Below are 287176 nucleotides of genomic sequence, written 5' to 3'. Positions count from 1 at the left end.
ATATATAAAATGAAGTATAGGAACAGTAACTAAAAATGCAAATAATTTTGAATTTGATGATTTACTACAGTTAAACTGAAGTCTGAAACAATAAAATCATAGATTACAATTATTTCACATAATTAGCTAGAAAATTGCTGAAATTAAAGTGCTTCATTAAACTGCGCATACAACCTACTGTGGACCATGTTCACTTTTATTAAGCATTTAGAGGCTGTATTTCCCTGCAAAAACAAAAATTTCAGTGGGAAGTGGGGTACAGTATTCCTTTGTGAAATGGTAATAGCAAATATTAATTGTACAGTTTGTCATCCCAAACTACACCAGAGAAATAATTACAAATATTGTCCAGAAAGTAAAGAAAGATTGTGTCCCACACCCGGCCCCAATCCCTTGTCAAGGCATTCACGAGCTTGCCAGTTAGCTCCTTCCTCCGTCTCAATGTGACTTGAGTTTTGATGCCGAACATGCACACCTTGGAATTTTGGCGCTCACAGAAAATCCCAGCAAATGTGAAATGTGTCATGTCATTCATTTTCTGAACACACAAAATGTTCAGCCTATCAAATTTTATAGGTAAATTAAGAATGTTGTTGGTGATAGTGCAATGAATGGGTGAGGAAATGATGCATTATGTTTAATCAATGTGCACAATGAAGATCAGAATCGCAGGCCATAAGGCATTATGGCATCTGCACAAACACAGCAATAATTTAAATGTCTTACATGGGACCAAGCAGTTTTTCACTTACTTCTGAAACTAAAGGAATTTTTGGGTGGAAAACAATTTGCAGAAAACAGACATCGAACAGCCAGTGACATCCTAGCTCAAATCTTTGACAGTAGAGAAGTATAACATGAGAATTGAAAAATTGGTCCCACGTTACAATAAGTGTTTTGACAGTTACGGCAACTACATTGAAAAATAGAGTAAGCTGCTGTAACTTTGTAAATAAAGTGTTGTATGATATCTTTCGTTTTTATTTAGTTAACTCAAAATGTTCTTACTTTCCAGATGAGCCTCTTACATTAAAAAATTCATCTAGAGGGTAAACAGTGTTTTTCAATGAGACTCGGAAGATTTTACTATTGGTATGCAAGTCATGACCTTGTATCATGGTCATGATAGGTACTGTTAATTTTGTACATGGAGTGGTCTTTAATTACAAAGCACATAATAAATAAGGTATACTGTGAGGCCACAAATAATCCTGATCTAATAGTGTCGTGACGAATACAGGGATTGTAGCGAAGCTCAAAACCATATCAGCCAAAACCACTGAAAAATAAAAGCAAAATATATCTATTTAAAACAGCAGATAAAAATTCGCTTGATGCCTTCCTAAGAGTGTCTCCATTCCTTCCAAGCTAATTATGTAAGTGTAGACCAGATGTGACTCAAATTCAAAGATACAGTATTGACAATAATAGATAGATTCATACCGCATAAGTTAGAGACATAACTGATCCACCATGGTACACAAAATACATCGGAACACTGTTGCAGAGGCTACGAAAAAAGCGTGCCAAATTCAGAAGAATGCAAAATCCTCAAGACTGGCAAAGTTTCACGGAAGCTCGAAATTTAGTGCGGACGTCAATGCGAGATGCTTTTAATAGTTTACACAATGAAACATTGTCTCAAAATATGGTAGAAAACCCAAAGAGATTCTGGTCGTATGTAAAGTACACCAGTGGCAAAAAAACAGTCAATACTGTCACTGTGTGGTAGTGATGGAAATGTTACCGATGATGGTGCCACTAAAGCGGAGTTACTGAATACAGTTTTTGGTATTTCCGTCACGAAAGAAGATGAAGTAAATATTACAGAATTTGAAACCAGAACAGCTGTTAGCATGAGTGACATAAAAGTAAATATCTTAGGTGTTGCGAAACAAATCACTTAAGAAAGGCAAGTCTTCCGGTCCAAGTGGTATACCAACCAGGTTCCTTTCAGAGTAATCAGACACAATACCGCCTTTCTTAGCAATCGTATACAACCGCTCACTTGAAGAAAGGCCTGTTCCTAAAGACTGGAAAGTAGCAGAGGTCACACCAATATTCAAGAAAGGAAGTAGGAGTAACCCATTGAATTACAGACCCTTATCACTGGCCTCAATTTGCAGTAGGATTTTGGAGCATATACTGTACTCTAACATTATGAATTACCTTGAAGAAAATGACTTACATAACCAACACAGATTCAGAAAATATCATTCTTGTGCATGAAGTAATGAGTGCTGTCGACAAGGGATCTCGGATCAATTCCATATTCCTAGATTTCCAGAAGGCTTTTGATACCGTTCCTCACAAGCAACTATTAATCAAATTGTGTGCATATGGAGATAATCTCAGTTGTGTGACTGGATTCGTGATTTCCTCTCAAAGGGGTCACAGTTCATAGTGATGGACGGTAAATCATCGAGTAGAACAGAAGTGATATCTGGTGTTTTTCAAGGTAGTGTCATTGGCCGTCTGCTGTTCCTGATTTACATAAATGATCTAGGTGATAATCTGAGCAGCCCCTTAGATTGTTTGCAGGTGACGCTGTAATTTACTGTCTACTAAAAGGCTCAGACGATCAATTCCAATTACAAAATGACCTAGAGAGAATTTCTGTATGGTGCGAAAAGTGGCAATTGGCACTAAAGAAAGAAAAGTGCGAGGTCATGCACATGGGTACTAAAAGAAATCCGATAAATTTTGGGTATACATAAATCGCACAAATCTAAGGGCTGTCAATTCTACTAAATACCTATGAATTACGAGCAACTTGAATTGGAAAGAACACATAGATAATATTGTGGGGAAGGTGAAACAAAGACTGCGCTTTGTTGGCAGAACACGTAGAAGATGCGACAAACCCACTAAAGAGACAGACTACCTTAGACTTGTCCATCCTCTGCTGGAATATTGCTGCACGGTGTGGGATCCTTACCAGGTAGGATTGACGGAGGACATTGAAAAAGTGCAAAGAAGGGCAGCTAGTTTCGTGTTATCGCGCAATAGGGGTGAGAGTGTCACTGATATGATACGCGAGTTGGGGTGGCAGTCACTGAAACAAAGGCGAAATCTATTTACGAAATTTCAATCACCAACTTTCTGTTCCAAATGCGAAAATATTTTGTTGACACCCACTTACATAGGGAGAAATGATCATCATAATAAAATAAATCAGAGCTCGAACAGAAAGTTTCAGGTGTTCCTTTTTCCCACCCGCTATTTGAGAGTGGAATGGTAGAGTAGTAGGTTGAAAATGGTTTGATGAACCCTCTGCCAGGCACTTAAGTGTGAATTGCAGAGTAACCATGTAGATTTAGATGTTATGTTTTTTAAAAGATTTCAGCATGAATGATTGCTATTAACTCCACTAAGGATTTTGTACAGTAGGCACTTGTTTTGCCTTTGAAACTTGGTTACCCCAAAACATGTCATAGGAAAACAACGAATGACAGTAACCAGTCAGCCTTAACAGTGTCAGTATGAACAGTTGATAATCAGCTCTAACAGCATCAGTATGAACAGTTGATGCTATAAGGTATAGTGCATAAGATGGTAACTACGCCTTTTAGTCAAATCCAAAATGCCAAGTCAAATTTCATTTGTCAGTGGGGGGACCTAAAAGTTTTGAAGAATGTACGTTTAATGTTTAAAGTTAGTCCATTGCAACTGAATGACTTTTGGAGATCAGAAAAACATAGTTGGCAGATATTTTAAGGTTCTTTGGTGTTATATCATGTAAAAGAGATGCATCTCCTGCAAAGAGTAAATTTGCTTGTAGCTTTTGTACATAGTGAGAGGTCATTAATAAAATAAGAAAGAGCAAGTAGCCCAGTACAGAACCTTGTGGCACTCCTGTACTTCCTGTTCCCCAATTAGATGAAGCTGTTGTACCATTTCCATGATTACATGATACTCTCTGTTTTCTGTTAGTTAGGGATGATCTAAGCCACTTCCCTACTGTGTCACAAGCCGTAAAAGACTGCTTTCGTAAGGAGCATGTCGTGTTTCATATGGTCAAAAGCCTTGGTCACATCACAAAATTTTTCTAACTGAAGCCAAACTATTGTTAAGTGCTTCTAGAACATTACTGATAAAGGAAAATATAGTGTCATCTGTTGATAGGCCTATTTGAAAACCAAATTGACTATGACTGACTGCTTTGTGGATGTTCAGATTTTCAGCAGTTCTCTCATGCAAAAGTTTCTCCAGAACTTTGGAGAAACATGTTGAATGGGAAATAGGGTGTTAGTTTGAAGCATCAGTTTTATCACCTTCCTGAATAGTGGTTTCACAACAGAATACATCTGTCTGGGACAATACCATGATGATGTGATCCATTAAATATATGACAAAGTTTTACACAAACAGTGGTATGACTCTTTAAATAACACAGTGGAAATATTATCAAAGCCAAATGAATTTTTGTTTTCCATGGTAGTGATGACCTTTCTTATCTGACTGTCTTATTCTCACAATCCAGTTCCTTTCAGAAGGTCCACAGCCTTTTTGACTGAGGTCTTAACAGCCACAGTAATCCAGGGTTTCATTTTGATAGCCTGGGAGTTAATTTTTAGTTTTCTTATGAAATACTGTTCCAAACAATGTTATGAATTCACCTGTGAAAAGGTTAAATATATTGTTTTCTACATGTAGGGTACCATAGCCTTATATTCGTTAATGTTTCGGAGTTTTCCACTCATTTGTTTTTGACAAGTATTCACTTTATTACATATTGAACAGTTGGCCAGCTTCTGCCTTGAGGGTCATTTTCAAGCATAGTAGGTGTCAATGGATGGTACAAATATCCTGTTACAAAACAGCAGGTATAACCAATCACAAAGTGAGCAGACAAGTGCTAGCAATGGAATTAAAACCAGAAAGCTTAGTTTGTAACTAACAGTGTTATAGGACACCATATGTGCTCACTTTATTTGTAGGTGTCCATCATTATGTGCTCACTTTCTGATTGGCTTTATCCACCATTTTATAATAGAATAATTGCACAGCATGACGACACCTAATATGCTTGAAAATGGCCTGTTAGGCAGAACTTGGCAAGTTGTGCAAGATGTTATGAAGTGAATACTTGCCAAAACAGCTGAGGTGGAAAAAGTCAATATGTTTTTTAGGTTAAGTTTAGAATTATTATTTCTTTCTTTGTACACGGGTCTCCAGTCAGTCTGATGATTGAAAGTTTCTAATGTGTTAGCATTCATTTTTTAACAGATCTAAAAACTGGTTTAGGTTTATCAATTAAATAAGTGTCATTAAGACTAAGCAACTGCCCAAGATTTGTAACAAATGGAAAAGTGCCCCAGGTAGACCATCTAGGAGAAGTCCCTTATGGGATTGAAGAATGTCTATGCAGCATAATACTGGCCCATTGAGGTTCCACGCGCTGCAGTTAGAGGGGACTGGCTGTTGTAGGCTGTGGTCCACCAGACCATTACCCCAGCTGTGGGCAGTGTGGCGCACAGTAGTATGGATGGAACTGTACTGTCCACCACGCTGCCTCCACATTCATATGCGATTATCATTCATCCCCGAAACAAATCATGAGTCATCACTAGACACCATATTTTGCCAGTCTTTGGCTGTGTGTGTCGTTCTGATGTGACACCACTGCAGATGGAGTCACTAAAGTGCTGGTGTCAATGGCAGTACACAACAAGGGTGCCTTGATTGCAAATTCACATCCACAAGGCACCTGGAAATGGTTTGTGGAACAAACCCATACCTGTGCTTGTACTACGGAGCTAGACCCTGTAGGATCCTTGATTGCTTGGCTCACACTTCTTCAAACCTCTTGCCTTATTGTCTTCCTGATTGCTCCAGACCCGGTTTGTTGAATGTAGGTGCTGCCTCGTGCCCACTCCTCACAGCATCATCTGACGGAAAACTTCAAGTGATCAACCTGCTGAGCAACACGGCATCTTGACCAGCCTGTGATTTTCATGCCGATGATTGCGTCCCTCTCAAAGTGGATTTACTGTGAGAAATGTCATGTAACACGTCCACCTGGCATTCTGTGTGTACTAATGTCCTCCTCCAGTTGGGATTTGGTTGTCAAGGATGTGACTCGTCCACTATGTGCCATTTAAATAGGGTCCCCTGACCAATTACAGCACCACTGCAGGGTCTGTGGGCATGTGCATTGGCAGCAAACTTGGATCATTTGCGTAACAGATCTCACATTTGTATCTTTCTTCCCTCTGAGTGCACTATTTTCAGTGTTCCTGACTGTTTATTGCAACTTCACTTTTCTCTCTACCTACAGTAACTGTCAGCTAACAAAGACGTAACCCTCTAACTGAGGCATAAGATACCAATTTTTACACGTGCTTTGTGCAACACATAAAATAGTCTTGGCCTGTGAAATGATTTTCATTTATATTGAGGGCCTGAAGCTCCAGTTTGTCTAAGGCCAATGATATTTTGGTGGAATATATGTGAGTGTTAATTTATTTCAGTACATGAGCACTATTATTACTAAATTTACATCAGGCATTACTTACAAATGGCCAAAAGACTTCCCTTTGATACTCTCTAAGGTTTTGGTGGTAACTGCAGATACTGTTTGTGTGCATCATATATGAGAAACATGATTTGCATACACTCAGAAATGGCCCATCATAATCAATGTTTAAGTTTTATCACTGATATTTCAGAGACAGGCAAGATGAAAACTTACGCAGTGGTGCCCTTATGCTGTTGTGCTGGCTACTCTATTGATTTCTACTGAGACACGCCACCAGTAAACAAGACTTTATGTGAAAGCTGTCATTCACTTGATCCCTTAATGGTGCAACAGTCATAGGATGTGGGGACACCACTTCTGAGCATTCATTGTTCTCCACTGCATGGAGCAGGACACCCCATGATACTTGCTACTGCTATTTTATTCAAGCAATTGTTCAGAGATTTGACCTGATTGATGAGGGAAGAGGCAGGGACCATCTGTGTTGTGTAAACCACGACACATAGTTGAGGAGAACTTTGTCTTGCATAGCTGTTACCATCACCTTGGCTATGGCTCAAAAAGTGTTCAATGTTTGCTGAAGTTCTGCATCAATTGCAAAACGCTTTGGTTCTGTGGAATCAAAGTTGGGACCCTAAACCATGGGCAACCTTCAGAAGGCCATCTCTGTTTGCGTCTAAGACTGTTGGGCAGTGGTAAATAGAATACTGATATTTGCTGAGGAATGGTGCCCATTGTTTAATCAAGTGACATATTTTCAGGGTCAAACAAAGTATTAAGCAGTTTGTGGTCCATTAAGATGGAACTTCATCCCAAAGAGAAAGTAAAGGAATTTCTTGACACCTATAATGATGGCAAAAGCTTCCCACTCGATCTGACTATAATTAATATGTGATAATAGAGTGTTTTGAGACATCTGTTGCTGGCACCAAGGGTTGTGCATGTTAAACTTGGTCAGGTTAAGATTCAGTTTTAGCCAGTGTTTGAGTTTCTCAAAAGCTTGCTGTCATGTTGTTATAATTTTTATGTTTTTCCTAAATACCATTTAATGGCCTCGGTGTGAGGCGTGGAGGGATACATTTTCTGTAATAATTTGCATTACCAATAAAAGATTGTAATTTCTTGATATTGGTGGACAGAACCAAGTAATTACTCCACATGTTTCTGAGTTGGCTGAAGACCTTTCTTACTAATGATATGGTGCAGGTACTAGATTTCAGGTCTGAAAAATTCATGACTCTAAAGGCTGAAATGCAAACCATTGGTTTTATTATCAGCAGCAATTTGTGAAGACTATGAAGAAGATGATGATGATGATTAAATGTACCACTAAAATGGTATTGTATAAGGACTGTTATGTATTAGTTCTAGGTATTACTAAAAAAAATTAGAGCACTAGCTACACTGAATAGTAACCAATTATTTGATACACACTTTTTGGCTTGTCGATTGCCATAAACTCTCTGGACTGCTGAAAATACGGTTTTGACAAGTTTTGGAAAAATATTATCCACTGGTAAGATTCACCATGAGCTCTTCAGGTCATGGAATCAGGTTTGTGTCTGTTAATGACTGAGCATTTATTATGGATTTGAAGTTGTAACATACATGAAGTTGATGATCTGGTTTCTTGAAAATGATATGGATGTAGCCCACTATGATGAAGGAACTGGTGTAAGAAAGCCTTGTTCTGATCAATCTAATTTGATCTTGATAAACATCATACATTGTGACAAGATAATGTGTGCCCTGTTGAAACAGCTTGTAGCCGCTGATTAAATGTGGGCAGAAAAACAGTACACTGATCAAGGACACAGATGTTCGTGTCCACTTGTCTTCTGAAAATCAGTGTGATGAGCAACTTTTGAGATTGTGCCTAAATAGCATATGTTGTGGTTGTCAAGAGGTTTATGCACAAGTGTCGTGGCCTGGTTCCCAGCCAGTGTGATTCCTGCTTGTTGCATACAGCAGAAACGTGGCCCACAATCCGAACATCATGTCTCCCACAGTAGGCACCAAGGATGTTGGTGGCTACCAAAACATTTATGTTGTAATGTTGAGCATATGTTCTCATGAGTAATAAAGAAAAGAAAGTTTATGCTTTTTTTTAAATACAGGGTGTTACAAAAAGGTACGGCCAAACTTTCAGGAAACATTTCTCACACACAAATAAAGAAAAGATGTTATGTGGACATGTGTCCGGAAACGCTTAATTTCCATGTTACAGCTCTTTTTAGTTTCGTCCACCTACACTCAATGGAGCACGTTATCATGATTTCATATGGGATACTCTACCTGTTCTGCTAGAACATGTGCCTTTACAAGTACAACACAACATGTGGTTCATGCACGATGGAGCTCCTGCACATTTCAGTCGAAGTGTTCGTACGCTTCTCTACAACAGATTCGGTGACCGATGGATTGGTAGAGGCGGACCAATTCCATGCCCTCCACGCTCTTCTGACCTCAACCCTCTTGACTTTCATTTATGGGGGCATTTGAAAGCTCTTGTCTACGCAACCCCGGTAACAAATGTAGAGACTCTTCGTGTTCGTATTGTGGACGGCTGTGATACAATACACCATTCTCCAGGGCTGCATCAGCGCATCAGGGATTCCGTGCGACGGAGGGTGGATGCATGTATCCTCGCTAACAGAGGACATTTTGAACATTTCCTGTAACAAAGTGTTTGAAGTGACGCTGGTACGTTCTGTTGCTGTGTGTTTCCATTCCATGATTAATGTGATTTGAAGAGAAGTAATAAAATGAGCTCTAACATGGAAAGCAAGCGTTTCTGGACACATGTCCACATAACATATTTTCTTTCTTTGTGTGTGAGGAATGTTTCCTGAAAGTTTGGCCGTACCTTTTTGTAACACCCTGTATATTATATTTACAACCATGGTTGCAACATGTGTGTATCTAAAACTAATGGTCTGAGAAGCACTTTAAATATAAATAGTATTTGATCTGCTTTTATAATGACAATAACTTCTATAAGAAATGGAAAAACCTCTCAGCTATTACACTATACAAAATGGTACGAAATCTAACATAATCTGCATATTTGTAATCATTACTTTTAGCTGCAAAATCATTACCTTTTGACGATCTATGTGATGTCTGTGCCAGAGGAATCCCCGTCGCATCTGGAAACAAAAAACTTTCCTGCAGGCAAATGGGGTTGGGGCTATACAACTGAGCTGAATAACATGAACCGGTGACAGCCAATCGGTGTTTGTTTACATAGTTTATTCGGTGTGTGAATAATCAGTGTTATAATTATTAGTGAACTCCATAGATTCAGGCTATCAGAGTGGAAATAAACAACTAACAGGAATAATGGGTAAGAAAAATTACATATTATCTTCTTGGTATGTCCAAGAAAATGAAATTTTGACAGACAATTTTTGCCAGATCACTACAATATTAAGGCTGCGTTCACAGTGGCCAGAGGTCACCCAAAAACATCAGCTGATAGTTTGGTCATAGTGCATCCGATATCCTTCATCAGTTTTTGGCAGTGTCAAAGGAGGTGAAATTAGGTTAGGTTAGTATCTGTTCTATGTATGAAGAAGGTTAGATTTTCAAATCTTAGTGTGGGATGAATACCATGAGGCATCTGTGCCCGGATACGAGTGCTGCATATTGACATATGCTATTAAAGAGACGCCAAATGCATGTGAATAGCTTTCCTGTCTCACAAAGAATGTGGTGAGTACTATACATTCTGTCCTCAGTTATTGGAATAACCAGACAAGTTTTATGAATATATTAGATGATGGGAGAAAAGTTCTGTTACATAGTCGAGATAATTCATGGTGACCTTGAAAAGAAAGTAATACACACACTGTTTCACTGTATTTGTTTAAAGTTGTGCAGATGTACGTCAGTTAACCTTCAATGACTGGCATTTAGCACACGAGTGAAAGAGAAGCACAAATTGTAGTATAAGATACTCTGATAACCTACAGCACTTAAATGTCCCCAGTTAGCAACTGCTTAAGTTCAATTCTCAGAATAGTGTGGAAAACCCATTGTACAAACACGTAATAATGCCTAAGCAGAGAATAACCGCGGCATAACTGAACTGGTGATTGTGGCAGGGTTAGTGAAGTTAACCAGAGAATAAGCTTTGAGTGTAGCAGCAATAGTTACAGAATTAGTGATAACAAGCTTTTATGTTAGAACATGGAAGGAGAAAAAAAATGGGGACAAATTATATGGAAGAATATGATGATTCCAAATTTATAGAAAAATTTTGTACTACTACTTTTTGATCACATGCTTGAGAAACTGGAACATATGAATGAAATGAGAAACTATTTTCTAACATAAAACTTTTTGCTTGTAGTAGAGCCAATAGGCATTTGATATTGGTACTCCGTGAATTGTATTCAGTGTGTTATTTATGTAAATGAGTGACATAAAAATGACCATATGTATATTGTATAATCCTTTTTCGTGTTCTGTATTGGAGTCTATTAGATACGCTGCTTTTGGATGTGGTATATTGTGAACTTCAAAAGGTCCACTGTAAACCTGAAAAAAATTGCTCGTTTCCTTCCTTAAATTTGGGCTTTGATGAAAATCACATACTAATCGCAAATCATATATTTGAAAGTTTGGAACAATAGCCTTATCATTAAAAGTTTTGACTCTTTGTTGTGCCTGTGTAATCAGATTTTCTTGTACCTTCTCCTTCAACTTTTGCAAGTCAGTCATCGGTGAATTTGGCCATGTAAATAATATTAAAAAGGGCTGTCCTATAAAAGTTTTATTCATAATTTCCACAGGAGCTAATCCTGTTGACATACGGTAATTCATTAAGGATTACTTGAAATTCCAGCACTAGTTGTGCTCAGGTAGTGTGCCTTGTAGAATAATAAGTTTTACATAATGGTCGTAATTCCTTCATGACACGTTCACAAGAATTAGTTTGTGTAATATACTTGGATATAGCTGCATTGCATTACCCCTTCCCAAGCCAATAATTCCTTAAAATTATGTTTAATACCTTGTGGGCCGTCATCAGTTAATAGACGTGGTTTAACCACATCTTAAAAAATACTGTTGCAAACAATGAGTTATTGTATTGGTACTTGTTTGTTTAGGGGGATAAAGTTTAACATACTCTGACTAACATTTGACTGATACCAATAAATAATTTACTCCTGCCCTACCTGTGGGTAATGGGCCAAAGAAGTCCGCTGCCATTAAATCGTGCAAACCTTTTTGAATTATTGGATATAGTTTATAGTGCACATGACTATTATTATCTTCGAACACATATTCTTGAAATAATAAAATTCCACATTTGTTTAATACACTTCCTTATTTCAAAATGATCACTTTCCATAGAAAGAGTGTTAGTATTAATTGATTCTACTGTCTCTGGTATGGTAGAATTTACAAATCTGTGTTATCATTCTTCCTTTGTGTACCCTTTATTATTCTGATAAATAGTTACTGCACAGCTTCCTTAAACATGATAACACTGAAACACTGTGTCACAGTCTAGATGAAAAAAAAGTTTTCAGAGTAGATTTCTGTATTTTCTAAACAGTTCACCCTTTCCATTGAACTACACTCTTTCATCCTGTAGCCGATGCAACCACATGTAAGTGGCGATATACCACGATGATGTGCACCGCAGAACCCAGCCAATGTCTCTAATACAGCTACAGGCGGACTGCACAGTGTTGTACAGCAGCACCCCTGCAGTGTTGCTCAGCTGCTACTGCATCCATTCCGTTACCAGAATTTCAAATCTTCTGTCGATGTGCCGAAAAATTCTTCTCCTCCAAACCCACCGACTAATTACTCCATCATAGTTAAAACATCCTTTTATTCATGTGTCGACATTGTTTACTTGACACGTAAATTTAACTGAAGTTTCCGTAATACTTGTACCACAATTGTATGAGTATGGTTCGTCTTCAGATTTCGAAAAATTTTCGTTATTATCTTTCAGTTTCTTCTTAACATATTGTTACTAAGTGTTATGTCCGTTCACTTGTAGTTTATCCATTTGTTTAACTGTTGTTGCTTTTAGCAATGCCACGATTTATCACTTGTTGAATTTCAAAATTTTGCAATTTTATAGTTTTTTTCCTTCTTTTTGCTCCAGTGCTCCATGTCTTGTACACTGGAAGCCAAATGAAGTGCTTTTCTTGTTGGTTTAGGGTTTTATGTAGCTGCTGGCTTGCTCCTTGTCATTGAAGCTGAGTCAGAACACTACTTGAGATCTGTCACTCGATGTAATATCTGATGTATTTACCTTTTCCTTTTAATCCGCTTGCTGTAGTTGATTCTCTTGAAATAGAGACCCTTCTAATCACTGCCTCGGAAATCCAGTGTGTAGCCAAGGAAAAGCTTTATTTCTTTACGTTCTGCAGCTGCTATAGGATCGAAAGAAAATAATTTCTACTCACTTTCATGAAGAAGCACATCCACTACTTTCCTTTTACAAAAATGTATTTCCTGGAATGAGAGTAAAGATCATTAGTGTGACTCGTGAATTAGAGTAGAACACAACTTTTCATAGTACATACGCCTTGAAGGCTCAATGTGACGTTCAGAATGGTCACAAAACCATTACTGGTCACAAAAACCATTTTGATTTTTGCTTTCATTCTTGGAGAGTGGTTGCTCTTTGACAGTCAAGCCACTGCCAAGCTGCGATGTCAAAATGTATAAAACCCCATCCATAGCCAGTGAAGCCATTTATTTGTCATCACATCTTTCAGTTTTCTTGTGTTTCAAACCTCCCGTTTAATGCCTGCACACACAACTGTGCACAGTATATGTTCCACGACTTACTCCCTACTTTGTAATATTCTGTCATAATCATTTCCTTGTTCTACACAAGGAGTTTGAAATTTCATTTTCCTAAATGGCTTGTAGTGCTTCACTAGAATCCCAAACCTGTCACTTGACTAGATTCATTGATGACATCAAGGTATGGACCAGTGGTGAGGAGACCCGACTAACATTCCTTCAGAACCTCAACACGTTCTCTCATCTGCTCAACCTCAGCCCAAGCCACTTTGAAATGTTGACCTGCACCTTAATGACAACTACATCAGTGCTTCCATCAACATCAAACCTATCAGCCACCAACTATACCTCCACTTTAACAGCTGCCACCCATTCCACACTGAGAAGTCCCTCCCTTACATCCTAGCCATCTGTGGTCATTGCATCCACAGTGATGAGCAGGCCCTCTCCAAATATGCCAACTGTCTCACTGAGTCCTTTGCAGACTGAAATTACTCACCCCAACCGGTCCAGAAAGAGTCCCATGCCTTGTCTCCCAGTCACCTACCATCCCCACATACCCATAGTGTAGCCACAGAGAAGCATTCTCTCATGTCTCCATGATACGAGGTCTAGAGCAAATAAATAGTATTCTCTGGCAGAGTTTTGACTGTGTCCCACCTATGCAGTATCGTTGTGTGTCCTAATTCCATCCCTTCTCCTAGATTCTTACTTCATGGCTTTTAACTCTGCAACAGACCTATATGCAAGACTTGTCGTGTATGTCCTTCCACTATCACATGCTCCATTCCTGTCAGAGGCTTCTCCTACCCCATCAAAGGCAGAGTTATCTTTGAAAGCAGCCATGTGATCTACCAAATTAGCTATAATATTGTACTACATTCTACGTGGGTGTACCCACTAACAAGCTGAATATCCACTGCCAAACTGTAGCCAAGAGACTGCTGGACCACCAAATTGCTGAGCATGGCCCCCAACTCAGTGTGTGCGACTTCAACAACTGCTACACAGCCTGTGCCATGGGGATTGTCCTCACTGATGTCAGATTTTATGAATTACACACATCACACATGGGAACATTCTCATCAACATATCTTTAGTGGTACTTGAGGTTCTCCTGGCATTAAAAGAATTCCGTGAAATTTCAGGATTGCAGCTGTCTACTTTTAACATTTCCACGATATTTCAGCTGATGACCATTCAGCCATCTTCAGGTGAATATTTTAGATGAGACTGCTAGTGCACATCATTAACTGTGTTCCAAACATCGGCATGGAGATGCAAGCACATAGGCAATGTAGCATAAAAATACATTTTGGGTAAAGTCCTGTTCCGCTATATGAAGAATTGTCATGTCAGCTAAAGGTGTTTGTGATGTTTAAGTAAAGTAGGGGGGTCAAATATTGACGGACCTACTGTGTGTACCGTATCTGTTCCTACAGAGAGGGCGTACGAAGAAAGATGTAGCTGCAGGGTGTGGAAGCCAGGAGAATGCTTACTACTTGCTTGGCATCTGGTATGCAGTCCATGGACCCAGAAGACACGCACAAAATAAATGTGATTATGGAATCTTTTAGGAGAAAAACAAATGCTGTTTCTTTGATTACAATGTAAGAAATCTTTTGTATTACTGTTAGGTCTGTGGTGCTCTTGTTTGAGTTCTCATAGAGAAAGAATGTACTAGCATCATGTTAATGGACTGAATTGTAAATGCATCTATGCAATAAATATCTGGAAACTGATTGTGGAAAGTGAAAATAGGTTTTCAATCTTCATTTGATAATTTGGTATAAGTTGTTAGTCAGAAAGCTTTAGCAATTTCCTGCAGCAGAGAAGATGCTTCGGAGAAGTCAGCATGGGCGTGTTCACAATATTCTACACAGCGAACAGAATTACATACAAGGCAGATTCATCAAAAAGAGGTAACGCTTTAATAGAACATTGTGATGCGTGGTACAGGACGCAGGTGAAGTAGTACCGGGCGATACCAAACTAAACTGAACCAGTGAACAAGACCAAAAGCAAAATGGATAATTTATTTTTCACCGTAGCAGCCACTGCAGGAGAGCCCTCTATCACATTTCAAGCCAAGCACCCTCTTCGAATATTGCTCCATCTATGCTGTAGAGTCACTTTTTTAATTACAAAAATAAGGAATTCATATTTTAATGTACACAGAGGGGAGGTAAGTCATAGGATGGCGATATACACATGTACGGATGGCAGTAGTATCTCATACACAAGTTATGAAAGGGCAGTTATTGGCGGGGAGCTGTCATTTGTATTCACGTGATAAATGTGGATAGGTTTTCAATGTGATTATGGCCATATGATGGGAATTAACAGACTCTGAATGCAGAATGATAGTTGGAGCTAGACACTTGGGACACTACATTTCAGAAATCGTTAGGGAATTCAATATTCCAAGATCAAAAGTCTCATGACTGCAGGGGATACCAGATTTTGGGCATTACCTTTCACGAAGGACAACGTAGTGGCCGATGGCCTTCTCTTAACAACTGAAAGCAGTTGCATTTGTGTTGTCATGCTAACAGACAAACAACACTGCATGAAATATCCACAAAAATCAATGTGGGACGTACTACAAACACATCTGTAATGACAGTTTGGCAAAATTTGGTGTTACTGGTCTGTGGCAGCAGACAACCAATGCAATTGCCTTTGCTAACAGCACATTATTACCTGCAGCACCTCATCACCTGCAGCACACTCCTGGGTTCGTGACCATATCAGTTGGACCTAGACAACTAGAAAACTGTGGCTGGTCAGATGAGTTCCGATTTCATTTGGAAAGAGCTGATTGTAGGTTTCGAGTGTGCTGCAAACCATATGAAGCCATGGACCCAAGTTGTCAAAAAGCCACTTTGCTAGCTGATGGTGTGTCCATAAAGTTGTGGGCTGTGTTTACATAGAATGGACTGGCTCCTCAGGTCCAATTGAGTTGATCATTGACTGCAAATTGTTATGTTTTGCTAGTTGGAGACGATCTGCAACCATTTGCGGGCTACATGTTCCCAAACACCCATGAAATTTTTATGAATGACAATGCGCCATGTTACCAGATCACAATTGTTCGCAATTGGATTGAAGAATATTCTGGACAGTTTGAGCAAATGGTTTGCCCACCCAGATTGCCCGACATGAATCCCATGGAATATTTATAGGACATACTGGAGAGGTCTGTTTATGCACAAATCATACACTAGCAACACTTTTGAGATTATGGACAGCTGTAGAGGCTCAATATTTCTGCAGGGGACTTCGAATCACTTGTTGAGTCCATGCCACGTTGAATTGCTGCACTATACCAGGGAAAAGGAAGTCTGACATGGTATTAGGAAGTATCGCATGAGTTTTGTCACCTCAGCGTAATTATTGTGATCAGTGTGTAGTACCATACCTGAACAAGATTTGGCAGTAGCAGAGCCACCTACCAGTCAGAGCAAGGACGACATTTGCTACCAGGAGGCGAAGGTATCTCACCAAAGAACTCCAGCCAAGCAATGGTGACAGCCAGAATTCTTACAATGGTTATGAAGACTTAAAATACAATCCTTGATCTGTAGACAAAATTATACTTCTGCAATTTTAAAGTCAGCATATTTCCATGAAAGCAGAAATAATATTTAACTAATATAACTAAAGGTCAAGCAATTAAAAGTGGTAGTCAGATGTAATTAGGTAAAATACCAGGTGAAGATTTTTTATGTATGTTTGGAAGACAGTGAAATTATTTCTCTCATTCCATTGCTACGAAATGGCATCCAGTTCATGGTGAGTGAAATAAATCCTCACCTTTAGAAGTGCTAGGCTTGCCTGATGTGTGCTGAACTTCGTAGAAGCAGTCTTGATAAAATATGTCACTCCGCCAAACTTGAGAATGATGTCATTATCGTGGCACTTCAGTAAAAATCACTAAGAACTTAACAATCTCACTCGTTTATTCCATAACTTTTTCAGCCTCTGGATGTGTGATGCCGTCTCGTCCTCGAGGAGGTGTCTGATGTGATTCTTGAAAGAGTATTCTACGAAGTTTTGGGTTTCCAGGCAGTTGATGTTATCTTGTCACAATATGAACTGTGATATAAGTCAACATCTACATCTATACTCTGCAAACCAGCATGAGGCACATGGCAAAGGGTACTTTCCATTGTACCAGTTATTAAGATTTCTTCCTGTTCCAGTCTTGTATGGTGTGCAGGAAGAATGATTGTTTGAATGCCTCTGTCATGCAAAATTATTCTAACCTTATCCTCATGATCCCTATATGAGTTGTAATCCGTATAGAGAGTTGTAATATATTCCAGAGTCATCACTTAAAGCTGATTCTTGAAACATTGTTAATAGACTTTCTCAGAATAGTTTACATTTGTCTTCAAAGAGTCTGCCATTTCAATTCCTTCAGTATCCCCGTGACACTCCCCACAGATTAAATAAAGCTGTGACAATTCGTGCTGCCCTTCTCTATATACATTCAATATCCCCTATTAGTCCTATTTGGTATGGGTCCCGCGCACTTCAGCAATATTCCGGAACCAGTCACGTGACTGATTTGTAAGCAATCTCCTTTGTAGATTGACAGCACTTTCCCAGTATTCTACCATTAAACCGAATTCTACCACCTGCTTTACCTACGAATTGTGAATTGTGGTTTATTAGTCTCATAACGTACATCAATGACTGAGCATTCCATTTCATATCCCTACAAAGTGCTGTACCCAGGTATTTGTATGAGTTGGCTGATTCCAACAGTGACTCACTGATATTATTATCATAGGATACTACAATATTTCATTTTGTGAAGTGCACAATTTTACATTTCTGAACATTTAGAGCAAGTTGCCAATCTCTGCACCACGTCAAAATTTCATTAATATCTGACTGAATATAAATGCAGCCTCTTTCAGATAGTACTTCATTATAGATAACTACATCACCTGCAAAAAGCCTGATTTTAGTATTGTCTGCAAGGTCATTAATACGCAATATGAATGGTAAGGGCCCCAACCCACTTCCTGGGGCACACCTGAAGTTACTCCTACATCAAACAATGACTCTTCATTCAAGATAACATGCTGTGTCCTCCGTACCCAAAAGTCTTCAATCCGGTCACAAATTTCACTTGATGCCCCATACTTTTGACAGTAAGTGTAGGTGCGGCACTGAGTCTGCTGCTTTTTGGAAATCAAGAAATACTATATCTACCTGGTTGCCTTGATCAAAGCTTTCAGTATGTCATGTGAGAAAAGTGTGAATTGGCGTTCACATGATCAGTGTTTTTGAAATCCATGTTGGTTGGCATTAAGGAGGTCATTCTGTTCAAGAAACCTCATTATGTTTGAGCTCAGAATATGTTTTAAGATTCTACAGTAAATCAATGTCAAGGATATTGCAGGGTAGTTTTGTGGATCACTTCTACCACCCTTCTTGCAGATGGGTGTGATCTGTGCCTTTTTCCATGAACTGTGCATGGTGTTTTGTTTGAGGGATCTATGATAGATTGTACGTAGAAGAGGGGCTAACTCAGCTGCAAATTCAGTACAGAATCTGACACTGATTCCATCAGGGCATGGAGCTTTGTTAAATCTTAGCAATTTCAGCTATTTCTCAACACTAATACTTAACACATTCATCATTTCAGTGGTACAAGGATTAAATTGGGGCAGTTCTTCTGGGTTTTCCTTTGTAAAGGAACATTTGAGAACGGAGTTAAGCATTTCAGCTTTTGCTTTGCTACCCTCAATTTCAGTTCCTGTCTTCTTTCGCTAGGGACTGGAAACTACCTTTGGTGCCACTAACACACTTTACATGTGACCAGAATTTCTTTGGTTCCTGTGAAAGACCACTTGACAATATTCTGCTACATTAGTCATGAAGGCTTCAAGCATTGCTCTCTTGACAGCCAAATGTGTTTCATTCAGCATCCATCTGTCTATATAGCCCTACACTTTGTTTTACACCTATTATGCAGCAATCTCTGTTTGTTTAGAAGTTTCTTTACAGTGACTGTATACCATGGAGGTTCCCTACAATTATGAACTGTTCTACTGGTACACATCTATCCAGTGCATGGTCAACTATTCTTTTAAACTTGACCCAGAGTTCCTCTACATGCTCCTGCTCTTTGCTGAAAGTTTAAAGTTCCTCATTGAGATATGACACTACTGATTTTTCACCTACTTTACTTACTTATTTATTTACACTTCAACTTCCGTAGGAGCAAATCTCCAAAGTCATGGAACACTTCAGTACATGAAATTACAACATAAAAATAATAACAGATAAAAATAAAATGTTTATGAACCCGAAAAGAGTCAATCCATAAGTTTCAGTAAACGCAATCAACAACACAACAAGAATCAGCTTACTTTTTCAAGGAACTCCTTGACAGAATAGAAGGGAGTGATCCATGAGGAAACTCTTCAGTTTCAATTCAAAAGTGCATGGATTACTGCTACGATTTTTGAATTCGAGCAGTAGCTTATTGAAAATGGATGCAGCAGTATACTGCACACCTTTCTGCACAAGAGTTAAGGAGTGTATACTTAAATGGATATGGTGTCTGTTCTATTGGACATGTCCAAAAGAACAGACACCATATCCATATAAGTATATCTTTCTGGCAATACCGGCCATGACCTTCTTCTGTGCGGATGCAAACATATTCCCCGAACTCTTACGGGACTTGGCAAGAATGTCTTCCATGAGTAATGAGTGTGTTGGGGTGGGACACTACGAATGTAGTGTGTGGACATTCAAGGTGAGAATGTGGGTCTCGCGGTAGGCATGTGCAAGGTAGTCCCAGCAGTTCCGCTATCCGCGGTGGCTCAGAAGAATAGAGCGTCTGCCATGTAAGCAGGAATCCCAGGTCTGAGTCCCGGTCGGGGCACACATTTGTACCTGTCCCCGTTGATATATATCAACGCCCATCAACAGCTGAAAATATTAATATAATTCTAATTTCGTTAGAGTCAAGAAAGTCCGATTCAAATGCAGGTTTGATTTCTGTCAAGTATTCACTGAGTGAAAGCTGCTTATTCTTGGGAATAAGCTAATATCGTTAACAAGAAATGACAGTAAGGAATATATATATTAAGAGGCCAATGTCTAAATACCCCGATTCGTGAACGGGGGGTTTGTGAACTTAAACCACTTATTGCCCAAACCTCCCATTTTTGAGCCAAAAATACCTTTTTAGAATGGGAAGAGTTACCCCAGAATATAATACCATACGACATAAGCGGATGGAAATAAGTAAAGTAGACTAATATCCGTGTCAAACGATCACTCACTTAAGATACCATTCGAACAGTAAAAATGGCAGCATTAAATCTTTGAACAAGATCCTGAATGTGGGCTTTACACTACAGTTTACTATCTGTCTGAACACCTTGAAATTTGAACTGTTCAGTTTCACTAATCATATGCCCTTTCTGTGAAACTAAAACTTAAGGTTTTGTTGAATTATGTGTTAGAAACTGTAAAAACTGAGTCTTACTGTGATTTAGCGTTAGTTTATTTTCTACAAGCCATGAACTGCACAGTTTGAAACCGAGCCAATGTTGCACACAACATACTTTACTACCAAGCTAGTGTCATCAGCAAACAGAAATAGTTTAGAGTTACCCGTAATACTAGAGGGCATATCATTTATTTAAATAAGAAACAGGAGTGGCCCCAGCACTGATCCCTGGGGCACCCCCCACTTGATTGTACCCCACTCAGACCCCACAACACAGCCGTTCTCAATATTGTGAATAGTGATCTTTTGCTGTCTGTTGCTAAAGTAAGAGGTGAACCAATTGTGAGCTGCTCCCCATATTGCATAATGATCCAACTTCTGGAGCAATATTTTGTGATAACACAATCAAATGCCTTAGTTAAATCAAAAAATATGCCTAGTGTTCGAAACCTTTTGTTTAATCCATCCAGTACCTCACAGAGAAAAGAGACTATAGCATTTTCAGTTGTTAAGCGACTTCCAAAGCCAAAGTGTACATTTGATAGCAAATCATGTGATATAAAATGATCAATTATCCTTACATACACAGTCTTTTTAATAACTTTAGCAAACACTGATGGCATGGAAATAGGTCTAAAATTGTCTACATTATCCCTTTCTCCCTTTTTATAAAGCGGCTTTACTACTGAGTACTTTAAATGTTCAGGAAACTGACCATTCCTAAAGGAAAAATTACAAATATGGCTAAATACAGGGCTAACATGTGTAGCACAGTACTTTAATATTTTGCTTGGTACTCCATCATAACCATGAGAGTCCTTAGTCTTCAGTGATTTGATTATTGGCTCAGTCGCCCCCTTGTCTGTACCACAGAGGAGTATTTCAGACATCAATCTTGGAAAGACATTTGCCAAGAAATTTATATGGTTCCCTGTAGAAACTAAATTTTTATTTAATTCACCAGCAATGCTCAGAAAATGATTGTTAAATACTGTACATATATCTGATTTATCAGTAACAGAAATTTTTTTACTGCGAACTGACTTTATATCATCGACCTTGTGCTGCTGATCAGATACTTCCTTCACAACTGATCATATGGTTTTAATTTTATCCTGTGAATTAGCTATTCTATTTGCATACCACATACTCTTTGCCTTCCTGATCACCTTTTTAAGCACCTTACAATACTGTTTATAATGGGGCTACTGCAGCTTGATTGTGACTACTTCTAACATTTTGATATAATTCCCAATTAGTTCTACATGATATCCTTATACCAATAGTCAGCCACTCGGGCTGCCTATAACTGCTAGTACCCCGTTTAGAACGTTCTGATGGAAAGCAACTTTCAAAGATCATGATAAATGTGTTAAGGAAAGCATTATATTTATTATCTGTGTTATCAGAACTAAAACATCCTGCCACTCTTTTTCCTTCAGAAGGTTTAAAATACTGTACTGCTGTTGGATTAACTTTCCTACATAGTTTGTAGTTATCTGTGACATTTGTTTGAATACAAAAGCCTTTTAGTGTTAAAATTTGTGCGTCATGGTCTGAAAGGCCATTCACCCTTTTACTAACAGAATGCCCATCTAGCAATGAAGAATGAATAAAAATATTGTGTATGGCTGTGCTACTGTTCCCCTGCACCCTAATTGGAAAAAACACAGTCTGCATCAGATCATATGAATTTAGGAGATCTACCAACATCCTTTTTCTTGCACCATCATACACAAAATTTATATTGAAGCACCACATATAACTAATTTCTGGTATTTCCTACAAAGTGAATCAAGAGCCCTCTCTTGAGCTTGATCGTAAATGCTCTGAAGTGAGAGTCAGGGGACCTTTAAACAACAACAATTAGAAGTTTAGTTTTACTAAATTTTACTGCCCCTGCACAACATTCAAATATCTGTTCAGTGCAGTGCCGTGATAGGTCTATGGGCTCAAATGGAATACTGATTTTTACGTATACAGACACTTCCCCATCCTGGTAAAGGAAGCCTCCGAATTGTCAAAATATTTAAGTGCTGCTCCAACATACCAATAATTTCAGAGTCAACATCTATAAGCAGTTCACTAACTTTATCTCTAATACCTCTTATAATTTGATGAAATATGCTAATTCCTTCTCTACTTGGAAACATGACATCCTCTAAAGGTGAGCCCTTAGAGGGACTTACTTTAAGAAACCCACTACACTGTCACATATAAGCTTTGCCTGCCTCCTCTTCCCATACCTGTTGAGGTGCAGGCCATGCCTAGTGAAACCTGATCTACTGATAGACCCAACTGACACCACTGAAATGTGACCCACGCCCTCTGCCATCAGCACCCTCTCCAGCCCCATGCTAACGCGCCTAATAGCCACATTAAGATGAGGCCAATCATGATGCTGAAACAGTTGCACGAAATGCACATTAGTGCCACCAGTTTGAGTTACTATCTCTACCAGGTCACCACCTACATCACATTCCCTGTCCCTATCAAGACTGTTCCCTGCTCCACCTGCTATCACTACCTGATCCTCCAGTGTAAAATTCCTACATAACTCCCCTTTGCTGTCAGTCACCTGCACTAGGCTTCACAATGCTGGTGACCTGGTACTAACTCTCCAACACTTCCTGCAACTGCTGGCCCACACCTCTACTGTACGAACTACCTAGGAGCAGAACCTCCTTCTTTCTGTTTGACTTTGCAACTAACCTAGGCCTCATAACTGCTGAGGATTGCAGCATGTTCCCTACATCTATAGCTACAAGAGGCTCCTCTCCACTCAACTCTGACAGGTGGTTAAATCTATTGCATATATGCAAAGTATAACTGTCTGAATACATCCTCTTAGCTGCCTTCTTGCCAACTGCCAGTTCCCTTACGTCACCACCCTTCACCCTCCTCAACCTATCTAGTTCCTCCTTTGTGCATTGTAACTGCACCTGAAGGGCACAGATCTTACGCTCCTGCTCCTCTATCAACTTATTTCTACTACAGATTCTGCATTCCCAGGAGAGGATCTCACTAGAATGCCTACTGGCTTCCCCACTGCATTCCCCCCAATGAAGATACTGTGAACAAATCCCACACCGTAATCCACTACTCATAAACCTACAACAGAGCCCACACTTCTCACTCATGGTAAAATTTTACAGTTACTGAAAAAAACTATACATCTACATTAAATAAGTTAAGTTACACCAGTAGAACTACTTATAGCACCAACAATAGTGGTCTCAAAATTCTCTGTCTACTCAGAAAACAACTACTTGTATTAATACCACTACAGGGTTATTACAAATGATTGAAGCGATTTCACAGCTCTACAATAACTTTATTATTTGAGATATTTTCACAATGCTTTGCACACACATACAAAAACTCAAAAAGTTTTTTTAGGCATTCACAAATGTTCAATATGTACCCCTTTAGTGAATCGGCAGACATCAAGCCGATAATCAAGTTCCTCCCACACTCGGCGCAGCATGTCCCCATCAATGAGTTCGAAAGCATCGTTGATGCGTGCTTGCAGTTCTGGCACGTTTCTTGGTAGAGGAGGTTTAAACACTGAATCTTTCACATAACCCCACAGAAAGAAATCGCATGGGGTTAAGTCGGGAGAGCGTGGAGGCCATGACATGAATTGCTGATCATGATCTCCACCACGACCGATCCATCAGTTTTCCAATTTCCTGTTTAAGAAATGCCGAACATCATGATGGAAGTGCGGTGGAGCACCATCCTGTTGAAAGATGAAGTCGGCGCTGTTGGTCTCCAGTTGTGGCATGGGCCAATTTTCCAGCATGTCCAGATACACGTGTCCTGTAACGTTTTTTTCGCAGAAGAAAAAGAGGATGTAAACTTTAAACCGTGAGATTGCACAAAACACGTTAACTTTTGGTGAATTCCGAATTTGCTGCACGAATGCGTGAGGATTCTCTACCGCCCAGATTTGCACATTGTGTCTGTTCACTTCACCATTAAGAAAAAATGTTGCTTCATCACTGAAAACAAGTTTCGCACTGAACGCATCCTGTTCCATGAGCTGTTGCAACCGCGCCGCAAATTCAAAGCGTTTGACTTTGTCATCGGGTGTCAGGGCTTGTAACAATTGTAAACGGTAAGGCTTCTGCTGTAGCCTTTTCCGTAAGATTTTCCAAACCGTCGGCTGTGGTACGTTTAGCTCCCTGCTTGCTTTATTCGGCGACTTCCGCGGGCTACGCTTGAAACTTGCCCGCACGCGTTCAACCGTTTCTTCGCTCACTGCAGGCCGACCTGTTGATTTCCTTTTACAGAGGCATCCAGAAGCTTTAAACTGCGCATACCATCGCCGAATGGAGTTAGCAGTTGGTGGATCTATGTTGAACTTCGTCCTGAAGTGTCGTTGCACTGTTATGACTGACTGATGTGAGTGCATTTCAAGCATGACATACGCTTTCTCGGCTCCTGTCGTCATTTTGTCTCACTGCGCTCTCGAGCGCTCTGGCGGCAGAAACTTGAAGTGCAGCTTCAGCCGAACAAAACTTTATGAGTTTTTCTGTGTATCTGTAGTGTGTCGTGACCATATCTCAATGAATGGAGCTACAGTGAAATTATGAAATTGCTTCAATCATTTGTAATAGCCCTGTACACAACAGCTAATACCAGTATGAACGAAACTTCACCAAATTATTAGCTGAAACCAAAACTTCAATACTGAACATATATATCTTTTTGCTTGTTTTAGCTGTTATTTGTACTTTGGTAATCATTGTTGTCAAACACGTCATGGTCAGGGATACCATTTTCGAGGTGGTCATGCTCAAAGAGATCAGGTCTATTTGTTGCCATTAGATCCAATATATTTCCATCATGAATGGGGTTCCTAACTATCTGTACTAGGTAGTTTTCAGAGGAGGCATTCAATAATGTTTCACAGGACGTATTATCATGCTCACTACTAACAAAACTGTAATTTTCCCAATTAACTGTTGGATGATTGAAGTATCCCTCAATGATTACAATATCATTGGGGAACTTACATACATGTGAACTGAGGTTTTCTCTAAAGTTTTCAGTTATGTCAGGAGATGAGTAAATCATTTTATGCCCACCCCTGATACTGGAGTCTTACCCAGTCTCACATGCAGCTTCAATTTCTACCTCAGTGGATTTGAGTTTCTTGTCTATTGCAACAAATACACCACCTCAATTTCCCATTTGCCTATACTTTCGATATACACTTAAATTTTCCCAAAAAAATCTCACTTATATCAATTTCAGGTTTCAACCACATTTTTGTACCTAGTATTACATGATCTCCACTGCTTTTCATGAGCGCTTCGAGCTCTTGACACTTTGTTGTGAATGCTTTGGCAATTTACCATTAGGATTTTAAAACTCTTGCCTGTGGGAGGCATTTCTTTTGATCTTGCTCTGATACTTCTGGGTTTTCTACAGATATCATTATCTGGATTGTGTGGAGAGTCATCTAATCTAAAAAAAAACTCTTGTGTGCAACCCACACGCAGTCAGCTACCTGACTAGCAGCCCCTTATGTGCAGTGCATAGTTAACCTATTTAGGGGAACCCTACCCTACAGTTCTCAGCACTATGATGCAAGTTGAGGACGTCGCAGCATAGCTTGTCACAGAACCTTTGAAGTCTCTGGTTCGGTCCTTCCACTCTACTCAGAACCAAAGAGCCACAATCAGTTCTGGGGAAAATGCAGCAAATTGTGAGCTTCGTCAAACCCTCATGTGCAAAGCTGTTTTCTCAGCCTTCTCTGCCAGTTGCTGGAATGACCCAAGGATGACCTCAGAGTCCAGATGACAAGCATCATTTGTTCCAACATGCACCACAGTCTGCAGTTGATTGCACCCTGTTCCCTCAAAGGCTGCTGGAATAGCCTCTTCAACATGCTGAATGAGCCCCCAGGCATACACACTCAGTGCACCTGTTGCCCTTTCCTGCCCTTCCTGCCATTTCCCTAAGGGGTACCATCATTTGCCATACATTTGAATTGCCAACAATTAATATACCCTTACACTTCTATGTTTACTTCCTCTGACACCAGACAGGACAAATTTCCCCAAAACAGATGAAGTGAGCCCCACTGGCTGTTTCAGTCAAAGGCAATAGCACCTCAAACTTGTTGGTTAGGGGGATTGGTAGAACACCCTGAGTCCTCCCTGGTCCCTGTCCACCCTTTGCAGGATATCAAGATCTACCATTGACACACTGCTCATGGTCACGTGGATGGGTAATGACAGATCCTTTACCTTCTGCAGAGGAGACAGGATCCACAGGAGACGATAGTACATGAGTTACCTGTGGTGTAGATATCACATGTACACGACTCTAAGGAGTTCTTCCAACACACTGATTCGCAGCAGCCAATCATTTAACAGTAATCGGGGCGATTTCCAGCTGCTTACAAATGTCAACCAACTCATCCCATGTTTGAGAACAGCATTCACAGTGGGAATTTTTGTTTTTCTTAAAGAATAATTATTTATTCATCAACGCCAACTTTGTCCACTTATAAGTAATCCTCCTCAGACATAATACTCTTGTGTCAGCACTTTCTCCAATCTTGGAAGCACTTCTGGAACTCACTTTTCATTATGGTGTTCAGGTCCTTCAGGGATTCTGTTTTTATCTCATCATTTGTGGCAAAGTGATGTCCTTTCATAGTTCTCTTCAGCTTCGGAAATAGAAAGACGTCACTGTGGGCCATGTCTGACCAATACAGTGGTCTTCTTTTTTGCAAAAAGAAGTCAGGAACAAGCATTATCTTGATGCATGTTCCACAAATGATTTTGCCACAATTCTGGTCATTTTCTTTGGACTGCATCATGCAAATTGGGTGTAACTGGATCACTTGAAATAGTGTCGTGTATATTTCAAGAACTCCACGAGGTTGAAGATGGTCATCCAGTTGCAAAATGTCAATTTTAGCACCGTGTTTCTGCAGGCTGCACAAACTCTGAACATTCCTATGATACAGCAGTGCTTATTTGCGCCTGGCTTCTATTTAATGGAGTGTGATTCAATTGATGCCTGTATAGAGAGAGTGGCAAAAAGTGTGACCATTCTGGGTGTTATACTGTTGTTCAGACTGCTTCAAAACAAAGGTTGTATGAAGTCATTGAGATGGATCCAAAAGATTTCCTAGATTTTGGTACTATGCAGAAGGCAAGGCTAAGAAATATGACAATTGACAATGAATGAAATAAAGTACAATGGCTAAAGTTGATACAGCTTTTATATTGAAAGAGTGATGTCAGTCAGATCTTTTTGAATGATTTACATGATCCAACAATTAAAAAGTTTGCCAGTTTCCAGAAAATTCCAATAAAGTCTTCCAGTTAGAACCAAAATACCATGGAGCACTGTAACTTCAGGAAGAGAAAATAAAAGACCTCATGTACCTTTGTTGCACTGGAATTATCCAGTATAGTATCACACATTTCACAAAAGCCTTCAAGAAGAGAAAGTTGGAGATTCAGACCACAGTGGCACAGTGGACGACACAGTGTCAGATCAACTGTTTTCATTGATTGGAAATCACAATTTGGCAGCCCTTTTCCCAGAACCTCCATCTTGTCACAGTTTTCCTCAATCTTTTTTAGGCCTCTGACATAGCTTGGCACCATTACATCCTCCTTATACTCCATAAGTGGTGTCTTCAGGGCCCCCTATCAATTTTTATTTGCCAGTTCCTCTCCCACTGGTCATTCAGAATCTGGGTTGGCACTGTTCTCAGCTCTCCATGGACCCAGGAGAATGGCATTTCACAAGGCTCCGTGTTAAATGTCTTCTTTGTCTCATTGATATTAATGGACTTGTGGCCTCTCCAGTACTGTTTGTCTCCACTCCTCTTATTTCTGTATTTTGGCTAGATCCCACTTGGTCGCCTATACAGAACTACAGCTCCAGGGTGCCATCGGGTGCACTTCCACATGGACGTTGTTGCATGGTTTTCATTTCTCTCTCCTTAAGACGAGGGTGGTGCATTTCTGCCACCGTACTGCAGCCTATCCTGAACCGGAGCTGTACCTCGATGACCATCATCTGACTGTGGTCCCCCGGTTCCTTTTATTGGGATTTTTTTTTGACAAGCTTACTTGGTTGCCCCATATCTGTCGTCTGGAGGATGTAAACTCAGTGTACTTTGCTGCTTTTACCACATCTCTTGGGGCACAGATCATTCGACCCTTCTCCAGTTTTACTGGTCATTAGTTCTATCTTGTTTCGACTATGATTGTCAAGTTTATGGATCAGCTGCCCTCTTCCACACTGCTCCTCGTGAATCCGGTTCACCATCGTGATGCCCATTTAGCCAGCGGTGCCTTTCGCATTAGACCTATTGATAGTCTTGCGGGTGATGGTGGGATCTCTCACCTTACAATTCAGTGGTCTATGCCATCACTGTACCCTCTTACCCTACTATTCTTTTCGTGACTTCAGGTTGTCGCCCCCTTGCTGCCCACCCTCAGATGGGTTTACCAGTTGGGCTCTTCCTTGCTTCTCTCCACCATGACTTCAATCTCCCCTCCTTGTCCTCTTCCCCATGTTCTCTCCTGACCACACCCTCCACCCCTTGGTTAGTTCCTCACCTCAGATTTGGATGGATCTCTTCTGGATGCAAAAGCCCCCATCACTCCAATGGTGTTACATTTTTTGTTCTGAACACTTTTATGGGATTTGTAGGATGGCACTGATTTTTACACCAATGGCTCGAAATCCACCGACCAAGTGGGATATACCTTCACATCATCTGTTGGCATGGGACACGACCTCTTCTCTGTCACTGTGGGGCGGTGGGTTAAATAGCAACATAAAAAAAAAGTTTACAAGAAACTGAAAACTATTTTTGTGGTCTCATAGAAAGTGAGAAAGCAATGTAGACCATCCTGATCATAATTTTCAGTCTGCAAGTCCACATTATTCTTGTACTCACTGAAAGAAAATGTTCCTACTAGCTAATTATTCTGCGGGACCAGGAACTATGACGATAAATAAAAGTTTTAGTAAAAGTTCACACGCACAAACATAATAAATTTTCTGGTACCACAAACATAATAAATTGTCTGGTGTTAATAAATATTTCCCTGTCATAAACAGCACCATCAGCAGTTCAGAGGTGATCTGTACAGTAAGTTACAAGTAAAATGGACTATCGCCTTGACTTCTAATCATTCAAGTTAACTGTGCATCACAAAAGTGGAAAATAATCTCACCACTTGCCACGTGATTTTGTCAACATTGCGGGAAGCACACAGACAGTTACTTCCATGAAATCTAAGTGATCCTGGATGGTGTACGGTCCTCATGAGTTCACTTCCTACTCTTACTGAACATGTATTCAGTAGCAGCCTGACTATGACGTCATCTGAGGCAGAGCGTAAGCAGGTGTTTGATGGACACGAACAGATTGATAGGTTGGTGCAAAGTCTCTTCCTTATTGCCTGTCCATATTTGTGTATGGGCGTCATGGAAGACTGATCAGAACATCTGCTGTCAACCGCTCTAGGCCAGTCAGCAGCATCTAAATGTCCACTTCCTCAAACACTTATTACTTAATAACTCTGTCATGAAAAAATTTATAATCTTCGAGAATGGAGGAAAGGATGGATTGCTACTTACTGTACAGAAGACACATCAAGTTGCAGGCAGGCACAGTTAAAAAGACACTCACATAAACTTTTAACTTTGCCTGTCTGCAACTTGACATGTACTCTGTACGGTAAGTAGCTATCTGTCTTTTCCTACTTTGTTGATATTCCTATCAGGAGTTTCCATTGTTTAATTTACAATCTTCTTCATTTTTATGTGAATAAAGTTTTAGCTCAACTGCATTTAAATGTTGCCAGCTAGAATTTTTAGAACAGAACCAACAGTAGAACATGATCTCTAATCTACTTCTTTAAGAGCCCTTGTATTAATTGTTATTTACATTAAAGTCTTGGAACTTGGTACAGTATTATCTAGTGAATGTAATCGAGTGCTGTAATTAGAACTTTCTGTCATTAATACAAATGATAATTTATAATGAATACGGATGTTTTTGTTCCAAATTTAGTTTTCAGTAAATAACTTGAAAACTAATGGAAGTAGCTTAATGGAGTCACATAGTTAATATTTATACATCAAACTCTGGCTACATACAAATTTTCATCTTTGTGAGTCTAATATTTAGTGCCTTCAATTTCGCTAAAAACACTTATTTCGACCCAAATATTGCTCCTGTCAAGTTGAGACTTGTTACAGTTGATTGTGACATACATTTGCACATTCTGAACAGTTTTTGGCTTGCTAGCTTTGTTCTTTAGCACCCTTTACTTTCTTTTCTAAAAAAAATCTATTTAACAAAAGTATTCATCTGATCATTCTGAGATTTAACAAGTTTAACACTAATATACTGAAGCATACAATGACAAAGTTTGCAAAAGCTATTTCAATTTTTAATTTCATTCTTAGGTTATGACAGAATACTTTGTATACTATGCACAGGAGCTTTATGATAACATGGTGCTAGTAGCAGTGAACTTGGGTAAGTCCCGGCACACTTGCTCACCCCTGTACATCTCAAATGATACAGCACTTGTTTCACCACATGCCCCCTACTTATTTCTGTGAAAAGTTTTTTTGAATAAAATTAAATATTAGACAGAAGTGATGGTAATATAACTGACCTCTTTAAAATTACTTTTGTGAGTTAGATTTTACAGTCTTTACGTGAAAGGGAAACACTCAAAACATTTTGCCTTTCAGTGCTCACTCATTTAATCACAATTTTAGGCACCATTGTGAGCATGCCTATGAACCACTTTCATTAAAACATTTGAGCCAAAGGGTGGGAAGTCACTTTACGGCATTCTACATTTTATTCTATTATAAAAGAGAAAGACGAGGCCTTGTTGGTACCTTCTATAGTACAGCTTGTAGGCTGCCTTTCATGAAGCCTCCATGTCCCTGAGAAACAGATAACATAGCCTAAGCTTCTGTTCTTAACTTACTTTGAAGGCAGGACAAAACACATTCTGTAATCTATTTCCCTTCTATAATTTAAGTAAACCATTGAGAAATTACAGGAAAGAATTTTTTAAAACATATTTATTTGGAAAATTATTATTAATGTTTTTCAGAATGATTATTGCCAATATGCTGCTTCACCAAATCGGGACATTTTACTTACTTATTAAGCTAGAATCACAAACATTGCAGTTCTCGTTTTTAGCTAGAGCTATTATGCTCTGAACGTCAACATAGGTTTTTAAAATAGCTACATTTTGGGCTAATATGCAATTTACTTCATTACTTTAGATGTTGCTGTACTTAGAAAATCGAGTAACCTTTGTAAGTTCTATTTTCATATGGCTCAGTTACCTTACAGATTATTATGTTAAGAAGTCATTTGTTAGACAGCAGTTACTTTGCTTTGTTACACACATAATTAGAAAGTGGTTTTTTATTATAACATACAATACTCTACAGTCTGAATTTCTCAACAAATTCATTTACCTGTATTGTTGTCTGTAAACGTTTACATGTATCTGTTAAATGACCATCTGTCTTAGGTAAGATTACTCATTTCTCAACCTTTTTATGAGACATGCGGGAATGCGTCATCAATTTTCCACCGTTTTACCTCATATGTCAGACTATTGACTTTATTTCTCCTGTTTCTTCCTATGTTCATTTATCCACATATTGTGATGCTTGGTTCTCTTGTTTTGCTTCGTCAGCCTACTGACCTCACTATTGATGTACATTTTTGTTGTGATCCTCACACCACTTTCACACATCTCCTTTAATTAATATCAAAATGCTGTGGCTTGTCTCTAGTGGCACCATTTTATTACTCGCTCTTACTTACAAACAATCTTACTTCCAATTGAAAATTATTAATTTATGCATAGTTTATTATTTTAGATTTTGGGAATTTCCAGCTTCAGTAACTTCTCTTAATGCAAAGTATTCCATGTTTTATTGTAACTTATCCTTTTTGTGGATCTCATTTATTATTAATTTACTTCAGCCATTATTTTTCTATCATTGGTGCTCAAACATTACACATTGTCATTTTGAGTTGCAGATAGGCACTAGAAAAAGACTGTCACAATATAAGCTTCCGGCCAACACCACACACACACACACACACACACACACACACACACACACACACACACACACACACACACACACACTCGTGACTGCAGCCTCTGACAGCTGAAGCCACAATGCGGGCAACAGCAGCAGTGCATGATTGGAGTGGCAACTGGGAGTGGGTAATGAGGTGGTTGGGCAAGGAGGGGAAGGGATAGTAGGGTAGGGGTGAAGGACAGTGAAGTGCTGCTGGGTAAAGTGCAAGGACAAGGTGAAGAGGGGGTAGGGCAGCTAGGTGCAGTCGGAAGGTTAGACGGAGGGGAGGGAAGAGGTGGGGGCTGCGATGAGGGGGTAACGGAAAAGGAGAGAAGTGAAAAGACTGGATGCTTGGGTGAAATGAGGGCTGTGTAGTGCTGGGATAGAAACAGGGAAGAGGCTTGATGGGTGAGAAAAATGGGCAAAAAAGTTGAAGCCAGGAGGGTTACGGGAACTTAGGATACATTGCAGGGAGAGTTCCCACCTGTGCAATTGAGAAAAGCTGGTGTTTGGGGGTTGGATCCATATGGTACAGGCTGTGAAGCAGTCACTGAAATTAAGGATGTATTGTTGGGCAGTGTGTTCAGCAACAGGTTGGTCCATATGTTTCTTGGCAACAGTTCGTCGGTGGTCATCCATGTGGACAGACAACTTGTTGGTTGTCATGCTCACATAGAATTCAGCACAGTGGTTGCAGCGTAGCTTGTAGATTACATGACTGGTTTCACAGGTAGCCCTACCTTTGAATGGGTAGGTGATGTTTGTGATTGGACTGGAGTAGGTGTGGCAGGAGGGTGTATGGGAGGGGTGGAAAGGATAGTGGGCAAGACATTTCTCATTTCAAGGTACTGACAAGAGGTAGTCGAAATCTTGGCGGAGAATGTAATTCAATTGCTTCAGTACTGGGTGGTATTGAATTACAAAGGGAATGCTCCTCTATGGCTGGATGGTGAGATTTTGGGTGGTTGTGGGAGACTGGAAAGATAAGTCATGGGAGATTTGTTTTTGTACAAGGTTGGAAGGATAATTACGGTCAGTGATGGTGTAGGTGAGACCCTCGGTATATTTCGAGAGGGACCGCTCACCACTGCAGATGCAGTGAACATGGGTGTCTAGGCTGTATGGAAGGTACTTCTTGGTATGGAACGTGTGACATCTGTCAAAGTGGAGGTATTGCATGTGGTTAGTATGTTTGACATGGACAGAGGTAATGATGTAGCCATCTTTGAGGTGGAGGTCCACATCTAGGAAGGTGGTTTGTTGGGTTGAGTAAGACCACTTACAGAAACTGGAGGAGAAGCTATTGAGGTTCTGGAGGAACATGGATAGGGTGTCCTAACGCCTGATCCAGTTCGCAAAGATGTCATCAGTGAATCTGAACCAGGTGAGGGGTTCAGGAAGGATGAATAGGTTGTCATAGGATGGTGCCATGTGGGTGCCCATAGCCATACCCCAGATTTGTTTGTAGGTAATGCCTTCAAAGGAGAAGTAATTGTGCGACAGGATATGGTTCATCCTGGTGACTAGGATGGAAGTTGTTGGTTTGGAATTCATTGTCAGGCATTGGGAAAAGTGGTGTTCAACAGCAGTAAGACCATGGGCATTAGGGATGTTAGTGTAAAGGGAGGTGGCATCAATAGTGACAAGCAGGGCACCACTTAATAAAGGGACGGGAACTGTGGAGAGTCAGTGGAGGAAATTTTATGTAGGAGGGTAGGTTCTCTTGAAATATACTGAGGGTCTGACTGAGGCCTTCACAGACTATAACTATACTCCCAATGTAGTACAAAAACAAATCTCCCGTGACTTATCTTTCCAGTCTCCCACAACCACCCAAACTCACCATCTGGCCACAGAGGAACATTCCCCTTGTAATTCGATACCACCCTGGACTGAAGCAATTGAATTACGTTCTCCGCCAAGATTTCGACTACCTCTTGTCAGTACCCTGAAATGAGAAATGTCTTGCCCACTATCCTTCCACCCCTCCCACAGTGGTATTCCACCCCCCACCCAACCTACACAATATACTTGGTACACAACCCTTGCTCCCAATCCCTTACCTCATGGCTCACATCCCTGTAATAGACCTAGATGCAAGACCTGTCCCATACATCCTCCCACCACACGTACTCCAGTGCAATCACAAACATCACCTACCCCATCAAAGGCAGGGCTACCTGTGAAACCAGTCATGTAATCTACAAGCTAAGCTGCAACCACTGTGCTGCATTCTATGTGAGCATGACAACCAACAAGCTGTCTGTCCACATGAATGGTCACCAACAAATTGTGGTCAAGAAACAAGTGGACCACATTGTTGCTGAGCATGCTGCGCAACTCAACACCTTCATTTCAATGACTGCTTCACAGCTTGTTCCATATGGATCCTTTCCACCAACACCAGCTTCTCTGAATTGTGCAGGTGGTAGCTCTCCTTGCCATATATCGTACGTTCCTGTCACCCCGTCCAGCCTCAACCTTTGTTGGTCATTTTTCTCAGCCATCCAGCCCCTTCCCTGTTTCAATTCCAGCACTACACAGCCCTCACTCCACCAACCCCTCCTGTCTTTTTACTTCTCTCCTTTTCCACTACCCGCCCCTCCCCCAGACCCCACCTCTCCCCTGCCCACCGTCTAACCTGCCGACTGCACCTAGCTGCCCTACCCTCTCTCCATCTTGTCCTAGTGCACTAAGCAGCAGCACTTCACTGTACCTCACCCCTACCCTGCTAACCCTCCCCCTCCCTGCCCCAGCCACCTCCTTACCCCCACCCAATTCCCACTTCCATCATGCACCGCTGCTGTTGCTCGCAGTGTGGCTTGAGCTGCCAGAGGCTGCAGTTATATGCGTGAGTGAGTTGCTTTTGTGTGTGTGTGTGTGTGTGTCATCTATTTTCGACAAAGGCTTTATTGGCCGAAAGCTTATATTGTGACAGTCTTTTTATTGCGCCTATCTGTAACTCGGCATCTCTGCTATATGGTGAGTTGCCACTCAACCAGAATCCTGAACCCTTCACCTGGTTCAGATTCACTGATGACATCTTTGCGAACTGGATCAGGGGTTAGGACACCCTATCCATGTTCCTCCAGAACCTCAATAGCTTCTCCCCCAGTTTCTTTAAGTGGTCTTACTCAACCCCACAAACCACCTTCTTAGATGCTGACCTCCACCTCAAAGATTCATTTTCGTAATATCATTACTTACCATCCTGGATTTTCCATTTTTTGACATTGTGATTTTAACATTTAGAATTTAGTGCTGCAAACTACCTGTCATAGTCTCTTGTAAGTCATCATTCAGATATAGTCATTTTCGGGAATCATTCTTACTTACTAGGAAGATATTACAAACTAATAGCATATGTACAACAAAGCTAATTAAACTTGAAAGGGAAGTAAAGTTTCATCCATCTGGGACTGCACAGTATGCCAAAATACCTGCAAAAGAGTGGTAGACTCCCTACAGAATCTAGTTACTGTTATTTTTAAAATGCTTCAGATCTACAATGTTTCATAGACCTTAGTTCTTTCTTACTTTTCAGTTATTCCAGATGGTATGCATTTGCATGAGGCTTACCTTACCCTGAATGGTCCTTGATAAACATGCATAAACTTCTGTATTTCTGCTGAAATTTTCTTAGATTTCTTTTTAGTTTTGACTAACACTAGTTCACCAGTGTTAAAACTGGTTGGTGAAGCTTTTGCGTCATGCCTTCTTCTTCTGTCCAAGGCTCTTTTATTTATGTTTGCCCTAGCCTGTGCCTTCTTCTTATCTATAGAGCTCTGAAATAGGACTGGAAAATCAACCATGTATGAAAGGACATTATGGCATTCCTCATTAAACATTAGTTACAAGGAGCAGAGCCTGTTGCATCATGTTTAAGATTGTTGATCATTACTTCAAAGTTTTTGATATGATCGGCCCAAGTCAAATGCTTCCTGCCACAGTAAGTCCTACACAATCTGCTTAACTCATGCATAACCCTCTTAATCATATTTCCCTATGGAAAATACGGTGAGACTCTTATATGCTGAATTCCGGACTTTTTTAAACATGCTTTAAATTTTACAGGTACAAACTGTGGACCATTATCTGATAAGAGACTCAGGCTTGCCAATCTTTAAAAAATAGTCCTTTTCTAGCTTGTCTACCAGCATTTTGGCATTAGCTCCCTTTATTGGATATAGTTTGACACACTTGCTAAAACCATCAGTCACCACAAAAACATGGGTACATCCTCCTTTAGATGTTGGATTCGTCCAAGAAGATCGGCTGCACATAATTCCAGCAGTTCACTTGGTTCTACACTGTTCATATCTCCCTGCATTATACTGTTTATTGCATGTACCTTTTGACAGACAACACAGGATGCTACCCTTCTTGCTACTTTACAATGCTTGTTGTCATAAATCAGTTTCTAACTTAATTTAACAATGCATTTCTGAGACCCACAATGTCCATATCGTAGATGCAAGTAATTTATCAGCAGATCCACATGTTTTGCTGTAAAACATATTTTCCATTCTGCTGAATCTAACTTTCTTCTTTGGAACAGAATTCTTCTATGCAGGCAATATTGCTGCACTACTACTGGATAATTGGGGCTCCTAAATGGTTTTTGACTAACCTCAATAGGTCGTCATCATTTTTGCTCCCTTCTTAAATTTTTTCATACTTTCTTCAAGGCACTTTCCTCCTTGAGCTCATTGTGGCCATCATGGTCACTTCATTCTTATCTGCTAGCGGAATTTCTGATTCTCTGCATAACTCAGCACTTCTTGACAGCCCATCCGCTACCAGATTGTTTTTCCCTTGTATGTATTTAATCTCAAGGTCGAAATGCTGAAGGTACATAGCTCACGTGATTAGCCCTGGGTGTTTCAGTGTGCAAGTTTTTAAAAACTTAAGTACCATGTGATCACTATAGATTATCACCTTGTGCCCTAACAAATAATGCTCAAACTTTCGCATACCAAACATAATAGCCAGTGCCTCTAATTCCATAATTTTTCTCAGCAGGTTGCAGTGAACAACTTGCAGATATGATTGTTTCATGTACCTCTTGGACGCCTTCTGTTTCCATCTGAAACACCTCTACTGCAATCCCATAACCACTTGCATCAACTGACATGCAAAAGGTATTTGAAAAATCTTGATGGTGTGAAAGCAGACTGTTCATCCAAAAGTTTTTTAATTCTTCAAAAGCAGATTGGCACTCTTTAGTCCAAACCCATGGTGTAATATTCTTCAACAAGTGGAATAAACAAGGTGCATTAAACAAGTGATCTTTAACAAAATGGTGGTAGAATCTGAATAAACTGAACATTGTGTGCTTCAGCTTTTCAATGATTGATAATTTGGAAGGATCAGGTACTATACCTTCCCTGCTAATTTCATGCACCAAGAGTTTTATTTTGTCTCTTACACACTCAGTCTTCTCTAACTCTAATTTCATACCTTCTTTTTCTGTAGCTTCTAGCACCCTGTCAGTTCCCATGCTTCAGTATTACTGCCTACATAATTTCTTATGAAAGATTCTGTAATTACCTGACAATCAGGTAGGGTTGATACTAAGTGGTTCTGGTGAAAATCGATCCTTCCTTGATATTTTGTTAAGAGATCTATGCCAATTAGCATCTTAACACTTAAACCGATCATGATTAAACAAGAATGATCTATTATTATGTCACCTATACAAACTAGTGTTGAAGCTTCATGCTGTACTGGTCTAGAAACTTTTTCAGACTTATTCTTAAAACACTTACTTTCATGAAAGTTAGTTCATTCTTGTTAAGAATAGAATCAAGAATGTTTGGGACAAAGCATTTGCTTCACTACCACTATCAAGAAGACAATGCACTGTTACTCCTGAGATGTTAGTTTTTTAATAGGGTTAGTTATTCTAGTTTGAACAGGTTTCTCATAAAGTTCTTTTGATAAATCCTTTTTAATCTGTGTCCAGCTAAAGTAGTTATGATCAGGTGCAAGTACATTCACACTCAGATTCACAGGGTCATCAATCTCTACATTCTCAGCTGCCTTTTCCAACATGTACACCATTTTAAATCAAACCACTTGATGATTTCCATTACATTTGTGTGCTGCACATCAGCTAAACTACTCTCTATCTCTGAGCAACTGTGTCTCTGCGCAACATTGCTATAACACTGTTGTCAACTTTTACAGATTGTGGCAAGTCAATACAGCTGATAGATTCCTTGACCTCATCGTTACTGCTACCCCCTTCATCCATCAACTCCTCCTCTTCAGAACCTTGCAAAACTGACTCTACTTCCGCTACCAAAACTTTAGCCTTCAGGTTGCCAACATCGTCGAAGGTGTAAGCCTTTATCTGATCTTCATCCTTATCAGATTCAAACTTATTCATTTGTTCTCCTCCCTGTTATATGTAGCATTTTCTTTCTCCTTCTTGACCCATTTTTCTAATGTGTCCAAAATGCTGTCAGCTTTATAATGCTAGAGGTTTACCACATAACTGGTACTGCCTGTTCCTGTTTCATCATCCCTGTTATTGGTTTGTGTCCATTGACTGACTGTGGTATGTGTTTTTCTCACTGGCTGCGTTACTGTTTCCTCCTCGTGAGCACCAGTTTCCTCATAGATGCAACTTAGTTTCCCACACATGGCCTATTGTGTTCATTTGATACAGTATCAGATAGGGTAGCATTTTGCTATCCGTCTTTTCTCAGCAGCACATTATTTACATTTCTGCTTTCATCATAATAAGTATTGTGAAGGAGTAGTGGCTATCTTAACATTCAAGTTCCCACTGTCATTGTTTCTGTTGTTTACATGATTGTTACAAGACCTATTATTATTATTATTATTATTATTATTATTATTATTATGCACCTGCTCCTCAACAGCAGCTATTCTTTCTACTCATTCCAGATACTCAATTAACCTTTCCACATTATCTCTAGGTGCGGAAATGATTCTTATCTGCGAATACCAAGGCAGCTTACCTTCTAGTCCCATGGTAATCATTTCCAGTTTCATCTTTTCTGTCAGATGTGACAGCCATGAAACCCACTTCCTAAAGAACTCCTTTACTGACTCATGACATGGAGTAAACCTTTTACCTGTCCAAAACTCTCTCAAAACATTGTTTTGGTTATTGTGTGATCAGTACTCATTAAGAAATGCAGTTTTTAAATTCATAAAGAGTTTTGCATCTAATGATTACATCAGCTGACCACTGCAAAGCATCTCCTGACACTTGGTTACATATGAAAGAAATTTTCTCTCGTTCTGACCATGCGTTTGGCAAAACATCCTCAAAGTCATTCCAGAACTCTAATCAGTGAATTTGTTTGTTTGTATCAAAACGTAAAAAGTGACAACATCCAATGAAAGTGCAACTGAGCAACATGCTGTACTGTAGTATTACAAGAGCTGTCAGAGGTTACTCTGTTTTCTATGTTAGTAATACTAGTATTTAGTTCTTCTACCTGTAATTGTGCTGCGTCCACTTTGTTAGAAAATTTTTTATCAACATCCTCATATAACTTAAAACAGTCAGATTTTATTTTCTTCATATCTTTTTGACAAGTATTTGCTTTAATAGTCACTTCTTCAAATCAATTGGATTAAAGTTTGGATTCATTGCCTATTTTTTCTGACAGCCTCTCTTCCATAAATTCACTGCTTATTTGAAATCTTTGCAAACTTCACTAATTTCGGTTTTGATAGTGCTATGCAATTTATGTAGCGATTGCCCTACATTGACCTGCAGGTAATGGTGGTTAGAATCAATTTTATAATTTAAACCATTCAGTTTTGTGGTCATTTCAACCTTTAATGCTGTAGTACTATCCTTTAGTTCTTTATTACTATCTTTAATCTACTACTTAACTGTTTACTACTGGATTCCAACGTATTGTACAGTTCTGTAGTTCTTTATAATGGTATTCAAGTTTAGCAAACAGTAATTGCATCCTATTTGGTACCTCTACCTCGCACTTGGCATTTCCTGTAGTTTTAAAGGAGTTTCTAGCATTCCCTGACTAGCCAAGCCAGTATTTTAGGCATATTGAACCCAATTTAATTATCTGATAACTCTGTTAATTCAACATTTTCTTTTTTGACCTCAACTTCAATTAGTTCGTCATCAGAAAATGGTTATAACTTTGCAGTAACACTGAACTTTATTTGTGATTCTGGGTTTATTAGTTTGGCAGAACCATCCTCACCACTTCAATTTCTAATTCTCAGGGTTCATTGTCAGCGACTGGTTCCATCTTAACTTTCACATTATTTTTATCAATAAATTCTATTTTTTATAGCCTGTTAGAAACAATTAACAAAAATGTTAAACATTCTTCACCTAACTTAATTGCTTGACCTCTGTGAGTGACGCTGGTGCAGCGTATCAGCAAACATGATCCAACGCATCATCACGTAATGCAGGCAGCAGTAGCAGCTGTGGCAGGGAGGAGGGTGGTGCGTATCATCTACTGCAGTAGCTCCAGAAGGGCTGGGCACCGGAGAGAGCATGCAGTAGCTTGCAGGTAACTTGCAGGTCCATGTAGCTCTGTGATGATGCACCATCTTATTCCAACCTCAGCGCCAGTAGTAGCCATCATCTGGTGTCGTACTGTTCCCTCCTCCTGTCACAACCAAAGTTACTGTCGTTAACATTCACAGTTTAGTTTCCACACTTGCAAGCAAATTTTAGCACAGTTCTCACACTGTTTTTGGCATATTTCACTTCGGTATCCTGTTAGTGCCTACCGAGTTCGCTGTTACGTACCGATCACTTGCACTGTTCAGTTTCCCAGCCAATGCACAATGCATGAGGCGGCAGGTTAAATTGTAACATAAAAAGCTTTTCTGTGTTTATGAGAGCCTGAAAACAATTTTTCTGGTCATCCAGAAAGTGATGGAGAACATATTCACCATAATTTCCAGTCTGAAAGTCCACATTATTCTTGTGCTCCCTGAAGAAAAATGTTCCTACTAGCTAATTATTCAGTCGTCTCAGTTACTATGACTATAAATAAAAGTTTTTAGATCTAACTGATTAATATATTCAGTAAAACTTCACATGCACAAACATGATAATATTCCATGTAATAATAAATATGTCCAAAAGATAAACAGCGCTATTAGCAGCTCAGAGGTGATCTCGAGAGTAAGTTCCAAGTAAAGTGGACTATCGCCATGACTTCTAATCATCTAAGTTAATTACTTGTCACAAAAGTGGAAAATAATCTCACCACTTGCCATGCAGTTTTGTTGACATTAAGGGCGGCACAAAAACAGTTACTTCCATGAAATCTAAGTGATCCAGGACAGTGTACAGCCCTCACGAGTTAACTTCTGACTTTTACTGAAAATTTGTTTGGTAGTATGACTTCATCCAAGGCAGAGCATATGCCAGCATGTGACTGATGCAAACAGGTTGCTAACTTGGGGCGAAGCATCTCCTTCACTGCCTCTCTGACTATATTTATATATGGGCACAATGGATGGCCAAATGGAACATCTGCTGTCAACTGCTCTAGGCACAGTCAGCAGCATCTAAGTGGCTGCTTTCTTGAATATATATTATTTAATAACACTATTGTGAAACAATTTACAATATCCTCTCTTATTCCATTTCACACACTAACCTCACCTGATCTAGACGCAGCTGCTGCCCCCCTTCATCATACATACCTGCCCACAGACCTGCAGCCCACATTAGAGTCTTCTTATTTATTTTTCTCTTTGATATCGTTGTGTTTTCACATCAGTTTCAGTTCTTTTTTGCATTCCTCTATCGAACTACTCCCTTGGATTTCATCTTGTTTCTCCATAACGCATCCATTCTGACCTTTTTATGATTTTGCTTGTGTATTTTGGTGTATTTTTTTCTAATTTTTCACTTGTATTTTTAAATTATTTGTATACTTTTGTGTGTTGTTCTCCTCCACCATGGATCCTTGCTCTTTCCGTCTTCACCAGTACAGAAAAGTTTCCTTATCGCTTGGCAGAACACAATCATGCTGGTTTTTTTAAAGACCTTCTGTCCTTCTCCTGGTTCATACTATAGAAGCATTTTTTTGCCACCAATGCTAGCAATTAGACTCAACCAAAGACCAATGTAGAATCCTGCCTGACTCTGTTTACCCCTCTATCCAACAGCAATCCACCACCATTGCACCCAGATCACCCCCTGTTAACATTCCAGAATTTCTTAACGTCAAACCTTGTCTCACCATCATTCCCCAAATCCCTCAACATGCAAGCTAAACTTACATCTGCAGAAAGAACTACAATTTGCCACCTAATAACTGATCTTGACCTTATAATACAAAGTACTACCTGCTGACAAAGGCTTCACCATTGTTATTTTGAACCATAAGGATTACCTGGTGGAAAGACTCTGCCTTCTGTCAGATATGTCCACATACAAATCCTGTCACAGAGACCCCAGTTCAGAAATCCAACAGGATCTCCAGGCTCTTCTCAAATCCTTAGGCTCATTACAGAGCCTCTTCCAAGAGTCTCTCTCTCTCTCTCTCTCTCTCTCTCTCTCTCTCTCTCTCTCTCTCTCTCTCCTACCACTTCTGCACTCCTACCTTCTACATGCTTCCTAAAGTCCATAAACCCATCCATTTAAGACACTCAGTTGTGGCCTGTTATTGTGTCCCCACTGAGAGAATCTCTGCTCTTATATACCAGCACCTGCAGCCTGTTACCTGCACTCTACCCTCCTATGTAAAAGATACCAACAATTTTCTTCTCTGACTCTCCATAGTTCCTGTTCTTTTCACTCACAGTGCCCTGCTTGTCTCTATTGATGCCACCCTAATGCCCATTGCCTCATTGTTATTGAACACTACTTTTCCCAACACCAACAGATTCCAAACCTACAACCTCCCTCTTGGTCACCATGTCCAACTATATCCTCACCCATAATAACTTCTCCTTTGAAGGCATCATTCGCCAACAAATCCAGGGTACAGCAATGGGCACCCACATGGGCATCATCCTGTGCCAACCTATTCATGTTCCAGCTAGAGAAATCCTTCCTAACCACTCAGAATCCCAAACCCCTCACCTGGTTCAGACTCACTGAAGACATCTTCATGACCTGTACCAAGGGTGGGGATACCCCATCCACATTCATCCAAACCTCACATCTTCTCCTCCATTCAGATCACTGGTCCTCGTCAACGAAACAAGCACCTTCCTCAATGTTGATCTCCTCCTCAAAAATGGCTACATCAGTACCTCCATCCATATCAAACCTACTAATCATCACCAATACCTTCACTTGGACAACTGCCATGCATTCTGTACCAAGAAGCCCCTTCCATAGAGCCCAGCCACCTGTGGCTGTCGCAGCTGTATTGTCAAGCAGCCACTTTCAAAATATATCAAGGGTCTCACTTAAGTCTGCACAGACTGTAATTACCCTCCCAACTTTGTACAGAAACAGATATCCCGTCCCTTATCTCTCCACTCATCTACTGTCTTGCAAAGTCCCACCATCTGGCCACAGAGGAGCATTCCCCTCATGGCTCAGTACTGCCCAGGATTGGAGCAACCGAATCACGTTCCCCTGAAATGAGGAATGTCATACGCACTGTCCTGCCCACCTCTCCCACAGTCTGAGCATGCTGCCCAACATGACATATTCATTTCCATGACTGCTTGTACCGAGCGAGGTGGCGCAGTGGTTAGACACTGGACTCGCATTCGGGAGGACGACGGTTCAATCCCGCGTCCGGCCATCCTGATTTAGGTTTTCCGTGATTTCCCTAAATCTTTCCAGGCAAATGCCGGGATGGTTCCTTTCAAAGGGCACGGCTGACTTCCTTCCCCGTCCTTCCCTAATCCGATGAGACCGATGACCTCGTTGTCTGGTCTCCTTCCCCAAACCACCCCACCCATGACTGCTTCACAGCCTGTACCATCTGGATCCTTCCTACCTACACCAACTTTTCTGAGTTCTCCCTGTAATATATCCTATGTTCCCATAACCCTCTTCACCTCAACCTTCGTTAGTCATTGTTCTTTACCCACCTATTCCCTTCCATGTTCCCATTCTAGCACCACACAGCTGCAGAGCCTTCTTTTCCACCAATGCACCCACAGCTTTTTAACTTCTCTCATTTTCCACTCCCCTCCTCTCCCCCTCCCCACCCTCCATCTAACCTCCCAACAGCACCTAACTGCCGTACCCTCTCTCATGAGAGAACATTCAGTCGAAGAAGGCAAACTGCAATGAGGGGAGAGCCTCTACAAAAATTATACATGAAAAAAGAGGAGAGATAGATAGATGACGCAGCATCAGAAAATGAAAATTTAAGAAAATGTTACAAAGGCTCGGCACACACATGATGTTTAAAGAACGTGTGCTCCCGACAGATAAAACTAATGATCCAGAATCCAAAACACAAAAGAAAATTTGACTCATGATTACCATGACATATGTATTCCTCTGAGTTGGCCACATTAGGGACCTGCTTATGAGATTTGTGGAATTCAGGTACTATGGCGAATGATGAGTAGAATAAATCCCATCAACTTCTTATCTAAATCAATTCATTTTTTGGACTGATATTGTACAAACATGTTAAGAACATCTGGTAAATCATTATTGCTGTGAAAATATGTATCCGTAAAAAATGTTGTTTGCCAAATGGTGTTTTTGGATGCAAAAAAGAGCTCAGTACGGTTAATGTCTTGTTCTTCAGATGAAAGCGTGTTTTTAAACTCCAGAGTGAGTTATTGTTTGTCATTCTTAAGCATCGGATATGAGTTCTTAAAATCAATAACGCATCGTAACTAAGAAATCCATGCCTATTATTACCTCAGTGGTGAGGATGGGAACAGTCAACATGTTGGAACAGAATGTGATACCTGGAGTTGAAAATGATAAATGTGTTTGTTGCTTGACATAGATTCTTTTGCCAGAAACATTTCCTCTTACTGTAGTTTTGCTTAGCAGAAACCAGGGTTGTCAACCATAGAATTTTTTCCTTGTACAAAAACATCTAAAAATCTCATACTTTGGCTTTCAAACCTCATACATTTATCAAGCATTTAAAATATTATAAAACCAAACATAAGATATATTAAATGAGTGTGAATTTAGCAGGAATTTGTTAATTTAAAAGTTTTGAATTAAACAAATAAAATGTAGCGGTGGCTATATTTTCTAAACCACAATTCTGATTCTGGACACTTGACGTGTCTCAACTGTTTGGGCCAGGGGGGGGGGGGGGGACTTTTAGAGGCAGCGAGATGAGATGTACTGGAATGCATGAATGCTTAATATCGATTAACAACTATGATATAATTTTGTTTCACTCTCGGAAGTAACAACGATTCGCAAAAGCTCATTATACATTGAGGTTAAAAGAGAATGCACATTAATAAATAATTTCACCATGAGATATAACAATTAGATGATAATTTATTAGTTTATAATTATTTAGACAATCTTTAAGGCACTTTAGTTAACTGTGTTGTTAGCTGACTGGAACATATTCCCCTCTCAGCGGAAAAACCTCTCCATTGCATTGGCAAATGTTTGGTGACGTTGAAGCATTTTTCGTTCCTGGTCTTCCATTAGAGGTGTGACTTAGGCCACGATACCGCTACAGATGACTCAACTGTGGCGCCTTCTAACCTAAATTTGCTTACAACTATGAAATTTTTTGTGGGATTTTCTAGTTTTAGTTTATGTCTCCAAATATAATACCAGGTGTAACCTCAGCCTCACTGACATCATTCTTATTTATGTTCCTGTATAATTTTTCTCTAGTCATATGGCTGTACATGTCTCTTGTCTGTTCAAAATTGGCGCAATTGCCAGTACGTGTTGGTCCTTTTACACTCCCTGTAGCAAGAATCATCCCTTTCACACTTTCCACAGTTAGCCCATTTCTTATATCTGTTTTTATCAAATTATCCTTACTGAAAACTCACTCGCAGTCAGCTTTTGAATGCGGTAGGTACAATGCAGTTAGAGCAAAAAGAGACAGCTCAGAAAATCTTCAGTTTTCAGTAAAAGATCCCAAAACTTATTTGGCTCACTAATTTCATTCAATCCTTCAGGATACCGAGCTTCTGCATTTGACAGCCGTCTCCCCTCCATGTTGTAAGCCTTTTTTTTTCTGTGGCAGCAACTTTGTAGGAATTTTTGCAACATGAGAAGAATTGTTCAAAATCTCCAGGATGTCTGACCACATCTGGATATTTTAAGAGCTTGCACACGCTGACGCCAGATTCAGTTCAGTGTTGTGAGCTGATGTCGCTGAATTTCAGGGTCTACTTTACCTACGTTTGGCCTCATGACATATTTGCATTGTAAATAACGCAATAGGATTTACTAGTAGGGTTCAGTTATTTTCTCATGTAGATTGTGAATAACTACTTTCTCGCTTTGAATTTCCAGATTGATTTTATTAGATAAAGGGAGCGACCATTCAAGGAAACAAAAATAAAGTTTGTAGGATAGGTTGCTGAGTTTTTCAGAAATAAATGCTACCTGATTTCACACATCAGCTTTGGCTTTAAGTGCACTATTTGTTGTGAAATCGATAAAAAATAGACGTAGGGCTTCCCATTGCTCTAATATTCTTTCAGACACTGCTGACAATGAAAGCCATCTTGTCTGAGATGGCTTAAGAATTTTGTGGGGCTCCACTTCAACAAAAGACTGGAAGTTTTGAGAATCAAGCTGCCATTTATCACTGTGTTTAAAAAAGTTGTAAATATCATGGGCTAGTTGCTCTACACTTTCAGGTAACTCTTTACATGCTTCGCTGGCACACAAATGGGCTGTGACAAACACATTTCACTACTGTGATTCCTTTAAAATCACCTTGTGATATAGTTTTTATGGAGTTTTTTTCACTCATCGTGACATTACACCCATCAGATCCAAAGCATATAACATTCTTCAGTGGGACATTATAGCTGGTGAATGAATTGATAAGAGATCTGTATTAAATCTCGGCGCTGTCTGTGAGAATATAATCAACATCGGTTCTTTCCCTAAAATCTTTAAGCAACTCACAAAATGTGCTACATATTTTTTGAGCTTCTTGATCAAAATAGCGTACCCCTATGCAAGCAGTTTTGACCATTGAAATGTCGGTTGTCTCATCTGTTATGACCGAAAATTTATTTTGTTATAGTTTTTGGGCTAATTCTGCTTTATGACCTTCTCCAGGAACGTTTTTTACCACTGATGCTACTTTAGTTCATTTGAGCTTTATTTCCTCAATTAATTTAGAATCCATCACAGCTTCTTTTAATAAAGATATCAAATGGTCAGCAACCAAAAATGCAATGTTATGCTCTGCAAAAAAAGCAGCAAGTTTAATTTCTGCATGTTCTTTTTCTTTATTTTGTGGAGCTATACTTTTTTGGAATCCAAGCAATGTTAATGTTTGTGTTTTCACACTAGAACCAGGTTTGTTATTTATATGTTTGTTGGTAGTGGCATAAGTTTTCAAATTAGATATTTCAGCTACCATCGATGTTCGCAGGCAAAATACACACTTACCTTTAGCTGACTCATTGGTGTCTGGCAAAAGCCAGTACTTAAAAGCCGGATCCTTTAACCACTGATGTCTAAAATTTTGTGAGTGATGATGCATTACCTTCCTTTTTTTCTTGTCCAGCCGCCTTTTTTGGGTATTTTTCTTCGTGGAGCTAGAGTACATGAATGGTCACTGTCTTCTTCATAATCACTCATAATTATTGGTAAGTAGGTAGCACAAACTACACAATAGACACAATACTACACGTATGGAACAGAGAAAAGTAGATACTACATATGGTGAGGCAGATTATAGTCAATGCTGGAAACACACCTGCACTGAACTGTGAATGTACTATGAGCTCAGAGCACCGTAATGATCGCCTGATTTCGTTAAAGAGTGTTGAATATGTGTTCATGTTGAAATGTGTGGCTACTTTATTATGAGATACCTACTGAAATAATACCGCACCACACATTGTTAGACTGCATATGTTGGCAGCGCTACAATTTCAGTTCGGTAAGTCAAACGGCTCTGAGCACTATGGGACTCAACATCTGTAGTCATAAGTCCCCTAGAACTTAGAACTACTTAAACCTAACTAACCTAAGGACATCACACACATCCATGCCCGAGGCAGGATTCGAACCTGCGACCGTAGCAGTGTTCGGTAATTGTCGGTAAGCGTTGGAGGAAGGGGGCATCTATTCTTGACTGAGTAGAACATGTCTGTTCTTTCGGACATGGGGACAGTGTGCCCAGACTGGGAATCGAACCCAGGATCTCCTGCTTACATGGCAGATGCTCTATCCATCTGAGCCACCGAGGGCACGGAGGATAGTGCGACTGCAGGGACTATCTTGCACACGCCTCCCGCGAGACCCACATTCTCATCTTGTATGTCCACACACTACATTCGTAGTGTCCCACCCCAACACACTCATTACTCATGGAAGACATTTTTACCAAGTCCTGTAAGAGTTCGGGGAATATGTGTGCATCCGCACAGAAGAAGAAGGTCATGACCAGTATTGCCAGAACTATATACTTATGTGGTTATGGCGTCTGTTCTTTTCGACAACCATTGATGACCTGCAGCCATCTAGTATGAAATTAGAATTATATTAATATCTTCAGCTGCTGACGGGCATTGATATATATCAATGGGGACAGGTGAAAATGTGTGCCCTGACTGGGACTTGAACCTAGAATCTCGTGCTTACATGGCAGATGCTCTATCCATCTGAGCCACCGAGGGCACGGAGGATAGTGCGACTGCAGGAACTATCTCACACATGCCTCCCGTGAGACCCACACTTTCACCTCGTATGTCCACACACTACATTCATAGTGTCCCACCCCAACACACTCATCATTCGTGGAAGAAATTCTTACCAAGTCCCGTAACTCTTAAGGGAATGTCTTCCATGAGTATTGAGAAAGACGATGATAACTGAATGACAATAAACTGAACCTAGTAGCAATTAAAGTAAAAAGATTTAACATCTTTATCTTCCATGAACAAGAATTATTTTAGTTAGGCCTATTGAAGTTAATATTTTGAGTAACTAATATAACTTTTTTATCATACACTGTTTTAGGTATTGGAGTTAATGTTACAATTAATTTTTTTAAGCTAGTAGCCTATTTATATAATTTCTTTGTAATACAATGTTAAAAAGATGATTTGTATTTAGTTATTGGAGTTATCTTTAGTAATTAAAGTTAATGTTTAAAGTTAATAGTTACTGAACTTTAACATCGTATAATGTTTACTTAATGCATTTTCATTAGATATTAAAATAAATCTTTTATGAATTTGTAAATCTGTGTTCATTGAATCATTTAATAACCTTTGCCTTATGAAGCATTGAGATAATCCATCTTGCCCCCACCTGCGTACCCCATCTTGCCCTCACTATAGGGTACTTGGTAAACCCTGAAAAAATATTTTTTATATAGTAAATACTAACATTTTTTGGTCTTAATTTTTTGTAAACTCTAGAAATACTGAAGTTTAAGGTGAAATATCTGGTATTTCTATTGAGCATTTTGTAAGCTCACAAAAAATTGTTAAGTGCTTAAGCATCCCGTCTTGCCCCGCTCTCCCCTAAGTGCGTCGGAATCATTTTCGAGTTCTAGCTGCTCGATTCTATTTGTGATGGTCTCTAAATCTTTTGTGTGTTTGTCTTCCTTGCTTTGAAGATGAGCATTGATTCCTGTTTTGTGTTCACTTAGATCAGCTTGGATCTGTACGTTCATATCTTGCATAGTTTTAAGTTCAATGGAAAATGTATTTATGTTGTTATCTACAAAAGTTTTAACCTGACCTAAAAGTTTCGTACAATATGTCTGTCATTCAGTATGTAATATTTGGCAAACCTGTTTGTTTCTTCTTGTTGTTGTGTAAACTTCTGGTAATATGTGTTACATAAAGTGATCATTAAGTATATTTTCTTGTTCTGTGAAATGTTTATTGATTTGTTCTGAGATGGATTGAATATCATCACATAATCATTTTGTGGTGTCATTACATCACTGAGTGACTGATCTAACTCATAACTTAACTGTTTTGCTGTGTTGTCTCGTTTCTCAGTTATTCTGTGCATTCGACATACTATTATTAGTTTTTGTTGCATTAGCACGCAGCTGACTGTCCCACTGTTTTGCGGAGCAGAATGACAATAAATAGAGCAGAAAATTTCCATTTACGTATTGAAAAAAAATTAGTACAAATTAGTAAATGTGTAATGCCAAAATTTCTAGCTACACTTATTATTATACAAGTGAGATCAGAACCTAAGTCAGCCTATGTTATAACCAAAAGATTCTTAAACAGTTATGATCCTGACAATGTTATCAACAAGTGTAACGTTTGTGTCCAAAGTAAGGCGCGATGTTTATGTCTAATAAGGAACAGTTATGTTAGGTGGTGGGCTGACTGCATACCTGATTATATGTACTTGTATATTTACCTGGTCCTGTTTTAAACAATATGTCGACTAGCAAGAAAACAATACCAGTAAACCCAAACTAATTCATATCTGTGCACAATAATGACAAATTAGAGGTAAGTACATTCAAATTTACTCAATCCTGCTACAGCCCTGTAAGCCTGAACGAGTACTAAAGTGGTCCCTGTGTGAAAATCTATAAACTGTGAGAAATAAATTTCTTACCTCCTATTGGTGTTGCCTTGGATACTATTAAACTAACTTCAGTAACAATAGCCAATATGCAAGATATTTGACTGAGATAGATTTAGAATTTTTTAAAATAGAAACAACTTCAAATTGGTAGGTGGAACAGGACTGAGGAGAATGACTGTAATAACCGGGGAACTAGAAACAACGGAGGGGCTTCGTCCCACCGTAGCCCTCAGTGGTTCACAACCCCAAAACAGGCAACAGCAGTCCACCCATCCCACTGCCAACCCACACTGAACCCAGGGTTATTGTGCGGTTCGGCTTCCAGTGGACCTCCCCCCTAGGAGCATCTCATACCATACTAGTGTAACTCCAAATCTTTGCGTGGTAAAATAATTATGGTGTATGCGTATGTGGAAACGGTATTTGCGCAGCAATCACCGACATAGTGTAACTGAGGCAGAATAAGGGGAACCAGCCCGCATTCGCTGAGGTTGATGGGAAACCACCGTAAAAATCCTCCACAGGCTGGCCAACACACCAGACCTCGACACTAATTTGCCTGGCGGATTCGTGCCAGGGACGGGCACGCGTTCCCACTTGGGAAGCAGCGCGTTAGACTGTGTGGCTAGCTGGGCAGTCATACTGTAATATCTTATTTTAAATCTTACTTTGTTGTGAACCTGACTTGCAATTGTTAAACCATACCATAAAAATTAATTTTATGCAGACAAATGATCTTTACAAAAAAATACAATAAAAAACTTGGGGTTACATGCAAAGATGGTCTCATTCAAATTTGTTCTACAGCAAAAGTGCATAAATACGTGAATATTGATTACCTTATTGTAGATCGATCTAACAATATGTAGAAAAATCCTTCATCAAAATTTTGTAATAATATTTGTAGCATTCTCTTAATTAATTTTACTTCAAATATTATTTTTTCCATAAATCATTAATACACAACACCAACAGCCACTGTCAGCCTCTGGCACACTACTCCTGCTACCCCTGAGCAACAACTGCCTACTACACTACTACTGTGTGACCTAACATAAGCTCTTTGTTACACATATTCTGCCTTGCAGCGTTCTTTCACACATACATTTTGCTAATCAATATATTGCTTACACTCTTGGATAATATGTTAAAATTTACAATTTTCATTATATGTACCTATTTCAAATGTATTTTAATTGTGCCTGTCTGGAACTTAATGCATCTTCTTTATAGCAAGTAGCAATCTGTCTTTTCCTACATTGCTGATATTCCTACCTGAGGTTTCCATTGACATTCCAGGGACCCCTATAATCTCTCCATTTGGCTTATTTGAATGTCTTTATATGCAATTTGATTTGTGCAGTGCTGGTCAGTCATGTCAGATATTCATTCTCTCTGTGGTGCAAGGACTATCATTCTGCTTTGCATGCTCATCTTTTCAGCAACAGCTGGTGGGGAATTTCAAATGCCTAGAGTAGCATGGTGTGGTGTTGAACATCGTTAAGTGTGATTTTGGTAAATCTCAGATCACCTTTCTGGGCTATCTAATTTCATCTGGAGGGTCATTACTATGACCGGATACAGTGTATGTTATCATGAAGATATCACCACCAGCAACCATCAAGGAGCTATCCCATTTACTTTTACGAGTGACATCTGTTCCACTCAACTGAATTGCCAGAACCACTAACTGCAGCACTTACTGGACCCAAGAGTAAGGAGACTTTGCTCAACCACTGGGCAGATGAGATCATCTCTGTTTTTAATGCAGGAAAGCAAAGCAAAGCCAAGCCTAGAAAATGCTGCACTCCAAACACACCCTTCTTTGGAGGCACCACTCACGTCGGTCCTTGATGCTACTTGGACAACTATTGATGCAGCATTGTAGAAGCAAGTTGATACCACTTGCCTCGTTCTTACATAAGTTTTCCACTTCTTGATAGACATTGAGTGCATATGATTGTGAGCCTGTGTCTATGTATGAAGCAATCAAGGGCTTTCGACCACAGTTGAAGGCCAGAGAATTTACAGCATTTACTGATCACAAGCCACTTACCAGTGCCTTCAGACAGAACAACAACAAATGTTCATAGTGGCAGTATAACCACCTGGAATTTATTGCCCAATTCAGCACAGTTATGCACCAAATTTCCCATATAGATAGTGTGTTTGCTAGTTGATGCAGGTTAACAGTGTGACAAATTTTATTGATTATGTTTAGCTCACAAAGATACAGTAATCTGATGAGGCACTCCAGAAGCTACTGCATGATGTATCATTTAACCTTCAATCACAACTTGTCGATATTCCTGGTTCTGTTGTCAGGCTATATTGCAACATTCCCAGTTGATGATCTCACTCATTTCTGCACCCACTTTCTGTAAAAGTGCTTTTGACAGTCTCCACAACCAATTCCACCATGGAGTTAGGGCATTTATTGATTTGCACAGTGAAAAAAAAAAAAAGTTTTTTTTTTTTTTTTTTTTTTTTTTTTTTTTTTTTTGGCCTGGTATGCAGAAGAATTTCGCAAGTGGGCTCATTTGTCTGTTCAGTCTCAGTGTAGTAAAATAGTCATCATGTACTTGCACCCTTTGGAGAATTTGTAGGCGTGACAATGTGCTTTACTTGTGCAAATTGATGTTGTGGGCCCACTTCCTCTTTCTAATGGTCAACATTATCTGTTGATTGCCACTGATCATGTTACCTCTTGTCCAGAATCTAGATCAGTTGATGATATATCTGTGGAGATTGTAGCCATTTTAAATTGGGTTTCTCACTGCAGTTGTCTGCTGCACATTACTAGAGACTGCAGCTGACAATTCAAGTCAGCGTTATTTAACCAGTTCAACAAAGTATGCGGCACTCCCCATCACCAGACAACCAGTTACCGTCCCATGAGCAGTGGCATGGCTGAACAATGGCATCATTACTAAAAGGCCTCATTAATGTGTCATGCTACCAGCTGGGCAACTGCTTTCCTATGGTCTTACTTGGCCTTTGCGTTACTTACAAAATGGGCTTAGACTCATCTTCGGAGGTGTTCATATATGGTGAAACACTTCAGCTGCTAAGCAAATTTGTTGATCCAAGATCTCCGTAGCTACTGGATATGACCAATCAGAATTCATTTGTTACCTGAGGAATCCCGCTGCATTCATTCACCTGCATGCATTCACCTACATTGAATTGAATTGAAATTATTTTTGAGTTCATGCTTTTAATAACTTTCTGATTAATAAAGATCTGCCCACACAAGAAAATTGTTCTTATCTCCATTAACAAATGATTGAAGTCCGAGTCGTGGTTCTGGATCTTGGCGAGTAACTGAAAAGCTTCCACTAAATTCGTGAATTAAAATTGCCACGTAATGGTGTCTGTTGCTGCAGCAGTGGCTGCAACTGTTGTGCTGAAAATTACTTAGAATACTGATTTTAAAAAGGAAGCGAACAGGACACAGGGCTCTCCTTCTACAAATAAAAGTGAACAACAACTTTAAACTATTATATTATTAAACTAATATCACAAATGAGCTAACATTTATCAGCAATTAACAAACATGTCCGACCAAGAGAGAGAAAAAGGAAATTAGACGAACAATTGAACTCTGTTCTTCTTCACATTAAACTTACATTGATTGTCTTGTACATAATTAGTAATCTTTGCGTTCGAAAACTGAAATTAACATTTTATATAATAATAATACAAATGAGAAAATTTTTTTTCACCTGTGTGGCCAGTATTGCACTCAATACAATATTTCGCATAAAGATAAAAGCTGTCGTCCATATTAATGCTTTTTAATATTTGCATTTGAGTTTGTTTTTCTTCAGTATTTTCACTGGGGACAGCACATTATTTGCATGTGACATGTCTCATTGTTGGGGCACATCAAGTGCACCTGCAGTATGATGTTGCTTGTTGACAAACCATGCCAGCTCACTCAATGTGGTGGAATGAGGTCACAACTCCCCATACGTCTACCAGAGCCTTCACTGTGGCTGATGGAGGGCCGCCACATATGTCTATAATTGTGCCCATTGGTGCCCCATGCAAGTAGTGTGAGCGAGCAGACTCACACTGTGCCTGCTTGCTGTTGGATGTCTGGCCCTGGCTCAACTCACTGCTGGGAGGAAAGGCAGCGCTGCTCCATGTCTGCACTGACTGTTCATTATTTGTCCTCAGTTCACTTTCGTAGCCTCATTATTGCTACATGCCTAATTTAATTTTTATTGCAACTACAATTTTGAAAGTTAATAAAGTCCTTCACACCCATAAATTTTTTTATGAAACATCACTATGTTTTGGCCATTATTATGTGTAGGAAGGTTCATAGTTTCTCATTTTCTTCTTTCATCCGTTCCCTTTCATACCATAAAATAGATTTTGCCTTTTATTCTTTGTCTCATATTTGATATTATTGAGCCAGTCACAGATCTATTGTCTTGTTCCTTTTTGTGATTTGGTTCTTGTTTTACTTTTTTTGTAACCATGAATTCTCTCTATTTATGTTCTCTCTCTGGTATTTTGAGCCCATGACTAGTGTCTGCTTTATTCCAATCTGTTTTTCTTCTGAGCCTTATTCTTCTAGGAATGCCACCTCAAAATTTGTGTGGCTGTTTCTGTCATTTCTTTGAGCATGCACCTCATGACTACACCTTCCATTAGTTTCCTTGGTATAAAATTGATCTCTTCATCACCTGTCCAACCAGTGGGCCACCCTCCTTTGAAGTTTGCTAAAATGCATCTGTATTGATTGAATCTTTCAGATAAAAATTTGCCAATTCCAATTAATTGAGAGCAATGTCCTCCAACTACATCTCCACTGTGTATACTGCGTGACTTCATCTTCTTCCATCTTGTTATTTTTCCTGGAGATTTCATTCCTCTCTGTTTTCTCTCTTTTATGGAGTTTCAACAAATCCTATCTAGAGTTTCCATTGTTTGCTGTTATGGAGTTTGCCACGTTTCTCGTGTGTTTACATTCAGCTATAGAGTTCACTTCTCACTTGTTTCTGTTACGGTCTTATTAGTTTTGTTATTGTCTTTGGTGACTTTGCTCCTCATTGTTTCCATTTGGTCATTAAAGTCGTCACATTTCTCTGATGGATTTCATGATCTTTGGGACATCACTACTCAACATCTGTAAGTTGTGTTATACTTCACATTTTATTTCTTAAATAACTCTGCATTCATTCAGATCTCCTTTCCCATGGCTGCAGCTGTTTCAGGCTGGTTTTGTAGTCTTGTTCCAGTTCAATAATTATTTCAGCAGCTCTTCACCCTTTGATAAAATTTCTTCTGACTTACCGCATATTGACACAGTAATTTCTTTAATATTTCCTATACACTTTTGCCATTGTTCCTCCTGTTCTGTGCTTCCTGTTCTTTCTCTTCTCTTATCCATCGTGCCTCCTGTTCTATCTTTTCTCTTGTCCATTGTGCCATTCTTCTTCACTGAAGATTATCCTGATCATTTATCACCACATGTAAGGTGTCATTGTTGGGGAGCAAATTCTGAATAGAAAAAAAAAATATGTTTTAGTCTATAGCTGCGATTTTTAAAAATTTTATTTTGGCTGTTGCCCACCATCTTCAGGCCACCCTAGCATGCAGCTATCATGCTCACTTTTCAAGTAGGTGTGTCAAATGAGTGTTTTGTTGTGATTGTATTGGTCACTGTTCCAACTGACAATTTGTTGGGAGTACATAAACATTGAACAGTCATGTACATTACCACTCATTACTCTTGGATAACTGGAACCATAAACATTTAGAATACTGATACAACAGTTAAATCAGATTTTTTTATTTCAGTGATCACTTATTTATGATCACGAATAATTTACACTCACATATTTTTCCCTTTCTCAAATGCTTAGCACACTGCCTACTTTTGTAACTTCAAATAACTACCCTACTCCTTTCAGGTTGCAAGCCTCAGTTCAGTTCCAGACCTAATCCAAAGAAGTCAAAGACACACACAGCTTACTACAGTAACCTTACAGTACTCAATACCCATTAAATTTTCAAAAATCTTCTGTAGCATTATATTTCAAAAGTTTCTATTCTCTTCATGTCTGATATGTTTATTGTCCATGTGTCAATTCAATACAAGGCTCAGCATAACCTGCTTTAATTTTTGGATGTTATAAATAATAAAAATCTTATTATCTCTTTTCAAGACAGCATCCCTTCCATTCAACTACTCTTCCAAGTTCTTTGCTGAATTACAAGATCACTGGCAAATCTCAAACTTTTTGTTTCTTCTCACTGAACTTTTATTCATTTTCCAAAATTCGTCATGGTTTCCTTTATTGTTCGCTCAGTGTAGAGTTTGAATAACATCAGGGATACACTACAACTCTGTCTGACTCTCTTCTCTACTGAGCTACAGAAGTAATTTTAGCTATATATGGATTACCATCTGGATGTGATAATAGTAATGATTTTATTATTTTCAGAACTCCTATCTCTGGAAGTCAACATTGTAGATCTAGCATTAACCTTCACTATCAGTTTCCTGATTTTTGGGCACAATGTTAGCTTAGATTTACTGGAATGCTTATGTAATAGTCATTTTTGTAATCAGCTAATTCTGATAGCCTATTAAATTTCCTTGATTATTTCTTAAATTGTAACATTTTGGTCTAAGGACTACAGAAAATGGGATCTATGAAATGTAAGTATATAAGTAAAGTTCTGCATTCTGGACCTACACAGGCCAACTGGCCCCAACCAGCCGCCATGTCATCCTCCGCCAGTGGCATCATCAGATGTGGCATGGATGGACATGTGGTCACCACAGTGCTTTCCAAGTTGTTGATGGATTTCTTGACGTCGGAACCACTTCTAATTGGTGATGTAACTGCTCAATTGGCCTCATGAGGCTGAGTCCAACTCATGCCAGTCCTCCCACCAAGGAAAAATCCTGGGTAGAACCAGGAATCAAACCCAGGACCTCCGTGTGGCAGTCAGCCATGCTGGCTGCTCAGCTGTGGAGGCAAACATCTATGGAACATAGTGAATGAATTAATCTTAAACATGGTAGACACTTTAGGATATTTCTTGGAAAATTTGAAACCGCTGTCTATATTTTTGTGGCGTGACTGATTACTTTGGTCAACTGCAATAAACAGTCATTGATTCATACAAGAAAAGACTGAAGTGTCATTTTCTATGGTAAGTGCAAAGTTTTTTGTTGTAACATGTATGTTACTATGCCTTAGTCATCACTACCATGGTGTGCATCACATACTTTGAGTAACACACCGTTTGCATGCAAATGGTGCATATTATTTTTCTGACTGAAAAAAAAAGGGGGTCTCAGGGTGTTCCACAAGGCTCTGTATTAGGCCCAGTCCTGTTTCTCTTCTGTGTTGATGACTTGCCATTAATATGAGCTCCCCATCAGCTCTGTTTGCAGATGATACTTCTTGCTTAGTTGAAGATCAAGATTTGGAAAAAAAATCCCAAATCTGTGATCAGTATCCTCAGTACCATAGAAACTTGGTTTCAGTTAAAAGGGTTGAATCTATACATAACTAAGACTCACATAATGCAGTTTGGAACCAAACAGTCAAAATGTGAGCAGACTGAGATGTACACAACAACCAAGATATAAAAGAAGTTGACTCAGTCAAATTCTTAGGTTTAAAAGTAGATAAAAATTTGAGCTGGTAGTCACCTAGCAAACAAAATGAGCAGCTTTGCATTTGCAATGCAAATATTATCAACTGCAACTGACATGGACACAGGAAAAGTAGCATATACCAGCTGCTTTGAATCCATTATTAGGTATGGTATTGTTTTTTGAGGTACCTCGACAAACTTAATGTGGATATTAAAAACACAGGAAAAAAATCATTCGAAATATGTGCACTGCAAATCATGAAGAACCATGTTGATCATTATTTAGAAAAGTTAAAATATTTTTAACTCTGCCATCCTTAATACATATATGAGATTATTACATTTTTGGACACCAGACATGAATATTTGAAGGAAACCATTTTGTCCATTCACATGATACTAGAAACAAAGAAAATTTTATGCTCCCCACCCACTACCTCAGACTGTATACTCAGGGACCTCAATACATGGGAATGACAATTTGCAATAAATTAAAAGGGAACAAGTGGATGCAGATGAATTTAGGTCCACTTAAAAGAAAGCTATATGAGGTACTAACACTGGTGTTATTACTCAGTGGATGAATTCACGCAGGACAAACTGGAAATTTGAGCTGCATACAATGTGTTACATATTCCAAAAAATATCCTTATAGTGTTATTCTGTGTTGTAGTGCTATTATTTATTAATGTAACAATCATTGTAAACTGTATTATAAATTTTTGACATGTCTTCTGTACACAAACTAAATGGATTGCAAATGTTCATCATGAGACGAATAAAACATAATTCACAATTTGGCTGCTCAAGCCGCCAGCAGGGGCTGCCAATTGTGGTCTGACGCCTCAATTGCCCGCTACCACAAGCCAGCAGCCCTTAGAAGGCAAAATGGTCTTCTCATATATCCACCATCTACTCTGTACCCATACACAAGTTTATAAGTATCAACTGCTGGTACTTGTCTCCAGTCTGTATCTGTTAATCTGTTTTTGTCAACATTTCTGTGTTTGTCATCTGACTGCCTGCAACTCTAGTCTCTATCTGTTCTGTAAGTTGTCATTCCATGTAGTATTACTGTGATGTTGTCACTCCAAATCATTTCTTGTAACTATGCCTTCTCTTGCGAACCAATGCCACAGCAGTTATGTAATTATGCAAAAACGAAAAGAAAAAAAACAAAAGGTCTCATTGGTAAAGAACATTTAAACTTATTTTAAATGCATAATAAGAAAAATGACAGTTACATCTTTAAAATGAATTAAATCAGGTATAAACTTAAGGCAGGAAAATATTTAGCTTAGTTATTTTAGATTGGCATTCATTAATTCTTCTATTGCATGTAAGCAGTCCATATGAAGGAACATATTTACTTTTTCTCAGAGTTCTCCTCTTTACAACTGGAGGCCTTTGGGTTGCTTGCTGTGTAGAACATCTCCTGTGTGTCTTGAAATGATGTGCCAACAATATTATGAAAAGGACAGATTGCTCTTTGTAAAGACATGTTGAGTTACAGACAAGCACAATGAAAAGACTGTTACGCATTGAGGTTTTGACCAAAGCCTTCTTCAAAAAAGAACAAATGCGTCTCTGGAATTGCTGGAGACTGCGGTCATGTGTAGGAGAGGCGTGCTTGCTTATGTGAATGTGTGCATGTTTCCTTTCTGAAAAAGGCTTTGGCCAAAAGCTCAATTTGTAACAGTTTTTTCATTGTATCTGTCTGCAACTCAAAATGTCATCTTTACAATGAGTAGCAATCTATCCTTTTCATAACATTGTTGATATTCCAGGCTGGACTTTACACTGTTTGATTACACTGATGTGTTGTTTACACAGCTGTTGACTAATTATAGATACATCACTGCAATCATGGGTCTAATTATGACGATGGATGTCTTTTTTTATAAAAGAATGTATAAATAAACATGTAACAAAACACAGTTTCATGAGTGCAAATACAAGGTAGTGGCCAGATACTGAGTTCCATAAAGAGATGGATAGGACTGGAGGAGAAAGACACATGTCTCATTATCTTCCCTATATTGTGCATGCCTTAATATTTTGGTATTTTACTGTATATTCTTTATTGTATGAAATTATGTTTTTATTTGATAACATCTATATGGTTTTGCACTGCATCCGGATGAATAAATCAGATGAAATTTTTATGGAGCCTCTGAGAGAGGAAAAGGGTGCCATTTCTTTCTTTTTTTCTGTTTCCTGAATTGTTTGCACAAAATCACCAACAGTCAACCTAAGACTAATATTAGAAGGGATTGCAAATGTGAGGATTGACTACTAACAACAATCAACTTGTTTGCTCTGTGGCGTCTCTGGCGCAGAGTGACCTATCTTTGCGACTTTGCTTCTTTGGACTGCTTTGTTCCAGTGTTAACTTTTGGTGCGTAACATGTTCAACTGCCATATTTGTTATAATATTAATAAATATTAATAAATGTGTATTGAATACTTAGTGTGTGTTATCTCTCAACTAATCCTATGTGATAAGCACAGTGGTGACCCCAAAACCATTGTCGTCTCCTCGAAAGTTATTTAGTGCTTGTTTTTGTCATTTACGAACTTGGTGTGCCAGCCCACATTGTTTCTGCCACAATGGATCTACCAGTGTCTTTCAGTGCAAGCGCAACGAGCCCCATTAACTGTGTCGTTTGCGACCACAAGTGGACAAGTGTACCTACTTTGAGTTTGGTTAACAGTGAACAATTATTTACACCATGCTGGCGGCCAACTAACCTCACCCGGCTCAACACGGCCACTGCTGAGCATGGCAGCACAACAGCCACAACATGGACAGTGCCTGCTGCCTAATCCTTAAGAGGGCGACCTTCCACTTAAAGACATTGTGGTTTATCCTGCATGTACATTGTTACCATCAGAATGGTTTGATGTGCCGACAAAGTTCCAGAACTGTGAATCAAAAATTTCTATGCACAGGGTAGCATATTCTAATATAGATGGTGTCGCAGCACCCTCTGCATGCCATTTTGACAACGCCGGTTGCCGTGACTGCGCCGGTTTCCATGACCATTGCACTGTGGTTGCACCACGACTGCCTTCCGCTCACCTACATAACGGCTCCGGCCATTCCATCTGCGCCGGTTACTGGGTCAGCCGCCCTGTGGCTCCACTGTGACCACCACCCGTCTGCTGTTGCAACAGCACTGGCTGTTACACCCGTGCCATGTTCATCGTCGGGCTTGCAGATTGGACACACCATGCCAACTTACATGCCTGCTCATTCCACACCGCATGCTGCATGCGACCACTGCCCCACACAGACCTAGGGTGATACACCGCTCACCGCTACCGTACTTCCAGCGTCGGAGGTGTCCTGTTCTGCCTGTACTGATCCCCATATGCCGGTGCTCCCTCAACATGTGTTTCCTGGCAGGTTTCATAAGCTACCTGCATTACAAAAAGACAATCCAAAAACTTGATTTGCATTAGTGGACCACTTAATGGACATCCACGCCCATTTTGTCTGCCTGGTGAGCCACCTACATGCACATATGGACCTCATCAGCGACTTGCTTCTCTCACCGCCCATCTCACACAAATATTCGAAGGCCAAAGCACTGCTTATCAAGTGCCTTTCCCGCCCTCTGGTGGAAGCTATTCATCACATTATTCACGAGGAGCATCTCGACGACATACCCCTTTGCAGCTTTGGCGGCGCCTATGTGCATTAATCGACGATCAAGCTTTACCTGACGCCGTGCTTTGGACGTTGTGGATGGTCAAAATGCCTTTGGATCTGCAACTTCATCTACTATCTCATGTCACAGACCCACTCGAGCTTCGGTTACCCATGGTGGATCAGTCTTACACTATCATTCATCACCGCCATTGCCTGTCACGATTATCTTCTCCATCATCCTCAGGTGGCACACCTGCACATCTAGTTCTGTGCCCTGTCGACAGAGGCCAACACACTCCCCTCGGTGCCTCAGCTGCCTGTCAGGAGCTGCCACCTAGTGGTCTACAGGACGTACTGCCAGAGGGCTGCTCCCAACAGCTGCTGGCCTCGCCCGAGCAGCAACCCAATCGGCTACAAGCTCCGAAGCAGTTAGCTGCGACCCCCTCCCATACCACACCACCATGCCAACCGGCCTACCTACTGTGATGGTTCAATGCTACTTACGGGGATGCCGCCTGCATCTTCCGTGCACCTTGCGCCTACCCAAATGAGACCGGCGGGCACATTTAGGCACCATGTCACGCCACGTAGCTCCACGGTACTTATCGTCTGTTGCTGCACCACTCACTTCAGTGATGTCACGCTTCTGTGCCACAGACATATCAATGGGTATCCATTTTCTCATTGGCACTGGTGCCGACATTAGCATTGTCCCTGCCAAGCATGCTGTTGACGCACTATCCCCTTCTACCCTCACCTTGATCAAATGGCTCTGAGCACTCTGTGCACTGCGGATATAGCATGCGTCGGAAGAGTGCTGACAAATGGCTCTGAGCACTATGGGACTTAACATCTGTGGTCATCAGTCCCCTAGAACTTAGAACTACTTAAACCTAACTAACCTAAGGACATCACACACATCCATGCCCGAGGCAGGATTCGAACCTGCGACCGTAGCGGTCACGCGGTTCCAGACTGAAGTGCCTAGAACAGCATGGCCACACCGGCCGGCCTCACCTTTATCACTACCAATCATTCTGCTATTGCGGTCCATGGCTCCATCAAGATGTCAGTTCACCTATAACCAGTTCACACCTTCCCTTGGACTTTCCATTCTGCCAACATGGATGAAATTGTGATCGGGTTGGATTTTCTACACTATTATGAACTTTCTCCAGACATGCAGGCTGGCACACTCCGCCACGCATCTGTCTCTACAATTCCATGCTCTCTGTCTCCTTGGCTATGCTTTCCATGTGTGTGTCCCTAGTCGAACACACAACAATACGGCTCTCTGATCTGTCACACATGCACTCACAAATCGATCAACTCCACACCCAGAATGAAGCCTTACACACATGCATCGCATCTGCCTCTGCCAAATTGTCACATGCATGGCATACCATACATCACCTATCTGCAGCCCCGCAGCGAGGCAGACCATCACACACCTCTACAGCATCTTCTCGCCAATCTGCTCCTGTGTCGAGCATTCCACCGCCTGCTGTTTTTCTCACACCGCCATGGACGAATCTACAAGACGCACCTGCATGTACCCCTCCAGATCCTTCGTGCTGCTTCGCTCGTGCATTGCACCTTCCAACACCAACTACAGCTGATGCCTGCCTACGCCACCCTGGTTCACCAAGGTCAGCGAACAAACGTTGCCTGCGGATACTTTCTTGACCCTACTTGCTGACCCTCATACTTGAGTATCAGCCATCAGTAATGGCACTTGTCATAGGATTCACACCACCAACAGTTCATCTGTTCGTTATAAGGCCAGGCACCTTAACACTTCCAAACTTCTGCACACCAAGAAGATCATTCGTGATCTGTTGGTTTCCGGCATACTCTGCCCTTCTGATAGCAGCTGGTCTTCACCTGTTCACCTTGTTCCCAGGAAGGACGTCACCTTACTCATGTGCAGGGACTATAAGTCCCTTAATACTCGCACCATTATCGATAATTACCCCATTCAAAATATCCAGGAATTCACGCAATTACTCCATGGTTCTATCTTTTTTTCCGTTTTAGATTGTTCGAAGGCATATCATCAGATTCCTATGCATCTACTGGATATTCCAAAGACAGCCATGATGACACCCTTTGGTCTATTTGAGTACTGATGATATACTTATCTTTTCCTCCTCCACTGAGGAGCATCATGTTCACCTCGATGCAGTCTGTTAGGCCCTCGCTGCCAACGGCGTGGTGATCAACTCCGACAAACCTCAATTGTGTTCCACATCCGTTTCCTTCCTCAGCCACTCTCTCTCTACCAATGGCCCCAGACCGACGAGTTCTCATGTCGAAATCATACTTAGCCTTCCTCTCCCCGAGGATTATGCTCAGCTCCATCTTTTTCTGGGTATGGCAAACTTTTACCACCGCCATATTCCTCGAGCTGCCTCCGTCAAAGTGGACAACGCTCTCTCCAGCAAAAATAACACTAGAGAATGGAAGTTGGCATGAACCAAACCGTTGCTTAATGCTTTTGGTAACCTTAAAACTGATCTCGCCAAAGCCGTCAGACTCACCCACTCTGACCCTGAGGCCTGTGTCTCGATCACGACTGATGCCAATGACTTAGCTGTGGGCGCTGTTTACAACAGCACACTGCTGACTCCACCCAACCCCTCCGTTTCTTTTCCAAGAAACTAAGAGTTAGTGCAAGTGATTGACTTTCGACTGTGAGCTGCTCATTGTGTATGAAGCGATTAAACATTTCTTTAGTGATGTCGAGGGGCGACCCTTCATGATCTATACAGATCACAAGCCACTTCTGGATGCTATTTGTAATCCGGCTAAGGACCTTCTGCCATGGCATTTCCGCCATATGGACTACATCTGTCAGCACTCTGGGCGCTGTGGCTGGGCAGTTCTAGGCACTTCAGTCCAGAACCGCGTGACCTCTACGGTCGCAGGTTCAAATCCTGCCTCGGGCATGGTTGTGTGTGATGTCCTTAGGTTAGTTAGGTTTAAGTAGTTCTAAGTTCTAGGGGACTGATGACCTCAGATGTTAAGTCCCATAGTGCTCAGAGCTATTTGTCAGCACTCTTCCGATGCATGCTATATCCACAGTGCACAGAGTGTTGTGGAAGACTACCTTTCCCGCATCTGCATGCTAACCACACTGCTGAATCTGGAGGAGCTTGCCCGACTACAAACTGACGACGATGATATACAATGAATAATATCAGACAATGACTCATCGCTCTCTGTCCAGCCCCATATACTACCTGGTTCGATGATCCCTGTCCTTTGTGACACCTCTACGGGCACACTCCGTCCCCTGGTCCCTGCCGCCCTTTGTCATTGAGTCTTTACTACCTTGCATGGCTTAGCTCACCCTGGGATGCAAGCCACAATGCGGCTGGTTATGGAGCACTTTGTCTGGCCTGGTGTGAAGCACAACTGTCACACTTGGAGCCGTGCGTGCGTCCCATGCCAGCGCAGCAAGGTCAGCAGGCATGCTCAACCTCCATTGGGCAAGTTTGACATTCCAAAGGGGCGTTTCCAGCATGTCCATATCGATGTCATTGGTCCCCTCCCCCCTTCTGAGGGTTACAGATTCATCTTATCTATCATTGACTGTGTGGCCTGCTGGGTTGATGTGGTCCCCCTTACTGACATCACAGCTGAGACTGTCGCCTGCTCCTTTGTCTCAGCGTTGGTTGCTCACCTCGGCTGTCCTCTGTCTCTCACAACCAACCAGGGATGCCAGTTTGAGTCCGCCCTCTTTGCATGCCTTTGCAAACTCTGCGGTGTCACCAAATTTCATACCACAACCTACCACCCAAAGGCGAACGGCCTGGTCAAGTGGTGGCACTGCACACTCAAGTTGCCCTAATGTGCCACAAAGGCCTATGGTCAGAAGCCCTTCTGTGGGTCCTGCTAGGTGTTCGCTCGGCCCACAAAGAAGATCTTAATGCCTCACTCGCTGAAGTTCTATATGGCAAGCCTCTCCTTCACCTTCCCCACACTGGTCGAGTGGATAAGCACACACGTCGCACACCTACGCACCCCCTTGACCCACCCCCACACCACCACACCTGTATTCATCCCAAGGACCTGCCTCTGACTGATTCATCTCCACCTGTTCAGCTGTTGGAGCCATGGCAGTGCTGCACCGCCAAGACTGACGCCCCCACTTCCTGCGCCGGCCACTGCCTACAACCGCTGCATTGGCACCAAGATCACGAATTCGTGCAATGAGGCTTCCCTCTGCCGTACTCTGCACTACTGGGGTGGGGGGGTCACCCTCTGTGGCATCTCTGGCACACAGTGCCCTATCTTTACGACTGTAGTTCTTTGGACTGCTGTGTTCGAGTGTTAACTTTCGGTGTGTAACATGTTCAACTGTGATATTTCTTATATCCGAGTTATTAATAAATGTGTATTGTGTTATCTCTCAACTAATCCTACATGATAACCACAGCTCTATGAAATAAGCCTTTTAAATGGAAGAAGATACTACAACAGAAATTTATATTTATTGAAAAAGGTTAAATGCTTACCATAATTTCAGAAAACAGTCAGCAATGTATTATTTTTTTATTGACAGAATATTCAATACATTATTTAAAAAGTCATGTTACAAGAAATATTAGAAATGCTATAATATGCTTCATGTTCAGCATCATTGTACCACAGTTCACAATCAATAACAACAAATATATACATTGTAAAACTCCAGAAACACTTGTGTTAGGCTTACATATTTTAAATTCACTGAATGGAAACATGGTTGACATGGAATTATTAGTACAGAAACATAGAGAAAACCCTTTAATGAATTCAGCTACATTTAGTCAAGAGATAATTCCTATTTTAGGAGGGAAGACAGTGCAAATTCATAGCATAATATCACTTAGTGCAGTATAACAAATAAGATATTCTTAATTCAGTACATACAGATAAAATCCCTGTTGTCTTTTGGTGTTTTGTGTTTTGTTTCAGTTCATTGAGTCTGCTGCTGGTATGTCTGTGGAGTCATTCTTTATTTTTTCATTACGAGCAGTCATTAATTTCTTCTAATGTCACAACATAAAAGTTCAAGCAAAGCATGTATGTAATTGTACACTTGCACTTCCTGCTGGACATAAATACAGATATTGGAAGTATATTTTAGTTTGTACTGTAAATATTAATTTTATCCTTAAAATATTGGAATATCTCTGATATAACCAACACAATTATAAGAAATCTGGTCTCAGACCATTACACTACAAGCAATTGGTAGAAACAGTGAGCAGCATGAATGGTTAATTTACCCCTTGAACACATTTTTTTCCTCTCAAAAGATGATTGTGTGGTAGAGTAGTCATTATCATTTAGCTTCTGGGAAAGAACTGTCTCAGTCAAGAGCCAAATGTAAAACACCAAATGTAAGCAGTGACTTGCTGCTCCTAAAATCTGTAACTAATTCCACACTGCAAAACATCTTAATTCCAGCATTATTTTCATTTAATAGTCAGAAAATTTGGAACAATAATGATTACTATTACAATGCCCAGTTTAGACAAATGTGAAAGGTGTATACATGTATACTAACACATTTAATGTCAATGCTGGAAGGAAGCATATAGACTTTTTCTACTTTGAAAAATTTTTTTCGCGGTAATATTGTGTCTTGAAGTAAAATATCTAGTGCGGAAGAAAAACTAATCTTAAAAGAAGGTACCAACTAGTGAAGAATAAATTCACCTTCAGATCAAGGCCACTTGAAATAACTGGTTCAAACAGGTACTCAGGGCTGCAAAAAAAATCTGCCAATAAATGTTATATGTCAACACAAGAAACAATGTAAAAGTATCACAGTGCATCAAGGACATGCATGAGCTACAAGCATGATGAGGAAAAGTCTCTGAGAAAGAGAAAAAATTCTCCAAAGTAAGAGGAATAAGATCTTTTGATGTTTTGGGCTATAAACACTGTTCCTGCAAGGATGGTTATGTATTTAAGATTTATGGAATCTGGGCAAAGAATGAGATGATTTGAAAGATCTGTTTTTTGCTGATCCTCACAAGGCATAGTAATGTTTGTAAGTGTTAAAGAAGTTGGCAGTGAATTTTTTAAAGGGGTGAGAGAGAGGGAGGGGCAGAGAGAGAGAGAGAGAGAGAGAGAGAGAGAGAGAGAGAGAGCTGGACATCAGAAGTCTAAAGAAGAGATGAAGGTGCATAGGTAAGTTTTTTGTGTGGACATTGAAGTTCATTAAAATTTTAGCATTAAAGGAGAATTATTGGCAATTAGAACAGTTTTGTAGATGTACAAAATAGCCTTTTTGCAGGATCAAAGCTTAAATACAATGAATATAAATTTTTCTTGCATTTATTTTTCTGCTCATTTGTTGTATAGTAACTGCTTTCACCAATTTTTCATTTTCCAACTGTTTAGCTTAATGTTCTACAAAAAATCTGAACTTATCAATACAATAATCTTTGTTCTTAATGGAATCAAAATTTTTGGACCTGTGAGCTTGTAGGCACTGTATAAAGGTACACCCTGTGTTATAGCTTGATGATTTTTAAACTGAAGAGTTCAGTGCCATCTGTGCAGTTTCTGATGATCCACAGACACAGCAGTGCTGTTCAGTTATTTATGATGTTCTCCTCCTAATCCAGCTGTTTCTGCCCCAGAAATTTCACTGGATTTTCAGAAACAATTTAGCACCTGTGCATCCACAGCTCCAAAAGAAGGAAACACCACAAGTTCTTGTAAACACACTTTCAGCCTTTGTTGATGAATGCCAATTTATACACTGGAGCCAGTGTGTATGGCAATGGACCAATGAGTAAATGTTATTTCTTCTTTTTGTGCCTTGCAGTTCCTTGGGCTGACTTTGCTGTTGGTGGCTTTTGTTGAGTTGTATGCTGCTGCTGTGGTGGTTGCTGCTGCTGCATCACATTTTCTTCAGTCTCTGCTTCCTGGGCATTGTCGGATCCTGCCAGTGTCACCTGCACCTTGAAATGATTGAATAATTATAAATTACATGTTATATGTACATATGCACATACAAGCAAAACTAATTCTAGCAGCAGGTAATTATCTTTTTTATGTCTGATACTCCATTTAAGACACTAAGGGATAATATAAGGGCAATGGATAGGTAGTATTATTTATAAATTTCAAAGAGACAGGTTTCTGAATGATAAATTACCTCCCATTAGCAATCTGCAGATATATATATATATATATATATATATATATATATATATATATATATATATATATATATATATATATAACAGAGGGAAACATTCCACGTGGAAAAAATATATCTAAAAACAAAGATGATGAGACTTACCAAACAAAAGCGCTGGCAGGTCGATAGACACACAAACAAACACAAATATACACACAAAATTCAAGCTTTCGCAACAAACTGTTGCCTCATCAGGAAAGAGGGAAGGAGAGGGAAAGACGAAAGGATGTGGGTTTTAAGGGAGAGGGTAAGGAGTCATTCCAATCCCGGGAGCGGAAAGACTTACCTTAGGGGGAAAAAAGGACAGGTATACACTCGCACACACACACACACATATCCATCCACACATACAGACACAAGCAGACATATTTAAAGACCAAGGTAAGTCTTTCCGCTCCCGGGATTGGAATGACTCCTTACCCTCTCCCTTAAAACCCACATCCTTTCGTCTTTCCCTCTCCTTCCCTCTTTCCTGATGAGGCAACAGTTTGTTGCGAAAGCTTGAATTTTGTGTGTATATTTGTGTTTGTTTGTGTGTCTATCGACCTGCCAGCGCTTTTGTTTGGTAAGTCTCATCATCTTTGTTTTTATATATATATATATATATATATATATATATATATATATATATATATATATATATATATAAAAAAACAAAGATGATGTGACTTACCGAACGAAAGCGCTGGCAGGTCGTCCTTTTTTCCCCCTAAGGTAAGTCTTTCCGCTCCCGGGATTGGAATGACTCCTTACCCTCTCCCTTAAAACCCACATCCTTTCGTCTTTCCCTCTCCTTCCCTCTTTCCTGATGAGGCAACAGTTTGTTGCGAAAGCTTAATTTTGTGTGTATGTTTGTGTTTGTTTGTGTGTCTGTCGACTTGCCAGCACTTTCATTTGGTAAGTCACATCATCTTTGTTTTTAGATCTGAGTTAATGTTATCATTAATCCCTAATATTACAACAGCTTCTTAACAGCTTCTTTAGCTATCTTCATCAGATTTGAAGATCTCAGCTGATCACCATATAGACTTAAATCAACACTTTAATAGAAGACACCCTGGGCTGCTGCCAAAATATTCAGGGAAAATGACAACATTTACTCAGACACAAACTAAAAATTTTGAGATGATACCAGAAGGCTTCTAATATCACTATTCTCAATAGCAGTGGTGGTACTGAAGCAAGAATTAGATTTTAGTTGTTATCCACTGCATCATTTTTTTCATGTGTTAGGCAAAAGCTTACTTTCTTGAGCCAATGGATACTGTTTAAAGGTAGAAAATATTCAGATCTTTTTAGTGTTTGATGGCCATGTACCATCACATTTAACATTTCTTTCGAAAAAATCATATAATATTTTGGAAATTAAATTAATTACTTACTGTATGTTCTTTTATATTTCTTACAACGGAATCACACAATCATTTTTCAGTGCATTGTGAACTTAATATTTTAATTTGGTATTTTTATTGAGCCTGGATGTCTAGCAATGTTAAGTATACAACAACAGATCTAATAATAGGCAGCTGTTGAAAGAAAAAGGACAGTAACACCAACTGTAGGCTGTGGAGAAAGAGGAGCAGCAGAGGTGCCCACATTTGCAGTACTTTGTTATAAGCCATGATGTGGTGAGTTCATGGAAAATGTTATTCTGATGATTTCAATAATATTTGAACACAGTTTCAGACAACCACATTTCAAAATGAAGTTGGCCATCTGTGTTGGGAAATGACAAGTAATTTTAATTTTGAAAGGTTTTAGGGACACTGTTTGTAATCCTAAATATCAGCATTCTCTTATTAAAACCTTCTTAATCCAACTAAAGCTGTCACTGATTTGACTACATCACCTCAGGAAGCTTGTACACAGTGCTGGTACTACTACGACTACTACTACTAGTAGTAGTAGTAATACTCGAAACTGGAGACATTGTAACTTCCTTTAATAGACTTACTTTGTTTAAGTGACAAGAGATCGTATTGACACAAAGGTGATCTGTTGCACTGTGCTATATTTAGTATTATTTCACACTCCACTAACAACTGAAATAGCGGTGCCCTTAACTACTACTTATTGACAGTCAACGTGGATTTACTAGGGTATTATCTGAGGTCGAACTCAGAGGCTCATTCCACGTAGCTATTGATACCCAAAAGTAACCATTTTGATGAATAAATTAGGGACAGTCTATAGACCTTTAGATTTGAATGTGTTAGGTGTCACACAATGATTGCCTGCTAAATGAGACTTTTGGGCTCTGCTTGTACATGATCAACATATAAATTGGCGAAGTTGATTCCGGACTTTTGAGATTTAAAAGCAATCAGGTCTGGGTTGTAACTGCTGTGAACACAGCACTTCTGGGGTTTATCAGTGTTGATGTGTTTCAACAAACTGTTCATTTTCTTACATGTTAATGCAACATGGGCAGTTATTGGGCACCCTGCTGTCATGTGAGTGTTTCTGGGACATCGGTAAGAAATATTAGAAGTGAACTAAGAGCAATCAAGAAATGGCTTTACACACTGAGGAACAGTCAACTACAACTGCAGCAGCACACTGATGTATAAAGTTTGGCTAGATAAGCAATAACATGGCCCTTAGAAATCCAGTCATTTTTACTCAGTTACTTCATACTTAGGTACAATAAATTGCAGAAATTTAGAATCTGATTGTATGTTAATGGAGTGGAAGGTAAGTTAAATAACATCTATTAGAGTATTGTAGGCTTCTCATTCAAGGATTGTGTTCAATAAATCCTAACATAGGAGAGCCTTCAGTAATGTGAAACAAATCACACTATATATTAATAGGCAGAATATATCCTAGCAGCCTACTTCTGCCAGGTAAAGAAACAATTGTTAATTACAGGAACTACTTCTACACTATTTTTAAAGCATTAAAATCAGATTATTACATGTTTTTGCACAAAAGCAACTATTTGGAGAAAAAAGTAGCATTTCTCTCCCTCAGTTGCTATTTTGATCTAGAACTTCATTATTAACATTTATGTAAATTTACTGATTTAACCTGTCCATACACTGGAAAAGAAACCTGTTTAATATTAACACCAGCATAACCAGAATTTACATCCTAAAGTCAAGATATTCTGATACATTATGCTCTGTTAGTAAAATACTCTTTCTTCTTTTTCTTTTTATTAATATTCTTAGTGCACATATCAATAATTATTAATATTCTTAGTGCACATATCAATAAAAGTTTCGCATCACCCCGGTTCCCAGAACTCCTGAAGATAGATGTTGACTGTGGGTATTATATCATGGACACAGTCCCTTTGACTGTTCAGAGAAGTCACTAAACTGCCCAAAGATTTAAACAACCATGCATGAGCATTGCCTATTAGATGGAGGGGGTCCAACAACGCATCAGTTCCAGTCATTCCACCAGGAAAGAGGTACATGGCTCGTGTTGTCTGCAGTTCAACCATGCCTAAATGACCAATACCACAGTTTGATTACGTCCGCATTGTTATTTTGTGCCAGGAAGGGCTCTCAACAAGGCAAGTGTCCAGGCATCTCGGACTGAACCAAAGCGATGTTGTTCGGACATGAAGGAGATACAGAGAGACAGGAAATGTCTATGATATGCCTCACTCAGGCCGCCCAAGGGCTACTACTGCAGTGGATGACCGCTACCTACAGATTATGGCTAGAGGAACCCTGAAAACAACACCACCATCTTGAATAACGCTTTTCGTGCATCCACAGGATGTCGTGTTATGGCTCAAACTGTCTGCAATAGGCTGTATGATGTGCAACTTCACTCCCAACGTCCATGGCGAGATCCAGCTCAGCCAGGCTGAACGCCTTAGACACACTGTCCAGCAAGTGCAGCAAAGTGGAGGTTCACTGATGTTTTGGGGTGGCATTATGTGGGGCCGATATACACTGCTGGTGGTCATGGAAGGTGCTATAATGGCTGTACGATATGTGAATGCTATCCTCTGACCAATAGTGCAACCACATTGGCAGCATATTGGCGAGGCATTCATCTTCATGGATGACAATTTGCACCCCCATCATGCACATCTTGTGAATGACTTCCTTCAGGATAATGACATCACTCAACTAGAGTGGACAGCATGTTCTCCAGACATGAACCCTATTGAACATGACTGGGATGGATTGAAAAGCACTGTTTATGGATGACGTGACCCACCAATCCTCTGAGGGATATACAATGAATCGCTGTTCAGGAGTGGGACAATCTGGACCAACAGTGCCTTGATGAACTTGTGGAAAGTATGCCACAATGAATGCAGGCATGTATCAATCCAAGAGGACGTGCTACCGGGCATTAGAGGTACCAGCGTGTACAGCAGTCTGGACCACCACCTCTGTAGGTCTCATTGTAAGGTGTTACAACATGCAATGTGTGGTTTTCATGAGCAATAAAATGGGTTGTAATGATGTTTATGTTGATCTTTATTCCAATTTTCTGTACAGGTTCCGGAACTCTCGGAACCGAGGTGATGCAAAACATTGTTTGATGTATGTATCTACACTGACCAGTCACATTAATTTTCCCACTTATCTAAAGCCTAAATAAACACCTTTTGCAGCACCAGATGTGCAAGAAGAGAGTCAATAAGGTTCTGGAAGGTTCTGACAGGGATGCGGAGCCATGCCAAATCTGGTGCTGTGGCCAGTTATGCTCGGTTTCTTGGCCGAAGATCCATGGTGTGAACAGCTGGATTGAGGTTGTCACACAGATTCTTGACTGGGTTTAAAACCAGGGAGTTTGGTGGCCATGGGAGTACAGTAATCCCATCCTGCTGCTGTTTGAACCACACATGTACACTGTGAGCTATGTGACATATTGCGTGGTCCTGCTGTTAGATGCCGTTGTGCTTAGGAAAAAAAAACAGCATGTCGGGTGGACATGGTCCCCAAGGATAGATGCATACTTGTGTTAATCCATTGTGCCTTTCAGAATGGTGAAATCACCAGGGAATGTCATGCAAACATTTCACAGGCCATAACACTCCCTCCTTTGGCCTGGACTCTTCCAACCACTGTTGCAGGGTGTTTGCTTTCAGACATTTCACACTGTAAATGTCAACAGCCTTCTGTCTGATGGAGCATAAAATTTGACTTATTAGAAAAGGTCACATGCCACCACTCAGTGGATGTCTAGTTGTGGTGCTCGTGTGCCTTTGTCACTCATGAACAGCAGCCAGCATGGATGCATGAACCAGGCACCTGCTGTGGAGGCCCATATGCTGTAAAGTTTGCTGAAAGGTCATTGAGTAGACACTGTTGGTAGCCACTTGTTTTATTTGGATGGTCAGTTGCTCAACAGTTGCATGTCTATTTGCCTGTACACACCTCCAGAGCTGTCATTCACCCCTGTCATCTGTAGCCCATGGAGCATCAGTGTCACCTCAGAACTGGTTTTGGATATGCCATTTTGCCATGCATGGTATACTTTAACCACAGCAGCACACAAACATTTTAGAAACTTAGTCATTTTGGAAGTCCTTAGACCCTTGTTTCAAAGCTGATGACCATGCCCTTTTGGAAGTCAGATAAATCACTCCACTTCCATATTACTAGAATGAATGCACTGTTTTCTGAGTCCCCTCGACACTGTTTATATGCTCTCCACTACTTGTGCTGCCACCTGCCGTCTTAGTGGTTATGGCACATTGACGTAAAACACCACATTAATGTTACTGGACCATGTACCAGAAACCTGTTACAAAGTTGTTATCAGCATGTAAACTTTAATCTTGACTCCAATCAGGAACGCATATTTCATACAAAGATTATTTTGGCTAGTGCATGATGGTTTTGAATTTCGTACTCAATCCTAATTTCACTCCAAGGTACTCAATCCTAACTTCACTCCAAGTTCTATTAAGAGGCTTCTGTGTGATGTTTGGTTATGAACTTTACATAATATTCTTCTTGTGATTTTATAGGATAAGTACTTCTTACAACTGACATTTAAAATCAGTGGGTATTACCATTTTGAATTGCCGAGTAAAAAACACCACTGCAGCTGTTTGGTCACTATTTAAAAAGCATAACTGGTTTCATATCGTTAGTTACACCATCAGGCGGAGTCAGCTACAACATGATGCTGGAGTACAATTGATATCAAACTTCTTCCAATTCCTAGAATATAACTATTTATAAACACATTTAGCAGGCCACGGTAAACTAAGATAGAATGAGGGATTGGGGTGTGTGTGTGTGGGGAGGGGGGGGGGCGGAAGGGGGGGGGAGGGGGGAAACAAAAGCCAGAACTGCGTAGCAGTGTTTCAGACGAGTGGAGTACAGGGGAATATCGTGTTGTAACTGACTTCATCTGATGAGGAAACTAACGTTATGAAACCAATTGCACTTTTTAAATAAAGTCGCCACACAGCCGCAGCAGTGTTTTTTACTCAACTTGAAGTTTTTTAGTTGTGGATGTCAGCTGAATAAACTTAAGTGTTTGGTTTTGATTTGTTGAAGAAAGACATAGACAATCAAAACAAGAAACAAGTTTCTCCCTGGTTATAAAGGTTGATTTATTGTTTAAATGGGCCTACATTATGCATCCAGAATGATTACTTGGTCTGACAACTACGTGGCTCTCTCCACCTCCTGAAATATTTCTAGACTTCTGAAATAGATAACTATTTATAAGAGATTGTCTGATGGACTGACAGAAACATAAATTTCATATTTAATTGGAATGGGTGACCTCGATGTGGCTGTGAAAGGCTATGATGTGATGGAGATGATGTTTTGAGGATTGTGAAGATTGGGGTAATGGATTTGGCTGTGTTTATGATGGGATGTGGGTGCAGGAGGCTAAGAGATGCTGCATAGGTTGGGATGGATTGGGATTAGACAAGAATCTCTAGATTAGAGGAAATGAGATGGAAGTGATTCAGGGAGTATTTTGTTGAGGCATTAAAGTGAGATATTAATAGGCTGAGAATTGAAGGATGTAAGGTTGCTCAGTATTTTGGGGGATGGTCATGACAAAGTGGATTATATCTTCAGAGATTGTGAGCAGGGACTACTGTTTTTTTTGGTGGAAGTACTTTATTACAGATGAACAGAAAAGAAAATTGGGGATCTGTTACACGATGATCACTTTGGCTTTAGGAGAGGTAAAGGCACCAGAGATACAGTCCTGATGTTGTGCTTGATAATGGAATCAAGGCTGAAGAAAAATCACGAAACTTTCATAGGAGCTGTTGATATGGAAAAAGCAACTGGCCATGTAAAATTATGCAAGATGTTCAAAATTCAGAGAAAAATAGGAGTGAGCTACAGGGTAAGATGGGTAATAATACAATATGTAAGAGAACCAAGAATGAAGTGCTCACATTAAAAAGGATATAAGAGAGGTATGCAGTCTTTCACTTCGCTGTTCAATCTGTATATCGATGAAGAATTGATGGAAATAAAAAAAAATTCAAGAGTGAGATTAAAATTCAGGGTGAAAGGAAATCAGTGACAGGTTCACTGAAGACATTGTTATCCTCAGCCAAGGAGAAGAATTATTACAGGATCTGCTGAGTGGAATAAATGGTCTAATGGGTAAGGAATGTAGATTGAGGGTAAACCCAAGAAAGATGAAAGTATTGAAAACTAGCAGAAATAAAAATAGTGAGAAACTTAACATCAAAATTGGTGGTCATGAACTAGATGAAATTAAGGAATTCTGCTCCCATGCAAGCAGCCCATGACAGATGAAGAACATAAGAAGCAGATTAGCACATGCTAAGAGGGTGTTCCTGGCCAAGAGAAATCTACTGGGATCAAACATAGGCCACAGCTCTCAGTTGGTATACATCCCCAGAGCAGTGAGTTAAGTGTTTACCTTTTTCTTTATTTTCCTCATAGTTTATTTAATAAATTTCAACCATATTTTTCTGTTTATGAAATTCCATTTTGCATTTTTGTAAGGGTGAATTCATTCAGTCTATAGCGCAATAGTAGCTCACTGAACAGCCAGCTGCATAGTTCATTAACACATCTGCACTCATTGGTGACGGGGGGCGGTTTACTAGTTATCAGGAGCTCCAACGTTAGGTGCATTATGCAGTCCCTTAGGCAGATAGTTAGGCAGATAGCGTTCAGGCCTGGAAGAAAAACCAGTGTGCACTCGGTATGTGTGCTGGGAAGTCTCACTCAAGATGTGGCTGTGGCCTTGCCTGCAGCCATCGAGTGTGCAGGGTGCAGTCACCTGCAAGTTCTGGCTTACATCAGCACGTACAATCCTGTCACATGGGTTCGGAGGCCATCCTCAGTTCATATGGCAGCTAGTGGAGGTGGTGAAGACTACTGATCTCATGCACAGGATGCAATCAGAGCTGGAAATTTACAGCATTGTTCCCACAACTGATTGGGGTCCTTTGGGTTTGGAGCCAAGGTTTCATCAACTCTGTGATGGTCTTGGCCGAATATTTCTAGACTTGTGTTATAAGATGGCGATTTGTGGCGATTTGTAGGACTCCCCTTGTTAGCTCAGGGATACACTACACAAAAAGAAAGCAGCTACTCTGGTAGCAGAATACTTGTGGCACGTGCCCATGAGGATTTTTTAGGTTAGGTGGTAGTTTGAGGGTTTCTGATGAACACTTGCCAGTCGATACACACCAAGTGAAGTCAGGCAGCATTCAGAGAAAAGACACTTCGACTGTCAAAATTTTATCAGTATACTGTTGAAGCATTTGTAATAAAGTTCCCAAATTTGCTACCCTCCAGAAAAGTTCTCATGCTCAGATTATTCTTGGGACCGAGAGCTCTCTGAAACCCAAAGTGGAAAGCTCTGAGATATTTAGTGAGTCATGAAACATATGTCAGAATGACAGATTAGAGGCTATATGAGTGGGAATGTTCATTGCAGTTCTCAAAAATATTGTCTTTATTGATGTCGAAATTGAGTGCGATAGTGAAGTTATCTAGTCACGTATAACAGGTGTAGGTTAAATCAAGTTCATTGTTGGATGATCTTACCAGCCACCCAATTCTGCTGTGACAGTTCTAGAGCCTTTCAAAGAAAACCTAAGGTCAGTAGCATGTAAAGATCCAGATCATGCAATACTAGTTGGAGGCAACTTTAACCTACTGAGTATAAAGTGTGATGTCTATGAATTCGTTGCAGAGCGCACAGACAGACAGTCATGAGAAATACTTTTGAACATGTTTTCTGTAATCTGTGTTGAGCAGCTAGCTTGGCAGCCCACACACATTAGAAATATCTTAGACCTTTTAGCTATAAATAGGCTGGACCTAACCAAAAATGTCATTATAGCAACTATCGTTACAAAAGAAGGCTATATAGAGTAGACAAGCAGTTCTTAACATCTTACTTAGACAGTTAATTGGCTCACTTAGTACCAGTAAGATGAACGTACACGAATTATGGGCAAAGTTTAAGCAGATTGTAAATCATGGTCTAGAGAGTTACGTGCCTAGTAAGTGGATAGAGGATGGAAAAGACCCACCAGGTTTAATAATGAAATTCATAAGATGCTGAGGAAGCAGAGGCTGTTGTACTCTAGGATCAAAAGAGGAGGCACAAATGACAAGTGAATATTAGTAGAGATTTGTACATCTGTGAAAATATCTATGTGTGAATCGTACAACAACTACCACCATTGCACCTTACCAAGAGATCTGGTAGAGAACTGAGAAAATTCTGGTTGTATGTAAAATTGCTAAGTGGATCTAAGGCTTCCATTCAGTCCCTTGTTGACCAGTCTGGTGTGGCAGTTGAAGATAGCGAAATGAAAGCCGAAGTTTCAAATTTCACATTCAAGAAATCGTTTACTCATGAGAACCGTACAAATGTACTGTTATTTGACCATCAGACAGACTCCCATATGAACGACATAGAAATAAGCATACATAGCTTAGAGAAGCAACTTAAAGATTTGAAAATAAATAAATCACCAGCCCCAGATGGAATCCCAGTTCAATTTTACGGCATTAGCCCCTTACCTAGCCTGCATTTATTGTGAATCTCTCACCCAGCACAAAATGCCAATTGGCTGGAAAAAAGTGCAGGTGGCACCAGTATATAAAAATGGTAGAAGAATGGATCCTCAAAATTACAGGTCGATATCCCTAACTTTGGTTTGCTGCAGAATCCTTGAAAAAATTTTCAGTTCGAATATAATAAACTTTCTTGAAACTAAGAAGCTTCTGTCCATGAATCAGCATGGCTTTAGAAAGCACCACTAGTGTGAAACTCGGCTTGCCCTTTTCTCAGATGATATACTGCGAACTATGGATGAAGGGCAATAGGCAGATGCAATTTCAGTCTGTCGAAGGCGGTTAATGAAAGTATGAGCTCATGGAATAAGTTCACAGATGTGCCCCAGGGAAGTGTGATAGGATCGCTGTTGTTCTCTATATACATAAATGATTTGGCAGACAGAATGGGCAGCAATCTGCGGTTATTTCCTGATGATGCTGTGGTGTATGGTAAGGTATCAAAGTTGAGTGACTGTAGGAAGACACAAGATGATTTAGACAAAATTTCTAGTTGGTATGATGAATGGCACCTAGTTCTAAATGTGAAAAGTGTAAGTTGATGTGGATGAGGAGGAAGAACAAACCTGTAACGTTCAGATACAGTATTACTAGTGTCCTGCTTGACACAGTCAAGTGGTTTAAATATCTGGGAATAACATTGCAAAGCAATATGAAATGGAATGAGCTTGTGAGAACTGCAGCAGGGAAGGCGAACTGTACACTTCAGTATATTGGGAGACTTTTAGGAAAGAGTGGTTGATCTGCAAAGGAGAATCCATATAGGATACTGGTGCTACCCATTCTCAGGTACTGCTTGAGTGTTTGGGATCCATACCAGATCGAATTGAAGGAAAATAGCGAATCAGTTCAGAGGTGGGCCGCTAGATTTTTTACCAGTAGGTTTGAACAACATGTAAGTGCTGCGGAGATGCTTCGGGAACTCACATGGGAATCCCTGGAGAGAAGGAGTCATTCCTTTTGGGAAACACTATTGAGAAAATTTAGATAACCAGTATTTGAAGCTGACTGCTGAATAGTTGTACTGCTGCCAACATACATTGTGCGTACAGACCATGAAGATAACATACGAGAAATTAGGGGTCGTACAGAAGCATATAGACAGTCATTTTTCCATTGCTCTGTCTGCGAGTGGAACAGGAAAGTAAATGTCATGCAGCATAATGTGGCTTGTGGAGTATCTATGTAGATGTGTATGTCAGGAAGAAATTTTTGAGAATCTACATATGGAGTACATCATTGTATGGTAGTGGATTGATAAAGTAAGGAATTAGGATGTTCCCTGCTGAACTGGTGAAGAAATGAACATATGAGCAACACTGGCAAGAAGAAGGGACAGGATGACAGGACCTGTGTTAAGACATCAGCAAATAGCTTCCATGGTACTACAGGGAGCTGTAGAGCGTAAAAACTGTAGGGGAAAACAGAGATTGGAATACATTCAGTAAATAACTGAGGATGTTAATGCTCTATAAGCATTATGAACCACCAGCCAAACCTCCTCACAATCTAACCTGCGAACCCCCTAAACCAGGGGTATTATTAGTTGCAACATGAAGTCTGAGATGAAGAGTTTAGCACACAGTGCATGTTGGAGGGTACGCTGTACCACTACTAGTCGTTTCCTTTCCTGTTACACTTGCAGATACAGCGAGGGAAAAATGACTGTCTGTATGCCTCCACATGAGCCCTAATTTCTCATATCTTATTTTTGTGGTCCCTCTGCAAATTTATGTTGGCAGCAGTAGGATCATTCTGCAGTCAGCTTCAAATATCAGTTCTCTAAACTTTCTCAGTAGTGTTCTTCGAAATAAATGTCTTCTTCCCTCTAGGGATTCACACTTGAGTTCCTGAAGCATATCCATAAGACTTGGTTGCTGATCGATCCTATCAGTAACAAATCTAGCAGCTCACCTCTGAACTGCTTCAGTGTTTCTCTTTCAATCTGGTGCGGATCCCACACACTCTAGCAGTACTTGAGAATAGGTCGCACTAGTGTCCTATATGTGGTTTCCTGTACAGATGAAACACACTTTTCTAAAATTCTCCCAATAAACCGAAGTCGACCATTCGCCTCCCCTACCACAATCCTCACATGCTCATTCCATTTCATATCGCTTTGCAATGTTCTCCACAGATACTTAAATGATGTGACTGTGTCAAGCAGGACACTACTAATGCTGTATCCAAACATTACGGGTTTGGTCTTCCTACTTATACACATTAACAGTATCTATCAGTAAGTCAAAAAACCAGCTTTGGAAATCATTAAATTCACACCAGTATGTTTTATTGTACTGTGCAGCCCCTGTACCTGGTGTATTACTAGTTGCAATACATTGTCAGATGGTGTGGCAGAGAGGCTATGTTACCTTGGGCACGGTGAGTGGCCGGATAAGCGACTTGACAACTGGTGGCACATGTGGTGCAGCAGGCAGCACTGGGGAGCTGGCACACAGTGCAGCAGTCGTCAGCTGCGTCACCAGTGAGTAGCGAGACACTGCTGGTGGCGGTGACGAGGATGAGCCGGAGCTACTGCAACACGACAGGTGAACACATGCTTGGATTGTCATCCCACTCAGTGGAAGCATTTCACTCTCAAACACATAACATAATGTGTGAACACATGGCTGGATTGTCATCCCACTCAGTGGAAGCATTTCACTCTCAAACATACAAAGTGTGATGGCGACTTGTGGGAGTAACAACATACCAAACACAACTTAACCCACTACTCTCAATAGCAAGAATTCATCGCACAAAACTCGTATAGGAAGTACAGGCTGCAGTAGAAACAATAAAGAATTTTAAGCACAGTATTTAAATTTAAAGAACTGTAACACTTTACACAATTTATTACACATATTACTTTTTGGAAAAAAATATCCTTTAGGTGGTCACTCTTACAGGTAAGAGAGTGTTTGGCTCTTGCCACAATCTTCCAATGCATGTTGTTTCATAGTTGCCCAGTCCCCTTTTTTCATTAACTTTATTGTACAGGTTGTAATGTGGCCCTTTTTCTCTGAAAGCATCCACTAACATATTTCAGAATTCCCCTGATCAAGTAACCATTCAGTTACATTGCTCTGTAGTTGCCGATCAGGGTTAGCATTGCCAGTGGCAGTTTTTAGCTTCCCTTCACTGTTTGTTTTTCTGCTTTTCCTATGTAGTTGGTGGAGTTTTCAAAGATCTGAAAGCTTAAAAGTTGGATGCATGAGATAACAGTCCTTTTAAGAGGACTTGGCTGCTATAAAATTGTTGCACTCTGGGAGGGCTGGGCGGCAGATAGTGAGGCTGGCCATATCTTTCGCCCAGCTCACTATCCAGGAGGATTACAGAACATGCATTCCTCTGTTGAAGGAAACGTGGAAATCTTTGCAAAAGCCTTTTAGGCACATAATAGATCTCTAGGCAGCTGTGGCTTCTCTCAGAGGCATGTGAATGTTCGTTATGATGCCTCAAAATTCTGTCATTTTTGGGAGAGCCTGCACTTTTGTGCTGTGCCTACGTCAGAGTTTTTCAGTCGTCAACGTCAGAATCACGTCATGGAGTGAGATAAGTCTCCTGGCTTGGCTGAAGTATAATGAGATAAGAAAGAGTAGGAGATTGTTTAAATTGTTACCATAGAAAGGGGTGAAGTGAGCCAGATTTTCAGGTTTTTAGTAAATACACCCATCAATTTTGTTTGCATATTTTATGGAACTTTAAATATATAATCTTCTAACAATGTGTTTGGGTTCATACTTTTTAAACATATTGGAGGGACTTTCTATGGGCTGAAGAGCTGTCTCACTTACCCCACAGAGGGTGAAGTGGGACAGACATTTATTTGTATGACTATGACACACTAAAGTGCGCGTCATTTATGTTGGCGGCTGAGTTTAGGTTCGTTCTGCGCATCTGACGTCACAAAACACAGTCAGCCAATGAACAGAGAACGACGTTGCCAGATCTCGACTGCAGTGCAGAGCGTGGACGAGTGTCTTCAGTTTTAGAAACGTTCAATCATAAATAAAGTAATAGAACAAAAGCAATTTCTTGATAGCTGACTTTCTTTTATAGAATGTTTGGAAAAAGCATTGTTTGTACCAATTGCTACATATTCTATTAATTAATTAAACCAAACAAGCAATAAGACTCCTAATTCAGCCGATAGCAAGGAAAGGTGTTTGTATCAATCTCACGAACCGCTTTTTCGCAATAAAGAACAGTGGTAATTGTTTATTTCCTATTGTACTTCGACGAAGCGTGAGTAATTAATAGTCATACCAACAGTGTTTGTCAGTATTTTGCGTGACGCATTAGAGTCCTCATGGCGTGTTCTAGTCAGACGAGGTGCGTTAGCCCAACGGATAAGGTGTTGGGCTTCTATGTGAAAGGTTATGTGTTCAAACCTTGTGCTGTGCTTGATATTTTCATTATTAAAAAACAATATCGAAGTGCCTTACTTCACGAATTATATTTGTTTGAATGCAATTTTTTGAAATTTCTAGTGCTTTGTCTCTTCATTAACCCTTTTGCTGCTGCAGACACGTGCTCCCCGCATTCCGCGCTGTGCACGATTTTGTCATCACTGCACTGCTCGCCTCTGCAGACACATGGTGTTCCCACTGCTTTGACACACTTATCATTCGATTTCACAAAAACTCTTTGGCCCAAAAATTTGATTTTTACAAGTCTTCTTGACTGATACCTTCCCCCCATAAATGACTTAATTTTGTTTCGATGTTCAATACAGTTATTATGCAGCATTAAATGTAGTAAACCATTGCACAAAATTTTGAAGAGTTTGCAGAGGTAGAAGTCCATAGCGTATACTTTCCGTATGGTCGATTTTAGTTGCCACAATGTTGAGAATGAAATGTGGACAAGATACCTAAATTTCATATAAAATTTACTGTATAACAATATCTCACTTAATTTAAGTACCACATAGGTGTCCTATGTAATATTGAGAAATATTCCGTCTTTCGCGACTGTAATAAAAGTTTTATTTACACCGGACGCGTTTGGCTTTATTTTAAAGCACTTCAATCAATGAAAGGTATGGCACATACACAATGGTACTCATGTTCTCTTTCTTATTTTTGTTCCACAGTCACAGTTTTACCAATGGTACTGAAATATATTCCTCTTCTGCAACTGTAATAAGCGACTTATTTAGACTAGATGCGTTTCTCTCTTTTGAAGTATCTTCAGTGGACAGTATTTTGTCTCCTCCATTGCCAAGTCACCTTTCGTAGTTTTGTGCTGCAGTAACACAATATTCAACGTTTGTGTTGGCTGATCAGTGTTTTAGCAAATAAATGATGTTCGTGTGTGCCACACACAAAAATTATATTTGACATAGCTCAGAGCACTTCACTGACAGACGGTATATTCAAGTCCTAATGTTTTTGTAAGTCCACCGTTTTGTTTAATGTATTTTGTCTACTTCCTTTTGATTGATTGAAGTGCTTTAAAATAAAACCAAACATGCTCAGTGTATATAAAACTTTTGTTACAGTCGTGGAAGACGGAATATTTCTCAATGTTACATACGACACCTTTGTGGTAGTTAAATGAGATATTGTTATACAGTAAATTTAATATGAAATTTAGGTATCTTGTCCACATTTCATTCTCAACATTGTGGCAACTAAAATCGACCATACGGAAAGTATACTATATGGACTTTTACCTCTGCAAACTCTTCAAAATTTCGTGCAATGGTTTACTATATTTAATGCTGCATAATAACTGCGTTGAACATCGAAACATAATTAAGTCATTTATGGGGGGAAGGTATCAGTCAAGAAGATGTGTAAAAATCAAATTTTTGGGCCAAAGAGTTTTTGTGGAATCGAATGATAAGTGTGTCAAAGCAGTGGGAACACCATGTATCTGCACAGGCGAGCAGTACAGTGCAGATTGCAGGGAGCACGTCTTTGTAGCAGCGGAAGGGTTAATGCGGCCATGGTGGCTTTACTTCATGAACTGCGCGCTTCCCCCTAAACGTAAGCTTGCGAACTATGCTATACTAGGGTGCTGCTTCTATTGGCGCGTGTGTCATGTGCAACTGGCAACGCAGCAATCTCCCGTGTCTGGGCGGGCATGCGCGAGCCGCCAAGATAAAAGAATTGAACTATAGTTCACTATGGAGAAGAAGTGGGTCAGAATTTTTTTTTAAAAGGGAAATAACACATCAGAGAATGTTGAGTAGGAAATTGTGTATTGTAATCTACTGTATAACAAACTTTGGTAGAGAACATTTTTTATGTTACATTCAGGACCTTTTTCTGAAAGTAAGACAATTTTAATACACTACAACATGAAATAAATAGTCTTACAAATCTATTTGCAGCTTTGCTGTATTGTTCATTGCTAATTTTCAATTCTCAGACTTTTGTATGTCAACATTCTTGCACAGTATTGGGAAGAGAAATCTCCATCTTGTGATGTGCTGATACACATCAATTTTCTGTACAACATTGGTGTACAAAACATCTTGGATGTCAGGTTCCTGATTGAAATGGAACACTATCATTTTTTTCCCTTCTCTTTTCTTTAGAAATTTGATGTGAAGTGTCTTATCCTTTGGCATGCCAATTATTTTTCCCACATATAGTTTTGTTTAATGGTCTTCTTCTGTGACGAATTTCACCACAATGAAGTCTCTGGGTTGTCCCCTGTTTATAATGCAAATTGAGGTTTAATTTCAACACTTCTGTTCTTAATTGCAGGAATCCGAATATCTCCATGACTGCTTCTATTCTCTTACATTACTGGTAACATTTTAACCTGTTGCATATCAGCAGAAGACTGGTGCTTGGAGATACTGGTATGTGTGGCAGAAGTAGTGGAAACATTCAGGTCAAAATCTGCAGGAGAAATGCTCATACTTGATTTGAAAAGTCCGTTTTCTACCTCTGCTTCTTGTGAAATCGCTAGATTTGACTATGACAAAGTTTTCAGATAGAACATCTTCAGCAGTTTTCTCGGACATGGAGTGCTGAACTCTCCTTTGAATTAACTGCTGCACTTTCTCTGGATCTAATGGTGATATACAACATTCTCTAAAGCCAGACATGATGTTCCAGCGCATATTCTCAACCTTCTCCAGTGCTTCCTTCAGTTTTATTGGAAACTGGACTTTAGGCAGAAAGCCCTTGTACAGGTTCTTCCAGTTGATCAAAACAGCCATCCATGCTGCTTTAATGGGTCTGAATACTGCAACATACAGGGGCTGTGTAAGATGTGTAGAATTTGGAGGCAGCATTATGAAGGCAATGTTATGATCATGACACAATCTTATCGCTTTCTGGGAGAGCTGACTTGGAAGATTGTCCCCTGTAACAACTTTTCTTCTATCAGATCTTCTCAAATATGGCCACACTATTTTGACAAACCATTCTCCAAATAATGGCAGTCAAACCAACCAGATTTGCTTACTGCATAATGTGAGCCTTCAACACTACCTCTTGTCCAAGTTGGGTAGAGACTTGTGCCTGCAGTCTTGTAGACAATAAAAGGGGGGGGGGGGGGTGGCGCATTTCTCCATTTCAAGTTCGATTTCCCTGAAAGATCCAGGATCATCTGTGAAATTTGTTTCATCATAGATTAGAGTCCTTTCTCGAGAAACTTCTTTCACATTAACTTCCAAGTTTTTGAAATATCTGATGATACAGTCTTCATTAACAGCAGTTCTTGATCTTATCACATTTTCTGAAAGACGAAATGTGATGTGAGGATGTCAACAAAAGAGATTCTGAATCAAATCCCTCCCATGTCTATTCTTGAATTTCTTCATATGATATCCATGTCGATCAAGAAAATGTTTTAGTGTGTCCCTAATATCATCACTTTGAAGAGGAATCCCTCACTCTGTACAGGTTAAAATTCCTGCTACTACTAATTTTTCATGCTCCTCACTTAAAACTTACTGACCTCCATGGTTCTTCTTAAATTTTTCATTTGCCCTATTTGCCAATGTAGTTTTTGGAACACTGAATTCCTCAGTTATTTACTTTAAGTTTCTGCCACCTCTCCTATACGCTGTAATAGCATTTTGCATTGCTCATTCATCATATTTAAAGAGTCCACCACTCCCTACAGCTTGCTTGTAGTTCCTGACCATGCCCCACTTCACCCCTGAAAGTGGCAATTATTTAAACAAATTGGTCTCTTGAGTACATTAATGATACTAAAGTCAAGAAAATCTGTATGCAACATAACCTCAATACTAGGTCTGAGACTACAGTTAAGCTGAGAATTTTATTAACATTCCACAAAGCTATGGAGGAGGTTTGTGAAGCTATTTTGTATTTTAACTGTTTTGGTATGAAAGAAAAGAAAGATGTCTGAATTACATACCAACAAAATTAACTTCAAACACTATGTATCTGCTTTATTAAATTTTGATGCACATAAAGTGCAGAGATCACTTTCAGGGTGAGCCACCAGATGTCAGCACCAACAAAACAGCAAATATAATGTAATGTCATTGGCAATGATTTCCAGTTCTGGCAGCAAGACAGCTGAGTTTCAGACGGTTCTTGGTGAACACTTCTTTTCTGACTATTGTAGAATAACTCTCCACTTTAGGTTTTTGTATACACTTCAGGTTAGGATAGGAGAGATGGCTGATGAGATGAGCCTTGCTACTGCTGGAAGGATGTCCATACACCAGGTACAAAGAAAGGTGGATATTGCATCCTCCAGCCACCGCTGCCACCAGCTACCTCAAGTATGCTCCACGTGCTCTGATAAGATGAGCCATTGTCACACCCATCAACACTGTTCAGACGCAAAGTTAGTTCGCTCCCTTCAGTAGCTGGCAACACGATCTTAAAGACCCGCATCCACCTTGTTGCAATGTACATTCTTGGGAATCTTGTTGTGTTCACCCCTGTCTTTCTGCGGACTTTCTTCATCTACTTAACAACTTACGCAGTCACTGGCTGTGCCTGCGAATTATTAACGTAACTGTGTTTTATTGTCTCTACCACATGTGCGAAGATTATACTTTGAGTTGTATTCCATTGTCTGATTGTTAATGGTTCTTTTTAAGGTGTCATTGGGTAACTTTCAGGTTCAAAGACAGATATTTTTATTATAGCGTCCATTTGCTTCGATTCATAGCTAGAAGGACCCTCCTCCCATGTGAGTCATGTGGTACCCACTTGTTTCACGCTTAATTGAGCCATCCCTATTAATATTCATTTAAATGAGACATTTTCCGTTGTGCGACAGTATTATCGTTTTTATTTAATTTGTATGATCATTTGGGGGGGGGGGGGGGGGTCCTCATTCTGTTGGGCATCAGAATTTGGTTTTGTGCAACTTAGGGGTATGCTCTAACCACAACCGACACCTCTCCAAGTCCCAAGTGGTAGTTGGCCTGAAGCATACACACAGGATACCAAGAACCCCCCCCCCCCCCCCCCCCGCACGCAAAAAAAGGTCAGAGGTCAGCCGATGTGACCGGTTGTAATGGATGTGGTCAGAGTGTAAGCGGTTGCTCTGTGTTGTTGGAACAATGACTTCATACTGATACTCATAAACGCTCGATATGCATCTTCAGCTTTTCACAGCGTAATGAATTATCCATTAAATTTTGGACATGCAACCTTGCAAATTCTCTCGCTTCTGCCGCTTATTTTCCGACCACCCCCAAAGTGAGTTAAAGAATTTCCTCGTCCACTTCAACGATGACGGAAGATACAATGTCGGAAAATCAATAGAAGTAGAATTTGCACAGCTGCATGCCCGAAATATAACAGATTGCAGCTCACTGTATGTTATGAAATGTTTCAGTGAAATGGTATGCTGTGGCTTGAGCATCCTCTGTGTTATTAAAACACAGAAATAGACGACCAATAATACTTTTCATGTTTGGGACCACTCTGGGTTAGTAGCAGCCCAGAGGAACAACCTAAGATTTATTCATATGTCATAATAAGGGGAACTGTGGGCCTTCAATCGTCAAATTTTTGAGAAAATCGGACTCAGTGTTTATCATCTCCAGAAGCATTCCCAAAAAATCTGTGGAGTTCACAAAATACTAAGTACAAAAAGAGATTAAAATCCAAGTCTGACAGCAGTGAGGTTCTTCGCGTAAATAAGAGTGTGACAAAATCGGACGTGGAGTATTCTTTATGGTAGACTCGTATCTACTTAGAGAGAAGCTGAAGCTGCTGCATCAACTTATAAAATAGTCTTTCTACAGATCACCAACGTCATCCATAGATATAACCGAAAACTCCAGCTCCGTCATTTGAAATCAGTCTGAGTTGATTTCCGTGACAAAATAGGGCGTTAAATATCTACTTGACGTTTTGATCTCTGTTAGTTTGGATGATGATGCATAAGAGTCGAAACTGGTAAGCTGTTTAAAGTCCATCCAATGCGATCAAGCTATGGTGTTATACTTAATACCAGTACATACAAGACACAGTAACAGCTATTGTTCCAATATCCACCAGAAAATGAATATACGGAGAAAGATTTTAGGGCGGTTTGCCTTGGTAGTAAGGCAAATTTCTGAACTAGAAATGTCCTGCAATATACTCGCGTTTACTTCCAGGACACATGGTACTTGGATAGAAATATTGTGATTCTGTGAAGGGTAGTCAAATGAAAACCAGATGGATGCAAAAAAGTAAGTAAAACGTTTAATGTTTGAAAAGTAATCGCCATAACTGTTAATATACATTATTCCACTGTGACACAAGACGGTCAATACCTATACGGAAAGATGTTTTCGGTTGTACCCAGGCGTGCACCTCTTAGTCCGAAGCAAATCGACGGCCGCGAATGTCTTTCTTCAGGCCCCAAAAACTACGGAAATCACATGGGGAGCGATCGGGACTGTATGGAGGATGTGCAAGGGTTTTCCAGCGAAACAACCTTAGCAACATGTAGGCAGGTCTGGGTGAAATTGTGGTTCCGTAGACAACTGCAAACACATTTCCATGACGACAAATGAATTAACAGTTACGACAATTATTTTTGAAATAATAAGCAACTTACTTACTTTTCTCTCCATCTGTCTCGTTGATGCCCCTTATTCAATGGAAAAGATCACGATCAAGCATTCTCAGCTAAATGGATTTGCCTCGGGAAAAAAAACAGCTCGACGATGGATAGGATATCATATGATATTTATGATAGGTATGATGGGAAAAGAAATGTATTTTGACTGAAAAGAAAGGAGCTCTCTAACAGCCCAATGTGACTATGGCATCAAGGAATAAAATGTTTAAAAGAATAAATGACATCATTTTTGAGATTGCTGTGAAATACAGAGAACGTGTTGTTGTTGTTGTGGTCTTCAGTCCAGAGACTGGTTTGATGCAGTCCTCCATGCTAATCTATACTGCGCAAGCTTCATCATCTCCAAGTAACTACTGGAACTTACATCCTTCTGAGTCTGCTTCGTGTATTCATCTCTAGGTCTCCGTCTACGATTTTTACCCTCCACGCAGCCCTCCAATACTAAATTGGTGATCTGTTGATGCTTCAGAATATGTCCTACCAACCGATCTCTTCTTCTAGTCAAGTTGTGCCACAAATTCCTCTTCTCACCAATTATATTCAGTACCTCCTCATTGGTTACGTGATCTACCCATTTAATCTTCAGCATCCTTCTGTAGCACCACATTTCGAAAGCTTCTATTCTCTTCTTGTCTAAACTAGTTATTGTCCATGTTTCACTTCCATACATGGCTACACTCCATATAAATACTTTCAGAAAAGACTTTCTGACACTTATATCCATACTCGATGTTAACAAATTTCTCTTCTTCAGAAACGATTTCCTTGCCATTGCCAGTCTACATTTTATATCCTCTCTACTTCGACCATCATCAATTATTTTGCTCCCCAAATAGCAAAACTCATCTGCTACTTTAAGTGTCTCATTTCCTAACCTAATTCACCCAGCATCACCTGATTTAATTTGACTACATTCATTTATCCTTGTTTTGCTTTTGTTGATGTTCGTCTTATATCCTCATTTCAAGACACTGTCCATTCCGTTCAACTGTTCTTCCAGGTCCGTTGCTGTCTCTGACAGGATTGCAATATCATCGGCAAAACTCGATTTTTTTATTTCTTCTCCATGGGTTTTAATTCCTACTTCAAATTTTTCTTTTGTGTCCTTTACTGCTTACTCAATATACAGATTGAATAACATCTGGGATAGGCTACAACCCTGTCTCATTCCTTTCCCAACCACTGCTTTCCTTTCATGCCCCTCGATTCTGGTTTCTGTACAAATTGTAAATAGCCTTTCGTTCCCTGTAGTTGACTCTGCTACCTTCAGAATTTGAAAGAGAGTATTCCATTCAACATTGTCAAAAGCGTTTTCTAAGTTTACAAATGCTAGAAACGTAGGTTTGCCTTTTCTTAATCTGTCTTCTAAGATACGTCGTAGGGTCAGTGTTGCCTCAAGTGTTCCAACATTTCTACGGAATCCGAACTGATCATCCCCAAGGTCGGCTTCCACCAGTTTTTCCATTCGTCTGTAAAGAATTCGTGTTAGTATTTTGCAGCGTGACTTATTAAACTGATAGTTCGGTAATTTTCACACCTGTCAACACCTGATTTCTTTGGGATTGGAATTACTATATTCTGCTTTGAAGTCTGAGGGTATTTCGCCTGTCTCATAGATCTTGCTCACCAGATGGTGGCTCTCCCAAGACTACCAGTAGTTCTAATGGAATGTTGTCTACTCCCGGGGCCTTGTTTCGACTTTGGTGCCCTGTCAAATTCTTCACGCAGTATCATATCTCCCATTTCATCTTCCTCTATGCCCTCTTCCATTTCCATAATATCGCCCTCAAGTACAACGCTCTTGTGTATAATCTCTATATATTCTTTCCACCTTTCAGCTTTCCCTTCTTTGCTTAGAACAGGTTTTCCATCTGAGCTCTTGATATTCATACAAGTGGTTCTCTTTTCTCCAAAGGTTTCTTTAAATTTCCTATAGGCAGTACCCATAGTGATATATGCCTCTACATCCTTACATTTGTCTTCTAGCCATCCTTGCTTAGTCGCTTTGCACTTCCTGTCGATCTCATTTTTGAGACGTTTGTATTCCTTTTTGCCCACTTCATTTATTGTATTTTTATATTGTCTCCTTTCATCAATTAAGTTCAATACCTCTTCTGTTACCCAAGCATTTCCACTAGCCTTCGTCTTTTTACCTACTTGATCCTCTGCTGCCTTTACTATTTCATCCCTCAAAGCTAACCATTCTTCTTCTACTGTATTTATTTCCCCTTTTCTTGTCAGTCTCCCTCAAACTCTCTACAACCTCTGGTTCTTTCAGTTTATCCAGATCTCATCTCCTTAAATTTCTGCCTTCTTTCATGATTTTTAAACCAAGTTTTAGCTATGATCACGTTATGCTCTGTGTAAAATACTAGCAGGCGGCTTCCTCTTTCATTCCTTACCACCATTCCATATTCACCTACTACATTTCCTTCTCTTCTTTTCCTGCTATCGAATTCCAGTCCCCCATGACTATCACTATCTGAATAATTTCTTTTATCTCATCATATATTTCTTCAATCTATTCGTCGTCTGCGGAACTAGTTGGCATATAAACTTGCACTACTGTCGTAGGTGTGGGCTTCGTGTCTATCTTGGCTACAATGATGCGTTCACTATGCTGTTCGTAGTAGTTTACCCACGCTCCTATTTTTTTATTCATTACTAAACCTGCTCCTGCATTACACCTATTTTATTTTGTATTTATAACCCTGTATTCACTTGACCAGAAGTCTTGCTCCTCCTGCCACCGAATTTAACTAATTCTCACTATATCTAACTTTAACCCATCTATATCCGTTTTTAAATTTTCTAACCTACCTACCCGATTAAGGGATCTGACATCCCACTCTCCAATCCGTAGGACGCCAGTTTTCTTTCTCCTGATAACGATGTCCTCCTGAATAGTTCCCGCCCGGAGATCCGAATGGTGAACTATTTTACCTCCGGAATATTTTACCCAAGAGGACGTCATAATAATTTAAGCATACAGTAAAGATGCCCGCCCGGTTAGCCGATCGGTCTAACGCACGGCTTTCCGGAGCGGGAAGGAGCGCCTGGTCCCCGGCACGAATCCGCCCGGCGGACTTGTGTCGAGGTCCGGTGAGCCGACCAGTCTGTGGATGGTTTTTAGGCGGTTTTCCATCTGCCTCGGCGAATGCGGGCTGGTTCCCCTTATTCCGCCTCAGCTACACTATGTCGGCGATTGCTGCGCAAACAAGTTCTCCACGTACGCGTACACCGCCATTACTCTACCACGCAAACATAGGGATTACACTCGTCTGGTGTGAGACGTTCCCTGGGGGGAGTCCACCGGGGGCCGAACCGCACAATAACCCTGGGTTCGGTGTGGGGCGGCGGAGGGGTGAAGTGGACTGCGATAGTCATCGTGGGGTTGTAGACCACTGCGGCTGCGGCGGGGACGGAGCCTCTCGGTCGTTTCTATGTCCCCGGTCAACAAACAACATACCTACATACAGTAAAGATGCATGCCCTCAGGAAAAATTACGGCTGTAGTTTCCCCTCGCTTTCAGCCGTTCGCAGTACCAGCACAGCAAGGCTGTTTTGGTTTATGTTACAAGGCCAGATCACTCAATAATCCAGACTGTTGCCCCTGCAACTACTGAAAAGGCTGCTGCCCCCCTTCAGGAACCACACGTTAGTCTGGTCAATCAACAGATACCCCTCCGTTGTGATTGCATCTACGGTACGGCTATCTGTATCGCTGAGGCACGCAAGCTTCCCCACCAGCGGCAAGGTCCATGGTTCATGGGGGGGGGGGGGGGGGGGAGAGATAATACAAAACATTATTTTCAACACAAAACAGAAACCTCAAATGAGTTCACGATCACAAATGTGACCTGTATGTTACAGTAATATAGAACGCCATAGGAGCAGATCCGGGGTTCGGGTGCGACACACACACACACACACACACACACACACACACTGTCTCTCTCTTTCTCTCTCTCTCTCTCTCTCTCTCTCTCTCTCTCTCTCTTAGTTACTGTCCCTCCCTCGCCCCCTCCCACCTTCCTCTCATCCCAAACAGAGATTGCTGTCACTCTCACTTTTAGTGAGCCACAGATGCATGGAATTTTAATAATAATAACAATAAATTATATGAAATATTTTAATATAATAATAATATTATTACTTTGTTTACATTAGTGATTAGTACGCCTCTTTTATCACAACTTCAATGTTCAGAGAAGTATACTGATGAGCCAAAACATTATGACCACCTGTTTGATAACTTTTTGTCCTCTTTGGCACGAAATTCATCACTGAGTCTGTGTATCAGGGATCCGACAGTTTGTTGGTCGGTTTGTGGAGGAATGTGGCATCATATGTCGACGCACAGGTCAAGAAATTGGCGTAAATAGCGGGCCGTTGATTTGCGTACGTGGAGATGGCGCCCAAAAGCGATCCTGATGGGTTCCCATAGGATTTACATCAGGCGAATTTGGTGGCCGAGACATCAACGTGAGTTCACTATAATACTGCTCAAAAAACTAGCACGGTTCTGATTACGAGACACACACAATTATACTGCTGAAAGATGACTTCGCCATCGGGGAAAAGATATCAAGCATGAAGGGGTGCAGGTGGTTTGCAGCTGTCAGTGTGTCTTCGATTTTACCACAGGTCCCGTGCAAGTGCAGGAGAATGTCTCCCATAGCATAATACTGCTCCCACTAGCCTGCGTCCGTGTCGCGCTGCACGTTTAGAGCTTCCGTTCACCTCAATGACGGCGTTTGTGGAGACGACTATCGACCCTGTGTAGCAAAAATGTGATTCAACCGAAGAGCCGACGTGTTTCCACTGATCGACGGACACATCCTGATGGTCCTCTGCGCCCGATGTCGTTGGGTCCAAATGTGAACAGATAGCAGTGGTCTACTGCGGAGCTCTATGTTCAACAATGTACGATGAACGGCGTGCTCCGAAACACTTTTGCGTAGACCAGCATTGTGCTTTTTGCAGAGATGGAACAGTTTACATCTATCCTACTTTACAGAGCAGACAAGCCTCAGAACGCCACGTTCTGTGCAGAGTCGTGGACGACCAACCATTTAGCGCCTAGTGGTAGTATCGCTGCCCTACCTCTCTCTATAGATGCTCACGACAGTAGCATGTGAATATTAGACCAGCCCCGCCATTTTAAAGATATTCGTTCACAGGCTCTGCGTAATAATAATCTGCGCTTTGCCAGAGTCTCTTATCTCAATGGATTTCTCCATTTGCAGCCAGTATCTTCACTAGGGTGATCTCCCGTCCGTGTCTACTCCACTTACATACTTTTGTTAGCTTATCAATGTGCGTCTTCTGAAAAGCATTTGTCTCAGAATTTGTCAAGGACATGTGTCATAATGCACACGATATAAAATCGAAGTGCCCAGAGCCGTTATCAATTTTTCGCTTCGCACTACGATCACAGGTCTGCAAACTATGGCTACACAGGCGTGAAAATGAGGGAAACACTGTTTCTTTCCGTTAGTCAGTGAAAGTCAGTCTTCCTGTTATATTTCCTTAGTGGAAAGTATTCCTCTCTTTGTCTTGCCTTACTCAACTTGCCTGTACACTCACGAACTGTACCTGGAGTATTGGTGGCAGGAAGTATGGCTAGCGTGTGAGTGGACGCCTTTCTCGTCTGGAGGTGGCCAGGCCACACGAGCTCATCCACTTGGCTAGTCATGAGACAAAGGACTGAAAAGCATCATGTGTGAAACAGAGCTTTTAATTCTCCTGAATTTCCAGCCACTTCCGAGATAGTCCTCATTCTACTTGTCCTCCGAAAAGTAACTGAGAAACCTAGAAAGTTATATATGTGAAAATATAAAAGGCGTTTCAGCTCACCCCCACCAGGTCTGAGCTTGGAACGGTGTGTGTTTAGAAGTGACGTTACAGGTTAAATATCGCCTCGCTTGCACCTTAGCTGGCTGTAAGTGACGGAGATGCGTGGATAAGGCGACCAAGATTTGATCTTGGTTTTAAGAGAGATGACCAACAACTGACCATGATTTTAACGGAGGTGTAATGGAGATTTAATCGCAAAATTTCAACTGCACAACTACATCGCATTTTTTTGGAATGGGTGATACCGAGAAACGTCCGTATATTTTCAAGACAAGCCTTTAAATATCTACATCTAATGCATCACATGCATGTTTTATTACATAAGGCAGTATATGATTTGAGCACTTGGTTTCACCAAATGCTAGATGCCTTCTCGAAGCGTTTGAAACTCAGAGTTATGCTTATCGTAATTTACATATCCATTACCTGCATAGTATGCATCTAAATTATGAAGCTTCAGTGAAGATTTGATCAAACTGCGCACACAATTAGCTGGCTTGTCAGCCTGTTCAATGAAGTCCATAAGCCGCCTACTTTTATTTTCTCACGGTAAAAATAACGTACAAATAGAGGGAGCAACTTTCTGTATTTGTAATTGGAGGCATCGGTTGCAACAGTGAAAAAGTTCATCGATTTAGCTGGATTTTTCAATTTGGAAAAGGTCTTATGGGACCAAACTACTGAGGCCATCGGTTCCTAAGTCTACACACTTCTTAATCTAACTTAAACTAACTTACGCTATGGACAACACACACACCCATGACCGAGGGAGGACTCGAACCTCCGAAGGGAGGAGCCGCACGGACCGTGACAAGACGCCCTAGACCGCTCGTCTACCCCACGCGGCAGGATGTTTCAAGATATTAGAGAACTTCTGAACATTTTTCGGAGCCAAAATCTTTTTCACAACTGTTTCTGCCTTAGTGTGGACACATGTCACCATCTCAGCCAAATTAGAGTTATATAAAACGTTCTTCGATAATTTATTTCCACAATCCATACATCTACAGATGGTATTGTCTTTGACTGTAGACAAAAGTATTGCTAGCTCACCTGCAACGTTTGTAATGTGCTTGTTGCCACTTTCACTTCTCTTTCGTTCCGATTATGAACTTCTGTACAAGAATGTTGCCTGCAGTAGGCACTACCGCTACGAGTAATACTGAAGTCAAAATCACATAGCTCACAGAAAGCTTGTGAGAGTCAATTCAGAAATAAATAATGAAACGAGTAAGTTTAAACGCGAATGTCTCTATAATCTGCTTTCACGCGTCCTTGTTACTTCCGTGTCTTATTTGTATCGTAGCTGCTGATCGGTACGAGGCGAGTGCATCTGCGGGTTGCCAATACTAAGGGAGAAAATAGTAAACGTTCCCCTGTCACGACACCTCTAGAAGCGTAAGCTATTCATTCTTTCTCCGCCCCTCGCATATCTTTGACCCAAACCACATTTTTGTATAATCATGAACAGAAAAAGTCTATAAAGGGCGAGCATTAATAAAACCATTCCTGACTGGAAATGGAGGAAAAAAGGTCCTATGAACATGTGTCTGGAAATGGACACATCCCGGAATACAGTACAGAGCTGCATCGCATCCGTGTCACAACGGAAGTTCAAAGTGGCCTCCATGGGATGCAATGCTTACATTCATATGTCGCTTCATGGACCACTGCACTCTTTCACACGTTCCGGCCTCTCTCCGAATAGCATTCACAGGCGTCGTGAAAATGCTGTCGAAGAGTCTGCACATCAGGAAATGGTTAAGCATACACAGCGCTTTTGGGATGCCCCCAAAAGCAAAAATCCAAGGGTTTTAAGCCCGGTGATATAGCAGGCCATGCTACAGGGCCTCCCTATCCTATCCAACATCCGGGGAAGATGCTGTTGAGGTGTCGCCGAACTGTAATGCGGAAGTGGATTAGTGCTCCGTCATGCAGAAATCACATAACCTATCGTATTGCCAAAGGCATATTCTCAGGCAGCCGAAGCAGAGTATTCTTCAGCAAGTCCAGGTACGTTCCTCCGCCGTGGCGTTTTAAAATAAATAACCGGTTCAAGTATGTGGTCGCCAAAAATCTCTGCCCACACATTGATGCTGAACCGATGCTGATGAGACGCCTCAACCATTCCCTGGGGATTGTTTGTAGCCCACAGACGACAATTCTGCAGACTAATGATGCCAGTTGTGGTAAGGGTTGCTTCGTCGGTAAAGAGGACTGATGACAGAAATCCCATAATTGTGATGGTCTGAAGTAAAACCCATTGATAAACTCCTTCCTGTAGACGGAAAAAAAATGGCTCTGAGCGCTATGGGACTTAACATCTGTGGTCATCAGTCCCCTAGAACTTAGAACTACTGAAACCTAACTAACCTAAGGACATCACACACATCCATGACCGAGGCAGGATTCGAACCTGCGACCGTAGCAGTCACGCGGTTCCAGACTGAAGCGCCTAGAACCGCACGGTCACACCGGCCGGCGCTGTACACGGAAGTCCGCTGCTGATAATCCTTGCATTCATTGTAGGTGATAGGGATAGTATCGGTTCTCATGCAGGATACCTACACTCGTGCTTTGGCTTACACCATGTTGGTGGGCCATTTTCCTGGAGCTCGTACTACGGTCCGTCACAATATCCTGTAGAACCCGGTCCTCCCTGAACATTTGTCTGTCTGAAAAGGAGCCACGATCACACAATTGCCGAAAAAGGGCTTGAAATATCGTGTGGTGTGATTGGTGTCTGTGAGGGTTTTTGTTTTGGTACAGCCGTGCTTGCTCTCCCCCGTTCCCATCTACTTAGCCGTACATCAGCACCATCTCAGCTTGTTCCTGACACGAATACTGGACCACTCTGCTGCTTACAGTGCACACAGCCTGAAACACATGACACGTGGTCAGAGGAACTTTCACTCGTCAGTGCCACCTACCGCAGCAACCTTCAGGACACATGTTCATAGGAGCTTTTTTCCTGCATTTCCGTCAGGAATCCGTCCCTGCGGTTTGTCGGTTTCATTAATATCCACCCTGCATGTCGACAATAGTATCGATTACTATGCAAAAATATTTCGAGTTTTGTCAGTCAGGGAATTTGAACTATCGGTAGAACTTCGCGGGATTATTAATATTTACAAGAGTGATCACTGCCGAAATACACGGGAGAAAGAGGTGGTCGATAACAGAGCCGGGAGGACTGAAGAAAAATTGCTGTAGTACGGGAGGGTCGGTCGCCCTACGGAGAGTTAGTCGCCCTACGCGTGGAGTACCTGTTGGTGCGGAAGGCCTTGCGGAGGCGCGACTTGAGGCCGTGGCCGTGCGAGGGCGGCGGCGAGGCGCGCGGCTCGGGGGCGGAGGCTCGCGCGCCCAGCAGCAGGCGGGCGCCCAGCTCCGGCTCGCTGCCCCACCGGCCGTACGCCGTGGTGCGCTCCAGCAGGCGGTGGCGCGCGAACTTCTCGATCACCTCGGCGCACACGTAGCGCCCGCAGAAGCGCGCCCACTGCTCCGCGCGCAGGCCCCGCCCAGAGTCGCGCAGCGTCGGCGACGCGCCTGCAGCATAGGCACGTGGTACTGTGAAGCACAGCAGCACTACAGTCGTTACGGAAACATTAATCGTTACCCTTAACAAAGACAAATGTAATGCATTGCGAATACATGGAAAGAAGGATCCTTTATCGCATGATTATATGATAGCGGAACAAACACTGGTAGCAGTTACTTCTGTAAAATATCTGGGAGTATGCGTGCGGAACGATTTGAAGTGGAATGATCATATAAAATTAATTGTTGGTAAGGCGGGTGCCGGACTGAGATTCATTGGGAAAGTCCTTAGAAAATGTAGTCCATCAACAAAGGAGGTGGCTTACAAAACACTCGTTCGACCTATACTTGAGTATTGCTCATCAGTGTGGGATCCGTACCAGGTCGGGTTGACAGAGGAAATAGAGAAGATCCAAAGAAGAGCGGAACGTTTCGTCACAGGGTTATTTGGTAAGCGTGATAGCATTACGGAGATGTTTAGCAAACTCAAGTGGCAGACTCTGCAAGAGAGGCGCTCTGCATCGCGGTCTAGCTTGCTGTCCAGGTTTCGAGAGGGTGTGTTTCTTGATGAGGTATCGAATATATTGCTTCCCCCTACTTATACCTCCCGAGGAGATCACGAATGTAAAATTAGAGAGATTCGAGCGCGCACGGAGGCTTTCCGGCAGTCGTTCTTCCCGCGAACCATACGCGACTGGAACAGGAAAGGGAGGTAATGACAGTGGCACTTAAAGTGCCCTCCGCCACACACCGTTGGGTGGCTTGCGGAATATAAATGTAGATGTAGATACTTACCCACATCACCATATCTCTCTCTCTCTCTCTCTCTCTCTCTCTCTTCCACTATTCATGTCTTACATTCACTCTCTCTCATATTCTCAATCTCTCATTCCTATCTCTCGCCAATTTCTTCTCTTTCACCAGTTTCCTCTCATACGAGCTTCCTGTCTCTATCGCTCACTTCCCATTTTTCTAAGTCGTCCTTAGACCCAGTATCTCAATCACTCCATAAAACTCGCTTTCCCTCTCACACATCCTCACCTTCTATACCTCTCTCTCTCTCTCTCTCTCTCTCTCTCTCTCTCTCTCTCTCTCTCTCATGGGCGCGCGAGCCCGCCCGCCCACACACACACACACACACACACACACACACACACACACACACACACACACATTATATGCCTCACTCTCGGTTTCAGTCCCCCAGCTCTCACTTTTCAATTCCCGCCTTTCAGTTTCTCATTCTCACTATTATTTTCTACCTCACAATCTTAGCCACATTCTCTACCTTCTCTTCTGTCATAGATCAATTCTCAAAAGTAAGCTGAAACTACGACTAGCTTGCAGTTTAGAACCTATAGAATCCTGATTAAGATACAGGGTGATTCAGAAAGAAGAAACAGGTTTCAGCTATTTATTAAAGACAAGCTATGAAAGATAAAAACACATTGCACATGTCACTGGGTAGAGGAAGGTTCAAAGTTTTATGTTCACGCAGACACTGCACCACGCGTTCAGTATGAGCACCATGTGTTGTCCGAGAAACATCCAAACAGTAGTATGTTTCATTCCACACACGAATCAACGCGTCCCTGTTTACTGAATTGACAGTTTCAACAATTTGATTTCTCAGCTGTGAAGAGTAACTGCCACAAGTGGGACAAAGACTGTCCTTTATGTACCTCCACAGAAAAAATTCACAAGCTGTAATGTCTGATGACCTCAAAGGCCAATAGCAATGAAAAAGATCTTGTTGTCCAACACACAAAAGGACTGGCCTTGTGGTGTAGTCCCCATGTTGCTACAAACAAACAACAGCACAGCTTTGTGAAAACACACGCTCACTTCCCATTTTTCTATGTCGTGCTTACATTCAATATCTCAATCACTCCCTCATACTCGTTTTCCCTCTCACACATCATCACCTTTTATCTCTCTCTCTCTCTCTCTCTCTCTCTCTCTCTCTCTCTCACACACACACACACACACACACACACACACACACATTCTATACCTATCCAGTGACTTGCCCAACGTATTTATATCTTTTATAGTTTGCCTGCAATAAACAACTGAAATCTGTTCTTTTTTGATGACCCGGTGTATCTCTTGTCCCCCTCCCTCCCAGTAATAATCGTTTCCAACCAGTTGATCATCTAATCATGTGGTAGAACAACCAGTTCACTTGCAATAAGATGACAATCATATCATTCTTCAGATCTCATTTTAGAGATTTCAAACTAGATCTCTCCACGATTTCTCTAGCACTGCTTGACTTGCATTTCACTTACAAGAATTATTTATGGTGAACAGCATTACAGAAGTCGCTGTCTCTATACAGCTGAGGTGATGTTTGGAATATTTGCACTGAATAATGAAAGACTGTTTGAAAAGAACGACATACGAGACCCTCGATTTAGAGATGGTCCAAGGGTCGTGCTGATGAAAGTCACATTAAAAACGGGACAACTGCTTGTTTTCCCAAAGATGGACGAAAAAACTGACCATGCGCTACTACAACAAAGCATTCTTACGTCAGCATGGTATGTTTCAATGAAAAATGGGAAAATTAAATCTCGGTGGCGAGAGGTAAATTCGAGCACAACTCCTTGCAAACAAGAGTCCATTATATTCAAGACTGCCCCACCTTACCTACCAAATTTACAGATTTATTTTGCAAACTCACATGGTAGTTTAGAAGAAAAGAATCAGGTGTCAAGTAGAGGCTTACATTTAAAATGTAAAGAATGCGTTGGACTTTCCACAGGAACGTAAGAATGTATTCTACATAAAAAACCACACATTACATAAGTAGCACAGTGATGAAATTACAACGAGTAACATACATATAATAGCATGTATATATCCATTTCATCAGATAGCATTTGCAATGTATTAGGTAAGGGAAAAAGTGTGACAAAGAATACTGTTGTGCGGTCACAATATCCAGGTTCAAAGACCTTATTCTTATTTAAGCACATAGAGTTCAGCCACAAACTACATTAAGTACCTTCTCATTCCTGAATTATTCACATGTAGACCAAGCTAGACAACATATAAATATCAATCACAGTTTTTATAAATTGAAAATGTTTTAGTATTATAATTATTTTATAAATATGTTCAAAACATATCTTTTACTCACGTCACCCTAAACCAAACATTGTCAATAGCACAAAGACAAACAGAGCCAACTTTTCACAGTTTATCCATATTTCCAGTGCCTTGTGAAAATTTCGCTACAATCCATTTGCCTCAGACAACGAGTTGATATTTTCAGATTTTTTTGTGAGCTGCACTTTCAACACGACCACTACTAAAAGGTAAAGTCTGTGGCACAAGCCCGTGACAGGGCCGTTGGCCTGCGTGTTAGTAGAGTGTAGCATCTCTTCGCCGCGGCACTAGGAGTGGGTGGACGGCGGACCCATAACCCCGCCCATCTTGTATCTCGGGGAAAAAAATACCCGGTACTCATTTTATTCCAGGCTGAGTGGATTTAGAGGGACTGGAACGAAGAAAAATCCCCGCAACTATCCGGTTCTGAAACTGGGACCTCCACAGAAGGAGTTTAGTGACCTGCTAGACCAGCAAGGTCTCGACTAGACCAATCTTAATAATTTCTCATTTGGAAAAATGGAAGAATGTGAACCCTATTGCATTGGTCGTGGAAGACAGTGTGTGATGCCATCTGTAGAGCCTTTCCTCGTCGCTTACAGAGTGACACGTTGCGGTGGAATTGGAGAGAAAGGAGCAACCTTTGTCCACACAGTGACTGCTGCGGGGAGAGGCAAGGTGTGTGATTAACAAGCTCAACTTACCTCAAGCAGTGTTAATACCAGATTTTGAGCACCGATATAAAACTAGGAGTGACTCATGGAAGTAATGAGAATTTAAATCAATAAAATACTATCGGCTTTCAAGCTGAGTCGAGCGGTTAACTGCCCACTAGCTCTCGGCACAGATCTCCTCAGCCACGGTCGAGTGGATGCCGCTGCCGTGATTACACAACCGTGCCGCCGCCAGTGACGTCACTGGTGCCTAGCCCGAGCCATATATGGTAACATTTTGACGGCACGACCGCCGCGCCCGCTTCAACTTCCCTATCACAGGATTCCAGGCCCTGCGCAGTTGAAATCCACCGTCTTTATTGAGCGTGCTGTCCGACATTTTGGTCTCTATTGCTTCATGTATTACGCTATCCCAGAAGCAGTTGACTTGTTTACTCATAGAAGTATCATCTAATGCAATTCAGTGTCCGTTTACCAGTGCATATGCTCCGCTACAGCTAATATTCCGGATGTCCGCCCCGACAGCTGAGTGGTGCCGGCACTGTAGCTCAGCGTATTCGGTCACAGAGCTTAACTGCCCTCTGTAATAAAAAAAACTGAGTTAATCGATCAACAACGAACATAAACGGGTGTCTTACGACATCTCAGACGCAACGAACGAATGCGAATAAAATGAGAATTTAAAAAAAAAGTGGTCAGCGTGACAGATTGCCGCCCTACGGGCCCGGGTTCGATTCCCGGCTGGGTCAGAGATTTTCTCCTCTCAGGGACTGGGTGTTGTGTTGTCTTCATCATCATTTCATCCCCATCCGGCGCGCAGGTCGCCCAATGTGGCGTTGAATGTAATAAGACCTACACCAAGGCGGCCGGACCTGCCCCGCAAGGGGCCTCCTGGCCAAAGACGCCAAACGCTCATTTCCATTTTCAATTTTCCGTACAGCGTAGGCGGAAACACCTTTAATGTTCCATGCTACGCTGCTCAATAGTGCTAACAGTCTGAGCGACATAAAACTGTTCACACCCACAAGATATTTTGTATACTCCAGGTGTTCTGAGATCTACATCATCTTTCACAGGCTTCATTAATTGCTGGATCTCTGCTGGGGCCTGAAAACTGTATCGATTTTATGTTTATTCAGTATCCGGCTAATCTTCCCTAATATTCAGCCACAAAACGGCAAAACGCAATCTTTGTTTTCGCTTTCGTGTGTTAGATAAAACTGCTTGTGAAATTTGTCTGTTGTTGTAATAGTTTTCCTTGAAAACTTTACGTAAGTGGCTCAGCTCCCTCGGCAAGTTTTCGGCGTCTGAGACAGTTTCGGCTCGGTGTACCAAGGTCCTCAGAACAGCCTTTTCTGAGCTGGGTGGTTGTACCTGATGAAGTGCAGATACCAACCTGTGTGGGTAGGCTTGCGATAAACGCTGTGACCGAGACACCCCTGGGTTTTCGGCGGAGAAGGACGCCCAGGAACGGCAAGGAACAGTCCTCCTTTTCTTCAACGTGAACTTTATGTGTTTCAGGAACTCTTTAGGCTTATCATATCGAAGAGGCCATATGATAAAGGTATCGTCGACGTAGCGATAAAAACAACTAGGCTTTGCAGGAGCCGTGTCCAAGGCGATGTCCTCAAAATGCTCCATTAAGAGGCTCGCTACAACCGGAGCTAATGGGAGACAAACTTCGCAAGCAGTTTCATCTTAGCCGCGAAAGCAAAAGACCACCGAAGAAGACACGAAAAAGATTGCGTTTTTAACGTTTTGTGGCTCAATAGCAGGGAAGATTAGCCGCATACTGAAGAAACATGAAATATATACAATTTTCAGGCCCCCAGCAAAGGTCCGGCAACTAATGAAGCCTGTGAAAGATGATGTAGGTCTCAGAACACCTGGAATGTACAAAATACCGTGTGGATCGAGCAGTTTTATGTTGTTCAGATTGTCGGCACTATTGAACAGCGTCACATAGAACACGAAAGGCGTTTCCGCCTACGCTATCCCTGTGAAAGATGATGTAGGTATCAGAACACCTGGAATACGCAAAATACCGTGTGGATCGAGCAGTTTTATGTTGGTCAGCTTGTCCGCACTATTGAACAGCGTTGCATACAACATGAAAGGTGTTAACGCCTACGCTATCCCGAAAAATCAGCTGTAGCGGAGCTTGCGCTGGTAAATTGACACCGAATTGCATTCGACGATATTTCTATGACTAAACGGATCAACGGCTTCTGGGATATCGTAATACATGAAGCAACAGAGACCAAAATATCAGACAACACCCTCAGTAAAGACGGTAGACTGCAGATGAGTACGACCTGGGATCTGTAATGACACATTCCGACGCATAGACATACAATACCTCAAAGTCCGCTCCAAAGATTAAATTGAGAGGGATGTAGAATATAATCTCTGTAATGTTCATATTGGATTCTCTTTTGTTTCATATTCCAAGAAGAAGTTAAGATACACTTTCGATTGTTACCTTGTAGGGGATGGACGTAATTTTTGGTGTGTGCGGAAAGGCAGCCATATTGTTAGTATTTATGGTTTGTGCGATGAGCAGAGCAAGTCTTCTTGTCTTGTGAAAAAAAAATAGTGAGAAGTATCTAAGTTTTACGAGAATTATTTAAAGCGACGCAGCATTGTATTCCTTGGTTTCCACCGTCTTCGCGAATTAAACCGATGCCGACTTAGGAAGATACACACGGTCAACAAAGAGAAGAACATCGATGGCGACAAATGAATTAATATTGTGGCAGAAGGACTAATTGTAGCCGGCCAGAGTGGGCCGAGCGTTTCTAGGCGCTTCAGACTGGAACCGCACAACCACTGCGGTCGCAGGTTCGAATCCTGCCTCGGGCATGGATGTGTGTGATGTCCTTAGGTTAGTTAGGTTTAAGTAGTCCTAAGTTCTAAGGGACTGATGACCTCAGATGTTAAGTCCCATAGTGCTCAGAGCCATTTGAACTAATTCTACGTCTAAGGTGTGAACTCTGATTAAATCAACAATGCCGTAGAATTCAGAATGTAATTAATCGGAATTGTAATTATATTACAGGCAAATTTCCGCATTCAAGCCGGTCAATACAGTCCGTAAAAAAGCCTTTCAAAAATTCTAATGTTACAGTTTCATATCCATAATTTTTTCTCTTTTCAAAAAATCAATAAATTTAATTTTTATTTATTTTGCCACAGATCCTCTGATTGGGGAGTTGAAGCGGGCGTGGCGGGCGAGCCATCAAAACATTGCTGTACAGGGCGCGGGACTAGGCACCAGTGACGTCATTGGTAGCGGCACGGCTATATAAGCACTGCAGCGGCATTCACACGACAGTCAGCCACTTGACACCGGCAGAGGAGATCTCTATCGAAAGCTCGTGGGCAGTTAACTACTTGAAACCCGAGAATATTTTATTAATGGATATCGCCGTGAGAGCACGCGTTGTAGAAAACTTACGTGTTTCATGGAAGTGCTTCATTAATATTTTCGTATCCAATAATTATTGCAACAAATTCCGCATCAGCTCTAACAGTAGTATGTGGAAACACTGTTACTTATTTCCCTCTTTTTTCACTCTATATTTCGACAGGTTTCTCCGAGAAATCACTGACGGTTCTTCCACGCATTCAGAATTGATCATCACACAACTTAAAACATGTGTCAACGGAACTCTGCATTCATTATCTACAGAAATGGCTAATGCAGTAGTATATACAGTATCTTTTTTTGTTAGATCTGTTACTTTGTCAGAGGCCGAACACAAACACACTAATTGCCCAAAGTTCAAAATGGTTCAAATGGCTCTGAGCACTATGGGACTTAACTTCTGAGGTCATCAGTCCCCTAGAACTTAGAACTACTTAAACCTAACTAACTTAAGGACATCACACACATCCATGCCCAAGGCAGGATTCGAACCTGCGACCGTAGCAGTCGCGCAGTTCCGGACTGAAGCGCCTAGAACCGCTCGGCCACCAGCGGCCGGCTAATTGCCCAAAGTTTTCCGACTACTACGACTACTACTGATTCTGAATTGGGGGACGCAACGATGAAGAAGAGTTCGACAAATCGTCGAATAAAAAGAAAATCCGAACAAGTGTTGTAAGTAGGCTGTGTAGGTTTTTATGTTGGTAACGCCACGTAGCGCTCTGTATTGAAATCGCGGACTGCGCTGTGTGCAGTCTGTGGCTGGTTGGTCTCAATGTTGGATTATTCGTTAGTGTAGTGTCGAGCAGTTGGATGCGGACAGCGCGTAGCGTTGGGCAGCTGGAGGTGAGCCGCCAGCAGTGGTGGATGTGGCGAGAGAGATGCCAGAGCTGCGAGATGTAATATGAGCGGACGATCTGACATGTTTCCGTCAGAAAAAGGAAATTTGTCGAACTGGATGTCACGAATTTATATATATTTCTGACTTTTGAACACTATTAAGGTAAATACATTGTTCGTTCTCTATCAAACTCTTTCATTTGCTAACTATATGCCTATCAGTAGTTAGTGCCTTCAGTAGTTAGAACTTTTATTTATCTGGCAGTATTAGTGCTCGCTGTATTCCAGTAGTTCGAGTAACGAAGATTTTGGTGAGGTAAGTGACTCATGAAGGATAGGTTATTGTTAGTCAGGGCTATTCTTTTGTAGGGATTGTTAAAAGTCAGATTGTGTTGCGCTAAAATATTGTGTGTCAGTTTAGAAATGATCAGAATAAGTGAAGAGAAAACTGTCTGAGCACGTTCAGTTTTACTCAGTTGTTTGAGTATCAAATAACGCAGAAGTTTGGGAAGTTTCAGTGTGAATAGTACTCGCGTACGGAGGGTTCCTTACAAACTTTATGTACACAGGGTGATCCGTATTAACGTTCAAGAAACCTCTGAAGCGACGTAAATAACGCTGAGACAAGTAATTTAATATGAGACACATGGGATCGCAAATTTCGGGAAATACCGCAAAAGTGGATAACAAATGTTGGACATGTGACGTCACCATATGACGTACCTCACCGCACGTGCAGCGGTTGAGTCAATCGGTCTGTCACACCTCATAATCCCAACCCAAGTAATCACTTCGTTCTGGATCCAGGGCTACATGCACGACTTTAGCACGTGATCACGGTTTGAGTCCTGCGTTCGGCAGGCAGGATTTTCTTCATTGCGTGAGGAGTTATGTGTTTATATTGAGGTAAGATTTGTTATTTTATTTACCGGTCTCGCACATCTCCGCTGATCTGTTGCAAAGTACCTACATACTGCGTCACAAGTAAATTAGTACAAGCTTTCGAAACAGTAAATGACCTGGTTTTTTTTTTACTAAATAACGTCTGTCAACACAAAAAAGGGACAAAAGGAACAAAACACAAAATAAGTACAGCTTTTACTTGGTTACCGCGAGGACAATAATTTTATAACTTCTACGTTTACAATAGATCACGTTTACGAAACATGTTCGGAGATTGCACCGTTTGCTCGAATGCAAGCACCACTTGCTCAATCATCTCTTCGCGCCCAAGCCGAACTGCTGCACGTGCAGCGAGTTACATCATCTGGTTCAAAAAATGGTTCAAAATGGCTCTGAGCACTATGGGACTCAACTGCTGAGGTCATTAGTCCCCTAGAACTTAGAACTAGTTAAACCTAACTAACCTAAGGACATCACAAACATCCATGCCCGAGGCAGGATTCGAACCTGCGACCGTAGCGGTCTTGCGGTTCCAGACTGCAGCGCCTTTAACCGCACGGCCACTTCGGCCGGCCATCATCTGGTAACGTTACGTGTTGAAGCATGGGGGCCGGCCGTTGTGGCCGAGCGGTTCTAGGCGATTCAGTCTGGAGCCGTGTGACCACTACGGTCGCAGGTTCGAATCCTGCCTCTAGCATGGATGTGTGTGATGTCCTTACGTTAGTTAGGTTTAAGTAGTTCTAGGGGAGTGATGACCTCAGAAGTTAAGTCCCATTGTGCTCAGAGCCATTTGAACCATTTGAAGCAGGAGGAGGAAGAGGAGGAGGTTCAAATGGCTCTGAGCACTATGGGACTCAACTGCTGCGGTCATTAGTCCCCTAGAACTTAGAACTACTTAAACCTAACTAACCTAAGGACATCACACACATCCATGCCCGAGGCAGGATTCGAACCTGCGACCGTAGCAGTCGCACGGTTCCGGACTGCGCGCCTAGAACCGCGAGACCACCGCGGCCGGCGAAGAGGAGGAGGAGGAGGAGGAGGAGATTAGTGTTTAACGTCCCGTTGACAGCGAGGTCATTACAGACGGAGCACAAGCTCTGATTAGACAAGGATGGGGAAGGAAATTGGCCGGGCCCTTTCAAAGCAACCATTCCGGCATTTGTTTAAAGCTATTTAGGGAAATCACTGAAAACCTAAGTTAGGTTGGCCGGATGCGGGTTTGAACCATCGTCCTCCCGAATGTGAGTGTCACATGTTCAACAGTTCTTATCTATGTTTGAGGTATTTCCTGACTTGTCTCTGCGTCATCTGCGTCGCTTCGTGATTGTTTGAAACGTTAGTCAGAATCATCCTGTGCAGATAGTTAATTCGTACTGGAAATCTAGAATCTCGACGACTTTTGCTTTTTATGGATGTCGATAGAGGCAAGATATACATCTACCCATTCCTGAGAAATGGGGTTTCAGCAAAAGAAAATACATACTAACGGATAACAAATGGCAAAAAGTATTTTTTCGTGTCATGTAATTACGAAATGGTTCAAATGGCTCTGAGCACTATGGGACTTAACTTCTGAGGTCATCAGTCCCCTAGAACTTAGAACTACTTAAACCTAACTAACCTCAGGACATCACACACATCCATGCCCGAGGCAGGATTCGAACCTGCGACCGTAGCGGTCGCGCGGTTCCAGACTGTAGCGCCTAGAACCGCTCGGCCACTCCGGCCGGCGATATGATTACGAATTAACAATTTTCGGATGTTTTCCTTTACTTGTACTATGAAATCTTACCTCTTGCCAAAATTTCATGATTCGAGTTCAACGAGAAGTAGCCTGTAGGTTGTGATGAGTGAGTTTGCGAATATCGAAGTATGTGACATAAACAGCCGTAGCCTATTTTTTGGTATCTGGAAATTTGTGGTAAGTTCCTATGGGACCAAACTGCTGAGATCATCGGTCCCTAGGCTTACACTCTACTTAATCTAACTTACGCTAAGGACAACACACACACACACACACACACACACACACACACCCCTTGCCCGAGGGAGGACTCGAACCTCCGAAGCTTACATTTGTTACATCACCAAAGGACTATACACCTTATTATGCGACAAAAATTTGAACGTAACACGTCTACCCGTTCTTGAGAAAATGGGCCGTAACAGACGGACGGATAGACAGACAATCGGATAACATATGAGAAATCTTTTTTTTTTTCATGTGTTATAAATGCAAACCACCAATCTTCGGATTTGGTCGTTTAGTTGTACCGCGAAACTTTGATTCTTTCCAAATTTTATGGTCCTTGGTCAACGGGAAATACCCTACAGGTTTTGATGGGTGACTCTGCGAGTGTCAAAATATGTGACATCTTTTGACTGCAACGACGCAAAAGCTTAAATTTTTTTACACCGACAAGGAGCCATAGAGCTCAGTAAGTTTCACGTCGACGCCTATACCCTCTGAGAACAAGGGTTTTTAACAGTCGGACAGACAGACGGACAACAAAATGATCCAATAAGAGTTCTGTTTTTTTTTTTTTTTTGTTGCGACTGAGGTATGGAACCCTAAAAAAGGCTCAATACAGAAACCTGTTGTACAACATACACGACTGCTTGAAATTCAGGACAGCCGCTGCTGTGTGATGGACAAGGAGATGCGCTAGATTATTCAGGCTCCTTTCCACTCTACGCTATGTGACACCTACAGCGCCTCTCGGTCTTGCAAAAACAAAAATAGCTCCCAAATTAGCTCCCATGTCCTTAAAATATCAATTCACAAAATGACCCAAGTCCCTCCACAAGTAGTAATTACGAAAAATAAATAAAAAACAAATAGAGGGAAATATCTAGTATAGAAAGCAAAAGAAAAGAAAAGGAATATTTAATTATAAATTTTAGAAACATGGGAAGGGGGAAAAACAGTAGAAAATATTAAAATATTAGTTATTCCAGTACGTGAGAAATTCAATATTATAGTCATAGAACGTAGGTCTGGGACACCAAAGATAGTGTTTATTAAAGTATAAATGGCCATACGTTGTAATTACGATACTCCAGTCTCTAGTCTGTTCTAGTTCGGAAGTATTTAGGACGTACAGCTTTAGAGAACAACAATTGGGACTTTATTAAACGGGGATCAAGAATAGATCGTGACGAGATTGTTTTTGACTATTGTCAATTCAAGACTTTAATTTTGACATTTATCAGATTAGATAAACGGGAAGGTGAATAGTAATCTCTTTGGCTTTAATGTCAATTCGTGTGAATATTTAAACGCTTTACTGAATTGAGAATTTTAACCGGATTCGGACTTTGAATTGTGATAGTGGGAAACTTTAGCTCCACGCGACTAGTGATCATAGTTAATGTCAGTTTGCGGATATTAAATAGAAATAACTTATTTACCGAAAGTGACAGGATATTATCTAACATCTCTGATGCTAGCGGGAGTCCTACTTAGACATCTAATTAAAGAACTTCCTTGAATGAGATCGTATGAGTGAACCTATTTATTAATAATTCTTGTCAATAAACTGACGTTGTTAATTTGAAACATAATACAAGTCTTGAACATTAATTTAACTTAGATTAATAAACTTTAAGGTTACGTGATCTATGCCAAGAACAAACTAGCGATTCGTAACTAAAACAATTGAACGAAAGGTTAAAGTATCGTCGTCTGTAAACATTGGTAGTAAAGCTACTAAAGATTTTTTCTCTCAGAGTTGGGAAGACTATACGTGTAGTGACCCACGTTTAATACTGGGTTTTAAAAGTAATCAAACTGATACTTAGCCGGGACAATATTAAATAAAAGTAAAACCCTTCAATGACAGTCAATGTGTAAAAAACAAAATCAAACTTTCACCTATTAGACGAAAAAGCGAAAACAGAAAAAGGGCTGCTACAGCCAGGCGCTGTCTGCTGAGCACTGACCTGCGAAGAGCAGCAGCTTGGCGCACTTGGTGCGGCCCTGCAGCGCGGCCTTCATGAGTGGCGTGAAGCCGAGCGCGTTGCGGGCGTCCACCTCGACGTCGGGCCTCCGGCTCAGCAGGTAGTTGAGCACCTCCACGTGGCCTACAACACGCCGCCATGCAACTTCACTGTACCGTCTCGTCAAACATGGTACATTAACTGTAGCTGCTGAAGGCATAAGCATCTCGTGAGGTCACAAGACAGTGGACTTAGTCTTAGCAATCAAAATCACTTTACAAATTGAAAGTCCCCTGTTATAACTTGTCCCGTATGTGTCGCAAATGAGTAACGTGGAGTACTGAGAGTGTATAGTGAGGGTATAATGTTGCACGAGGTGTGCCAGCAAAGGAGTAACATAACGTTAGCGGAGGCGCTAGGAAGCAGAAGGAACTGCGTTATTGTGATAGGGTGTGGGCTACGTGACCAGCAACATAGGAACTTCTGGAAAGAGCCGAGGTCAGGAGGACAGCGCGTGATCGCGTGGGAGGCGCGTCGTGCGAGCCTATTCGGGGTGGTCCACTGATCGTGACCAGGTCAAATATCTCACAAAATAAACGTCAAACGAAAAAACTACAAAGAACGAAACTCGTCTAGCTTGAAGGGGGAAACCAGATGGCGCTATGGTTGGACCGCTAGATGGCGCTGCCATAGTTCAAACGGATATCAACTGCGTTTTTTAAAATAGGAACCCCCATTTTTTATTACATATTCGTGTAGTACGTAAAGAAAAATAAATGTTTTAGTTGGACCACTTTTTTCACTTTGTGATAGATGGCGCTGTAAAAGTCACAAACATATGGCTCACAATTTTAGACGAACAGTTGGTAACAGGTAGGTTTTTAAAATTAAAATACAGAAAGTAGGTACGTTTGAACATTTTATTTCGGTTGTTCCAATGTGATACATGTACCTTTGTGAACTTATCATTTCTGAAAACGCATGCTGTTTCAGCGTGATTACCTGTAAATGCCACATTAATGCAATAAACGCTCAAAATGATGTCCGTCAACCTCAATGCATTTGGCAATACGTGTCACGACATTCGTCTCAACTGCGAGTAGTATGCCCTCCGTGATGTTCGTACATGCATTGACAATGCGCTGACGCATGTTGTCAGGCGTTGTCGGTGGATCACGATAGCAAATATCCTTTTACTTTCCCCACAGAAAGAAATCCGGGGACGTCTGATCCAGTGAACATGCGGGCCATGGTATGGTGCTTCGACAACCAATCCGCCTGTCACGAAATATGCTCTTCAATACCGCTTCAACCGCACCAGGTCTACGAGTTGGACGAGTCACGTTACAACTGGAGGCAGCGTCATCTCGCATCCTGATCCGCTCGCAGGACTCTACAAATTGTCAACTTCCAGTTCCTGATGTTTTACGCGTCTGTTAATTCGCGAGCAGTTTTGCTGTGATAACCTGTGGCCACTGCTGGAGATCTATACAGTAGTCATTTCCGGATCAGCTGTGGTGGCCTGTCTTAACGACGTTCTTTGGGGTGAGCGGTGGCTCCACCGGTGAGAATTTAACACGGCCAGAGCGTACAGCATGACTTATGTGTCTGTTCTGTGGTTTGGTTTCTAAGAAGGAAGCGCGGCTGCTCTGAGGTATATTGTGAGACGAAGACATTGGTTGGTGATAACAACCTCTGTTTGTATGTGAAAACTTATAATGATAATTTTTTTTCTGTTGAGGCAAACCGCAGCTGAAATAATCCATGTTTTTGAAGAAATTCTAAACTCAGATTGGAATGTATACCGCAGAGACAGGCTGGACAGTGAAGGGGGGAGGCGTGTTCATAGCGATAAAAAGTGCAATAGTATCGAAGGAAATTGATGGAGATCCGAAATGTGAAATAATTTGTGTGAAGGTCACGGTTAAAGCAAGCTCAAACATGGTAACTGGATGTCATCATAGGCCCCCTGGCTCAACAGGTATTGTGGCTGAGCACCTGAAGCAAAATTTGGATAATTTTTCGAGTAGATTTCCCCACCATGTTATAGTTCTGGGTGGAGATTTTAATTTTCCAGATATAGACTGGCAGACTCAAACGTTTATAACGGGTCGCAGGGACAAAGAATCCAGTGAAATTTTTTTAAGTGCATTATCTGAAAACTACCTTGAGCAGTTGAACAGAGAACCGACTCTTGGCGATAACATATTAGACCTTCTCTTGACAAACAGACCCGAAATATTTGAAACAGTTAAGGCAGAACAAGGAATCAGCGATCATAAAGCGGTTACTGCATCGATAATCTCACGTAAACAGAAATATTAAAAAAGGTAGGAAGATTTTTCTGTTTAGCAAAAGTGACGAAAAGCAGATTTCTGAATGCTTGACGGCTCAACACAAAAATTTTATCTCAAGTACAGATAGTGTTGAGGATCAGTGGACAAAGTTCAAAACCATTGTACAATATGCATTAGATGAGTATGTGCCAAGCAAGATCGTAAGAGATGGAAAAGAGCCACCGTGGTACAACAACCGAGTTAGAAAACTGCTGCGGAAGCAAAGGGAACTCCACAGCAAACATAAACATAGCCAAAGTCTTGCAGACAAACAAAAATTACGCGAAGCGAAATGTAGTGTGAGGAGGGCTATGCGAGAGGCATTCAATGAATTCGAAAGTAAAGTTCTATGTACTGACTTGGCAGAAAATCCTAAGAAATTTTGGTCTTATGTCGAAGCGGTAGGTGGGTCAAAACAAAATGTCCAGACACTCTATGACCAAAATGGCACTGAAACAGAGGACGACAGACTAAAGGTCGACATACTACATCTCTTTTTCCAAAGCTGTTTCACAGAGGAAGACTGCACTGTAGTTCCTTCTCTAGATTGTCGCACAGATGACAAAATGGTAGATATCGCAATAGAAGACAGAGGGATAGAAAAACAGTTAAAATCGCTCAAAAGAGGAAAGGCCGCTGGACCTGATGGGGTACCAGTTCGATTTTACACAGAGTACGCGAAGGAACTTGCCCCCTTCTTGCAGCGGTGTACCGTAAGTCTCTAGAAGAGCGTAGCGTTCCAAAGGATTGGAAAAGGACACAGGTCATCCCCGTTTTCAAGAAGGGCCGTCGAACAGATGTACAGAACTATAGACCTATGTCTCTAACGTCGATCAGTTGTAGAATTTTGGAACACGTATTATGTTCTAGTATAATGACTTTTCTGGAGACTAGAAATCTACTCTGTAGGAATCAGCATGGGTTTCGAAAAAGCCGATCGTGTGAAACCCAGCGTGCGCTATTCGTCCACGAGACTCAGAGGGCCATAGACACGGGTTTCCAGATAGATACAGTGTTTCTTGACGTCCGCAAGGCGTTTGATACAGTTCCACACAGTAATTTAATGAACAAAGTAAGAGGATATGGACTATCAGACCAGTTTTGTGATTGGATTGAAGAGTTCCTAGATAATAGAACGCAGCATGTCATTCTCAATGGAGAGAAGTCTTCCGAAGTAAGAGTGATTTCAGGTGTGCCGCAGGAGACTGTCGTAGGACCGTTGCTATTCACAATATACATAAATGACCTTGTGGATAACATCGGAAGTTCACTGAGGCTTTTTGCGGATGATGCTGTAATATATCGAGAGGTTGTAACAATGGAAAATTGTACTGAAATGCAGGAGGATCTGCAACGAATTGACGCATGGTGCAGGGAGTGGCAATTGAATCTTAATGTAGACAAGGGTAATGTGCTGCGAATACATAGAAAGAAAGATCCTTTATCATTTAGCTACAATACGAGGTGTGGCTAGAAAAAAACCGGACTAGTACTGGTGAAACAATAAAACGAATGCAATAAGGCTGAAAGTCGCGTGGCCTGTCACGTGACTCTCGCTCCGCCTGCTGCTCGAGTTTCATCTGCCTCCTGCACTCAGTCTGCCCGTAGCGTCTGTTTTAAGTAGTTGACGTTTTGTCTGTGCGTCGGAAAATGTTGAGTGTACAGAAAGAGCAGCGCGTTAACATTAAATTTTGTTTCAAACTAGGAAAATCTGCAAGTGAAACGTTTGTAATGTTACAACAAGTGTACGGCGATGATTGTTTATCGCGAACACAAGTGTTTGAGTGGTTTAAACGATTTAAAGATGGCCGCGAAGACACCAGTGATGACACTCGCACTGGCAGACCATTGTCAGCAAAAGCTGATGCAAACATTGAAAAAATCGGTAAACTTGTTCGACAAGATCGGCGTTTAACAATCAGAGCAGTGTCTGACTTAACAGGAGTTGACAAGGAAAGTGTCGAACAAGTTTACCGATTTTTTCAATGTTTGCATCAGCTTTTGCTGACAATGGTCTGCCAGTGCGAGTGTCATCACTGGTGTCTTCGCGGCCATCTTTAAATCGTTTAAACCACTCAAACACTTGTGTTCGCGATAAACAATCATCGCCGTACACTTGTTGTAACATTACAAACGTTTCACTTGCAGATTTTCCTAGTTTGAAACAAAATTTTATGTTAACACGCTGTTCTTTCTGTACACTTAACATTTTCCGACGCACAGACAAAACGTCATCTACTTAAAACAGATGCCACGGGCAGACTGAGTGCAGGAGGCAGATGAAACTCGAGCAGTAGGCGGAGCGAGAGTCACGTGACAGGCCACGCGACTTTCAGCCTTATTGCATTCGTTTTATTGTTTCACCAGTACTAGTCCGGTTTTTTTCTAGCCACACCTCGTATAGCAGGTCAGCAACTGGAAGCAGTTAATTCCATAAATTATCTCGGAGTAGGCATTAGGAGTGATTTAAAATGGAATGATCATATAAAGTTAATCGTCGGTAAAGCAGGTGCCGCCCGCATCTCGTGGTCGTGCGGTAGCGTTCTCGCTTCCCACGCCCGGGTTCCCGGGTTCGATTCCGGGCGGGGTCAGGGATTTTCTCTGCCTCGTGATGGCTGGGTGTTGTGTGCTGTCCTTAGGTTAGTTAGGTTTAAGTAGTTCTAAGTTCTAGGGGACTGATGACCATAGATGTTAAGTCCCATAGTGCTCAGAGTCATTTGAACCATTTGAGCCAAAGCAAGTGCCAGACTAAGATTCATCGGAAGAATCCTAAGGAAATGCAATCCGAAAACAAAGGAAGTAGGTTACAGTACACTTGTTCGCCCACTGCTTGAATATTGCTCACCGGTGTGGGATCCGTACCAGATAGGGTTGATAGAAGAGATAGAGAAGATCCAACGGAGAGCAGAGCGCTTCGTTACAGGAGCATTTAGTAATCGCGAAAGCGTTACGGAGATGACAGATAAAATCCAGTGGAAGACTCTGCAAGAGAGGCGCTCAGTAGCTCAGTACAGGCTTTTGTTGAAGTTTCGAGAACATACATTCACCGAGGAGTCAAGCAGTATATTGCTCCCTCCTACGTATATCTCGCGAAGAGACCATGGGGATAAAATCAGAGAGATTAGAGCCCACACAGAGGCATACCGACAAACTTTCTTTCCATGAACAATACGAGACTGGAATAGAAGGGACAACCGATAGAGGTACTCAAAGTACCCTCCGCCACACACCGTCAGGTGGCTTGCGGAGTATGGATGTAGACGTGGATGTAAACCGTTTTCAACTACATATAAACTTTCATAGAAACACGACCGATTTCGTGATTTCAGATCGCATCCTCGGGTGCACAAGTGTCAGTAGAACATTTAAGCCGTGATACTGTCACCCGCAGCAAGCAGGGCGTCATAATTCAAACTGACATGTTAAAAGCGCGTTTACTTCCCGTCAGGAAGTGGCGGCAGCAACCCTCCAACCGCCTCGCAGTAAACTATGACACCCTGATTGTTGCGGGTAACAGTCTCAGAGCCTGAATGTTTTACTGATGTATGTACACCTGAAGATGTGATTTAAATCACGAAACCAGTTGTGTTCCTGTGAAAGTTCATATACAGCTGAAAGTGGTTTATTTTAAAAAAATGATAATTGCGACCTGCATTTCTCAGTGTGCGAGCAGTGAGATATGAGATAATATTTGCTGCACATGCGTTGCCTGGCGCGTGTCCGTGTCTGTACGGATAGCACACTTTTACTTGGCCCCTGAGCGGAAGCTTACGATCGGCTCGTAGCACATTGGCTGCTGAGACAAGCCCCGCCTCCTTCTGTCACTGCAGCCAGCTTACAGCTTATAAAAGAAATGAACGTTTAATATATTAACTGTTAATGCGTCGCAGAAATGACAATGGCGAATCGCTACAAGGACCAGATACAGCCTCGTCGCTCACTTTTGTAAATAATATTAACAGTCACTACGTGAAACGCTGCACGAAGATCAACACTGTATTCACAACAACTGCTTATTGTTATGGCGCACAATACTGTTACGTAGCTAATGTTGGCAGCGAGTGTAAATATGCCAGAGCGGCACGAAGTCAGCTGACGTCCACCGATCACAGAAGCAGTAGCGGCGTTAAGGCGTCAGTGACCGCTGACGGCCTCGCTCCTATGGGGGCCTCGCAAAAAGTTGAAACTATTAAAATTTTAGCTACTTAGTTGTCAGTCTCTGTTTCCGCACGAGTGGTAAGGTCTTATGGGACCAAACTGCTGAGGTCATCGGTCCCTAAGCTTACGCACTACTTAATCTAACTTAAACTAACTTACGCTAAAAACAACACACAACACCCATGCCCGAGGGAGGACTCGAACCTACGACGCGGACCGTGACAAGACGCCTAGATCGCGAGGCTACCCCGCGCGGCTCCGTACGAGTGTAGTAGTATTTACCTAGCGTCGTCCGGCAACATTATGACAGTTAGGCCCCATTACAAGGTGCATCTAAGGTGTACGCCTACGCGGTGGTGCGCCAAGCGTACAAGTTTGGAACTACAGAGTGGTTCTGGTAGGCCTATTACATTACACAATTCGCGCGGGATATATCTGTCGCGAATCACTGCATGCCCACAAGACAGGAGTAACGCACGGAACTCGAAGGAGACTGTATTGTTGTAAAGATGTTCTTACAGACTAAAAAAATTTTGTAAAATAAATTATTAAAGTATATACTTGGAGAGGACGCTGCTCGCCGTATTAAAGAAAGATGCATGTTAAACGGAAAACACGCTTACTTTTCTTTATATCATATTCACAGCCCGAATGGTAAGCAGTTTTTCCGAATTTGACACTTCGATGCAACAACAAACAAATGCAACAATGCTCTGTGGAAGAGACAATACAGGCAAGAGCATTGTCTTGGCAAGTAATTCCAAGTCTCTGAAACCAATCCTACCAAGTGACACTTCATTCGTTTAGGAACCCCATTCTATGGTAAGTCAGTATACAAATACGAGGGTTGGAACTTTAATAGTCGCAACTATTTATTTACAGCTCGTAGAAAATAGATACTTGTTTCAAAATTTTACTGACCTTCAAATTAGTCACCAGCACTGTGTATAACCCGTTCCCAACGATGTGGAAGTCGTAGGATACTCTTAGCAGTGCCAGTTGTGTTGACAGTTCGAGCGGCGCGGTCTGTTGCCCGACGAATTCGTAGCAGTTCTGAAGCGAATGCCGTGAAGTGTTTCCTTCAATTTAGTAATCGAGTTGAACTCTACGTCAGGGGAGTGCAGTAAGTGGTATAGCACTTAGCAGCCTCATCAGTCAAACGTATCAGTAACAGCTTGCACTGTGCGTACTTGAGCATTGTCCTGCAAGATGATGGTCAGGTCCTGCAGAAAGTGTCATCACTTCTGTCTCTATGCTGTTCATTTTTGGAACAAAACCTACGACCAGCTTAGAGACAGAAGTGATGACACTTTCTGCAGGACCTGACCATCATTTTTCGGGACAATGCTCAAGCACGTACAGTGCAAGCTGTTACTGATTTGTTTGACTGATGTGGCTTCTAAGTGCTATACCACCCACTGCACTCCCCTGACGTAAGCCCTCGTGAGTTCAACTCGATTTCTAAACTGAAGGAAACACTTCACGGCATTCACTTCAGAACTGCTACGAATTCGTCGGGCAACAGACCACGCCGCTCGAACTGTCAGCACAACTGGCACTGCTAAGAGTATCCTACGACTTCCACATCGCTGGCAACGGATTATACACAATGCTGATGACTACTTTGAAGGTCAGTAAAACTTTGAAACACGTATCTATTTTGTACGAGCTGTAACCAAATAGTTGCCCTATTAAAGTTCCAGCCCCCGGACATTTTTTGGCGTATTTATTTGGCTGCTATCACACGTGACAGAATAAAAAAAATGCCATGTATGATAACCGCACAGCCCGTATACTATGACATTGAGCACTTTAATTACCCTACTGCACTTATGGACGCACTTAGCACAAAATGTTTTTTAGATCATCAGGTCTGGAGGACCCTCAAGATACAGAGACATAGGGAGAAAATGGGAATCCGGTGCATCAAAAAGAAAAAGAAAGGCTGAGACGATTATATGCTAACGGCCTTGCCGCAGTGGTAACACCGGTTCCCGTCAGGTCACCGAAGTTAAGCGCTGTCGGGCTGGGCTAGCACTTGGATGGGTGACCATCCGGTCTGCCGAGCGCTGTTAGCAAGCGGGGTGCACTCAGCCATTGTTGAGGCAAACTGAGGAGCTACTTGACTGAGAAGTAGCGGCTCCGGTCTCGGAAACTGACATACAGCCGGGAGAGCGGTGTGCTGACCACGTGCCCCTCCATCTCCGCATCCAGTGACACTTCTGGTCTGAGGATGACACGGCGGCCGGTCGGTCCCGTTGGGGCCTTCCAAGGCCTATTCGGACGGAGTTAGTTAGAGACGATTGTATCCAACCAAGCTGTGAATTCGAGTACGATAAAATTTCTTAAGAAAACTTCAGGTGTAACTGCTACAGAGGCCTCCAGTGGAGCTCTTATCCAAGTGTCTTTAGTTTCTGAAACAGAACCAGCTTCAGGGTCACATGAATCCATAACCGTTTCTGATACAGCCTCAGAGTTAGGTGAAACTGCTGTGATCCGAGATTGTGAGAATCAAGAGCAAACCGTTCATATAAGAGAGTCATTTATAGAATTAGATCCTGAACGTGAGTATTTCCATTAACAGATTCGCAGTGCCATGATTTCATTCAAAATGGTTCCAAACAAGACCTAGAGAAACCTAATCATAGTTACCGCAAAGACGCAAATAAAAGCATTTCACTAAATTTCATTTTACTAGAAAATTGAGTAACGGCGAAATGCAACATCGCAGGAGGTTAGCTTACTTCATATCTCAAGACAAAGTTTATTGCTTTCTATGTCCATTTTTTCACATTTGCAGACACAGATGGCAAGAGAAGGATGTTGTGACAGGAAAGATCCGAGTAGGACGTTGAAAAGGCATGACCAAAGTCAAGGACACCTGGAGTGCACGGTTAGATGGATGGGATTCTGTAAAGGAATCAAATACGGAAAAACAATAGGTAAGAAAAGACTGATCGATATTATAAAATACTTAGCTTCACACACTCAGGTGTTTAGAGGGCATCGAGAATCCCTAAACATGAACGATAGTGGAAACTGGAAATTTTCTAGGTCTGTTTAAACTGTTATCCAAATATGATCTAATACTAGAAGAGCACTTGCAGCGTATTAACGAAATGCAACTTTATCAGCGTTATCTGAGCCACGACATACTAAATGAATTAATTACGTTAACGTCCAAATCTGTTATCAACGAAATTATAACCAGAATCAAACAAGCGAAATATTATGCCTTCATCCTCGATTGTACAAGGGATTCGAGCCGTGTGGAACAAATGTCAATAACATTAAGATTTTTTAATTCCTCTACGGGAGAGATAGAAGAACATTTCGTTGGGTTTATTGCCGTTACGGAAACAATGGAAGAATATTAAACAAATGCCATTTTAAAGGAACTAGAAAATAATGGCCTAGAAATCCAAAACTGTCGAGGACAGGGATACGATAACGGTGCCAATATGGTTGGCATTAATAAAAGTGTTAGAACAAGAATACTCAATATTAACTCACGAGCTTTGTTCACGCAGTGCGAATGCTATTGTTGGAATTTACTTTTACTAGACGCCGTTAACACTTCTACAATAGCTGAAACGTTTTTCGGCTTCATCGGTAAAGTTTATGAACTTTTTACAAAATCAGGCAAGCTTTGGAATCTTATAAAACTAAATTGACATTGAAACCTCTGTCTGAAACACGATGAGATAGTAGAATCGGAGCTGTAAAAGCGATATTTTTGCAATTTGTCCGCAGCTCGTGGTCGTGCGGTAGCGTTCTCGCTTCCCGCGCCCTGGTTCCCGGGTTCGATTCCCGGCGGGGTCAGGGATTTTCTCTGCCTCATGATGACTGGGTGTTGTGTGATGTTCTTAGGTTAGTTAGGTTTAAGTAGTTCTAAGTTCTAGGGGACTGATGACCATAGATGTTAAGTCCCATAGTGCTCAGAGCCATTTGACCCCCCCTTTTTTTTCTTTTTTCTTTTTTTTTCAATTTGATGATGTCATCGAAAGCGTGAATGATGCGAAAAATAAAACTGATGATTCCGAAACTCTAAGCGACTGAGAAGCAGTCTTGAACGAAATGACAACTTTTGAGTTTATCGTTTCAACGCACGTGTGGTAGGAGGTTTTACTACGTGTTAACAATAAAAATAAACTATGGCAACCGGTTCAAGTGAACTTGAAATTCGCTACTGATACTTTACGTTAATTTCATGATTGGATTCAAGAATTCCGTAACACAGGATTTGAAACAGGCGTTGCAGAAGCTCGATTGTTTGTAGAAAAAAGTAGATACGCAATTATGTTGGGGTTGTTTGGAGGAAGAGACCAAACAGCTAGGTCATCGGTCTCATGGGATGAGGGAAGGACGTCGGCCGTGCCCTTTCAAAGGAACCATCCCGGCCTTCACCCGGAGCGATTTGGGGAAATCACGGACAACCTAAATCAGGATGGCCGGACGTGGGATTTAACCGTCGTCTTTTCGAATTCGCAACCTCGCTCGGTCGAAATTAAGTCTCAGTTAAAAAAAAAGAATAGCACAGAAAAAACGAATGTTCGGTTATGAACAAATTGATGAACCTATACAATCTGCTGGAATGCAGTACAGAGTTAACTTCTTTAACACAATGATAGACGCTATAATAGTCGACACTGAATGTCGATTCAAAGCGCCCAACGAATATTTGAACGATTTGGTTATATTTATGATATGAATTATTCGAAATTGTTATCCAAGGACGATCTTAGCGAACATTGTAGTGATTTAGGTACAATATTTAGATAAGGCGAAAATAGCGACATACAGCTTTTCGAACTATGAGGAACTCCAACTTTTAAAATCTAACCTACTGGACTCAGTCAAAGACGCAAAACAACTATTCAGTACATATCAGAAAATATTTTGGAAGAAGTATATCCAAACCTATACACAACAATCAGAATAATGCTCACAGTTTGGGTCAGTAAAGCTTCTGCCGACAGAAGTTTCTCAAAGTTAAAATTGATTAAGACAGACTTTAAGAAGCACGGTGTGCCAAGAGAGACTATTTGCGTTGTCAGTACCATCGATTGAAGCGTAAATAGGGGCTGGTATTAACTAAGACGTAATCTTAAAAAAATTCAGCGAGGCAAAGAGCCGGATGTTTCGTTTCAAATGGCTCTGAGCACTATGGGACTTAACGTCTGTGGTCATCAGTCCCCTAGAACTTAGAACTACTTAAACCTAACTAACCTAAGGACATCACACACATCCATGCCCGAGGCAGGATTCGAACCTGCGACCTTAGCAGTCACGCGGTTCCGGACTGAGCGCCTAGGGATGTTTCGTTTATTTTAATGTGTGTTTGTTTAATGTAATTTCCTCTAGGCGATGCATTTGATTCATAATCGAGCCGTGTAAATCAGTTCTTCATTCACCTAACGATTCTTTGCGTTTTCATTGGGTTCAAGGACAGTTTGTGAGTGAAGTCTTTGTCTTTTACAAGTAAACGCCACGTATCATTAACTATGTTCTTTAGTGTAAAATAACTATATACGAGGGCTATTCGGACAGTAAGGAACGACAGGTCGTGAAATGGAAACCACAGTGAAAATCAAAACTGTTTTATTTGCAACAGTTAGCTACAACATCCAGCTACTAATCACCACAGTCGACGATCCGACTTAGATATCTGTCGTAGCGTTGTAACAACTTTGCAATACCCTCGTTATAGCAGGCAGCAGCCAGTGCTTTCCGTCAATTCTCTACGCTGGCCTACAGGTCGTTATGTGTGCCAAAATGTTGCCTTCATAGCCAGCGGTTCATGCGAGCCGAGATGAAACTCAGAGGGAGACAATTAGGGGCTGTATTGTGGGTAATCAAACATTTCCAATTGAAAACGATGCAGAAGCATCTTCATTGCCCCTGGAGAATGCGGCTTAGAACTGTCCTGAAAGCCGCCCGCTGTGGCCGAGCGGTTCTAGGCGCTTCAGTCCGGAACCACGCGCCTGCTACGGTCGCAGGTTCGAATCCTGCTCAGGCATGGATGTGTGTGATGTCCTTAGGTTACTTAGGTTTAAGTAGTTCCAAGTCTAGGGAACTGATGACCTCAAATGTTAAGTCCCATAGTGCTTACAAGGGGAGGCCGCCAATTGTGAAATTCAGATTCGATTCATACTGCGCATAATAAAAGCTCATGGCCAGAGGTGTAATGTGGCAAAGCACCAAGATGCACTTCTCAGCCGTTGTCGAGAAAATCGACAGTTATAAGAAACCGTTGCCGTGAAATACTCTCTACAATAAACAATGTTCTACAGCGTCGTGGTGTAGCGGTAAGCGCTCGGGTTAGTAATCCGAAGGTCGCCGGATCGAATCTCGGGCCATGCAAACTTTTTTTTTTAGTAATTTTTTAATATATATAATTCCCAGCAATCAGTTGCAACAATTATGCATATAATAAGTTGTTGAAAGTCGTTTGTCGTGGAAAAACTGGCGACTTCGAACATCATTATGTTTTCCGCAAACAAAGTTGTATTTCACAAATGTTATTAATTGTCTTCATAATGTTAACCATGTATAGTTAACGGAAGACGTAGAAACGATATTCCGAAACGAATACGTATATCGTAAGTCAAACGTTCGAATTAGAATAGAGATCCCACGAACACAAATTTGCTGTGGCAGGTATGAAATATAAACTCCGTTACTCGCTCGTTACACTTGAAGGACAGATGTTGAATGGGCCGAAACGAGCCGCCGCATAACAGCGTAGTTGCCTGCTAACTTCGAAAGAAGGTAGATGCGGTCCCTAGCGCAACTTATAACATCGTAGAAAATCAGTGCGGACGGGAGAGCTTTGGTACACCCTGTTAAACAAACGGAAAAATGGAGGCGGTACTATTGGAGAGCGATCCGCCTTCACCAACATGCATAAGCAATTCATTTATATATATATATATATATATACATATATATATATATATATACATATATATATATATATATATATATATATATATATTTGAATTTCAAAAAACTAATAATAAAAAAAAGTTGCATGGGGCGGGATTCGATCCGTCGACCTTCGGATTACGAACCCGAGCGCTTACCGCTGCGCCACGACGCTATAGAAAATTATTAATCGTAGAGAGTATTTCACAGCAACGGTTTCTTTTAACTGTCGATTTTCTCGACAACGGCTGAGAAGTGCATCTTGGTGCTTTGCCACATTACACCTCTGGCCATGAGCTTTTATTATGCGCAGTATGAATCGAATCTGAATTTCACAATTGGCGGCCTCCCCTTGTTAGAGCGATTTGAACCATTTTTGAATTGTCCTGAAGAAGAAAACGCACGACAGTTGCGTAATGTTGGCTGTATAGCTTCAGGCGAAATTTCTCACCAGGTCCTCGTACTTGGAGGGAGACACTATTGTTGTAGGTATCTTTATGTGCTCCATGTGTGTTCAGAACTAAAAAGAACGACGTAACGCGATCGACGGACATACTCGAGACACTGCCCGACACACCTGTGCAAAACTGCATCGTATTTTCACTGTGGTTTTCATTTCGCGACCGATCGTTCCTTACTTTCCGAATAACCTTCGTCTTTGGGTTGCAATGGTTAACGACTGATACGAAACCTTTCTATATTTATTTATGTACCTTCCCATCATTAAATTGCGTGCGTTCGTATAACGTTTCCGTACAGGAAGCCATGTGGCCATTCTCTTATAAATTATTCGGTACTGCAGGTCCTAATTATTTATTCAGTGAGTATTGTTTTTCACGTGGTGAATTCATTCATTCGGCCGAAGATAGCTAGCAACATTTTTAGTAACATTCTTTTCTTTAGTGAGTCATGACCTGCCCATTGGTTAGATCCGGCCCGCCACGAATTCCGCTCCCGTGCCAATCTCCACATCACTCCGTCTTCGAGCCACGAGTGACCAACCGGGACCATCCGACCGCCGTGTCATCCTCCGAGGAGGATGCAGATACGAGGCGCGTGGAGTCATCACACCGCTCTCCCGATCGTTATGATGGTATTGACCGAGGCCGCTACTATTCGGTCGAGTAGCTCCTCAATTGGCATCACGAGGCTGAGTGCACCCCGAAGAATGATGACAGCGCAATGCGGCTGGATGGTCACCCATCCAAGTGCCGGCCACGCCCAACAGCGCTTAACTTCAGTGACCTCACGGGAACCGGTGTATCCACTGCGGCAAGCTCGTTGCCCTACAGCTCGGAGTAGCGCTTGAAACCTACTTCCTCACTTATTTGCTGGATGTATACCAATCTGTGTGTTCCTCTACGGTTTTTACCCTGAACAGCTCCCTCTAGCACCACAGAAGTTATTCACTGATGTCTTAACAGTTGTCCTACCATCCTGTCCCTCCTTCCTTTCAGTGTTTTCCGCATATTCCTTTCCTCGCTAATTCTCCAGAGAACCTCTTCATTCCTTACTTTGTCAGTCCACCTAATTTTCAACATTCTTTTGTAGTGTCACATCTCAAATGATTCGATTCTCTTCTGATCCGGTTTTCCCTTAGTCCATGTTCTACTATCACACAACGATATGCTCCAAACGAAGATTCTCTGAAATTTCTTCTTCAAATTAAAGCCTATGCTTGGTACAGGGCTCCAGAAGGTAAGTTGTCGTTGAGATCTTGAGAGGATCAAATGTTACGTCGTGTTCCAGGCAGTGTTCTTGTATCATCCACTATTTTCAGGTTGTTTGTAGGAACGTGTTTGAATTACAACTATGAGACAAGCATGCACACTGCACGTATTGTATCTGTAAGGTTGAACATATTACACTTTTTGAAGGTCAAATAATAGATCTACTATTAGGAACCTTGATCATTAGAGTGAATTGGACTGTCTTTGCACCCAATTTATCAGTTATGTCAAGTGAGTGGCTTCTGCGTTAACTTTTTCGTGAAATGTGGTGACATAGCGTAAGAACAGTTCTTTCGTCGGTCTATTTTCATAGATACAAAAGGCATTGTAATCACCACAGTTTTGCGTAGCATTTCTATATGCACTCAGGTTAACAAAGGCCGCTTAGAAAGTTTAAATCTATTTCTCCTAGCGGCTTTGACAAACAGCCAGTGTCAAATGGCTCTGAGCACTATGGGACTCAACTGCTGTGGTCACAAGTCCCATAGAACTTAGAACTACTTAAACCTAACTAACCTAAGGACATCACACACATCCATGCCCGAGGCAGGATTCGAACCTGCGACCGTAGCGGTCGCGCGGTTCCAGACTGTAGCGCCTAGAACCGCTCGGCCACTCTGGCCGGCACAGCCAGTGTCCCTCGACGCATTCCGCAAGGGCATTCATTTACATTTCACTTATTTCTTATATCTTCTATTATCTATGATTAATACCCACCTCCTTAGTCTTGTGGAAGCGATCCTCTACTTTCTAGCCTTCCAGGAAGTGGTCGATTACTTTCATTTTCCTCCAAATAAGTTTTCAAGTAATTGTTTTTTGAACCCTTGTTATCGTTACTTCAGTTTTAACTATATTTTGGAGCCTAGGCAGCTTGTAGAAATGGACGACGTAACGTTATTAGTTATTTTAAAATTATAATTTCTTATAATCGCTCAGCTGGACTTCTTAAATTTCCGCAGTATGAAGCGAAAGATATATGTTACTTTATTTTTATCTATACAGAATTAACGAGGAGTTTAATTTAAAAATTTGTTACCTCATTCCTGGACCCAGTTACCGCAATAGATAGAACGAGTGTTTTACAGAAGACCTGGTGAGGTATCTTTCTTTTCAATATGTAAAAGCAGCTTCCCCCTGGACGAACAAAAGAGCCTTTGTCCATTCCAGGAAGGCTTCCACGAGGAGACATGTCAAACTAATGTCTAGACTAATGGACAGGTAAATTGGCGAACGCGAGTTGGGGCTAGAGGGCTAACGCCCGATTGAGCGATGGCACTGTATTCGAAGGTCGGCGGATCGAGTCATGATGGTGGAAGAAATTTTCGCCACCGGTATTTGGCCGGCAGTGGAAGGAGAGGATGTGGCGTAATGTTCCTGATTACCACATGTTATTTATTTATTTAACCTGACCTGATTATGTCCATCAGGCCCTGTCTTACATCGTACAAGGGTTTCACACGTACAGTACTTATTTTTTTTACTTCATAGTTACGTAAGAAATAACAATTTTAATTTGCGAAATAGTTTTAAAATGATTTGAGTGTTTACGGAGACAATGTAGTAAAAAAATATACTATGAACTAATAAGGTTAATACTGGCAGTACTTGTACTGCATCTTCTTCTTCTTCTTCTTCTTCTTCTTCTTCTTAATAATAATAATAATAATAATAATAATAGTGGAAGATATGAAAAAGAATTATAGGTTTACAAATTAGGTGTTTTATGGTATAACGAGTCCTCGGGAAAGAGCATTTAAGGAGACTGCACGAGCTAGGAATACTGGGAAACGAGGATAATCTGTTAACAAATGACCGAGCGGGGTAACGCAGTGGTTAGCACACTGGACTCGCATTCGGGAGGACGACGGTTCAAACCTGCGTTTTGCGACCGCCCCGATTTAGATTTTTAGTAATTTCACTAACTCGCTTAAGGCAAATGGCGGGATGATTCCTACGAAAAGGAACGGCCGTTTTCCTTCTCCATCTTTCCCTACTCCGTCTCTAATGACCTCTATGTCGACGGGAAATTAAACACTAATCTCCTCCTCCTCCTCCTCCTCCCCCCCCCTCCTCCCCCTCCTCCCCCCCCCCTGTAACGAGTGCCTACAGTACCGGGACAATCGTAGAGATGAGTGCTGCTTCAGTAAATATGTCATTAGCCTTCTTCTAAAGCTGGAGATGTTATGCAGTTCTCTGATAGGATAGGGGAGATTATTATAGAGTGAGAATCCTGTTACAGAGAAGGACTTAGAGGAAGTGGGTGAACGATGGAACGGGTGTTTCTGCAATGTTCAGAAACAGCATCAAGGTCGAGGAGAGATATGAGGGTCAGTGTACGTTGATAAGACAGTGGAAATGACAGCGGCTATGGAAATCTGTACGCTAGTCTGCTCGCAGCCAAGATAGCTGTGCATATGCCGGTGAAATATGATCAAGGAGTCGAACACCACGGATATAACGAATACAGACATTCATAACAAATATCCCGAATTAAATACCAAACATCTCTACAGTGTCTCATGAGGTGAGAGACTATATATCGCTGCTGATAATGAGCTTTCCGTTAGATGGGCACGTTTAGCTCAGCGACCCGCTAGGCGCAATTCAAGAGGAGTACGTTATCTGTCGGAATTGGTTCATCAAATGGTTCAAATGGCTCTAAGTACTATGGGACTTAACATTTGAGGTCATCAGTCCCCCAGACTTGAACTACTTAAACCTAACTAACCTAAGGACATCACACACATCCCTGCCCGAGGCAGGATTCGAACCTGCGACCGTAGCAGCAGCGCGGTTCCGGACTGAAGCGCCTAGAACCGCTCGGCCACATAGGCCGGCTACACCTGATGAAAGCTGGGTCAGCTATTGCAGAGCAAACTTTGTTCTTTTAAGCCAAATATCCCAGTAGGCTGGGAGTGGGGCAGACAATGCAGTCAGCTACCGTCCTCAGCTGAGAAGAATGCGACAGGAAAGTGGCGAGAGTGCAGTGTGATCTACACAGAATTATACGCGCTGCTCTAAAATCATGTTAGTGAATACATTGGCATCGATGTTCCGATTGTGTCAAACTTGAAGAGGTTCGACTGGCGCAAGTATATTAAATCGTCTCACCTCTTCATTGTACTGATACTTCGAAATAAAACCGGGCAAATTGTCCGTTTGTGTGTAGGTGGAATTAGTATCTGATGTACCAATAATTCACGAATACTGGTATGGAGTACACGATAAATTAAATGATTTTTTTCTTGTCACGATAGAAGTGTTTCTTTCTAACGAGTTGACACATCGCAAATGGTAGGGAAAGTCAGTTTCTTGTTAGGAACGTTGGTGTAGAATCTGCATGCACGTTTCACTAGAAGTTCCTTCTTTCTCACTGGCACTGTAAATAAAAAAATAAAAGAAACAGATTATAAACGGTGAACAATAAAACACATCCAGTAGTAAGTAAAAGTTTTCGCACGGCCATTAACACAGTCTATGGGCAGCCCCGTGGCAAAAGTGAGCGAGACAGATGACTGTTTTCAAGCTCTGCGCCTCATACATCGCATACAGTCTTCCCAGGTGCCTACTGTGTGCCCAATATATCCACTGAACCCTGAGGCACTATACTTACGTGCACTACTCTTGAGCATTATAATGGGGAACTGTGTACTTCAGTTACCAAAATAATTAAAATTACTATTCTTAAGCTGGCAACGGCCTTGCCACAGTGGATACACCGGTTCCCGTGAGATCACCGAAGTTAAGCGCTGTTGGGCGTGGCCGGCACTTAGATGGGTGACCATCCAGCCGCCATGCGCTGTTGCCATTTTTCGGGGTGCACTCAGCCTCGTGATGCCAATTGAGGAGCTACTCGACCGAATAGTAGCGGCTCCGGTCAAAGAAAACCATCGTAACGACCGGGAGAGCGGTGTGCTGACCACGCGCCCCTCCTATCCACATCCTCAGCTGGAGATGATACGGCGGTCGGATGGTCCCGATGGGCCACTTGTGGCCTGAAGACTGAGAGCTTTTTTTTTTATTCCTAAGCTGGAAATTCATGTTTTATTGCTATGAAATTGTATTTAAGAAACCAATAAAAACAGTAACATCAGTTTTCACATTACACTTTACATACGATTAGGGAACGAAGATGTTTTATGTATACTGCAAATAATCGTCGCGTTTTCACGCACAACCATTGTAATTCTGTCAGTGTTCCTGAGATAAACAAAATAGCGTTCTGCTCTGGCAGTATTCTCTTCTGGAATAGTTTGCTGCACATTAGAGGACAAAACCAGCGGGGCAAGACCGCTACGGTCGCAGGTTTGAATCCTGCCTCGGGCATGGATGTTTGTGATGTCCTTAGGTTAGTTAGGTTTAACTAGTTCTAAGTTCTAGGGGACTTATGACCACAGCAGTTGAGTCCCATAGTGCTCAGAGCCATTTGAACCATTTTTTGAACCTGAGGCGGGTTTGATGCAGCTCTCCATGCCACTCTATCCTGTGCAAGCTTCTTCATCTCCCACTACCTACTGCAACCTACATCCTTCTGAATCTGCTTAGTGTATTCATCTCTTGGTCTCCCTCTACAATTTTTACCCTCCACGCTGCCCTCCAATACTGAATTGGTGATCCCTTCATGCCTCAGAACATGTCCTGCCAACCGATCCCTTCTTCTGGTCAAGTTGTGCCACAAACTTCTCTTCTCCCCAATCCTATTCAATACCTTCTCATTAGTTATGTGATCTACCCATCTAATCTTCAGCATTCTTCTGTAGCATCACATTTCGAAAGCTTCTATTCTCTTCTTGTCCAAACTAGTTATCGTCCATGTCTCACTTCCATACATGGCTACACTCCATACAAATACTTTCAGAAACGACTTCCTGACACCTAAATCTATACTCGATGTTAACAAATTTCTCTTCTTGAGAAACGCTTTCCTTGCCATTGCCAGTCTACATTTTATATCCTCTCTACTTCGACGATCATCGGTGATTTTACTCCCTAAACAGCAAAACTCCTTTACTACTTTAAGTGTCTCATTTCCTAATCTAATTCCCTCAGCATCACCCGACTTAATTTGACTACATTCCATTATCCTCGTTTTGCTTTTGTTGATGTTCATCTTATATCCTCCTTTCAAGACACTGTCCATTCCGTTCAACTGCTCTTCCAAGTCCTTTGCTGTCTCTGACAGAATTACAATGTCATCGGCGAACCTCAAAGTTTTTACTTCTTCTCCATGAATTTTAATACCTACTCCGAATTTTTCTTTTGTTTCCTTTACTGCTTGCTCAATATACAGATTGAATAACATCGGGGAGAGGCTACAACCCTGTCTCACTCCTTTCCCAACCACTGCTTCCCTTTCATGCCCCTCGACTCTTGTAACTGCCATCTGGTTTCTGTACAAATTGTAAATAGCCTTTCGCTCCCTGTATTTTACCCCTGTCACCTTCAGAATTTGAAAGAGAGTATTCCAGTCAACATTGTCAAAAGCTTTCTCTAAGTCTATAAATGCTAGAAACGTAGGTTTGCCTTTTCTTAATCTTTCTTCTAAGATAAGTCGTAAGGTCAGTATTGCCTCACGTGTTCCAACATTTCTACGGAAACCAAACTGATCTTCCCCGAGGTCGGCTTCTACCAGTTTTTCCATTCGTCTGTAAAGAATTCGCGTTAGTATTTTGCAGCTGTGACTTATTAAACTGATAGTTCGGTAATTTTCACATCTGTCAACACCTGCTTTCTTTGAGATTGGAATTATTATATTCTTCTTGAAGTCTGAGGGTATTTCGCCTGTCTCATACATCGTGCTCACCAGATGGTAGAGTTTTGTCATGACTGGCTCTCCCGAGGCCATCAGTAGTTCTAATGGAATGTTGTCTACTCCCGGGGCCTTGTTTCGACTCAGGTCTTTCAGTGCTCTGTCAAACTCTTCACGCAGTATCTTATCTCCCATTTCGTCTTCATCTACATCCTCTTCCATTTCCATAATATTGTCCTCAAGTACATCTCCCTTGTATAAACCCTCTATATACTCCTTCCACCTTTCTGCCTTCCCTTCTTTGCTTAGAACTGGGTTGCCATCTGAGCTCTTAATATTCATACAAGTGGTTCTCTTCTCTCCAAAGGTCTCTTTAATTTTCCTGTAGGCAGTATCTATCTTACCCCTAGTGAGACAAGCCTCTACATCTTTACATTTGTCCTCTAGCCATCCCTGCTTAGCCATTTTGCACTTCCTGTCGATTTCATTTTTGAGACGTTTGTATTCCTTTTTGCTTGCTTCATTTACTGCATTTTTATATTTTCTCCTTTCATCAATTAAATTCAACATTTCTTCTGTTACCCAAGGATTTCTATTAGCCCTCGTCTTTTTACCTACTTGATCGTCTGCTGCCTTCACCACTTCATCCCTCAGAGCTACCCATTCTTCTTCTACTGTATTTCTTTCCCCCATTCCTGTCAATTGTTCCCTTATGCTCTCCCTGAAACTCTCTACAACCTCTGGTTCTTTCAGTTTATCCAGGTCCCATCTCCTTAAATTCCCACCTTTTTGCAGTTTCTTCAGTTTCAATCTGCAGTTCATAACCAATAGATTGTGGTCAGAATCCACATCTGCCCCTGGAAATGTCTTACAATTTAAAACCTGGTTCCTAAATCTCTGTCTTACCATTATATAATCTATCTGAAACCTGTCAGTATCTCCAGGCTTCTTCCATGTATACAGCCTCCTTTCATGACTCTTGAACTATCTTGTAACTATCGAACTGAAAATAGGGAAAGTGGACAAATTATCATTCGGTATCGGTTAAATGAACGTATAGAAAACTGTGGTACAAACATTGTGTTTCCAGAATTAGTTTTCTGTCTTACTGATAATCATTGGCTTGTGTAATTCCCTTAGTCTACATCTGGGGAAGTGGTCGGTGATAGTGTTATATTGTGTTGATCTGGAGCTCCAATGAGGGTAAATTGGTGCGTGTAGGCGTTCTATCCAAGAGAACAGTTTCAGTTCTGCGAAGGGTGACAAGACCTAGCGTATCTATTATCTCGATAAGATACAGAGTTTATATGATTTCTTTGAGGAGGCCGCGCGGGATAAGCCGAGCGGTCTAGGGCGCTGCAGTCATGGACTGTGCGGCTGGTCCCGGCGGAGGTTCGAATCCTCCCTCGGGCAAGGTGTGTGTGTGTTTGTCCGTAGGATAAAAAAATGGTTCAAATGGCTCTGAGCACTATGGGACTTAATTTCTGAGGTCATCAGTCCCATAGAACTTAGAACTACTTAAATCTAACTAACCCAAGGACATCACACACATCCATGGCCGAGGCAGGATTCGAACCTGCGACCGTAGCGGTTGCACGGTTCCAGACTGTAGCGCCTAGAACCGCTCGGCCACACCGGCCGGCCCCTTAGAATAATTTAGGTTAAGTAATGTGTAAGCTTAGGGATTGATGACCTTAGCAGTTAAGTCCTATAAGATTTCACACACATTTGAACATTTTTCTTCGAGGATGCCACTTAATTTTTTAGAAAAGCAATGAAAGAAAAAACATTTTTGGTACAAACCTTTTTCATCTGTGGGTACCAATTATGGAAATTTCTTTTCCTTTCTGGTGTTGGTACCTAAAGAATGTTGTTTCCGAAGGATTCAACAACTTCTTCAGGTGATGAAAATGGCTATCCACGCATTTTTTGAAACTTAGTGGCTTATTAAAACTGTGTGCCGGACCGAGACTCGAACTCGGGACCTTTACCTTTCGCGGGCAGGTGCTCTACCAACTAAACTACCCTAGCACGACTCACGTGTCTCGGTCCGGCACACAGTTTTAATCTGACAGGAAGTTTCATATCAGCGCACGCTCCGCTGCAGAGTGAAAATCTCATTCTGGAAACATCCCCCAGGCTGTGGCTAAGCCATGTCTCCGTAATATCCTTTCTTCCAGGAGTGCTGTCTCTGCAACGTTCGCAGGAGAGCTTCTGTGAAGTTTGGAAAATAGGAGACGAGGTACTCGCGGATATAAAGCTGTGAGGAGGGGACGTGAGTCGTGCTAGGGTAGCTCAGTTGATAGAGCACTTGCCCGCGAAAGGCAAAGGTCCCGAGTTCGAGTCTCGGTCCGGCACACAGTTTTAATCTGCCAGAAAGTTTCATATCAGCGCACACCCCGCTGCAGAGTGAAAATCTCATTCTGCACGCATTTTTTGTTTGGCTTAAGGGAACCAATAATTCCATTAGGGAATAAATCAGGTGACTGAGGGCAATAAGACATTAATTAGAAATTTTCATCCGTCAAATAATAATTTTTTGGCGAAATGCGAGACAAATGGTATGGTAGTGATACGTAGTGGTTAACTACCATAGTGCTCAGAGCCATTTGATACGTAGTGCGTAGCTTATCACTAGGTGACACCGGAGGCCGACCCGCCAATATAAAAGGAGGGGGGATGGGGGAGTGGTGGTGGTAAGTTCCTATGGGACCAAACTGCTGAGGTCACCGGTCCCTATGCTTACACCTTACACACTACATAATCTAACTTAAACTGATTTACGCTAAAGACAAGAAACAAACACACACACACACACACATGCCCAAAGGAGGGCTCGAACCTACGACGAGGGGGGGGGGGGGGCGAACCTAAGACCGCGCGGTGTTGTTAATGGAGTAGCAATAACAGCAGACTCTAGAGGAACGGAAGGTTCCAAATGATTGGAAAAGAGCACAGGTAGTCCCAGTCTTCAAGAAGGGTCGTCGAGCAGATGCGCAAAACTATACACCTATATCTCTGACGTCGATCTGTTGTAGAATTTTAGAACATGTTTTTTGCTCGAGTATCATGTCGTTTTTGGAAACCCAGAATCTACTACGTAGGAATCAACATGGATTCCGGAAACAGCGATCGTGTGAGACCCAACTCGCTTTATTTGTTCATGAGACCCAGAAAATATTAGATACAGGCTCCCAGGTACGTGCTATTTTTCTTGACTTCCGGAAGGCGTTCGATACAGTTCCGCAGTGTCGCCTGATAAACAAAGTAAGAGCCTACGGAATATCAGACCAGATGTGTGGCTGGATTGAAGAGTTTTTAGCAAACAGAACACAGCATGTTGTTATCAATGGAGAGACGTTTACAGACGTTAAAGTAACCTCTGGCGTGCCACAGGGGAGTGTTATGGGACCATTGCTTTTCACAATATATATAAATGACCTTGTAGATAGTGTCGGAAGTTCCATGCGGCTTTTCGCGGATGATGCTGTAATATACAGAGAAGTTGCAGCATTAGAAAATTCTAGCGAAATGCAGGAAGATCTGCAGCGGATAGGCACTTGGTGCAGGGAGTGGCAACTGACCCTTAACATAGACAAATGTAATGTATTGCGAATACATAGAAAGAAGGATCCTTTATTGTATGATTATATGATAGCGGAACAAACACTGGTAGCAGTTACTTCTGTAAAATATCTGGGAGTATGCGTGCGGAACGATTTGAAGTGGAATGATCATATAAAATTAATTGTTGGTGAGGCGGGTACCAGGATGAGATTCATTGGGAGAGTCCTTCGAAAATGTAGTCCATCAACAAAGGAGGTGGCTTACACAACACTCGTTCGACCTATACTTGAGTATTGCTCATCAGTGTGGGATCCGTACCAGATCGGGTTGACGGAGGAGATAGAGAAGATCCAAAGAAGAGCGGCGCGTTTCGTCACAGGGTTATTTGGTAACCGTGATAGCGTTACGGAGATGTTTAACAAACTCAAGTGGCAGACTCTGCAAGAGATGCGCTCTGCATCGCGGTGTAGCTTGCTCGCCAGGTTTCGAGAGGGTGCGTTTCTGGATGAGGTATCGAATATATTGCTTCCCTCTGCTTATACCTCCCGAGGAGATCACGAATGTAAAATTAGAGAGACTAGAGCGCGCACGGAGACTTTCAGACAGTCGTTCTTCCCGCGAACCATACGCGACTGGAACAGGAAAGGGAGGTAATGACTGTGGCACGTAAAGTGCCCTCCGCCACACACCGTTGGGTGGCTTGCGGAGTATAAATGTAGATGTAGATGTAGACTGGATTGGTCAAGAGACCTCAGTTTCTTCGAAAGTGGACTTGGCACCGAATGTCACCTGAGTAACAAATCCATCAGGGACATTTCAACCCTTCTAAAGATGCCCATATCGACTGTTGGTGAGGTTACTTTGAAGTGGAAACCCGAAGTATCAAACACAGCTGAACGAAGACCAGGCAGGCCTCACGTACTGATGGTCAGCGACCGTCAAGCAGTGCACAGGGCTATAGTTAAAACTCACATGAAATAGCAGAAGGAACCACTAGTGAGTACCAAACTGTTACCAGCAGCGCAACTAGCACACTGAGTAAGCGTATGGAGTTAAATTATGAGGTACAATGGACGAGCAGTTACAAGCCGCACATTTATGCGGTCAGTGCTAAGGAGCTCTTGAGGTGGTATTGAAGGGAGACGCTGCTGGACAGGTGACGAGTGGAAGCGTCTGATTTGCAGTGGTGAATCGCACTGTACCCTACAGCAATCCGGTGGAGGATTTGTGTTTGAAGAAACTTACCTGACACCGTGTTTAGTGTCAACAATGAAGTACTGAGGAGGTAGTGTTACGGTAGTGGGGTGTTTTTCCTAACCAGGGTGTGGTCCTCTTGTTGCACTTATGAAAACCCTAAATGCGTAAGGACATGAAAACATTTTATAGCACTGTAGACTGCATATAGTAGAGGAACAGTTCTAACACGGCGACAGGTTGTATCACCATGACAATGCACTCTGTTATAAAGGCGCCTCTGTAAGGAATTGGTTTGTACAGAATAACGTGACTGAAATGGAGTAGCCTACCCGGAGTCCCGACCTGAACCCAGCAGAACATCTGCAGGATGTATGAAATGTATTCGCAGCTGCGTATACGAACAACCATCTGTTGTATAAATGAAGACAATGAAAATTGGGCTCGAACCCTGGTTTCCCGCTTATTGCGAACAGTTGCCTCACCATTAGACTATCCGAGTACGCTTCACAGCCAGAACCAAACTTCCACATGTCGCCAACCACGTACCTACACTACTGGCCATTAAAATTGCTACACCACGAAGATGACGTGCTACAGACGCGAAATGTAACCGACAGGAAGAAGATGCTGTGATACGAAAATCATCAGCTTTTCAGAGCATTCACACAAGGTTGGCGCCGATGGCGACACCTACAACGTGCTGACATGAGGAAAGTTTCCAACAGCAGTTGACCGGCGTTGCCTGGTCAAACGTTGGTGTGATGCCTCATGTAAGGAGGAGAAATGCGTGCCTGTGCCTGTCGCGATTGCGGTTTATCGTATCGCGACATTGTTGCTCGCGTTGGTCGAGATCCAATGACTGTTAGGAGAATATGGAATCAGTGGGTTCAGGAGGGTAATACGGAACGTGCTGGATCCCAACGGCCTGCACGAACAGTTCGACGACGTTTGCAGCAGCATGGACTATCAGCTCGCAGACCATGGCTGCGGTTGTCCTTGACGCTGCATTAGAGACAGGAGTGCCTGCGATGGTGTACTCAACGACGAACCTGGCTGCACGAATGGCAAAATGTCATTTTTCCGGATGAATCCAGGTTCTGTTTACAGCATCATGATGGTCGCATCCGTATTTGGCGACATCGCGGTGAACGCACATTGGAAGCGTGCATTCGTCATCGCCATGCTGGCGTATCACCCGGCGTGATGGTATGGGGTGCCACTGGTTATACGTCTCCGTCACCTCTTGTTCGCATTGACGGCACTTTGAACAGTGGACATTACATTTCAGATGTGTTACAACCCGTGGCTCTACCCTTCATTCGATCCTTGCGAAACCCTACATTTCAGCAGGATAATGCACGACCGCATGTTGCAGGTCCTGTACGGGCCTTTCTGGATACAGAAAATGTTCGACTGCTGCCCTGGCCAGCACATTCTCCAGATCTCTCACCAATTGAAAACGTCTGGTCAATGGTGGCCGAGCAACTGGCTCGTCATAATACGCCAGTCACTACTCTTGAAGAACTGTGGTATCGTGTTGAATCTGCATGGACAGCTGTACCTGTACACGCCATCCAAGCTCTGTTTGACTGAATGCCCAGGCGTATCAAGGCCGTTATTACGGCGAGAGGTGGTTGTACTGGGTACTGATTTCTCAGGATCTATGCACCCAAATTGCGTGAAAATGTAATTACATGTCAGTTCTAGTATAATATATTTGTCCAATGAATACCCGTTTATCATCTGCTATCCTTCTTAGTGTAGCAGTTTTAATGGCCAGTAGTGTACAACCTGCATTCTTACATCCATTAGTATATTCCTGCAAGGGGGGAACATTTTAATTGAAAGTCGCCTGCCCGGAGTCGGCGCAAAAATACGATACTGCAGGGCCTCCGTTGTTCGAAAGAACGATGCAGTGTTGCTTCGGACATGCATGCTGCAATATCGTATCGTACGAGGTGCGGCTAGAAAAAAACCGGACTGATGCTGGAAAAAACATTTATTTACAATTATTTACAATTTCATGTTATCTCCTTCAATGTACTCTCCTCCTCGGTCTCTACACCGCTCCATACGAATTTTCCACTGTTCATAGCAATGCTGCAGATCATTTTCGGTAAGTCCATACATTACTTCCGTCGCTTTTTCTTTTACTGCTTCAACAGTCTCAAATCTAGTTCCTTTCAAAGCTGACTTGACTTTAGGGAAAAGAAAAAAGTCACAGGGGGCCAAATCAGGTGAGTAGGGTGGATGATCTAAGATGGGAATGTTGTTTCTTGCCAAAAACGTCTTTACTGACAACGCACTGAGAGCTGGGGCATTGTCTTGGTGAAGGATCCATGACTTTTTTTCTCCACAAATCGTTCCGTTTTCTCCGTACTCGCTCACGTAGGGTAGCCAGGACGCTAATGTAGTAATGCTGATTCACTGTTTGTCCCTCTGGTACCCAATCAATGTGCCCAATCCCTTTGATGTCAAAAAAAAAAACAATCATCATTGCCTTGAATTTCGATTTTGACATTCGTGCTTTTTTTTGTCGTGGAGAACCAGGAGTTTTCCAATGCATCGATTGGCGTTTAGTTTCGGGATCGTAAGTAAAAAGCCACGATTCATCGCAAGTAATAACATTTTGTAAGAAGGTGGGATCACTTTCAATGTTTTCCAGGATGTCAGAACAAATCATTCTTCGGCGTTCCTTCTCTTCAATTGTGAGACACTTTTGAACCATTTTTGAACACACTTTGTTCATGTTGAAACTTTCATGAAGAATCTGCCTAACACTTTCCTTGTCAACTCCTGTTAACTCAGACACTGCTCTGATTGTTAAACGGCGATCTTGTCGAACAAGTTTACCGATTTTTTCAATGTTTTCATCAGTTTTTGCTGACAATGGTCTGCCAGTGCGAGTGTCATCACTGGTGTCTTCGCGGCCCCCTTTAAATCGTTTAAACCACGCAAACACTTGTGTTCGCGATAAACAATCATCGCCGTACACTTGTTGTAACATTACAAACGTTTCACTTGCAGATTTTCCTAGTTTGAAACAAAATTTGATGTTAACACGCTGTTCTTTCTGTACACTCAACATTTTCCGACGCACAGACAAAACGTCAACTACTTAAAACAGACGCCACGGGCAGACTGAGTGCAGGAGGCAGATGAAACTCGAGCAGTAGGCGGAGCGAGAGTCACGTGACAGGCCACGCGACTTTCAGCCTTATTGAATTCGTTTTATTGTTTCACCAGTACTAGTCCGGTTTTTTTCTAGCCACTACCTTTCTCCGGTTTCGGCAGTTGAGGTATTCAAATGGTTCAAATGGCTCTGAGCACTATGCGACTTAACTTCTGTGGTCATCAGTCGCCTAGAACTTAGAACTGATTAAACCTAACTAACCTAAGGACATTACACACATCCATGCTCGAGGCAGGATTCGAACCTGCGACCGTAGCGGTTGCTCGGTTCCAGACTGTAGCGCCTAGAACCGCACGGCCACTCTGGCCGGCAGAGAGGTCTCCGCATACTACTGAACAGATAGTGTACATCCAAGTTTCGTCTCCTGTTAGGATGTTGCATACTGATTTTGCATTTTCTCAGTCAAATTTTTTGATTATTTCCTTACGCTGGATGACAGTGCTTGTTTTTGGGCTACAGTGAAATAGCGCGGAGTCCATCGGTAACACATCTTCTCCGCAGCTAAACCCTCATTCAGAGTCTTCGTTACGCCTAAGGATGCCTCTTTCTCACAATAAGTCAAACAGCATCGATGTTTTTGGAACCATAACCGTTCCTCGTAGACCTTCACATAATTCACTGCTGACGGTAGCACGAGCACGAACAGATCCAGCAAAACCATCGGTAAACGGTATTTTCTGAAGGTTATCGATAGCCAAAACTTGAACTTAGCGACTCGATGCATTTTTGTTGAGGTAAGCTTCCAAAATCGAGAAAAAAGGTCATCCAGCGAACATCTTGACGTGAAATAGCCATTTTCTTTCACAAGACTGCCTCTTTAAATAAACAAATTACTTGTCCAGTTTCTGAGCTGCCACTATTTAACAATAAGCACCGCCGTCCTGGCTAAAGGCGGGCCACTCGGGGTCGACCGAACGCCATGTCATCCTCCGCCAGGGCGTCATGTGGATGCGGTATGGACGCGAGTACACCGCTCTCACAGCCGTGGCTTAGCAGAACAGGTGACGCTACATTCGATCAAGCAGCGGTTCAGCTGGCGTCATGAGGCTGAGTACACTCCATTCCAGTCCCCTCATCAAGAAAAAAATCCCTCGGAATCAAAATCGGATCCTCTTTATGGCAGTCAGCCACGTTGCCGCTACGGAGGTGGACCTTTGTTTTGACAATAACAGACAAAAATTTTAAATACCTTAACAATGTCGTCTAGTTATTGTTGGCCAAAATTAAACGGCAACCTTCGCAGCATTATAAATGTTGACGTAGTAGAGATAGGAAGGCGTTAAAGAGGACCGTTAGCTCTAATAAGACGATCACTGTTACGGAAATGACTGCTGAGCAGAACGTTCATCGAGAGAATACAGATAAATGGAAAGTGAGCCAGCTGAAGTGCAGAAACAAAACATTCGCGGTAGAGATACCGTTGCTGAACGACTTGTAAAGCAGGCGAATGCAGAAAAAAAGCGTCGTTCGTACGAGGAGTGGGGTGCGTTGACTACCGATCAGAACTTCGGTTGACTAGTAGGTTATTAGGAAAATTTAGGCTACATAGAAGACTGCTTTCAAACCACTTGTGTGTCCCATCTCAGAGCGTGGTTCAAGTTGTAAGTAGGCTGTTTAGGTTTTTATGTTGTTAACGCCACGTAGCACTCTGTATCAAAATCACTGGCTGTTCTGTGTGCAATCTGTGGGTGGTTGGCATTGTTGGAATATTCGCTGTTGTACAGTTGTGCAGTTGGATGTGAACTGTGCGTAGCGTTGTGCAGTTGGAGGTGAGCCGCCAGCAGTGGTGGATGTGGGGAGAGAGATGGCAGAGTTTTGAGAGCGGACGATCTGGACGTGTGTCCGTCAGAAAAAGGAAATTTGTAAGACTGGATGTCATGAACTGAGATATATGACTTTTGAACACTATTAAGGTAAATACATTGTTTGTTCGTCATCAAAATCTTTCATTTGCTAACTATGCCTTCAGATGTCCTAATCATCATCATTTCATCCCCATCGACGCGCAGGTCGCCGAAGTGGCGTCAAATCGAAAGACTAGCACCAGGCGAACGGTCTACCCGACGGGAGGCCCTAGCCACACGACATTTCCATTTTTTAGCTGGCAGTATTGGCGCTCGCTGTATTGCAGTAGTTTGAGTAACGAAGATTTTTGTGAGGTAAGTGTGTCATGTAAGGTATAGGTTATTGTTAGTCAGGGCCATTCTTTTGTAGGGATTATTGAAAGTCAGATTGCGTTGCGAAAAAAAAAATGTTGTGTCAATTTAGTGTTGATCAGAATAAGTAAAGAGAGAAATGTCTACGAACGTTCAGTTTTGCTCAGCTGTTTGAAAAACAAATAACGTAAGAGGTTTATCAGCACGGTCATTCTTAATTTTTCTAAGGGGATGTTTCAAAGTGTGTGGGATCCACAACAAATGGGACTGACAGGATGTATGAAGCTTAGACGAAGGAGGACAACACCACTGGCGGCGCTAGACAGCTTCTCGAGGCCTCCTTCTTTTCCCAGGCCGAAAGAAAATGTTAAATTAAATGAGCTGAATTATACACTAATAATAATTACACACAAATTTTATTAGTATACTATACAAGTATTACTGCAATGACAAAAATTACAATAAACGAACAAAATTAAAATAGATGAACTTTGCAGCTTTTCGCCTTTCGAATTTTTTTTAAGATTACGTCATAGTTAATACCAGTTGCTATCTCCGCTTCAGTTGAAAGTACTGACAACGCAGATAGTCTTTCTTGGCTCATCGTGCTTCTCAAGTAAGTCTTAATAAATTTTAACTTTGAGAATCTTCTCTCGGCTGAAGCCATAACTGACCGGAACTATCAACATGATTCTCATTTTTATGTGAACAGTTTTATAACTTCTTCCAAATTATTTGCTAAAATGTACTGAACAACTTTGTTCACGCTTTTGCTTAAGTCCAGTGAATTGGATTTTAAAGGCTGGAGTTCCTCATGAAGTTCGTAAGGTTGCAGGTCTCTGTTTTTGCTTTCTCGAAGTATTGAGTTACATCGTTATTTCCCTTGATAAGGATTTCAAGTAAGTGATTCGTTGAGCGCTTTGACTCGACATTCAATGTATACTATTACAGTGTCTATCATTGTGTTAAAGTCAACTCTGTAACGCATTTCAACAGATTGTATAGGTTCATCGATTTGTTCATAACCCACCTTTCGTTTTTTCTGTGCAGCGTTTTTTTTTTTTTTAAAGAAACTGAGTCCCAAGTTAGTTACTTCTTTTTTGTACAAACAATCGAGCTTCTGCAACGCTTGTTTTGAATGATATATTATGGAGTTCTTGAATTCAGTGACGAAATGAAAGCAAAGTATCAGTAACATTTCACGTAAACTTAAACCAATTACCATAGTTTACTTACATTGTTCACATGCAGTAAAATCTCGTTCCACGTGTGCATTGCAACAATAAACTCAAATGATAACATTTCGTTGAAGACCGCTTCACAGTCGCTAAGAATTTCGGAATCATCAGTTTTATTTTTCTCGTCATTCACGCTTTCGATGAAATCTTCAAATTGTAAAAATATCGCTTTTACCGCTCCAGTTTTACTTGCCCATCGTGTTTCAGAGAGAGGTTTAAATTCCAATTTTGATTTAGTTTTTATAAGATCCCAGCTGTTGCTTGAAAAAGGCCACAAAATGTTTTATCTGTTGCAGAAGTGACTGCTGCAGCTATCAAACGCAAATTCCAACAATGGCATCCGTACAGCGTGAAGAATACACCTGGATTAATGTTGAGTATTCTTGGTCTGATACCTTTATTGAAAGCCAGCCATATTGGCGGCGTTATTTCCCTTTCCTCGACAGTCCTGGATATCTAGGCCATTATTTTTTGCTTCATTTTGTAAATGGCATTTGTTAAATATTCTACCGCTGTTTCTGCGACTGCAATAAACCTAACGCAATGTACCTCTATCTCTCCAGTCGAGGAACTGCAAAAGCTTAACATTTCGACATCTGTTCCACACGGCTCACATCTCTCGTACAATCGAGCATGAAGGCATAATATTTTACCTGTTTGACTCAGTTTATAATTTCGTTTATAACAGATTTGGATATTAATGTAATTAATCCATTTTGGATGTCACAGCTCAGATAATTTTGACAAAATTCCCTTTCATTAATACGTTGCAAGTGCTCTTTTAGTTAAGATCGTATTTGGATAACAATTTAAATAGGTCTATAAAATTTCCACTGTTTCCCCTACGCCAGAGCTCTAAATACCATATTGTGTGAGGCTGATCAATCTCTCATACAAGCTATATCAGTACTTTTGTGATTCTCTAATCAGTCCCTTGTTTTACTTACTTGTTGTTTTCCGTTTGATTCCTTTACAGAGTTCCATCCGCTTAATCATGCAATACATGTATGTTTGACTTTGTTCATGTCTTTGCAATATCCTATTTGGATCTTTCCATACACAACATCCTTCTTTTACCATCTGTGTCTACAAATGTCAAAAAAGTCTACATGGAAAACAATAAACTTAATCTTCAGACACGGAGAAAGCTAACCATCTGTGCTGTTGCTTTTCGCCGTTACTCAATCTTGTAGTAAAATGAAATGTACTAGAATGTCTTATTTGCGTCTTTGGGGTAACTTTCATCAGATTTCTCTTCGTTTTGTTGGTGACCGTTGTGTATTAAGTAATGACTCCGCGAATTTGTTACTGGAAGTACCAGTTTCGCGGGGTGTAATTCTATAAATGACTCTCTTATATCAACAGTTTGCTCTTGATTTTGTGAGTCACAAATCTTTTCACATTTTAACTCTTTATTTGGCTCAGATCTTGGATCACAGCAGTATCACGCAACTCTGTTGCTGCATTAAAAAGAGTAACAGACTCATTCGACCCTGAGCTGGTTCCGTTTCACAAACTTAAGAAACACGACAGATGTCTCCGTAGCAGCTACACCTGAAGAAGGTTTGTTAAGAAATTTCATCATACTCGAACTTGTAACTTGATTGGATATAACCGTCTCAGCCTTTCTTCTTCTTTTTGATGCACCGGATTCCCGTTGTCTCCCTATGTGTCTGTCTCTTCAGGGTCCTCCATACATGATAATCTAAAAAGTATTTTTCTTAAGGGGCTCCGGAAAGGCTAAAAATCATGAAAAGTTCAATTTTTACTTTTTTGCGTTTTCTGAATCTGCAGACTATTACCTTTTAATAGGTATATAATTTATTCAATTCCGAAGACTACAACTATTTTTAAATTTTTTTTGAAATGTGTTCTACATGGGCGTGACCCACTGTGGCTCTGTTAAACTGCTGTCAAATGGTGTTATTATTAACGTCCGTGTTCATCAGGTACATTTTAGTGATGTGAGATAAAGTATGTGTTGTGGCTAACCTGTGATGTTTCAATATATATCGCTGGTGTGATTGTCGATTGTTTCGTGTTTATTTACTCTGTCGTTATCTCGAAAATATTCGTAATTAATTCTGTTTCTTGAGTATCTGTTTTGTTGAAGTATAATAATGAGTAAAAGTAAAGTTATTAGAAATCCTCTGAAGGCTTTTAAGAAAAGGAGAAATGTTGGAAAGCCAAAGGTATGTGTTATTACTGTAAACAATAAAGACGATAACCAAGTGAGTGAACCTAACCTCTCAAGTACACCTGTCCATAGCAGTCAAAGTGGGAAAGAAAATACTTCACAGAAGAAGCTTGGTTCAATGAGTGAAAACTATGAATGTTTTATGGGCGAATCGGATGTGAATGAAATATTTGATATGTCGGTTCTCAAAGGAATTTTTTCAAACTGTGTAAGATGTATTCATTGTAGTGAAGTTGGTCTGGAAATCTCCATAATAAAGCACGTAGTACTTGCTAGTGAAATACAACTGAAATGTGATAAGTGTTCATACATGACCACCTTTTGGAACAGTGTTGCAGTAACTGCAACTGAAGAAAATGGTAGCAAAATCTACGAACACAACAACGAGCGATGCTTGCTTTAGACAAGGAACGCCTTCGGGCTGCAGACAGGGCTGTAAAGAGTCTAGAAATACAAGCAAGAGTAAACAGGAGGAGGAACAAGAGGAAGCTGGAGGAGGAGTTTGCAGAGGATGAAGATAATCCATCCTATGGACCTGGAATGCACTAAAAAGTTAATCCAATCTTTGTCGCTCGATTCCCAAAACTTTTATTTTCTCATACTAATTACATGTTTTCTAAGGATCTTCCAAACATATTTGTTTCAAACTTTCAGTAAATGTTACTCAGTACCTTCTGCATAATTTAACACAGCCTTTTTCCAAAAAACTGTATATTTTTGAATACATAAATAAAAAATTGCAAAAAAATGTTGTGAATTTTCATTACAATTGAAAAAAAAATCATCTTTAATAACTGAACTAAAATTTTGTAAAATCCCTGTGTTAAGTTGTAGCCCATATTCCAATAAATAATCTGTCAAAAGTTCAACTTCCCACCTCAAATACTTTGTGAGGAAAGATGTAATTTATAAGCGTTATTTTAACATTGCAAGTATAGGGCGTTCCGGAGCCCCTTAAGTAGGTTGATAAGTACATTACTTAAAGTATTCATTGTTATAGTACAGACCGAGTTGGATGTGTGAACTTTATTTTTTTTTTGTCTACCGTGTCTGATGGTAGAATAAAAAATATTTGTTGTTGTTGTTATTGTGGTCTTCAGTCCTGAGACTGGTTTGATGCAGCTCTCCATGCTACCCTGTCCTGCGCAAGCTTCTTCACCTCTCAGTACTTACTGCAACCTACATTCTTCTGAATCTGCTTAGTGTATTCAGCTCTTGGTCTCCCTCTACTATTTTTACCCTCCACGCTGCCCTCCAATGCTAAATTTGTGATTCCTTGATGCCTCAGAACATGTCCTACCAACCGGTCCCTTCTTCTTGTCAAGTTATGCCACAAACTCCTCTTCTCCCAATTCTAATCAATACCTCCTGATTAGTTATGTGATCTACTCATCTAATCTTCAGCATTCTTCGGTAGCATCACATTTCAAAAGCTTCTATTTTCTTCTTGTCCAAACTAGTTATCGTCCATGTTTCACTTCCATACATGGCTACACTCCATACAAATACTTTCAGAAACGGCTTCCCGACACTTAAATCTATACTCGATGTTAACAAATTTCTCTTCTTCAGAAACGCTTTCCTTGCAATTGACAGTCTACATTTTATATCTTCTCTTCTTCGACCATCATCAGTTGTTTTGCTCCCCAAATAGCAAAACTCCTTTACTACTTTAAGTGTCTCATTTCCTAATCTAATTCCCTCAGCATCACCCGACTTAATTCGACTACATTCCATGATCCTCGTTTTGCTTTTGTTGATGTTCATCTTATATCCTCCTTTCAAGACACTTATCTATTCCGTTCATCTGCTCTTCCAAGTCCTTTGCTGTCTCTGACAGAATTACAATGTCATCGGCGAACCTCAAAGTTTTTATTTCTTCTCCATGGATTTTAATACCTACTCCGAATTTTTCTTTTGTTCCCTTTACTGTTTGCTCGAAATACAGATTGAACAACATCGGGGAGAGGCTACAACCTTGTCTCACTCCCTTCCCAACCACTGCTTCCCTTTCATGCCCCTCGACTCTTATAACTGCCAACTGGTTTCTGTACAAATTGTAAATAGCCTTTCGTTCCCTGTATTTTACCCCTGACACCTTTAGAATTTGAAAGAGAGTATTCCAGTCAACATTGTCAAAAGCTTTCCCTAAGTCTACAAATGCTAGAAACGTAGGTTTGCCTTTCCTTAATCTTTCTTCTAAGATAGAGGCATAGAGGCATCTTACGGAGCTATTCCTCCAGTACTTCATACGCGATTGTAACGAGAAGAACCGTAACTTGTGGTATAATGACAAGTACCCTCTGCCTTGCACTTAAAAAGCATTTTGAAAGGTGTGTAATAGATGTATTAGCTCTATTCAGAAACCTGCTTTTATTTGTTTGTTAACGGTATGGACACCGTATAAATACACATTTAACGAGTTAACAACACTGAACAGCAGATGACGCAGCGACAGTGTAAAATTATTACGCTGGGCGAAGGTCCAGGAGTTGGTTATGGGTAGTGCTGTGTTTGGAAACGACACTAACTGTTCGAGCAGTTTACGACACAGTTCGGTAAATCTCGGGTTCAGTTCCAGCTTTTGATCGACGTGTGATCTAGTGAGTTTTGTTTGTACTGTCACAACGACAGGTCTCAGCGTTTATAATGAACTATGGATTTTCAAAGTAAAAATAAGTGTTAAATACGGACTGAAATATCTTATAAGTTTCAGATCATGCGTAGAAACGGCAACTAATATATAAACAAAACATTTTATGATTCTATTTGCCGAGCATTCGCACGTCCAGAGTTAGTTCGGCATTTAATTCTTGATCGATTGTAGTGATTGTTTGAACTGAATGTTTTAAAACAAATTAAAATATTGTAACGTTTACATCTCTTCTTCTACTATCTGAAAAGGGAGTGAACTGCTCATTTTCTACCTACTTGGTAAGTCATCACCGCCTCTCATAAGCAAATAAAATATTATACTGGGCTAAGTCAAATAACATTTTTTGAGGACAAATTTTTCGTCTTTGTTTTTTATGTTCACATAAAAATCAGCTAAAATGTTATATTTTATTTTTATTTATGAATTTGGCCAGCTATGGACCGCATACAACTTAAGACTTATGGTGTTTCTTTTTCTTCCGTTCTTCCCAGTACTTCTTCATTTTCTCGCCAACTGCTCGTCTCTGCTCATCTGTCCACACTCTCTTGGGTCGGGGTTTTGGCTCATCTTCTTCATAGTTTGCGTTTTTATAAGTAGCCTAAAGTTATTCCTGTCACGTATTATTTCTTCTGTAACACCTATTTTGTTGGCAACTTTCTTTACTGCTTCTATCCATCCTACAGTTTTTTTCAGCTTACTAACGTAATTAAAAATTTTCTTTGTAATCCGTGTTTTTTCCATTCTTTTTAAATGTCCGTAAAATTTTAGCCGTCTCTTCCTCATTGTATCTGTGACCTTTTCTGTATTTTTGTATAGGTCTTCATTTCTACTTTTAATCCACCTATTTTCCTTGTTTTTCTCAGGACCTAGAATTTTTCTTAATATTTTTCTCTCTCTTTTTTCTAGTTCTCTTAATTCGCCTTTCTTATTCAGTGTGGGGCACCCTGATCCATACGTTGCTTGTGTCCTAATAACTGGATTATAATGTTTAATCTTTGCTTGTATGGATATTGATTTCTTATTGTAGTAGTTCTGTGTTAATTTATATGCAAATTCTAACTTTTTTATTCTTTTCTTATTTGTTGTGTTATCCAGTCCATTGGCTTGGATCCACTCCCCCAGGTATTTGAATCTATCAACTCTTTTAATTTTTCCATACTTTGTTTTCATAAACTTTTCTGTATTATGTTTGTGTTCTATATACTCGGTTTTTTTCAAAGGATATTTTTAGCCCAGTCTTTTCAGCAATCTCGTGTAACAGATCAAGTGTAACTGTTGCGTCTGTTCGGTTTTCAGTTATCAATGCCATATCATCTGCAAAGGCTAAACATTTCACTTCAAATTTGTTCTTTCCTTGGCCCATGCTTATGCCCTTTGTGCCTCTGTTTTTTAATGTTTAAATGTTTATATATCCATACATTCCATAACTGTGTGAGAACTCGAAAAATTAGTTCAAACACAATAAGAGTTTATTCAGTTGATAGGATTTAACGCAGTGTTCTCCAGTGCTTCACGAAATTGTCAGATTTTAAGCAGAGCCATAGCTTATTGTTGTGGCTAGTTCGTAGTTTCCTTTTTGTCCGCTACACCACGCCACGCGGGTCAAAAGTCACGTGATTGTTCGAACAAGCTCAATACGCTATCGCATCGGGAAATCTCGAGTGTGCTGGAACGCGACTACCGTTTGCCCAACCCTAGTTGTGAGACAGAGGCGGCTACCGTGGTTCTCTTGTTTTCCCGTCCCGCTGCGAAACGTTCCGTCTACGGCGCGGCGCGGTGCTGCTCGGCGGCATGTTATATGAGCCGTCGACGCAGGAACAACCCCGCTCCATTACTCGCGACGACTGTCGACAGGAGTTGTCGATTAGCGGGCGGCGGGTGGGCGCCCAGGCGCAAGGTGCATCCGGTGGGCCGAGGCCGCGCCGCGACGCCACGCTGTCTGCCGGCTCGGGAAACGCCGCCGAGGCTCCCAAAAAGAACACGACGGCCGCCAGTTGTGGCCTCCGCCTGAGCTCGCTTCCCTGTCCTGTTTAACCCTTTCAGGCGGTGCAGTTCCGTTTGACGCCGCCTTCGATTTTCTCAATTAGTGGCATAGGCACAGTAGCTACATCTGTAGCCACCCTTTACATCTCCAGTAGATGCTGTTCTCAACCGGCTGCAGCGTGAACAACTTCGTATGTTTCGAATCTTAGGCTCGATTCACACGGTGGGCAACGTCACGTCAACGTCAACGCGGGTCACGTGACGTCAAAATATTCGTCCAATGCTTTCAAATGGCGAGGTTCACACGGTGGGCAACGTCACATCAACGTCAGTTTGCCTGCCGGCCGGTATACTTCGAAAGAATAGTTTGAGGTTGACGGTGGGGGTCACGTGGTTGGCGAACTGCTTACGATTGGCTGTTACTTTTCTGTCTGTTCTGCGGCTGCTCGCATGGCACGAGTTTGATTCTGCTAGCAGTGTTCTCCACATCGAAAATATCTACTGAGTTTTTAGTTATAAAATGTTTTTATATAAACATGAACGACGAGAAGTTAATCGAACTTGTTCGCCAAAATGTGGAGTTGTATGACATGAGCCGCAAAGAATACAGCGACACTTTGTTTAAAGAAGAAATATGGAAGAAAAATGTATTGGTTATCGGTCGCCCAGGTAAATAACTGTATGAATATTGTGGGCCTACTGCAGATTATATTTATTTTGTACGTAATGTATTTAGATGTATTACATCGCACCTGCATCTATTTATGTATGTATGTACTCACGATTAGGATGTGAAAACGCTTAGCAGAGGTTCGAGCCGTCCTGCCTTCCAATTTCACAACTATTCGCGAGTCGTGAAAGTTTATTTCGACCATGTTTATATGTAATACTTATCATTCCGAAGCAAATATGAGTGTTCTACGCCACATAGTCATTTTGGCTAGTAGTTTACTTATGTATAGTATTTATTTACATACTTTCTGGTAATGAGTCTCACTCAACATTTCGTATGGATACAGCTTATTTAAGTACAACTGCAGTAAAAAGTTAGATGTTCCACATTCATATACAGTGTGCAGTTGGTTCTCTGCAGTGCCAAAGTTTATGCAGGTCGAACTGTAGCAGATTTAGATGTACATAACAAAGGGCCATAAATTGTGAATGTTTAGCCTACAGATCAATTTGTTGATAGTGTGCAGTATTACAATAAATATTCTGTTCTATAAAATACGTAAAGGTACAGAACAGGAACCCTCAAAGGAATTGGTAAAGCTGAAGCATCAGACTCACCTCAAACAAACCATTAGTTTTTCTCGTGGAGAAATTGCACGGCGCATGTTTGTGTCTGCTTTCTTGATGCTGCTGCTTATCAAAGACGGTAAATTAAAAAAATTCTGTCTCGACATTCGTAAATATTTATAAAATGACGTCTCCTCATCTTCCATCTCTCTATACAATATGTAATATTCGCCTTCGAACATTATCTTCAAAATCATTTGCTTCACCCACGTTCGTTTTGTTTGCCTTGTCAATTTCCTCTCTCTTTCCTCATAATCTAAAGCAATTGCAATCGTAGCAAGTTCATCAAGACTAAATATAATGTCCGCCATCCTCTCTCGTGAACACTTCTGCGAGTTTCCAATAACGCGCCAAAACGTGGTTGAAGTTTTGCCGTCGCTTGACATTCCGTCCAGTGTGAATGCAAGTGGATTTTTGACGGTGTGTGACGTTACAGACGTTGACGTGACGTTGCCCACCGTGTGAATCGAGCCTTAGCAGTCAGACCGACAAACGTAGGAGCCATTTTTATATGCGGTACACGATTGTTTTTTGTTTTCAAATTGTGATAGGATTTGTCTCGATAAGGCATGTTTTGCGCATCGATTAGGTACGGAAAACGGTCGTGTTCAAATTTATACTCAGTGTATCGAGATGATAACTAAATTTATGTATTTTATTCGTAATTATTGTCGTGGTTCCTTTTGAAACCACTGCAGCTCTAAGGGCAACATGAGCAGCTGCAACAGATTGCTGCATTTCCAGTTTCACACACGACATACTCTCACAGAAATAAAGGAAGAGGAAATTCTGTCGTGTCTTCTGAAAGGAATTTCTCCTGATTCCGATTCAGACTGACAGTAACAATGAAAGCAGAGATGACGTGTTACCTGAAGACAGTGGTCTCGATTTTCCAATCAAAAAATCAATGTTCCATTGAATTATTTCAAAGAGTGATAGCAAATAACCATTAGCAAAACAATGTAAAACTATTGTTCAGGGATCTACTGATATTCCCCTCAAGCCACTGTAAACTGTACCAAAAACAGGGAACCTCACAGAACCAGACCGAAGTGTGCTGTCTGTCAAGTAGCCCTATGCCTAACTGTAGAAAGGAACTGCATTTTACCTTACCACTAAAAGTAACGACATGTCGCGCACAGTGGTTCCATTTGAAACCACCTAATATGTGTTCAATTAATGTATGTAAATTAATGTACCGGGTGATCAAAAAGTCAGTATAAAATTGAAAGCTGAATAAATCACGGAATAATGTAGATAGAGAGGTACAAATTGACACACATGTTTGGAATGACATGGGGTTTTATTACAACCAAAAAAAAAAGTTCAAAAAATGTCCGACAGATGGCGTTTCATCTGATCGGAATAGCAATAATTAGCATAACAAAGTAAGACAAAGCAAAGATGATTTTCTTTACAGGAAATGCTCAATAGTCCACCATCATTCCTCAACAATAGCTGCAGTCTAGGAATAATGTTGTGAACGGCACTGTAAAGCATGTCCGGAGTTATGGTGAAGCATTGGCGTCGGATGTTGTCTTTCAGCATCCCTAGAGATGTCGGTCGATCGCGATACACTTGCGACTTCAGGTAACCCCAAAGCCAATAATCGCACGGACTGAGGTCTGGGGACCTGGGAGGCCAATGATGACGAATGTGGCAGCGCGCAAGAGTTATTTCACGCGCCATCTGTCGGATATTTTGTAAACTTTGTTTTTTTTGTTCTAATAAAACCCCATGTCTTTTCAAGCATGTGTGTCAATTTTTACCTCTCTATCTACATTATTCTGTGGTTTATTAAGTTTTCAAATTTATACTGACTTTTTGATCACCCTGTATGTATCACTTCTTTTTGACACTGTTCTGCCTCAGTGGCTGTCTAATAACCTAATAAAACAGGAAAATTTGATTCTTATAGTTTCGAGACGAAAGGTTTGGCTCAAAAAATGGTTCAAAAAAATGGTTCAAATGGCTCTGAGCACTATGGGACTCAACATCTTAGGTCATAAGTCCCCTAGAACTTAGAACTACTTAAACCTAACTAACCTAAGGACATCACACACACCCATGCCCGATGCAGGATTCGAACCTGCGACCGTAGCAGTCCCGCAGTTCCGGACTGCAGCGCCAGAACCGCTAGACCACCGCGGCCGGCCGACGAAAGGTTTAAGAGATTACAAAATGGAAAACACGTAATATGGAAAACACACTACTTTGGTACAGAGCCACAACTGGCATTCCGCCGTACTGTATGTGTGGAGATATTAGCGTTTTAACTGTTTGGATTGGAAGGTTGCGACCTGGACGTACGAGCAGACGTCACGAAGGTCGAATGCTCTGGTTCCTTATCCTGTAATTATCGCCTGGAATGTTGTAGGGTTTATAGAAAGATACCACTATTTACAATTTAGGAACTGAAGTTGTTCCGATGTTGATGAAAGCATCATTGGCATGAGTAGAAGATGGAATGGACAGCGATGAAGAAGATGTCATGGACATGTGATCTGAATTGGTCAGTATGTCGATTGCGATTGAAAATGGAGAAAACGGAGTTTCGTGCTGTTATTAAACGTTTTCATTCGAAGGGTTGGCCTGCCGCACTAATCAAAACAGAACTGGATGACATTCACGCGGACTCTGCACCATCATTGAAGACCATTTACTTTTACACTGAAGCGCCAAAGAAACAGGTATAGGCATGCTTATTCAAATACACAGATATGTAAACAGGCAGAATACGGCGCTGCAGTCGGCAACGCCTATATACGACAACTGTCTGGCGCAGTTGTTAGATCAGTTATTGCTGCTACAATGGCAAGTTATCAAGATTTAAGCGAGTGTGAATGTGGTGTTACAGTCGGCGCACGAGGGATGGGACACAGCATCTCCGAGATAGTGATGAAGAGGGGATTTTACCGTACGACCATTTCACGAGTGTACCGAGAATATCAGGAATCCGGTAAAACATCAAATCTCCAACATCACTGCGGGCGGAAAAAAGATCCAACAAGAACGGGACCAACGATGACTGAAGAAAATCGTTCAGCGTGACAGAAGTGCGACCCTTCCACAAATTGCAGCATATTTCAGTGCTGGGCCATCAACAAGTATGAGCTTGCGAACCATTCGACGAAACAGCATCGATATGGGCTTTTGGAGACGAAGGCCCACTCGTGTACCCTTGATGACTGCACGACACATTTTTACGCCTCCCATGTTCCCGTCAGCACCGGGAATGGACTCTTGATCACTCGAAATAATGTTTCCTGGTCGGACGTGTCTCATTTCAAATTTTATCTAGCGGATGGACGGGTACGAGTATGGAGACAACCTTATGAATCCATGGACTCTGCAAGTCTGCGGGGGACTGTTCAAGACGACTCTGACAGGTGACACGTACGTAAGCACCTTGTCTGATCACCTGCATCTGTTAATGCCCATTGTGCATTCCGATGGACTCGCAATTCCAGCAGGGCAATGCGACGCCTCACACGTCCATAATTGCTACCGAGTGGCTCCAGGAACACTCTTCTGAGTTTAAACACTTTCGCTGGCCACCAAACTCCCCAAACACGAACATTATTGAGCATATCTGGGATGTAATGTGCTGTTCAGAAGAGATCTCCACCCCATCGAATTACGGGTTTATGGGCAGCCCTGAAGGATTCATGCTGATAATTCCCCCCAGCGCTACTTCAGGTATTAATCGAGTCCATGCCACGTCGTGCTGCGGCATTTCCGAGCGCTCGCGGAGACTCTACACGATATTAGGAAGGTGTACGAGTTTCTTTGGGTCTTCAGTCTAAATTAATGAACTTGAACGTGATCAAACAAGCACCAAAGACGAAGCGTCCTCCGGCAGCGCAGTTGAGATAACCACAAAGGAACCATGGACAAAATCCATGATGCTGTAATGCAAGACCGCTGAATAAAAATTTGCGAGATTGCTGAGGCTTTAGGCATGTCAATAGAAAGGGTGCACAACATTCTGCAAGGAGAATGGCTATGTGTGCGAGGCGGATGCTCACAGTCGAGCAAAAGCGTATCGGCACAACATTTCAACACAATGTCTGCCGTTGTTTAATAGCAATCAGCAAGACATCCTGCGCCGATTTGTGACTGCTGATGAAACCCGGATCCATCCTTATACACCAGAATCAAAACGGCAGTCAAAACAACGGACACCGGCTGGAAGACGTGCATCGAAGAAGGCGATCTGGTCAGCTGGCAAGGTGATGGCTATTGTTATCTGGGATTCCCAAGGAATAATCCTCACAGACTACTTGGAAAAAGGCAGAACAATATAATCATTAAATCTTGTAAGATCACGACCTTTTGGAAATGCAACTGAAAACAACACCGTGATCTACATCTTCATGGACACTCTGCAAATCACACTTATGTGCCTGGCAGAGGGTTCATCGAACCACCTTCACCAACTCTATTATTCCACTCCCAAACAGCGCGCGGGAAAAACGGAAACCCATTTCTTTTCGTGCGAGCTCTGGTTTCCCTTATTTTACTACGATGATAGTTTCTCCCTACGTAAGTCGGCGTCAACAAAATATTTTCGCATTGGAGGAGACAGTTGGTGATGGAAATTTCGTGAGAGAATTCCGCCGCAGCGAAAAACGCCTTTGTTTTAGTGATGCCCACCCCAAATCCTATATCATGTCGGTGAAACTCCCTCCCCTATTTCGGGGTAATACAAAAGTGCTGCTCTTTGAACTTTGCCGATGTACTCCGTTAAACCTATCTAGTAAGGATGCCACAGCGCGCAGCAGTACTCCAAAAAGAGGACGGTAAAGCCTAGTGCAGGCGCTCTGTTAGTAGATACGTTACATTTTGTAACTGTTCGCCTCTCTGGTAGCGTCTACAGCTGGAGTTTAACGTACAGTTTAACGTGGAACCCGAAACGTGTGCCGTTTTTCTTCACATCAAAGAAAGATGAAGGCTTGGTTAAACGCAGACTGAGAAAAAAAAGTAGGTGGTTTGACTGACTTTTGATACCATGACCGTTCGGTTCCAGGCACGTACTTTACTACTAGACAACTGGGCCTGACTATTCTACCTGGCAAGAGAGTCAGAACAAGTGTCGGTGGAACAACAGCTATGTAAGCTGCTTCCGTCGCTGTGTTGCAGTTACTGGGTGAGAATTAGGGCGATGAATCTCTTTGGTTGGTATGTGGCTGTCCTGCTAGTAGCTTTATGTGTAGTTCCACTTTACGTCAGTCCGTACACATAATTCCAGATATTTAACGGATGTGACTACTTTCAATCATCGTTCGATAATGGTGTAATCACACAATAACAGTTCTTTCCATCTACTTACGCGTAGCAAGTTATTTTTTTAAAATATATATTTGATGATCAGCTGCCAATTCCTGCTGCAACCGTTGACCCTGTGCAAGTCTTCCGCATTTCGCTACATTTTTTTAGCGTTGAGACTGTTCTAAACACAATAGTATCATACGCGAACAGCGTCATGGAGATTCTAACATTGTCCACAAGGACTAGGTAGCACATGTTCTAGTAAATACGCAGTAATTTTGGCCTTCAGCTGTGTCTCGGAGTAATAGGACGATCTTTGGCGTTTGTCTGTTGTTGAATGAAAAATAGAGAGCAAATGTTTCTATACAGGGTGTTACAAAAAGGTACGGCCAAACTTTCAGGAAACATTCCTCACACACAAAGAAAGATAATATGTTATGTGGACATGTGTCTGGAAACGCTTACTTTCCATGCTAGAGCTCATTTTATTACTTCTCTTCAAATCACATTAATCATGGAATGGAAACACACAGCAACAGAACGTACCAGCGTGACTTCAAACACTTTGTTACAGGAAATGTTCAAAATGTCCTCCGTTAGCGAGGATACATGCATCTACCTTCTGTCGCATGGAATCCCTGATGCGCTGATGCAGCCCTGGAGAATGGCGTATTGTATCACAGCTGTCCACAATACGAGCACGAAGAGTCTCTACATTTGGTACCGGGGTTGCGTAGACAAGAGCTTTCAAATGCCCCCATAAATGAAAGTCAAGAGGGTTGAGGTCAGTAGAGCGTGGAGGCCATAGAATTGGTCCGCCTCTACCAATCCATCGGTCACCGAATCTGTTGTTGAGAAGCGTACGAACACTTCGACTGAAATGTGCAGGAGCTCCATCGTGCATGAACCACATGTTGTGTCGTACTTGTAAAGGCACATATTCTAGTAGCACAGGTAGAGTATCCCGTATGAAATCATGATAACGTGCTCCATTGAGCGTAGGTGGAAGAACATGGGGCCCAATCAAGACATCACCAACAATGCCTGCCCAAAAGTTCACAGAAAATCTGTGTTGACGACGTGATTGCACAATTGCGTGCGGATTCTCGTCAGCCCACACATGTTGATTGTGAAAATTTACAATTTGATGACGTTGGAATGAAGCCTCATCCGTAAAGAGAACATTTGCACTGAAAGGAGGATTGACACATTGTTAGATGAACCATTCGCAGAAGTGTACCCGTGGAGGCCAATCAGCTGCTGATAGTGCCTGCACACGCTGTACACGGTACGGAAACAACTGGTTCTCCCGTAGCACTCTCCATACAGTGACGTGGTCAACGTTACCTTGTACAGCAGCAACTTCTCTGACGCTGACATTAGGGTTATCGTCAACTGTACGAAGAATTGCCTCGTCCATTGTTGCCGGTGTCCACGTCGTTCTAGGTCTTCCCTAGTCGCGAGTCATAGGCTGGAATGTTCCGTGCTCCCTAAGACGCCGATCAATTGCTTCGAACGTCTTCCTGTCGGGACACCTTCGTTCTGGAAATCTGTCTCGATACAAACGTACCACACCACGGCTATTGCCCCGTGCTAATCCATACATCAAATGGGCATCTGCGACTCCGCATTTGTAAACATTGCACTGACTGCAAAACCACGTTCGTGATGAACACTAACCTGTTGATGCCACGTACTGATGTGCTTGATGCTAGTGCTGTAGAGCAATGAGTCGCATGTCAACACAAGCACAGAAGTCAACATTACCTTCCTTCAATTGGGCCAACTGGGGTTGAATCGAGGAAGTACAGTACATACTGACGAAACTAAAATGAGCTCTAACACGGAAATTAAGCGTTTCCGGACACATATACACATAACATCTTTTCTTTCTTTGTATGTGAGGAATGTTTCCTAAAAGTTTGGCCGTACCTTTTTGTAACACCCTGTATAGCATGCAAAGTTAGTCAGAAAAATTAAAGTCCGTTACGGATGTGAAATGCGACCATGGAGTCCGGAATAACATACACAGTAGCAGGCTTTTTCAATACCATAAACTGAGATAGGAAGGGAGACTCAATTATGTTTTTGATATAAGAGTGCACTACGTGGAGGGGTTGACTATCTGCAAAGATGATCAACTGTTTTAAATGTACTGATATGAAATCGATGGTGAAGATACAAACACATGAAATGGTATCAGTGCAAACCGTTTAGAGATGCTGAACCTGAAATGTAATGAATATTTCGTGACAAATGTATCTTTACGCCAGACCGGGATTGGAACCCAGGTTTCCTCATTTTCGTGAGCAGTAGGCAAACTTTCATTTTCACTCATGTTTTCACCTATTTTCCATTGCCACTGTATATATTCATTAAACTTCAGTTTCAACATTTTGTACTTTTTATACTGATATGATTACATCTTTACTGGTTTCATTCCCATCGATCCATTCATTTCATTTCAGTGCACTTGCTTCATTTAACGTCATCGCAAAGTGTTTCCCTGATCACAAAAATTTATGTCTAACGATCAATACTAAACACAGCTGTGCGGTTTGTTCCAGATGGTAGCTTAACTCATGATGTTACGGATACTGCCGTACCTGCGGTACCAGAGCCAAAACGGGAACGATATTGCTCAATCTGTTTTTATTGCGAAAAATCAGAAAAAAAGAACATTGCTGATGTAGATAAAGTAGTCGAAACAAAACACAATTAAGCAAGAAGCAAATTATGGATCCCACTTCGGATCTTATAACAGAAGAATAACAAAATAAAATGTGTTCCTCACAAGTCTCTTGCTAGAGAAAGTCCACCAAAGAAAAGACGGAAGCAGAACTACTAGAGAGTGGTCGGCATAGCATTACCGCAAAGCTGTCAAGGGACGCCAGACCACCGTTACACGACACTCTTAAGTCGCAGCCCGAAGCTACCACTCCTCCACTCCTGACGAGCCTGGACTACCAGCAGACGAGGCGCGTTGATGATGCGGTCGGCATGGCAAACCACCCTAATGGGCGGCTTGTTGAAATGTCTTATGGCCGGAGGTACTCCGACTTATAAGGCCGGTTGGCGGATGGATCTTCTTGGACTATTTTCGTCCACGTGAGTGGCGTAGGAAAATAGTCCGCTTGTTGATCGCGACCTCTGGTGCTTCTGTCGATCCGCGGTGCTCAGTTAGCGGGCCCTGGCGGCCGTTGACTGAGACACGAGTCTGTGTTTTCGTCACCGGCAGCGGCCACGGTCGTACAGTACAGCTTTGGTTTCACTCGCTGTGATGAAGGCATCCCGCATCTCTGTCCTGTCACGCGGGATGCCGATGTTGCAGGCGGACGTGACGGACGCTGCAGATACACTTCTTAATGTGCTCTGACAGCATGATTTCTTTTCTCTCTCTCTCTCTCTTGTTACAGGTAACATAGTTCAGGAGCGCTGCTATAACGATGGCACCTATGCAGGGGAAAGCGCAACATATTTTATCGTTTCATGAAACAAGGTCGCCTATCACAGTTCAGCGACATTTCCAGAGTGCCTGTAGTCGATATCTGCTCGATGTGGAGATCATTAACAGATGGTGTGGAAAGTTTGACGAACCTTGCAGTGTTAGTAACAAAGCTAGAAGTGGTAGACCCGAAGTGACGACACTATTGACACCGAGCGTATGGCATTTCAACGCAGTCAGCAGAAATCGTAGTGTTGTATTTTGAGAGAAGCAAGCATTAGGATTTTACACGAACGGCTGCATTTCAGCGCATATCAAGTGCAACCCCTGCAAATTTTTCAGTCAGATGGAAGTCCCAGACGTACTGAGTTAGCTAGGAGATTGCTACAACGAATTGATGCAGATAATGACTACCTTAATATAGATTGTTTTTCCGATAAAACTACTTCCCACACCTCCGAGAAGGTAAGCAAGCATAATGTCCGGACTTGGAGGATGTAGAACCCACATGTTGTGGTTCAGAAGGTAAGCGTAAGTCCGAAATGTACAACACAATTATTGCACCTTTCTTATTCACTGAGCCTACAATTATGGCAACAGTTCATCTGGACATGATGGAAATTTATATTTCAGTTCTGTTACAGAAACGCAACCGTTGTTAACCCACCGTCTTACAGCAACTCCGTTCCCCATTGGTGCTATTCTGTTCCCACATAACCTCAGGTAGGTGGAAACATCAGCGGCAGGGAAAGTTTTACTCGGGAAAAAAGGCGTGCTCTGATAGCCTAACCTGGTTAAGGTGGCGGTTCACGATAAACAGTGAATCAGGGTTCGATAACCAATCAGCCTAGGACTTCCCATTGTCAAGTCACATTCATCTGCAGAGAAACTGAGATGGCAACCGTATTGCAATATTGGAGGGAAAGGTATCACTGAAGTTTTGCAAGTCTGCAGCGTAGAACATTGATGAATGCTAAGGTAAGTCTGCGGGATTAATTTGTAGAGATATTTCATCACGCATGGTAGAACAGTATATTAGAGAACAGCACTGTGGAGAGTTTCTGGGGTTTCTAAGAAGGAAGAACATTACACTACTGGCCATTAAAATTGCTACACCACGAAGCTGACGTGCTACAGACGCGAAATTTAACCAACAGGAAGAAGATGCTATGACATGCAAATGATTAGCTTTTCAGAGCATTCACACAAGGTTGGCGCCGGTGGCGACACCTACAACGTGCTGACATGAGGAAAGTTTCCAACCAATTTCTCACACACAAAAAGCAGTTGACCGGCGTTGCCTGGTGAAACGTTGTTATGATGCCTCGTGTAAGGAGGAGAAATGCGTACCATCACGTTTCCGACTTTGATAAATGTCGGATTGTAGCCTATCACGATTGCGGTTTATCGTATCGCGACATTGCTGCCCGCGTTGGTCGAGATCCAATGACTGTTAGCAGAATATGGAATCGGTGAGTTCAGGAGGGTAATACGGAACGCCGTGCTGGATCCCATCAGCCTCGTATCACTAGCAGTCGAGATGACGGGCATCTTATCGGCATGGATATAACGGATCGCGCAGCCACGTCTCGATCCCTGAGTCAACGGGTGGGGACGATTGCAAGACAACAACCATCAGCATGAACAGTTTGACGACGTTTGCAGCAGCATGGACTATCAGCTCGGAGACCATGGCTGCGGTTACCCTTGACGCTGAATCACAGACAGGAGCGCCAGCGATGGTATACTCAACCGCGAACCTGGGTGTACGAATGGCAAAGCATCATTTTCTCGGACGAATCCAGGTTCTGTTTACAGCATCATGGTCGTCGCATCCGTGTTTGGCGACATCGCGGTGAACGCACATTGGAAACGTGTATTCGTCATCGCCATACTGGCGTATCACCCGGCGTGATGGTATGGGGTGCCATTGGTTACACGTCTCGGTCACCTCTTGTTCGCATTGACGGCACATTGAACAGTGGACGTTACATTTCAGATATGTCACGACCCGTGGCTCTACCCTTCATTCGATCCCGCGAAACCCTACATTTCAGCAAGATAATGCACGACCGCATGTTGCAGGTCCTGTAGGGGTCTTTCTGGATACAGAAAATGTTCGACTGCTGCCCTGGCTAGCACATTCTCCAGATCTCTCACCAACTGAAAACGTCTGGCCAATGGTGGCCGAGCAACTGGCGCGTCACAATACGCCAGTCACTACTCTTGAAGAACTGTGGTATCGTGTTGAAGCTGCATGGGCAGCTGTACCTGTACTCGCCATCCAAGCTCTGTTTGACTCAATGCCCAGGCGTATCAAGGCCGTTATTTTGGCCAGAGGTGGTTGTTCTGGGTACTGATTTCTCAGCATCTATGCACCCAAATTGCGTGAAAATGTAATCGCATGTCTTTTCTAGTATAATACATTTGTCAAATGAATACCCTTTTATCATCTACATTTCTTCTTGGTGTAGCAATTTTAATGACCAGTAGTGTATTTGAGGCGGCCGTACCTTACGGAGCTATGACTGGTGGCTGTTTTGCTTTGCTTTCCAGGAGTGGCTTGTATACTGTGTGCCGTGACTGGTGAGTTCAGATCTGTTCATACCATATTCTGTAAGTATTTTAAGTTGAGAGCAGTAAGAGCGGCGATGTGTCAGTCCATTAGCGAACGTATTAGACTTTGATGCAGTTCAGGAATATAATGTCTGAAATGGCTAACGTGTCTTGTAGTGAGAGATGAAAGTGTTGCTTTTCTAAGATTAACACTGTATTGGATTGTGGTGTAAAGGTCGGTGGAGAGCATTCCTGTGCTTGCAAGAGTTAGCAGGTGATGTTATATTGATTTTAGTGCCTGTTTGTCGCCAGTCCTGAAGTCTTTCGGCATACAGCGAATTGTGAACGTGTATTTTTCACTGCGTATTTTTCACGTGTGTTAGTACGTCCTATCAAGAAGCGGTGGAGCCCGAGGTTGGTGTGTCTTGGTAATGTGTGAGTAATAGCAGCAGCTTCAGTGCATGTTAATTTTAAGGAGGAAGTAATTTTACTCGTCATTGGTTTGGAATGTGAGAATGCAACCCCCAATGTGGCTTTTGTGTACTTCCGGTAGCCATTCCAGTTGACGTAATACGAGGTGCGCCGACAAAGTAATACACTATATTTTTTCTCAGCCAACAACAATGGTACGAATACGAAATTTTAGGTATGCATTATTTGAAGTTGCCGGAGAGGATGCGCAAATTTTTCCTTCCCTCCGACAAATAGCACTTTCTCTGCAGCAATGTTTCCAAATGGTGTCTGCAAGTGATCTACGTTACAAGCAGCGTGTCCTCATTGAATTTCTCACTACGGGGAAAGAAACTGTTGGGACCATTCACAAACGTATATGTGTAATTTATGGAGCGTCTGCAGTCGACAGAAATATGGTTAGTCGTTGGGCGAAGAGAGTGAGGCCATTACGCGAAGGCGGTTGCCAGAGCTCCAAGAAATGCAGCGTTCGAGGAGGCCATTCACGGCTGTCACACCTGACAAGGTGCGTGAACACATTATGCAAAACTTAAGAAGAGCTTCCTGCGACTACAATGCCAAAACAACCTACGTGATTGTTGCGGTCAAGATGTTCGAGGACTTTGGAATAAATCACACATCACTAAACAGGATTGAACGGTCTTACTCTGTCCACCCTACAACCTTGACATAGCTCCCTTAGACTCTCAGGGCATTCTGACAATGACGAAAAGATGATTCGTACAGTGAAGAGAAGGCTTCGTGACCAGAAAAAGGAGTGGTATGGGCAGCGCATACAGGCCCTTGTGTCTCGCTGGAGGAAGGCCGTAGAAGGGGATGGACGTTATGTGGTGAAACAGGGAGTGTAGAAGTAACAGCATTCTTTTTTGTGTGTGCGTTTCACTGTGTTAGATAAATAATTGTGCATTACGTTCTGGGTGACTCTCGTAATATAATCTTACTTTTCGAGCTATGGCACCATTGATGTTCCTTTCTCTCTTCTGTTCGTCTTGTTCGACTAATATTTGTTCATGCTCCTCCACAGATTTTTCGACATGTCTAAGGCGCGTCGCAATGAGAAATAAGATACCTGTTTGAAGAATCATAAAAGTTTATTCATTTCAGATTTCGTAGTAAAAAGTCATTTTGCACTGACAATGCAGAATTTTGGCTTTAATTTTTAATTAAATTTTCAGAACAGTGTATGAAGCTGTAAACAGTCATAGGCGCGCAGAGACCTGCTGTGCAGGTTCGACAAGCATATTTATAATGTTCATATTATTTGAAAATCCGTGCAATTGTCATGCTCAGAGTATCTCAATATGCTACTGCAGTTTTGCATACACAAACCAGAAAATGCATTGTGCTCCACATTCTTTACGGTTATTTCTTGTGCCCGTAGTTATATTGTTGAGAATCCATGGCAGGAATAAACACGCTTGACATTAATGCTCCGTTTCACGTCCAGCGAGTCATCTGTACTCTATGAGCACACACAAACAGTTACACACAAATAGTAGGCTTATATTCTTTGGCTCAGACTAAGCTTTACAATCACATTATCGTAGTTCCGATTCCTTGCGTCTAAATAACGCCTGGATGTTAGGCAGATTCTGGAACCGGAAATCCCCTCCAAAACATTCAGTTTTTAAAACCCTTCCCCCACCCCTTGCTCTAGTCCCACTTCCAGATCGCTGGGATTTCGCTGAAAAGAACTAAGATCTATAAATAGGGCCTAGTTCTAAAGTAGCTCAGCGTGCATGCATAGATAGTGAATGAATTTGCATCAACAAAGAGGAATTATTCTATGTTTATGTAATACTACACTTATCATGGCTTTGTCCAAGTATGCATTGGTCACATGTATTGAGCACACTTCCTCCTCCACCTCTCTATATTCATCTCATTTCCCACTGTCACCTCCTACTTCCACCTCTAGCTGTTTGTCTCCTCCACCCCACTCTTTCTGTCCCTTCATTTCCTCCTTCCCTCTCTCCTTTACATTTTCTCCTCCTCTCCATTGTCCATCTCCTCCTCTGTCCCTCTCAACCTGTCCCCAGCCATCTTATCAGCATGACATATGTAGCCCCTGCATACAGTTCAGTAAAGCAGGCTGATAATAGTCCAACAAACATGTCATGCCAGGGTCCAGAAAAATAGTTTCATGCTCCTGAGATGTAGGCTGTCCTGCAAAGCAGGTTGATTTGGCAGTGCAATAGTGTTCCCACACAACATGCCTGTCATGCAAGGCAGCCTATATGCCAGATGCTGGATAAACAAATTTTCGCCCATATCTCCACTCTATTAGGAGGTTATAAACTCCACAATGACGATACTCGTGAGGCCTGCTGTTTCTGTGCTAAATTTGGTTAAAATCGATCCAGGGCTTGGGAGAACATCCCATACATTTACGCATACTCTCTGCTTTATATATATAGTATCAATAAAGCAGTCTTCAACCCGATATTTGGTTTGAACACTGCAGTAATTTATAAGACTTTGTCCTATTGGAGATGGTGTCTCCTTGCTTCCTTCTGACTTTCAAACTGACTAACCAGCCAATTGTATGGACGCTTACATTTTAATGTGGATTAAATCAAGGTGCAACATGGTCTTTTTTATATAAATAAGTTGATAAGTTGTTTCCAGAAGCGAAAAATCGATAAGTGACAGAAAAAAGTCCTAGGTGTGACTGAGGACTGAATAACAGACCTTTCATTTCTCGTCTAACTGACGACTGAATAACAGTCCTTTCATTTCCCATATAACAAAAAGCAACTGGCTGAAGAAATCTTTTCATTCCCTTCAGACTAATAATATTTTAGTGTCCTCCTAGTTAAATGAAAATCATTGAACAGGTAATTAATTTATGTAGTTCACATGAAACTGTTTAGAACTTCACCATTTATTGAGTAAATAGGTTACAGAAACTTGAGCATGCCTCTCTCTGTATCCTATCAGTTCAACATCTACCAGGAAGAGACAAATCACGAGGAGAATTCAAAAAGTAAGTTACACACTATTATTCCAGGCCAAGCAACTTCTACTGAATACTGCACTACATGTCAAAACGAAATACGAAGGCTGGAACTTAAACAGTGGCAACTATTTATTCATAACCGATACAAAAGACTTACATGTTTGCACCTGTTACTGTCCTTCAAAGTAGTCACCGACGTTATGTAGAACCCGTTGCCAGAGATGTGGAAGGCGTTGTATCCCGTTAGCAGAGCCTGTCCTGTTGATGGTGCGAATGGAGCGGTCTAAAGTTATGGTGATTCTCGTGTACGACTGTGATGGTGTTGTCGTAAAGCATTACGTTCATCCACGGCAGACCGTCAATGCACAATATTCACAATATTACTGTTTGTTTTTGGAGCATCACTTGCGACCAGATTTGCGAAAGAAGCGGCGACACTTTCTGCGCAACCCACCCACCATTATGCACGACAATCCGCAGGTGCATACAGCGCAAGCTGTGGCTGCTCTGTTCGGTCGATGGGACTGAGAAGTACTGTACCATCCACCATACTCCCCGGACTTATGTCCTTGTGACTTTGATTTGATTCTGTGGCATTCGCTTCAGAACTGTTCCAGAGATTTGACAGGCAGTAGACCGCTCCATTCGCAGCATCAAAGAACAGGCTCTGCTAACGGTATACAACGCCTTCCACATCGCTGGCAACGGGTTCTACACAACGCTGGTGAGTACTTTGAAGTACAGTAACAGGTGCAAACATGTAACTCTTTTTTATCGGTTGTGAATAAATAGCTGTCACTATTTAAGTTCCAGCCCTCGTATATACCCGACATTATTTTTCGTATAGTCACCACGTCGCCAGCCGGGGTGGCCGAGCGGTTCTAGGCGCTACAGTCTGGAACCGCGCGACCGCTAAGGTCGCAGGTTCGAATCCTGCCTCGGGCATGGATGTGTGTGCTGTCCTTAGGTTAGTTAGGTTTAAGTAGTTGTAGGGGACTGATGACCTCAGAAGTTAAGTCCCACAGTGCTCAGAGCCATTTGAGCCAATCACCACGTCTCTGTACTGAGTGGTTGGTAGTCAAGATAATGGTATCTAGTAAGACGATGCGATGACACAACAGCCCCAATCAACTGATCGTCTATCATACAACACAACGTATCCACAGAGAAGCGTTCACAACACCACAGACTGACTTCAAGTGCACAGATAAACACAAGAACCGTACCTGAGTCACATGTTTGTTTACACCTGGGATTCTACAGCAGACTGACGGCGGCACAACAGTTTGCGGCGTTGTTATCTCGTTACCATTTCATCAGGGAAAGATGGGTCCGCGGCTCGTGGTCTTGTGGTAGCGTTCTCGCGCACGGGGTCCCGGGTTCGATTCCCGGCGGGGTCAGGGATTTTCTGTGCCTCGAGATGACTGGGTGTTGAGTGTCTTTCATCATCTCCTCATTCACTCGCAAGTCGCCGTAGTGGCGTTAAACAACTTGTGGAGCGGCGGTCGAACCGCCCGTGAGGGGTCTCCCGGCCACCAATGCCATGCGCTCATTATTATTATTAGGGAAAGATGGAAGACGAGAGTTTAATGTCCCCTAGCCTTCGAGGTCATTAGAGACGGAGCTTAGGTTCGGAATGTTTCAGTGATGGGGTAGGAAATCGGCCGCGCCGTTTCAGAGAATCCATCTCGGCATTTGCCTGCAGCGATTAAGGTCAGTCACAGAAAATCTAAATCTGGATGGCCGGACGCGAATTTGAACCGCCGTCCTTCTGAAATGGTTCAAATGGCTCTGAGCACTATGGGACTCAACATCTTAGGTCATAAGTCCCCTAGAACTTAGAACTACTTAAACCTAACTAACCTAAGGACATCACACACACCCATGCCCGAGGCAGGATTCGAGCCTGCGACCGTAGCAGTCCCGCGGTTCCGGACTGCAGCGCCAGAACCGCTAGACCACCGCGGCCGGCCGTCCTTCTGAATGCGAGTGCAGTGTGCAGACCACTGCGTCACCACTCTCGGACATTTGATTAAGTCTCAGACACGTTATAACCGGCCGGAGTGGCCGAGCGGTTGTAGGCGCTACAATCTGGAACCGCGCGACCGCTACGGTCGCAGGTTCGAATCCTGCCTCGGCGTGAATGTGTGTGATGTCCTTAGGTTAGTTAGGTTTAAGTAGTTCTAAGTTCTAGGGGACTGATGACCTCAGAAGTTAATTCCCGTAGTGCTCAGAGCCATTTGAACCAAGACACGTTATACCGTTGAGGTCCGCTGTGAAGATTCACTCTACTGTAACAGTTCCAGTAAATAACATCCGTGTCACAATTCGGCAGCTATAAACATTAAAAATACCTTGTATATGACTGAAAATTTGCCACAATGTCCCGCAATAACTAACCGAAACCAGATCATCGATATATTTATTAGTTCTGGATGTACATGTATATTCGATAGCCTACCTTCGCTGTCTCAATATGTTCATTGGAAACAACCAAAAAGAAATTAAGAACATACATATTTAAAGTTCGTCATACGAGAAACAAAGTGCAACTCCTTAAACAAATAACAATACAGCGCCGAAATGATTGCCAACGTTATGAATTCTGAGGACCAACCCGTGTTAAAGGATACCCAAAATAAGAATTTCATAATTATAAAACTGTCTTTGTAATACTTTACAAAACTCACTTAGCCATGTAGTGTATTGGCGCGAATATATTTCCCTGAAGTAGTCTGCGAGACCGTACAAATACCGGTATATTTCAGAGCGTGTGTACCGCAGTCAAAACGCCTACAGAATACGGTTTAAAAAGTCTCATTCGGAATGAAGCAACAATAACACTAGTTCTTGGACATTAATCTTTGTACATGTGGCAACTGTCTTCTATTGTTGACATTTCATTTAGGTAGTGACTGTTATCGTTCTCAGAGTCCCAATATTTTACACGACTGGACAGGCACTGTGTTTCTCTACCTACACAATTTTTCAAAAAAGTATGGTTCAAGAGGAGCTGCGTCTCTAGCGTCCTGGATGGCAACGAGGACAACATAATTCGGTAAGAGAGTGACCAAAATGCTTACAATCATGAAATAACTACCGGTACTGAAGTTATCAGTGACGTCAGCGAAGAGTGTCATTAGAAGGCTGCCACTCTCATGTAACTTATCTATTGTGAGTGACCACTGAGTTTCTTTTTTTCTTTCCTCTTCAAAATGAAGGACCTGTCTCATATTCGGTCGAACCTCATATTCTGGCCAAAAGAGCGTATTTCCTTGCTTTCCAAGCGGCTAATTTGACAGTTAATGGTGTGTGTCAACCGCTATGCCCCTTAAACTGTCGACTGTGAGTGACTGTAAGCCCCCCAACCTCTCACTTTGGTCTCTCTCCTTGCTCTCATTTTCCGCGCCGTTTCTTCCCGACGTCTGGAGGGCTTTGTCTCCTGTCTCCAGCAGACACCCAGCCGTCTCTCCTGTCATCTGCATCTTATTCCACGACGCCCCTAGCAGACTCCGGTATACCGCTTTCTGTACCCTCTCGCCTTTCCGAATCTAATCCTCTATTCTCAACTCCTTCAGTCAATTATGACACCTGACAAAAAAAGTTATTTTCTACTTGTCGGATCCGTCACTGTTTCTTATATAATCGTTACTCTGCTCATACTATCGTCTTTCAGCTGTCGCCTCTAATGTCACGTTTGTATAATTAATTCATGTTCGTGGCTCAGGTTTTTCAAAACGCGTTCCACGGGGTTTTTGACGGCGATACACACCATCAGTTCCAGTTTCACTCACGAGTCAAAAAACGTAACAAAAGAGGATGAAAGAAGACTGAAATTTCTGTGATTGGACTTGACGGATACTGACGATTTTCATGTATCTTACGCGGTACCGCTGTAGATGACGCAGAACTGGTACCAGGCTGTAATGTAACTCTCTATTGCTGACTGTCAAGTGGTGTGAGTGAGCCATTCGGTTGTATGGAAGTATCGCAGTAAGGTGGGTCGATGTGTAGACGTGGCAGAATGGCGGAAAGGAGCCGTCGTGTATGGACGTGCCTATAACCACACCGCGGATGAAGTTGCTCAATTTGTCGATGTGTCAACGCAGGCTGTCCAAAATGTCTACAAGGACCGGTGTACCGTTCGCAGCCGTGTAACACAGCCTAAATACAATGGCCGTGAAAGGATATTAACAGACAGGGAGCGGATATGAATGGCACGCCTTGCCAGTGACAATAGGTCTCAGACGCGACAGGAGGTACTGCTTCCAGTGAAACTAGTTTCCGATCGAACACTGCGTAGAGGACGCCATGCAATGGACACCTAAAGTAAGGTACCTGGTACACAGCAATTGCTCATAACGGCACATAAGGCTGCACTTCTTCATAGAGCCAGACAATACAGAAACTGGGCTTCATCTGATTGCAGACGTCTAGTGTGGTCCGAAGTGTGGCGATTTTTAGCCTCTCTCCAAATACTTGGCGAAGAGTGCACTGCAGGTCAAGTGGAGCGTTTAAACCGCAGTGTGTGGAGGGTGAAGTTAAGGCAGTAGGTGATTTCTGGGAGTGTTTTTCATACTAAGATTTGGGCCCATTCATTCATGAACCATGACTCAAGTGTTGCCCATTCTGCTACCTGTTTATGATGACAGCAGATGAGGGCAGAAAAGCTCGAACAATAATGTTAATATTATTATTAATGGTCACTTACACAGCGTGTTCCTATATACTGGCCTTCAAATTGGGTGGAGACCGATTTAAGCAGATCTTACAGTGGGCAAACGACATGACGTATTGCCCCATATTGCATGATAACAATGGTTTCCACACAGCTGCGCAATTCAAAAGCAGGTATCACATGCTGTACAAGGAGGCTTCGATAATGTGGTACGTCACGCTACACCTGACAGGCCCTCTGGGAGTTTTCTCTTCAAAGACGAATGGACCGGGAATAAAGATGCTTGTGCATCCACACCATACAGTCATACATTACGATTGGAACTGCTCTTCGTGCACGATACGCGGTTTAACAGTACCCGAAATTCGGCAGGTCTGTGTATTCGCGACACCATGTGGTGTAAATGTGCCTCGTCACTCTGCAGAATACTGCCCGGCCACAGGTCATCAACTTCGATCCGTGCCAGAAACCGAAGAGCAAATTCCGAATGTTGCTGCGGATCATGAGGTTTCAGTTGCTGCCCCAACTGGATCTTACACGGGTCCCAGTGTAAAACAGACTGCAAAACGTTACATACTGTTGACCATGGGAGGGACTATTCTCGTGACACTGCACGAGCACTACTGGGGCACATGTTGCATGGTCAGTTACAACAGCAACAGCCGCGTCAATAACTTCCAGGTGCCACACCAAGCTCACCTGTGTTTTAGAATTTCATTCTCATTTTGTTTTAACCATTTGCTGACATCGAGCCTAACATCAGACATTTCAGTTGGCAATACTCTCTCAATGCAGCACTGTAGTTTCTGACGTTCACAAAAAAAAAGTTTCAGTAACAGAGCACTGTCTCTTTTCTCGATAGTGAAACTGTTCACTCACGTTATGTTTTGTCAAATGACAGCGTGGGTGCCATATCGCCATCAAACAGTGTACAGCGCCAGATTTGCACCTGGTGGCCACAGCTAAAACTGAGGTTTTTTTTTTTCCAGCCCAAATCAGTACCGCATTAACTCATTAGTATATAGTTTCGCAGCCTTACGATAATTACAGGTCAAACTGGACCTAGATGAGTAGCTGCCCTTTAATTTTTGCTACCCAGTATAAAGGAGCCATTCTAGATTCCAAAGTTTATATTGTTGTTAAGTACAAGGCTACAATAAATGGCTGAAGCAATTTCATAAATTCACTGTAGCTAAAGTAATTGACATATTATCACAAAACTAAACACTCATATAGAAAAACTCAAGGCTGTGTATTGTTGCAGCAGAACTTCAGATTTCTGCAAGGAGAGCGCAACAGTGAGTAGTTAGGCAAGATGGTGACAGGGCCGAGAGAGCGTATGTTGTGTTTGAAATGAATTCACATGAGTCTGCCCTAACAGCGCAGCAGTACTTCAGAACGAAGTTCAACAAAGATCCACCAACTGGCAACTCCATTCGGCGATGTTACGTGCTGTTTAAAGCTTCAGGATGCGTCTGCAAGAGGAAATCAATGGCTCGGTCTGCAGTGAGTGAAGAAACCGTCATGGCCAGCATGCGAGTTTCGCACGTAGCCTACAGAAGTCGAAAAACAGAGCTAGCAGAGAGCTGAACATACCACAACTGACTGTTTAGAAGATCTTAAGGAAACCATTAAAGATGAAGCCTTACCACTTGCAATTGCTCAGCCCTGACAAAGTCAAATGCTTTGAATTTTCGGCACAGTTGCAACAGTTTGTGGAAGAGGATGCGGTTTGTGAGACGCTCATCTTCAGTGATGAAACAACACTTTTTGTGAATCGCACAGTGGACAGGCACAATGTGCGAACATGGGGGACAGAGAATCATCACGCTATCGTGCAGCACATTCGAGACTCACTGAAAGTTAATGTGTTTTTTGCAACCTCACGCCGGCCGCGGTGGTCTAGCGTTTCTAGGCGCTCAGTCCGGAACCGCGCGACTGTTACGGTCGCAGGTTCGAATCCTGCCTCGGGCATGGATGTGTGTGATGTCCTTATGTTAGTTAGGTTTAAGTAGTTCTAAGTTCTAGGGGACTGATGACCATAAATGTTAAGTCCCATAGTGCTCAGAGCCATATTTTTATTTTTTTATTTTTTTTGCAACCTCACGGTCTGCAGTATATGGCCCCTTTTTCTTCTGCAAAAAGACAGCTACAGTACACGTGTATCTAGACATGCTGGAGAACTGGCTCATGGCACAACTGGAGACCCACAGCATGGACTAACAACAGATGGTGCTCCACTTCACTTCCATCATGATATTCATGAATTCTTAAACAGGAAATTGAGAAACCAACGGATAGTTCGTGGCGGGTTTGATGACCAGCAGTTCATGTCATAGCCTTCATGCTCTCTCGACCTAACCCCATGCGATTTTTTTTGTTGGTGTTGCGTGAAAGATTCATTATTTACGCCTCCTCTACCAAGAAACCTATCAGAACTGTGAGCTCGCATCAACAGTGTTTCTGAACACATTGATAGGGCATGCTGCACACAACATGGGAAGAATATGATTATCGTCTTGATATCTGCAGGATCAATGGGGTGCACACTTGGGACACTTGTCATACGTCGAGAAAAGAAACTTTTTGAGCTTTTCTAGGTGTGTGCAAATTTCGCAACTTGCATTTTTGACTAAACCGCGCGACCGCTACGGTCGCAGGTTCGAATCCTGCCTCGGGCATGGATTTTTAAGATGTCCTTAGGTTAGTTAGGTTTAAGTAGTTCTAGGGGACTGATGACCTCAGATGTTAAGTCCCATAGTGCTCAGAGCCATTTGAACCATTTTAATAGCAAAAGCAACGTGATTTGTCAAGCTTCAAGGAACTTACAGAAGCATGACTTTCAGTTAGCTTCACTACATTAATTCAACTAACTGCTTCTCTTTCATAAGTGAATGACGGATTCGTGATTGCTTGCCCATTTTCGAGGATGTGTATTCATCTCCCGCATGCTTAACTAACCTTCCGATTGTGAGATATGGTCAAAGCTGCTATTTTTGTCCCATAATACGGCATGGTTTTTTGGCCGAACTCATTTCAAGTGGTATCTAACGTTCCATCCTGCCTGTTTTCCTTTCGGCCCAACCATCAGTGTATCACGTCCATTTCCCATGCTCTTTGGTGTTAGGCAATATTCAGATATTACTTTGAGATGTAAATATGAGGGTCATTTCAGAAGTCTACAAACTGTAAGAGAACTGAAGAAATAATTTATTTTACGGTACTTCAATATAATTCCATTCTTGCGTATGACGGCTTCACAGCGTTTTGGGAAATTCTGTATCCGGGGTAGGACGCCTTCATTGTTGAGCTGGTTGATTACTCGTGTCACCTCACAAGAAAGGTTTTCCGCGTTGTTCCTTCAATTTGGGTAACAAATCAAAGTCTGGTGGGCTCATGTCAGGAATGTACTGTGGATGGAAAAGTATTTCCCATCCATATTTGTGGAGCGTTTCTCTCACTGGTAGGGCAATAAGCGATCCTGCATGATCGTGCAAAATGCGGACATCAGCTGCAAGCATGTCACGCCTTCAACTTTTATAGTCCTGTCTTCATCAGTTGCGTGTAATACGGTATATTAATAATTTTTACTTATGGACCGTCTGACATCAACTGAATAAAACACAATTTTAGTGCCATACGCGTTTCGCCTGTATTTTCTGCAAGGCATCATCAGTGGCCTGGAATATGTACATATGTTACCTATTTTATTTGCATTTTTGTCATTGTGCCTATAGGTTATAAACAGTTCTGGTGGTTGGTATTTCCTATTAAGTAGTAATGTTTTGAACTGTACTTACAGGTTGCGTGGACAATTTCCTACATATTACGCTCCTGTTGAATTTTTGATGTTGTTCTTCTTCTTACGAACGCCAATTTGCGGTTTTTTTCCCCATTCCACAACAGTATGCACTGAAAGCTTGTTTTAAAGCAATGTTTTGGTTCCTGTTGCCGACTGTCAAATGTTTTTGCCAAAGATCGAATGTTATTGCCAAACTTATGAGTGTAACTATTGAAGTATCTGTGGTCTGTTCGTGTATGCATTTGTGTGCGTTTGTGTATGTATGTATGTGTGTATGTGTGTGTGTGTGTGTGTGTGTGTGTGTGTGTGTGTGTGTGTGTGTGTGACTCCAGATGATGTGGGGAAGAGTTTTTTTTTATTATTATTTGTTTTATGTTATCATTTCCTTTACTAAGTGTAATAGGGAGCCTGTGCTGATGTGTGTTTGTTCATTTATCACATGTTTGTTTTCTGCTATGGCTTTCTGGATGTGGAAGTTTTCTTGCATTTGTATAAGATGTTTGTCATGGTTGCTTATTCTTATTATTTTCATTTCTTGTTCCATGTTTGTAGGATGATGGTTGTAGTGTTTTAAATGCTCTGCAAATGTGGAATGGTTTGTTTCATACTTCCAACATCTGATATGTTCTTTGTATCTTGTTTGAAAATTCCTGCATGTCATGCCTATGTATACTGCATCACAACTTTGACATTCAATTTTATATATTCATGATTGTTGGAATTTGTCTCTCTTGGTAGCTGGCTGGCTTAGGTGTGATTGAAGGGTTTGCCCAGGCTTATATGCTATTTTGAAGCCCTGTCTCTTTAGGATGTTTGCAACTCTGTGTGTTAGTTTATGTGTGTAGGTCATGGTGTACCATCTGGTTCTTTTCTGTGTGGTGTTGTCATTGTGTGTGTTTGTTGAGCGTGTTTGTAAGTTTTCAGCTTGTGAGTTCTTTTGTATTGTGGAACTGTTGTGTTTGTTTTTTTATTTGTGTTTTTATTTTTTGATTGAGCTTGTGTACCACATGTGTGTCATACCCGTTGTTCCTAGCTATTTGTATGATTGTACTCCTTTCTTGTTCATAGTTTCTCTTGCTGAGTGGGATTCTGTTTAATCCATGTAACATGTGTCTTAGTGCTGCAAGTTTCTAGCTGTGGGGGTGGTTGGATGTGGAATGTATTATTGTGTCTGTGGCTGTTGGTTTTCTAAAGATGTTAAATGTATGTTTACCATTTTCTTTTTTAATTGTAATGTCAAGAAAATTTATTTGATTTTCTTTTTCTTTTTCAAATGTGAATTTTATGTTCTGATGAGATTTGTTTATTTCTGAATGGAGTTCATCTATTTTTTCACTTGGCTCATCTACCAGACAAATAATGTCATCCACGTATCTGTACCAATATATGATTTTGAAACTTTCATTTGTGGTTATCTTATCAAATATCTGATTTTCTAGGTGACTGATGAAAATGTTTGCTAGTGTTCCTGATATTGGGGATTCCATGGGCAGTCCATCAGTTTGTAGATAATATTCTTTCTCAAACTGAAAGTAGTTTTGTTCAGTTGTCAGTCCTAGCATATCTGTTATTTCTTTTATTGCATCTGTGGTGAGGTTGCTGTGGGATGAGAGATTTTGTTCTATGATTTCTATTGTTTCTGTGATAGGAATGGAGGTATACATATTTTCTATATCGAATGAAATCAGTGATGCTGTGTGTGGTACCTGTATGTTCTGTATATTTTCTATTAGATTTACTGTGTTTATCACTGTTCTGTTGTTTTCTACTTTATAGTGTTTTGTAATTGACTTTTGGAGGTGTTTGGCTATGTGGTATGTTGGGGCTTTCTTGAAGCTGATAACAGCTCTCATTGGCATTCCGTCTTTATGTACTTTCGGTTGACTGCGGAGTGTCGGTGCTTCTGGGTTTTTCTGTGTTAAGTAGTATTTCTGTTTGTCTGTGAGTGTGTGTTCAATGTTTTTCAGTGTTTGTTTCACATTTGCCTGGAATCGTGTAGTTGGATCTGACTTCAGTTTTTGTATGTCGTTGGTGTTTATGTATTCCTTGGTTTTTGTGTTGTATTGCTCTTTATCCATGAGTACTGTTACATTTCCCTTGTCTGCTCTTGTTATTAATACGTTATTGTCTGTTAACTTTTGTTTTAACCTTTTCATAGTAGCTGCTTCTGTTTGGTTGTTCTTGTTGTGTGTCTGCTGTGTTTGTTTTATTATGCCTTTTATTTCTTCTTTTACTAGTTCTATTGTCAGTCCTATGTTTATTTCACAATTATTTTAATGTTCTTCACGTGTAAGGATGTGTTCGGTTTCTACTATGAGATTTTCTATGTATTGATTGTTCACTTTGCTATTGGTGCAGTGTTTCAAACCTTTTTCCAAGAGCATTTTTTCATTTTCGTTTAGTTCTGTCTCTGTTAGGTTAACTAAGCTTGGATGGAATGTGTGTTGGTGTTCATGTGGTTTCACATTTAAAATGTAAATGTGTTTTTGCGTCTTTTTTACTGTTAGTTTCATTATCTTCTGTTTATGTTTGGTTTGTAAATGTTTCATTGCTGTATATGTGTTGTGTTCAGTTTTTTCTACTAGTGCCATGAAAACTGTGGCGTTTCCTAAGTTTTTTGCCAATTCTAGATGAGTCTCATAGAGCATCATGTTTAGGTGCTGTTTTTTTCGAATAGAGCATCTTAATTTCATGTAGTAACCAATATCGTTCTGCAAATGATTTCGACTTTTGTGCCACTGTAGAACTGTTTTTAACTTTTACATTAATGTAACTTGGAATTAAATCGTTGTTTTTGCATGTTTTGTTGAATTTTATATGCTGTATCGTCTTATGGAGTCTCAGATGTGTTTTCTTGAACCTGTTGTACACGTTGACAGGGTATGATTGACATAGCTGTATTGACATCTTCAACTTTTATAGTCCTGTCATCCTCAGTTGCGTGTAATATTACGGTATATTAATAATTTTTACTTATGGACTGTCTGACAGCAACTGAATAAAACACAATTTTAGTGCTATACGCGTTTCGCCTTTATTTTTTGCAAGGCATCATCAGTGGCCTGGAATATGTACATATGTTAGCTATTTTATTTACAAGGGCTTCAAAATAGCATATAAGCCTGGGAAAACCCTTCAATCACACCTAAGCCAGCCAGCTACCAAGAGAGACAAATTCCAACAATCAGGAATATATAAAATTGAATGTCAAAGTTGTGATGCAGTATACATAGGCATGACATGCAGGAATTTTCAAACAAGATACAAAGAACATATCAGATGTTGGAAGTACGAAACAAACCATTCCACATTTGCAGAGCATTTAAAACACTACAACCATCATCCTACAAACATGGAACAAGAAATGAAAATAATGAGAATAAGCAACCATGACAAACATCTTATACAAATGCAAGAAAACTTCCACAGCCAGAAAGCCATAGCAGAAAACAAACATGTGATAAATGAACAAACACACATCAGCACAGGCTCCCTATTACACTTAGTAAAGGAAATGATAACATAAAACAAATAATAATAATAAAAAACTCTTCCCCACATCATCTGGACACACACACACACACACACACACACACACACACACACACACACACACACACACACACACACACATACATACACAAACGCACACAAATGCATACACGAACAGACCACAGATACTTCAATAGTTACACTCATAAGTTTGGCAATAACATTCGATCTTTGGCAAAAACATTTGACAGTCGGCAACAGAAACCAAATCATTCCTTTAAAACAAGCTTTCAGTGCATAGTGTTGTGGGATGGGGAAAAAAACCGCAAATTGGCGTTCGTAAGAAGAAGAGCAACACCAAAAATTCAACAGGAGCGTAATATGTAGGAAATTGTCAACGCAACCTGTAAGTACAGTTCAAAACTTTACTACTTAATAGGAAATACCAACCACCAGAACTGTTTATAACCTATAGGCACAATGACAAAAATGTAAATAAAATAGGTAACATATGTACATATTCCAGGCCACTGATGATGCCTTGCAGAAAATACAGGCGAAACGCGTATGGCACTAAAATTGTGTTTTATTCAGTTGCTGTCAGACGGTCCATAAGTAAAAATTATTAATATACCTTAATGTCACGCCTTCTTTGAGGAACTTTCGGGCCTCAAAACATTTTACAAAAACATTTCGTAGTACGCGACTGTTACAGAAGTGTTGTAGCTATGACTCCATTAATGTCATACGCAAAGATCATCATCAGTTTCATCTTAGATTGTTGGCAGCGGAACTGAGTGCGTAGAGTCGGAACTGGCTCTGAGCACTATGCGACTCAACTTCTGAGGTCATCAGTCGCCTAGAACTTAGAACTAATTAAACCTAACTAACCTAAGGACATCACACACATCCATGCCCGAGGCAGGATTCGAACCTGCGACCGGAGCGGTCACGCGGTTCCAGACTGAAGCGCCTTTAACCGCACGGCCACACCGGCCGGCGGAGTCGGAACTTTTTCATTGTAACAACTAAGACTTCAGTTATGGCTCAAAATCTCGTATCCAGGTATCCAGTTGAACAATTTCATAACTGTTCTCCTTCTACTCCACAACGTTGAAGCAATACTCCTGCAATTCTTTTGCGGCCCGCTTTCTGCTCTTCACTCAGTTGATCATGCGGAACCCATCTGGAAACAACTTTTTTCCCCTTTAACTTTTCAGTTATGATTCTGTAAACTGAAGTGACAGACATTCTGACCTCATGTTTTTCGTCAATACTCTCTGAAAATATTATTAACAATAACCTGAGAGGTTTGGTCTGTTGCAGTTGATGGCCTTCCACCTCTTGTGTTGTCCTCAGTGCTTACCCGACCTTCACTGTGGTATTGTTGCTACGATCCACTACACTATTCGCACACACCTCTCTCCAAGTGTTGTCAATTTCCGTTGGGTTCCTTCAGATAGCATTCGATTTTGATGCCGGAACGCTGGTCACTACGTGTAATTTCACCCGACTCGGTTTCCGCTGCCACTTTAAAACTGAATAGTCACGACATAGTAGCGCAAACCAGCGACGACGATGCGACCGTGACAACTAAGATCTCGCTCACAAGTGACATGAATTTCAACTTGATCATCGTAACGGTCGCGCATGCGCAGTGTGCAGGACTTTTGAGATGGTCCTAGTAAGTTGCAGAAGCTATACTGTTATTGTGATATTTATGAGATATATTAAATAAGCTACTATAGCCTGGACTTACAGTTTGCTTCACGTAGTCAGACTTTCAGAGTTACGTGTGACGAGTAAATAAGTTTTATTTTCACAAAGTGCTGAGCAGAAGGGTTATTAGACTCAGTTTGGTGAAGAAAAAATAAATAAATTGCAGCCATAGCTGCGATAATAATTGGTAATACAGAATTAAGTGCTGAACAGAATGAACGAATGTGGTGCATTCCACGTTACGAGCGTATGATAACGGTAGGTGCCAGAAATAACAAAGGGAAAGTAATGTATGTCAAATCAAAAAGAAACAACTGTACGTCTGTTATTTCGTTGAATAGATTACATACGAAATAGCTTCAGGAAATGACTGACGTACTCAAACTGAGCTCACAGTCATCTGACAGGTAACACAGGACACATATTACGCATGTGGAGCGCAGTAATTCTTGCAAGATAAAGACTAGGGAACTTCAGTGAGCAGAATTAAAAGTTCGTATACAGCAGATTACTTCAATAACATTTTATGCGTCAGATAACAGTATAGAAGAAAAGGAAATCAATTGCGCAAATAAACATTAAAGAAATAACAGTTAAAAGCGCATGAAGAGTCCGTAAGGTAACGTCACGTTATATCTGGTTTCACAGGCCAGGATTGGCTGACAGAGAAACAGTTTTTCCTGCTCCTAGGCCAGGATGTACGCACCGGCCTGCGCGGCGTAGTGGAGCGGCGTGTTGCCTTCGTTGTCCGCCTTGTTGACGTCAACCTCGGGGTGCTGCAGCAGCGCCTCCAGCATGGGCAGCGAGCCGTGGGCCGCGATGTGGCTCAGCGCCGTCTGAAACACGCCAAATGCCGCTCACAATCCACCCTGCAAGTGGCAACTATCAACACCGACTCAAAGGAAGGCCTCGGCGCTTGTTGGTGACGTCACGTCAGCTAGGCACGGCGAACGCCAGTTCTGTTGCAGGCAGAAACGCCTGGGCGTGCTTACCACTATAAATCTCTTATTTTTGGACAAAATGTTTGGTATTGTTTTGAATTCTGCAGTTTTATTTAGATGGAAGATTTTCTTAGTATCATAAAGCTACAAATGAAGATCATAGTTCTGTATTACTGAATCCTGTCGAAACAAACGTAGATCAATATGAGAAGATGATTTGCCCCATTGCAACCTTCGGAAATTTTGCATTCAAGTAACTACATTTACTCGATACATTTAGTTATCGAAACTTACCCCAACCCCCTTACAATTAACTAGTTTCTTTTATTTATTTATTTATTTTAGTTTGACATTGTCACTGGAAATGTGAACTAATTTACATGTGTAAATGTACAACTGTTGCCAGTCATTAAATTACAGTCGTTTCCAACGAAAGGAATTCTAAACAGGAACAAAATAGCTTCATACATCGAAAATACTGCTGAGCTAAACTTTTTTAAACATGCACATTAGAAAAGATAAATATTCCCCTCTTGCAACTGAAAGAAGAAACTTCATAAGATAAAAAAAAATTATTTGATAAAACAAGTATCTCTCTTTTGCCTCTTCTTCTGTCCCCCACCCCCTCCCCCAGCGTTTACAATCGAAAGATATTTCATTAACATTCAGTGCTCCTCACCCCATAGTCAACCAAGATACCTAAAGAAGAGCACCAATATGTTCACAGTTTCTTGTAAAAGCAACCCAGCACAAACGTAACTTCCTCAGATTTACAAATAAGGTAAAGAAGCACGAATTCTGTTGCTGCTGGACCATGAAGTTGTTTTTGTGTGTCAATCATTAAAATAGGTGGAAATTTAAGTTCAGGAGTACACTATTTTTTAAGAAGTGTAATGAATTGCACAATTCATTGATTGCAGAAATCTCTCTGAGCAATGTGTGTTGGTAAACTACAGCCAATAGTTTCACATTTTCCTGTGTCAGAGAGGGAGACACACCATTATGAGTATGTCTGCAGCAGACCTGGCGTTCGCCGTGCCTAGCTGACGTGACGTCACGAACAAGCGCCAAGGCCTTCCTTTGAGTCGGTGTTGCAACTATGCGGAGGTACGAGGTGTGGCTACAAAATAATATGACTATTACTGTAAAACAATTCGTTTTAAAAACATACATCTTTAATTACTGTCACCTTCAGCCTATTCCCCTCCTCTATCTTTACAACGCTCCATTCGAACTTTCCATTGGTGGAAACAGTGCTGGAATTCTTCCTCTGTCAGCTTCTTGATGACGCGTGTCGCTTTTTCTTCCATTGCTTCAACGGACTGAAATCTTGTTGCTTTTATGCAGGTTTGACTTTGGGGAATAGACAAGTCACATGGTGATAGGTCAGGCGAATATGGTGGGATGCTGTACTTCGCTAGAAACCTCTTAACGGACAATGCGGTATGAGTGTTGTGTACATAGTTCCGCGTAGTCAGCGCGTACACAACTTTCCCACTAGAGCGCGCCCTGCTAAGCACAACAGCGCAGGCGCAGCGCTCGTCCGTCTCTGCACTACGAGATGGCGCTGCCTCAGAGACGGACCAAATTCTGCTTCCGCCGATCCGCGTATTAATATTTAACGCAGCCAATGAGATTGCTGCTAACGTAGAACCTTTTCTCCTCGCGGATGACACTCGCACAGTGATACCTGAGCGCGCGAGGTATTATAACGAATGTACAGACCTCCGATTAGTCAGTCTGCATTTGTCTGCACCAGTCTGTACCAGTCTGCATTAGTCTGTACCAGTCTATAGACAAGTTTCAGTCAGCACCTAATAAGATTAACATATTCCTGTACACAGCCATGAAGATAAATGAATAGACACTTTGTCAAGTATCAGAGATATGTGAGAATAAGATTAACGTACCAAGACCAAAGGAACTTCAGATTGTCAATTGTAAACAGCATCCAGAATCAAGTTACATAATGTCGATGCTTTTTATTATTTTAATAAATGTGTGTGAAACTTAATCAAGTTCTGTTTAAAGTTGGTCACCGTCAATCTGCTACTCTAAGCGTGCAAGTGGAGTTTCTATCGTCTGACCTAACGACAGAAGATAAACACGCCACGATAAGACCACGAGACATATTGCTGACACTCGCCTACTTCGTTAGAGCGACAAGTCAAATAATCTGATGGTGTGTGTACTGAAGGTCTTACAGTACGCACACCACAATAGGTCAAGCGAATATGGTGGGATGCTGTACTTCGCTAGAAACCTCTTAACAGATAGTGCGGTATGAGCCGATCCGTTGTCTTGATGCAGAACTCTTCCACAAAACGGGTCTTCTTTTCTTATTTTCGCACGGAGTTGAGCAAGAACCGCAAGGTACTAATATTGATTAATAATTTGATCTTTGGGGATCTAGTGACGATACATAATTCCATAAATATCGACAAAAAACCTCATCATTGCTGTGAACGACTACCAAGGCCTCATTGCTTCCATGCCACGATGCGCCGCCGTTGTTATGTATGCCAAGGTGGACAGTCTGGCTATTAGGTTGCTGTTGTTGTGGTCTTCAATCCTGAGACTGGTTTGATGCAGCTTTCCATGCTACTCTATCCTGTGCAAGCTTCTTCATCTCCCAGTACCTACTGCAACCTACATCCTTCTGAATCTGCTTAATATATTCATCTCTTGGTCTCCCTCTACGATTTTTACCCTCCATGCTGCCCTCCAGTACTAAATTGGTGATCCCTTGATGCCTCAGAACATGTCCTACCAACCGATCCCTTCTTCTAGTCAAGCTGTGCCACAAACTCTTCTTCTCCCCAATTCTATTCAAGGCCTCTTCATCTAATCTTCAGCATTCTTCTGTAACACCACATTTCGAAAGCTTCTATTCTCTTCTTGTCCAAACTATTTATCGTCCATATTTCACTTCCATACATGGCTACACTCCATACAAATACTTTCAGAAACGACCTCCAGACATTTAAATCTGTACTCGATGTTAACAAATTTTTCTTCTTCAGAAACACTTTCCTTGCAATTGGCAGTCTAAATTTTATATCTTCTCTACTTCGACCATCATCAGTTACCTTGCTCTCCAAATGGCAAAACTCCTTTACTACTTTAAGTGTCTCATTTCCTAATCTAATGCCCTCAGCATCCCCTGACTTAATTCGACTACATTCCATCATCCTTGTTTTGCTTTTGTTGATGTTCATCTTATATCCTCCTTTCAAGACACTATCCATTCCATTCAACTGCTCTTCCAAGTCCTTTGCTGTCTCTGGCACAATTACAATGTCATCGGCGAACCTCAAAGTTTTTATTTCTTCTCCATGGATTTTAAAACCTACTCCGAATTTTCCTTTTGTTTCCTTTACTGCTTGCTCAATATACAGATTGAATAACATCGGGGATAGGCTACAACCCTGTCTCATTCCCTTCCCAACCACTGCTTCCCTTTCATGCCCCACGACTCCTATAACTGCCATCTGGTTTCTGTACAAATTGTGATAAGCCTTTCGCTCCCTGTATTTTACCCCTGCCACCTTCAGAATTTGAAAGAGAGTATTCCAGTCAACATTATCAAAAGCTTTCTCTAAGTCTACAAATGCTAGAAACGTAGGTTTGCCTTTCCTTAATCTATCTTCTAATATACGTCGTAGGGTCAGTATTGCCTGACGTGATCCAACATTTCTACGGAATCCAAACTGATCTTCCCCGAGGTCGTCTTCTATCAGTTTTCCATTCGTCTGTAAAGAATTCGTTTTATCATTTTGCAGCTGTGACTTATTAAACTGATAGTTCGGTAATTTACTTATATGTCAACACCTACTTTCTTTGGGATTGAAATTATTATCTTCTTCTTGAGGCCTGAGGGTATTTCGCCTGTCTCATACATCTTGCTCACCAGATGGTAAAGTTTTGTCAGGACTGGCTCTCCCAAGGCTGTCACTAGTTCTAATGGAATGTTGTCCCAGGGCCTTGTTTCGACTTAGGTCTTTCAGTGCTCTCTCAAACTCTTCACGCAGTATCATATCTCCCATTTCATCTCCATCTACATCCTCTTCCATCGCCAATGTATAGACCCTCCATATACTCCTTCCACCTTTCTGCTTTCCCTTCTTTGCTTAGAACTGGGTTTCCATCTGAGCTCTTGATATTCATAAAAGTGGTTCTCTTTTCTCCAAAGGTCCCTTTAATTTTCCTGTAGGCAGTATCTATCTTACCCCTAGTTAGATAAGCCTTTACATCCTTACATTTGTCCTCTAGCCATGCCTGCTTAGCCATTTTGCACTTCCTGTCGATCTCATTTTTGAGACGTTTGTATTTCTTTTTCCTTGCTTCATTTACTGCATTTTTATATTTTCTCTTTTCATCAATTGAATTCAATATTTCTTCTGTTACCCAAGGGTATCTACTAGCCCTCATCTTTTTACCTCCTTGATCCTCTGCTGCCTTCACTACTTCATCCCTCAAAGCTACCCACTCTTCTTCTTTTGTATTTCTTTCCCCCATTCCTGTCAGTTGTTCCCTTATACTCTCCCTGAAACTCTGTACAACCTCTGGTTAGTCAGTTTATCCAGGTCCCATCTCCTTAAATACCCACATTTTTGCAGTTTCTTCAGTTTTAATCTACAGTTCATAGCCCATAGATTGTGGTCAGAGTCAACATCTGCCCCTGGAAACGTCTTACAATTTAAAACCTGGTTCCTAAATCTCTGTCTTACCATTATATAATCTATCTGATACCTTCTAGTATCACCAGCCTTCTTACATGTAATCAACCATCTTTCATTATTCTTGAACCAAGTGTTAGCTATGATTAAGTTAAGCTCTGTGCAAAATTCTACCAGGCGGCTTCCTCTTTCATTTCTTACCCCTAATCCACATTTACCTACTACGTTTCCTTCTCTCTCTTTTCCTACTATCGAATTCCAGTCACCCATGACTATTAAATTTTCGTCTCCCTTCGCTATATGAATAATTTCTTTTATCTCATCATACATTTCATCAATTTATTCGTCATCTGGAGAGCTAATTGGCATATAAACTTGTCGTACTGTAGTAGGCGTGAACTTCGTGTCATCTCGGCTACAATAATGCGTTCACTATGCTGTTTGTAGTAGCGTACCCGCATTCCTATTTTTTTATTCATTATTAAACCTACTCCTGCATTACCCCTATTTGATTTTGTATTTATAACCCTGAATTCACCTGACCAAATGTCCTGTAGCTTCTTATCTCGTCTGTTCTGGTTTTTTCAGAGTCCATGTTTCACTACCATACAATGCTATGCTCCAAACGCACATTCCCAGAAATTTATTCCTCAAATTAAGACTTATGTTTGAAACTAGTAGACATCTCTTGGGCAGGAATGCACTTCTTGCCATTGCTAGTCTGCGTTTTGCTCCGTCCATCATGGGTTATTTTGCTGTCTTGGCAGCTATATTCCTTAACTTCATAATCCCCGAGTCTGATGTTGATTTTCTCGCTGTTCTCGTTTTTGCCACTTCTCGTTACTTCCGTCTTTCTTAGCTTTACTGTACATCCTCATTCTGTACTCATTGACTGTTCATTCCATTTAAAATGTAATTCTTCTTTACTTTCACTGAGGATAGTAACGTCATCAGTGAAACTTGCCGTTGATACCTTTTCATCTTGCATTTTAATTCCACTGTTGAACCTTTCTTTTATATCCGTCACTGCTTCTTAAACTGCATACCTGCATTACACCCTTTTTAGTCCGAGCACTTCGTTGTTGGTCTTCCTCTCTTATTGTTCCCTCTTGCTTTTTGTACGTATTGTATACTACCCGTGTTTCCCTATAGCTTACACCTATTTTTCTCAGAGTTTGAAACATCTTGCGCAATTTGACATTGTGGAACGCTTTTCCCGTGTCCTGATTTTTCTTTAGTATACACCGTGGTAAATTCAGCAGTCTTTCGAAGCATGTAGACGCTGATAACAGTAATAACCAGTTTTAGGATTTTTAGATGTGCACCTTTTTTCTTATGGTAAATTAAAAGTACCACAGTGTAAAATTTTGCTTCTATTTGCGAAAAGACGTATCTTCATGCCACTTTTTCCCTTTTTTGACACTTTTTACCCTTGTATCTCCAGCTGTGTCCATTATTCTGTTTCTCCATTTTTTTATTTTACTGCAGCCTTTCAGTAACCTTCGTGGACTCATTTTAATATGATTAGAAATGACTTGGCATTTAATTTCATTTTTATACGGTTTCAGATCAATATAAAATATTTAACTTTTAATTAACCTCTTCTCAACTTTCAGCGAGCATGCAAATAGTAAACCTACCTCTTTCAGTAAACAAGGGCCTGAAAGCAAACCTGCAACAGTCGAAAATAATTATGTGTACGGCAGATCCTCTTTCTCTCACATTACCGCTGTAAACTGCCTGTAACAATGCAAATAGCATTCCCATTCTTTTAGTTTCACCACAATCAGTAGTGGCTGTTCGTGACCTGAAGTTTGTTACTAAACGATTGTGTTACTACATTTTACCACGCCAAGACGCCCGGTGACCCATTTTTCTGTTCTAGCTCAGGAATTAAAAAATTATTCCATAGAAACTGATGGAACTGTCATGTGATAGACAATTTGCATTGTAAAAATTTTGTTAGATGAAAACACCAGCGAGATCGCATCAAACAACAAATTTCTAGATCTCGGCATCAAAAGACTACGACTCTTCAAGAAAGTAACAGTGTTCTTCAAAAAGCCAGATTCGAAGGCATTCAACATCGATTTCTTTTGAGTTGTTACACAGGCAGGAATTCCACTCAATAAGCTGAACCATCCATCGTAGAAACTACAGAGGAGTCACTCAGATACCATAATGTGCCGAGGCATATGCAAATAATTCTGGAGAGTAGAATCCGAACAAGGGTGGAGAACAAATCGAGGGAGGAACAGCGTGGCATCAGACCCGGGAGGTCAACTGTTGATTTCATATTTGCAATGAGGCAGTTCCAGGAGCACCAGTATGAGTTTGGGGAAGACTTTGTGATGGTCTTTCTCGGTGCAGAAAAAGCATTTGATGGCGTCTATAGAAGAAACGTCTGGAAAGAACTAGAAAAGAAGGGAGTGGAAAACGAGACGACAAGTAGAGAGGAGGAGATATGCTGTGGGAGTCTCAATTGTGTGAAAGTAGGAAATAAAAGTACGGAGGAGTTCCAGCAATCAAGCTGTGTGAAACAGGGCAGTGTACTGTCACCTCTGCTCTTCGCCGTGGTCTTGGATGAGATAATGATTAAGCTGGCAGAAAAAACTGGAGAAGACAAGATGAAATCAATGATGTTCGCGGATGACCCGATGATCTGCGGAAACTGGGAGGAGGATATTCAGGAACTGCTGGATGATTGGGGAGAAATTGTGAGACAGTATGGAGTGAAATTTAATGTCAAGAAATGTGAGGTCCTGGTTTCAGCTAGAAAGAAAGATAGGCCGACTAGTGGAATAAGGATTGGAGGTGAAAAATTGAAGAAGTTGGAAAGTGCGAAGTACTTGGGAACTGTGACAGAGGAAAATAGAACAAATGAGAAACTGATCAGTGGATATGGCAGACAGACAGAAGCATTCCCTCGCAGAAGCATTCTCTCGAAGTGTTAGGAGCCTTGTTTAGAACAAAGACGTCCCACAAAAAAGCAAGTAAGTAACACATAGAAGTTACTACACCCCAACATGAGTAATGAAGAAAAGAAATGTAAGCAGATTGCAGGTATGTGAAATCACGTTCCTTAGAAGTACGTTAGGAGTAACAAGGAGAGACGGGATGAGGAATGAAAGGATAAGGGTAGTAGTGAAAGAGGAACCCTTGCAGAACAGGATAGAAACATCAAGGCTAAGATGGTATGGGCGCATAGAGAGAATGGAAAACGTCAGAATTTCCAAGAAGATACACGAAATGCAGATGCGAAGTAAACGACTAAGAGTAAGACCATGGGATAGATGGTTGAAAGGTGTGGAGGAGTGCGTTGAAAAACGAGGCGAGGACTGGACCAGAGTGAACACAGGAAGATGGTTGGAAAACAGGGCTAAGTGGCGAGGCATATGTTCCAAACAGACCCAGTCTGGGACTGGAAACTATTCAAGATGATGAAGTTGAACCATCCAGCCTTCAAGTAATTTCTTCAAAAATACACAAAGTTGTCAACGGCCTATGAGAGTAGTTTAAGAAAAATTTAAATGGTGCCTGTTTAGCAAGAAACCATACAAAGAATCAAGGAGAAAGTGTCTGACTGCGATGTGGAAATCATTTTGGATGTAACCATAGATTCAATAGCACAATATGTTTTGAACATTTTAGTTTTACTCTTAGCAAGGGAGAACGTTAAGCATGTGCCGTTAAAAATGTACGAGCTGTAGAAAGCCATTGTTAACAGAGTAAGGCAATCAATCATGGACTTTTGTCAAAGCTGTGGTCTAGTGCTATCGAGTTTGAAAAAGTTGTTCTGACGGTTACAGACCAAGTTCTACACTTGAGGTCAGCTGTTAACGAATTGAAACGTTTGTTCTTTAAGTTGATGCATGTAACGAATAGGACATTGCAAATCAGTTCGTCTCTGCCCTGAAGAAGATTCTACTGAAAGCCCGAGCCGTGTTGGTGCTTATAGGGAAATCACTGCCTGCCTCTTCCAAATTTCCCGGTCCTTACTAGCTGGGGATTTTGAACTGAGTGTGCTCCTACGCTGTGTGAGAATTTCGACACAATTAAAGAGTTTGCGCTTTCTTTGGATCAAGCCGACGCAGGAGCAATTTCCATGGCACAACAACTTTTGCTGCGGGACAAATACGTAATTAGCAGATAGAACTATTTTTTGTTCATTGTTACAAGTACCTGATTGCAGTTATTGAACGATTAAAAGAACAAGGTCTTGTAAAGGAGAAACAGTGGAATATCTACACTTCCGTGAAGAAGAAATTACATGATTGTGACAAAGACAGACCTGAATCTAGTATTTGGAAGAATCAGGGTATTGATTTTGTTACATATGTAGAGCTGCCATTCCGAGTGAATACGAACCTCGTTCAGCTGCCTTCTGTGGCCGCCGAAAGAAGCTTTAGCATCTATAAAGACATTATGTCTCTTAACAGAAACAGACTTATTTTTAAAAATCTAGAGATACTTAATATCTTACAGTACAATAGCTTCATGTTTTTTCCTTCTTCTGATGAGTGATGATTTGGCGTATTATTTGTAACTCAATAAACTAGAATAGGAGAAAGAGAAATAGTTGAATTAGTTGAGTAAATAAATAACTTTTTGTTCCTTTTTTTACCTGATTTTGGCTTCCTTCCCCTTCCTCTTTTCATCTGAAATTTGCACCATACAATCTAACCCAGGTAAAGTCAGTTTACTAAGAAGAGAAATAAATTTATTTCTTTTAGATTAATTATTGATGGAAAATATAAAGACTATTACAGATACACTAATTTATTCAGAAGTGATACTGGGAAATTGTGTTCCGGTTACGCGACAGCTTTCATGGAATAAAGATTCAGCTGTAAGTAAATAAGGCACTCATGCGTGACAAAACAATTCATGGAATAGTGCGTAAGTTCTCCTTGGGAGCAGACATTCAGTTGTCTGTGTAGGTTAAAATCTATTAACGCATTGCTGTCTCCGTCATTTATAATTAAACGTTCCACATAAATGTAACGCATAAGTGTGTCAGTCACGAGCAATGGACGCTGTCTCTCTCTCCCTATCAGTACATCAAATGGACAAAGAAAGAAGTGTCGCGATTCGTAATCCAAATATTGCCGCATGTTGACTCACGCAAACAAATTTACTTGCTCACAACCGGTACATTATTAAGCAACACAAATTATGTTTCCAACGTGTCACGCGCTTACAAAGACTAAAATTAGCAGTCAATCGAACATTATGCATCCGCATTTTGTACACAGTTTGACAGCTCTGTCGCGTCAGACCTTTCCCATAATCAAACTAGGGAGTGCCAATTACGGCCCGACTGTTGGGAACATCAGAATTAATTACTGCGTGAATGAAAGCTGAGTATAAAAGCGACCACGTCGATTGCATCGTAGATGCCACACGTTCCAAAATTAATCGCTGTCGTCCCAGAGAAGGAACCAACCACAGTAAAATATTGAAGTACTCATCGTCTTGCAACAAAAAATTTCGGAATATAGTTAGTAATAATAGCCTCAATCACCAAAGTATTTAATATATTTGTTTTTCTGTAATTAGGTAGTTACAAATACTGGTGATTTTGTTTTATTTTTTTACTTACACGTCAAGTTCCGTAGGACCCAACTGAGGAGAAAATCTCCAAGATCATGGACCGTGTCAGTACATGAAATTACAACATAAAAGCAATAATAGAAATAAAATGTTTACGAACCCAAAAAAAGTCAAGCCGTAAGTTTCAGTAAATGCAGTCAACAATATAAGAATCAGCTTAATTTTTCAAGAAACTCCTCGACAGAATAGGAGTGACGCATGAGGAAACTCTCCAGTTCCGATTTGAAAGCTTGTGAAATTCTGCTAAGATTTTTGACTTCTTGTGGTAGCTTATTGAAAATGGATGTAGTAGTATACTGCACACCTTTCTGCACAAGAGTTAAGAAGTCCGATCCAAATGGAGGTTGGATTTCTGCCGAGTATTAACTGAGTGAAAGTTGCTTATTCTTGGGAATAAGCTGATATTGTTAACAAGAAACGACAGTAAAGAATATATTGAGAGGCCAATGTCAGAATAGCCAGACTAGTGAACAAGGGCCGACAAGAGGTTCGCGAACTTACACCAATTATTGCCCGAACCGACTGTTTCTGAGCCAAAAATATCCTTTTAGAATGGCGAGAGTTACCCCAAAATATAAAACCATAATACATAAGCGAATGAAAATAAGCAAAGTAGACTAATTTTTGTGTCGAACGATCACTTACTTCCGATACCGTTCGAATAGCAAAAATGGCAGCATTAAGTCTTTGAAGAAGATCTTGAACGAGGGCTTTCCACGACAGTTTACTATCTATCTGAACACCTATAAATTTGAACTATTCAGTTTCACTAATCATATGCCCATTCTGCGAAATTAAAACGTTGGGTTTTGTTGAATTAAGTGGCCACGAAAGAATTATTTTAATGTAGCGAAGAGAATAGGGTCGCTTGTGTAACGAACAGCAGAATTTAAAATTACAGGCCAAATAATTAATTAGCATTCCCATGTAAACCACAGGCGAATTAACAGATATATGATCATAGGATGTATTGCACCGTGTGAGAGATTAGCTGTGTAAAATGATTTTTCAAGCATTCTCGGTGGAATGTTTTCCAAGTTGTTGTGTATGTCACATGCGTTTCACGATATTTCGATTGCTTTCATGTATGTCTTAGTGAGGTGTTGTTCAGCGCTTTCATAGCTTTGGCGTTCATTGCTTTTCTGCTGACAAATGTACGGCTTTCTGCTTCTTGTCTCGGCTGCAAACACAGAAACTTAGGCATCATCAGTTTCGCCATGAAAGCCTGGATGATTACTTAATTTCATTCTATCAGAGGGGGGAGCATTTCCAAAAATACTCCACACTACTGGAAATCGGTTGATAACATAATATGTCGTAAGCACAAACCGTGTGTTCTCTGTTCGACAGAAAGGGAAACTCGATTTTTTGCTAAATACGCCAAGACGTACAGCAGTGCGCTGTACAGTTTTCTGCCTGAGAATGAAAACATCTGAACGACGAAGTAATGAAAGTGCTAAGCAGACTCTGAGCAAAACAACTAAGTAGTCCAAATATGGTAGAAGGAATATGACAACAATAACTCGACTGCACACCCAAAAAATTAGTTACGCGAACTCTAGTCGTAAAGTATCCAGTACTAAATTCTTATACAGAAGTATCCAGTAAAAAGCCGAGTTACGTTCTTGCAGCTCCAAGATAGTATTCTGGAAGTTCTCGTGTTTTTAGTTTTTATAATAATTCTATGGAACGGAGACGCTTGTTTAAAAACAAAAGAAAAGTCACAAAAATTTAACAGCTTTGATTCGTACTTAATATCAGAAATGCTGATCGCTACAAAAATAAGTATTGAAATGTATAGCTGTACAAGTCATTTTTATAAAAATGTAAAAATAGTTGACAACCATTTTTGATACGGCTGTTTGTTGAGAACGAATGACGTTACCGTTTGGAACCGACAGCTCCATCGTCAGACGGCTGTTCACGTTTTTAATACCATTCTGCTTATACTGAGCACAAGTTGTTGGCTGTTTTCGTTGTGGCGAAATTTGGGTTCGTGGCGCCAAAAACGCAAAAAACGTTGTAAGAGGAGGACTAATTTTCTTTAATCGGATCTAACAGCGAACTAAAAGAATTTTGTTTCTAAGATAAGGAAAACTGAGTTAGTTTTTTACTACTTACATCGAAACTCCCGCTCCATTTTAAGATACTGTTGACAAGTTTTTAAGATGTTTATACTTCGCGGAATGATAAACAAGCTCAGCACACGTTGGAACGTAGAGACATAGATCCGGAAACGGTCAGTTTCCATGTTACAAAGAGACCAAAATTGACTCACGTTTGTAGGTCTCGCGCTAATGTTAATGTTTCTTTTGTAATTTATCTACACGATAGGCTTCACCCCCCCCCCCCCCCCCCCCCCGCCAAATGATTACTTGCATGATGCGATCACATGTTGTTTTTTATTTACATTTTGCCTTGTTCACTCCATCGCCACTTTCCATTCAGTCGTTGTAGAAGGCAGCCATTGCCAAACTTATTATACCTGAGTTTATGCCGTGAAAGTACAACAACCAGTTAATATACGACGAAGCACAACGTACCCTTGAAATGATTTCGACACGACTTTCAGGGAAAGATAGGTAGGTCGAAATCGAGCACCTGTTTGGAAGCCAAGGTTCTCGCATTTGACTCCTTTAGACATTTTCTTGAGGCCCCCACATTGTCAGAGGAAACCTTCGGTGCTCTGTTAATGGATACGATACAAAAGTGATTCACTGTACATGAGACACTTTTGACTGAGTGGGAAACCACCCATTTCCGACGTCCTCGTACAGAAATGCACCTGTAAAAGGCGAGTGTCATAGAATTAATATATGATATAAAACTTTTAAAAATTGATTCTCTTTTTGATTACAGTATTCGTCTTTCGAAACGTTGTAAGAAGTGCAAGTAGCATATACAATGAAGGCCCAAAGAAAGTGGTGCAGCTGCCTAATATCGTGTAGGACCCCACCAGCACGCAGAAGGCCCCAACACGACGTGGCATGGATTCGACTATCTCAAGCAGTGCTTGAGGGAACTGACACCATGAATCCTGCACGGCTGTCCATAAATCCGTAAGGAGGTGGAGATCTCTTCTGAACAGCACGTTGCAAGGCATCCAATATATGTTCAATAATGTTCATGTCTGGGCAGTTTGGTGGCCAGCGGATGTTTTTGGACTCAGAAGAGTGTTCTTGAAGCCACTCTGTAGCAATTCTGGACATGTGGGGTGTCGCAGTGTCCTGCTGGATTTGCCCAAGTCCGTCGGAATGCATAATGGACGTGAATGGATACAGATGATCAGACAGGATTCTTACGTACGTGTCGTCTGTCAGAGTCGTATCTAGACATAGGGGTCCCATATCACTTCGACTGCACACGCCCCACGGCATTACAGAGCCTTCACCAGTTTGAACAGTCCCCTGCTGACATGCAGGTTCTGTGGATTCATGAGGTTGTCTCCATACCCATAGACATTCATCCGCTTAATACAATTTGATACGAGACACGTCCGACCAGGTAACATGTTTCCAGTCTTCAACAGTCATTGTCGGTGTTGACGGGCTCAGGCGAAGCTTAAGGCTTTGTGTTGTGCAATCATCAAGGGTATACAAGTGGGCTTTCGGCTCCAAAAGCCCATATCGATGATGTCTCGTTGAATGGTTTGCTCGCTGACACTTGTTGATGACCCAGCATTGAAATCTGCAGCAATTTTCGGAAGGGTCGTTGGTGCAGGTGGGTGGGCGTGCTGCAGTACCCCTCCCCAACGCGTCGCACACGTACTCGATGGGGTTTAAGTCGGGGGAACGAGCAGGCCTCTCCGTCCACCTAACATCCTCTCGTTTCCAAGAGCTCCTGCAGCTACGTTGTTCGACACAGACCGCATTGCCATCCATAAAAATGAAGTCAGGGCCGAATGCACATTTTGAAGAACGCGCAAGGGGAGTACAGTATCTACCTCTGACAAGGGAACCTCCCCATCGCACCCCCCTCAGATTTAATAAGTTGGCACAGTGGATAGGCCTTGAAAAACTGAACACAGATCAATCGAGAAAACAGGAAGAAGTTGTGTGGACCTATGAAAAAATATGCAAAATATACAAAGTGAGTAGTCCATGTGCAACATAGGCAACATCAAGGTAAGTGTGAGCTTAGGAGCGTCGTGGTCCCGTGGTTAGCGTGAGCAGATGCGAAGCGAGAGGTCGTTGGTTCAAGTCTTCCCTCGAGCGAAAAGTTTAATTTTTTATTTTCAGTTTATGTCACAAACTCTTATGTTTTCATCACTTTTTTGGGAGTGATTATCACATCCACAAGAAAACCTGAATCGGGCAAGGTAGAAGAATCTTTTTACCCATTCGCCAAGTGTACAAGTTAGGTGGGTCGACAACATATTCCTGTCATGTGACGCATATGCCGTCACCAGTGTCGTATAGAATATATCAGACGTGGTTTCCTGTGGAGGAATCGGTTGACCTATGACCTTGCGATCAAATGTTTTCGGTTCCCATTGAAGAGGCACGTCCTTTCGTCTACTAATCGCACGGTTTTGCGGTGCGGTCGCAAAACACAGACACTAAACTTATTACAGTGAACAGAGACGTCAATGAACGAACGGACGGATCATAACTTTACGAAAATAAAGAAAGTAAACATAACTCGAGGGAAGACTTGAACCAAGGCCCTCACGTTCCGCAGCTGCTCACGCTAACCACGGGACCACGGCGCTCCTGGGCTCACATTAGCCTTGATGTTGCCTATCTTGCACATGGACTACTCAGTTTGTATATTTTGTTTATTTTTTCATAGTTCCACACAACTTCTTCCTGTTTTCTCGACTGATCTGTGTTCAGTTTTTCAAGGCCTATCCACTGTGCCAATTTATAACTAAATCTGAGAGGGGTGCGATGGGGAGGTTCCCTTGTGAGTGTACCGTGTTCAAAGATTTGAAGGTCAGTACGTCCATGCAACATGAAGCCTCCCCACACCATAACACATGGACCTCCGAAACGATTACGTCAGACAGCGCTCCTGGGTGCCTTACGTGTTCCCACCTCTCATCGTATGAGGGTGTGTCCAGAAACACCAATGAGACTGTGTCTGCTCTCATCCGTATGTAATATATCGGATTTGCTAATTTAAATTTTTTGGGAATTAGATATTTACATACACTTCGACGCTGAAGTGATGTTAAATTGACTTTCAGGATAGCCTCCCGCCTGCATACGCCACAATAGTTGCGTGTTATTCAAGCAGCTGTCTTAATGACCGCGCACACCTGTGCAGCATTTTGCGCCGGTGACTCTTTGCAGCGGTTAATAGCAGTCAGATCAGCGATGGCGAAAATGTGTACAGTAAGATCAAAAGTATCCCGACACCCCCGTGCAATGCAGAATTGAGCACTAGATGTCACGACAGGACGACCCGCCAGTATAAAAGGAGGCGGAGAGTACTACGTTGTCAGTAGAGAACCAGCAACAGCAGACTGGGTCGGTCAGGACACCTTAGTTCCCTCGAACGTGGACTAGCCATTGGATGCCACCTGATAACAATACGTCGGGGACATTTCAACCATTCTAAAGCTGCCCGAGCTGACTTTTGATACTGGAAACTCGAAGAAACACCCACAGTTAAACCGATACCAGGCAGACCTTATGTACTATCGGACAGGAACCGTCACGCATTGCGCAGCGTGGCTGTAAACAATCGCATTAAGTTGTCGAAAGGAATAACTCGGGAGTTCCAACATGCTACCTGCGGTCTAGCTATGGCCGTGAATGTGGTTAGGAAGTTGAAAAGGTTGGGGTACAATGGTCGAGCAGCTGCTCATAAGCCACACATTTCTGTGGAAGACGCTTGAGTGGGTGAGAAGAGCGACGCAACTTTACAGTGGATGCCTGGAAAAGATTTGAAGCGATGAATGAGCCTACACACTGTGGCAATCCGATGGAAGGGTTTGGTTTTGGCGAATGTTTGGAGAACGTTAGCTACCATCATGCATTGTGCCTACAATGAAGCAGGTGGTGGTACGGTATTGAGGAGTTTATATTGGTTAGCGTGTTTTCCTCATATTGCCCTTAAGAAAGAGCAAAATGTAGAAGGATACACATTTTACAGCGTTGCGTGCTGTGTCAGTAGAGGAACAGTTCGGAGACGATCATTGTATCAGCATGACGGTGTACCCTATCATAAAGCGGCATTTGCGAGACAGTGGTTAGAGGACAATAAAATTTCTGAAATTAATGGTCTGCCATATCACGATCTGAACTCGATGCAACACCTTTTGGGTGAGTTAAAATGTCAGCTTCATTCCAGACCCCAACGTCCAACATAACTACCTTCTCTGGTTTCGACTGTTGCAGAAAACTGGGCTCCCATTTCTTCACAGACATTCAGTCACCACACTGAGTGTCCCCAGCAGAGTTCAAGCCGTCATAAAGGAGAAGGATGAACGTGGCCCGTACTAATGTCCACTAATAGGTACCCGGGTACTTTTGACCAGATAGCGCGCAGCCAGCTGCTGTACAAGACGCTGGAGCACTCACATCAGCTACGTGTCCAGCCCCGTGATAGCCTGTCTCTCGCGGTTCGCGGCCGCCGTGGGCGCCGCACATTCACGGCCGGCGCTTTTCAGCTGCCACTGGACTTCCCTTACGTCACAGACAGGAGGCATCACGTGACCGCCACTGTGCAGAGCGCCCCATTCACCATCGCTGTTGCGGTTACCCGCTCCCTTCCAGAACGACTCTAAAACCACAGAGGCGCAACATTTTACATAGTTACGTCTTAAACTTCTCACCCGATATTATTCAAACTCGTAAACAAACCCGTTACAACCATAGAGCAGAATTATTAAAAAAGAAGAAAGGAAATCCTCATTAAGTCGATGGACGAACTGAACAGTGAGGTCGCTCTACTCTGAGCAAGAATGAAAGCTTCAGTTTACTTTTCTTGCTTACCCTCAACTGCTAGGTCTCTGAAACTGTCAAGAATGTAATGGCGAGACTACTGACTGTGGAGCAATAACTACACTGATATCATGAACAACGTTTGCAAGCTACGGGGCCAAATAATTTTGTACCGAGGCCAGTTTTAACTGCGCATTGTACTACAGTGTACTGAAACAGGCGTTTATCACTTTCTACAGATGCTATGAGCTAGTTTCTGCTAGATGTAAGTTGTTGAAGTAAATAAAATATTAAATATCCGTTTCCGACAATTAGTTGTTTATGTCAAAAACTGCGATGTTCTTGTGCTTCGGGACTCACGCCCAACGCAAGCAGACACAGAAAGTCACTGAGTAACGCAGCCAGATTTTCACGATATTCTAAGTGCGTATGGATTGGACGAGCACACGTAGCACATTAATGATCGGCCTGCAGGGTCGGAGATAGCAGAGCAAAGGAAGCATCTGACAAAGTAACTATCCTAAAGGATGCGCAGTTTTGAGATATCACAAAACTAAGTTACTCAAAATTACACAGAACGTTCTCGGCGAGTGAGTCTTTTAGCTTAGAAAAAAAAAAGATCTCACACAATAGCACACGGAAAGTAAAAATAATTCGATTGGTGAGATGAAGAATCCAAAATGGTTAATCAGATTTAAGAACATGCCCACAGCACATTTAGGAGAATGCCACAGAATAATCATACTACTAGAATAGGACATGTCACTGCAAGACCTAATCTCGGGTACGAGAATGCTTGTGGGGAGGGGGGAGGCGAGATCGCTCATGGTTTTGGTTGTGTGAGACCGTCGCTACTGCTAACGCATAGCCCGGTTAAAGCCAATAACCGTAGCCGTGGATGCAGACAGACAGTCGTTTAAATGTAATCTGGGAATGCTGCAGAGATGTGTGCTATACTGCACATCTCACGTCAGGTCACACACAGCTAAAATAATTTTCTGATTGTCTTTAAGGAGTAACTGAAATCCGGGAAAATGACCCTGAGATTATTATTAAAACAGTGGTTATAGTATTGTTTCCCTTGTTTTTGTAGAATATACTAGCAAAAACATTACCTGTACCAACATAAATATTTTATAAGGGTTTATGTTCCTGCGTTGTTGCCACTCCGAAGACTGCTTAGATACAACTTCCACGTTAATCTATACTACGCAAGTTTTTTTTTTTTTAAATTTCTCCATAGCTATTGTAACCTGCATTTATTTGAATCTGCTTGCTTAGTGAAGCCTTGGTCTCCCTCTAAAAGTTTCGCCTCAAAACACTTCTCTTTGTCACCCAGTTAATTGTTACTTGATACCCCAAGGTGTGTTCCACCAACCTTTCTCTTATCTTGGTCAAATTGACCGTAATTTTTTTCCTCGTGTTATTCACTACTTCTTCATTAGTTATGTAATATACCGTTTTATGCTTCAGCATTATTCCGGAGCACCACACTTCAAAAGGGTCTGTTGATTCTAGTGTGTACTGTGTATTGTCCAATTTCATTTCCATCTGAGGTTACACAAAAAAATGTTCAGAAAAGACTTGTGGCTTTAAATTTATGTACTATGATAACATTTGAATAGTAATTGCAATGAGTTTCGCTCTAATCAAAACATATACATCTTACGATATAATCGATCGACCCTAATGTTATACATTCTTGTTCAAATACGTGGCACACCTGTTCGTTTTATTCGTTACTAATCGTAACAAATTTGAAGTTAATAAATGTTACGTGAAAAGTAAAGTTCCGGGTTCTGGCCCTAGATGGGACAATCGTGTCTGGCTGATCACCGTGTCATCCTCTGCTAATGACGTCACTGAATACAGTATGGAAGGGCATGTGGTCAGCACACCGCTCTTCCGGTCGTTATCAGGTTTCTTGACTTTGGAAAGGCTACTAATCGGTCGAATAAATCCTCAGTTGCCCTGACGAGATTATGCTTGTACCAGTAGTCGCACCAGCTAGCTTCTCCAGCTGAACAACCTAATACTGTACATCGATCGCCGCATAAATTTATTTCAGATTTCAAGCTTAACAAATCGATGAAGAAAAAACACGAAAAGAACAACGGACCACGAAGGAATTATCTGAATGGGACAGAAATCGGTAGATGCGATGTGCATGTGCTGAAAAACATATGGTTACAATTTCAGAAACATGGATGACTTGTCCAATAGAAAGATCTTCACAAACTGAGCAAGTCAATAACGCGTTGCTCCACCTCTGGCCCTTGTTGCTGTTGTGGTTTTCAGTCCAGAGACTGGTTTGATGCAGCTCTCCATGCTACTCTATCCTGTGCAAGCTTCTTCATCTCCCAGTACCTACTGCAACCTACATCATTCTGAATCTGCTTAGTGTATGTATCTCTTGGTCTCCCTCTACGATTTTTACCCTCCACGCTGCCCTCCAATACTAAATTGGTGATCCCTTGATGCCTCAGAACATGTCCTACCAACCGATTCCTTCTTCTAGTCAAGTTGTGCCACAAACTCCTCTTCTCCCCAATTCTATTCAATAGCTCCTCATTAGTTATGTGATATACCCATCTAATCTTCAGTATTTTTCTGTAGCACCACATTTCGAAAGCTTCTATTCTCTTCTTGTCCAAACTATTTATCGTCCATGTTTTACTTCCATACATGGCTACATTCCATACAAATACTTTCAGAAACGACTTCCTGACACTTGAATCTATACTCGATGTTAACAAATTTCTCTTCTTCAGAAACGATTTCCTTGCCATTGCCAGTCTACTTTTTATATCCTCTCTACTTCGACCATCATCAGTTATTTTGCTCCCCAAATCGCAAAACTCGTTTACTACTTTAAGTGTCTCATTTCCTAATCTAATACCCTACGCATCACCCGATTTAATTCGACTACATTCCATTATCCTCGTTTTGCTTTTGTTGATGTTCATCTTATATCCTCCTTTCAAGACACTGTCCATTCCGTTCTTGCCCTTATGAAAGCAATTATTCGGTTTGGCATTGGTTGACAGAGTTGTTGGATGTCCTCCTGAGGGATATCGTGCCAAAATGTGTCCAAATGGCGCGTTAGATCGTCAAAATCGCGAGCTAGTTCGAGATCCATGGCCATAACGCTCCAGAGAGATCCTGCGTCCTTGTGGGCCAAGATAGGGTTTGGCAAGCAAGAAAACAAGCAGAAAAAACTATCACCTTATGCGGGCAGGCATTATCTTGATGAAATATAAGCCGAGGATGGCTTGTCATGAAATCCAACAAAATGGGTCGTAGAATATCGTCCATGTACCGTTGTGCTGTAAGGATGCCGCGGATGAGAACCAAAGAGGTGATCCTGTGAAAAGAAATGGCACACTAGATCATCACTCCCAGTCGTCGGGGCGAGTAGTGGGCGACAGTCAGGTTGGTATTCCAGCGCTGTCAGGGGCGTCTCCAGACAGGTCATCGGGCTGGAACTCGTTGACTGGAGTAGAATCGTCTTCCGTGATGAGTCCCGCTTGGAACTGAGTCCTGATGACCAGCGAAGATGTGTCTGGAGATGCCCCAGACAGCGGTGGGATACCAACCTGAGTGTCACCCGCCATACGGCCCTACAGCCAGAGTGATGGCCTGGGGGTGCCATTTCATGTCATACCAGGGCTCATTTGGTCGTCATCGGCGGCTCCCTTACAGCAAAGCGGTACGTCGACGATATTCTACATCCCGTTTTGTTGTCTCCATGGTAAGCCATCTTGGACTTACATTTCAGCAAGTTAATGCTCGCCCGCAGACACCGATAGTTTCTATTGCTTGTCTTCGCGCTTGCTAAATTTTATGTTGGCCAGCAAGGTCGCCGGTTCTCTTCCCAATTGATGTTTGGAGCATTCCCCGTTACTAGATGAATAAGTCTAGTATGCAAGGATTGCTTTGTGGAGAGCGAGCGCGCGACATGGTGCGCCATTCGCGGAGGCGCGTGGCGCGCCCGTGCGAGATTTGCACAAATAAATTTGCGCCAAGTGGCGAAACATTACAAAAACTAAAACCTAATTTACGGGTGATAGAATACTCCTAGAAATTAATGTAACCTAGTAAATAAGATGTACTTTTTAGCGCGGTTCCGATGGTGTACTTATTTCTGTTGAATGTGTGTATGCATGTATCAAAATTTGTAACCTTAACTGGTGAGATTGGTACTTGCCTAACCAGGAGGGTAGACATCCGAGCCTATATAAGCGAGCGGCCATCTTGGCCAAGGGTCAGTCGTTGGTCAGTCGTTTGGCGGGTGGGTGGCGAGCGAGCCCCACTTATGCGTGACCAATGTGGTCGTTTGAGTAAGAATTTTTCGCGCCGATTTATTTCGACAAAGAGAATTGTTTAATTGTGCAAAGTGGTACGATTATTTGTGTGAGTACGGATTACGAGGAATACATCAGCGTAAGTGAACAAGTGGCGACCTGTGATTTCGCGCCCAAACTGTTAGAACAAAGAGGACAGTGGGACTTGTGGTTCTGTTCGAAGTGATTGAGTAATTTTCGATTATAGAAGGCTCCATTACTGCTATTGGGGGCTCGGAGTCAAATTATTATTAAAGTAAAACTGTAAACTGTCTCACCATTGCTAATTTCATTTTGTGAAAGAAAAGGACGACGCCAATAAATAGTGATTGAACTGTGTCGTAAAAATGATTTTGCTATAATAATCGCCTAATTTTTGTTCCCTAGCATAAACTGTGTTCATGTCTGAGTGAATATTAATTCAAAAACTATAACTAATGCGCGGGTGTGGAACAGTGTACTAATGCACCAAGTGTGGAAATCATCCCCTGAGACTTACGTGAGAGCCAAAATTTGCGCTAACATTTTTAACGAACATTTGTACATGCACATTCGTGCGAACGCTTCAACCGCACTTATTTTCCGCCCCGTCGCAGGGTTTTGACGATCCAACTCTCCAGTTAGACAGAATCTGGTACCATATGCCTTAGAAGGACATCCAATAACTGTATCAATCAATGCGAAGTCGAATAACTGCTTTCATAAGGGCCAGAGATGGACCAGCGCGTTATTGACTTGCTCAATTTGAGAAGATCAAACTTTCTGAAATTGTTATCATTTTTTTGTCTGTACATGTACACCACATATCCCGATTTCCGTTCCCTTCGGATAATTCCTTCGTGGTGCGTCTTTTTCATGTTTTTGTCTTTTAGTTTATTTAGTTTGGAATCATCTACGATCTATATAATTTTAACCTTTAAGGTTTCTAACATCCTGCTGACGAAACTTATTAGATTAGATTGGATTAGTACTTCTTCCATAGATCATGAATACGACACTTCGTAATGATGTGGAACGTGTCAGGTTAATAAAAGGTGTCTATACAAGATATTAAATTACACAAAATATTACATGACAATGTTTTTAATTGTTTTGTGGTTGTTGGGGAAATTAGCCACTTACTATATCCAAAAATTCATCTAATGAGTAGAAGGAGTTGTCATTAAGAAATTCTTTTAATTTCCTCTTAAATGCTATATGGCTATCTGTCAGACTTTTGTGGCAGCATAATTTACCCCCTTCTGAGCCCAAGTTAGATTCAACCTTGAGTAGTGAAGATCATCCTTTCTCCTAGTGCTGTAGCCATGTACACTGCTATTACTTTTGAATTCTTTCGGATTGTTAATAACAAATTACATAAAACCGTATGTACTGTGTCTTGTCAAAGTTTAATGAGAGCCCATTTGCAGAGAACCAGTTAATGACTTTCTGAAAAACATCGTTTACAATGGAAACCGGAAACATTTGATCGCTAGGTCATAACCGATTCCTCCACAGGAAAACACGTCTGATATATTCTATACGACACTGGTGACAGCATGACAGGAATATGTTGTCGACCCACCTAACTTGTACACTTGGCGAATGGGTAAAAGATTTATATATATATATATATATATATATATATATATATATATATATATATATATATATATATATATATAGAGAGAGAGAGAGAGAGAGAGAGAGGTTACAGTGAAGATCTCTAGCTCTTTAAATAAGTGTCTGCAGGATGATCTTGGATGAGCTCCAGCAATTATTCTGATTGCAAGCTTTTGTGCAATGAACACTCTTTTAGTCAATCATGAGTTACCCCAGAATATGATGCCATACGAAAGCAGAGAAGGAAAATAGGCGTGGTAAGCTAATTTACTGAGATGTATATCGCCAAAATTTGCAATGACCCTAATAGCATAAGTAGCTGAACTCAAACATTTCAGCAGATATTCAGTGCGTTTTTTCCAGTTCAACCCCTCATCAATGTGTACACCCAGAAATTTTGAATATTCTACCTTAGCTACCGATTTCTGATCGAAGTCTATATTTATTAATGGTGTCATTCCATTTACTGTGTGGAACTGTATGTACTGTGTTTTGTCAAAGTTTAATGAGAGCCCATTTGCAGAGAACCGGTTAATGACTTTCTGAAAAACATCGTTTACAATTTCACCAGTTAATTCTTGTCTGTTGGGTGTGATAACTATACTTGTATCATCGTCACCATAACAATGTAGGTAGTGCAGGACGCAGAAAGTTACCCTTGTGAAGCACAGAAACTGAGCAGAGGAGATGAGGCCTCTGGTTGGCCTCCAGGGCGCCCGCCAGACGCTGACTGGCTGCCGCGCAGTGACGTCTGTCGGCGGACCGGCGCGTGCCCCGAGGACGGGCCAGAAGTTAAGTTGGCCATTCTGGAGTTGGTGCTGCCTCGCCGGATCGAGTTAGCGCTGCGTCCGCGAGGAAACGGCCGCTAGCGTCCACCATTTAGCCCGCAGGCCATCAATAACGCTGTCAGACCGGCGCCCGCGTAACTAGCATTCGCGGACTCGCAGGTAGCGCACGCTTGGCCACAGCGCAGCCACCGACAGCCTAATCTGCATACGCCCCACTGGTCTGCGTAGCCGCTCCTCTGATTCATTTCTCTCGTCCATGTAGGGCGGCTTATTGATTGCCCCAATTACAGGTTGCCTCACTCTCCGGTAAATATTGTTTACGACGTGATTGAGGTGTTAAGCGAATGAATGTCAATAGGTACGCAACTCCTCAGTGTTTTGCAAGTAGCTTAATTTTGTTCCCCTGTAACCGTTTCATCCTAACAGTAAGCATACGTGACAAAAATAAGTGTGTGTAGCACCGCCTCTAACCTGCTTGACGAGGAGGAAGAGAGTCTACAAGTGCCTCCTGAAATGTCGTACCCAGCTACCCACCTCCGTAGCCGGGGCCGGTGAGGCACACCTGTATTGTCGTGCTCGACTCGGAGGTAAGCCAGTTCGAATCCTGATGGTGGAAGAAGGTTTGACTGGCAGTGTTTGGCCAACAAGTGGAAGGCAGGTGGTTCTATAAAGTTCCTGATCACCAGACTTTGTGACAATGTCCTTGATTAAATGACATATCTCTACGTAGTGTCTCAAGGAGTGAGAGGGCACGTGACAGTGTTGATGGAGTTGTTAAGCTCAGCGACGCCTTGGCGCTGCTCGAGAGCAACGTGCCGCCACCGATATTCACTCTTTCCCTTGCCTCATCATCAACATTAAACAACAACAGTATAATACTACACTGTGATGATGATGATGATAAGGTCCCGTACTCCGAGGAGCGTAGGGGACGATGCGGGAGATCCGCACCGCCGTACTAACAAGGGAACCTCCCCATCGCACCCCCCTCAGATTTAGTTACAAGTTGGCACAGTGGATAGGCCTTGAAAAACTGAACACAGATCAGTCGAGAAAACAGGAAGAAGTTGTGTGGAAGTATGAAAAAATAAGCAACATATACAAACTGAGTAGTCCATGCGGAAGATATTCCACATCAAGGACAGCGTGAGCTCAGCAGCGTCGTGGTCCCGTGGTTAGCATGAGCAGCTATGGAACGAGAGGTCCTTGGTTCAAGTCTTCCCTGGTGTGAAAATTTTAATTTCTTTATTTTCGCAAAGTCTGTCCGTTCGTTGATTGACGTCTCTGTTCATTGCAATAATGTTAGTGTCTGTGTTTTGCGACCGCACCGCAAAACCGTGCGATTAGTAGACGAAAGGACGTGCCTCTCCAATGGGAACCGGAAACATTTGATCGCTAGGTCATAAGTCAACCGATTCCTCCACAGGAAAACACGTCTGATAAATTCTATACGACACTGGTGACAGCATGTGCGTCACATGACAGGAATATGTTGTCGACCCACCTAACTTGTACACTTGGCGAATGGGTAAAAAGATTCTTCTACCTTGCCCGATTTAGGTTTTCTTGTGGATGTGGTAATCACTCCCAAAAAGCGATGAAAACGTAAGAGTTGTCACAGACTGAAAATAAAATATTACAGTTTTCACAAGTCTTGAACCAAGGACCTCTCGTTCCGCAGTTGCTCACGCTAACCACGGGACCACGGCGCTCCTGACCACTCCACTCCCTTGATGTTGCTTATCTTTCACATGGACTACTCAGTTTGTATATTTTGTTTATTTTTTCATGTTTCCACACAACTTCTTCCTGTTTCCTCGATTGATGTGTGTTCAGCTTTTCAAGGCCTATTCACTGTGCCAATTTCTAACTAAATCTGAGGGGGGTGCGATGGGGAGGTTCCCTTGTAAGCAAGATCCTAGCGGAGGTGGTTTGCCATTGCCATCCTCCGACCGTATTGAGGATGAATGATGGTGATGAAGACGACACAACAACACCGAGTCATCTGGAGGCAGGGAAAATCCCTGACCCTCCCCCCCCCCCCGGGAATCGAACCCGGGACGCTACCGCAAGACACGAGCTGCGGACAGTACTACACTATATAATGATCCATTATACTCACCTACACCCTACAGATACACATAACCACACAAATCTGACATATCTGCCAGGAAAGGGACCAATGTGCGCAAAGAAAGAACACCATTTCTGCTCGGTGGCTAAACCCATCCTAAACAGACATTTACTATTGGATTAAGATCGGGTGATTCAGCGGGTCATTCGAGGTGGTGGCTGATTGTTCGTCAAACTAGGAAAGCATGTGTGCAGTCCTGTGGACACGGCTCTCTTCATACTGGACGACGGGAGTGTCCACAGTATACCCATAATGAAGATGTGGAAGGAAGGGCAACTTTCCGTGATCGAGACTATTGAAATAAACATGCTTTTCACGTTTGCGATCACATGTGTGATCGTCCCTTTCCTCGCAGATGTGTCAGAGTTGGGTGGGTATGTGTATCTGTAGGGTGTAGGGGAGTGTAATGGATGATTGTATAGTGTAGTATTATACTGTTGTCGTGTAATGATGATGATGATGATGATGAGCCAATGGAAAGAGTGAATATAGGTGGCGGCACGTTGCCTACTACTCTCGAGTAGCGCTAAGGCGTCGCTGAGCTTAACGACCCCCTCCAGCGGACGGATCACGTGTGTAAAACGTGTCCACAGCGATATAGAAAGATCTTCGGTCAGAACAACGCCTTCCACTTAAGGTTGTTTAAACGTTTCACGAGGCCTTCGGTGCTTCCTGCATTGTTTGGCCTGTTAGAGACATGTAGCGTTATGTGCCACTGTGAGCAATGGCTTTTAAGACATGCCCAACTACAAATAAGCGTTGCATGCCGCTGAACTCGCAATGTTCAACCGTAAATTGGTTGAGACAGACCTGTTTTCACTGAGAGCATCAGTTGTGATGTTTGAAACCGACTGAGATTGACGAGACGTGACACTTCTGTCCTGGTCCCTGTTGGTTAACATCTCTTCACGATCACTGATGTTACGCCGTGTTAGGTAACTGTGACTGGTACAATATTACTTGTCGACACGCTGCGCTGTCTATGTTGATACAGCAAGAAATCTGGCACCTTGAAGTGTGGTCGTGAACATCTTACTACACTGATTCCATACAACCGACTGAAAAATACACACCACTTCACTGTTGTGACTTAGTCAGCGGTGAAATTTCATATGAGCGCCTGATGATAGTTCCACGCCCTATGCCGGCCGGAGTGGCCGAGCGGTTCTAGGCGCTGCAGTCTGGAAATGCGCGACCGCTGCGGTCGCAGGTTCGAATCCTGCCTCGGGCATGGATGTGTGTGATGTCCTTAGGTTAGTTACGTTTAAGTAGTTCTAAGTTCTGAGGGACTGATGACCACAGCAGTTAAGTCCCATAGTGCTCAGAGCCATTTGAACCATTTGAACCACGCCATTTACATTTCTCCAAGCGACCACTGTGCTCTTTTGCAGGGATGACAAATATTTTGTCCGAAGTTCTCGAGGAAGTTAGGTCGTCTCTCTTTTCTTCAAATCAGTTTATCGAAGGCTGTTAACACTAGCTTCCGGAATGAAGGCCACTAACGGAACCTTCTGTTGTGGTGATAGACTCGAATCTAGGAGTTTCTAAATTTGATGGTGAATGAGAAAAATGTCATTATCGGTATTTGGCCGGAAGTGCGGTCAGAGGTAGAGAGGTAAAGTTTCTGATTTTTTACAGTTTGAGTCATGACCTGCATTGAAAACCTGATCTCTCCGAAAGGGACCTCCAGGAGTCGCCGTGTCGTTGGTAGAGTCCCGCAGGGCTCGATGTTGGGTCCTGTCCTGTACAAAAAAAATGGTTCAAATGGCTCTGAACACTATGGGACTTAACTTCTGAGGTCATCAGTCCCCTAGAACTTAGAACTACTTAAACCTAACTAACCTAAAGACATCACACTCACCGTGCCCGAGGCAGGATTCGAACCTGTGACCATAGCGGTCGCGCGGTTCCAGACTGTAGCACCTAGAACCGCTCGGCCACCTCGGCCGGCCGCCCCGCCAGGAAGCAGCACTTTACAGAAAAGAGCTTTTACTGAGAACGACAGATGTGGTCAGTCGAAATGCCAGTATTTGGCTCCTGAAGATGACTGGCTGAATGTCATAAATATAAAATAATTTAGTGGAGCGTTTTTGGAGTCAGCGAAATTAGAGGTGGCCTGGCAACGGTTTGGGGTGTTGTGGGGAAGTTGTGTGCTCACTGGTAGGGGACTGAGTGGTAAATGGGAGTAAGTGATCCTTCGCGATGAACCAAATCGTTCTTCAAATATGAGAAAAGTACAAGAACAGAAAGATCGCTGTCGTGGAATTCCGTTTAGCATTCTCTGCTTTTCTCGGCGAGTGTTGCTGTTCAGTGAGCGTTCAGGAGATTGCTAGGCAGACGCATCATATCAGTTCGTGGTGCCATTTGTCAGCTGGAAGTCTGGAAAAGTTTGAAGCAAATAAATATCAGTTGTTTTAGCGAAAACTTTATGTGTGGTGTTTTTGTGTGTCTGTGGGACCAATTAATTGACTCTCGACTGTTATCCCGTTTTCTCTATCGATGGAAGTTACCTGGAGGTGGCGTGTGAACTGTTAGCGGCGTACGTTTGTCAGTCCAGCGGTCGCGTTGCGGAATCTCTCTGGAAGTAGTTAGATTGCTACAGGACTCTTATTGGTGACATAAAAGTAGTGGCAATTTTTAACCCTATCTAGCAAGTCGAAGCTGGACTGGCGACCATCATTTAGACTCAAGGATTTCCAGAGGCTGTAACTTTCTTTACCCATCGCCCAACTGTACTCCTATCAAATGCAGCATCGCTATTCACTGCACACACAGTTTTATGGATGTTCACCACGGTTTCTTTTTCTGCACACAAGAATTCAGTAACAGCACGCTGCTTATAACGTGAGTTGTATGTAGACGCCATTTTGACGCTGAGCTACGGCTCTGCCATCTGCTAAAACGGTTCGAAACTTCACCGGCGCACACAAAAAACATCAAATGTGAAGCACCAACACGGACGTTTGTCTATGAAACTTCCTGGCAGATTAAAACTGTGTGCCGGACCGAGACTCGAACTCAGGACCTTTGCCTTTCACGGGTAAGTGCTCTACCAACTGAGATAGCCAAGCACGACTCACGCCCCGTCCTCACAGCTTTACTTCTTCCAGTACCTGTGAGGACGGGGCGTGAGTCGTGCTTGGGTAGCTCAGTTGGTAGAGCACTTGCCCGCGAAAGGCGAAGGTCCCGAGTTCGAGTCTCGGTCCGGCACACAGTTTTAATCTGCCAGGAAGTTTCATATCAGGGCACACTCCACTGCAGAGTGAAAATCTCATTTTGGAGACGTCGTGATATTTTCTCGCTCGCCGTACATCGCCAATCGTTACAGTTGCGTTATATCGCTGCGGCCGCGATTGGTGCTCCGTAGGACGCCACGCTAGGTTCGAGGATGGACGAAACGATCCTTTGTGGGCTGGACGAGGGTTTCAAATTGGCCCCCTTCGAGGTCAAGTTGCATGTCTCCACTGCTGTGACACTTTGCCCCGTTCGAATGTCGCGCAGATATCGCAGGACTAGCAGCGTGTCAACTGTTTAATACGGACCTATAAAATGAATTTTGTCCGACGACGGGCGATCTGCTTCTGCGATTGACGGACGTGGAACTCTGAGGCGGCCGCTTGATGAATGACGGGAGGGAGGGTGAGAGAGCGATGCCGGGAGGGAGGGAGGGAGGCCTGCTCCATCACCGCCTGTCGCCGGCGCCGTCAGCGAGAGCAAAGTTGTGCGACAGCGCGCCGTGCCGCCGCCGTCTGCGTCGATACGGTGGCGCGCCAGCAGGACCCCCTTCTCATACGATCAGTGCATTGCAAACGGAGAGAAAACTTGTACACCAAACTGGTCCAGTTTCGAATGCGTTAAAACTGCAATAGGAATCAAATCGAAACCACAATGCTTAACATATCGCTCTACTCCATTTTTGTAAATCTTCACGTTTTCTTGACCGTTGTCACTGAAGGTGAAATCTCCTAGGTTGTTAGACCGTGTCATGTTCTTCTCCAGTTTCTTCTGTACGATCGGCGTTTCGACCCCTCCGCTGGAATCTTCTGCTGTTCAACTAAACGTGGATACCAGAAAATCCTGAAGAAGACCCCCAGCAGAGGAGTCCAAACTTCGACCGTGCAGACGAAACTGAAGAGAAACCATGACACTTCCTAACAATGTAGCAGATTTTATCTTCAATTCAGTTCAATTAATTTTTTTGTGGATTTATTTTTCGCCGTCTGAAGACCCTTTCTTCCGTCTAATCATGGATCTTTCGATACTCTAAGTTGTCTATTTAGCATCCAATAACTCAGAGTAGAACATCTGACAAATTCTCTATTACTAATGGGCTCAAACAACTATGTATCCTTGCGCCAGCGTTGTTTGCTCTATACCTAGCAGCCATGATTTATGAGACATCGTCTGTAAACAACGCAGGAATAGAACTCAAATACAGATTTGACAGAGAGCTACATAATCAGTCCATGCTGCACTCCAAATGGTTCACAAGTCTCACTCAGGTAAATGAACTGAAATACGCTCACAACAAAGTTTCTCTAGCTCACACATCCGCATAGTTGTAATTGTCTGTAAATTGTTTCAGTCCTGCGTATAAACGACTTGGCATGACCGTCAAAATCCAAAAAACAAAGGCAGCCACACAGTCAGCTTCCGGAACTGCCTTTCCAGATCTCAATATCTCTATTGCCGGCCGCTGTGCCCCAGCGGTTCTTGGGCGCTTCAGTCTAGAACCGCCCAACCGCTACGGTCGCGGGTTCGAATCATACCTCGGGCATGGATGTGTGTGATGTTCTTAGGTTAGTCAGGCTTAAGTAGTTCTAAGTTCTAGGGGACTGATGACCTCAGATGTTTAGTCCCATAGTGCTCAGAGCCATTTGAACCAGTATCTCTATTTCCAGCACACCTTTGGAACAAGCAGATCACTTCCTCTATCTGGGAAGCATAGCTCGTCGGAAAAGGACGTGGAGAAGAGGATGCATGCTGCACACGTTGCTTTTCGACGGCTCCTACATAGAGTCTTCCTGAATAAAGATCTGACGCTAGGCTCCAAACAGATGGTGTACTGAGCAGGTGTCGTTTCTACCCTGCTCTATGGTTTGGAAACCTGGACACTGTATTGCCCTGAACTTAAGAAAGTAGGACGCTTCTACCAGCAGAAACTTACATGCATTATGAACATCGAATGTTATTACTTCGTATCAAACACTATGTTTCTTGGGAAGGCAAATGTATAGTATAGAAGCCACCACACTATACGAGTACATTTGCCTTCCCAAGAAACATAGTGTTTGGTACGAAGTAATCACATTCGATGTTCATAATATATCTAAGCTTCTGCTGGTTGAAGCGTCCTAGTTTCTTAAGTTCAGGGCAATATAGTGTCTAGGTTTCCAAACCATAGAGCACGGTAGAAACGACACCTGCTCAGTTCAAATGGTTCAAATGGCTCTGAGCACTATGGGACTCAACTGCTGAGGTCATTAGTCCCCTAGAACTTAGAACTAGTTAAACCTAACTAACCTAAGGACATCACAAACATCCATGCCCGAGGCAGGATTCGAACCTGCGACCGTAGCGGTCTTGCGGTTCCAGACTGCAGCGCCTTTAACCGCACCTGCTCAGTACACCATCAGTTTGATGCATAGCGTCACATCTTTTTTCAGTATAGTATAGAAGCCACCCTTTTGCCAATGTTGACTGGAATACTTTCTTTCAAATTCTGAAGGTGGCAGGGTAAAATACAGGGAGCGAAAGGCTATTTACAATTTGTACAGAAACCAGATGGCAGTTATAAGAATCGGGGGACACGAAAGGAAAGCAGTGGTTGGGAAGGGAGTGAGACAGGGTTGTAGCCTCTCCCCGATGTTGTTCAATCTGTATATTGAGCAAGCAGTAAAGGAAACAAAAGAAAAATTCGGAGTAGGTATTAAAATCCATGGAGAAGAAATAAAAACTTTGAGGTTCACCGATGACATTGCAATTCTGTCAGAGACAGCAAAGGACTTGGAAGAGCAGCTGAACGGAATGGACAGTGTCTTGAAAGGAGGATATAAGATGAACATCAATAAAAGCAAAACGAGGATAATGGAATGTAGTCGAATTAAGTCGGGTGTTGCTGAGGGATTTAGATTAGGAAATGAGACACTTAAAGTAGTAAAGGAGTTTTGCTATTTGGGGAGCAAAACAACTGATGATGGTCGAAGAAGAGAAGATATAAAATGTAGACTGTCAATTGCAAGGAAAGCGTTTCTGAAGAAGAGAAATTTGTTAACATCGAGTATAGATTTAAGTGTCAGGAAGTCGTTTCTGAAAGTATATGTATGGAGTGTAGCCATGTATGGAAGTAAAACATGGACATAACTAGTTTGGACAAGAAGAGAATAGAAGCTTTCGAAATGTGGTGCTACAGAAGAATGCTGAAGATTAGATGGGTAGATCACATAACTAATGAGGAGGTAATGAATAGGATTGGGGAGAAGGGGAGTTTGTGGCACAACTTGACTAGAAGAAGGGATCGGTTGGTAGGACATGTTCTGAGGCATCAAGGGATCACCAATTTAGTATTGGAGGGCAGCGTGGAGCGTAAAAATCGTAGAGGGAGACCAAGAGACGAATACACTAAGCAGATTCAGAGGGGTGTAGGCTGCAGTACGTACTGGGAGATGAAGAAGCTGCGCAGGATAGAGTAGCATGGAGAGCTGCATCAAACGAGTCTCAGGACTGAAGACCACAACAACAACAACAACAACAACAACAACAACAACAACAAGCCACCGTCATTGTTCACCAACTCAGATGGGTCGGGCACGTCAACAGACTTCCTCGATAAATTTTGTGTACTACTGAAGTGAATGCAGGTAGAGGGACCAAAGCGCTATAAGGACCAATTGAAGAAGAACCTAAAGGGCTATGGATGACAGGGGTGAACGAAAGTTGCGGAGACTTGTGCGGACGAACAAGATCTGCAACTATCGTGCAACTGACTGCCCGGAAGAACGAAGGAGCTACCAACAGTGTCTCCTCATCGACCATTCAGCGAACGTTGCTGCGTATGGGTCTCGGCAGTAGGCGCCTGGTTCATGCAACCATACCGAATGGTGTCCGTCAGTTTTTCAAGGCCTATCCACTGTGCCAACTTATAACTAAATCTGAGGGGGGTGCGATGGGGAGGTTCCCTTGTAAGTTCTAGGGGACTGATGTCCACAGTGGTTAGGTCCCATAGTGCTCAGAGCCATTTGAACCATTTTTGAACCAGCACGACAATGCAACGTGTCACACAGCTCGCAGCTCGCTCGTGACTCGAAGAGCACCGTTGTGAATTTACAGTGCTCCCATAGCCAAACTCATCAGATTTAGACACAATCGAGAATCTGATGCAACACCTCGATCGGGCTGTTCGCGCTGTGGATCATAAATCGATAGATCTTTTGGATCTGGAGTCGGCAGGGCTCCACATATCTGTTGGTACGTTTCTGAACCTCAGTGATTCTCTCCCTATTCGTCTCGCAACGCTCAGCGCTACATAACGTGGTTATTCAGGATTCTGACAGGTGGTCGCAGTAATGTTCAAATGGTTCAAATGGATCTGAGCACTATGGGACCCAACTTCTAAGGTCATTAGTCCCCTAGAAATTAACACTACTTAAACCTAACTAACCTAAGGACATCACACACATCCATGCCCGAGGCAGGATTCGAACCTGCGACCGTAGCGGTCTCGCGGTTCCAGACGGCAGCTCCTAGAACCGCACGGCCACTTCGGCCGGCGCAGTAATGTGACTGGACAGTGTGTTATATTTGCAAAAATTGTTAATCCGTATATAACCTACATAAGTAGTATATGATCACTGATACTTATAAAGGAATCAGGTAAAGAAAGAAGATCATCTGAGTTGTATAACCTTAATTAGTGGAAACACCGTAATTGTGAGAGCTGGCGGGACGCGGCTAGTGAGGGAAGCTTGCGAAAGTTGTAGGTGTTCGTCCCGAGCTGCCTTCCCGAGCGGGCGTGGAAGACATAGCTTGAAACGTCGCGACGCTGCGTAGATTTACATTGAACCCCACAAAAGCCACCAGTATTTGATTAGATTCCAGAAAGCTGCCAAATTTGTGGGTTTTTGACTGCACCAGCTGTTCCAGATCGCCCGAGACATTATCTGTGGGGTGATTTAGTGTGCCAGTTGTGGTGCGGTCTGGTACCTGAGTATTCGTCAAACCATGAACTTTTCCTTGGAGCCCTATGAATTTGGCTGTCGTCATCTTGGAGGAGGGATGAAGATATAGAACGAAGGGAACTCTTGCTCACAGAGAATGTTCAAATAAACTTTCTCGTTCGTGCTCTCGGTAACCTGAATGAGTGTACCGAAGTCACGATACGCAAGACACCCCTGAAACATCACAGAGCCTCCTCCGATCTGAACCAGACCCTCCACAAACTACAGATTAAAAGCCTCATTGGGCTGTCGGTGCAATCGACGGCTTGCGTGATCTCAGTGAGTCAGATTCACGACTCCTCGTGTCACACGACCTGCCTCCAATCAATCACCTGCTGTCCAGTTTCTTCGTTGTTTGGGCCATTGATGATGTACAACTTAACGTGCCGTTGCGATTAATGGCCTTTCGCGAGGTATCAGACTCCAGGTATTCAGTTCCCCGCGAAATATTAGGTCGGAAACTGGTTGAGATGGGCCTGCATTCACTGACGGCAGCAATTCTTGTCTGGTTTGAAACCGATTGTCTTGGACAAGGCGTGACAGCCGTTTCCGGTCTGTTGGCATGTTTTTACGGCCACGGTGATTGCACCGTGTTACTTGGCTCCGAGCGGTACTATTTTTCCTGTCGACACTTTGGATAGTCCGTACTGATACGCCAAGAAATCGGGCAACATCGTTCACAGCCTGGTTATGGGCTCTCGAAACACGATAGTTGTTTTCTACCATTCTGTCACGTCTCCAAGTGGACATATCTTACAGCGCTGATTCCATACAACCACCACAGTGCCATGACTTTCGTCGGTGGTGGCGGGTCAAATGAGCGCCTCGTACCAAAGCTACACCAAAGCTTCAAAGAGGCCAGTTTGCTCTTTTACCAGGGGTTCCTACGCCTTGGCCGGTGACGTTATCAAGGCAATGTGCTGTATATGCTTCCCGCAGAACTGTATTAGAAAAACCGGCAGTGAAATTACTAAATGTTTCAATATGTTAATTCAAATTGAAATATGCGGTTATTCATTTACATTTACCTGGAATCGCTTCACGTTATCATGATCCTGCGCCTGGCCTAAATCCTACCGTTCTAGCATTATTGAGCTAACTAACATACTGAATTTTAATATAATTTTCTCATTTTGAGAAGACCGAAGGAACGATCTGCTTTACTTGCTAAAAACATTCAACAGCCAAGATCGCGTAAATATTTCTGTATTTAAAACAACAGGTTTCGACAGACTTTGCGTCATCTTCAGGTCTTAGAAGTTCTTTTTGTTATGAAACGTGTTCATTTTACTTTGGGCCTCACGGCAAGTTGTCATGTGGAATAAAAATCAGGTTAAATCTTATTCGCCGTTTAAAGCAGATTATCAACTTTTAGAATATGTCCAGCTTATGTAAACAGATGTGCAACTGTGTACTTCGTTTTTGTGAAGTAATAGGCATCTGTGAGCGATATATGTATGGACATGGCCATTTGCACAAGGCACTTTATGTTTTTAAATATTTTGGTTATGACAAACCTTTTATAATGTGCTGATTTTTATTCCACATGACAATTTGGCGTGAAGTTCACCGTAAAATGAACATGTTTCATAACAAAAAGATTTTTTAAGGCTGAAAATGACAGCAAAGTCTGTCGAAATCGACTCTTTTAAATAAAGAAATGTTTCTGCGATCTTGGCTGTTGAATGTTTTTAGTAAATTTTAATGAGATATGGTTTGAATTATGTATTACTGTTTTCAAAGAATAATTTCATTTCGTGATCTTTCAGTTATTTAGTTTCACGTTGCCCTATATTTTCTGCGAAAATGTGACACGTTACTGTGCTTGTTAGCATATGAACAAGTTTTTATTCTGTCCTTTGATGTGTCTTTGTAATAGCGTTGCTATGTTCGTTATTACGTGAAAAACATGGGTACTGAAGCCTTGGCAGATAGTGCCGAAAGTTCGCATTGTCCTGAGTAATCAGAAGTATAGTTTGCAGTGAAGTATACGTTAAAATGAGGTAATGTAATCCAAACTATCGTACCTAAATTTCATATGATTAATTTTTAATAAATGAAAAGCACAATATTGAGTATGTTTTACAGGATTAATGTGTTTAGTTAACCGGTTTTCTTCTTACAAGGCCATCATTGGACTTTAAGTGTTGTTGTCGAATAAGTTACAATATTTGTAAGCAACATTGGGAAGACAGTACTCATCAGTAAATGTTATCTTTGACACTGTGGTGGCAATGCAATTAATAAAAATCAGGATTAATAAAAAGCAGGATTCGTGCATGATTATCTCGTACAGACTTAATTATGTATAAAGATAATTCATGCATTCCAGCAATCGAGAAAACCGACGATTTTTCCTGTTACCGATATCGATACAGGAAAGATGTAAGTCTACCCATTTCTGAGAGAAGACAGTCTTAACACAAGGACAGACAGACAGTCGGATAACAAATGACAAAAGAAATATTTTTTTCATGTGATATAATTACAAAGTACCAATCTTCGGATTTTTTCCTTTACTTGTAGTTTGAAACCTTTCTTCTTGCCGAATCTCGTGATTCTACGTTGACAGGAAGTATCCTCTAGGTTTTGATAGCCAGTCAGCCAGTATCAAAACGTGTGACGTAAATGGAAATATCTTTTGACTGCACTGACTTAGAAGTTAAACGTTTTTACACCACCGAAGGGCTATAGATTTCAGTACGTGACATAAATTACAACTTGATACGTATACCTTTTCTTAAGAAAAACGGGGTCATAACAGATGGACGGACAGACAGTCTGTCGGATAAAAATTAACAAAAAGAATTTTTTTCGTGTGTTGTAATTACAAATTAACAATTTTCGGGGTTTTTTCCTTTAGCTGCACTGTGCTGTGAAACCGTGGTTCTCGACAAATTGCATCATTCTATGTCAACAGGAAGGACCCTACACACTTTGATAAAATCGCTTCAGCTATATTTTGGTCCTTTATTACTGTATCACTACCAGTTTCGTGGCGTTTAAGCCACACCTTCAGGAGACATATGATTAAAACATTAGAGCCGAAAAATTCGGAATCTTTTTTCCCAACGTTCTTTGTCTGTCATATACAAAACACCACTAAAAGACGGTACGTCATGGATTAAAAACTGCCAAATTCCCATATAGAGGATTGGTCCAAACCAAATCGTATCATAGTGAATGCTCCTGCAATCTATATGGAACCGCGTACAGGGGACGTGACAGCGTGCTCTGTCACCTGGAGATGTGTCTTTAATGCAATGAAACCAATAGTGGTACAGTAATAAAGGATCACAATTCAGCTGAAGCGATTATTAATACCCAAGACGTATACTCACAGCTGTCGTTGCCCCACCTACAAGGTTTGATGAGTGAGTTTGCGAGTATCAAAATACACTCCTGGAAATTGAAATAAGAACACCGTGAATTCATTGTCCCAGGAAGGGGAAACTTTATTGACACATTCCTGGGGTCAGATACATCACATGATCACACTGACAGAACCACAGGCACATAGACACAGGCCACAGAGCATGCACAATGTCGGCACTAGTACAGTGTATATCCACCTTTCGCAGCAATGCAGGCTGCTATTCTCCCTTGGAGACGATCGTAGAGATGCTGGATGTAGTCCTGTGGAACGGCTTGCCATGCCATTTCCACCTGGCGCCTCAGTTGGACCAGCGTTCGTGCTGGACGTGCAGACCGCGTGAGACGACGCTTCATCCAGTCCCAAACATGCTCAATGGGGGACAGATCCGGAGATCTTGCTGGCCAGGGTAGTTGACTTACACCTTCTAGAGCACGTTGGGTGGCACGGGATACATGCGGACGTGCATTGTCCTGTTGGAACAGCAAGTTCCCTTGCCGGTCTAGGAATGGTAGAACGATGGGTTCGATGACGGTTTGGATGTACCGTGCACTATTCAGTGTCCCCTCGACGATCACCAGTGGTTTTTCGGCCAGTGTAGGAGATCGCTCCCCACACCATGATGCCGGGTGTTGGCCCTGTGTGCCTCGGTCGTATGCAGTCCTGATTGTGGCGCTCACCTGCACGGCGCCAAACACGCATACGACCATCATTGGCACCAAGGCAGAAGCGACTCTCATCGCTGAAGACGACACGTCTCCATTCGTCCCTCCATTCACGCCTGTCGCGACACCACTGGAGGCGGGCTGCACGATGTTGGGGCGTGAGCGGAAGACGGCCTAACGGTGTGCGGGACCGTAGCCCAGCTTCATGGAGACGGTTGCGAATGGTCCTCGCCGATACCCCAGGAGCAACAGTGTCCCTAATTTGCTGGGAAGTGGCGGTGCGGTCCCCTACGGCACTGCGTAGGATCCTACGGTCTTGGCGTGCATCCGTGCGTCGCTGCGGTCCGGTCCCAGGTCGACGGGCACGTGCACCTTCCGCCGACCACTGGCGACAACATCGATGTACTGTGGAGACGCCACGCCCCACGTGTTGAGCAATTCGGCGGTACGCCCACCCGGCCTCCCGCATGCCCACTATACGCCCTCGCTCAAAGTCCGTCAACTGCACATACGGTTCACGTCCACGCTGTCGCGGCATGCTACCAGTGTTAAAGACTGCGATGGAGCTCCGTATGCCACGGCAAACTGGCTGACACTGACGGCGGCGGTGCACAAATGCTGCGCAGCTAGCGCCATTCGACGGCCAACACCGCGGTTCCTGGTGTGTCCGCCGTGCCGTGCGTGTGATCATTGCTTGTACAGCCCTCTCGCAGTGTCCGGAGCAAGTATGGTGGGTCTGACACACCGGTGTCAATGTGTTCTTTTTTCCATTTCCAGGAGTGTATGTTAAATGAATGGTCATAACCTTTGACCGTACTGACTTAGAAGCTTCAATTTGTTACACCGTCAAGGGACCGTAGATGTTAATATGTGGCACAGATTTCAATTTAATACGTCTACCAAATCTTGAGAAAAAAGGGTTTTTAACAGTCGGGTATATAGACAGACAGACAGACAAACCGACAATAATGTGATTCTATAAGTTTTTCCACTTCTACCGACCGAGTCACGGAACCTTAAAAAGGTAAAAAGTTTAACAATAAGTAGATACAAAGGGAACAAACCAAGAAAAACAGGAACGCTAAACTCAAAAAACAATGCCTACCTAACAAATAGAATTAAATTAACGATCTCAATAAAATAAAATCATTACTTGAAAAAATTGCTACAGGATGGCTTGAAGAGTTATTACATATGCAAATTGACACGGAAACAGAGTAGAAGATAGAACTGACGGTTGAAACAACAGAAGATATGTTCATAGGCAATAAAAATAAAATAAAAATAAAAAAGACAGGAAGTTCGAGGAACAGAAAGGAACAGACAGTGTGGGAAGCAAAGGATAGCTGAGAGAGAAGCGAAGGTTAGAAGATGGAACTTCTAGGCTACGTTTGGTCGTTTTATGTTAAATCAGGACTGTGGATTAGGCGTTTGTTGTTATTAATACATAAGAAATTCTCAGCCACGGTTGCGGTAATGAAACCAACCTTTACATAGGTTTCAGCCCAAATAATTGAGCCTTCTTCAGAAGATATACCTGAATCTATAATTTGTTTAAGAGGGCATGGTCTAGAAATAAAACTAAAACAGCCTGAATAGGCGTAGTCACATTTTAAAAATGCGGTACATAAGTACTAAGTCAACACCAAGACTTAACTTAAGCTCTGGCGTGCGTCTCGTCTCCATGGACGCCGTGAGGTGGGCCTCAGGAGCTCACGTGAAACTAAGTAGGACTAGAAGGTTGTAGAGAGGGAAAAATAACAAAAAGACATGATCCGAAAAGGACATGAAGGCTCAACTGTGCCAAGCCTACTATTTTGACGTAACAAAATTGCAGGGCTGTAGGCGAGTAATGTCACCAACTTGTGGCAAGCACGCAGCGCCACCCAGCTGCCCGTAGCAATGCTATGTAGTGGCATGTAATCGACCGTACAGCAGCAACATTGCTAGTGAACTCAGTTCTTTTGCTTTTCTGATAACATTATCTGTACACCTTGTACTGGGAGGTAGTATTTTCACACGTACCGTCAGAAAACACTGCCTACTATATCTCCCTCAATCTACGTTCTTGTCTTTAAATTTAACGTAACATATAGCATACAATAACTCAAAATATTCCCTTGTTAGCTAGCGCTTTCTTCCGACGGCTTCTTCAGTATCATACCTCTTATTCTACACCAGATTTAACTAAAAAAATAGATGCTTACGTTCTGTTTACAGGAAAATAAATTTAACTCTCGGTAATTTAATTTCTTATCATCTCGATCACCACTAGGGGTTTTAGTGCCTAGTATTTTTCAGCGTCCAGAACGGTGTTAAGCACATTGATTTCTATGATTCTACATCTTATACAACTAAACGAAAGATAGATGTTTACGCTTTCCTTCCAAGATTAAAAATTAACTTTCAATAATTTCATTTATACTCAGCTCGATCGCCGTTACGTCTTTTAGCGCCTGATAGTTATCAGTTTCTATACCGGTGTTAGCGTAATGATTTGGCGAAAGGCAGGGGTGACGCTAGCTGCCTCTCTTGGAGCGAGGCCCAAGAGGAAGACAGGCCGTGGAGCGTACGTCACAGCACGTGACATTGCAGGTCTTACGGCGTCTCCGGCGGCGGGGAGCGACTAATTATTTCAGACGAGTTTTAATGTTTGCCGACCGCGCGTTTAAATGCATGCATGCTCTCGATAGCACACGACAAAGATAAGACTTTTAGTGGGTACCTTCTCAGATTCATATTGCTTTCCCGTGGGCCCCGCACAGTGGCGAGCGTTCTGGAAATGTGGCGGGACAAGCCGAGTAGTGTGACGTCACAAGTACGGCTTGGAGAGCGTGACGTCACAATTGAACCTTGCATTTTAGGTGGCGCTGGACAGGCAGCAGATAGTCAGGTGGCGCGGTTGGGACCAGCAACATCATTTGAGGCCATCACTCCGCTACGCGAGGAGTAGGTCAAGGAAAAACCGACCGCTTAAAACCGGTACCGGTATTTTAGTTCTGAATAATCGGTATTTTTCGGTATTCGTTTGGCCTCGGATACAACAGGATATTTTTTTATTCTTTGCTATTACAGAAAAGATTGTAACAACTACAGAGGTATCTCTTTAATCAGCGTTGTGGGTAAAATCTTCTCAGGTATTGTTGAAAGGAAAGTGCGAGTATTAGTTGAGGACCAACTGGATGAAAATCAGTGTGGGTTTAGGTCTCTTAGAGGTTGTCAGGACCAGATCTTTAGCTTACGGCAAATAATGGAGAAGTGTTATGAGTGGAACAGGGAATTGTATCTATGCTTTATAGATCTAGAAAAGGCATATGACCGGGTTCCTAGAAGGAAGTTATTGTCTGTTCTACGAGATTATGGAATAGGAGGCAAACTTTTGCAAGCAATTAAAAGTCTTTACATGGATAGTCAGGCAGCAGTTAGAGTTGACGGTAAATTGAGTTCATGGTTCAGAGTAGTTTCAGGGGTAAGACAAGGCTGCAACCTGTCTTCACTGTTGTTCATATTATTTATGGATCATATGTTGAAAACAATAGACTGGCCTTTACCATACACTGCTGTTACGTTCTGCGCGAGCGCGAGGAGAAGTCGCAGCAGTTTGCAAGCACGTCAGTTGGCGCCAACGTTACTGCCTCGATTAAAAACACTGACTCACTTACCACGCTCACAAAGAGAGAACTGATGCCTTTCCTTCTTTTTTCTTTTTTCCCTATATTGTCACCTCATTCCCCTCGCCCCATATGGGCAGGGGGTGGTCTGTTACCGGATACAAATCACCGCTCTTAAGCTACGAACGAGTAAAAACTTTAAAACATATTACAAAACTGGACTTGGCAGTTGTCAAAATGAATGTTTGATATAATAAAAAGATATGTTCAGTTGCATAATTTAAGATATAAAAGTGAGATTTGTTGATTAACTCAAAGACTGACACAGATGAAATGGCAAATTAATGTTTCACAAAAGGTAAGACAGAATTACAGTAGCATTTAACTTAAAAAAGTAAAAGTCTAATGTGTTGACTGATTACATAGAGACATAGATGAGTTAAAAGCCATTCAAAAGCCAAGATCGCACAAAACACTTTTTATGGTTTCAACAGTGTTTCCCGTCATCTTCAGGTCTTAAACATTTTCTTGCAGTTAAACAATAGACTGGCTGGATGAGATTAAGATGTGTGAACACAAAATAAACAGTATCGCATATGCGGATGACTTAGTTGTAATGGCAGATTCGATTGAAAGTTTGCAAAGTAATATTTCAGAGCTAGATCAGAAATGTAAGGACTATGGTACGAAGATTAGCATCTCCAAAACGAAAGTAATGTCAGTGGGAAAGAAATATAAACGGATTGAGTGCCAAATAGGAGGAACAAAGTTAGAACAGGTGGACGGTTTCAAGTACTTAGGATGCATATTCTCACAGGATGGCAACATAGTGAAAGAACTGGAAGCGAGGTGTAGCAAAGCTAATGCAGTGAGCGCTCAGCTACGATCTACCCTCTTCTGCAAGAAGGAAGTCAGTACCAAGACTAAGTTATCTGTGCACCGTTCAATCTTTCGACCAACTTTGTTGTATGGGAGCGAAAGCCGGGTGGATTCAGGTTACCTTATCAACAAGGTTGAGGATGCGGATATGAAAGTAGCTAGGATGATTGCAGGTACTAGTAGATGGGAACAATGGCAGGAGAGTGTCCACAATGAGGAAATCAAAGAAAAACTGGGAATGAACTCTATAGATGTAGCAGTCAGGGCGAACAGGCTTAGATGGTGGGGTCATGTTACACGCATGGGAGAAGCAAGGTTACCCAAGAGACTCATGGGTTCAGCAGTAGAGGGTAGGAGTCGGGGCAGACCAAGGAGAAGGTACCTGGATTCGGTTAAGAATGATTTTGAAGTAATAGGCTTAACATCAGAAGAGGCACCAATGTTAGCACTGAATAGGGGATCATAGAGGAATTTTATAAGGGGGCTATGCTCCAGACTGAACGCTGAAAGGCATAATCAGTCTTAAATGATGATGATGATGATGATGATGCTATTACTGGAGAAAAAATGGAAATATCGATTAGCCGTAGCAACAGTACTACAATTTTTGGTGTTAAAATAAATCTTTTCAAAAAACCGAGTAATTTTTACATTTTTTGTAAATAAAACCGCCTAATTTTTATTTTTGAAGTATTGATTTTTAATAGAAAACGGGAAAAGCGATAAATCCTATTTTAACAACAATGTCGACAGAAACAAGCAACAAACACGAGGCATAAGAATTGGTACAGCGTTGCTGAGACAACAATGTACCTGTTACCATGTGGCGTTGCCTTTTCGATAGTAGGCGTGTACAAGAGCAAGCAAGACTTTCTTCACCTATTCTATATGGTAGTTTCTCGCTGTCGTTATCGGACATCAGTTTGTTACAGAATGCCACCATCCCTAGTCTGAAGTGTTTTGCGAAGTGTGGTATCAGTGAAGTACAATACTATATTAGCATTACAAGATTAAAAACGGGAGGAGCCACAGCAAACCTGCTAGATCACAAGACTATTAACTTAAAAGTTAACAGTTCATTCAAAATTTACGATAAAAACAGGAAGTAGCGGATCTGCTACCTGTGTCTACATAATACGCCTTTACCTACTTGTAGCTGTTGAAAACCGACAAATTAACAAGAAAATAGAGTTGTTCAACAGCATTTTGCACCCCGAATATTCGTAATGTCCAAACAGTAGTATGATCCCCTGTTACTACATAATTTTTGAGCAGTTGAAAGGTCTCTGTTGGATTCCTTTCATGTTAATTTCTTAAATCTGTTGTCATTTTCGGCATAAATTCCTCTTCTAAATTTACTGTGGTGTTTCTGACTATCTGGGAGGAGACTGAGCAGTGGAACGTGTTACTTTTACACATAAACAAGGACGATCTGTCACACTACTACACTTTAAAATACAGTTTATATGTAATTCATGTCACACAGTCTTATACGGAACCTACATCCGCTTTCTTTTATATACTGTATATGATAAGATTCTGTCATCCCCCTTCCCTTCTGTGTGAAAGGATGAATGAGCAAATGTATTTCTAGTTGCATGCTTGATGGTAGCAGACAAGCCTGTTTGCTAGAGAACAGTAGGACCAACGTCGGAACAGGTAGCTACGCTTTCTAAAAGCAAAGATGTTTCTACTCTTAGTATGGTCCTGACCGTCCCTTGTCATGTTGGTATAGGAAGCTACCTCTCTGGTCACTTCCGTTTGTGCCGCGCGGGATTAGCCGAGCGGTCTGAGGCGCTGCAGTCATGGACCGTGCGGCTGGTCCCGGCGGAGGTTCGAATCCTCCCTTGGGCATGGGTGTGTGTGTTTGTCCTTAGGATAATTTAGGTTAAGTGGTGTGTAAGCTTAGGGACTGATGACCTTAGCAGTTAAGTCCCATAAGATTTCACACACATTTGAACATTTTTTTTGAACTTTGTATCTGTGGAAGCACCCTCCGTAGGGGCCCACGGCAGTCTGTCCGCGGCGAGCGTCTGAAGTGGTAAGATCTCCGGTTAAGCGCGTCTCTGCTAAGTCCGTAGGACAATGGATTTCTTAAGTTCAGCCTAACTGAAAATTTGGAAAAAAATGGAAATGAAGTCCCATGCTTCTTTACAGAGCGTAGGGGAACGATGCGGGAGACCCGCACCGCCTTACTAGGCAAGGTCCTAATGGAGGTGGTTTGCCGTTGCCTTCCTCCGACCGTAATGGGGATGAATGATGATGACGAAGACGACACAGCAACACCCATTCATCTCGAGGCAGGAAAAATCCCCGGGAATCGAACCTGGGACCCCGTGCTCGGGAAGCGAGAACGCTACCGCGAGACCACGAGGGGCGGACAACTGAAACTTTAATCACCTTTATTTCAGGTTTAGATCTAAAATATCTAATGTTATCTTAAATTCCAACTTAGTGTAATTCGAGTGTGAAGTTCAGAATATCTTTCAGTAGTTGCTTTGTCACTACTTTGTGAGTAAAGTGGAACCACATTTGGATGACCCATAACTCTAAGATCATCAATCTTAAATGCGAAAGTGCGTGAGATTATAACGTCTTGTCTTGACAATATTTTTCGATGTAGCAACTTTTCTTTATGTTCAAACCACGTGGGGTGTACTTTGTGAGACCAGTACCACGCGCTTATATAATTGTTTGACCCGTCAGGTTAATAGTAAGACGATAGTAACCAGTTCGAGGTTTTTCTTTTGTAATTTGTGTTTCGATGTAATTTATTTTAATTATCAAAATTATTGTGGAGTTACACTCTTTGTGTGAACCAAGTTGACCACGTGAAGCATGTAGTGTAATCATCGAAGTAGCCCTCAGCTATTCTTTTCGGGAAGATTTCACAGAGAGTTAGTATGAATTTAGTATTCCAGTGTGTGGCAATTTCATGACGGACAGGATTGCGCTACGAACGTAACTTCTTTGGGTGAAAATTGAATCGGTTGGTTGTGGTTAATTTCCTCTTGCACAAGTTTCAACGTACTTCGTGTGTTATTTTATGAATGCAGTGTTGTATGCAGTCTCCCAATCTTGGCTCCATATTTGATGTGTTCCGTAAGATTACAAACTCACATTTTCACAATCGTAAATAAGGCACCAGTTTAGTTATGAATCAAGTTTAATATGCTGTAATTTTAACGGAACAATGATCAATGTTAAAATAAATGTCCATATATAAACTGATTTATTTCTCTTTATTTAAATTGTCTTTATATATATACAGGGTGAGTCACCTAACGTTACCGCTTGATATATTTCGTAAACCACATCAAATACTGACGAACCGATTCCACAGACCGAACGTGAGGAGAGGGGCTAGTGTAATGGTTTAATACAAACCATACAAAAATGCACGGAAGTATGTTTTTTAACACAAACCTACATTCTTTTAAATGGAACGACGTTAGTTTTGTTAGCACATCTGAACATATAAACAAACACGTAATCAGTGCCGTTTGTTGCATTGTAAAATGTTAATTACACCCTCGTAAGATGACTATTAAAAGATTATAATTAATGTTAGTCTGATTGGGAATTTGGTAAGCTAGACTGGATACCTGGTGAAACAGTTGCTCTGTAATGCAAGGTTAACTTCCCAAGATAGCTCACGGCTTTTAACCCGCTTTTATTGTCTTGAATATCAGCACCGCTTTCAGAACAAATTAAGGCAACAACATTACACAGTGTTTGAAAAAATTAGAATCAGTAGGTGAATATCGATGTTTTTTTGTAGTATTCATCCACTTACCATTCTTCAAGAAAATCAGCGAACGATCGACGGACTAAGTTTTCTTTTATTCGTTTATTTAATTTAGAAATTTGATCTGGGAATTGTGAAAATGTGGGGGTCAAAAATTTTCAGTTTGTCCGATTTCTACGTTTATTACAGAGAAAAATAGGAATAAAAAACAGAAAAACGGTTATTTCAGAAATGATTATTCTGAATGGTCTTAAAAGGCAGGTTAAACTGGCGTTGGAAAACACCGATATAACGGAAAATCGGTTGTTTCGGCGATAATTGCCATCACTAGCTGAGAGCGGCGGACAATCTTACGGTGCGTGGCCTGCAGCCAGTTTGACACAGCGGTCGAGGTGCTAGGAACGGCGAGGTGGGCGTGAAACTGTAATGAGACGCTGGAGTGTCATGAAGAAGACAGGTGTGGGCGGAGCGAAGTCCAGGGGCCTCAAGGAGGGCTGCAGAAATACATGTTTTATTTTATTGTAAGTGATTTTCTGTTCTGTTATTTGAAGTTCGGATGCTTCATAAAATAACTTAAATTGAGCCCCACATCTGCAGAGCCTCTAGACTGAACCCAACTCCACCTAAATCTCATGCTACCCGGGCCACTTTTCCTCGTTTATAAGTGAACAAAACTAAAACGCATAAACTTACAAGAGGACCTTAAGGGTTGGCCTGGCAATCTTCGATTATCTTCACACTCACATCATTTGAAAGTCACTGTCCAGTTATGAATTTCCAAAAGAGTACGATGCAGTTCTGAAAAAAAAAAAAAACTCGAGGAAACTTCCTTTGAACAGTAGGATATTTCTGAGGACTGGTAAGCGCAAAGTATTTGCAAAATGTTAGAGAATTCCTCTGCAGCTCAGCGCATTGTAAACTCTCAAGTTTCGGATCATACTGTAAATTATTGAAAACTACGTATCATTTAGCGACAGTTAAGTTGTAAATTGTGCTGTCGGACGTACAAAACGTCTCCGTACACCAGCTCCCAGTTAAGTTCCGTCTGCTTACAGCAGTACTGCTAAGCGGCCGTTGTGCTACAAATAACAGCTGACATCGCATCCACCACGCGGGTGACAGAACCTCTGGCAGTGAAGTTGCGGCAGTCACTGGGTTCATTTGAGACTTTTGGCTGCAAACCGAATAATGAATCAATGAAGTTTTCTTTCAACACAGATTACCTTAGGCCCAAATACTTCGAAGTCCAATCTTGACTAGAGACCTGTGAAAATAGCATTTGATATTGCAGGCATACAGCTCACGATTGTTAAGATGAAAAATTCAGAAATATACGGTAAGACCGCTGAAAGTGTAGTGGCAAACTAAAGTTCTAAGATTATGATGAAAATGTAGGTCGTTTCATTTTTCCGGACAATCATGATATTTGGGCTGCTCTTTGAAGTGCAAGCTGAACATATAACTGTAACAATAGCGCCATGAGGAAAAGAGATCAATAACTTAGTTGAAAAATTGTCTCGCGCAAGTAAGTACCTGACGAGTGTGGCTCAAGAGTTAAAGACAGACCTGCAAAAAAATATACCCTCTTACACTAAAATTTGTAAACACGCCATTGTTTATGAAGTGCAATTTTCGTATGCGAAAATGTTAAAGAAATGTGAATTGTTGCACGACAGAAGTTAGCTAACATTACCAGAATCTCACCAATTGCGATAACGCCAAACCCCGTCCTTATGCTAAGAGAAATGCTGCAGATAGGTTAAAAGACCGCACGAAGCATTACATATCAACAGTAGAAAATAAAAATTGAGAAGTCTTCTGGCTGTACCTCACAACGCATCATCACAAGTTATTGCAAAAAAAAAAATTACAAATACAGCTTTAAAACAGAAGCTACCATCGAAAATGCTTCGAACTGTTACAGAAAACAATCAAAAGGAAAAGATTAAGGTTTCCCGACTACAAAGGGTGACTGCATGAAGTCTGGAGCAGGTACCAAATATATTGTTATCAGAGTTGTATACCTTGCTGCTGGCCGTTTTACTGGAACTAAGGTTTCTACAACAGTCAGGATAAAAGAAATGAATATGCAGATTCTTTGTTAACTAATAATTTGTAGTAGATTTTATTAAATTATAAAAACGTTCGGTTCAGTGTTAGAGTTTATTATGAAAGTTCGCTAATAGAGTATTGCTGTATGATTTATTTTTTTTACAGCTATGTAAAACCAATGTATGGAAAAGAAGTGTTTAGCGTATCCGAACTGCAGTCGTAAAGTCCCTAGTTCAAGCTCGCTAGTAGCATAAGCTTTTTTTGTTTTTCGAATTCCATATTTATTAACTAATGGAAAAGGTAACCAACAAACACGGAATAACAATTTCTTAATAGTAATAAAAGCCGTTCTATCCAGTTATTTTTAAGAACGGTGTCACACTACCTCAAAAAAATTGATGTCCAGGCCCTAGGCTTCAAATTCCTACAAGTAGGCGAAAATCCAATAGAGTTTGTTCGTAAAGTCTCCTTGTTAGTTGAAAACACAATTTTCGTCCTTAGGAACTGAAGGGCGTTCTTATGAAAAGTAATTTACAATCATACTGACTGAGAGTGTCACTGATAGCTAATTCTAATGCGCTGCTCTCTATCCTTGTGCATCTAATAGCACCAACGATCCTTATGGAGTTCGTTACGCAAAACGCAGTCACAGTCATTCGAACTAAAATAATCATAAATGTTCGACAGAATGGAAGAGAAGGAAAGAATTTGAGATGTGTCGTTACAGAAATATGCCAAAATTGTAAAAGACAGAAAGCTAAGGAATTGGGAAATTCTCCGGAAAATCGACGAGGGAAGGACTAACGAGAAGATGACGATAATGTGAAAAGCATAAAGACATGGGGAATAAGTCCCATGTGACTAGACTATAGAGGAAAAAGACTATAGAGAACAAAAGCTGTAGGGGAAGACAGAAATTGGAATGTTGTTGTTGTTGTTGTTATATGCAGCTCTCCACGTTATCCTGAGGAAGACTCTTCATCTCTGCGTCCTACCGCAACCTGTAAGCGGCAGTGAAATGAAAACGAGACAAAAGGAAGAAAGTACGAAACTTTTTACTATTTCAAAATAGCAAAACTCGTCTGGTACTTTTAGCGTCTCATTTCCTAATCTAATTCCTTCAGTATTACTTGATTTAATTCGATTACACGTTTTTTACTTTTATTGATGTTCATCTTATTTGCTTTCAAAATACACTCCTGGAAATGTAAAAAAAGAACACATTGACACCGGTGTGTCAGACCCACCATACTTGCTCCGGACACTGCGAGAGGGCTGTACAAGCAATGATCACACGCACGGCACAGCGGACACACCAGGAACCGCGGTGTTGGCCGTCGAATGGCGCTAGCTGCGCAGCATTTGTGCACCGCCGCCGTCAGTGTCAGCCAGTTTGCCGTGGCATACGGAGCTCCATCGCAGTCTTTAACACTGGTAGCATGCCGCGACAGCGTGGACGTGAACCGTATGTGCAGTTGACGGACTTTGAGCGGGGGCGTATAGTGGGCATGCGGGAGGCCGGGTGGGCGTACCGCCGAATTGCTCAACACGTGGGGCGTGGCGTCTCCACAGTACATCGATGTTGTCGCCAGTGGTCGGCGGAAGGTGCACGTGCCCGTCGACCTGGGACCGGACCGCAGCGACGCACGGATGCACGCCAAGACCGTAGGATCCTACGCAGTGCCGTAGGGGACCGCACCGCCACTTCCCAGCAAATTAGGGACACTGTTGCTCCTGGGGTATCGGCGAGGACCATTCGCAACCGTCTCCATGAAGCTGGGCTACGGTCCCGCACACCGTTAGGCCGTCTTCCGCTCACGCCCCAACATCGTGCAGCCCGCCTCCAGTGGTGTCGCGACAGGCGTGAATGGAGGGACGAATGGAGACGTGTCGTCTTCAGCGATGAGAGTCGCTTCTGCCTTGGTGCCAATGATGGTCGTATGCGTGTTTGGCGCCGTGCAGGTGAGCGCCACAATCAGGACTGCATACGACCGAGGCACACAGGGCCAACACCCGGCATCATGGTGTGGGGAGCGATCTCCTACACTGGCCGAAAAACCACTGGTGATCGTCGAGGGGACACTGAATAGTGCACGGTACATCCAAATCGTCATCGAACCCATCGTTCTACCATTCCTAGACCGGCAAGGGAACTTGCTGTTCCAACAGGACAATGCACGTCCGCATGTATCCCGTGCCACCCAACGTGCTCTAGAAGGTGTAAGTCAACTACCCTGGCCAGCAAGATCTCCGGATCTGTCCCCCATTGAGCATGTTTGGGACTGGATGAAGCGTCGTCTCACGCGGTCTGCACGTCCAGCACGAACGCTGGTCCAACTGAGGCGCCAGGTGGAAATGGCATGGCAAGCCGTTCCACAGGACTACATCCAGCATCTCTACGATCGTCTCCATGGGAGAATAGCAGCCTGCATTGCTGCGAAAGGTGGATATACACTGTACTAGTGCCGACATTGTGCATGCTCTGTTGCCTGTGTCTATGTGCCTGTGGTTCTGTCAGTGTGATCATGTGATGTATCTGACCCCAGGAATGTGTCAATAAAGTTTCCCCTTCCTGGGACAATGAATTCACGGTGTTCTTATTTCAATTTCCAGGAGTGTACTATCTATGAATGTTTTAACCTCTCTTGGAAGTCTTCAGCCGACTGTGGTAGGATTACGATGTTATCCGCAAACCATAAAATTTTTTGTTTCTTCACCCTCACGGCTTGATCCAGGTACAGATTGAATAACATCGGAGATAGGCTACAACCCTGTCTCATTCTCTTTCCTTTCATTCTGGTCGACTCTTGAAACTGCAGTTTCTTTTCTGTACAGACAGTAAATAATCTTTTGCTCCTGGTATTTTATCTATGTTATCTTCAAGATCTCAAACGGTTTAGCCCAGCCCACATAGTCAAAAGCATTCTCTTAATTTACAAATGCTATAAACGTTGCGTTTGCCTTTCTTAAATTGTCTTCTAAGATAAGTCGGAATATCAGTATTGTCTCGAGTGTTCCTATATTTATGCGAAACCCAAACGATGTTCCCCATTGTCGTCTCCACCAGTTTTTCCATTCTTCTGTAAAGTATTTGTGTCAATATTTTGCAGCCACGACTTTTTAAAACTGATGGTTCCGTACTATTCACATCTGACAGCCCCTGCCTTTTTTTGGAACTGGAGATATTACATTCTTCCTGAAGTGTGAAGGTATTTCGCCTGTCTCATTTATGTTCCATGCCAAGGTGGAATAATGCTGCTGCTCCTCTTACCCTCAAAATCTTCGTCAATTTTCTTCTAGGCGGCATATACCCCTCGGCTAGTTATGCATGCCACTACAGCCTTGCATTTGTGCTTCGTCCTCTCCTGCCAAGCCTTTTTGTACTTTCTACCAATCTCATTTTTTTGGAGGTCTATATTCCCTTTTTCCCGCTTCATTTGCTGCATTTTTACATTTTCTCATTTCTGGAATCTATCCAACAAATAAATGAGCATGTTTGGTGAAGTGATGCCCTAAGATGATGAAATTCTAGTAGGAGAGGGATTCGTGGCGGGCAGCATCGAATTAGTTAGAAGGTTGATGATCCAACAAAAGATCTAAGTGCTTACTTCACAAGGCACCTTACGTTGAGTGGCGCAAGGAATTCAGGTAATAATGACGAATATCAACGAATCAATGTCTTCCCCCCCCCCCTCCCCCCTTTCCATGTGTCATTTCCGACTGTTGCGCGGCATGTATGATTGTTGGCCTGCCTCTCCGTAGGCCAAAATTTCTCTGCTTTCACAGTAATAGTCAATTAGCGAGATATTTGTGGAAGGAAGTAATATATTGCTGCAATATTTTCTGAATGTGCCTTCACGGACTGTTGTTGTTGTGGTCTTCAGTCCTGGGACTGGTTTGATGCAGCTCTCCATGATACTCTGTGCAAGCTTCTTCATCTCCCAGTACCTACTGCAGCCTACATCCTTCTGAATCTGCTTAGTGTATTCATCTCTTAGTCTCCCTCTTCGATTTTTACCCTCCACGCTGCCCTCAAATACTAAATTGGTGATCCCTCGATGTCTCAGAACATGTCCTACCAACCGATCCCTTCTTCTAGTCAAGTTGTGAGTTGTGCCACAAACTTCTCTTCTCCCAAATTCCATTCAATACCTCCTCATTGGTTATGTGATCAACCCATCTAATCTTCAGCATTCTTCTGTAGCACCACATTTCGAAAGCTTCTATTCTCTTCTTGTCTAAACTATTTATCGTCCATGTTTCACTTCCATACATGGCTACACTCCATACAAATACTTCCAGAAACGAATTCCTGACACTTAAATCTATACTCGATGTTAACAAATTTTTCTTCTTCAGAAAGTCTTTCCTTGCCATTGCCAGTCTACATTTTATATCCTCTCTACTTCGACCATCATCAGTTATTTTGCTCCCCAAATAGCAAAACTCCTTTACTACTTTAAGTGTCTCATTTCCTAATCTAATTCCCTCAGCATCACCCGACTTAATTCGACTACATTCCATTATCCTCGTTTTGCTTTTGTTGATGTTCATCTTATACCCTTTTTTCAAGACACTGTCCATTCCGTTCAACTGCTCTTCCAAGTCCTTTGCTGTCTCTGACAGTCTAATAGTCTTCACGGACTATTAACAGTAAATTTATCTGTGACGCACGAACTGGAGTTGCGTGGCTTCGTGACGCTGCCGTGTTTACTGAACGAACTCGTGACGAAACAGGTCGTTCGTTTTTGGATCTTTTCCGTCTCCTCTAATAACCGTATCATCGGAGCTGGTGGTGTAGTGACAATGCGTGTGCCTCGAAACCTAGAGTTCCTAGATTCGAATCCCAATCGGACCACGGAAATTTCCAGTCTGTCTTTAATGTAGTCTTCACCTCTCAACGACGTGAGGAGTCTACATTTAACTGGAGGTGACCTTTTCCTGCTTGGATAACGGGTAGATCGGGGATAAACAAGTCGCCGCAGTGGAGTCAATTTAAAGACATTTAGCCGGCCGTTGAGCCACACGAAATTATTATTAACTGTATCTAGTAAGGAAGCCAGGCAGACGAACAACATAGAAATCGCTCAGATGAGGGTGTTACAAGCTACCTGTCTTTCAAGTGAGTTGTGTTTCCAACTGTTCTCAGCCTTGTATCCGCCTTTCAAGCAACTAACTTTATGCAGTCGTTCCAATTTAAGTAGCTCTGGAAGTACGCTCCGATACATTTTATAACTGTAGCTGTATCACAGCTGTGACGCTGTACTGTCTTTTATTGGCGATGATAGAGAAATCCACAGATAATGTTTTATTATTGAAGACCAGTGATCTCTGTACTACCTGGATGTAGATCTCTGACCTCAGAGCGTGGAACTTCGACATGCCTGCAGATTATTGTCATCTGCACAGTCCACCATGTTACTATTAGGCAACAAAATTGCTACATTCTTTACTTATTTCTCGCTTTGAACTTTATATCAATATGCGATGAACGGGTTGATGTGGGAGCAGAATCGAAACATATTTTCATTTTGCGTTCTCGTGACATTTTGTAGCAGACTTGTTGTAATTAGACAAGAAACGAAATACAAGCATGTTTGGCAGACAAGTTCAGACAGAGTTCGATAACCAGATAGTACAGAGATCAGTGTTGATGACACAGCAATATATATATCAAGTATGAGAGACGGAATTTTTTTGATAGCTGATGATGATGATGATCTGTACGATCGAAATAAGTAGTAACTAAAATTTTTGTTATGTTGGTAGCTGTAAATATGATTTTATTTAAAGCTGCAATTCCTTTTGGCGTCAGTTCCAGTAACTGTGCAGGTGCCGCTATAAACGCAGCTGGCGAAGTGAGATCATATAAAGCGAACGCTCCAAATACAGGCACAGGTGCGGCTAATTGCATGTGAAGTTGACTTTTAGAGCCCCCCCCCCCCCTCCCCACCTCTCCACGACCCCCTGCTACACCGTCCGCTTGCTACGCTACGTCGGTACGTTTCTCTCACGCCGTCGCGTCTGAGCTGGGATTAGCTGGTTCGAACCGCTCCGGTGAGAGTAGTTGCCAGAATCTTAACTAGGCCGGCGCAGTTGGAAGGCTGTCGCCTTACGGTTCGTCACCGCCATGGGGCACACTAACGGTTTTGGTTACAGTGCGAACTCACTCCACTGGTTTATCAGATGAGGGCTTTCGACGGAACTGAATACGATTCCTTCGTAAAAATAACGCATCTGTTGCCGCACTTCAAGAGAAGCACGCTATCAGCCGGCACTTTCTCAGCTGCGTACACACTGAGTAGATTACATGAGCGCGACATAACATTGTCACTAACATTACCTTTATCACAAACCCAGGCAATATTGCGGTGCTCGGGGAATGAATAGTCAGGGATGGTGGCCTGTACTGAAACATAGTACACTGCTGGGAATAAAAATTGCAACAGGATGAACGAGGCACGTACCAAACGTTAAATTGCCACGAAGTGTACTACATGACCGTGACAAGTATTTCAGAGCAACTGCACAAAGCAGGTAGGTCTAACGCCATCTACATGCAGTGTACAGGAAAAGGTTATGAAACGGGTTTATCACTCAGAAATCGCATCTGATTATTGCTCGTTTGTGAGCAGAAGCAGAAACGTCTGCCAACAGATGTTGGAGTCCGACATCGGCGGGATCGTGCCCTTCCCTCGTTCTGCGGTATTTCTCACGTTGGTTGTGATGCCACGGCTGTCATGCGAATGTAGGTCGTCCATTCACGTTATATGACCACCGCCTTTGCTCGACATCAAGGTGCAGTAACCGCTCACGAACAGCACGATCTCGCACTTCTGACAACATGGTGGAAAGAATTCCTCAAACGTTTGAGCAGTGTCCACGAAAGTCTAGTCGCTGCGCAGGCAGAGAACTGGCAATGCCTCATATGACTGTCATGCGAGTAATAAGGCGTCCATAAAACATTGCGACCATAAAACATAGCGACTACATTTAGTGCAATCTTTTCGAGTTGATGATAGAACGGAATGGGTTGGCTTCAATAATGCTCCCCTAGAGGTCATGGAAGATGATATACGAGGGTAATCCCAGAAGTAAGGTCTCCTATTTTTTTTTAAGTACAGAACTCTGTGTGGCAGTTGGTCACACTGTTAAATGAAGAGTGCTTCACGCGCTGTATGTAACCATGCGCACGCCGCTTGGCAGCCGTTGAGAATGGAGCTCCCGTTGGATGTTGCCGCCAAAGTGCGAATTGCGCGCAGTTATTCGGTTTTTGAACGCAAAGGGCACTGCGCCGATTGAAATCCACCGCCAATTGACGGAAGTGTATGGTGAGTCGTGCATGGATGTCAAAAACGTTCTAAGTGGTGTAGAGAGTTTGCAGCTGGTCGGACCGAGATTCACGACGAACAAAGGAGCGGGAGACCGTCAGTTTCTGAGGAGACAGTGTTGAAGGTTGAGCAAAGCATGCGTGAAGATCAGCGGATCAGCCTGGATGAAATGTGCACGTTGGTTCCTGAGGTTTCCCGAAGCACCGCTCACAGAATTTTAACGGAAACATTGAAGTACAGGAAGGTGTGCGCAAGATGGGTGCCACGCATGCTCACTGAGGACCACAAGCGGCAACGAGTTGATGCTTCCCGCGTATTTCTTCACCGCCTTGCAGCCGAACAGGACAACTTTCTGGTCTCATTTGTCACGGGTGACGAAACCTGGGAATACCACTTTACATCTGAGACCAAGCAACAATCACGCCAGTTCATAACTTTCTGAACAGCATGGCGGCGAGCTGGTATGACATGGGCATACAAAAACTGCCACAGCGTCTACAAAAATGCATCGACAGAACTGGTGATTATGTCTAAAAATAGCTAAATGTTCAAACTGTAAACTGATGTAAACCATTGTAGAAATAAACAGGTCTACGTACTTATAAAAAAAGAGGAGACCTTACTTTTGGGATTACCCTCGGATTTTTACCATGATTAATTTTCAGTGAGGAAGCAACGTTTCATATTAGCGGGGAAGTAAACCGACATGACCTACGCTTATGGGGACTCCAGAACCATCATGACGTGATTGATCACGAAAGGGACCACCTAAAGTGAACGTTTTTTGTGTCATGTCTTATGAAAAAGTGTACGATCTCTTCTCATTTGAGGAAAACAGTGACTGGAATCAGCAATCTTCAAATACTGCAGAACTGTCTTTTTCCACAACATCATGAGGACTCCAGTGACTTCATTTTCCAACAGTACGGAGCTCCACCAAACTGGCACGGCAACGTACGTCAGTTTCTCAATGACACTCTGCCTCAACGCTGGATAGGGCGCACGGGACCTCAAGACACCTCCCTGCATTTTGACCTCCAAGACCACCAGACATGATCCCAGGCGAGTTTTTCTTGTGGGGATATGTGAAGAAAAGTGTGTTCATCTCCCCTTCACCTCGTGACATAGAAGACGTGAAGAACAAAATAACACCCGCCATAACTTCTGTAAAGGTAGATAAATTGTATGAAGTTCATGGCGAATGTAGCTATAGTCTGTAAAGTTTATGATGAATGTAGGTATCGTCTAGACGCTGTTCGTGCTGCTGCTGTTGGTGGATACATAAAGCGTTTGTAATTGCATATCTAAAACTTTAAGATTTTGTATTTTGTGATTCATCCCATATTTGTAGTATCTTTTTATCAGGAAATGTGTAGTTTTGTAATCAGATCATTCTTTATGAAACATCGTGTATGTTTCAGCGAAATAACGCAAGGTCTTATGCTGCTTGTGCTGTCCTAACCTATCTCGATACAGAGGGTGTTCTTCAGATCTCTCAGCCACTGAAAACATCTTGGCGTGGGTTGTTCCAGAGACTGGCATGCCACAACTTGCCAGCTACTACGGCTTATGAACTCCGCGAAGAGTTGAAACAGCTTGGAATGATGTTCACATATGTGTCATCCAAGCTTAGTTAGATTGTAGACGCCAAGCCACGTTAGAGTCATTGTCGATTGTCGTCGTACCCTGTACACCGCAAAATAACCTAGAAAAAATGGTTCAAATGGCTCTGAGCATTATGGGACTTAACATCTGAGGTCTTAGAACTACGTAAACCTAACCAACCGAGGCAGGATTCGAACCTGCGACCGTAGCAGCAGCGTGGTTCCGGACTGAAGGGCCTAGAACCGCTCGACCACAGCGGCCGGCTAAATCACCTAGAAAATTAATTGTGAATTACTCTCGTACAAAGCAGATACAATAAGTAGAATTTATTATTTGCTATCAGTACTGATGGTGCAATTTAATGTCCAGCGGTATATTTATTTTCAAACTTAAGGCACGTTTCAGCTATTTTTCCCATCATCGGTGATTGTCTCAGTTCTGAGAATGCAGTCTTTGGGAAAATATACAACCTTTCAAAATAATGATATTAAAAAAGAACTAAAATTGCCTCTGAAATTTTTGCATCGGCATTTGTATGTAAAATTTTCTACTTATTGAAACCCTAGGTGAGTTGTTAGCGCAGGTGACTTCATATGGGCGGGCCTGGGTTAGGTTCCCCATACCGCCAACGATTTTTCCTTGGTGGGAGGAGTGGTACGTGTTGCACCCAGCTTCGTGAGAACAGCTGAGGAGCTACTGGACCGATTAGCAGCGGTTCCAAGATCAAGCAACGAGATGGAGAGTGGTGTGCCATCCACATGCCCCTCTGTACCGTATCCAATGACGCCATTGGCGGAGGACCGGTCGCCCGGTCCCGATTCACCCGTCAGAGCTAGAATGCGGAACTTCATGCACCTTACCTTTTATTCAAGACACTTCAAGAATGAGAAGAATACAGAAAGCGTGCTTTCAATGATTTGCACCACCTTCAGGAGGCGATGAAGTGAATTAATTATGCCTCTGATACAGCGGCATTCTAGCTTAATGCGGTATTTGCCACAATCCGGGAGGCTGCACTTTGAGATACCCGCGCCGTCAGTTACTCTTACAATCACCAACGCGGCACGAGGGCGCTGCCACGAACGATACGTCGCTGCCAATGATATGCACGCAAATACCTTTTCTAGAGCTCCAGCGACGGGCGTACTTAAGTTCGAACTTTCATGAACTGAGCGCCTTTGTGTGTGTTTGCCAGCTGCATAAGATTTACAGACTTTATTAGAACCAAAAAGATACAAACGTTCAAAAAATGTCCGACATATGGCGCTTCATCTGATCAGAATAGCAATAATTAACATAACACATTAAGACAAAGCAAAGATGTTCTTTACAGGAAATGCTCAATATGTCCACCATCATTCCTCAACAATAGCTGTAGTCGAGGGATAATGTTGTGAACAGCACTGTAAAGCATGTCCGGAGTTATGGTGAGGCATTGGCGTCGGATGTTGTCTTTCAGCCTCCCTAGAGTTGTCGGTCGATCACGTTACGCTTGCGACTTCAGGTAACCCCTAAGCCAATAATCGCACGGACTGAGGTCTGGGGACCTGGGAGGCCAAGCATGACGAAAGTGGCGGCTGAGCACACTATCATCACCAAACGACGCGCGCAAGAGATCTTTCACGCGTCTAGCAATACTTTTTTTTGGTTCTAATAAAACCCCATGTCATTCCAAGCATGTGTGTCAATTTTTACCTATCTATCTACCTTATTCCGAGGTTTATTAAGTTTTCAAATTTATACTGACTTTTTGATCACCCGGTATTTCTACATTCAAATCTGCTGTTAACAACTGACGCTGGAACTTCAGCAACAAAGCTAAGTATTATTTGGTATTAGTTATGTATTATTTGGTATTAGATGTAGAATAAATTAATATCTGAATTCTCTGTCCATGAACTGCATCTGTACCTCGCTACTGAATCCACTGAAGAACCAAACTGTGTGCACTTGGGGGGCGGGAGCAGGAAGAGCTACGCCAAGTATTTGCTGGAGTGAATGCAAGACATAGGCAATGAGTAAATAGTACAGATCACTTCTTCCTCCTCTCGACCATAATTGTGGAGCGAAAGGGGAGTGGAGACCACCATCAGTACCGTCTCTTACCTTCGATACTGACTTTTTAAATTTCGCCTTTTGTAAGTCTTCCATCTCTAGTGTCTTTCGGCTTTCTGTTGTAACTGTGACCCAAGCATTAGCTTCCCCATGTAGCTACAGAAGCGATTAACGTTTACCATCCGCATAATCACTGTGGTTGTGATGAGGCTCATAGCAGAAATTAAGGACGTGTGAGGAGAATTCGAAACAGTACAAATAAGAGTCGTGCACATACTCAACATCTATTTTGGATATGGCCCTCAGAGATATGAAAAGTTTACTTAATCGATTAATGTGATAGCACCAAAGTGAGTAGCAAAGCGTACTCAAACTTTTGAACTTTCAAAGGCTGCTGGACCAATAGTGAATGATCGGTCCACAGGAAATCATCATACACAATAACCATTGTAACGCATGAGCAGATGAATGCGAAGGAGGGAAAGGCTGTCAAACGGCGTTGCGACGGCAGCAGAACGTTTAGTGTTTTCGAGCTGTCATTATAATACGATATTTAAGTGCCTATGTTTTACGATGCACGCATATCCGAATAAACAGGCACTGAGGCGACTACAGCCGTTATGAAATACATTATATATATTCGCAGTTGCGAATATACACTACTGGCCATTAAAATTGCTACACCACGAAGATGACGTGCTGCAGAGGCGAAATTTAACCGACAGGAAGAACATGCTGTGAAATGCAAATGATTAGCTTTTCAGAGCATTCACAAAAGGTTGGTGCCGGTGGCGACACCTACAACGTGCTGACATGAGAAAAGTTTCCAACCGATTTCTCATACACAAACAGCAGTTGACTGACATTGCCTGGTGAAACGTTGTTGTGATGCCTCGTCTAAGGAGGAGAAATGCGTACCATCACGTTTCCGACTTTGATAAAGATCGGACTGTAGCCTATCGCGATTGCGGTTTATCGTATCGCGACATTGCTACTCGCGTTGGTCGAGGTCCAATGACTGTTAGCAGAATATGGAATCGGTGGGTTCAGGAGGGTAATACGGAACGCCGTGCTGGATCCCAATGGCCTCGTATCACTAGCAGTCGAGAGGACAGGCATCTTATCTGCTTGGCTGTAACAGATCGTGCAGCCACGTCTCGATCCCTGAGCCAACAATGGAGAAGTCTGCAAGACAACAACCATCCGCATGAACAGTTCGACGACGTTTGCAGCAGCATGGACTACCAGCTCGGAGACCACGAATGGCAGAACGTCATTGTTTCGGATGAATGCAGGTTCTGTTTACAGAATCATGATGGTCGCATCAGTGTTTGGCGACATCGCGGTGAACGCACATTGGAAGCGTGTATTCGTCATCGCCATACTGGCGTATCACCCGGCGTGATGGTATGGGGTGCCATTGGTTACACGTCTCGGTCACCTCTTGTTGGCATTGACGGCACTTTGAACAGTGACGTTACATTTCAGATGTGTTACGACCCGTGGCTCTACCCTTCATTCGATCCCTGCGAAACCTTGCATTTCAGCAGGATAATGCACGACCGCATGTTACAGATCCTGTACGGGCCTTTCTGGATACAGAAAATGTTCGACTGCTGCCATAGTCAGCACATTCTCCAGGTCTCTCACCAATTGAAAACGTCTGGTCAATGGTGGCCGAGCAACTGACTCGTCACAATACGCCAGTCACTACTCTTGATGAACTGTGGTATCGTGTTGAAGCTGCATGGGCAGCTGTAACTGTACACGCCATCCAAGCTCTGTTTGACTGAATGCCCAGGCGTATCAAGGCCGTTATTTTGGCCAGAGGTGGTTGTTCTGGGTACTGATTTCTGAGGATCTATGCACCAAAATTGCGTGAAAATGTAATCACAAGTCAGGTCTAATATAATATATTTGTCCAATGAATACCCGTTTATCATCTGCATTTCATCTTGGTGTAGCAATTTTAATGGCGAGTAGTGTAATCATCAACCGTATAATGGAATGATGCGAATGAAAATTTTAGCCGGACCTGGACTCGAACCCGGATTTCCCCATTATCGCGGTCTGTCGCCTTATCATTTGGCCATCCGGGCTTGACTCACGGCGAGACCCAAACCTTGATATGTCATCAAACAGTTATCCGCCGACACCGGGCCAGCGAGTTTCAAGTAAAATGTCTCACCTGTACGGGAATATACACAATGGATGGACGATTACAGTTTGCGGACACATGGTTGACGACGTTTGTAAGTTTGGGTCTGACCGTGAGTCATGCTCGGACAGCCAAATGGTAAGGCGACCTCTCGCGGTAAGCGGGAAATCCGGGTTCGAGCCCCGCTCCGGTACAAATTTTGACTGTCGTTATTCTCTCATACAGCTCATGGATATCCGTATTCGCAACTGCGAATACATTTAATGCCTATCATTATAATATTTATTAATCCGATTGTCACGACTAGCGAGCAACATGATGCTTAAACGGGTTGTTTGTCGAATACTGAAATCTTTCTGAGGCTTCAGCACTTAGGACCGTTGCTACAGCTGGATACGTGAACTGTCTGCCCATGTGGCCCGCAGGTGGGCATGTTGGCTTCTCCATGGCGGTCCAAAAGGCGAGACTCAACGCTTGCCTTGGGCGCTACTTAAAACTTCTGTGAGTTGTAGCCGTTACCTTCCCTGCTAGCGAAGGTGGAAGGAAGTTAGAGAATGTAAAGTATAAAGTCGTAATCACCTATAACTTCCCAGCAGGAAGTCAATTGCAGCTGAAAGTAGCCAAATAGTTCTTGCTCATTCCTGTTGTGATTTCCTATTACTCCAGACAGGTGTTGGGGAGAGAAGCGAAGTTACAAACTTGGTCCAACGTAATTTCGAAAAGGCAGGTGCATAACGCAATCAGTCTGTCGATTAATTAAATCCCGAACCTCGTTTCTGAGAGACTGCAGGATCATTGGTGCTCGATAAAATATCTGGTAATTTGCTGATTAGTATATGGATCAAGCCAATGGCAGTTTTGCATTTCTTTCAAGAACTGCTGCAAAAAAAGATAGCGAAAGCTGAAGAACGAGAGGTGATGTGAAAGAGTAAGGCACCTCCTTGCCGGCCACAGAAAAAATGTAAAGGCTGCGCCTTCCTATATTATCATAAAAAGTATTACAAGTAAATTCGGGGACTCTCTGGTCCATACCTTCCATATTTCATAAACATAAAGAAAGAAAAACTTTCTTGGGGTCTTAAATTTCCAAAGAGAACAGTCAACAGATTGAAGTTGCACTACTTTTTGTGGCTAACTTACGGCGTCTTTTGCAGCAGTTCTGGAAGAACTCTCCTTACTTTAAGTTGGCGGGTACTGGCGTCTTCTAATGGCCAATGTCGCGTTGTAGGTGTACCCATGCAAGTGAAAACGTTTTCGTTCATATAAATGGTTTGTTTTAATGGAAATCGGCATCTTAGCGTTAATTACCTTTTAAAACTAGATATTCACACAAAAATTATGGACAGAATCTCTGTATCATCATTACGTATTTCTCATCTCTCATCCGTCTTCCCATCGCATATAAAATTTATATGCAAGATTGCACACTCATTAATCACTGAAATTAGCCTCAGGTAGTACGTGACGTTTAACATAAGTAAGTTTTATCCGCTTCCATTAAGGTTGTTGTATCACAACTCTCAGTCATTGCACTTTGTCTCTCGTGTTTCGAGATACAGTAGGTGGGGGTAAAGTCCTGAAATTTCCAGTTTTTCTAATGTTGTCGTCAATGAGTGGTAGATTGTCCCGCGTTTTCAAATTGAAGTTATAGGCTGGATTGTTAGTCATCCAAATGCCTGCCCTGTCTGATAATTAACTAAAGAGTAATTCACAATTTAGCTAAATCAAAATTGCAGGTTTCACGTCACAGAGTGTGGTAAAGCCCCACAGTGAGATAAAATGGATAAAAGCAGATGTCTGCTTAATAAAAGCACTTGAAATAACCGTGTGTTACATTTCTGTACCGTAACCAAGTTACCCAACACAATATTGAACTGAAATGTCTCCTAAATTTGAACATAATGTCTAATAATACTTGCACAAAAATAATGTCTTATTCTCCACCAAAGGGTATCCTCATAGCTTTCAGTTAGTAAGGCTAAACTGCCCAGGCACTTTGTTAAGATTGTACCTTGTTAGTTCCTTTGAGCCTTCCTTAAAATCTGAGGCTCTTTTTTTGTTCTTGTTCTTCTTCTTCTTCGAATATATCTTCACTAAATAATAAATCCATATCTGTATCTGAGCTACTGTCGTGACGTGATAAGGCTGAATCTGGCTCTGAAGAATAATCAACTCACTTTTTAATCCGTTTTTTCCCTTATTTTAGCAGTGATGCAATGAAATTTAGCTTATGTCGTTTTGTTTCTACAGCACGCTATCTTCTCTCTTTGGCATGTCTTTCCTTCTCAGTAGCATGCTTTTCTTTTCCCATGCATTCTTCTTCCATTCGTTCTTTATTGGGTGTCGATGTTACAAGCACAGATTTCAATGTTTTGTTATAAAGATCCCCTTAAATATTTATTTTAGACAGCGGAGTTATATCTTCAGGCGAGATAATCTCACGCAGTGTGTGTTTAGTGTCATTTTTTCCGGAGATTTACAATGAAGGATTGTCGTCATATTGTTGGAGCAAGTGACAATAAGATAAACAAAAAAATCGCTCTGAGCACTATGGGACTTAACATCTATGGTCATCAGTCCCCTAGAACTTAGAACTACTTAAACCTAACTAACCTAAGGACATCACACAACACCCGGTCATCACGAATAAGATAAACCTGCCACTTGGTGTCAACTTCTGAATCGTGACCCTGCGTAGGGCTTTACCCTGCCTACACTGTGTACGAGTGTGTATGCAGTTACTGGATTATCAACACTGATACAGTGCAGAAAAGCAAATCACAAAAACCTATTCCATGCCGTTAGCAAAAACCTTTAGTTCTGCGGTCTCTACAGACGAAGAATGCCCTTCGCCCTACAGACTTTACTTGAAGATGAAAGTGAAAACGATACAGCGTTACATGAAATACAGCTCTGCCAGACGTTTATGAGTATACAACGTGTGGCTTACAGCCAATAATCGTGACAGCTATGCAGTTGAAACTCGACAGGGAGGAATGTTTACATGTCCCTCCGTGCGCGGTCGTCCATTAGCTTCGGAAATGAAGGCCGGAATTGCTGTCGGCGTGTTTATAACTGGTTAACACGTCCCAGTGTTTCTGCACGAGGGCCTGCCAAGAGAACTCGCCTTCACCGCACCAAGCAAGCGTAACGCCAACAGTCAACCCGTCTTTCCAGAACGTTGGTTCAGTGCCAACAATGACGCAACTTCCACCAGCGATGGATTCTTCAGCAATGTTTAATCGTACATTTCTGCGCCTTCTTTGCTGTATGAACCACCATTAATACTTTTGTGTGGTAGTGTATAACTCAATTTCATAGCTTAAAGGCGCTGAATGAAATGAGATACGTGAAATGGAATTAACTTGGCGTCGAGGCAGCTATCGCTGCTCAGCGGCAGTGTGATAAATCTGTAGGTACATGTTACAAAGTGATTGGCTGTTATATGTATTCGCGCTTGCATACAACTGCGCTCTTAACGTCACTGATCTAAATTGCACGTCATTGTAATACAGATGACGCTTGTAATCGAAATGTTAAGCACTGTCGCCAAAAGCCCCAACGTAAAGCGCTAGCTACTTAGAGTAATGAGACTACAGGAGGCACCACAGCACCTCATTTCACTCTTCTAGCTCGCCTTCAATTCTTTTTCACTACATCCCTGCATATTCACAATGACATCGTACTTCATATCTGTTTGTGTTACAATCGTTTCACTGTCCGCAAAATTTACAAAACTGTGCATCCGTTGTAAATGCTTATAAAGCACATACTGCTTTTTGTGTTTCATATTTCCAAAGTGTAAAGTACTCGTGTTAAGTTTTTTGTTTCCATTTATACTACGCGTTTCTTACTGCACTCATCCTCAGTGCGTCTAAGAATTGTACAGAGTGAACCCGAAAAAATTTCCCAATTGTTCAGTGTGTTTTCAAAGTATTTTGGTATAATGAACCCATATATCCGCTGGTTCGTTTCAGGATAGTAATGCAATTATATTTCTTTCGGTTGTTACCACGAATACCTTCGTTTCTGTCAAAATAAGCACACAACAGAGAAAAAGGCTATAATACACACTCACCAAAACGATAACAGATAGTAACGTAACAACCCCCAGATGCAAAACAGTTGCAAGCAGGTATACAGACTGTCGTTCAGCCACTCTTCTGTTGCATTAAATCAGTGGTTAACAACATCTCTTAGACCATTACCCCTGAGTGCAGTCAGACGTTAGCTAGTCCCCCCCCCCCCCCCCGCCATTTGTTGCCCCCCTCCACCCCTACATTATCACCAATTTTAGCACCTAACTAATATGTAGAATGAAAAACTTTTCTTTGAACACTTTTATTTTTAGACTGATGAAAGATGAATGATATTTAGTTTTGTGTGTGTGTGTGCGTGCGTGTGTGTGTGTGTGTGTGTGTGTGTGTGTGTGTGTGTGTGTGTGTGTGTGTGTGTGAATGAATGACGAAGAAATTCGTGGTGCATCGCAAGTGTTACCCACAATTGCTTCTCACATAAGAAAGCTAACTATCCACGTTGAGGGTACACATTTGTTAGCAAAACATACTTCCCCTGCATTAATCATCTCCATTGCGGCTCTTGCCTGACCTGCACACTGCAACCTCGTTTAAAATCAAACAAGTTAAAATGTGTGCAGAACACACCCGTAAATCACTTGATTGCTGCACTCCTTACTTCCGAACTGGCAGAAATTGGGAGAATTCAGGCTGTTAATGCTTAGTATCCGACCACAGCTACCAATAGCAATAGCTACTAATACTAATAATAATAATAATAATAATAATAATAATACTGTGTACACCGAGTGAGGTGGTGCAGTGGTTAGGACACTGGACTCAAATTCTGGAGGACGACGGTTCAATCCCGCGTCCGGCCATCCTGTTTTAGGTTTTCCGTGGTTTCCCTAAATCGCTCCACGCAAATTCCGGGATGGTTCCTTTCAAAAGTCACGGCCGACTTGCTTCCCCATCCTTCCCGAAACCGATGAGACCGATGACCTCGCTGTCTGTCTCCTCCACCAAAACAACCCAACCCAATACTGTGTGCAGCACTGCAGTAGCCCTTACGTAGTTGCAGCTGAGCCGTGCTGACAATTCATTTAACTGTTCGGAGCGAGTAATGAAGCAATTTATGGACTACTGCAGGTACTGTCTGCAACTTGGAGAAGACATTTTCTTGAGATATTTAGTGTTTGTTACAAATATGTCTCACTTTTACGATATACAGAACAAAGCACAAGATATATGTATATTGGGTGGACTATGTGAGGAACCGTAAACTCCACCGCATTAATGATGCTAATTAATGATAACTTACATAATAAATATCAGAATATTACAAAACTGTGAAAATAGTAATGATCTTTTGAAAATAATTTTGTTTCATGATTGAAACAAAATCGAATCGTTTAGTTTTTACCCCTCAGAAAGTTTCGTTTTAACCCTCAGGGGATAATTACCTCCAAATTGGGAATCACTGCATTAAGCACAACCACATACCAGACACCCTTACCACTGGATTTTATGCAGCCCGCAACGCCTTCAAATACCACGTGCAAGATTTTCATATTCTCTTGCTCGCTATGTGCTAACTATTAGTACCACTGAAGAAATGAACCGGATCTCTTTTATGTAGGAAATTTAATGTAGTTAAACTTTGTGACAGGATAAGTTTTCGCTGGATGCCCCACTTTCCGAGTCATTCAAGAAAAAGTTGTTTGGAGTTTACTTTTGTATATTTCTCGTGAATAATTAAAAAAACTACGGCCTGTGGCGTAAAAAAATCGGAATACAATATTTAACTATATTAAATTTCCTGTCGGATTAATATCTTGTGTGTAGTGAAGGAGAGAGAATATGGAAACTGTTGCGTGTGGTATTCGAAGGCATTGTGGATTGCATAAAACCTAGTGGTAGGCGCACCTGAATCATTTCTTTATGTGGCGTGCATATCGCCTACATGTTCCTCAGTAAATATATCCACGATGCTGCTTATCAGTTTTAATGTACAACTAACACAGCTGGGAAATCGAACCCGAGACAGAACTGAATGCTGGCTTGAACAGGAAAGTGAGCGTTACTGTCACATTAGCAAGTATCATGTGTGAATGAATCTCTTTATTTCTAAAGAAGACACATAGTGCATACCATCGACATTTGCAATGTTGCCTAGATACTTGTAATAATCTCTATGTACAGAAGGCAATGTCCCTGCTGACTGACTCACTGACTCATCATCATCATCATCATCATCATCATCCAGCGCAAACCACTAAGGATATAAAATTGCAGAGGGTGTTGATCTTATACCGTAGGCGAGGTTTACGAAGGTATTTTTGGATATTCCTTCACTAATGGGGTGAAATCTCGATGAAAGTTTCTTTTGAAAATACGTCGATAGTAAGGCAATTTTGAAGCTAGACCTACGGAAAATGGTCTTTGGTTCCTCGGTCATAAGTCAAGAAATACTTGTTTCAGAATGTTTGCGACTTTAATTCCTATGGGGATGAAATAGTGCGTGAAAATGTTCTTAAAAATAAATCACTAATAAAGGGCTACTAAGGTATTTTAAAGTTACATCTACGAAAACTAGTATTTGACTTCTCGGTGACAAGTAAAAAATTTAGTGTTTCAGTGTTTTTGGAAATTCAGCTCCTAAGTGGTTGAAATAGGTGATAAAATGTTTTATGTTATATCTCATTTGTATATGGCTTCTCTATTAGAAATTTAAAAAAATGTATTTCACCGGCTTTGAAAATTCAGCCCGTTAGCGGATGAAATAGGTGATGAAAATTTTTAACCCTATATTTCGTTATATTAATTAATTTTAAAGCTAGATCTATAAAAACTAATATTTCACTTCTCGGTTGGATATAAAGCAATTTGTGTTAGGAGCGAAAGTTTCAATGGAAATATCACCACAGGAACGTAAAAGGCATGATTAACAAAAGCCTTGGATTTTAGCTAGCACAGCCGCTTTTTGATCAGAAGTACATACGAAAAAGGCCATGCTTCTATGGCTTTAATGAGCGTGAAATTTTTACAAGGTGTTGCAATTTGTGAACAACTCAAGAATTCGATATAAGAAAAAAATGAAATAAAATCTGTGGAGCCAACACAGTCTACGAGAGCGAAAGAGCGGGTTTTTAGCTAGTATACATATACAAAGATGAATGGGGGTATGAAATAAATGAAAGTGCAATTACTCTGAAACGAGCTACCAGAGACCACTGGCTCTTATACCGGAATAGTCAGAAAAAAATCCTTCAACAATCACCGAAATTTTGCTGATGGAGTTCATCCTCACAGATATATCAAGTTATTTGCACCCTTTATTAAATAGGTTTAAGTATCAAATTCAGTAACATGTTAAGCAAAATACTTTCACGTCGAAAGTTGAGTAGAATCTGTGCTAGCCATATTTATCAAGCGCATTAACTGCTGATTGTATACTTAATAGGCCATTATATTGTGTGATATTGTAAAAAACAAAGGAGATGTATCAGCAGATAGCTTTAACTGCATCTTTATCTCATCAGATTCGTGCTTGCAGCCTCATACACCTCTGGTAGCTTTTAGCACAGCTCATCTGGGAGCCTTTCTTTTCCAATCATCACTCTTTGTACTATCTAATGTTGGTATTTATACGTAACTATTACATTCAAAATCATTTATAATCTGTTTGATCGTTCCTAGAATGAGATTTTCACTCTGCAGCGGAGTGTCCGTTGATATGAACCTTCCTGGCAGATTAAACCTGTGTGCCGGACCGAGACTCGAACTCAGGACCTTTGCCTTTCGCGGGAAAGTGCTCTACCATCCGAGCCCATTCCTACTAGTTTTCGATTCTACTGCTCTTTCCAGCGCTACGTTCTCTGTTCCTGGATACAGTATTAGGTGTGCCACTACCTGTTCCTTCTCCTTCCATAGACTTCTTTCTTCAGCTATTATTTTACCAGTGGAAGCTAAACGTGCATAAATCACCGAGACGAAATGCTTAGTCGAAGATGAAGACAGCATTTTCCTGCGTTTTGCTTCGAAAAGAAGGAGCCATTTGCGCATTGAAGGCAGGTGAAAAATGAAACACTAAGAAAGAACTTTTCCCCCTTCGGTTAACGAATGCCAACAACAAGGAACAAGACTCCATGTGTATGATGATGTACCAGGAACAGTTAAATATCTTCAGCGTTGACCTTCCAGAAAAACACGTTTGGTAGGTCTATGCTTCATACAAGTCAGCTGTTCGAAATGTAAACACCAAGTTTTAATTATCACCACGACAAAAATTAAGCTCTGGTAGTGATAATGATGGTGCTAGTCCTTCATTACACATTCAACATTCAATGGTAACATTTTTGACAACGATGGATGACTTGTGGAGGCGTTGATTGTAGAAATCTGCATTTTCGCCGATAATTGCCACATCGTCATTCTGTAAATGCCTACCATGCAATGGTTTCTTCTTCAGAGGAAAACATGAGGTTGTGAGAGGCTGCCATGGCATGACGAGACTGAGGACGCGGTAAAATTTGATAGCCCAAAGGAGCAGCGTGTCTCATTGTGGAATGTGCAGAGTAAACTCGACGTCGTCGAGTGAAAATACCTCCTTGGAGAGCTTGCCGCAACGCTTTATCTTGACAGCCTCCCTTCACCTCGCCCGGATATTTTGGTGTTATGCACCTGTCACCTGTTAGCAACAGTCCCAGCATCACCTCGACCGAAGGTGAATTGCGTAATAACGTGGACACCTGCAGCCGTTGTTTTTACGTATGTTATTTTATTATATTGCAACCAGTTTCTGTGAGTCAATACGCCATTTTCTGGCCGTATCTGATGATAAGGGCTTGAACTCCGATCGTACACACGATCCCAGCAGTAGCCAACATCTGTGAACTGGATTCCGTAGAAGCGATGTTGTGATGTTGTGTCTGCAGCCATCAACTTGTTAGTGGACCATCGATCACAAGGATGGGAAAAAGAAGAAGAAGAAGATGATGATGCTGATGGTGATGATGAATTGGTCTTTACCTTCTTCAACGGTGCTGGGCCACATATTCCCACTACTTACTTTGCTCTTTTGTCAAGAGGTCACAGAGATGCGCCACGCACACGTCTATGATGATCAGACGACTAAAGAAGTGATCTAGGATGGCCTGAAGCAGCTACAATACTTCCGCTGCTGCCTCGATTCGGCCGGCTTTTTGACAGGGTGTGGGCAATCGCCAAATCCAGTGAGCGGCGACATTTGTACTGTTCAAAATATCGTGCGAGATGTTGAAAATTGATCCATCTCTGATTTTTCAGTTTTTGCACTATCACATCAGTTGTGATACGTCGGTTTTTGAGCACCATAGCCGCCCCTTCTCTTGCGACTCCCGGGTCCTTAGAGATTGACTATCACTTCGCTCTCTGTCATACAAACTTATTTGACCATAGTGGAAGTGCCTGAGGCACCACCAACTCGGCAGGGGTTATCACAGCGCGGTTCCCTTTCAAATGCAGGATACAAATATCCGCACGATACTCCATTTTATCAATGGGCTGCACCATTTTGTTTTGAATCCACTTTCAAACAAAAGCAGATGCTGACAGGTGTGAATATTACCGAACTGTCAGTTTAGTAAATCATGGTTACAAAATACTAACATACATCTTTTACAGAAGAATAGAAAAACTGATAGAAGCCGACCCTCGGGGAACATCAGTTTGGATTCCGGAAAACGCAGATATACACGAGGCCAAACTGACCCTACCACCTATCTTAGAAGATACCTGCGTTTATGCATTTGAGACTCAGAGAAAGCTTTTGACACTGTTGAGTGGAACACCCGCTTTGAAATTCGGAAGTAACAGGAGTAAAATATACGGAGCGAAAGGCTATTTACTATTTGTACAGAAACCAGACGGGAGCTACAAGAGTAGAGGGGCATGAAAGGGAAGCAGTGGCGCAGAAGAGAGTGAGACAGGGTTGTAGGCTAACCCCAATGTTATTCAATCTGCATACTGGGGAAGCAGTAAAGGAAACAAAAGAAAAATTTGGGGTAGTAATTAAAGTTCATGGAGAAGAAATAAAAACTTTGAAGGTTGCCGATGACACTGTAATTCTGTGACATACAGCAAAGGACTTGGAAGAGCAGTTGAACAGAATGGACAGTGTCTTGAAAGGAGGATATAAGATGAACAACATCAACAAAAGCAAAACGAGGATAATGGAATGCAGTAGAATTAAATCAGGTGATGCTGAGGGAGTTAGATTAGGAAATGAGGCACTTAAAGTAGTAGATGAGTTTTGCTATTTGGACAACAAAATACGAGGGTGGTTCAATAACTAATGCCCCACATTTTTTTCTGAGAACATATTTATTGTTAAGAGTCAGAATTTGGTGACAATATCCATCAACATGTCTTGTACATGTCCTATTTTTCTACGTACCCTCCATCACGTTCTACGGCCTTACGCCAACGTTGAAGAAGAGCATGTGTTCCCTGTTGGTAAAGCTCTTATTCTGTAGGCGTAGCCATGTTTTCACTGCTTGACTGACACTCTCGACATCTTCAAAACGTGTTCCCCGTAGAGAATCTTTAAGCGGCCCAAAGAGATGGAAGTCCGAGGGTGCCAGGTCAGAACAGTAGAGTGGATGAGGTAATGACGTCCAGCCCAATTTGGCGATGTGTTCCCAGGTTCTGAGACTTGTGTGTGGGAGTGCATTATCGTGTTGGAGCAAGTCTGCTGGATTCTTGTCCGATCGAACACGCCGGAAACGGTTCTTGAGTTTATTCAGAGTCTTCATGTATGCCTCTGAATTGATGGTTGACCCTCTTGGCATCACATCCGCGAGAGTGACGCCATCACAATCCCAGAAGACTGTCGTCATGACATTTCCGGCAGAGGGGGTTGTCTTGAATTTCTTCTTTTGTGGTGAATGGGGATGATGCCAGTCCATGGACTGCCTTTTTGTTCCTGGCGCAATGTGGTGCACCCGGCTTTCGTCCCCCATAACGATCCGTGACAGAAAGGGCTCTCCGTCTGTCTCAAACCGCTCCAACAATTCAGATGAAATGGCCTTTCTTTGAATCTTGTGGTCCGTTGTGAGCATTCGTGGAACCCATCGCGAGCACCTCTTTGAATATCCGAGAGCCTCGATCGTTGCAGACGCACTTCCAATGCTGACCGACGACTGTAGGGCCAACTGTCGAGTCGTGATGCGCCGGTCGGCACGAACAATGGCATCCGCACGGTTCAACATGCCTGGAGCAGTGGCTGTGACAGGACGTCCCGAGCGTCGCCGATCATTGAGCTTTGTTTCTGGATTTCCAGAGGCTGCAACTTTCTTTACCCATCGCCCAACTGTACTCCTATCAAATGCAGCATCGCTATACACTGCACACAAAGGTTTATGGATGTTCACCACGGTTTCTTTTTCTGCACACAAGAATTCAATAACAGCACGCTGCTTATAACGTGAGTTGTATGTAGACGCCATTTTGACGCTGAGCTACGGCTCTGCCATCTGCTAGAACGATTCGAAACTTCACCGGCGCACACAAAAAACATCAAATGTGAAGCACCAACAAGGACGTTTGTCTATGTATATTAACGGCCTTTTAAAAACAATGTGGGGCATTACTTATTGAACGACCCTCGTAACGGATCAAGGTTGAAGTAGAGTGGATATAAAATGTAGATTGGCAATGGTAAGAAAAAGAGATTCTGAAGAAGAGAGAATTGTTAACATCGAGTATAGATTTAAGTGTCAGGAAGTCTTTTCTGAAAGGATTTGTATGCAGCGGAGTCATGCATAGAAGTGAAAAGTGGAAGATAAACAGTCTATACAAAAAGAGAATAGAATCTTATGAAATATGGTGTTAAGAAGAATGCTGATGATTAAATGGGTAGATCACTTAACTAAAGAGGAGGTATGAGTAGAACTGTGGGAAAAGAAATTTGTGGCACAACCTGACTAGCAGAAGGGACACATTAATAGGACACAATCTGAAACATTAGGGAATCAGCAATTTAGTATTGGAGGGAAGTGTGGGGGGTAAAAATCGTAAAGGGAGATTAAGAGATGAATACAGAAAGCAGATTCAGAAATATGTAGGTTGCCGTAATTACTCGGATATGAAGAGGCTTGCACAGAATACAGTGGTATGGAGAGCTGCGTCAAATCAGTCTTCGGATTGAAGACAACAACAACAGTGGCTTGCTCCGGTTCTGGGGTGGGGCACTTAATGTGTACCAGAAACTGCAAACAAGTATCCGCAATCAAACAAAAAATTAACAATGTAACTTTATTTTACCGAACTGATAATTAAAATATTACACTACTCGTCGTGTACTATTTTTCAAAAGGAAATCTAACATTAATAACCAGCGAAGTAAAATCTGTGAAACACGCTTCACGTTAGCGACGAAACGAGTGTTCTGTCCCATATTAGTATTTTATCTAGGTAAAAACAGATACCTTTCTTACAGCCGCATAGCACTGTCTCTTTTCAGTAACCAGTTTATCTTAGATGAAGCATACTTGACTGAACAAGCGCTATAAAAATATGACAGTGCGCGGTATCGGCCGCGAAGTTTCTGCGCCGACCTTGTACAGTTCAGAGTTCTCTGTCATTCTGCCACGTGAGCGGAAGTGTTATCAGATGTGCCACACACCTTTTAAGCCTAGGCAGCCGACTAAATTGCGTGACACTCGATCTGGCGCATGGCACACCACGCGACTTGCCCCTAGCAGCCACTTCCGTCTCAACTAACACGCATCAACATACGCCCGCCAGACTGACTCGACTCGACTAGGCTGTGGCAGCGTTTGTTAAATGAAGTCTTGCAACGTGTCATTCCTCTGCCAGGCACATATCAGCACAGCTGCTTTGCAGTCCGCGATTTTGAAGACCGAAGACGACACCAATCTCGTAGTTTATTTACACAAAAAGAACAAGCGGAATAAACATATGTTGGTGTCCTTGGCTGTGAGCTACTTCCATATTTTACCCTGTGTACGGCAAAATCTTTCCGAAGAATACGTTCGATCTGCTTTAATGTATCGACGCGTTTCCCAGTCAAATGGAATGCAAATCGCCTCGGGCATGGATGTGTGTGATGTCCTTAGGTTAGTTAGGTTTAATTAGTTCTAACTTCTAGGCGACTGATGACCTCAGAAGTTAAGTCACATAGTGCTCAGAGCCATTTGAACCATTTTAGAATGCAAATCGAAACGTCATATAAAGTAAATCTCTTACGTCACTCGAAAGTTAAATGATTTCGGCGGCGAAATTCACCGATAACCCTGCATTCGCAATTACCCGCTCTGTTTAATAAAGTGCGATGTTTGACGTTCTGCGGTAATATCTACGCATACACCTTCACTTCTTCGTTCTTTGATGCTCGATAAAGAGTTGCGGAGCTGTTAACGAATCTTCAGAGAAGTGTAGTTATGTTCTAAGTGAATTGCTGAAGTTTCGGACAACAACGCTGAACAGTGTTACAAATTCATACACTACTGGCCATTAAAATTGCTACACCACGAAGATGATGGGCTACAGACGCGAAATTTAACCGACAGGAATAACATGCTGTGATATGCAAATGATTACCTTTTCAGAGCATTCACACGGCGGTTGGCGCCTGTGGCGACACCTACAGCGTGCTGACATGAGGAAAGTTTCCAACCGATTTCTCATACACAAACAGCAGTTGACCGGCGTTGCCTGGTGAAACGTTGTTGTGATGCCTCGTGTAAGGAGCAGAAATGCGTACCATCACGTTTCCGACTTTGATGAAGGTCAGATTGTAGCCTATCGCGATTGCGGTTTATCGTATCGCGACACTGATGCTCGCTTTGGTCGAGATCCAATGACTGTTAGCTGGATATGGAATCGGTGGGTTCAGGAGGGTAATACGGAACGCCGTGCTTGATCCCAATGGCCTCGTATCACTAGCAGTCGAGATGACAGGCATCTTATCCACATGGCTGTAACGGATCGTGCAGCCACGTCTCGATCCATAGTCAACATATGGGGACGTTAGCAAGACGGCAACCATCTGCACGAACAGTTCGACTACGTTTGCAGCAGCATGGACTATCAGCTCGGAGACCATGGGTGCAGTTACCCTTGACGCTGCGTCACAGACAGGACCGCCTGGCATGGTGTACTCAACGACGAAGCTGGGTGCACGAATGGCAAAACGCCATTTTTTCAGATGAATCCAGGTTCTGTTCACAGCATCATGATGGTCGCATCCGTGTTTGGCGACATCGCGGTGAACGCACATTGGAAGCGTGTGTTCGTCATCGCCATACTGGCGTATCACCCGGCGAGATGATATGAGGGGCCATTGGTTAACGCCTCGGTCACCATGGAAAATGATAACGCATTCGTTGCTTCTTTCTATAACTTTATTGACGACCTCGGTGCGAGGTAGCACAGTGGTTAGTACACACGACTCGCATTCAGGAAGACAACGGTTCAAATCCCTGTTGCTCCGTGACTTCCCTAAACCTCCCCAGGCAAATGTGAGGATGGTTCTTTCGAAAATGGCACGCCGAGTCCTTCACCACCCATTCGTAATTCGATCTCGTATGCTCCGTCTCTAATGACAGCACCATCGACAGGACGTTCAGCTGTAGCCCTCCGTCCTTTTTTACTTACAGCCTGTAGACCGTCCGTTAGACTCTTGTTTTTTTTTTGTGATCAGTCGTCAGTCCAAAGAAATGATGGAGATATGGAATCCAAGAGGACTTGTTGCTTATCAGCATGGGCGGTGATTGTGACGCAAGCCTGGAAATACACTTAGGGGTAAAAACTCATGGGGTGCCTCCTAATATCGTGTCGCACTTCCTTGTGTCCGATGTATTGCAGCAACTCGACGTGGCATGGACTCAACAGGTAGCTGGAAGTCCCCTGTAGAAATAGTGAGCCATGCTGCTTCCAAATCCGTCCGTAACTGCGAAAGTGTTGCCGGTTCAAGATTTTGTACACGAACTTACCTCTGGATTATGTCCCACAAGTGTTCGATGGGTGGCCAATTCATTCCCTCGAATTTTCCAGAATATTCTTCAAACCAGTCGCGAACAATTGTGGCGCGGTGATATGGCGGATTGTCATCCATAAAAATTTAAGTCCATGAGTAGTACAAGTGATTTACAAGTAGCCAAACATAACCATCTACAGTCACTGATCGGTTCAGTTGGACCACAGAATCCAGTCCATTCCATGTAAACACAGCCCACATCAATAAGGTCCACCACCAGCTTGCACAGTGCCTTGTTGGTAACTTGGGTCCATGGCTTCGAGGGATCTGCGTCAAACTCGAACCCTACCATCAGTTCTTACCAAGTGAAATCGGGACTTACCTGATCAGGCCACGGATTTCACGTCGTCTACGGTCCAACCGACAAGATAACGAGTCCAGGAGAGGCGCTGCAGGTGACGTCTTGCCGTTAGAAAGGTTACACGTGCCAGTCGTCTGCTACCATAACCCATTAACGGCAAATTTCGCCGCACTGGCCTAACGGATACCTTCGTCCTACGTCCCATATTGATTTCCGCTGTTTTTTCACGCAGTGTTGCTTGTCTGTGAGCACTGTCAACTCCACGCGAACACCGCTGCTGTCGGCCGTTAAGTGAAGTCTGTCGGCCACTGCGTTGTCTGTGGTGATAAGTAATGCCCGAAATTTGGTGTTCCCGGCATACTCTTGATACTGTGGATATCGGAATGTTGAATTCCCTAACGATTTACGAAATGGAATGCTCCATCCGTTTAGCTCCAAGTATCATTCCGTGTTCAAAGTCTGTTAATTACCATCGTGCGGCCACAATCACGTAGAAAACATTTTCACGTTAATCACATGAGTAAAAATGATAGCTCCGCCAGTACAGTGTCCTTTTACACTTTGTGTATGCGGTACTACCGCCATCTGTATGCGTCTATATTGCTTTCCCATGACTCTCGCCACCTGAGTGTAAAAACCAAAGGAGGACGAGCCTTGTACCTGCGCGCGGACCTTTGGGCCTAATCTCATTAAGTTAAGTAAGTCTTTTCACTGGTTTTATAAGACCTGCTACGATTTCCTCTATTGCCAGGATTTTCATTTCAAAGTAGTCCATACACCGAAGTTCCTCAGTTAGTTGTTCGATATGTTCCAGTCTCTGTCATCCCCTACATTTTGACATTTTGCACCATTTACCGCTACCTCTTGTGCTATTACTCCCTAATGTCTTAACACTTTGCCCTCCGCACGTCTCGTACAAATCTATTCGTTTGGCGGCAGCAGTTTTACTAATATCCTCACAATTCAGTTCCCCTACTTTCAACAATTTTAAAGAAATACATAAGTAAATAAATACAAAATTTGTTTGTTTCATATATTTGTTTATTTGCATTGTCTTTGGTACTTAGTACTTCTCTTTCGTATGACATGCAGCAAAACAGTCTCCAAGATGTAACGCAACTCCACAAGACTTGCACATTAAGTTTGTTGTTCTCCTTTTTTTGTTTTTGGAACATGCATCGCAGATACTTCGTTTTCGTTTATTTGTTTCAGTATTAGCTGGTGTTGCTTTATGTGACCGGAAAGTCTGTCAACCGGATCATGATGAGACGTACACGATGTAGTGGTAATCTCCAAGTTTTGTTCACAAGCAGGTACATGGTATTTTATCCACGTATCAGACACTTTCAATAAAAAATCGTGAAATCGGAGACTCTTGTGGTCTGTATTGAAATATTGCCATGTACGGAACGCACTAAATAATGCGTAGGTAAAGAGGTACATGCAAACCTTTTTTGACCATTTTATAGTTTTTCTGTATGTTGTTGTTGTGGTCTTCAGTCCTGAGACTGGTTTGATGCAGCTCTCCATGCTACTCTATCCTGTGCAAGCTTCTTCATCTCCCAGTACGTACTGCAACCTACATCCTTCTGAATCTGCTTAGTGTATTCGTCTCTTGGTCTCCCTCTACGATTTTTACCCTCCACGCTGCCCTCCAATGCTAAATTTGTGATCCCTTGATGCCTCAAAACATGTCCTACCAACCGATCCCTTCTTCTAGTCAAGTTGTGCCACAAACTTCTCTTCTCCCCAATCCTATTCAGTACCTCCTCATTAGTTATGTGATCGATCCATCTAATCTTCAGCAATCTTCTGTAGCACCACATTTCGAAAGCTTCTATTCTCTTCTTGTCCACACTAGTTATCGTCCATGTTTCACTTCCATACATGGCTACACTCCATACAAATACTTTCAGAAACGAATTCCTGACACTTAAATCTATACTCGATGTTAACAAATTTCTCTTCTTCAGAAACGATTTCCTTGCCATTGCCAGTCTACATTTTATATCCTCTCTACTTCGACCATCATCAGTAATTTTACTCGCTAAATAGCAAAACTCCTTTACTACTTTAAGTGTCTCATTTCCTAATCTAATTCCCTCAGCATCACCCGATTTAATTTGACTACATTCCATTATCCTCGTTTTGCTTTTGTTGATGTTCATCTTATATCCTCCTTTCAAGACACTGTCCATTCCGTTCAACTGCTCTTCCAAGTCCTTTGCTGTCTCTGACAGAATTACAATGTCATCGGCGAACCTCAAAGCTTTTACTTCTTCTCCATGAATTTTAATACCTACTCCGAATTTTTCTTTTGTTTCCTTTATTGCTTGCTCAATATACAGATTGAATAACATCGGGGAGAGGCTGCAACCGTGTCTCACTCCTTTCCCAACCACTGCTTCCATTTCATGCCCCTCGACTCTTACAACTGCCATCTGGTTTCTGTACAAATTGTAAATAGCCTTTCGCTCCCTGTATTTTACCCCTGCCACCTTCAGAATTTGAAAGAGAGTATTCCAGTTAACATTGTCAAAAGCTTTCTCTAAGTCTACAAATGTTAGAAACGTAGGTTTGCCTTTTCTTAATCTTTCTTCTAAGATAAGTCGTAAGGTTAGTATTGCCGTTTTTCTGTATATAGGGTAATAATTCAAACACTGGTCTGCCCGATCCACTTTCATGTATTTGTTGTAGTCTAATACACTTTCAGGTCTTTTTTTATTGTGTAATTGGTTTTTTTACATTTTCTTTGAGTGTCAGTCAAAGTGGCATTATGTATTGTAGAGATCATTCGTATCGTTTTAGTTTTCGAAGCTCTCCATACCCTTGAGAGTACTTCACCTTTCAGTTGATGACAAGCTTCAAACACATTGACTTTTGCGCGCTTTAATTTTTCCGGAAATCCTATATTTTGCCATATCGTTCAACAAACTCGAATTTTCTTTTCAAGTAACTTCTCTGCAAGTTCTACACTGTTATAATAATTATCCATGTAGAGGTGATGCCACTTTCCATAAGAAGGTGACAATAGTTACCTCACTGTTTTTGCCAAAGGCTGTCCAGCGCCGTTATATATCTTGAATGAAGAAATGTATCCCGTACTCGAATCACACAGCATCAGAATGAGTATGCCGTATTTCGTAATTTTTACGGATTGTAAACTTTAAAATTTAACCGACCTCGCCAGGTATAATTCTTCACCAATTGAGATATTTTGACTTGGATTAAAGGTTTCTTTAAACTTTTTGGAAAAATAATCAGTTACGAATTGCACTTTGAAAAGCCGGTCGGCATTATTCGGTTTATTGTTGTTGTCGGAAAAATGTAAAAATGATGATATTTGTCTAAATCGGTTGCGGGACATCGTTTTGCGAAATATCGGTGTGTCTATCAAATTCTATCAAATGACCAATAATCATTGAGCCAAGTTTTTTTTTTACAATTCCCATAAGGATAGCAAGCCCAAACCATTTTCTAAGTTCGGGTCCCGTAACGTCGACAAATTTGGCATTTTTAAAATCAAGTTTCCTTCTATTGCAATTTTGACTGTAGTACTTGTTGGTTTCGTTGCTAATATATTCATATAGATCGTTCCCAATATACAATTCTACGATATTACGATATCGTCGACGCTCTTGTATCTTTGAGAAATATGTTTGGACCCGGATATCCTCCAAATTTATTATTGGTTCTCGGTAAATCAAAGTCTGACCACTGTGCACTGTCTTCTTCTTCTGACTCATCCGAATCACTTGGCAACCGTAGCGTTCGCCGTATTCTTCTTGGACGTATTTCACTATCTTCCGACGATTCTGCTTCACTTTCATGTTTTTGATATTTATTGTCTTCTTCCTAATCGGCCAAGTCGTCCGGAACGTCAGACAAGACTTCCGCCCAATCATCGTAAATAATCGTATCGTCTGTTTCGTCTGCCATGATGAAAGGGCACAAGTACTTATAAAAACAAAAAACTTGTTGACGTGTGCAACTTATTGTCACCTAAACAAAACGCCAACAGAATGCAAAAGATACTAAAGTGCTGTTGCCGGCCACGGCGCGATACTAAGCTCGCGACGCCACTGTGCTGTTGCCGGCCACTGAGCAATTCCAGGCACACGACAGCACTGTGGTGTCGCTGGTCGTTCACCGCTGTTTCGCCCACGACAGCACTGTGGTGTCGCCGGACGGCATAGTGTTAACAAATGTACTTCCATTGTATCTCCTCTTCTCGTTACTGTTTTTTCATATATTCCTTTCCTCGCCGATCCTATGGAGAATCTCCTCATTTATAACCATAAGTGCACTAAACTTCACGCCTTTCTGGAACACCAAAGCTCAGACCATCCGTTTCTCTTCTTTTCCGGATTCTCAATAGCCCATGACTCAATTCCACATAATGCTGTGCTCCAGATGTGCATTCTCTGATTTTTCTTCCTCACGTTCAGGTCTATGCTTGATACTGGTAGACTTCTTTTGGCGACAAATGCGCTCCTCACCTGTTATAGCCTCTTCTCGTGTGGTACTTGCTCTGCAGTATTATTCACTCACTGCTGTTACACTGTTGTGTTCTACAAACCCTCACGAGTTTGGATTGAAATGGGTAGCTCTTTCATTCCCCAGTCGTTACTAGGCGATCGACGCACCGTGCTGCAAGGAGCTGAACGGCCCGTGTTCTTATCGGGAACAAATCGAGATGGTGTTATGTATGATCAAGCAGATGGAAGCAGTCGAGAGGCAGCAAGGCTGTACCAAACCAAGTACCCTCAGAGACACCAACCACATCACAAAACATTTCAAGCCCTTTTGGGCGTATGTGTGATCATGGGTCCTTTCAGACAGACCAATGTGCAGGCAGACACTGGTTACAGCAGATCTGGAGGACCAGGTTCTACAGGATATTCAGACGAACCCTGGTACAAGCGCCAAGCAAGTGGCCCGCCAACACTGTGTAAACCAAAGTACGATTATGTGTATCCTACATGACAACCGCTACTGCTCCTGTCACCTGCAATCTAACGGAGGCCACTTTGAATATCTGTTATGAAATGATTGCGATGCAGGACTGTACTGGAGGACTTGTTATACGCACACTGTCCATTTCTGGACATATGTTTACAGGACATATTTCCTCCATTTTCAGTCAGGAGCCGGTCGGTGTGGCCGAGCGGTTCTAGGCGCTTCAGTCTGGAACCGCGCCACCCCTACGGTCGCAGGTTCGCATCCTGCTTCGGGCATGGATGTGTGTGATGTCCTTAGGTTAGTTAGGTTTAAGTAGTTCTAAGTTCTAGGAGACTGATGACCTCAGATGTTAAGTCCCATAGTGCTCAGAGCCATGTGAACCATTCAGTCAGGAATCCGTCCCTGCAGTTCGTCGGTTTTATGGTTCAAATAGTTCAAATGGCTCTGAGCACTATGGGACTTAACTTCTGAGGTCATCAGTCCCCTAGAACTTAGAACTACTTAAACCTAACTAACTTAAGGACATCACACACATCCTTGCCGGAGGCAGGATGCGAACCTGCGACCGTAGCGGTCGCGCGGTTCCAGACTGTAGCGCCTAGAACCGCTCAGCCACCCCGGCCGGCTGTCGGTTTTACTAATGCCCATCCTGCAGATTTGACAACTGCTGCAGCAACTAGCTGGCTTAGGCAGTTGTCGGAGGACGCCTCTTCCGTAGTGATACAGATTGTGACGCCATCCTGACACTTGACAGGTGCCCTGTGGTACTGGCGGCGAGGCAGTGCTGGCGCAGCAGGGAACATTGCCGTGGCGTGCGCTGGCGTGCCGGCCGGCCATTAGCGTGGCCGTGAGGGCGCCTGCAATGCGGCGGCCACGCCAGCCGCCATGCAGCATCCGCTGGCGCCAGTGGCAGCGCCGGCGGTGGCGCTTCGCGTCGCGGCACGCCGCATTGCGACCCGTCGCGCGTGGCGTGGAGGAAGGCGCCCCGCACCGCCGCGTATCGACTGCTCCCCGCGTCGGCACACCATTACTGCGACAGGTGCTCCGCCCTAACCTGCTGCCGTTTATTTGGGGCTTGTAGAACGCGCCGGCGAGGCTGGACGTAGCGACGGGCACGCTCGCGGCGTCGATTATTTCCATCAGCAGCGTCCGTTGTATCGGGAGAGGCTTCACTCGTATTAGTTTCGCTCCCGTTACAGTTTATATGCAGTAATTTTCGACATAAAAGCTTTCTGGGTATGGTGCCACGTCATATTAAAGAACAATTAGTGGTGTCACCGCTAGACACCACACTTGCTAGGTGGTAGCTTAAATCGGCCGCGGTCCATTAGTACATGTCGGACCCGCGTGTCGCCACTGTGTGATAGTAGACCGAGCGCCACCACACGGCAGGTCTAGAGAGACGGACTAGCAGTCGCCCCAGTTGTACGGACGACATTGCTAGCAACTACACGTACGAAGCCATTCTCTCAATTGCCGAGAACAGTTAGAATAGCCTTCAGCTAAGTCCATGGCTAAGACCTAGCAAGGCGCCATTAACCATATCTGGAGAGAGTCTCACTTGTATTATCAAGAGCAATGTACAACAAGAAATTAAAGTTAAGTATACGAGAAGCTCCGTTCTTTTCTTTATAGCTTTCATCACGTATCCTGTTTCAGACTTCACGCCAGTCGGCGTGTGTGTACGTGTGCCTTTCGGCTACCCGTCACTGTGGACTGGCTGCCTTGTCCGTCCACTACACAATTGCCACTGAACAAATCTACATTTCGACCCTAGTTGTAATGGCTTTCCTCCATGTCTACTGATTGTTGCTCAAGTGGTGGTAACTTTCTATGGGACCGAACTGCTGAGGTCGTCGGTCCCTAGGCTTACGCACAACTTAATCTAACTTAAGCTAACGTACGATAAGGACGACACACACACACATCCATGCCCGAGGGAGGACTCGAACCTTCGACCGGGGGGGGGGGGGGGGGAGCCACGCGAACTGTGGCAAGGCGCCTCATACCACGCGGCTACCGCGCGCGGCGATTGTTGGTCAAGGCCCATTGTAATTCGTTATTGAGTAAGTATGACATTACATAAAATTTTTTAAAAAACACGATATTATTTGTCTCCTGTGGTAGAAAGGTGGCAAACTATATTAGATCCTTGAGATTTGGTTACAAACAGATTTGTTTTTGGAGAGGATCCGTCTTGAGCAAAAACGGAAGCACAGACAAACACAACTCATCTGCTATTTACCAAGTGACTTGCCAAGACTGTAAATCAATTTATATACGACAGACAATACCAGTTGTACAGAGCACAGAAGAGCGTTAAAGGGTAATAGCTGTCGTTCTACACTTGTTGCACACCTTATGGATGTGAAACACAGTCCAACAAACATCGACACTGACATGAAAATTTTCAAATGCAGCAGCAGCCCCAACAAAAACTAATAATCGAAGAAAACTATCAAACTGAATAAGTCATAATTGAAGGAAGACAAGTAATGAATGAAAACACAGCTCTCTGCAAAGGAATTCTGTTCTCCTCCCTCAATGAACTATCAGAGAACACCAACCCCCAAAACACCTCCAACCCCCTTTCGAAACAAACACCCACCCACCCACACACACACACACACACACACACACACACACACACACACACACACACACACACACCAGAACAGATACATGCGCCAAAGATTGAAAATTACCTCATAGGAAACATTCAACTTTTCATTACTGACAGTCACCGGCGAATGCGGTGTAGATTGTTGTTTTCCTCGTGGCGCACCACGGTCGCACAGCAACAGTCTCTCACTGGTAACGCTTGCGTCACACGTTTTTTGTGTGCCCGAACAGGTGGCTGGCAGTTGGGATGGTGTAAACCTATGGCCATCCTCATAGTGTGAGGATGTTTTAATATTTCAAAAGCCTCGATGATCCTGCGCTTCACAGTCCCTGGATGCTTGGAGGTAACGCAAGTTCTCTTGTCCCAATGTTCCCGGTATACTGTGCCTGCCGATTTGTTTTATTGCCCAGGTGGAATGTGGCGCTCGTCTAGCCGGTTTTATGTCGTTAACTGGTCCCTGGTTTCGTCGACATGCACTTCTCCAGACTCTCAGACCACCTTTCCCATGCCCCCAGAGTGAAGAGAGAGTATCTGTCTTAGCGGAAACCAAAATATCCTGGATCATGGTTACTGCAGAAGACTGGCCGGACACCATCACACCGAAGTTGTTTGCCAGATCGGCCACCGACACCCTTCACATGAAGTCAGCTCAATGATTTCCACAGTTTATCGATTTCTTGCCAATCTTGCGTTCTTTTACTGGTTGCCACGACTGTGTGAATGTCGTTGTTCAAGAATGTTGTTCACACACTTTTTAGCTCAGGTGTCTTATTATAAGTATCACTTATGTATTGGCGCGACTGATCCGCAAGTGAATGCGGTCCTCCTCTGAGCACTATGGGACTCAACTGCTGAGGTCATTAGTCCCCTAGAACTTAGAACTAGTTAAACCTAACTAACCTAAGGACATCACAAACATCCATGCCCGAGGCAGGATTCGAACCTGCGACCTTAGCGGTCTCGCGGTTCCAGACTGCAGCGCCTTTAACCGCACGGCCACTTCGGCCGGCCAGTGAATGCGGTGTTCTACGCAAGTTGGTGGTGAGATTCGGTATGTAGATACCTGTGTGTCTTTTGGCTTCCGATATATTCTGTGTCCGATTCGAACGTGAACTGGATGTTCTTGTGCAGGCTGTCCTCAGAGACGTTTAGTAACATCAATGATTTTTAAAAATTGTGATGTAATGCCATGCTCAGTGAAGGAGTCACAATGAAATGTCGTGGATGATGGACAACGAAGTATATCAGCAGATCCCGAGGAAACCTGTTGCAACCGTGGCCAAATTTTTTATTCTGACACCCACATTTTCGTAATATAGTCACATAAGCTACTCCACCGACAAAATATCGGATATTGTTCACTGATATTTTCAGGGTCTCTTGGTAGAACCGACCCATGGTCTCCGATGATTAGTTGCTAAGTAATAATGTAATTACGTGTTAATCGCTTATTCACCGCCAGTTACCAACGTTCCTTTGAAAATACATTCAAAATTCTGTAATATGTCGTAAGCAATAAATAAAAGCCAAAACACAAAGTAATTCAGTAACTGTCAGACGAAACCTTTACATTTTTAGCACTATTCGCCAACCGCTAATGACACGATGGTCACGAACCGTGTGCGCACATCCTCTTTCAGACTGTGTTCTGGAATACCTTGTACAGCCAGAATATTCCATTCTAATACGGAAGGTTCTGGTTTCTACGGTGTGGTTGCCGTCCCTGCGGGAAGAATTCGGCGTAGCGTTGTTGTGCCGCTTTTCCATTGCATTCAATGAACCCGTACAGCCGACCGAAGTGGCCGAGCGGTTCTAGACGCTACAGCCTGGAACCGCACGACCGCTACGGTCGCAGGTTCGAATCCTGCCTCGGGCATGGATGTGTGTGATGTCCTTAGGTTAGTTAGGTTTAAGTAGTTCTAAGTTCTAGAGGACTGATGACCTCAGAAGTTAAGTCCCATAGTGCTCAGAGCCATTTTTTGAACCCGTACATGACGCGCCCAACTCTTCGCATATATACTATTGAGTATCACTCTCAGTATACAAGTAGCGCAGCCAGAAAAACAAACCCGTGACAGAACCGCGCAGCACCGAATACAAGCTTGAGGGCGAAAAGTTGTCAACAGCAAGCGCTGTGAGTCAAGGGATCAAGGTTTTTTTCCAAATTAGACACACGGCGCACACCGTCAAAATTTGCACAGTTGACTAGATATTTTGAGTCCAATACAGACACAGTGATGAAATGCAATTAAATTTAGTTTCTATGTAGGTCCACAATCGCTGTATATTTTATAAATGAAAAAAGGTCTGTTCTAGGCTGTATGTTTAAATTTGTGCGATTAGCTGATTTCGATACTGTGTCATTTTTAACCATCTGAAATCGAAATGTACCACCATGAAAGAAACTAATATTGTCTGCATATGTAGCTATTTTGACACAAAACATAAGACAAACCGCAGTAAAGAAACCTCAACGTAGTGCGATAGTTCTGCTTACATGCTTGTCGTCACCTTGTATACTCGTATATCACGTTTTATACTGTGTAAATATCGGATTCATTTAACACGTAAGTGGCTGCACATCATAACCGAATATACATGTGGACAGAATCGAAGCCGCGTAGAGTGGCCGCGTGGTTTGAGGCGCCATGTCACAGATTGCGCGACCCCTCCTGCCGCAGGTTCGAGTCCTCCCTCGGGCATGGGTGTGTGTGTTGTTCTTAGCATAAGTCAGTTTAAGTTAGTTTAAGTAGTGTGTAAGTCTAGGGACCGATGACCTCAGCAGTTTGGTCCCTTAGGAATTCACACACATTTGAACAGGATCCAAATCATTATGCTACACCACCATATGTCCCATAATAGTAACTGCAACTACGAATATTGCAGCTTGTCCACTATTAACAGGTGTTATAATGTTGTCAAAGGTGCGCTTGCAGCCAGTACCACAGAATTAGTGATAGCAACATGGAAGAAGAACATTACATTTATCGCTAGCGCACCAGATTTAACTAATTAAATGTAGAGGAAGTGATCAGTGGTGAAAGACTACGTGTTGACATATAAATAAACTTATTCCAATTTTATACAGTACAATAGAAGTCATTCATAAAAAAAATACAACTCTCATAAAATAACCACACGAGACGAAAAAGGTTGCACTGTGAAGGAATTATCCGATTGGTAGATGCGATGTACATGTACAGAAAAGCCAAAGATTACAATTTCAGAAAAATTTGACGATTTATTCAAGAGAAAGAACTCCACAAACTATCACCTGACGCTTTGGTGCATCTCTGGCACTTATGCAAGCAGTTTTTAGGCTTGACTAGACCGACAGAATTTCTGGATGCCCTTCTGTCCAATTGGCACGTTTTATCGTCAAACTCCCGATCTGGTTGCAGGACCGTGCCGATAATGCTCCAAACGTTATAAATTTGGGAGATATCCGGTGACCAAGCGGGCAAAGGTATGATTTGGTGAGCCGGAATACAAGCAGCAGAAACTTTCGCAGTGTGCGGGCGGGCATTATATTGCTGAAATGTAAGCTCAGGATGGCTTACCATGAAGGGCAACAAGACGGAGCGTAGTCAAGTCAAGGAGATTCCAGGTCGAATGTGCCCAAAACCATTGCAAACAGGCTTTATGGTGTACAGAGATCAATGGTAATCGGCTCAAGGGGCGCCGTGAGCTCAGCTCCTTTCCTGAGCCGCCTATTGATGGTCCTTGTGGTCACTAAAGCACCAGTTGCACGTCGGATGGATGATGATGATGAGTCTGGGGCTCTGGGTGGCTCTCTGTCAGTTGCTCGATCCTTTCGTTTGTCGTCTCTCTATGTCGACCGCTTCCTTCTTGATGCTCTGTTTGGCCTTTGGCCATGGTTCACGCGTTCCTGACAATATTGTCGAATAATAGAATCGCTGCTACTCAAATGTCGTGCGATTCGCCGATTACTCCAGCCGGGTTCTTTGGGACCAACTAAAAGGCCTGGCGAGACAGAATCCGGCCTGCCGCTGAGACGGACGGCGCAGCGGGAGGCCGGGCCAGTCAGCGGCCAGGGACGCCACACAGGCAACGGCCGGCCGCAGCGACTCTTGATGCGTCAGCTGTTACACTGTGGAAAGGGCCCAACTCCATTATTAAGCTTGCATGCGTAGCGCCATTGTCTTGGCGTTAGACTATTTGGAAGCTTCACGCGGACACGTTTTCTTTGTGCGAGTCCTCTTTTCCAAGAAGTGAGAAAGCTTAGGAGAATACCATCGTCTGTGTATTGATCTAGAGTCTGACGAAGATTGGTTCTTCAAATATTTTCGTATGTCGCGAGAATGCTTCGAGGAACTGCACTGCCTGATAAACAGGTAGCACCGAGAAGTGCACAACCAACTGGAGAAATCCAATTGATACAAGGCACAGACTAGCCATTTGTCTGAGATAAGTTTTACAATTTGTGGCCTCTTTGTGCTTCAAACAGAAGTCATATAATTTATTCCATTTCAGTTTTGCTGTATCATATGAAAGATTCGGCGGAAGAAAGTGCTATCCCACAACTTAGTTACGAGTGGAGTGATAAATTTATCTGCACTGTTTACGAATACAGAAAACGATAGTAACGTCTAGTTCTGTATGTCCTGCTAGAGAGAACTTTCTACTTAATAGATTGTAGTTTCATTGTATTCATAATATTGTCATTGAATTTAAACAAACAAATATTTGGTCGTTAACTTATCTATTCGTTCTATCAGCATAGCCCGCATCTCGTGGTCGTGCGGTAGCGTTCTCGCTTCCTACGCCCGGGTTCCCGGGTTCGATTCCCGGCGGGGTCAGGGATTTTCTCTGCCTCGTGATGGCTGGGTGTTGTGTCCTGTCCTTAGGTTAGTTAGGTTTAAGTAGTTCTGAGTTCTAGGGGACTTATGACCACAGCAGTTGAGTCCCATAGTGCTCAGAGCCATTTGAACCATCTATCAGCATAATTTATTTTAATCTTTTCCAGATACTTGACTACAGGCGACTGTCACCACACCATAGCTTTTTCTTTTCGCTTAGGACGTTCAACAGTCTCAGAAATTGTGAAACAAGTGTGCCAGGCAATATGGACTGTTCTACAACCCAAGTATTTACCTACTCCTACAACAGAGATGTGGAAGAAATCTGACGAAGGATTTCTAGAACTTTGGGGGATTCTGAACTGCCTTGGAAGCATAGACGGAAAGCTTATCAGGTTAAAACGCCCGAAGAATAGTGGATCCCAGTTCTTCTGTTTCAAACAATTCTTTTCGCTGGTTCTCCTGGCGATCGTTGATCCATACTACGAGTTTACAGTAGTTGATATTGGAAATTATGGACGTCACAGTGACAACACTATTTCTGAGAATTCAGCTTTCTATCAAGAGTATATCGAGGGCAAAAGTATTCTACCTCCAAATCAGAATCGCGTCTATCATACAAAAAGTTGTATTGTCTCAGCTCCTCTGTATGTCTTTCTGTGTCCATGATGCATGCACTACGAGCTGCAAGACAAAAACCGCCCCACGCCGCTGCTTCCAGTGCGACCACAGAGCAGTTGAGTGCGCCAACAGAGGCAAGCAGCCGCTCCGGCTTGCGGCGAATCTGCAATCTGTGCCGCCGGTGCGGCAGGCCGGCTGCCGGTCCGTCAGAGCCGCACTCTGTGTGACCGCCGCCATACAGTAACGAGCGATTCAACAGTGCTGCCTGCCGGCTGCGGTTCGAGGCCACAGGCCGGACGGCCAGGCCGCATTCTGTCTGGCCAGGCCTTAAAGGCCTGGCCAGACAGAATCCGGCTTGCCGCTGCGACGGACGGCGCAGCGGTGGGCCGCGCCCGTCAGCGGCCAGGGACGCCACACAGGCAACGGGCGGGCGGCCGGCCGCAGCGACTCTTGATGCGTCAGCTGTGTTACACTGTGGAAGGGGCCGAACCCCATTATTAAGCTTGCATGCGTAGCGCGATTGTCTTGGCCTTAGACGATTTGGAATTCTCACGCGGGACACGTTATCTTTGTGCGAGTTTATTTATTTATTTATTTATTTATTTTAATTGCAGAAATGAGTAGCTCGCACTAGCGATACGAAATGGCACCAAGAAGAGGAGATGTTGGGTGCACGACATTAATAGCAAGAGAGAAAGCTTACGAGAATACCATCGTCTGTGTATTGATCTAAGAGTCTGACGAAGATAGGTTCTTCAAATATTTTCGTATGTCACGAGAATGTTTCGAGGAAATGCATCGCCTGATAAAACGGTAGCACCGAGAAGTGCACAACGAACTGGAGAAAGCCAATTGATACAAGGCACAGGTTAACCATTTGTTTGAGGTACGTTTTACCGTTTGTAGCCTCTTTGTGCTTCAAACAGAAGTCATATAAATTATTCCATTTCAGTTTTGCTTAATCATATGAAAGGTTCGGCGGAAGAAAGTTCTATCTCTCAACGTAGTTACGAGTGGAGTGATAAATTTATTTGCAGTGTTTACGAATATAGCAAACGATAGTAACATCTAGTTCCGTATGTCCCGCTAGAGAGACCTTTCTACTTAATAGATTGTTTTGTTTCATTGTATTCATACCATTGTCATTGAATTTAAACAAACATATCTTTGGTCGTTAACTTATCCATTCGTTCTATCGGCATGACAGATTTTAAGCTTTTCCAGATACTTGACTACAGGCGACAGTCACCAGACCATAGCTTTTTCTTTTCGGTTAGGACGTTCAACAGTCTCAGATATTGTGAAATAAGTGTGCCAGGCAATATGGACTGTTCTACAGCCCAAGTATTTATTTACATACTCCTACAACAGAGATGTGGAAGAAATCTGAAGAAGGATTTCTAGAACTTTGGGGGTTTCCGGACTGCCTTGGAAGCATAGACGGAAAGCCTATCAATTTGTGACCAATTTGTATAACTCCTTCGTGGTGCGTCGGTTTTAGACTTTGTGTATATTTTAAGATTAATCACTTAGTATACAATACCTCGGTTAAATCTGGTGCGCCAGCGATAAACACGGGAAAAACGTACGTGCATCATATGAAACGTAATGCAAAGCAAGCATCGATGCAATGAGACCACCTCCCCACCCTTACTCCTTCCCCAAGTAATTGTAAAACAACGTTACCCACGAAAAAAGCCGTGGACACGCGGGTTGTGCTGCTGTTTTATTTCCTCGCCTGTGGAGAGACCGTGCATACTGGCAATTATTGTGCCACGCTAGAGCGGTTGCAGGAAGCATTTCGGAGGAAACGACCGTATTGCTTTTGTAAAGGGTTATTGCTCACCAACACAAGTCACATAGATTAAGAAGAACATTTATTTTATGCTGGTTTCGACTAAGGTTTTTACCGATGGAAAAAGTTCTTAGACAAACTTGGTGGCTGTGGAGAAAAATAATATGTTCTAGCTCTTACTGACTTGGTTCATGTGTGTGATTTACTTAATAATACTTTTTTTTGTAGAGGACTGGTTATTTACTTTTTGAACTAACCTCTAACAAACAATATTCCTAGGTTCTCGAATTCCACTAGGAGAGTTACGAAAGAGTATATTTCAGTTCCTAAGTTTCATTTCCGGACCAGGGAACCTCTCATTGAAACATTGGCCCTCCTCCTCCATCCCTAAACAAGTTTTAACCACCACCAGGTGAATATACTCTGTATTCCCTGCCGGCCGCTGTGGCCGATCGGTTCTAGCCGCTTCAGTCCAAAACCGTGCTGCTGCTACGGTCGCAGGTTAGAATCCTGCCTCGGGCATGGATGTGTGTGCTGTCCTTAGGTTAGATTTTTGGTAGTTCTAAGTTATAGGGGACTGATGACCTCAGATGTCCCATAGTGCTTGGAGCCATTTGAATTTTCTGTATTCCCTGCTGACTGTTCTACATCAAGCCCTTCATGACAACTCTTCAGTTCACACTTACAATGCCTGGCTTACCATCAGACTGTTACGTTACCATTTTGTTCTTTAACAGCGTGTGGGAAAAATGAACACTTAAATATTTCTTTACGAGCACTTATTTCTCTACTTTTAGTACGATGATCATTTCTCCCTGTGTAGACTGACGACAGTAAAACATTTTTCCATTCAGACGGAAAGTTGGTAATCGAAATTTCGTGAAAATATCTCGCTGCAACAAATAATGTCTTTCTTTTAATAACTGCTACACTAATTTTCTAATCATATCCGTGACACTCTCTAACCTATTTCGCAGTAATACAAATATTACATTTCCCCAACACAGAGCGCATTTCCTAATCTAAACTCTTATTTAATCTTGGTGGTGAACAGCAACCAGCGACACATTTGTTTTCAGTTTACTTTATTCAAAAAGTACCGTCACTGGTTTCGAATTATTCACAATACGCCATGAGATATCTCACTGGAAGAAAACTGCAAGACAATTGCGCTAGATGGACGTCTCACTTAAGTTGCATTCCAGCACACATCTGTAGCGCAACCGTTTTTGTTACACGTTGTTAAACGTGAATTATATTTTATCCTAGGGTAACTCAGAGGAAACCAATGTATCATTTGTTTCGATGAAAGCATGAAAAACCGTCTGATGAAAAATTTGAAACTGGTAACGGTACTTTTTGAACACAGTAACGTAAAAACAAATTTGTGGCTGATTGCTGTACACAATCAACAATTTATTTCACATAACAGCAACGGTCTCCAACCATATCTTTATTAGACAAAACTGCATTAAACTTAAATTTCTCGGATTTGAAGTTCGCCTTTTCGTTATACGATCCCGTAAATATAGAGTTTTTACCATTGGCTCCTGAAGGTAGCCAGCTGGAAAATACGGTCGCGTCACCGTTGCGTGCTGCACATCGCGATCACTGACTCGGTCAAATTACTCGCTGCCGAGGGGTGAAGAGTAGAACACGCAACTGAGTATTATGCTGCAAGAGCAAGCCCTGAAAACTAAAGGCCCCTGTTTACCTTTTACATTCAAATGGCTCTGAGCACTACGGGACTTAACATCTGTGGTCATCAGTCCCCTAGAACTCAGAACTACTTAAACCTAACTAACATAAGGACATCACACACATCCATGCCCGAGGCAGGATCCGAACCTGCGATCGTAGCAGTCACGCGGTTCCAGACTGAGCGCCTAGAAACGCTAGACCACCGCGGCCGGCTTACCTTTTACATTCCTCAATAGTCTGCAGTCATTTGTACGTTCTCCCAGGCAGGTCGTAAGTATTCAGCTCAGTGGGGAATTGTTTGCAAATCAACTTATACGAAAATCAGTTCGTAAGTTTTGACTTTCGTTGGATAATGAAGTGAAGTCCAAGAAAGTAAAAAAGACATTACTGCAGTTACGTTTTGATTTTGAGTAACATCGACGAACACAGGACCAAGACAATAAACGGATGGACGGTGCAGCGGTAATCACAAAGTTTTAATTATCACCTCAAAAAAATCAGACTGTGACCATGAAAATTAACAGTGACGTTTGTTAGTCATTCTCTACACACATTTTCCCAACGACGGATGACTTGTCGGAAACCTTGATTGGAGAAATCAGCGTTTCAAACAATCCTGTCGGAGAAACATCCGCAACTGAGCTTTATAGCAGAGACTGAAACACCCCTTCAGTTCTAAGGCTCTTTTTATTTGAAACACGACCGGTTTCGAGCTCTTATATGCCCATCAACAGGTGTAATAACTTTGTGCTGCGACCCCGGGCGCTGCGGTGGACGAGTACAGGACGCGGTGCATCTACAGCGAATGCAACAGAAAACGGTGGCGAGGAGTGTGACGGCCAAAAGAAGCAGTGCGTGTCCGGTGCAGAATAAGCAGGGGTTTGTCATGGAGCAAAAGCACCGTCTCGGACAGCCTCCCGACAAAGTTACACTTGCAGCCTACAGTGACTTCCTTAGAAGATCTCAGTAAGTTAACCGGACAAAAAAATTAGTCACCCCAGTGCTCACGCACGGATGAATCGCTAAGCCGTTACAGATGGCGCAGTGTTCGAGTCACATGTAGAACAGAGTGCGCACTGCCTCTATGTGAGCACAAGGCAGTAGCAATAAATGAGACATTCATGTTTTAAGCGGACGTTGTGTAAGTATGGGTAAATCTAAGGACATAACAGAGTGGCAAAAGGGACAATCGTGTTTGGTCCTGCCCACAGCCATACAGCGTGTGAAGTTGCTGGATTTGTTGGTGTTTCGGGGCAGACTGTTCAGCGTGGCTGTAAGCAGTGGCGTGACACACGTAACCACGAAACATGACATCGGAATTGTTGTCGGAAGAAGATCCTGGCTGAGCGCGTTTCACAGCTTGTGAATCAAAATCACTTCTAGGCTCGACAGGAATTACTGCAGGCAGTGAATGAAGCGCCATCCCAATCTGTTAGCGAGAGAACATTGCGACACGAACTGCACGCAATGAACATCTGGAATCTGTCACCTCAGTCAGTCACTGCTCACAAAGACACATACAGACAACAACAGCGACGTTTATCAGGTTGCAAGAATAAGTGACTGGTTTTATGAACACTCCCCACCCAATTATAGTGCGTGCAGAGTACCGTGGCCGGTAAATACACAGACGGCAGGGTACGCATGGGGACAGTGGTAGTGGTAGGGGTTACAGGCTCGCACTGTAGGGGAAATGCCGAGGGCTGGAGGGGCAGTGCCGTTCTGAACTGATGCCTACGCTCATATTTTCTGTAAATACTGAGTGGGGACCCTCCACACCCAGACTTGCACGCTGGCCATTCAAAAAGATCTGCTGTCATCTCTGCTTTGATAGTATCTAAAAGTGCAGCGATTTATTTTCGCCTGGCTTGTTAACCATTTGTAACTCCCAGAGACGTGTCGTGATTGGCGAATTTTGAGTAAAAGCTATACATTTATCTGGTTGCCATGTTAAAATTTGATTCTTTTTCCAAAACACAATGGAGTTCACACAGTCTCCCCTCACTTAAATGTTATACAGACACTGTTGCAAAAGAATTGTAGGCCGCGCGGAGTGGCCGCGCGGTTTGAGGCGACATGTCACGGATTGTGCGGCCTCTCCCGCCAGACACCATTGACACCAGAGGTTCGAGTCCTCCCTCGGGCATGAGTGTGTGTGTGTGTGTGTGTGTGTGTGTGTGTGTGTGTGTGTGTGTGTGTGTGTGTTTGTGTGTGTGTGTGTGTGTTGTTCTTACAAGGGAACCTCCCCATCGCACCCCCCTCAGATTTGGTTATAAGTTGGCACAGTGGATAGGCCTTGAAAAACTGAACACTGATCGATCGAGAAAACAGGAAGAAGTTGTATGGAACTATGAAAAAATAAGCATAATATACAAACTGAGTTGTCCATGCGCAAGATAGGCAATATCAAGGACAGTGCGAGCTCAGGAACGCCGCGGTCCCGTGGTTAGCGTGACGAGCTGCGGAATGAGAGGTCCTTGGTTCAAGTCTTCCCTCGAATGAAAAGTTTAACTTTTTGTTTTCAGTTAATGTGACAAACTCTTATGTTTTCATCACTTTTTTGGGAGTGATTATCACATCCACAAGAAAACCTAAATCGGGCAAGGTAGGAGAATCATTTTACCCATTCGCCAAGTGTACTAGTTAGATGGGTCGACAACATATTCCTGTCATGTGACGCTCATGCTGTCACCAGTGTCGTATAGAATATATCAGACGTGTTTTCCTGTGGAGGAATCGGTTGACCTATGACCTTGCGATCAAATGTTTTCGGTTCCCATTGGAGAGGCACGTCCTTTCAACTAATCGCATGGTTTTGCGGTGCTGTCGCAAAATACAGACACTAAACTTATTACAGTGAACAGAGACGTCAATGAACGAACGGACGGATCATAACTTTGCGAAAATAAAGAAAGTAAAATTTTCAGTCGAGGGAAGATTTGAACTAAAGACATCTCGTTCCGCAGCTGCTCCGCTAACCACGGGACCACGGCGCTCCTGAGCTCACACTGTCCTTAATATTGCTTATCTTGAGCATGAACTACTCAGTTTGTATATTTTGTTTATTTTTTCATAGTTCCACAGAACTTCTTCCTGTTTTCTCGATTGATCTGTGTTCAGTTTTTCAAGGCCTATCCACTGTGCCAACTTATAACTAAATCTGAGGGGGGTGCGATGGGGATGTTCCCTTGTTAGCATAAGTTAGTTGAAGTAGTCTGTAAGTCTAGGGACGGATGACCTCAGTAGTTTGGTCCCAGAGGAATTCACACACATTTTTGAAAAGAACTGCGAAAAAGTTGTTTACTAAGTGAGGAACTGGGAAAATGTAAGGTCAGTTGCTTATGAAAAAGCACATTCTCGGTACAAAATAAATGTGTCATGTCTTCACACATGTTGTTTCAAAACCCATACAATTTTTCTTTTCACCAGCTATCGACGGCCCTTAAAAATTGCATTCTTTCATCCAAAAGGTCTGTAGTTAGTGGACTAACATGGTAGATAATGGAATTTTGCATAATAACCACACGGAAAAATACTCTTCTCTTTGTCTGCTATCATTTGCCGAAATCTGATTTCGATATCTCAAACTGTTTATGAAATACGAGGAATGTTGTGGATATTTCTCTCTGGCTTTATCGCTGGCGCGGCAAGATCGCAAATGAATGTGCCGCGTCCATCAGTTTTCTTGAGATTGGTAATAGATAGAGACCTCCACCCAAGTCTAAAGAAAAATTCAATATGTTAGCTAAATTTCATACGCTGCAAAACATTATGTAATATGCACCATCCGCAAAATCATAGCGACTTCTATTTTTCATTGCAAAATTTTGCGAATCCCGTGCAGTAAATATCACAATAAGTATGGTCATTAGCGAAATGTGGGCACGTCAACATGAACCTGACATATAAATCTATAAGTAAATAAAAAATGAATCATTTTTACCGAATCGATTCTCTAAAATCGTTTAAGAAAGACTGCAGGGCGTGCACGTTTGTTGTGTCATCGCCGACCGGTCGAAAAGTGTCACACACTTCGGCCTCCCTTTACAAACAAACGAATGAACTCGCCCAGCGAAAACTGGTCACTCCACATCGTCCACCGTATCCTGCGTGGGCTATGCATCTCGCATGGCTTGCGGTATCATCTGACACGAACCCCATAGAACATCTGTGGGCCGTGTTGGAACAGTGGCTAAAACGCCATCCGCGTCCTCAGAATTTGTTGGAATTGCGCGATGTATTCCTCAACGAGTGGCTTTTCCTGGCTGCGAGATTCCTGCACAACCATGTTGACTCACTTGCTAACCAAACCCAGGCGGTTATCAAGTACACTAGCAGAATTAGACGGTATTAAATAGTGCTAGTAATGATTATTTACAAACTCGGAGAGTAACATCGAATTCTGTAAGTAAAAACTTACGGCATCAATTATTCCTCCGTGTTGTACGGTCTGCTTGGTCCCGGGAATGAAAGGAGAGAGCAGAGTTTCACATGTTTGTAGGTAATTCTTAAAGATCAGTTGTTCTATCTGCAGCACCTGCGTTATGGAGTTAGAGCAGTTGAATGGAGAGGTGCGTTGGCAGTTCTTAAACACGCACAACTTGGCTGTAAACATGTTTTATATAGGGTGGTTAGAAACAGTCTGAAAAGCCTGTAAAGGCGTTGCAGCGTAGATTATGGTGAAAAATAATTGTTAAGAGAAAAATTCGATACGTTGCGCCGTTTCCAGGTTAATTAGGATTGAAGTTAGTCAATCAGGTCGTTGCACGTGAAAATTGAAGCGGCCCGCCAGAGACTGTATCACCAAACGTGTGCTTCGTTTGGTTTTCTAAAATTGAACAAGAGGGCGATACAATCACTGGAGCCGGCCGTTGTGGCCGAGCGGTTCTAGGCGTTTCAGTACGGAACCGCGCTGCTGCTACGGTCGCAGGTTCGAATCCTGCCTCGGGCATGGATGTGTGTGCTGTCCTTAGGTTAGTGAGGTTTAAGTAGTTGTAAGTCTAGGGGACTGATGACCTCAGATGTTAAGTCCCATAGTGCTTAGAGCCATTTGAACCAAACACCGTACGAGAGACGATAGTAAGGACCGAGCCCTAGCCAAAGGCTTAATGGTCTCGTGACAACTGACACTAATCGTATTTTGTGTGCCGCTCGAATTTGCGCGCGCAACGGGCCCTTTCGCTAACCTCAATGCTAATGCACTCGGAAACGGCGCAACGTATCGAATTTTTCTCTTAATAATTACTTCTCAGTGCAACCTGCTGTGAAGACACCCTCACAAGCTGTTCAGCCTGTTTATGACCACCTTGTACAAACTACCAATGCGTATGCATGTGTGCGACAGTCTTGTTTCCGCAAATCATTTGCTTCTCATAATGATTTACATAACGTTCTGCAGTCTGTGCAAACATACGACACCTGCGAAGATCCATTAAAACTGACATTTCATATTACTGATGGTAAACTTCACTTCTCGAGCCAAAAAAAGGCTTTTCGCTTGATAGGAAACATCATTCACATAGACGGCCCACTCACGTTAATGTTACCACCGCCGATATGCGACGTCAACGTGCAATAACCACTCACAGAGGACAGGTGGCAGCAATACAGTGGAGGGTATATAAAGCGTGTCGAAAACAGTGCAGTCGCTGTCGCAATGCGGAAAATGAGCGATTTATCTGACGTCCAACAGGGCATGATCATTTCCGAAACGATTAAGCGTGTACTCGTAAACTGATCGAGTACCGCCGTGTTTAAAGTATACAATGCATGGGAAAAGGACGATATCCAAAACTAGCGCTGAGGCAACTCTAGTGCACCATGGGCCATAGATGAGAGTTGTGAACCGACGGCTGCGGAGATGTGTACGGGCGAATAGACGTGCAAATGTTGAGCAACTGAACGCCCAGATGAACAAACGGGGTACCAATAGTGTCTCCTCAGCGACCTTTCTGCAACAGTCATCTGGTTCATGCACCCATGCTGACTACTGTTTATCGGCGACCAACGCTGGAATTTGCACGTCAGCACATTACTGAATGTCCACTGAGTGACAACAGGTGGCCTTTTCAGATGACTCACGTTTTATGTTCAATCGGACAGATGGCCTTTTCTGTGTACGGCGTGAAACGTCTGAAAGCAAACACTCTGCTACTATCGTGGGAAGGGTCCAGACCGGAGGAGTGAGTGGTTGTGGTCTGTGGAATATTTTCGTGGTATTCCCTGGGCGATCGCGCCATTTTGGAAGGCACTACGGACCAACACAACCATTTAGACCTCTACATGCAGTTCGTTTTTCCTCGGCACGATGGCATCTATCGACAGGACAATTCAACGTGTCACACAACTGGCAGCAAAGGTGTGTAGTTCTAAGAGCACCAGGATGACTTTACCGTACTCCCTTGGCGACTATACTCGCTGGATTTAAACCCAGCAGAGAATCTGTGTGACCACCTCGACTGGGCTGTTCAAGCCATGGATTCTCCACCGAGAAAGCTAGTGCATCAGGCCCTGGCACTGGAGTCGACAGGGCTCCATCCATATAGCTATCGGTTCCTTCCAGAATCTCACTGACTCTCTACCTGCAATTCTCGTTGCGGTCGTGTTGCAAAAGATCGTTATTCAGGCTTTTGGCAGGTGGTTACAATGTGAACGGACATTGTATTAACACTTCGTTGTTATTTATGAATAAAACTTAACACACTGAAATTTTCTCTAATATACACTATGTCATCAAAAATATCCGAACACCCTCAACAATATACGGTTTTTATATTAGGTGCATTGTGCTGCCACCTACTGCCAGGTACTCCAAATCAGCGACCTCAGTAATCGTTAGACATCGTGAGAGAGCAGAATGGGGCGCTCCACGGAACTACGGACTTCGAACGTGGTTAGGTGATACGGTGTCACTTGTGTCATACGTCTGCACGCGAGATTTCCACACTCCTAAACATCCCTAGGTCCACTGTTTCCGTTGTGATAGTGGTGTGGAAAAGGTCCACTGTTTCCGTTGTGATAGTGGAGTGGAAACGTGAAGGGCCACGTACAGCACGAAGGCGTACCGGTCGACCTCGTCTGTCGACTGACAGAGAACGCCGACAGTTGAAGAAGGTCGTAATGTGTAATAGGCAGACATCTATCCAGACCATCATACAGGAAATCCAAACTGTATCAGAATCTACTACAGGTACTATGACAGTTAGGCAGTAGGTGAGAAAACTTGAATTTCATGGTCGAGAGGCTGCTCATAAACCACATGTCACGCCGGTAAATGCCAAACGACACCTCGCGTGGTGTAAGGAGCGTAAACATTGGACCATTGAACAGTGGAAAAACGTTGTGTGGAGTGACGAATCACAGTACACAATGTGGCGATCCAATGGCAGGGTGTGGGTATGGCGAATGCCCGGTGAATGTCATCTGCCAGCATGTGTAGTGCCAACAGTAAAATTCGGAGGCGGTGGCGTTATGGTGTAGTCGTATTTTTCATGGAGGGGCTTGCACCCTTTGTTGTTTTGCGTGGCACTATCACAGCACAAGCCTACATTGATGTTTTAAGCACCTTCTTGCTTCCCACTGTTGAAGAGCAATTCGGGGCTGGCGACTGCATCTTTCGAAACGATCGAGCACCTGTTCATAATGCACGGTCTGTGGCGGAGTGGTTCTACGACAATAACATCCCTTGTAATGGACTGACCTGTACAGAGTCCTGACATGAATCCTATAGAACATCTTTGGGATGTTCTGGAACGCCGACATCGTGCCAGGTCTCGCTGGCCGACATCGATACCTCTCCTCAGTGCAGCACTCCGTGAAGAAAGAATGGGCTGCCATTCCCCAAGAAACTTGACTGAACATATGCCTGCGTGAGTGGAAGCTGTCATCAAGGCTAAGGGTGGGCCAACACCATATTGAATTCCAGCATAGCCGTGGAGGGCGCCACGAACTTACAAGTCATTTTCAGCCGGGTGTCCGGATACTTTTGATGACACAGTGTATATGAATCAAAAATTTCAAACGAAACTTGCTAAAAACTAGAGATAAATGCAACCAACCGTAAAAACACAGATCTCGAAGGTGCTTATAAACGTATTATATTTTAACGAGCTCATCCGCGATCGTTAACTTTGCTTCTGAAGTGTAGCTCGGACAGTTAAATCTGAAGTATTATTTTATGCAAGTATACATTTTTATTTGATGTGTAGATATTTGTGTCCACTTCTCGCAGGTAACATCTAAATTTTTAGCCCGGAAGTCACCTTACAACGGAGTGTGGCAGATGATGCTTTTGGAACCACCATCGTCTCCCCTTTATCCTTTTTTTCTGTTTAAACCTGTCTTCTGTAAGATCCTTCTGCATGTATCACAGCCTTGATGTTGAGATGCGCTGAATGGAAGCGTCCGTATACTTCTCTGTCTGCTGCGATGTTATGTCACTGCTGTCACCGGAGTGGCCGTGCGGTTCTAGGCGCTACAGTCTGGAACCGAGCGACCGCTACGGTCGCAGGTTCGAATCCTGCCTCGGGCATGGATGTGTGTGATGTCCTTAGGTTAGTTAGGTTTAATTAGTTCTAAGTTCTAGGCGACTGATGACCTCAGAAGTTAAGTCGCATAGTGCTCAGAGCCATTTGTCACTGCTGTCACCATTGCCGGTACGGCATTTTCTTGAAATATGGAGAACGGATCAGATTATTTCGAGCGCCGTCTCAACATAGGATACACCGATACAAAGACATAAAACGAAAGAGACGAGATCTTACGACATCAAGAAACATCTGGAATCGGTTCGATGTTAATATACCAAGAACTAATTAAATTATCATTTGTCTAGCAGTGCATGTACAGCAGTTTGCTGGCAAATTACGTACGCGAATCTAAAGCGTTACGTTGTTCACAAAAAACGGCTGCTAATATACCAACCACTGAATCAAAGCACTCCAGCCTCTCTCACATTAACTGCTGAAAGTGATTTACTCGGCCTGCATACACGCCCGCAAAAGACCTCGACAAAACCTCCCCATGCTCTCAGCTCAGTGAATCACGTGACCAACTACTGTAGTCAAAAGTCTCTCTGCGGCCAACCACCTTCGATTTGCAAAATTTTATTTACGCTTGACATCTTAAATATATCAATTGAAGATCATATAGCACAAATAATTGATTGTTCTTTCATTTCATTCATAAACTGTTATAAAATTCACTTTCTTTTTAGATTGTTACATCACAGGTACCGAATTGACGCACACGAGTCAAGACACTTACTTTTTATACACCTGCCGTTTCCACACTGCGTTTTTCAAGTGTCTTATTTTATAACATTAATATCCAGCTTTTCATACAATAAACGTAGAATTAAATCTTATCACAATCATCATTGCAGAAACTGAACTGTTTCTCGGTGCTTGATTTGCCTTGGCGTACAGCATTACTATTTATGTTTTTTGTTTATAACAAACTAACAATGTTTTCGTTGTCGATATATTTATTAGTTTCCGACTCTCATGCATTCCAAGTTGTGATTTTTAGAGCATTGGCAACATATTTTACTGGACTTTAAGATTGTATTTCCAAATAATAATTTTTATTTTGGCTGGAGCCACAGTCACGGTAAATTTTTTGAATGATGCTGCCTCCATTTGAGGGTAATAATTTTTATTTTATTTGTTAACGATGCAGATTTTGGCCTTAGGCCATTTTCAAGTACAAAGCCAATTCGTATGTCAAAAGATGTCAGACAGGTGTGGAACATAAGTCCTTGCCAGAAAAGCATATATGGACATATAGGCCAGATTTGTCATTAGTAAAAGTGAGAACATCTCTAAAACGCCTAAATATTTTGCAGACTTTCATCTCTGAACCCTATAGCACAGCTGTTGTACTGAAACTTCCTGGCAGATTAAAACTGTGTGCCGGACCGGGACTCGAACTCGGGACCTTTGCCTTTCGCGGGCAAGTGCTAGGAGATGAGGTACTGGCAGCAGTAAAGCTGTGAGGACGTGGCGTGAGTCGTCCTTGGGTAGCTCAGTGGTAGAGTACTTACCCGCGAAAGGCAAAGGTCCCGAGTTCGAGTCTCGGTCCGGCACACAGTTTTAATCTGCCAGGAAGTTTCATATCAGCGCAATCTCCGCTGCAGAGTGAAAATCTCATTCCAGATATTGTACTGCTAACTAATAAACAGGCATGCGCCACACTGGTTAGCATTTTCGTATAAGAGCTTTGCTACACAGTCCAGAAATGAAAGTCTGCCATATATTTCAGCGTTTTAGAGAAACTCACACTTTTACTAATGACGGATCTGACCTATATGACCATATAGCCCTTTTTTGACAAGGATTTGTATTTATTCCAGTCTGATCTCTTTTGACATATAAATAATTTTTTGTACTTGCAAATGGCCTAAGGCCGGAATCTGGATCGTATAAAAGTAAAATAAAAATTATTGCTGTCAG

At 42.2% G+C, this 287176-nt stretch overlaps 1 protein-coding gene and 2 pseudogenes across 1 annotated transcript; 2 read left to right on the top strand and 1 right to left on the bottom strand.

Annotated features, from left to right (window-relative positions):
* Positions 1-68922: 68922 nt before the first annotated feature.
* On the bottom strand, positions 68923-266305 carry LOC126260672 (ankyrin repeat domain-containing protein 33B-like). Its single transcript, XM_049958009.1, has 6 exons — positions 265934-266305; positions 182869-182998; positions 113387-113527; positions 100213-100492; positions 82426-82588; positions 68923-69783 (listed from the first exon to the last, which is right to left on the bottom strand). Exons 1-6 carry the CDS (start codon positions 266303-266305, stop codon positions 69622-69624), a joined length of 1248 nt encoding a protein of 415 aa, XP_049813966.1. The 3' UTR covers positions 68923-69621.
* On the top strand, positions 121838-121955 carry LOC126261412 (5S ribosomal RNA; annotated as a pseudogene).
* Positions 132226-132342, top strand: LOC126261327 (5S ribosomal RNA; annotated as a pseudogene).
* Positions 266306-287176: the final 20871 nt, after the last annotated feature.

This window comes from Schistocerca nitens, chromosome 5 (assembly GCF_023898315.1).
Source record: "Schistocerca nitens isolate TAMUIC-IGC-003100 chromosome 5, iqSchNite1.1, whole genome shotgun sequence".
In the NCBI taxonomy this organism is placed as follows: domain Eukaryota; kingdom Metazoa; phylum Arthropoda; class Insecta; order Orthoptera; family Acrididae; genus Schistocerca; species Schistocerca nitens.
Note: the sequence above shows the minus strand (reverse complement) of the source record. Positions and strands in the feature narration are given on the sequence as shown.

What these genes read in the sequence shown, in the direction of transcription:
- LOC126260672 (XM_049958009.1), bottom strand. Translation starts at nt 266,305, where the DNA reads ATGGAAATAATCGACGCCGCGAGCGTGCCCGTCGCTACGTCCAGCCTC. An exon ending in AAGGCCTTCCGCACCAACAG is followed by an intron (nt 82,589 to 100,212) that starts GTACTCCACGCG and finishes GTCGTGTTGCAG; the next exon opens with TAGCTCCGGCTCATCCTCGT. An exon ending in GGCCACTCACCGTGCCCAAG is followed by an intron (nt 69,784 to 82,425) that starts GTAACATAGCCT and finishes AATCATTTCAAG; the next exon opens with GTGCAGGTGACACTGGCAGG.